General features: G+C 41.1%; 4 protein-coding genes and 1 long non-coding RNA gene across 11 annotated transcripts in view; 1 reads left to right on the top strand and 4 right to left on the bottom strand.

Annotated features, from left to right (window-relative positions):
- The window catches only part of LOC110256735, a 16,068-nt gene extending 1,656 nt beyond the window's left edge, over positions 1–14,412 (bottom strand). Inside the window, exons 1-3 of the long non-coding RNA XR_002338651.1 lie at positions 13,340–14,412; positions 4,111–4,211; positions 2,073–2,273 (exon numbers count right to left, since the gene is read on the bottom strand). This is a non-coding gene — a long non-coding RNA (uncharacterized LOC110256735). The remainder of the gene's footprint in view (positions 1–2,072; positions 2,274–4,110; positions 4,212–13,339) is intronic.
- TOMM20 (translocase of outer mitochondrial membrane 20) lies at positions 63,500–78,099 on the bottom strand. The gene is made up of 5 exons (XM_001926935.6): positions 77,795–78,099; positions 72,093–72,139; positions 69,690–69,771; positions 68,036–68,178; positions 63,500–66,310 (listed from the first exon to the last, which is right to left on the bottom strand). The coding sequence occupies exons 1-5, from the start codon at positions 77,913–77,915 to the stop codon at positions 66,266–66,268; spliced, it is 438 nt and encodes a 145-aa protein (XP_001926970.1). The 5' UTR covers positions 77,916–78,099; the 3' UTR covers positions 63,500–66,265.
- Positions 83,045–103,501, bottom strand: RBM34 (RNA binding motif protein 34). 2 transcript variants are annotated; one of them, XM_005670960.3, is made up of 11 exons: positions 103,353–103,501; positions 103,068–103,242; positions 102,732–102,868; positions 96,200–96,419; positions 94,317–94,376; positions 90,586–90,629; positions 88,555–88,638; positions 88,344–88,407; positions 85,738–85,777; positions 85,397–85,515; positions 83,045–83,384 (listed from the first exon to the last, which is right to left on the bottom strand). In XM_005670960.3, the coding sequence occupies exons 1-11, from the start codon at positions 103,403–103,405 to the stop codon at positions 83,106–83,108; spliced, it is 1,275 nt and encodes a 424-aa protein (XP_005671017.1). In that variant the 5' UTR covers positions 103,406–103,501; the 3' UTR covers positions 83,045–83,105. The 2 variants fall into 2 exon arrangements, with proteins under 2 accessions (XP_005671017.1, XP_020929752.1); XM_021074093.1 differs by lacking the exon at positions 94,317–94,376.
- ARID4B (AT-rich interaction domain 4B) lies at positions 108,977–266,853 on the bottom strand. Of its 6 annotated transcripts, none has more exons than XR_002338970.1 (25): positions 266,403–266,853; positions 265,522–265,576; positions 206,060–206,170; positions 203,235–203,300; positions 198,796–198,886; positions 195,248–195,327; positions 188,741–188,832; positions 176,681–176,819; positions 172,506–172,585; positions 168,855–168,931; positions 167,130–167,284; positions 163,304–163,376; positions 160,589–160,683; positions 158,937–159,034; positions 157,758–158,001; positions 157,272–157,447; positions 151,587–151,838; positions 136,778–136,862; positions 133,016–133,214; positions 122,592–123,797; positions 117,141–117,254; positions 116,318–116,472; positions 114,452–114,667; positions 113,318–113,464; positions 108,977–110,735 (listed from the first exon to the last, which is right to left on the bottom strand). XR_002338970.1 is itself a non-coding variant. In XM_021074399.1 (24 exons), exons 2-24 carry the CDS (start codon positions 265,525–265,527, stop codon positions 110,608–110,610), a joined length of 3,930 nt encoding a protein of 1,309 aa, XP_020930058.1. In that variant the 5' UTR covers positions 265,528–265,576; positions 266,403–266,853; the 3' UTR covers positions 108,977–110,607. The 6 variants fall into 6 exon arrangements, 4 of the variants coding, with proteins under 4 accessions (XP_020930058.1, XP_020930060.1, XP_020930059.1 ...); XR_002338969.1 differs by having other exon boundaries at positions 116,318–116,439; XM_021074399.1 differs by lacking the exon at positions 116,318–116,472.
- On the top strand, positions 267,149–283,301 carry GGPS1 (geranylgeranyl diphosphate synthase 1). Its single transcript, XM_003483472.4, has 4 exons — positions 267,149–267,406; positions 271,719–271,811; positions 277,851–277,921; positions 278,158–283,301. Exons 2-4 carry the CDS (start codon positions 271,742–271,744, stop codon positions 278,917–278,919), a joined length of 903 nt encoding a protein of 300 aa, XP_003483520.1. The 5' UTR covers positions 267,149–267,406; positions 271,719–271,741; the 3' UTR covers positions 278,920–283,301.

Genomic DNA, 288,358 nt, shown 5'->3' with positions numbered 1-288,358 from the left:
TACTCACCCACTGTCCAGTGCCCTTCTGTGTCCCCTTTTCTCCTAGGTCAGCCTTTGTAGTCATGTTTAATTTTTTTTTTTTATTTTTTGGCCACCCTGCAGCATATGAAGGTTCCAAGCCAGGGATCAGATCTGAGCCACATCTGTGACCTACAAGGGATCCATTAACCCACTGTGCAGGGCCAGGGAGCAAACCTGAGTCCCGCTTGCAGAAACGCTGATGATCCCATCAGAAACTCCTTACCTCTTTTGGCTTTTTTTGGCCTAACCCACAACATGCAGAAGTTCCCGGGCCAGGGATCAAACCCATGCCACAGCAGTAACAACACCCAGTCCTTAACCCACTGAGCCACCAGGGAACGCCTCTTCATGCTTAACTTGATTGTGATTATTGGCAGGAATTGGAGAGATCCTCCCTTCCTGGGAAGGAGGGGATCTGTGGAAAAGGTGGGTCTAAAAGGAGCAGGGAGGAGTTCCCATTGTGGCTCAGCGGGTTAAGAACCCAACCAGTATCCATGAGGATGCAGGTTCAATCCCTGGCCCCACTCAGTGGGTTAAGGATCCCGCTTTGCCATGAGCTGTGGTGTAGGTCACAGATGCGGCCCACATCTGGTGTTGCTGTGGTGTAGGCCGGCAGCTGCGGCTTCAATTAGACCCCTAGCCTGAGAACTTCAATATGCCACAGGAGGGGTCCTAAAAATTAATTAATTAATTAATTAATTAAGCAGGGAAGGATGCTCAGAACCATGGAGAGGCCAATCCCTGACTGAGAGCTGATTTGGGAAATAGCTTGGAGACTCGGGCAGGAATCAGGAAGAAGCCTGTGGGATTCTTCTGTGAGCAGGCAAGCGTGGCCCTACCCACCTCTTCCCCAGGGAATTCAATTCTGATCTGGTCCAGAGTGGCTGAGTTCAGATCAAGGTTCCCAAGTGTGACAAGCTGAACCGTATCCCCAAAATTGATATGTCAAAGTCCTGACCCCCCAGAAGGTCAGAAAATGAAGGTATTTGGAAAGACGGTTTTTAAAGAGGTCATTTAGGTCGAGTGAGCTCATGAAGGTGGGCCCTATTCCAACATGAATGGTGAACTGATGGAGTTCCTGTCGTAGCACAGTGGTTAATGAATCTGACTAGGAACTACTAGGTTGCAGGTTCGATCCTACCCTTGCTCAGTGGGTTAAGGATCCGGCATTGCCTTGAGCTGTGGTGTAGGTCGCAGACGCGGCTCGGATCCCGCGTTTCTGTAGCTCTGGTGCAGGCCAGTGGCTACAGCTCCGATTGGACCCCTAGCCTGGAAACCTCCAGGGAGTGGCCCTAGAAAAGGCAAAAAGACAAAAAATTTTAAAAATAATGAATGGTGAACTGATAAGGCAAGATTAGGATGCAGACACACACAGAGGGAAGGTCGCATGAGGACAAGGAAAGAGCCTCCATCTACAAGCCAAGGAGCGAGGCCTCAGAGGCCCAGCCCCACCCCTGAGCTCAGACTCCAGCCTCCAGAACTATCTGCTGGTTAAACCACCCAGCTGTTGGTGCCTTGTTCTGGCTTCCCGAGCAGACTAAGGTACCAGGTAAACGGGTTCAGGCTGATCCCCCTGGAGAGAGCCTGGTTCCCTAGGCTGTCTTCACCCCCTCCTCCGTTTCCCCCCAGGACTGTCCAAATAAGAGAGCTGAGCCCACTCAGAACAGACCCCTCTCTGAGCCTCTGAGAATCAAGAAGAAGAGCTGAGGACAAATATGAGAAGATTCAGATTTTCTACTGAAAAATCTAAGGGGGTTATGGGGTGGTTAAAGGAGAGAAGGAAGAAAAAGAAATATTCATTAATGAAAATTTTTTTTAAAAAGGCACACTGATAGAGCCCTCGGCTTTTGATGATTTTGTCATTTTGAATAGCATCTTCAGTGATATCTGTCAACTTCTCCTCCAAGCTGCAATTTTCAATGTCATTCCAGGAGCCAGTGGGTTTCATGTTAAGCAGCCAACCCACCCACGTCTTTAGGAATTTAGCCCAGGTCTTTTCTGATTTTCCATTCCCTGTTCTAACAGCCAAGAGACAGGCTACTTTTACTCACTGCTTAGGTGGAAGAAGGCAATAAAAGGAGGTATCCTAGGAACATTCCAGAATCTTCCAAACAAATCTGTTCCATTGTCTTCCCTAAAAGCTGGACCCACTTTCTGAGAGCTGGGGAACACATTTTCTTGCCAGGCCAGCTTGTCCATCTCAGCTGAGTTCACACGTGCATTTGAACCTTATCAAATGACAATCTGCTAACCTGCAGAATAGGAAATTCCTAGATCAGCAAAACAGTTGCAAACTGGAAACACCAAGATGGAAGCAGCCTGTGTCGCTTGCCACCAGAGTTCCACGGCCACGTTGCAGCCCCGGTGTCCCTGCGCCTCCCACTGGCCAGTCCTTGGACTGTTCCAGAACTGGACACGGCCAGCACTGCAATGTGAACTGGCAAAGGGGCCCCATGTGCCCCTCAACCCCAGGTGGAGGCATCCATGACAGACTCGCCAGGCAGATTCCAGCCCCTGCAGCCCCTCCTGCAGCCACAACCTCGAAGGCCACAGATCGTCCTCACGAAGGTAACAGAGTGTTAAAAGTGACACTCTGGAGGCCAAGCTGCTTTCACTATGAAATCCCAAAGCAAGAAGTAGTCAGGGGAGATGGTCAAAGTCCTGCTGCCCTTGCCCTCCTCACCCCCCTGGAGAATATAACAAGTCAGCTCCTTGAGAGACAGGCTTCTGAAGAGAGGATTTTCTGAGAAGGGTATCTTTGGAGAAAGCTGTGCTTCCTGAAGGGCAGGTGGGGGCCGGCCTCTCACCTCAATCGCGTTGGGGGTTTCCCCAAAGTTGCTTGGAGAACTTTTCATGTGACTCCTTTTAGCTGAAAGGCAGAAAAGTCTGGGGCCTTTTCCCATCAAGGAAATAGGGGTGGGGGTCAGTGGGCTGAATAAAGGCCCAACTGAGGTCAAGTCTAATTCCTGGAACTTGTAAATGTGACTTTATTGGCAAGAGTCTTTGCAGGTGGGATTAAGCACCTTATTTGGAAAAAGAGTCTCTTATTTGGAAACAGAGATGGGTTTAAACGAAGACACTTGAGATGGGGAGTTATCCTGGATTTCCAGAGCCCTACATGCAATTGCACATATGCCCACTAGAGGGAGGCAGAGGGAGGTTTAACCACACAAGGAGGCGACGTCAAATGTCACCAGAGGGGATGGGGCCACAACCCAAGAAATGCTGGCAGCCACCAGAAGCGGGAGAGGCAACAAGATGAATCCCTCTAGAGCCTGTAGAGTGAGCTCAGCCCTCCTGACACTGGATTTCCGCCCAGTAAACTGATTTCAGCCTCCTGTCCTCCAAGGTGTGGAAGGGTACATTCTTTTCCTTTCAAGCTGTCACGTCTGTGGTCATTTGTAACAGCATCCACAGGGAACTAATTCACCTGCAGCATTCTGCTTGGGGGGTGGGGCCAGGAGCAAGCTGGGGTTGGGGTCACCCTGCATCCCGGAGTTTGTCAGGCAGAGTGATGTGTGAAGGTCAGAGCCAGATGTGGACCTCATGGAAGGGAGCCAGGATGACCTCGTCCCTATTTCTCATCTCTGCCTGGAGGGGCAGAGACTCCCCGCAGCAAGAAGAGGAGGGAAAAGCTGCAAGTGACCACCCAGAAGAGGGACACCTCAGGAGAAAGGTCAGCTTCAACCGCAGCAGGGTCCCACCGCACCCACTCAAGTAAGAGCTATGCTCTGCCTTCCTCTCACCCTGAACCCCAGCTCCCCACTCGGGGAGGAGTGGGAGGGGCCATCGGAGTCCAGCAGAGAAGCCCCCTTTCCCACGGAGGCTTCCAGCCCTAAGCAAGCTAAGCTGGAGCTGGGGTGAAGAATGGGATGTCAAATTTGAGGGTTTTGACTAATATCTTGGCCTGGATATTCAAATTCCAAATTGAGACTGTTTTCCATTTAAAGCGACCTTAGGACAGACTATTTCCTAAGAGGAGCAAAAAAGGCAGCGCCTGCCAGCGTTTTCATCCCAGGCCAGGAAACATTCATCTCGCTGAATCCATTTTAAAGGGGCAGCAGAAAAAAAAAAAAAAAAAAAAAAAACCTGAAGCTGCATTCCCCTGAGACCACGAGCCCGGCTTATTCAACACACTAGTTGCAAACGCTGGTGAAAACATCTCGGTGAAACGGAGAGTCGCCGAGTTCCTGTGAAAGGAAAAAATGCAAATTTGTTTTCAGTATCACTTTTAAGCTTCCTGAGTGGAGTCTTTGGCCCGGACTGACTCGCATTGACGTCATTCCCGAGTTGGCCATATCGGAGCAGCTGTTCGCTTCCTCCCTCGGCCTCAGCCCCTGGTGCAGAAAACACGCTGGTTTTGTTTCATGGAAGATTAAAAACATTTGCTGCTGCGTCCATAATTCACAACCCCTGCTATCACTGGGACCGGGAAGACTGGACAAGAGATGCTAGGTCCCCTTCTCCAAACCCAGGAGAAACCGACAGAGGGCCAGACACAGGATTACGCATCCGCAGGCACCCAGCCCAGACTCCAGCCCCCACACCCTTTCCCTTTCTCTTGGAACAGGAGGCAATGGATCTAACCACCGTTCAACACATGGTCATGTGAACGAAGCTGCTTTGCCCTCACAGCTTCAAGGGAGACGGGACCAGGCTGCACAGCCCTGGATAAACGCCCCTTGCCTCTGGCCTCACAGCAAAGGCTCAGCAAAGCCAAGGTGAAAAGCAAGCTCCCCGGCTCCTCGAAAGATTGTTGCGGGGGTGGGGTGCGGGTGTTGATGGTGGCAATGCTGACTGACATACGGCCTGCCCTGAACCTGAGGTGGGGATCCTGACTCTGCCTGGGACCTTCTGGTTCCTTCCTTCCGATGCCCAGGAAGGGACTCTGGGCAGGCAAAGTCCAGCTGACACATCTCCTGCTGTGCGGTTGGTTCTTCTCCAGAAATCCCTGGAGTCGGATCATTTGTCAAAGCTGGTAGATAATTCCACATCTTTTTTTTTTTTTTTTTTTTTTTTTTGTCCTTTTAGAGCTGCACCTAGAGCATATGGAAGTTCCCAGGCTAGGGGTCAAATTAGAGCTGCAGCTGCCGGCCTACACCACAGCCACAGCAACACAGGATCTGAGCCACCTCTGCGACCTACACCACAGCTCATGGCAATGCCGGATCCTTAACCCACTGAGCAAGGCTACGGATTGAACTGGCATCCTCATGGATACTAGTTGTGTTCATTACCACTGAGCCGCAATGGGAATCTATAATTCCGCATCTTTTTTAAATTTGTTTTCCCTTTTTACAGCTGCACCTATGGCATATGGAAGTTCCTGGACCAGGGGTCGCATTGGAACTGCAGCTGCCAGCCTATGCCACAGCCATAACAGATCTGAGACGCATCTGTGACCTAAGCCACAGCTTGCAGCAATGATGGATCCCTAACCCACTGAGCAAGGTGATTGTTTGAACCCACATCCTTAAAGAGACAACATTTGGTCCTTAATCCACTGAGGCACAACAGGAACTCCAATAATTCCACATCTTTCCATCGCGCTGCTCAGACACATCCCTTAAGTTACTGTTGTTTGGAGCCTCCATGAAAATGCAACAGAAGCAAGTAGATTCTTTACCCCTTTCATTTGTTGAGAGTGACCTTCCCTAACTAAGCCAGTGAGTTGGGCAAAGAGAAAAGATGTGAGAGAAAGAAGACCGGGTGCTGGGGGAGCGCTGGAGTGCCCATCACACCTCCCTGTGCTGTTCCAGTGCCCTCAGCAGAGACCTCAAAGAACACGGGTGTGCCCCAGAGGTAACCCCAGCTCCACAGTCCCTCTGGATGCAGAGCCAGCAAAGACCTGAGTTTGAATCCTCTGCCTCCATCACTTGTTCTGGACTCAGCGGTGTCTGTCTGAGCACTGCACCAAGCTCCACTTAACGCTTGTGGTCCAGGTGCTGCCACCACCCCACTCCCCGCTCCCAGGGGTCTTCCCTGCCCCTCCCACCCTGAGGCTGTGTGAGACCCCTCATCTGAGGTCACCTCCCTCCCTAGTCACAGTTGGCTGCCGTGGAGTGTGGCATTTCCCAGTTGGCTGTGAGTCACAGGAGGGCGGGGGCTCTACCCTGTCTAAACCCAGCATCTGGGAGTTCCCGTTGTGGCTCAGTGGGTTAAGAACCTGACTAGTAACGGGGATTCGGGTTCAATCCCTGGCCACACTCAGTGGGTTAAGGATCCAGCATTGCCGTGAGCTGCAGCGTAGGTCACAGCGCAGCTCAGGTCCAGCATGGCTGTGGCTGTGGCGTAGGCCAGTGGCTGCCACTCCGACTCAACCCCTAGCCCTGGAACCTCCATATGCTGCAGGTGCAACCCTAAAAAGAAAAAGGAAAGGAAAAGAAACCTAGCACCTAACACATAAAACGCCACCTGAAGCATGCTGGCCGCAGAAAAAAAGCATCAAGATGTTATTACTGTTGTGTTGCTGCCAATGTTATTTATCCACGAGTAATGATGGTTCACCCCACTTCCCTTTCTGGAACCTGAGCAGACCCACAGGGTGCTGCAGATTCCCATCACGGACTGTCTGGCTGCTCAGAGCTGCGGGACTTTTCTGGAAGAAGGCAGACTCTGAAAGAAGGAGTGGTTTTGCTGTTGTTGCTTTTAGTCAATCTTTTATTCACAGCTGCAAACCTTTGCTCCATTACGGATGAAATATAAGAACCTTTTTGAAATGCTAATAACAGAGTGGGTACCAAGTGACCAAAGTAAAAACCTAAACGCCAAGTGGGGAACAGCCTGGGGTTGTCCACTACACACAATCCACACAGAAGCAGCGAGATGGTGGCACCAATGGGAAGGAATTTGGGAACCGCTTGTCTCCCCCAGTTGCTCAATGCTATTGACCTTTTTTTCTTTTTTTTTGTCTTTTCTAGGGCCGCACCCATGGCATATGGAGGTTCCCAGGCTAGCAGTCTAATCGGAGCTACAGCTGTCACCCTACACCACAGCCACAGCAATACCAGGTCCAAGCCACATCTGCGACCTACACCACAGCTCACGGCAATACCGGATCCTTAACCCACTGAGCAAGGTCGGGGAGCGAACACGCAACCTCATTTTTCCTAGTCGGATTCGTTAACCACTGAGCCACGATGGGAACTCCCTAAATGCTATCGAAATACTATGGGCAGAGCAAGGAAATGAGGTTCAAGGTTGGTGTGATAAAGTCCGAATGCCCTCATCCCCTAAGCAAACTCTTACTGAGTCACTTCAAATGTCAGATCCCAAATGTAAGGGGATAGGCTCCTTGTTCCCGGGAGCTCTCAGCCTCCAGGAGGCAGACACTGTCACACCTGGCTGAGCCAATGCTATCCAGCCAGGTCTGTCTGGAGGAGCAGCACCTGCAAAAAGGGGATGCAGCATGGAGCCTCGGGGTAAAGGCTCAGCTCAAACACCAAGCAGACCTGGGCCAAGCCCTGGGTCCAAACCCTCTTAAATCTGGGAGCATGGCCAAGTTCCTTAATCTCTCTCAATCTGTTCATGCCCCTTCAAAAGAACCTGTTCAGTGCCTACCTCAGAGGGCTGTTATAAAGTGATTAAATAAAACATAGAGCAAAGTGGCCAAACTAGTCCATAGCTCAAAGAAAACACTCAGAGGTCTTGTTGTGGCTCAGCAGGTTAAGAACCCAAATAGTATCCATGAGGATGCAGGTTCGATCCCTGGACACACTCAGTGGGTTAAGGATCCAGTGGCTACAAGCTGTGGTGTAGGTCGAAGATGCGGCTCGGATCCTGTGTTGCTGTGGCTGTGACAAAGGCCAGCAGCTGCAGCTCCAATTCGACCCCTAGCCTGGGAACTTCCACATGCCACAGATGTGGCCCTTATAAAGAAAAAAAGAAAATACTCAGTGACTTTGGCTTTCATTGACTCGTCTGATAAAGTCAGAGAAACTTCCACAGAGGAAGTAAAATTTTAGATGCATCAGGAAGGACTTATGAAGGAGGACACAGGCTTTGGTGAAAAGAAAACATAATTCACAAAGACACCAACCCATATGTAAAGTTGTATGGTGTGTTTGGAAACCAGCAAGGGGTTCAAAGTCGTTGGCCTGAGGGAATGCCCAGGAGGGAAGAGCTGGACAAGTCGGTTTTATCCATGTTAGGGAATTTGGACTTGGTCTTGTGGGCATTTGGTCAAAGGATGATGGGTTTTGGAATCGAACAGTTCTGTTCCATCCCTCCCACACTGTGGGTGGTGAGATCAGGGGCGAGCACATGGAGATAACAACATCTAGTTCAGGAGTTCCCTGGTGGCTCAGCAGGTTAAGGACCCGGCATTGACACTGCAGCAGCTCAGGTCATTGACACTGCAGCAGCTCAGGTCACTGCTGTGGCGTGAGTTTGATCTTTGGCCTGGGAAACTTTCACAAGCTGCTGGTGCAACCAAAAAAAAAGAGAGAGAGAGAGAGAGAGAAAGTGAAGGAAAAGAGATAAAGAGAGAGGAAGAGAGAAAGTGAAGGAAGGGAGAAGAAGGAAAGAAAGAAAACCTGAAATCCCCCAACATGGTGCCTCCCCTCCTTTCCATGTGCCAACAGTGGGCACTTTTCCTAGATCCTTAATCTCATGACCAGTGGCTACAAGACATTGCTAAATGATCTGAAGATTATATTGAGCTCCCCTAATCTAAGCTCTAGAGACTGCCTTGCATAAAAATAATTTGCTCAACAGAGGAGAACTGCTTTGCCAGGAGCTCGGGGTGTTTTAGTAATCAATCAATCAATCAGTCAGAGAAAACTCATTAAGCACATGGTGCTGGAGATGTTGAGAGCACTGCAGCTACATCCAAAGGAAGAGCACGTGTTTAGGTGAAAAGTCTAAGATCTTTCCAGTTGCCTGAGATCTGCTCACTGTTTTACCGTTTTAGTTGTGGGCAACCCCTGAGAGTCATATTTTCCACTTCTTAATCTGTACAATGAAGAAATTCAGCCAAATGAGGGTGCAAAGGAAAGGGAACCCTCCTACACGGTAGGAATATAAATTGGTACAACCACTACAGAAAACAGTATGGAGGTTCCTTAAAAAACTAAATATAAAACTACCATATAATCCTGCAACCCCATTCCTAGGCATATATCTGGACACAACTAAAATTTGAAAATGTACATGCACCCTTATGTTCATAGCACTATTCATAATAGCCAAGACATGGGAACAATCTAAATGTCCATTGATGGATGAATGGATTAAGAAGATGTGGTACATTTACACAATGGAATACTACTCAGCCATGAAAAGAACAAAATAATGCCATTCACAGCAACATGGATGGACCTAGAGTTTATCATACTAAGTGAAGTTAGAAAGAGAAAGACAAAATACCATATGATATCACTTATATGTGGAATCTAAAATACAATACAAATCTACTTACCTATGAAACAGAAACAGATTCACAGACCTAGAGAACAGACTGTGGCTGCCAATGGAGAGGGAGGAGCGGGTGGATAGATTGGGAGTTTGGGGTTAGTAGGTGCAAACTATTATATATAGGATGGATAAACAACAAGTTCCTACTGTAGAGCACAGGGAATTATATTCAATATCCTGCCATAAATGATAACAGAAAGCGGGGGGAGGAATTCAGCCCAATGGCAATGGATTTTGAGTGTGCTTCAGAGGACTTCAGTGGTGGCAAGGACTTCATGGTGCCATCTTGAAGGAAGATGGGCTTTCAAGATCTTCCTTCCCTGATGAGTGGGCCATAAGGGTCAGGCTGGAATTCCTTGGGAGTGGGAGTAGGGGCACAGCATGAGCTGTGGGGAGAGGAGGAAACCCATGCATGAGCATCAGCTCATTGAGGAAGGGTCCGGGAAGGGAGATGCAATAAAATGGGAGAAAAGGCTGGAACCGGCACACTGAAGACTCTTGCTATTTTTGTTGTAACTACAAGGATACTTTCTGGCATATGATATAGATCAGGAATTAAAACTCAATGCAATAGATACACACACAAATAAGAAGAAACAATTCAAGCACAACATTAAAGATAGTCATCAAACCACAAGATTAGAGAACAAAAGGGAAGAAAAAAGGCCAAGAAATAAAGGCCAGAGAAAATCAACAAAAACAAATACAAAGCAATTAACAAAAGGGCAATAAGAACATACATATCAATAATTACCTTAAATGTAAATGGACTAAATGCTCCAACCAAAAGACACATACCGGCTGAATGGATACAAAAACAAGACCCATATATATGCTGTATAAAGAAGATGTGGTATACATATACAATGGAATATTACTCAGCCATAAAAAAGAATAAAATAATGCCATTTGCAGCAACATGATGGGATCTAGAGATTATTATACTAAGTGAATTTAGACAATGAAAAACAAACATCATATGATATCACTTATATGTGGACTCTAAAAAAGATGTATAAATGAACTTACTGCAGAACAGAAACAGACTCACAGACTTTGTTAACAAACATATGGCTACCAAAGGAGGCAGGTGGGGTCGAGGGAGGGATGAACTGGGGATTTGAGATTGGCACACGCACTCTATGGTATACTGAATGAGTGGCCAATGGGGACCTGCTGTGCAGCACAGGGAACTCTACCCAATCAATATTCTGTGATCATCTATATGGGAAAAGAATCTGAAAAAGAACGGATATGTGCATGCACATAACCGAATCACTTTGTTGTATAGCAGAAATTATCACAATTTGTAAATCAACTATACTTCAATAAAATTTTTTAAAACCAAACCTGCAGGGTCTGGATGGGACACACTGGAGATGCACACCTTGCCTAAGAGAGGGCCTGATCCTTAGCTCTGCATGACTGATTCCCTGTGATCTTAATGATGCAACATGGCCAATCTGATTTCTTTGTTGTTTGATCTTTGGCTGCCCAGTGACATGTGGAGTTCCCAGGCCAGGGATCAGATCTGAGCTGCAGTTGTGACCTAAGCCAAAGCTGTGGCAACACTGGATCCTTAATCCACTGTGCCGAGAGAGGAATCGAACCTGTGTCCCAGCACTCCCAAGATGCTGTTGATCCCGCTGCACCACAGCAGGAACTCCCTGATTTTTTGAAAGAATGATGGAGGGCCTGATTTTTTTTTTTTTTTTTTAATGGTCTCACCCATGGCAAATGGAAGTTCCTGGGCCAGTGGAGTTCCCATCACGGCTCAGCGAAAACGAATCCCACTAGGAACCATGAGGTTGCAGGTTCAATCCCTGGCCTTGCTCAGTGGGTTAAGGATCTGGTGTCGCCCTGAGCTCTAGTGTAGGTCACAGACATGGCTCAGATCTGGCATTGTTGTGGCTGTGGTATAGGCCGGCAGCTACAGCTGATTCGACTCCCAGCCTGGGAACTTCCATATGCCACAGGCGGGGCCCTAAAAAGACAAAGACAAAAAATTGATTAAGTTGGTTTTCTTAACATCATGGCTGTTTAGATTCTTCCCAAGTTGCTAATTTGAAACTTCAGCTGTAGCTAGTGAGGCTGACTTAAGAAAGCACTTTGAAGAGCCAGCAAAGCCGATGAGCAAAGCTGAATCGGGTCCCAGCCTCTGCACTTGGAGGCCTCCTTCAGCATGAGATCAGCTATGAGCTCCGCCTGGAACCAGCGTCACCTAGTTACAGTTCCAAGGTCCCCCCAGCTAGGTTTGAATTTTAGATAAACAAAGAATTCTTTTTTTTTTTTTATTACTTTTTAGGGCCACATGCCAGCATATGGAAGTTCTCAGGCTAGGGGTCGAATTAGAGCTGCAGCTACCAGCCTGCACCACAGCCACAGCAACACCAGATCCCCTGACCTGAGCAAGACCAGGGATCGAATCCACATCCTCGTGGATATTAGTCAGATTCACTTCCACTGAGCCACAAGGGGAACTCCCATCAAAGAATACTTTTTTAGCCTAAGTAAATCCCAAATATTGCAGGGGATCTACTTAGACTAAAAAAATACGCATTGTTTATCTGAAATTCAGTTGAAATTTATCTAAGCATCTTGCATTTTCATTTTCAAAGCCCTGCAGCTCTCTCCGGAACCTCAGCCCTTTGCTCCAATGGGCTCAGACTCCCCCACTTCCTCTCAGAGCGGCGGGCTCCGCCCTCGAGGGCCCAGGGACATGGTCCATGATGCAGATTTCAGAGGGAAGGGAAGCAAGTCGCGTTTGAGGGCCTGAACCTTGCAGTAACATTTGGTGATCTGCACCCACTACCTTTGACGCGGGATAGATAATCTAGAGCCGTCTCAGCCCCTCTCTGGTTGTGTGTTCTTTGTCCCTCTGAGCCTCAGTTTCCTCATCTCTCTCTCTCTCTCTCTTTTTTTTTTTTTCTTTGTCTTTTTAGGGCCGCACCCATGGCATATGGAGGTTCCCAGGCCAGGGGTCCAATAGGAGCTACAGCTGCCAGCCTATGCCACAGCCACAGCAACTCAGGATCCAAGCCATGTCTGCGACCTACACCACAGCTCACAGCAACGCAGGATTCTTAACCCACTGAGCAAGGCCAGGGATCGAACCTGCAACCTCATGGTTCCTACTCAGATTCGTTTCCACTGTGCCACAATGGGAACTCCAGTTTCCTCATCTCTTAACGGAGACAGGATTGTCAGAAGAATTAAATGAGAGAGATCTCAAAGCAGATAACACCAGGTCTGGCGCCGGGCAAACACGGAGCAAATTTCTGTGTGTTCAACTAAATTCTCCCAGCTTAGAATGGTGCTCCTATCACCAAGGCCAGACCTTGGGTCCCAGAGGGCCAACATGGGAAGCTGCCCCCCATCCATGGCAAGTGACGGCTCTGGGGGAGGGGGTTGGGGTTGGGTGAGCTCTTGGTGAACACCAGGATCCCAGTTCAGGGAGAGAATAAGACCCTGGCTTTCTACACTTTCAGGGCTGGAAGCCAAGTGTGCAGAAGCCTCCTTTTATTTATTCCTTTGGCTGAAATGTATTTGACATATAACATTATATAAGTGTGTGTACAACTTATTGATTTGACATTTATGAACTGTAATATGATTGCCATTGCACCTCTATCGTGTCCTATAATTATCATCTCTTTTGTGGTGGGAATAATTCCGATCTAGCCTGGTAGCAAGTTTGTTGAATATAATACCTTATTAATGCCCATATGTCATTATTCACTAGGCTGTGCATTCCACCTCCCCAGACTTCTTATCTATTAGTTGCAAGTTCGTATCCTTAAATAACTCTCCCAGTTCCCCACACCCCCACCCCTGGAAAGCACCCTTTCACTCTCTATTTGTATGTGTTGGGCTTTTTCAGATTCCACCTGTAAATGATACATACCATTTGTCTCTGCCTGACTTTATGTCCTCAAGGTCCAACCATGTCCCCAATGGCAGGATGTCCTTCTTTCTCATGGCTGAAGACTATCCCATTGTGCATCTATACCACGTCTTCTTATCCATCATCTGCTGGCGTGTGACACTTAGGCTGTTTCCACACCTTAGCTGTTGTGAAGGGTGCTGCAGTACCCATGCGAGTCCACATAGGTCTTCAGCATCCTCTCTTCATTTCATTTCCCTTGTGTATATACCCAGAAATGAATTTTCTGGGTCATATGATATTTCTATTTTCATTTTTTTGAGGAACCTCAGTATTGTTTTCCGTTGTGGCCAAAGCAATTTACATCCCCACCAACGGTGCACAGGGGTTCCCTTTTCTCCACAGCCTCCCCAGCACTTGTCATCTCTCATCTTCTTGATGATGGTCCTTCTAACAGGTGTAAGGTGACATCTCATTGCGGTTTTGATTTGCATTTTCCCTGATGACTAGTGATGCTGAGCATCTTTTCAGATACCCATTGACCATTTGGGTATCTTTTTTAGAAAAATGTCTATTTCGTTCCTCTGCCCATTTTTTTCATCGAATTGTTGGGAGGGAGGGTGTTACTTTGGATATTAACTTTTCATCACACACACGGTTTGCAAATATTTCTCCCATTCTATATGTTGCCTTTTCATTTTTATTTTGTTGATTTTTGTTTGCTTCTGCTGTGCAGAGGCTTTTAAGTTTGGCGGGCTCCCACTTGTTGATTTTTGCTTTTGTTTTTTTTTGTGCTTCTGGTGTCATATCCAAAAAAAGTCATTGCCAATATCCAGTTCGAGGAACTTCTTCATATGGTTCCTCCTGGGAGGTTTACGGTTTCAAGTCTTACATTTAAGTCTTTTATCTATTTTGAGGTCATTTTTGTGAGTGGTATAGGAGAGCATCCAATTTCATTTTTCTGTATGTGTTTGTCCTGTTTTTTCAGCATCAGTGTTGAAGAGACTCTCCTTTCTCCATTGGGTGTTCTTGGCTTTCTGGCAAATATTAGTATATGCCAGTTGAGAGGGTGGTGGTTAATTCTGAGCTCAAAATCCTCCCTTTTTTTTTTTTTTTTTTTTTTTTTTTTTTTTTTTGTCTTTTTGCTATTTCGTGGGCTGCTCCCGCTGCATATGGAGGTTCCTAGGCTAGGGGTCGAATTGGAGCTGTAGCCACCGGCCTACGCCAGGGCCACAGCAACGCGGGATGCGACCTGCGTCTGCAGCCTACACCACAGCTCACGGCAACGCCGGATCGTCAACCCACTGAGCAAGGGCAGGGACTGAACCCACAACCTCATGGTTCCTAGTCGGATTCGTTAACCACTGCACCAGGACGGGAACTCCAGAATCCTCCTTTTTATTTTTTTTTTATTTTTTGTCTTTTTTTTTTTTTTTGTCTTTTGTTGTTGTTGTTGCTATTTCTTGGGCCGCTCCCGCGGCATATGGAGGTTCCCAGGCTAGGGGTCGAATCGGAGCTGTAGCCACCGGCCTACGCCAGAGCCACAGCAACGCGGGATCCAAGCCTCGTCTGCAATCTACACCACAGCTCACGGCAACGCCGGATCGTTAACCCACTGAGCAAGGGCAGGGACCGAACCCGCAACCTCATGGTTCCTAGTCGGATTCGTTAACCACTGCGCCATGACGGGAACTCCAAGAATCCTCCTTTTTAGTTCATGCTTTGCCACTGTTCTTCCTCAGGGCTACTGCTGCAGGTAGCACAAAGACGGTTTCTTAGTCACTCAGAATGTTCTTTGAGGGGCTCAGAGAAGCCCAGAACTAGCTCCAGCCCCTCTTCCCACCCTCCATGTTCAGGACTGAAAGTCAAACCTGAGCACAGAACAGCTGGAAAGAACCTTGAGTCTTCCAAGGCAAGAAACAGAACCAGCAGCTTGACGGTCTTTATTTTATTTTATCCTTCCCCTAGACTGTTTAGAGGATGACAAAGATCAAACACAGAGTGCAAGAGTTCCCACTGTGTCTCAGTGGGTTAAGAACCCAACTAGTATCCATGAGGATGCAGGTTCAATCCCTAGCCTCGATCAGAAGGTAAAGATCTGTCATTGCCATGAGCTGTGGCGTAGGTCACAGATACAACTCAGAGCCTGTGTGGCTGTGGCGTAGACCAGCAGCTGCAGCTCCAATTTGACCCCTAGCCTGGGAACTTCCATATGCCACAGGTGCGCCCCTAAAAAGACAAAAAAAATGCAGAGTACACACATACACACACACACACACACACACACACACATTAAAGTTCTCAGTGAGAATATATTTAAATCTATGTCCCTTGGAAATACTGTATCAGTTTGGCAGGGCTGTGCCTTGGTCCATTCCCATTACTATACCAAAAGTACCATCAATGTTGCGGTTTATTAACAGCAAACATCTATTTCTCACAGTATCAGAAGGTGGAAGTCCAAGATCAGGGCACCCTAGGCTTCCTAGTTCACAGACAGCCCCTTCTCACTGTGTCCTCACAGGGCAGAAAGGGTGAGGGAGCTCTCTGGGGTCTCCTCTATAAGGGTACTAGTAGCATTCGGGAGGGCTCCACCCTCTTGACCTAATCACCCCTGAAAGGGCTCACTTTCTTTTTTTTTTTTTTAAATGGCCAAACCCATTGCATATGGAAATTCCCAAGCTAGGGGTCCAATTGGAACTGCGGCCACTGGCCTACGCCACAGCCACAGTGATGCCAGATCCCAGCCACATCTGTGGCTTATGCTGTGGTTTGTGGCAAATGCCAGATCCTTAACCCAGTGAGCAAGGCCAGGGATTGAACATGCATCCTCAGGAATACTATTGGGTTCTTAACCCACTGAACCACAATGCGAACTCCCCCCAAGGCCCCAGCTTCTAATACCATCACTTTGGGGCTTAGGTTTCAACATATGGGTTTGGGGGGGACACACACATGTAGTCCGCAGCACCAGCTGACCTCTGAGAGTTGAAATTCCTATCAAGGGAAGCCAACCCTCCATTCCATGATTAAACATAGGCTGAAAAGCAAATGAAATATTTTGATACTCTTTCTTTTTTTTTTTTTTTCTTTTTTTTTCTTGGTCTTTTTAGGGCTGCATCTGCAGCATATGGAAGTTCCCAGGCTAGGGGTCGAATCAAAGCTGCAGCTGCTGGCCTACACCACAGCCACAGAAACGTGGGATCCAAGCCACGTCTGCACCCTACATCACGCAGCTCACGGCAATGCCGGATCCTGAACCCACTGAGTGAGGCCAGGGATCAAACCCACGTCCTCATGGATCCTAGTCAGGTTTGTTACCCCTACGCCACAACAGAACTCCCTATACGCTTTTCTTTTCCTGGGAAACTCAACTCCAAAAGATAATAATTATATGTGGCATCTGTCTTTGTGGGGTTTTTTAAGGCACCTTGAAGTATACTCCCCACACCCACACTGAGAGGACTCCCAGTGGAATCAGCCTCCTTGCACCTCATTCTGCAAACCAAAGTCAATGCTAGATTTCTAGCAGCCTGACAAGGGACTCTAGGCGCCTCAGGACTGGCCTCACTGACCCCTCCAAGCACACCCGCCAGGAAGGGAAAGGGCACAGGTGCTGGAGAGGCACGTGGGTAGGTGTTATTCAGACACAACTGCCCTGGGAGACAAGCCGTCCCTGCTCTGTGCCTGGACCGCCTAATCAATGAAACCGACTTGATTTCTCTCATTGATATTCTTGAAAAGTGTTAAGAACCCATTAAAGATGTGTCTGTGCTTGATGGAAAATCAGAGTAAGCTCCAGAGGACGTGACGAGCTGAGAGCAGGAGGATTTGGTTCCAATGCGAAAAAGGATTTCTGGGGAAACTTTCTTCCCTCTGTTCTTTCCTCCCTCTTTTCTCAAATGGTTCTTGGGTCTTGAGTACCTTGTGTTCGATGCTGGGATCCAAATGACAAAAACAGGGAGTCCCCGCTGTGGCGCAGGGGGTTAAGAATCTGACTGACTGCAGTGGCTCAGGTCACTGCAGAGGTGCGGGTTTGATACCCGGCCTGGCACAGTGGGTTAAGAATCCACCTAGGTCACAACTGCAGCTCACATTTGATCCCTGGCCCAGAAACTTCCATATACTGCCAGTGTAGTCATAAAAAAAAAAAAAAAAAAAACAAGCAGAGGACGCACTCTCTGCCAGAACTCGGTTCACTGGGCCATACAACACCACCCCCCCAAATAATCCCATACCTGCAGTCTCAGAGCAGCTACCCACATGCAGAGGGCCTAGGGCACAATCGAGTCCTCCAGGCACTGGAAATTGAAGCTCGGGTATTAGCCATTGGCTACAGCTCAGGCTTCCTCCGGCCCTGGGCAGGCCTCTGATTCACTGCAGTGAAGAGAATCATAGGTCCCCTGGCTTGATGAATTCTAGACGTCAGTGAGGCCAAAGCTCACCCCTGACAGATGAGGAAACTGAGGACACCCTAGTGGAGGCCAAGCTTCCCACAGTCCCTCAAAGCAGACCAGCAGGCGTTCCCATTGTGGCTCAGTGGTAACGAACCCGACTAGTATCCACAAGGACACAGGTTCAATCCCTGGCCTCGCTCAGTAGGTTAAGGATCTTGCATTGCCATGAGCTGTGGTATAGGTCACAGACGAGGCTCAGATCTGGTGTTGCTGTGGCTGTGGTGTAGGCTGGCAGCTACAGCTCCGACTCGACCCCTAGCCTGGGAATTTCCATATGCCGCAAGTACAGCCAAAAAATCAGCAGCCCAGCAGCCCAGGCCCTCTGTCTGAACCAAGTCTATTTTCCCTGCCTGGCAATTTAATTTATGAGGGTTTTTTTCATGGTAATGAGTTGGAACCGCACGTACAGACACAAATGTAGCGCAAATCACTGTGAGAGCTGAAAAATGCTAATTTCCCTCCAACATCTCGGCACCGTCCTCCTGAAACTACCTGCTCCAGTGAGGTTCCTGCGGGTTAATTATTGTTGCAGAGGAAATGGCACTGATTTGCATCAACTTTCAATGACTGGAAACAGCCATTGTCAGTCCTGCAGGAACAGACTTGGGTTAACGAGACAGCCCCACCGCTCACAGGTGAGAGGGACGAGGCTTTGCCCCTGCAACCCTGCTTCTCTTGATGCATCACACAGGTGACCCTGCCGCCTAGGGGCCCCTGAGGCGATCCGGTTACCTGTTCACCTGTACTTCGAACATCTGATAGCCCCGGAAACTTCCCACCTGCCCCTCACGGCAGCAGCAGCAGCAACAGCGGCGGCATGAGGCCCCAAGCTCAGGGCCTGGTGTTTAATCGGATCTCCTTGGAAAGTTCCACTTGGATCCGGTGAGCTCATCAATAACCATCAAAGCCACCTTTCTTCCCCTTCAAGTTCCAGGTTTTTTTCCTAATGACTGGCTCCAAATGCAATTTCAAATTTTGGCTGGTGCCTGCAGAAGCCAACACAGCCTCTTAGACTGAAGGCCGGGCCCACTTCCCAAGGCAGGGCCAGGTACAAAACAGAATCCCGGGCATTAAAGGAAAGTGGGAAGCAGTCGATATACAGGATCAGCCTCTGCAGCTCTGAAGGCCTGAGTTCCCTGATCTCAGGTTACAGGGAATTTGAAAGCTGGCTGGCCATTCTTCCGCCTGCCTGCGTGTGTAACAGGGCACCGACCAGTTCTGAGAAAAGGAAATTTCTCTAATCCATACATTGATATGCAAATGTGTGTTTGCCCAGGTGAGGCAGATGTGAGAGACGTGCCTGGAGTAGGTTCCCATTCTACCCTTCGCCTTTATCCCAGGGTCCCTGTTTCACTTGGCAACCCAAAGAGGGTTTAGAAGGAGTTCCCAGGTGGTTCCACCAGTTAAGGATCTGGCATCATCACTGATGTGGCTCAGGTCACCACGGTGGCGCTGGTTCAATCCCTGGCCCAGGAACTTCCTCGTGCTGAGGGCCCATCTCCCTCACCCCGACCCCAGACAAAACAAGGAGGGTTTAGGAAGAAAGTTCTTCTGTGTACACCCAGCTCGTCCACAAAAATCTTCCACTGAGCCATGGTTTAACCAAAACACCTAATGTTTGGGTTAATATGTGTGGACTCTCATTAGGTGCTTTGATTGTAATCAGGGCACCAGGAGTTTCACATCTAAACAGCACCTGTCTGGAAGGTCCTCCGTGGCGCTAAGTCTATTCATAAGATTTTCATATTTACGGATGCACTGCATTTTCTCCCTGAAAGGCACTGGGCAGCTCTGTATTGATCATGGTGCTAAGGGCCCCAGGATTTGTCCTCCCAGCACTTGGCTCCCTCCCAGCGGTAGGGGCTCCAGGGCGGGGACCCAACCATCCTGTTCCTATACCTGGACTGAGCAGGGTGGCCAGCCCCACAGGTGCGCAGTGGCACTGGGACAGGAGTGAGGAAGGTTTGCAAGGATGGGCCAAAAGGCGAAGTCTAGGAGTTCCCGTCATGGCACAGTGGTTAATGAATCCGACTAGGAACCATGAGGTTTCGGGTTTGATCTCTGGCCTCACTCAGTCGGTTAGGGATCCTGCATTGCTGTGGCTGTGGTGTAGGCTGGCGGCTACAGCTCCGATTGGACCCCTAGCCTGGGAACCTCCATATGCTACAGGAGCGGCCCTAGAAAAGGCAAAAAGACAAAAAAAAAAAAAAAAAAAAAAATCAAAGTCTAGCCTGGAGGGAGAGCCGGTCTGGAACCAAATAACCACAGGGCAGTTGGAAAAGGTGGCCACTGCCTTTAGCTGCCTGAACACACAGGAGGTAAATATCCACAGAGGAATTCGGCAGGAAACACAAGGCAAGTTGTAGGACCAGTTCATAGGGATCTTCCTGGAGGAAAAAATTGAGGACTCAGAGAAAGTGTCAGCAATGACTGACCCACTAGCTAATGATGGGAGTCACACACACACACACACACACACACACGCACACGCACACGCGCACACACACACTCCAGGATCAAATGCACCAGGTGTTAGTCAGGAATGGCCCCCCAACAGGTACCATGGAGGCCAGCAGCAGGGCTGGGCTCAAGTCCCCTCACCACTAGACATGTCCTTCAAATGCTGCCCAAGACTGGGTCGCTTTGCTGTACAGCAGAAATTGTCAGGACAATGTAAATTAACTATAATAGAAAAAATAAGAAACCTAAAAAAAAATGCTGCCCGGCTGCATGCTGGGCTTCACACCTGGGTGCCATCTCAGGGTGCCATCTTGTGGGCTTGTGCCATGCAGATAGCCATGACCCTGACTGGGCCTCCCCACGTGTGTGATCACTGCCTGCACCTGCAATGGCAGGAGGGGAGACCTGTCTACTCCACAGGGGCCCCACCCAACCCCCACCTCTCCCTCCCACTCCCATCACCACCACACCGCCCCCACTCCCATCCAACCCCCACCTCCCACTCCCACTCACACCCACCACCACCCAACCACCACCTTCCACTCTCCCCCAGGAGCTGCTGACAAAAGCACTAAGTCAGAACAGTGTTCCAACAGCCTCTACTTTGTGGCTCCATTGCACATCCAACCTCAGACCACCCCAAACAACGCCACTACCTTCCTCAGCCATCACCCCAACAAAGAAATACGTCTGCTGGTGTCCTTCACCATTGCCAGCCAAAGCCACCCCCTGGCCAGCGCACTGGCCTTTGCAGACAGCTCTGTGCACAGGCCAGGGCACACATCACACTCGTGCCAGCCACTGAGAGAACCCTTAGCGGCCCCCAGGTTTATAGCCCACTCTCATCCGTGTTATCCTATCAAATCCTTGTTTCCTTCAGCACACAGATGCTCAGAGAGGTTCAGAGCCAGTAAATGACAAAGCCGAATCAAGCTCGGTCTTCTAACCAAAAAAGGAAATGTGAGCACAGTCAGCCACTGCAGAAAGGAGACGAGCTCTGTAATGTCTCTTGGGGCTCTGCCAGGTGTTTCTTTTTGAACATTATTAGGTGTAAAGAGGCTTATGGACCAGGGGCAAGGACTGCTGCTTCTTTGTACTTTCTTAGAATACTTGAGGTCTCAATTCAACACATTTATTGAGAATTTACATGCTATGTATTGTACTAGAAACTAGGTTGCACAAAAACTGTTTCTGGAGTGTCTGTTGTGGCTCAGTGGGTTAAGAATCTAACTAGTGTCCATGAGGATGCTGGTTTGATCCCTGGCCTCATTCAGTGGGTTAAGGATCCGGCATTGCTGCAAACTGTGGTGTAGGTCGCAGATGCGGCTCCAATTCGGCCCCCAGCCTGGGAACTTCCATATGCCGCAGGAGCAGCCCTTTAAAAAATAATAATAACAAATTAATTAAAAAAAAAAAAAACAGTTCCTACCCTTAGGATAGTTAAGGTCCCCTAGATGAGAGCAGCAGGAAGGCAAATAATGACAATAGAGTCACCGAGAAAATGAGAGGTCTCTGCACAGATCAGAGGAATGTGACCAATTCTGCCTAAGGGAGAAGGCTGTCTTTGGAGGTAACTGTGGTGAGACTGAGGGTTTTGCAGGTAAATAGAAGTTTGTCAGGCAGTTGAGAAATTGGCAGCTATCCCTGGCAAAGGGAACCAGATCTATCAAGGACATGGGCATGACTGGCTTGCAGATGCTGGAGAATACACATTGCTCAGTACTTCTAGATCCCAGAGTGATAGAAAATGAGGCCAGAGATATAAACAGAGTCCAGGTCATGAAACCAGCTTTTCATGCCATGCTAAGGGCTTGGATATGACCCACAACTAATCAGCTGTCATAGAAGCATTTCAACAGGAATGCATGCAGAGGAATAGATAAAGTAGATGTGGTATATATATACAGTGGAATATTACTTAGCCAGAAAAAAGAATGACATAATACCATTTGCAACAATATGGATAGACCGAGATATTCTCACACTAAGTGAAGTGAGTCAGAAAGAGAAAGACAAATATCATATGATATCACTTATATGTGGGGAATCTAAAATAGGACATAGAAGAACTTATCTACAAAATAGGGACAGACTCAGAGACCCAGAGCACATACATGTGGCTGCCAAGGGGGAAGGGGTGGGGGGAAGACCTGGGAGTTTGGGATTAGCAGATGCAAACTAGTGTATATAGGGTGGATAAACAACAAGGACCTACTGTAGAGCACAGGGAACTCTAGTCAATATCCTGTGATGAACCATAATGGAAAAGAAAAAAGAAAAAAGAAAAAAAAAACAGGAGTGCATGGTCCAGTTTCCACTGTCATTCTACTCCGTCTGGAGAGAGTTTCAGAGGAGAAGCAAGGAGACTAATAGATCAGCAATTGCCATAGTCCAGGCCAGAGAGATGTGGGCACCGAGCTGCTGAAGGGAGGACTGCCCCAGGGGACAGGCCAGACAGAAAGTAAATTCAACCTGGGTGGGGAGAGAATGGGGAGGTGAGGCAGAGTGAGGATGACACCCAGGTTTCCTGTCTCGCACACCTGGATGAGTTGCCACATCCCCAGCGGACGTGGGAAATCCCGGGAGGTAAGCCGACATACAGAGGAGGACAGTGAGTTCATGCCCCGCCATCCTGAGTTTAAGATGTCTGTGGGCCTGTCCTGTGGAGGTGCCCCTTGTGCACCTGGAAAGGTGAGTATGGAAAAGAGTGTAGGCCAGTAACCTCAGCAAGTGCATTTTCCATGGGCCTGGCAGAGGAGTCATGAAAAAGTGGAGAGGAGATGCAGACCAGCCCTGAGTGAGCAAAGCTAACAGTGAAGAGGAGGAGCAGCAAAATTCTGCAGAGTCAAAGAATAGACTTCCTTAGGATGCAAGAGACCCAGGGGGAGGGGGGCCAGGATGCAGGCAGTTGCGGGGGGGCAGGATGCTGTGGGGCCAGGATGCAAGCAGATGTGCAGTCGGGCAGCTGGGAATACGAAAGGGCAGCTTGTTCCTGATTTCTGGAAAGAACAAGTGATAGATGCCTGAGGGCAGATGTAACTTGGTACGTTGGGACAAAGACAAGAAATCAAGAACTGTATTTGTTCTCCTTTATAAAAAATGGGCTTAATGAAAAAGTTGTCTAGGTAACTGGATTACATTTGCAAATGACCAGGTAAGCAGTTCCTCAGTGGTAATGAACCCAGCTAGCATCCATGAGGACACAGGTTCAATCCCTGGCCTTGCTCAGTGGGTTAAGGATACAGCGTCGCCATGAGCTGTGATGCACCATGTGTCGCAGACATGGCTCAGATCCCGCACTACTGTGGCTGTGAGCCGGCAGCTGCAGCTCTGACTCTACCCCTAGCCTGGGAACTTCCATATGCCACAGGCATGGCCCTAAAAAGACCAAAAAAAAAGACCAGGTAAGAGAATCATTAGAAAGATAAACTAGTTTGTTTTTGTTTTTGTTTTTTGTCACGCCCATGGCATGTGGAATTTTCCAGGCCAGGGATCAAACCCATGCCATAGCAGTTATCCAAGTCATAGCTGTGACATCACTGGATCCTTAACCCAATGCACCACCAGGGAATTCAAAGATAAATTCATTTTAAGGGCAGTATGGCCATATCTCTCCTTAGGTGTGCACACACATTCATATTACAACAAATACCGTCAGGGAAAAATCCTTTTGGATCAGCCACAGTGAATTATCTTACTAAGATTCCTTAAAACCATCAAAACAATAGATTCCAGCAGATAAAACCACCATGCATCAAACACCATGTAAACTTCAGGCACCCCTCCTTAGAATAATCAAAATCTACAAAACATAATATAAATTTCTGCTCATCTGAGAAAAAGGCTCTCTGTGTTGATCTCTGTTCTTCCAAACACCCACCAAACTCGAGAACAGAAGACAGGCTTCAACTCCCCAAAGGAGAAGCTTCACCCATGGTACAGAGCCAAGTGAAAACGCCTTTGGAGACAAGTTTGAGGGCATCTTGAGGACTTTGATGTGCGGAGAAATTTCAAGCTGGAAAGAACAAGAGACAAGGAGAAATAAACATTTCCAGTATCTTAAAGAGCCAAGGCATCAAAGTGCTCATTTGACCATCGGGAGACTTAGAAAAGCATTGGTATGTAAGCTAAATTGCAAGTGGATTTTCATGGCTCCAGGATTTTAGGGCATCACTTGCTGTAAACAAGATTCCTACAGAAGATGTCAGGTGTGTGAGTGGGTGTCCACTCTACATTTGGACCACCACCCTCTGCAGAGCAGGGGGCGTGTGCTACGCAGACACGGGTCTCCCCATCCTGGGGTCACATCCGGGACAAATTACAAAGTAATTGCAGCATTTGCCACACAAGGGCTCGCTGATGGATCAAGGACACGGTCAGAGTGGAGCAAGGTTCTCACCCGCTCCCCACCAGCAGCACTTGGGCAAAAGTTCGAACTCAAGGGGAATGGGTCAAGCATGTCCCCTGGCACCAGGCAAACTCCTCCTACCATCCTCCCATCCCCTGCCCAGGAGCGAAACCTAGCCCTGTGAGCTAGCAGTCATTGAATGGCTGTACTGCTCAGCAGTCCTGCCTTTTTACTTTATATTATTTCTTTTCTTTTCTTTTTTGGCCGCCCAGAGGTATATGGAGTTCCCAGAGCAGGGATCAGATCCAAGCCGCAGTTGCACCTAAGTCGAAGCTGCAGCAATGCCTGATCCTTAACCCAAGTGCTGGGGGCTGGGATCGAACCTTTACCCCATGCTTCCAGCGGGAACTCCAGGAGTCCTTCTTTCTGTGCCTCAAGAGTTTTACGGGACCAAATCAGGTCTGGGTCAGGTGTTGACTCTGGGCTCCAAAGTTCAACAGCCACATCCTCTTAGCAGGATCCCGGGGGGCAGAGATGGGGGCTGGAAGTAGGAAACGAAAACAATTGAGGGAATGTGGCTGACTCCTGGGAAGTCACACCAGGCTGGAGCCCAAAGGCCAGGTGTGCAGTGGGCACCAGAGGAACTGCTGTTGGAAAGGCTCAGGGCAGAGCTGAGAACTTGAGGGACCACATGCAATGCTGGCTCTTCTCCCTGATCCCATTATTTTCCTCTTCAGAAGGTTTTTTTTGCTTTTGATTTTGTTTTTTGGGCCGCCCCTCGGCATATGGAGTTCCCAGGCCAGGGATCAGATTCCAACCACAGTGGCAACCTAAGCCAAAGCTGTGGCAACTGCAGGCTCCTTAATCCACTATGCCCGGCCAGGGATCGGAACCTGCGTCCCAGCGCTCCCAAGACAATACTGATCCCATTGCGCCACAGCAGGGAATGCCTTCAGAAGGTGTTTTGCACATCTTGAATTCAAAGGAAGGCTTTGGACAAGAGAGAGGCAGTTCTATCCCCAAACCCAGAACCTGTGAGAACACATGATCTGCTGAGTGCTGCAGGGCGAGGGCAAGGTGCCCGGGACAATGTCCCCTCGGTCCTTAGGCACTAGCAGGACACCACTCTGAGTCAGAGGAAGGGCATGCCTCTGCTCCTACCAGCTCCCCTGCCACCCTCTAAACAAGCCTTGCCTTTCTCTTTCCCACGGCCCTGGGTCGAGAAGCAGGTGTGGTCCGTGGCAGCAGGTTTACAGCAACGAAAAACACATTCCTAGGCGCCTCCGTTCTATTGACACGTGTAGTTTCTGAGGCTGAATTACCCCTGACCTCCTGCCAGCCCCTGTTTACTCATCCACACAACCCACTCGTCCATCAGAAGGTGACTGTGACCTTGGGATGCGCCTCCCCCTCAGCCCCAGGGGGAGCCTCCACAGGGGTCCAGGAGCACACAGGCTGCCCCTTGATTCCTCGTGCATCCTGGGGTCAGGGGGCTTGCTGGGCATTTGCTGGCATGAAGCTGCCCTTCCTGGCACCCACCTCCTGTCAGTTACCTGGCTTCATTCATTCATTCATTCATTCATTCAGAGCATAAGTATTGTATGTGCTAGGCTCCTCTGCCAGGTGTTGAGGGTGTGATGGGAGATCAACCAGGTACAGTCCTGTCCCTCATGGAGCTTACCTTTCAGTGAGAAGAGATGCCAGAAGCAAACAAAGAAACCACTTTCTTTTTTTTAAATTTTTTATTTATGTATGTATGTATTTATTTCTTTTGCTTTTTAGGACGGCACCCGTGGCATATGGAGGTTCCCAGGCTAGGGGTCGAATCAGAGCTGTAGCTGCCAGCCCACGCCACAGCCACAGCAACACGGGATCCGAGCTGCGTCTGCAATCTACACCACAGCTCACAGCAACACCAGATCCTTAACCCACTGAGTGAGGTCAGACATCGAACCCACAACCTCATGCCTCCTAGTCGGATTCGTTTCCGCTGCACCACAACAGGAACTCCAAGAAACCAGTTTCTGGCAATGATAAGTGCCATGGAGAGCATCAAGATGGGGGCTGGGTGTTATATATGAAGGAGGCCTCTCTAAAGAAGGGACACCGAGCAGAGACCTGAGTAGTGACCTGCAAGGACATTGCAGCCCTGGTCCCCAAGCAGGAGAGTCCAAGAGGAGACCGTGACGGAGGGCCATGTCACAAGGGTGAAGTGAAAGTTCCAGGCACTCTTCCAGCTCATCCAACATGGACACACGCTGCCAGAGCCTGGGCCAAATTGTCCAGGCATCCGCTCCCACCCCCAGCACAGCCCTTTCATGGACCACAGGGAGATGGGGCACTCTGGACTCCCTCACAAAAGGAAAGCAAGCACAGGGAGCTCCCGTCGTGGCTCAGCAGAAATGAATCTGACTAGTATCCATGAGGATGAAGGTTCGACCCCTGGCCTCACTCAGTGCGTTAAGGATCCAGGGTTGCTGTGAACTGTGGTGTTGATTGCAGACACGGCTCAGATCTGATGCTGCTGTGGCTGTGGTGTGAGACGGCAGCTGCAGCTCTGACTCAACTCCTAACCTGGGAACTTCCATATGCCGTGGATTTGGCCCTAAAAAGACATTAAAAAAAAAAAAAAAAAAAAAAGGACAGCAAGCACAGTCTGCTCAACCAGGAAAAGAGGCCATCTCTGCCGAGGACTCTGGTAGCTCAGAGTTGGCCCATTTTTCCAGGTGACAGCAGAGCATCAGGAGCTGCTACCCCTCCAGTCATGCCCGTCCCTCCAAAAGGCTTCAGCCAGTCATGGCAGCCAGCCAGCCAGCTCCTGTGACCTGGCATCCTCTCCTCAGCTTCAGGTACAGGGTCCCCAGGGCTCCAGGCTCCTAAGCCTGGCTGCCTGGCCCATCCTCCCTTCCAGAAGCTCCCCTTCTCCCTGCCACATGGAAAGGCGCCAGGCCACACCGCGGCTCCGCTCCGGGGCAGCGCACCGCCCTCCCGAATGTCACAGTGGTGACGGGTGACCTTGATTCACTCTGGTGAAGTAATGGCTTTCAGTCTCAACCTTCTCATCCATTGCTCACGATGCAACCCAGCCCTCAGCTGAGAAGAACTAGTTCCCAGGTGCCAGCTCAGGGAATTTCAAACACCTCCCAGGCTGGGCTTGCCAAGCTTACTGTCACACGGTCGGTCTAGGTGCCAGGGCCGCCTGGCCCATTGCCACCAAAGGTGCAACAGCAAGGGCCTCAGGGAGGTAGAGGCCAGAAGTCGGGGGCTGATTCCCTACTCATCCTTTGCTGTGTGACTTTCAGCATATGACTCAACCTCTCTTAGCTGCTGCATCTGCATCCACATGTAAGTTGTGGGGAGAATCGAATGAGAAGGCGCCCATGAAAGCACTTTGTGTGCTTTTTTATTTTTCTTTTTCATATTCTTTTCCATGATGGCTTGTCACCGGATATTGAATACAGCTCCTTGTGCTCTATGGTAAGCCCTTCTTTTTCATCACTTCTGTGTGTAAGAGTTTGCATCTGCTAACCCCAAATGCCCAATTCACCCCCCCACCCCCCTCCCCCTTGGCAATCCCAAGTCTGTTCTCTATGTCTGTGAGTCTGTTTCTGTTCCATAGACATGTTGATTTGAGTCATAATTCCCCATATAAGTGACACCATGTAGTATTTGATTTACTTCACTTTGTATGAGAATCTCTAGGTGCATCCATGTTGCTGCAAATGGCATTATTTCATTCTTTTTTACGGCTGAGCAATATTCCATTTTTTATATATGTGCTACATGTTCTTAATCCATTCATCCATTGATGGACATTTAGGCCATTAGCACTATATGAGCTTAAAATAAAATGCAAGTGATAGTGGTTCTGTCCTATTGAAAATGTGATCCTGATGGTGAACTTCTGAGATTTTATCCAAGGAATTCCTGGGATATGAGAACCAATTTCCCTGAATCCACTTCAATGTTTTTATTTTTTTATTTTTTATTTTTGGCCATGTCTGTGGCATGCCAAAGTTCACGGGTTTAGTCCAAGGATCAAACCCAAGCCACAGCAGTAACAATGCCAGATCCTTAACCACTAGGCCACTAGGGAACTCCTGACTTCAATGCTTTTAGAATATCAGCAAGTAAACTTCCGGTGTAAAATCCAAAATAGAAACCCCATGCCACATTGTAAAGCTTTTTGGAAAATGTCAGGAAATTCCTATAGATATAAATATTATACATCCTTTGCTCCAAAACAATTCCTTGAAGACCCAGAATTGGAACTTCTACTGCCAACATGGCTGCGAGCTGACCCACAATGAGATGCAGTAGGCGGGCCCAAGAGGGACTTGGGCTCTTTTCTCTGAAGAAAAACTTTTTTTGCTTCCAAGTTATACTACGGGAGAGAAACAACAAGTTCTTTGAAGCTGTGGCCAAGTCAGTGGCACAAAGAATCCCAGCCCTTCTGCCCAATGACCCCTTCCTGGCCAGTGACCCTTGCTGCTCACATGGACTCAAGCTCTTCAAATGCCTCTCCTTAGAAGAAATTGCTAAACTTTTGCCATTCCGTTTTATCAATCAAAAGACAAGCAAGACTCTGGTCCTTCCTCATCCACAGGTATAAGATCAGCCTAATCATGAGGCCCAAGGACAAATGAGCAAAGATTTGGCTATGAACAGAGGTGGGCTGGGCAGGAAGAGACAAGAAGGCTGGGTACACTGTTCTCCACATCACAATACCCCCATCTTGGCTGATCTCCTTCTGCATGTAAATCGATGGTAACAGAGACCTCCCCCAGCTCAGGATGCAAGAGTCTGACCCTCCTTGAAAAATATGGGACATGGCGTTCCCATTGTGGCACAGTGGTTAACGAATCCAACTAGGAACCATGAGGTTGCGGGTTCAGCCCCTGGCCTAGATCAGTGGGTTAAGGATCCAGTGTTTCTGTGAGCTGTAGTGTATGTTGCAGACACGGCTCAGATCCCGTGTTGCTGTGGCTCTGGCAGAGGCCAGCGGCTACAGCTCCGATTAGACCCCTAGCCTGGGAACCTCCATATGCCATGGGATCGGCCCAAGAAATGGCAAAAAGACAAAAAAAAAAAAAAAAAAAAAAATTGTAGGTATGTATGTGGTATGAGCAGTGGAAGGCTCCAGTGAATTCAAAACCAATTGCAGTGGATCCCTCCATCCTCTCTCCATGATCTCAGGGGGAGAATCTAAGAAACGCCAATACCCAAGCCCCACTTGCAGCCAGCCAGGCAGCATCTCACGAATACATGTCCAACACTGTGCTCTTCTTAAGCCCTCCCCATCTTGATCCACAGCTCCATCCCCAGTTCAAGCTGACACCCGAAGTCATCCTTAACCCCTCCCTCCTATAGGCGCTGCATCCAGCCCACCGCCTCTCCCAGAAACCCCGGATCACTTACAGGCCTCCTTGCCTGGCCCTATGGCCAATGACCAGGGCCAGGCCACTGAGGGCAGGCGCCTGCTTGCCCTCAATGCTGTCTCTCCCAGGATCCTTTGCCTAACCATTCAACAGGCCACCCTCATTCCCCTTGGGGGGCCTCTGCATAGCTGCTACCCACTCTGAAAGGCCCAAGTCTGGTTCCTCCACATCATTTGGGGTTTGATCATTAGACTCCTGTTCTATGTCCTGCCCCTGCCCTCCCCTATAGCCAGCCTCTGTTACATGGTGCTTTTTTTTTTTGGGGGGGGTGCACCTGCGGCATATGGACATTCCCAGGCTAAGGGTCTAATCAGAGCTGCAGTTGCCAGGCTATGCCATAGCCACACCAGATCCAAGCCGCATCTGTGACCTACACTACACTGGATCCTTAATCCACTGAGCAAGGCCAGGGATTGAACCCACATCTTCATGGATATTAGTTGGGTTCTTAATCCACTGAGCCACAACAGAACTCCATATGGTGCATGTTTATTTTCCTCTTCATTTGATGTATGGATGATCACCTCCTACGAGCCCCACAAACCATGGGTCACGTTTGCCTCCTTCACCACCAATTCCCTGGCTCCTGGAGTCATTCCTGGGCCAGCACAGGCTGTTCAAAATATATTTATTGACCACGTCCCCGAGTCCAGAAACTTCCAGCAGACTAAGTTCAGTACAGTGCACTGACACTTTCTGGGGTCACCAACGGCCAGTGTCAACACCTCAGACCACAGAGTAATGACCAAGTTCCTGGTGTGGCTGCAGAGGAGAATCGCTGAGCCTCCTTCTCTGGGGACTGCTCCCTCCCCCAGGAGTCGGTGAGGGCTGAGCCCATGGCTCCAGCCCAAGAGCCTGGCGGAGGCCCCGGGAAGACCCAGACCCCTGTGCTCCTATCCCCCAGTGGGAGGGCAGCCTTATGCCTTTCTTGGCCTCACCACCTGGCCCGGCAGGCTTCACCATTTCCCCATCTCTAAGACAGGGACAAAGAATGCTTTGTCACCCCACCTACTTCTCACGGGTGTTATGAAACAACTGTTTGCTTGGAAAACACTTTGAGAAACGTGGGTAAAGGTGCCTGTGGCTCAGATGACGCCTGCTGTACTTGATCCAGGCCAGCGAGGGCCCCGCCAACTTGCCATCCGGTCCCCGCCTTGCCTGCCCGAGGGCTGGGAGGCGGGAGGTGGGAGCCTCTCCGGTGTCACCAGGCCTGTGTCACCAAGCCTGCTGGCTGCACTGTGGTCCCAGAATATGGCCACGAGGTGTGTGTGTGCATTCCTGGGGCCGCCAGACCCACTGATTTCAGCAGAAGATGAGCTCTACTTGGGCCTGGATGGTGGCCACCACGCACGCCCGGCCTGCCCTTTAGTCAGGAGGGCCAGCTAAGGGTTACCTGGGGACAACCTGCCTGAGCTCATACCACGCGGGGCGGGGCCTAGGCCTTGGTGCCAGCCTCGCCGGCGGGGAGCTGAGAACAAAGGAACGCAGTCTTGGCCCCTGGCCTAGGGAGGACAGATCTCCACCTGCAGGTGCTCAGGTGGCCTTCATCGGCAGCAGGAGCAGCAGCCACCTCGTTGCCATGACAACCGTACTTGGCAACCATGTCTCTGCCCCGGGGAGGGGTCCAGCCCCCAGCACTGGCCAGGCATTTCCCAGAGCAGCTTGAGGTCGATGATGAGGAAAGGCTGCGGGGCGGGCAGTGCAAAGGGGACACTGCACCTGCCACCAGCCAGCAGTCTCGCCTTCACCTCCGACTGGACGCTGGACTTGGCCCCATGAGGTCTCACTCCCTGCATCCGCCCAGGGCTGCTTCCCTAAAGCGGGTGGCATTTAGCAGACAGTGAACAGCAGACAGCATGTACATTTAATTATAACTCTCCCGGATAGGAAGGGCTGGCTATATACAGTATGTCTGCCTGTTACTAATTATATTTATTTTCAAACGGCGGTGGGGGGGGAGGGGAATCTTCTGAAGATGAGTCAGAAAAAAAATCCTTTGCTGTTATGAAAGCAGAGGACGTCTCCCGAGGGTGTCTGTACCGCACGGCTGTCACTGCCCGAGATGGAAGACCTGAGCTGAGCCCGCCACACCGGTGACCACCTCCAGGTGGCTCTCTGGACCCGAGCGCCTTCCTGTCCACACCTGAGCAGCTGAAAGGCTTTCTCCCCCCACCCCACCCCCTACCCCGCCACCTCTCCCCAGCCAGCCTGGAGAACGAAGCCTCTTCTTCCTGCAAAGACAGAGCCTTTCAGCATCTGCTGTCACCTTAATTGGGAGGCAGCGTTCCAGCTGAAACACAGCACAGGTTTTTCTCTCATCCAAGGAAAAGCATCCTGCCCAGATGGCCGGAATGCACGGGCTCCGCCTTCAATCTCCATACAGCCCACGATGTTATTTATACCACCACCAGCAACACCTAGAAACCCAAAACAGTGATCTCTGTGCCCGGCAGAAGCCGTGCACACTTTGGGAGCGGGCAGACCATGGTGGACATGGGTCTCACACGCGTGTGCCCTCAGCTTGGCGTCCGCACATGTGAGGTGCACACGGGTGTTTAGGGGGACAGTTCACAGGGCGTCGCCAGCTCCTCTTTCAAGGAGACGGACTGCCCCCCCCACCCCGCCCTCCCCACATTCACACCATGAGCTGGGGAGAGAAGGAAACTCAAGGCGACACATCCGCCCAAGAGAGCTGTTCAAAGCCACAATGTTCAGAATGGGTTTTCCAATAATTTTTCAAATAGTCACACTTGTTTTGTTTGCTTTCTTCCAGGAAGGCTGCAGTGTTTTGGAAAAGGAGGGGAAGGGGAAAAAATGTGAGTTCATTTCCTGAGTCTTAACTATTTCTCCGTAGACAGAGCATTGAGAGGCTGGGGCTGGGCGGGAGGGAGCGTGCTCAGGGCCACAGGACACGTGGGGCGCAGAGCAGAGGGAGCTTGGCCCCCACCCAGGCTCTTTATAGGCCATCGGTGGGGAAACCGGATTCAGCAACGAGGCGGTGTTGAAAGAGCTGAGAGCAGGTCCCCAGAATTGTCTTGCAGGCCGGTGGTTTGCAAAGTTGAACGATTAAATCAGTTCATCCAAAGAAGAAGGCAGAAAATTGATCTGGTGACTGATAATTAGGGACCCAGGAGAGAGTTATGGGAACAGCCAATACTTATCCAAGTGCTTTTCACAAGGATTATTCCACCTGCGTCTCCTGGCAACCCCACGCAGCAGAGGCGCTGTGCCCGTCCCACGGGGAAGGTTCTGGAAGGGTAACAGCAAGTCCAAGGGCCTCCCACCCTCTGCCCCAGACTAAGCATCTTCCCCTGGGTGTCTCTTCAGGGCTGTAGTCGGCATCCTGTGCAAAAGGCCCAAGTCCGTCTGTCCATCTGCCCCACTTGGATGGAAACTCCATGAGGACAGGGACTGACTTCACCAGTGTCTGCAGGGCCAGCACAGAGCTGTGAACACGGTCGCTCTGGCCTGTGTATTTGCCAGAGGAGTGAAGGAATGAATGGGTGAACCCAAAACTCCAACCCTAAAGGAGGAAAGAAGGCGCAAGAGATGCGCAGCCACCCCAGCATCCCGGCTCCGCCCTTGCTCCAAGGTTCTGTGCCACCCGGGCAGGGCGTGGGCCCCTGGGGAGCAGATGGGGGCCGGCACTCTTGTTCGCTTGTGATAGATGGACACAAGGAGAACTGTGCTTTATCCCGAAGGCAGCCTGGCATCAGACCCGGCGGTCCAACCCATAACGTCCCTGCTGGGCTCCAGGCTTAAATCAGTGATCTGGTTTTTCAGAGCAATGGTCCCGATCCTGGTGTCCTCACGAGGGGTTTAGGGGCCTCAGGCTCAAGGTTTAGTGGCCAGGCTGCTGAGAAAGCCCCCCCCCCACCGCACACACACACACACGTCCTGGCTTCCCCTGCTCTGAGACCACAAGGTGGCTTCTGTGACAGAGGGACTGAGGAAAAGCAAGAGGGGCAGAAGGAGACACAAAAGATGGGGACCGTGTGAAGCTGGAGCCCTTCCCGCTGCCTCACCTCACTGAAGGCTCATCTGGGGTTTTGTCTTTTATTCCACTTTTACGCACAAGTCTCTGTAAGCGCTATTGCCTCCCTGGCCTTGCCTTCACTGCCAGCACTGCTGGGGAAGCTCAGGGTCCTGCCCTCGAAGGCTCCCAGCCCGGCACAGTCCAGCTGCCTATGGCACAGAGGTACCCACCCCAGACTCTGCAGCTCCTCCAAGGAGATGTGAGGGCACTGGGCAGTCCTGGCCTCAGCCAACCAGGCCCTTCTCTTTGCCTCCTTATTTCTTCTTTCTTTTTTTTTTCTCTTTAGAACTGCACCCATGGCATATGGAGGTTCCCAGGCTAGGGGTCGAATCGGAGCTGTAGCCACCAGCCTACACCACAGCCACAGCAACATGGGATCTGAGCCACGTCTGCAACCTACACCGCAGTTCAGGGCAATGCCGGATCCTTAACCCACTGAGCGAGGCCAGGGATCAAACCCACATTCTCATGGATCCTAGTCGGGTTCATTACCACTGAGCCACAACAGGAACTCCCTGCCTCCTGATTTCTGGTTCTGCTGGGTGGACGTGTATGAGAAAAGTGACTCCAGTCCCTTCTAAGAGAAAGAAAAGCGGTGCACTGGTGTGGGGGCATTGTGTCCCTGAGTCACACAGAGCCAACGCTGAAAAGCCTCATTTCCTCTGATAGGTGGCCCTTGGGAGCGGTGACAGAACTTGGGCCCGAGGGGGCCAGGACTGCCTTATGGGCACGACTGTTAACACACAGCACAGAAGACCTGAGAAGCGGAGACAGGCTGCCTCCCACCAGCCCTGCTCTCCAAAAAGCCACTTGGCTCCAACGTCTCATGACTTGTTCTTAGAGTTACATTTTAACTGACAAAGTTTAACAACAACTGTGACTTATGGCCTTCTAAAATTGGCAGCAGAAAAATGAACTGAGGAAGTAATGGAAAAAAACCACAAGTGAAGCCACTCTGTATTATGCACAATTTCTGTTATGGTTTTTTTTCCTTTCCAGGCGTGTGTGTGTGTGTGTGTGTGTGTGTGTGTGTGTGTGTGTGTTTTCGAATGGTAGAAAATATTTTCCAGATACGCCGCCCTGGCGTTCCCAAGCACATATTTATGCCAAATTTATAAGAAGCAGCTGCAGACAAGGTTGACTGAGAGGATTGCTCTGCTGTCTGGCTTCCAGAAGGTGCTTCTGCTCCTCATTCTGTCACCAGGGCACAGACTTACCTCCTAAAACTCTCTAACCTTCTGCATCGTTCCCCCAGCAGGAAGACAAACCCACGGCACAGCATGACCTGGAGGGATGTGGGGCCTCGCCCTTCTCAGCATCCACATCACACTTTTGATCTGCAAGGTGCTTTAGTGACCAGTACTTTATCATTTTTATTCATTGGAACTCCTCCTGCAGACGCAGGAAGTGTTCCAAGGCGCCTTTCTCGAATCCCTGGATGGCTTGGAAGGTAGGGTTGTTGGAGTCCCATCAACATCATCGGGTTCTGAACTGCTTGGAGCAGATGGTGGAGCCGCAGTGGGTGAGCCTGTGTCAAAGTGCCTGCATCTCCGAGACTCTCCAACCTCCTCCCCTCGCCCCTCCATGGCTCTGCCTGCTGCTGCCTGGTCAGGAGCTCCAGCCTCCTGACCGAGCAGAGACGTCGCCCAGGGACGCTGCCCCCCTGCACCCAACGCCAAGCTCTCCCTGGCCTGGGGCGGGGCCTCACGCCTCCCCCCACCCCACCACGGCCTTAATGAGGATGAGAATAACCTGCTCCGTGGCTTTCCTGGGGGTGACTAATGGGTTAATCCGGGGAAGGCCCTTTGAAGATGAAAAGCCTGATGTAACTCAAGGGTTGAAGGCAGGCACCTGCCCCAGCCTGGGCCTGAGTCAGCAGAGTGACCTCCTGCCTGCAGGCGGGCTGGGCGAGCTGGCCCAGTCCCCATTCAAAGTCAGGGTTGGCCAACCCCGTGCGTGTGTGGTGTGTGTGTGTGTGTGTGTGTGTGTGTGTGTGTGTTGTGTGGGCCTCTGGGAGGTTGGGAACTGTGTCTCCTGGGCGTTTGAGTGGTTGAATAAACCTTCAAATGGCTCTGCCAAGAGGGCAGCACACATCCTCATCCTAGAGAATATCAGTTAAGACAGTATTTCCTGGCCATTGTTAGGGGAAAATGCTTTCCTTTTTATTTTCTTTTTCTTTTTTTCTTTTTTCGGACCGCACCTGCAGCACATGGAAGTTTCTGGGCTAGGGGTTGAATCAGAGCTTTGGCGGCCGGCCTATGCCACAGCTACAACAACTCAGGATTGGAGCCACATCTGTGACCTACACCACAGCTCACAGCAATGCCAGATCTTTAACCCACTGATGGAGGCCAAGGATTGAACCTGCATCCTCATGGATACTAACCGGTTCTTAACCCACTGAGCCACAATGGGAGCTCCCAGGAAAATGCTTTTCTCACAGGGCATTCCTCCCAAGAGGTGCCGTTTTTCTCCTGCCTTTGGAAGAAGGAGCTGCGGCAGTGGTGGGCAGCCTGGGGAATCTGAGGTCGGGGTGTAAGGGAGGCGGGCGGCTGTGCTTTCAGCTCTCCAGCTCCTGATGTTCTAGTCTGCCCTGCATTCACATCTCCCAAGCAGAGAAAGAGGCAGCCAGAGCTGAAAACCAGAGGCCAAAAGCAGCGGATGAAGCGAGTGTCGTCCAGGACCACGCCCCCTCCCACCCTTGACCCGGTACAGGGGGATTTGACGCAGCGGCAGCTGGGAAGCCAAGAACAGAAAGCCTTTAAGCCACGCAAACTGATGCCAAGATTCCGCCACCCGGGAGCCCGTTTCCTGCGCTCTGCACATTCCTCCCTTCCCCCCCCCCGCCCCCACCTCCAGTGACCCCTCTCCACGCAGCCTCCTTGCACGCAGCACTGGTTTCTTCTTTCTTCTGGAACACAAGTCATGCGGCCAGAAGGAATGCAGGCACTTCTGCTTTCTCTCTTAGGTCCCCATTTCCTTAGAAGTTTTTCACTGCCCTTTCTCCTCCCATAATTTGCCCCGAACCCTAGAGGCCCCCACAACACACAGAATGATAAAGATACGAAAATAGGATGCAAGGATTGGCAGCATGAAGGCAGGAAAGAGGGCAGAGGGGGCCACTAATCTTTTTGCACGCAGCCAGGAATGGACGGGGTGGGGGGCATAGCCCCTGGAACAGGCTATGAAAGGATTCCGTTCTGTTCTGTTTGGAAGGAGATGGGTGGAAATGACAGTTTGGAGAGGATTAGAACGGGGAAAACGGTTTCAGGGGAAGCAGCCTCTTTTCTCCAGTTCTAACAGTGCCATCTAGTGGCCATGCGAGCAGGTGCAAGGCAGAGTCTCTGGACAGCCCCAGCTGACCCCGCGAGGGGAGGCATCCTGGCTTTGCAAAGGGCGCCCTGTTGATTGACAGCGGCCGGCCTCTCCCGGCAGCCAAATACGTCTCCCTGGAAGGGTCTACAAAAAACTGGGGAAGATAGTGCCTCAAGTAAACCCATAATAATGCCAACGGAGGAGTTTACACTGTTGCACAACTGAATTGGCGGCGTCTTGGGGGCGTTGGGACGCAGGTTCCATCCCCGGCCCGGCACAGTGGGTTAGAGATCTGACAGTGTCTCAGCTGCGGCTTAGGTCGAAACTGTGGCTCAGATGTGATCCCTGGCCCGGAACTCCATATGCCACAGGAGGGCCAAAAGGAAAAAAAAAAGAAAAAGAAATGTATTTTGGAGTTCCCATTGTGGCTCGACAGATTAAGAACGCAACACACAGTGTCCATGAGGATGCGAGTTCAATCCCTAGGCTCGCTCAGTGGGTTAAGGATCCACGTTGTGGTGAGCTGTGATGTAGGTGGCAGATGTGGCTTGGACGCCATGTTGCTGTGGCTGTGGCATAGGTTGGTGGCTACAGCTCCTGTTCAACCCCTAGCCTGGGACCTTTCACGTGCTGCAGGTGTGGCCCTAAAAAGAAAAAGAAAAGAAATCATTTCACCTTGGAACTCCACAAGTGGTTCTTTTTTTTTTTTTTTTTTTTTTTTTGCTTTTTGCTTTTTTAGGGATACACATGTGGTATATAGAAGTTCCCAGGCTAGGGTTCAAATCAGAGCTGCAAAAATCCCTTCAGTACGAACTTACAGCTCGTAGAATTTGAAGAAATCATAATTTTAAGTGGGTATTTCCTAAATTAAACCTTACATTAGAGAAGTTCTGTGCCTTACTCCACAACAGACCAAGAAGTCACAGGTTGTCTTTGAGAAAAGGCTTTCAAGGCATATGTGCATTTGTCAAACTCAGGGTTGCAACCTAATGGGGGACCCTGAAATCAATTCAGTGGATGGAAAACCACATTTTAGATTTTTTCTTTTGTTTTTTACATATTTTTATTTATTTATTTATTTAATTTGCTTTTTAGGGCTGCACCTGTGCAATATGGAGGTTCCCAGGCTAGGAGTCCAATTGGAGCTGCAGCTGCCATCCTACACCACAGCTCACAGCAATGCCAGATCCTTAACCCACTGAGCAAGACCAGGAATTGAACCTACATCCTCGTGGTTCCTAGTCAGCTTTATTTCCACTGTGCCACGACAAGAACTCCTAGATTTTTTAAAAATCATTATTGAAATATAGTTGATTTACAATGTTATGTTAGTTTCAGGTGTACAGCAGTGATTCAGACTATACATATATTCTTTTTCAGATTCTTTTCCATCGTAGGTTATTATAGAATATTGAATATATTTCCCTGTGCTACACAGTGGGTCCTTGTTGTTTATGTACTTTATGTGCAGTAATGTGTATCTGTTCATCCCAAACTCCTAATTTACCCCTCCCCCCACCTTCCCCTTTAGTAACCATAAGTTTGTTTTCTATGTCTAGGAGTCCATTTTTGTCCTGTAAATAAGTTCATTTGCATCACTTTTTAGATTCCACATGTAAGTGATTAGATTTTTTTTTTTTTTCAGTGTGTCACATGCAACGAGGCCAAGCTTTGTTCAGTCCTATAACTGTGCATGCAGAGTGACCATGTCAAATGCAGGTCTCACTGTGGGTCTCAATCAAAGCCTCTGTCAGGGCTCCAGCCCAACCAGCCACTACTGGCAGGGGTGCACATGCACCACGGGGCACCTCCACATCATTTGCCCCCCCAACCACGCTGGCAAGATCACAGGAATTTCCAAGACTGACCCAGTCATGGCTTCCACTCCTCAAAGTGCCACCTTCGCCTTGGCCAGGACTGCATTTGACTCCGGCACACACCTGTTTGGCATTCATCTTTGGTTTTCTTTTTGGCTTAGGACAGGTGAAGGGAGGGCGAGGGACAGGGGGCTGGTGGGATCAGCAGAGTCCAGGGAGCCAGGCTTGGAACCCCTGATCACTTTTGGTCCAGCTTGTGCTGGTCTGGACAATGGAAGCCACCCAGTAACCATTATTTGTACAGGTACACATGGTTTCAAACGGCCCTCACCCATCATTGCACTAAAGCCGTCCCTGGCAGTACAGCAGTTGGTGGTCTTGGACAACCATGGCCATGTCCATGCAATAGCAGAAAATATAGTTGAAAAGAGATTGGTTTTTTTTTTTCTTTTTAGTGCTGTGCCCGTGGCATATGGAGGTTCCCAGGCTAGGGGTCCAATCGGAGCTACAGCTACTAGCCTACGCCACAGCCACAGCAACGCCAGATCCGAGCTAAATCTTCGACCTACACCACAGCTCACAGCACACTGGATCCTTAACCCACTGAGCAAGGCCAGGGATCAAACCCACATCCTCATGGATCTTAACTGCTGAGCCATAATGGGAACTCCCAATGATTTTTTTTTTTTTAATGTGACACAAAACAACCATTTTACCTAACTTTTTCTTCAGTGGCTTGACTGTACCTCAGGATTGTTTTGGGCACTCACTCGAAGCAAGGAGCTGGGGGAGTTCCCATTGTGACTTAGCAGGTTAAGAACCAGTATCCATGAGGATGAGGGTTCCATCCCTGGCCTTGCTCAGTGGGTTAAGGATCCCACATTGCTGTGAGCTATGGTGTAGCTTACAGACACAGCTTGGATCCCGTGTTGCTGTGGCCATGGTGTAGGCCAGCAGCTGTAGCTCCGATTCTACCCCATATGCCTCCGGTGCGCCCCTAAATAAATAAATAAACAAACAAATAAATAAATAAATAAATAAATAAACATCAAGAATCTGACTGCAGCGGTTCCTGTGCAGATTCCATCCCCAGCTGGGGCCATGGGTTAAAGGATCCGGAGTTGCCTCAGCTGTGGCAGAGATTCATTCCCTAGCCTGGGAACCTCCATAAGCTCTGGATGTGGACCAAAAAGAGAGAGAGAAGAAATAGGCCCAGTAAGGCAGCCGGCCGCCTGCACATGGCCTCCCAGATGGCAGATCCCAGCAGCCCCAATGCCAGCCCAGGCTCTCACCCACCCGCCCCTGCACCCCTGGGCACATACCCGCCCCCCACAACCCCGCACAGCGCCAGACCAGCAGATTGCTATAAGAGGTCATGTGCTTGCAAAATTAGCCCCTTTGGCCAAAGCAAACTGGACGTGAGGTCTTGTGAAAATGGCCCTGGCATTGAGACCCACTTAAGAACTCTCAGAAGACACCCGCATGGCTGGAGACGCAAACATGCCCCCAGGTGTTTTCTCTGACATCTTCTTCTGAAAACTCGAGGGCCTGTTAGGAGCAGAAACCAGGCAGGAGGTGAAGAAATTGTGCCCCGCAGGGTGACTTCCCTGAAGAAACGGACCCTGGGAGGGACGCTGGGATCCGGGGATGAACAAAGGCGGGCCAGGCATGGAGAGAAGGAAAGCCAGCCTGCCCGACCCTGCAGGGCGGGAGCAGCCACACCCCGCCCCACATTCTCGAAGCCCACCTCCCCGCCCAGGCCCCGGGCCCTCAGCATCCAGACCGAGCTGGCAGGCCAGCCCTCCCCGTCCCGGATTCTCAGCATTCCAGAGCCCAGCAAATAACAAAGGCAGTGTTTGTGGCATTTCAGAACAAGCTCGGAAACTTTTAAATGTCAGAATGAATGATGTGGAAAGACTTGTGGGAGAAGCAAAGAGGCAAAAGCTGAGCCGGGAAAACAGAGAGGCGGTGGGCGCAGGGGGGAACGCTGGTTAGCAGCGCCTTTTTTTTAATTTTTATTTTTTGTCTTTCTTAGGGCCGCACCTGCAGCATATGGAGGCTCCCAGGCTAGGGAGTGGAATTGGAGCTACAAGCTGCCAGTTTACACCACAGCCACGGCCACGCAGGATCCGAACCGTGTCTGTGACCTACACCACAGCTCACAGCAACACCGGATCCTTACCCCGCTGAATGAAGCCAGGGATCGAACCCTCATCCTCATGGATAATGGTCAGGTTCTTAACCCACTGAGCCACAATGGGCACTCCCCCAAACGTTTTAATAAACAGGATCCTCAGAAGCAGAAAAACATCTTGAGTTGTCACGCGAGCCAATGATGTGGCAAAAATGAGATTAATGTGATCCTCCCAAGAGAAGCTGGGCTCATGGTCTTGATTGACAGACCATCTCTCTGAGGCGGAGGCTCTGACTTGCAGAGGATGCAGCAGAGCAGGGAACCCTGTCACCCCAGCCCACTCAGACCCAGGCCAGGGATCTGAGCACACATGCAGTCTTGCTAAGAGAAGGGGTTCCGTGACTCGGAAGTTTTCTGCACTGCAGTCCAGATTTGTCATTTGGTTCTGATAGGGATGGCGTAGGACAGTTACACAGGTCCCAGGAGAAGTCTCAGTAGAAGACCATAGACAGAGAGGGAAAGCTAGGGCACTTTAGGAGACCACTGTAAGCTAAGGATCACTCAGAAGAGCCATCAGAATGCCATGGAACTAAGCGGGCTTGCTTAACTATAAAACTATAAATAAAAACATGAGGGAGCGCTCATCATGGCTCAGCAGTAATGAACCCAAATAGCATCCATGAGGATTCTGGTTCGATCCCTGCAGCTCCTGGTTAAGGATCCAGCTTTGCCATGAGCTGTGGTGTAGGTTGCAGTTGTGGCTCGGATCCCGCATTGCTGTGGCTCTGGCATAGGCCAGCAGCTACAGCTCTGATTAGACCCCTAGCCTGGGAACCTCCATATGCCGTGGGCCCTAGAGAAGACAAAAAAAAAAAAGGATAACCAGACCCTTATCATCACCCCTCCTGTCTCATTGTAATACCCCTCCCCCACCCAAGCATCCAGGCCTACTCCTTCCCGCCCCTACTAGGAAAGGTATGTGGCCCACTCCTCACACCCCCATAGCGCCTTATATGCCCCCAACCAACCAGCAAGCATATCCTAAGGCCCCTCATTCCCTAACCAATAAGCAGGTCAGCAGGTGTATGCTGAGACCTCTCCTCTCCCTGGGCTATAAAAACAGACCTTGGAGTTCCTGCTGTGGCTCAGCAGTAACAAATCCGACTAGTATGCATGAAGACATGGATTCAATCCCTGGCCCTGCTCAGTGGGTTAAGGATCTGCTGTTGATGTGGGCTGCGTGCGGTGTAGGTCAAGGACTTGGCTCAGATCCTGCATTGCTGTGGCTGTGATTCAACCTCTAGCCTGGAAACCACCATATGCCGTGGGTGCAGCCCTAAAAAGACCCCCCCCAAAAAAAAACCAAAAAAAGACTTATCAGGAAGTCATCCCGCTGTGTTAACAGCAGCGTCTCTTGTCTCCATAAATTTGTCTTTTCCTCACCTTGCTTGGATCCAGGAATTCTTCTGACCTGCGTGCATAGACTGAGAAAGTGGGCATCTGGCCACTTTCCTATGGGATAGCTCTCGCACAAATCTGAGCTCAGCTATGCTCCCCTGCAAAAGTTCCACTTTGCCCTGCCATCTGGGAATGGCCCCCAGCTTCCCTGACCTGTGAGGTCCACCAGGAGAGGAAGTGGTTTAGGTGCTGGGTAAAGATCTGGAACTGACCACACCCCCTTCCCTATGTTTTGGGCCTGGCCCTTCCCTCAGGACCCCTGTCTTTTTTTTTTTTTAGGGCCACACTCGCCACATATGGAGATTCGCAGGCTAGGGGGTCTAATTAGAACTACAGCTGCCAGCCTACACCACAGCCACAGCAACACCAGATCCGAGCCATATCTACAACCTACTCTGTAGCTCACGGCACTGCCAGGGATCGAACCCGCAATCTCATGGTTCCTAGTCGAATTCGTTTCCTCTGCGCCACGACAGGAACTCCAGGATCCCTGTCTTTATTCCTGCCATTCTCTGCCAGGACCCAGCTCATTCCCACACTGGCTCCAGAGCTGGTGACCTGTTGGGACTGGGACTGATTACCTACCCACCTCACCCAGAGCCCTGGAGCCTGCCTTGATGACCACACGGAGGAGGATGAAAGATAGATCCTGGGGCCCCCTGGCCTCTATCACGTGTGACCAAAACACAGCCAGGCTCCCAGGTTAAGAATGGGGACCAGCTCCAAAGCAGCTGCCATGGAGACCAGGGCCTAGGTCCCTGATGGCCTCGCTCTCACTCACACTCACCACTCACAACAAGGAACAGTGGTTAAGCTCCGAGAATTCACCCCAAGGCCTCCACCCTTCCACCCACCCCAGGTTGACCCAGCCTCTTAGCAGGAAAGCATCTTAGCTTGGTCATCTGCCATTAAAAAATAGATATTAGGAATTCCCTGGTGGTGCAGTGGGTTAAGGATCTGTCACTGCAGCAGATCAGGTCACTGCTGTGGCATGGGCTCTATCACTGGCCCAGGAATTTCTGCATGTTGAGGGAACAGCCAAAAGAAATAGATTTTTTAAAAATCTGGGAGTTCCCATAGTGGCTCAGTGGAAACGAATCTAACTAGTATCCATGAGGACGCAGGTTTGATCCCAGGCCTCGCTCAGGGAGGGTTAAGGATCCGATGCTGCGGTGAGCTGTGGTGTAGGTCGCAGATGCAGCTCAGATCTGGCATTGCTGTGGCTGTGGCATAGGCTGGCGGCTCCACCTGCACCTGGACCCCTAGCCTGGGAACCTCTATATGCTGCAGGTGTGGCCTTATAAAGACAAATAAATAAATAAATTTTTAAAATAAAAAAATAAAATAAAATAAATTTTTTTTAAAAAATCTGGAGTTCTCATTGTGTTCAGTGGGTTAAGAACCCAACTAGTATCCATGAGGATGTGGGTTTAATCCCAGGCCTTGCTCAGTGGGTTAAGGATCTGGCATTGCCCTGAGCTATGGCATAGGCCCGCAGCTGCAGCTCCAATTCAACCCCTAGCCTGGGAACTTCTGTATGCAGCGGGTGCCACCTAAAAAGAAAAAAAAAGCAAAGGGGAACATAGCCCTGGGAGCCCCTGCTTCCCCCACCTATCATAACCCCCTGCCCAGAGGCCTCCAGTGATGCCTGTGTTTGTCTGGGATTCTTCCAGCAGCAGGTAGAGCGGTCGGCCGCTCTGGCAACATAAACGACATGGAAAGCACCAGGCGGTATCTAGCACACAGTAGATGCTCAATACGTGGTCATTACCCTGGGCTTGAGGTGGCTTTTCCAATACAGCCTGGCAACATCTCTGGCTTGAAGGAGTACCCTCTAGTCTCTGGGACACTCAATCAGCACAGGCAAGTTCAGCCAGGGCCATGAGAGGGGGAGAGGGTGGCGTTGGGTGGCCTGAGTAGAGGCAGGAGGCAGCAGCCCCTAAAGGCTTCCTCTGGCTTCTCAATTGCCCATCCTGCCCCAAGCAGATGTGGAGAGGAGGGAGGGGTCACCCACCCCTGGTCCAGCCCCCACTCCATGCCACTTCACACCCTGGTTTCTTAGAGACATCACCCCCTTCCAGAGAGCTCCTGCGCAGGTATTGCTGGGCACCTAGAAGTGCCAGGGCCCCATCTGTAAAGAACCACTGCCACACTCTGGCCAATGCAAGGAAATCAGTTGGGCTCTGTGCCTGGAGCACAACCTCCAAGGGTCCTTTGTTTATGAGATGCTGAGGCCAGGCCTGGCTGTAACAAGACTCATACATCAGCAGGGTAGTCAAGGGTTGGGGAGGGGAGGCAGAGCTGCTCCCATGGGGGACCAGGGCTCTGAGGTCCTGGGCTGCGGAAGAAGACACAGGGGCAGGGCTGTGTGGCTGGGTGGGGGAAAGGTTCTGATGTGCAAAGGAAGGACAGAGGTGCTGACGGCCACTGGGGCTTCCAGGAAGACTGGGGTCCATGGATTCCCCACCACCCACCTCGGGAAGTTCAGTGGTCCTTCCATGAACTTGGCATTGACCTGCTGTCCTTCCTCCTTGGAGACTGGGGACAGTCTTTCTGTAGAGAGAGGTTTCTGCAGAACAAAGCTGGTGCAAGCATAACAGTAGAGAGACTAGAAATTAATAGAAACACTCCTAGGAGTTCCCATTGTGGCTCAGTGGGTTAAGAACCACTGAGGATGAGGGTTCGATCCCTGGCCTCCCTCAGTGGGTTAAGGATCCAGCATTGCAGCTGTGGCATAGGTCACAGATTCAGCTCGGATTCAATGGGGCTGTGGCGTGGGCTGGCAACTGCAGCTCTGATTCAACCCCTAGCCATAGGTGTAGCCCTAAAAAGAAAAGAAAAAAAAAAAAAAAGAAACACTTCTAAATCTTCCCTCCTTCTGAGCTATCTGACCTTTTCCCAAGAAACCCTTTTTTCTACTTGTTAGGCAGGTTTAATTCATAGTGTTTGCCATGAAAAACCCAGACTGGTCACTAATGTTATCACACTGAATTTCCCTAACAACCTACAAGGCAATTCTCTTGTTTGCATTTAACACACAAGGAAATGAAGGTGAGCTCTCCAGAGCTTGGATCTGCTCCTGGACAGTCTACCTGCAAGGCCGCTATCGGCACTGGGGGGTTCCACTCTCTGCGGCCACCCCTCCTCCAGCATAAAGTGAGGAGATTGGAGGAGACAGTGTCTTGAGATCTTAGTTCCTGCCATCAGCCAGTGCGGCTACGCCCACTGTAGGATGCACACTGGCCCCCACTGAGAGGGAAGCAAGCAGGCCCCAAGCTGCTGGACGGAAGTAGTTTGTGACGCCTCCCTGCCCGGAGGCAACACAGTGCCCGGAACACGGGAGAACACTCCATCATACCGTCAGATCTCCCTGCTTCATCCCTTAGCTCCTTGTTCATATTTCTCACTTGGCCCTGAGCAGATGTGTCTATAATTAACTGCTTTTATTCCTCGACTCCAGCTGGACTCTGAGCTCTGTGAAGGAGAGACGGCTTGCTGTGTCTGCTGCAGTGCCTTGTGCACAAGCAAGTCTTCAGTGTTTGTTGAGTGAATAAAAGAGTGAAGGATGTACAAGAGTATGGAGGCCTACGAATACATGCTCGGAAAATTAAGTCCGTGATGATAATGACGGGAAACAATGAGTAGAGGGAGGGCAAGGACCTTGCAGTACCTAGATTTGGCACTAGATGGCACCCAATCACACTCAAGATGCTTCTAAGACACGCAGGTGGGTGCTTTTTTGCGGAGTGGTCTTGAAGATTGTAACAATTGGTCTTTAAGGGCCCCTTGACTGAAAGTCGGCCATCTTGCACACGAGCAGGTCTCAGCAGGACACGCTGTATTAATCAGGGTTCTCCAGAGAAACAGAACCCATCGGCTATGTATAGAAATAACTTTATTATAAGAAATTGGGGAGTTCCCGTGGTGGTTCAGTGGTTAACGAATCCCACTAGGAACCATGAGGTTGCAGTTCGATCCCTGGCCTTGCTCAGTGGGTTAAGGATCCAGTGTTGCTGTGAGCTGTAGGTCACAGACGCAGCTTGGATCTCGCATTGCTATGGCAAAGGCCTGCGGCTACAGCTCTGATTGGACCTCTAGTCTGGAAACCTCCATATGCCTTGGGTGAGGGCCTCAAAAAGACAAAAAAAAAAAAAAGAAGAAGAAGAAGAAATTGGTTCACGCAATTAAAGAGGCCGGCAAGTTCAAAATCTGCAGTGTGGGCTGGCAGGCTGGAGACTCAGTCTCCTGCTGCCTCTGAGTGGAGAGAAGGGGTCCGGATCAGTCTCTTTTCCCAGAGCAACAGCAGTGTTTGTCAGTGGGGCTCCCTGGGGCCAGCCCCTCCCCACATCTGCAGCTGCTGGCGCTTGGGCTCCCTCCCGCTTCATTCCCAAACGAGCCCAGGAGGACAGCCACCACGCCCACACACAAACAGATGTGCTTCCTCCTGCTGTCAACACAGGAAAAGGAATGGAGTGTGAACCGCTCAGAATCTGGGGGAAACAATGAGGTCTGGGAAGAAAATCTTTGAAAACTGTTTTGATGCAAAAGACATTGTGAAATGGGATTTAGTGAGGAAAAGGCTCCATTCCCACCGGGTCAAGCACTTTCTGCAGAGTCAGCCATGGGGGAATGTTGGCCTCTGATCCAGTTCATCCCCTTCCAGGAGTCCAGGGAGAGTAGGTCACTCAGAAAGAGAAAGTGGACTAAACCCAGGTCTCTCGACCCTTTGCTTCTGGCTAATCCTCTGAGGGCGGTGGACTTTTTAGCCTTTAGTTTTCAGGTTAACTGCCTCCCTCCAGGAGCCAAATGAAATGTTATCATAGCACTATTCTAAAGCCCCTGGATATCCTGATGGTTTCCAACTCAGCAGAGGTATGAAGAAAGGTCAACAGACCACATGGAGGCAGAGACAGCAGACAAGGACTCATCCAAGGAACATGAGAAAAAAAATGAAAATTGCCCAAGAAAGACAAGTGAGATAATAAAAATTGCTAGAGGAGTTCCCGTCGTGGCTCAGTGGTTAACGAATCCGAATAGGAACCATGAGGTTGCGGGATCGATACCTGGCCTTGCTCAGTGGGTTAAGGATCTGATGTTGCTGTGAGCTGTGGTGTAGGTCGCAGACACGGCTCGAATCTGGTGTTGCTGTGGCTCTGTCATAGGCTGGCAGCTACAGCCCCAATTCCACCCCTAGCCTGGGAACCTCCATATGCCATGGGATTGGCCCAAGAAATGGCAAAAAGGCAAAAAAAAAAAAATTGCTGGAGATGGAGAGAGAAAAGAGCAGAAGAGCACAATTTAAAGAGTTGTTGATCCTAATTTACTACGTAATCCTAATGAGTTAGCATCCTGCAAACTACCTTTTCCCTTTCACCTTGGCTGCCAGGGGGCTCAGAGCTAAATTCTGTGTTCAATTAGAGCAGATTTCCTTAGCCTAAGCACTCTACTTCCTGCGTTACTGCACATCCTCTCTGGGAGTAGATAAGAAGACAGAGCGTGTGTGACTTTCTGGTTGTCTCTATCATCTATTCCCCTCTTTTGTTAACTGAGCACCAAATTACCTCTAGGAAATGACCTTTCCTTCTCCTCTCTGGCTTCCTTGGGGGGAAGGTCCCACTGCCATCTCAAGGAACACAGACTGACTAGTTTTGCTGTAGCTTTCTTGCCCCAGTGTTGGGTTTTATGTGGGTGTATGAGAAACCAAAAACATTTGCCAGGGGAGTTCCCGTCGTGGCTCAGTGGTTAAAGAATCCAACTAGGAACGATGAGGTTGCAGGTTCCATCCCTGGCCTCGCTCAGTGGGTTAAGGATCCGGCATTGCCTAGGAACTTCCATATGCCATGAGAGCAGCCCTAGAAAGGGAAAAAAAAAAAAAAAAAAAAAAAAAAAAAAAAAAAAAATTTGCCAGGAATCACAGACTAGAAATTGTTCCCAGCTGACTTGACATTGGAAAGATACAGGTCTAAAGCTGCTATAGGAGTTCCCATCATGGCTTAGTGGTTAACGAATCTGACTAGGAACCATGAGGTTTCGAGTTTAATCCCTGGCCTGTGGTGTAGGCTGCAGACGTGGCTCAGATCCCGAGTTGCTGTGGCTCTGGTGTAGGCCAGCGGCTACAGCTCCGATTAGACCCCTAGCCTGGGAACCTCCATATGCCACGGGTGCAGCCCTAAAAAGACAAAAAGACAAAAAAAAAAGACAAGTTTATTGAGGCAAGCAATGCTATTAACAGAGGGGGCTGACTTCCTGATAATCAGGGAGAGCCGAGCCCCAAAGAGAAAAAGAATTTACAACGAGAGACATCACGAGTGCAGCGGGACAGCTTCCTGATGATGAGGGAGAGATGACCTCGAGTGTGTGGTCATGTCTGTCAGTATAGTCCAGGGAGAGGAGAGGTCTCGCCATGCCTGAACTCACCTGCTGATTGGTTGGGTGGGGAAGAGGGGTCTTCAGATACACTTGCTGGTTGGTTGGGGGCGAATAAGGCCCCAGAGGTGTGGGATGAGGAGTGGGCCACATACCTCTCCTGGTAGAGGCAGGAAGGAGTAGGCCTGGTTACTAAGGTCAGGGAGGGGGCATTACAATGGGACAGGTGGGTGACGATAAGGGTTTGGTCATTCTTGGCCGGAGGCTTTGAGTTCTCTCTCTTGAAGAAGACTGGAAGCCCAATATTCTGAAACTAAGCAAGGCCCTGTGGGGCTCCTGGTTACAAGCCTTTCTGTGTCCTTCATTTCTTATTTTTAGGGAATAAGTTTCAGCCTCCATGACTTTCCCTGAGTCCCAAAGGGCAGTTTCAAACAGTTGCTGGTCAGGGAAGGGAGGGGATGCAGAGACCAGGGAGGAGCAGTCAAGAGACCGCAGTGCAGCCTTGGAGTCCTGGTTCCTCCTAAAGGAACACACATGACAATATCTTTGAGTTCTTCTGCAGAACCAGAACCGTCAACAAATGAAAATCAGAGAGGAGGATCCCCAGAACCAGTCCCAAGGCTACTAAACACCCCCTTTGAAGAAGAATGAAAGCTCATATCTACCCTGATCCTTATCTGTGGCCCTATTTATTTTCTACTCCCAAACTATAAAACTACCTCCTAACCTCTCTCAAAGGAAGGCACAGTCCTTAGGCCATTAGCCTGCTGTAGCCTCCTTTGCTGGCAAAGCAATAAAGCTATTTTTTTCTCCTTCACCCAAAACTCTGTCTTCAAGTTTCTATTTGGCACAGTGGACAGAGGCCAAGTTTAGGCAACAATTCCTCGCATGCTTCGGTGTGATCTGGATTTGTTATTAGTCATAGTGGAGAGAGCCCCGGCTGATGCAACAGGGAGAGGCAAAAAGCCACACTTTGGTCTCCCATATGGGGAGAAGAGTATATGGTGATGCCAGACATTTTGAAAAATACAGCAAAGTGTAAATAAGAAAAAAAAAATCACCTCCACATCCCATAAACCAGAGATGATGAGGAAATGGACTACTGCCCAGATTTACCTTGAAGACAGAGAGAACCATTGGCGCTGAGTTCCTCCCAAGGTGTGATCACACAGGACCTGACACCTGACACCTGAATAACCTTGGGTTATTCCACTTGAGCTGCACAGAGGGCAAGGTTTCCACCCATTTTATTTAGCTCTGGAGGGAGGTACCTGCAGGCTTTTGACTTGGATTTAAGGAATTATTTCCCCTTTTCAAATCCAAAAGTCATAAAGCTGTACTCCTAGGACCAGAGGCACAGTGTCTGAGATGCTCCTGGCTTTGGCATCAAAGGCCTTTTGCTAAAACTGCTGAGCTGAGAGCTGCCTGCCCCTCAACAACACCTGGCTTTGCGGGGTGGCCCTTGGTCTCTCGAAGCCTCGTGGAGGGGGCGCTGAACCTGCTTCGCTGCTGCAATGCGCCTTTGCACAGCCCTGGGAGATAAGCTGCAATCTGAGCTGCAGGCCCTCGCCAGCAGTCCCCAGCCACAGGTCACTTTGCATCCACAACACTATGAACATTCTGCTGATGCTCACAGCATGTTTTCTCTAACTTTTCAAATATTTTTAGGGCCATGGGAGTTCCCATTGTGGCACAACGGAAATGAATCCAACTAGGAACCATGAGCTTGTGGGTTCGATCCCTGGCCTCGCTCAGTGGATTAAGGATCTGGTGTTGTCGTGAGCTGTGGTGTAGGTCGCAGACTCGGCTCAGGTCCTGAGTTGCTGAGGCTGTGATGTAGGCCAGCAGCCGTAGCTCCGATTCGACCCCTAGCCTGGACAAACCTCCATATGCCGAGGGTACAGCCCTAAAAACTAAAAAGAAAAAAATCTTTTTAGTGCTGCACTCACGGCATATGGAGGTTCCCAGGCTAGGGGTGGAATCAGAGCTGTAGCCACCAGCCTACACCACAGCCACAGCCACGCCAGATCCAGGCCACATCTGTGACCTACACTGCAGTTCACGGCCGTGCTGGATCCTGAATCCACCAAGCCAGGCCAGGGATAGAAACCGCATCCTTATGGATATTAGTCAGGTTCTTAATCTGCTGAGCCACAACAGGAGCTCCCCATGTTTGTTTTTGGCACAGTGATTATACAGAATTAGGAGGTTATGGAGTTAAAAAAACCCTCTGCTTCATTTTCTTCTTTGCCTTTAGTGTAAAAGATCCATGTGTTGCTTTGAAGCACTCTGAAGATCAGCTTGGAATCATGCCTCTTCTTCAACAAGTCAGCAGTCCTTCCAACTATTTCTCTGAATTACGTTCTCTCATTTGGGATGTTCCCATATACAATTTTAATTTATGTGAACCTGAAACAAGACATGACAAAATGTCATCCCAGTACATTTTCCAGGATGAACATTTTTTCCCCCAAATGTCCTAGCATTTTCGTTTTGCTATTAGTGATCGCTATACGTTACAGAATCACATTTCCGTGCAAGGGGACACCAGGGCCTGGAGGCTCCAGGGAGGTGTGTTCCAGGTCTCAGGCTAGCTCGTGGCACCCAGGGACAGGGCGCTGGCCGGGCATTCGAGCCGCCGCCGCCAGAGGGCGCCAGAGCTCGCCTTGGCTTCGGCTCTCAAGTGCTGGCATTCTTCCCCGGCTGCCGCCGGACCAGCACAGCTCAGCCCTGGAACATCGTTCAGCACCACGCAGCCCTCTGCTCAGAATGCGTCCTATCACGTGTCCAATGCGCACCCACCCCCACCCCACCCCCTGCCCGGCATGGAATTAGAGGAGACGGTGGTCCTCTCCGTCTACCCTCTGAGTTGCTAAGGCTGGCGTCCTCTCCTCGGTAGGTGAACGGTGAGCGTCAGAATCATGCGCACTTGGCCAATGGCCATGCAGAACTCGATAGGTGTTGGGAGAAAGCAAGAAGATGTTTTTGTAAAAGTACTACTGACCACGTGCTTTGCTGATATATTTGAAGGTACCACTGGACGCATACTTTGCTGCTATTTGCCTGGTCCAGTGCCCACTAACTAAGCTGCCTTGAGCCCTATGCATCGGAGACCCAACTGCCCTGTGGACCAGCTGGCGGCGTTAAATCATCTTCAGAGGAGGCATGCGTATAGACGTAGCTCATCTGCCACTGCTTTTGTTCCCTGGTGACACCACCGCAGCACGAAAATGACCAGCAGCTGTCTGAAATGGCAGTTTGTGGTTGACAGATCTATCCTTGAAAAACTCGTGCGCCTCCGGGGTAGCAAGTCAGCGCAGTCGCTCTGTGTATCTATAATTGAACCAACCCAGACCCCTGCGACAGCTGGTTGGGAGAGATGCTCTTTCTGGACTTGAGAGTTTATTCTTTTAACTGCAGGGTATCTGTCAAATGCTTTTCAGCATGGACTAAACTAAAAAAAAAAAAAAAAAAATTTTAATGATAAACTATTTTAAACAAGTCAGAGTTAAGTGTTATTTATGATAGGATTCTTCTCAGCATAGAGCTAGCTTTGATATTGCCTGGAATCATTTTTATCACATATCCTAAGTCACTCTGAGGAAGAAGTTAATTTATGTTTGCTTTCGGAGGTGATAGTTAAGAGAAAAGAGTAAAGTATAAGTGAGATGTAACCTTTGCTATCAAAAGCATTGCATGTGGGCTAATACCTAGGAACCTATGTCTTTTTTTTTAGATGGGGCAGTCTGACAGGTTTTACTAATAACATCCTTTTCTGTCAAACTCCATAAATTTGTGTGTGTGTGGAACCTATGTCTTTTTTTTAATGTCTGCACCCACAAGCATATGGAATTCCCGGGCCAGGGATTGAATCCAAGCTTCAGCTGAGACCTGCATTGTTGATTGTTGGGCAACAGCAATGCTGGATCCTTTTGTTGTTGTTGTTGCTTTTTAGGGCTGCCCCTGTGGCACTTGGGGGCTCCCAGGCTAGGGGTCTAATTCGAGTGGCAGCCGCCGACCTACGCCACAGCCACAGCAATGGGGGAATCCAAGCTGGGATCTACACCACAGCTCACAGCAACACCAGAGCCTTAACCCACTGAGCAAGGCCAGGGATCGAACCCAAATCCTCAAGGATACCAGGCAGATTTCCCATGAGTCACAACAGGAACTCCCAACGCTCAATCCTCTAACCCCCTGGGCAGGGCTGGGGATCCAATCTGCACCTCTGCAGGAAAAGGAGCCACTACAGTCAGATTTTTTTTTTTTTTTTTTTTTGTCTTTTTAGGGCCACACCCATGATATATGGAGGGTCCCAGGCTAATGGGTCAAATCAAGGCTGTAGCCACTGGCCTACGCCACAGCCATAGCAACGCCCAGTCCAAGTCACATCTGTGACCTACACCACAGCTCACAGCAAAGCTGTATCCTTAACCCACTGAGCAAGGCCAGGGATCAAACCTGTGTCCTCATGGATATTAGTCAGATTTGTTTCCATTGAACCACAATGGGAACTCCTGCAGTCGAATTCTTAACCTCCTGTGCCACAGTGGGAATTCCCCTTATGTCTTTTTAATTAATTCATTCATTTAGCTTTTATTGAAGTGCCCATCTTGTGCCAGAAACCGGGATACAGCAAAGAAAAAATTGTCGAAAGGTGCTGCTGTCCTAAAGCTTACCTCCTACCAGAGGAAACCACCAAGCAAGTTTCTAAATGTGCATCCTATTAAGATAGGATATTTATTACTTTATTGTCTTTGAAGTATCATGATGTAGCATGACCTGGGGTTAAGATGGGTCGGTGGGTACAAACCAGGAAGATGAGCCTGAATTCATTTTAACCACTAATTCAGTGATTCCGAACAACTCCCTTCACAGTCCCATCCTACCTCCCTCAGGGCTTTAAGTCAATGATAAAACATCTAGAGCCGTAAAAACATTACACAGATGCAGGGCTATGTCTTTTATGTTACAGCACAGTATTTAAAGAGAGCATAAAAGGGAGTTCCCGTCGTGGCGCAGTGGTTAACAAATCCGACTAGGAACCATGAGGTTGCAGGTTCGGTCCCTGCCCTTGCTCAGTGGGTTAAGGATCCGGCGTTGCCGTGAGCTGTGGTGTAGGTTACAGATGCGGCTCGGATCCTGCGTTGCTGTGGCTCTGGCGTAGGCTGGCAGCTACAGTTCCGATTAGACCCCTAGCCTGGGAACCTCCATATGCCGCGGGAGCGGCCCAAGAAATGGCAAAAAGACAAAAAAATAAAAAAATAAAGAGAGCATAAGATAAACTAAAATAAGGGAACACTTGATTCCTGGTGATTTTTTTTTTTTTTTTTGTCTTTTGAGGGCCACACCCGAGGCATATGGAGGTTCCCAGGCTAGAGGTTTAATTGGAGCTGTAGCCGCCGGCCTATGCCAGAGCCACAGCAACTCGGGATCCAAGCCACGTCTGCAACCTACACCATAGCTCATGGGAACGCCAGATCCTTAACCCACCGAGTAAGGCCAGGGATCGAACTTGAGTCTTCATGGATACTAGTCGGGTTCATTAACTGCTGAGCCACGAATGGGAACTCCCATTCCTGGTGATTCTTAAAATTGGCATCAAAAGACTTAAGATCAGGCTAGAATTCTAGAATTCTAACAGAAGCTATCATTTACTTTCAGCTGTTATTTCTCTGAAGCAGTCTTAGGAATGCAGGACATTCTAAATATCTCTTAAAGGGATCGCTGCTGAAGCATGCCGTCAGCCCTGAAAAAGAACTCATGAGTTTTAAGCATCTTCCTAACAGAAGGACTGAATGGCCAAACGTGTTGAATGAAAACCAGCCTTTCCAGCCCAAGCAGCATGGATCTGGCCAAGCTCAGGGCCACCGTGGATGAGGTCACTGGCCTCTGAGGTGTCTTTGTGTGTGACTCTCTGTACAGACCACTCCAGAACCTCTCTGAGGACATATGAAGGTGAGATGCACAGAGAAGACAAGATACTAGGCGTATCCTAAAGGAAGATGTGTTGTCTGGGCTGACCAGCCTGTGGGGCAGCCCAGATGAGGAGGGAATCAATGGAACTGAGTGACAGCCCCACCCCACCCCAAGATGACCCAGTGCTTCCAGCTTCCCAGCTTCCCATGCAGCCTGAGTTAACCCTGTCACCTGGAGGCATTGCATGGAATGATTCTTTTTTTTTTTTTTTTTTTTTTGTAGGGAACAGGTAGAATATTAATAGTGTCTGTTTTTCTAAAGCAAATACACCAAGATCTGCATGTCCTTCTGCAGGAGAGAAGTTACATGTGGACCAAGAAAATCCACATGTAATTTGGACTGCAAATTTCCAGTCCAAAGTCCATCTTTATTTAGAAAGCATGCTGACTGGCCCTTTTGCATTTCTACTGAAAATCAAGAGAAATACTCCCCGTCCGAGGCCCAAATGAAATGAAAGGATTACAGGCCATCAGTTTCTCCACAAGGAAATCAAGTGTGAGACCCCTCCCTAGCCCAACCTCCCTCTACTCCATGACAGTTTGGTGTGAGCCTCAGATAAACACCTATGTCTGCTCTCAAAATCGAGGAATCCCTGGGTCCAACAGCATTAGGAAGAAATCTCAGGTTTAGCTGAGGTCCAAAAGCATTAACAGAAATATCTGCATTTGTCTTGGCATTGTCTTTGATAAAACAAAGAGGTAGTAAAGAGAGTTCCCATCGTGGCTCAGCAGGTTACTAACCCGACTAGGATCTGAGGATGTAGGTTCGATGCCTGGCCTTGCTCAGGGGGTTAAGGATCCCACATTGCTGCAAGCTATGGCACAGACGCAGCTTGGATCTGGCATTGCTGTGGTTGTGTAAGCCAGCAGCTGCAGCTCCACTCTGATTCAACCCCTAGCTTAGGAACCTCTATTCGCTCTAGTACACCACAGGTGTGGCCCTAAAAAGCAAACAAATAACCCCCCCAAAAAAACAAAGGGGTAGTAAAAACATTCTGGCCGACTTCTGAAACTTGTCTCTCTTTAATTAAAAGAAAGAGTGCAAGGTCCAGCCCAGAAAAGAAAGTCATCTCTAATTTTGTGAGGTGCTAGAATATTTTAATTCAGGTCCAATTAACAAGTCTATTCTCCTTGATTTCAATTCAGTTAACTATTTACCATCTGCCTATTGACAAGCCAGAGGAGATATTCAGGATCTAAAAAAAGTGAGAAAATTTCTGGTCTATCAGGGAAGAAAGCAAATGACTGCAATACATCATTCCACTTTTTCTCCATTTTACTGATGAGGACCCAAGGCTGAGAAAGCATTTCTAAGTAATAAAGTATCCAAGAAATTAAATCACCTAAGATCAGACAAGACAAACCAGAATATCTACGACCTAGACTAGTCACTCCTATATTACAATTAGTAATACTGTTTAAATTGCACTGGCTAGAGTTCCCGTCGTGGCACAGTGGAAATGAATTCAACTAGGAACCATGAAGTTGTGGGTGTGATCCCTGGCCTCGCTCAGTGGGTTAAGGATCCGGAGTTGCCGTGAGCTGTGGTGTAGGTTGCAGATGCAGCTCAGAATCCTCTGTGGCTGTGGCTGTGGAGAGCAGCTGTAGCTCTGATTGGACCCCTAGCCTGGGAACTTCCATATGCTGCCTGTGTGGCCCTAAAAAAAGCAAAAAAAAAAAAAAAAAAAAAAAAAGCTCAATAAAATACATTGAGCTTGTTGAATGTCTAGTACAATACCTAGAAAGTTAAAGAATATTTGCAAAGTCTTGTCTTTCACCACCAAGTATTTAGTGTGGGCATGTTCGTTTCAGCTGGCCTCTTTTCCTAAATATGATGTAAATTTCAAAATGAGTCATCTGTGAAAGATTCCAAGTCTTCGAAGTTCTCTACGCGAGATGCAACCTTGATGACTGGACTGCGTAAAGGTTCTTCTTGCTCAAGGGCAAGGTGACAAACTGGAAAACAATCCTGTCCTTTCAAAGCAGTTGGGCAGAGTATGGACTATCCACAGAATAGCAGATTTAAATGGTAACTACACATAATTTGCCATTTGACAACATTTCAACAACAGGATGAATGGTTTAGAATGACTCTAAGCTGCTTTTTTAATCTTATAAATGCTACTTCAATGGCTGCCAGATTTGCTTTTAAAACTGTTTTGGGGTTTTTTTTGTTTTGTTTTGTTTGCTTTTTGTTAAGCCAGGAGCCTGTCAAGAAATATGAGGAAAATCAAACCAGTATGTTCCTTTCTATTCTCAAACCCTGTGTATTTCTAACTCAGGGACTTGGCAGCTTTTAAAATAGACCTCATCACTCCTCACAGTCACATACTTTTTTCTCCCACCTACCTTGCCTGTGTAATGTCAAAGAATCTTTTATATGAATTTCATTGCAAAAAATTCCCAACCTACTTCTGTCCATTTTAATTTTCATTAATGTATTATTATTATTTTTGTCTTTTTGCCTTTTCTAGGACCACTCCTGAGGCATATGGAGGTTCCCAGGCCAGGGGTCCAGTCAGAGCTGTGGCCACCGGCCTACACCAGAGCCACAGCATCACCAGATCCGAGCCACATCTGCGACCTACACCACAGCTCACGGCAATGCTGGATCCTCAACCCACTAAGCGAGGCCAGGGATTGAACCCACAACCTCATGGTTCCTATTTGGATTTGTTAACCACTGAGCCACAACAGGAACGCCAATGTATTAAATATTTACTAAGCATTTAATGATGCTTTATGCTGGGAAATCTAAGGACCAATAAGACACGTCTTTAGGAATAGTCTAGTGGGAAAGAAGGACAAGTTACCAAGAAATTATGGTAAACTGGCTAAGTGCCATGGCTACAATATCCCAGGGTTCCACAGAATCTCCAATAAATGGCACCTAACCCTGTACCTAGGAAGGCTTCACTCTTCTCTCCCAATCTGATGGTAAAACCAGAGGGGACCTGGACAGTTTCATCCACCTAGAGATTCTTGGCCCATAGCATAGGGCACATAGCATGTGCAAAGGCCCTGAGCCAATAGACAGGATGAGGAAGGCACTTATGGGGGAAGTTGGTTTGGTTTGACCAGAGCTTGTTTGTGTGTCTGGGAGGGGAGGAGGTCATCTGAAGGATGTTAGAGTTCATTAGTCAGGATTATAAGGGCCTTGGATGCTACACAAGGGACAAAATGCTTCAGAGTAAGTGCTTGGGCAGCAGAATGGCTGAGGGGATGTGGCCAGGCCATAACTCTATAAATGACCTAGTGAATGGATTAGAGTAAGAATGAGGGATGGGGGTGAGGCTCCTCACTGAGGGAATTGAGGTGAGTAGGTAACAGCCAGGCAGAGGACAGTGCAGAAGCAGCAGGTTCAGGGGAATGAATTCAACTCTGACACGTCACCTGAGGTGCCTATGGATGCCCACATGATGCCAACAAGCAGTGAGCCTTACCCACCTGGGCTCAGGAGGGGTCATCAAATACAGGTGCCACTGAGGCCAGAGATGAGGAAACCACCCAGGAAGAGTGGAGACTCTGGAAACACTCTCTAGAGTAGCAAGTTCTAGCAGAGGTTCACTCTCCACTCCCCACAGCCTCTGGATCTCACCCAGCTTGATTCCAGCCCCGAGGTGACCTGCTCTCCAACCCCTGGTCCTGACTGCTTCTTAAGAAATGAGCATAGAGGGAGTTCCCGTTGTGATTTAGCATTAATGGACCAGACTAGTATCCGTAAGAATGAGGTTTCGATCCTTGGTCTTGCTCAGTGGGTTAAAGATGCAGTGTTGCCATGACCTTCGGTGTGGGTGGCAGAAGAGGCTCGGATCTGACATCATTGTGGCTGTGGTGTAGGCCGGCAGAACTGCCATATGCTGTGGGTGTGGCCCTAAAGAGACCAAATAAAAGGAGCGAGGGGGAGAAATGAGCATCCATTCTATGTGCAGTTTGCCTTATAGAGTGGCCGCTTTGTTCATCATCTCTCATCTGTGGTGAAAAGTACTCCCCATTGTTTAAAATAAAACAAAAAGCAGTCCTAACTCCTTTATCCTATCAAATAGGTAAGGCAGCCAAATAGTGTGTCAGGTCCCCTTCTTTTTTTAAAAAAACTTTTTTAAGGGCCACACTGCAGCATATGGAAGTTCCCAGGCCAGGGGTCAAATCAGTGCTGCCGGCCTACACCACAGCCACAGCCAAGATCTAAGCCAGATCTGAGCTAAGTCTGCAACCAGCACAGCTCATGGCAAGGCCAGATCCTTAACCCACTGAGTGAGGTCAGGTGTCAAACCCGCATCCAGGTTACTAGTCAGGTTCGTTACCGCTGAGCCACAATGGGAACTCCTCTTTTTGTTTTTTATAGGGACACACCTGCAGCATATGAGGTTCCCAGGCTAGGGGTTGAGTCAGAGCTGTTGCTGCTGGCCTATACCATAGCCACAGCACCACAGGATCCAAGCCTCAGGGGTGATGTACACCGCAGTTCACAGCAACCGCGGATCCTTAACCCACTGAGCAGGGTCAGGGATCGAACCCATATCCTCACAAATGCTGTTCAGGTTCATTACCGCTGAGGCACAACGGGAACTACGAGGTCCCCTTCTTAAAGAAATTCAAATCCTGACTCTTCAATAATTGGTGTTAGGAAAACTGGATGTCTACATGTCAAGGAATGAAATTGGATTCTTACCTAGTACTATATGCAAAAATCAATTCAAAATGGATGAGACTTAATTGTGGAGCTGAAACTACAAAACTCCTGGAAGCAAATAGGACTCAGTATCAGACTTGATGATTTTTTCTATTTGACACCAAATGTTTTTTTTTTTTTTTTTTTTTTTTTTTGTCTTTTCTTGGGCTGCTCTCGTGGCATATGGAGATTCCCAGGCTAGGGGTCTAATTGGAGTCGTAGCCACCTGTCTACGCCAGAGCTACAGCAACGCAGGATCCGAGCCGCGTCTGCGACCTACACCACAGCTCACGGCAATGCCGGATCATTAACCCACTGAGCAAGGGCAGGGATCGAACCCGCAACCTCGTGGTTCCTAGTCAGATTCGTTAACCACTGCACCACGACGGGAACTCCGACACCAAATGTTTAGGCAGCAAAACAAATGGGACTACATCCAGCTAAAAAGCTCCTGCACAGTAAAGGAAACTATCAACAAAGCGAAAAGGCGACCAAGGCAATGGGAGAAAATATTTGCAAACTATTTATCTGAAAAGGGGTTAATATCCCCCCAATATATGGAATTCATTCAACTCAATAGCAAAATAATACTAATAATAAAATGGGCAAAGGGTTTACTTAAATAGACATTTTTCCAAAGACATCCAAATGACCAAGTATATGAAAAAGGTACTCTCCGTCACTAGTCATTTGGGAAATGTGACTCAAGGCCACACCCGTTAGAATGGCCATCATCAAGACAAGAGATGGCTGTTTTCAAGGAGATGGAGAAAGGGGAACCCTTGTGCACCACTGGTGGGAAACTAGTGCAGTCACTATGGCAAACCGTATGGAGAGGTCTCAAAAAATGTAAAACAGTACTACGTCACCAAGTAACCCACTTCTAGGTTTGTATCTGAAGGAAATGAAATTGCTCTCCTAAAAAGGCATCTGCACCCTCACGTGCCTTACAGCACTATTCGCAAGAACTGAGAATAGGCAATTCTGCCATTTCCAACAACATGGGTGAACTCGTTGCAGAAAAAAGCCAGACAGACAAATACTGCTTGATCTCACTTACATGTGTAATCTAAAAACAAAATAAAACAAAAAACTTAAACACATGAAAGGAAACTGTGAGGTGATGGATATGTTAACTAGCTTGATGGTAATTATTGCACAATGCCTACATACATCAGGCATCACACTGCACATCTTAAATACATACAATTTTTATTTGTAAATCGTATCTCAATAAAGCCAAGACAGGTGGACAATTTCTGAACCTTCCACTTAGCAGGCAGCAAGGGCTCCTTACACTGTACGGAGTCAGTGGGTTTACAGTATAGTCTAGAGCTCAGGACTTGTGACTGTCATCACACGTGCCTGGGTGGCCAGTGCCCGCCCAGAGCTCCAGCCTCTTCCTTAAGTGTGTGTGAGACAAGGAGAGTGAGAAGCAGGGACAGAAGCTGTCCTCGTGTGGAGACTCTGGTTCTAATCTTAAAGATTTTACTGAGGAGCTAACACATGCCACTACTTCTTAAGCAAATTCAAGTTAGATTTCTATATGGGTGTCCTAATTAATGCAGGGAACTGCAAAGGATGCTTTCGAAAACCGCTGCAGTGCTCTACAGGAATGGGGCATTGAAAAAGATTGGTCTATAAAAAAACCAGTCTCTGCTGACAACCACAAAGTTGTCCTCTTCCTGTGAACACTGTCCAGAGGTCACTGAGTGTTTGGTCTCTCTGGGAACTAGTCTTATGCGTTACTCTGGGTACACTAAGACAGGTTCCTGGTTTTAGAACTTCAAAGAATCAGGGAACAAAACTCAAAGGCCAGCTCAGTTCAGTCTGTCTCCTTTCTTACCAACAAACAGAAGGCAGGGCTCCCTGGATTTGGGATCTCTGTGAGGCTCCGGTGGGATCTACTTGTTCTCTCTCAACATACAGCTCACACGCTGGCACAGATGCAGGAAGTGCTGAAACCCAGGCACCACTACCTTTTCCAGATCAAGCTCCAGTTCAATCATAGCCTCTCCTCCCCACATCCCCCACCCCACCACTTCCCTCCTCTAGCTTCTCTGTCAGTGTTATGTCAAGGTACCTGACTCCCTTATCAGTATTATTGGACATTAAGAATTTAGTGCCTCCAAAATGAGGGAGTTCCCGTCGTGGCGCAGTGGTTAACGAATCCGACTAGGAACCATGAGGTTGCGAGTTCGGTCCCTGCCCTTGCTCAGTGGGTTAACGATCCGGCGTTGCCGTGAGCTGGGGTGTAGGTTGCAGACACGGCTCGGATCCCACGTTGCTGTGGCTCTGGCGTAGGCCAGTGGCTACAGCTCCGATTCGACCCCTAGCCTGGGAACCTCCATATGCCGCGGGAGCGGCCCAAAGAAATAGCAAAAAGACAAAAAAAAAAATAAAATAAAATAAAAAAATAAAGAATTTAGTGCCTCCAAAATGATGTGATTTAAATATATAATTGTATATTCTAAAAATTATGTTCCCCAAAACTTGAATCTAAAAAGGGAAAAAACCCAGTTGATTCACCAGATGACACAAACATGGAATAAAAAATGTAAAAACTCAGGGAGTTCCCGTCGTGGCGCAGTGGTTAACGAATCCAACTAGGAACCATGAGGTTGCGGGTTCAATCCCTGCCCTTGCTCAGTGGGTTAAGGATCCGGCGTTGCCGTGAGCTGTGGTGTAGGTTGCAGACGCGGCTCGGATCCTGCGTTGCTGTGGCTCTGGCATAGGCCAGTGGCTATAGCTCCGATTGGACCCCTAGCCTGGGAACCTCCATATACCGCGGGAGTGGCCCAAGAAACAGCAAAAAGACAAAAAAAAAAAAAAAAAAAAAGTAAAAACTCACAACTAAAATGGTTAGGGAATGTAACTTCTGCTTAACTGACCCATCTAGTTAAGGGGGCTATCTTCTTTTTTTTGGCCACGCTGCAGCACATGGAAGTTCTTGGGCCAGGAATCAAACCCATGCCACAGCAGTCACAGCACTGAGCACCTGAGTCACAGTAGTGACAATGCTACAACTTTAACCCCCATTGAGCCACCAGGGAACTTAACAGGCTACTTTCTGGGGGTGGGGTGGGGGGAGTCCTAAAATACAGTTTAAATGACCTGGCCTCTCAAACATAAAGTCTGGTAATGGTCTTCATGCCTCAGATCATCATCAAGAGTACCAGGGGCTGCTAAATAACCATATCCAACTACAGTCAGCAGGCTTTTCAAGCGCGTTTCATTTTCAGAGTGCTATAGTACATCGTGTGTGACCTTCACACAGTTGGTGTTCTCTAATGAGGATTCCCTGCTCACATTTTCCACTGAGCGTCACCATGTGTCACATTCATGGCCCGAGCAGCAACACCACCAAAACCTGGGAACTTGCTAGAAATGCTGACTGACTCATGTTCCTGGCCCAGACTTGCTGCCCAGCAATGTGCTTTAACGGGGCTTTCAGGTGGTTCTGATACATCTGAAGTTGGAAAAACATGACTACAGAGAATCCTCACCTGCTGACATTAAAGCAGGAGTTTTAAGCTGGGATCTGTGAACCCCCTGAAATGAAAGGCAAATGTGCATGTTACTGGGGAGAAGCTACATAGCTGTCGACATTCTCAAAGGGACATTAACTGAGAAACAGGACCTCTACTTTGGAGTCATCCAACTCAGCAGTATTCACTTCTGCAAATATACACCAAGCCAAAATTTTCTCCAAGCCCTTTAATATCACTTAAACAGCTGAGGCGCAAGCAATAATAAAACTGCATTTTTCATTACATCTGCATGATATACTAATTTTTCTCAAAAAACCTCTTCTGCAGTGACATTTCATTAACACACACTCTGCTCCATAGGTTGATTCAACAAGATGAGCAAGGCAGGCATGATGATAAGCTATTAAACTTACTGAGGAGTAAGAGGACAAGTGGTTACTGACTGCCCATACACACACTGTCCCAGGTTTTACACTCTTGACCTTTAAGTTCGATGTGAACCTAAGTTCTATCATCTGTCAACAGAACAGCACCGATACACCCAGGTTTTAAATGGTTTTTCTTTCGTACCCGCACCCTCATGGATCCTAGTTAGGTTCGTTAACCACTGAGCCACCTAGGGAACTTCCTAAATGCTCTTTCATATCATGTAACCAAACAACAGATCTACGTCCAAGGAAGCATGCCAATGTGCACAAACATTTCGTTTCCAAAGATTTAAGTGCACACCATTACTACACAGGAACATCCAGCTATTATCACTCTACGCAGATCTTGGGTTGAGCAGCATTTGGGCAACAGCCCCACTACTACCTGGTTCCATCACTGTGCAAAACGTTAGTGTTCAGCAATTACGTGTCTGAGGGGAATATGGGGAAAACATTTTTGGTGCTGGTTGTCTTAACACAACACAGCTAGCTTTCAAAAGTGGTACCTAATTTTAAAGCAGCGAAGCTGTTATTTAAATAAAGCATACTTGGCACAATCAGCTCTGAAGTAAGGACATCACTACCTCTTCAATAAGCATTAAAGCAAAGCTGATTATTTCTCAGAAAGCTAAGTGATACTCAGAGTGGGCTGCACTACAGTTTGTAAGAACACACAGTCTTCATTCCCTCCTAAGTTGACACCTCATACTCCTCCAGCTGGCCCTTAGTTTGTCTGGCTCCCTTCCTCTCTTGCCAAGCTCTCTGCCCCAACACGTTTGTACTGGTCACCCACCCCACCCCTCAAAAAGCATGTGGGGTTGTCACTAAAAAAAAGCAGTTTAAGGGTTCAGGATCACAAACCTGAAGAAGAGTCCTTAAATGTATGAGTGACCTAGTCTGATAATCTAATTTTATAGATGAGAATAGTGGGAATAAGAGCAGAGAAGTAATGTGGATTTGCCCAAGGTTGTGTAGCTATGCAAAGACAGAAAATAGAACCAAGCTCCAAATTTTTCCCACCATATCACAACCACCACAAAACCCCTGTGGTTAAGAAATGTTTCAAAGAAAAACAAAACACCCAGTATATCTAAAAAATCCTGAGGGTCTCTCCACAGGCTTTTAGACAGAATAAAGGCAATCTGTACAATTAGAAATGCAGCTCACTTCAAATGTTACCACTAAGTACCAAGAATCTTTATTCTCAAGTCTGATAGTGAATCTGTGGCTGCAGATAGTATTTCACTGTTTTGAGAATAGAAGGTCCCACTATCTTTACTCTTTGCAAGTCTTTAGCCACAAGGTTACACCTTATTCTCACAAGATAAATCATACTGGAAAGGGATTAAGGAGGTACACTTAATATAAAAGCAAAGGCAAACAAATCCTTTTACAAGCATATCATCCCAGTTACCTTGAAGGTTAAGTTTCAGATTAATTTACAAAAGTAGTGACAGAACCATGATTTCAGTGAAAATCAACATAAGTTATACCATAAAAAGAAGGAAAAAAAATCAATTCAGAAATACTAAGCCAGGCAGGCATGCAAAATTCAAGAGTATATTAAAAAAAATGCAAGGGCTGGCTGCCCAAACAAGTATGTCTCCCCCAAAAATGGGATTTGATCTGAAGTGTTGGAACAGAAGCAAAGGAATTAGAAGCTCAATCAGCAGACCAATCCCCTCATTTCATGTATGAGGCAGGCAGTAGGCAGACTAACGGCAAAGCTCACCAGGTAGGTGAAGGGCTGAAGGGGTACACAGACCTAGCTGCCGGCTGCTGATACACACATCTAAAACACAGGCAGGAAAACATCTGAATACATTAAGCCCACTGATTGAACAAAGTATTTAAAAGCTAATACATATGGAGGGGTGAAGTTGTTACATCACAGCAGCCTATCACACATTTAAGAGATTAAATGAAAATAAATAATCTCTCAAAGACTTTAATGCTCAGTTTTGATAAACAATCAAGTTTTCATCCAATTTTCTGATGTGCAGCAAAAGTGTATTGGACCTTTTTAAAAAATAAGTTCATTCTTCAGCTTTCTACACCACTTATGGTCTCTTTTTCAAAGCTGAACATTGGGTTTTTTAATCTGAACCCGTGGCATGTGGAAGTTCCCAAGCCAGGGATCAAACCCATTTATGGCAGCAACCCAAGCCACTGCAGTGACAATGTTGCAGTGACAACGCTGGATCCTTAACCTGCTACACTACAAGGGAACTCCAGGACTAGGCATTTTTAATGTAAGCAGTGTAATGTTCCATATACATTTTAAATGCATATCTCAGGAATAAACAAAATCCATGTTTCAGTAACTCATAGTGTATTTATAAAAGGGAAAGGCTCTCTATCAAAATACACTTTTCACTGGGAAAAATAAATAAAACAGACAAACAGATCTACACAAAGTAAAAATTAACTTTGGTAGATTTCAGTGTAGGACAGTCCATAACAAGCATTATTTGCCCTTACTCCCCCAGAGCTGCTCATCTTCCAAGTTAAGATTTAAAAATATTTTTAATTATGTTGACATTTGTTTCTCACTCCACATCATCTTCAGCCAAGCTCTGAGCACTTACAATTCTCTGAAAGAGAAAAAATTTTAATTTTAAAAAGTATTATGCACATTTAATCAGGATTCTAAGTTCAACATAAAATGCTCTTTGTATTAAATCCTGCTGAAATTACCCATACTGAGATTTCAGCCTTTAAGACTTCATACATTGTTTTTTCATCTAAGAAAATAATGTTCATACATATATAATCAGTCCCACCACAAAATTCAATTTTTTTTTTTTTTTTTTTTTTGTCTTTTGTCTTTTTGTCTTTTGTTGTTGTTGTTGCTATTTCTTGGGCCGCTCCCGCGGCATATGGAGGTTCCCAGGCTAGGGGTTGAATCGGAGCTGTAGCTGCCAGCCTACGCCAGAGCCACAGCAACGCAGGATCCGAGCCGCGTCTGCAACCTACACCACAGCTCACGGCAACACCGGATCGTTAACCCACTGAGCAAGGGCAGGGACCGAACCCGCAACCTCATGGTTCCTAGTCGGATTTGTTAACCACTGCGCCACGACGGGAACTCCCTCAAGTCAATGTTAATCAATTTTTATAACTGAAACCAAAGAGAATTTAAAATCTCTTTTCACTCCCACATGAACTAAGACTATGGATTGGTGCTTTAGTGATCCTTCTATTTATTCTTCAAGCTTCATTCTGAACTCATCCATATTTCAAGAGACATCATTCTCAGGTCAGTTTTCCAAAAGCACTGTGTTATGGCCACTTTTCTAAAAAGCAGAAAATTGGAGTTCCCAGCACAGCACAACAGGATCAGCGGTGTCACTGTTCTGCTGGGACCCAGGTTTGATCCCTGGCCTGACACAGGGGGTTAAGGATCTGGCATAGGTCAAAACTGCAGCTTAGATCTGATCCCTGGCCCAAGAACTCCAGATGCTGCAGGGTAGCCAAAAAAGGGCAAGAGTTCCCATTGTGGCTCAGCAGTCATGAACCCCAACTAGTACCCATGAGGATGAGGGTTTGAACCCTGGCCACACTCAGTAGGTTAAGGATTCTGGTGTTGCTGTGAGCTGTGGTGTAGGTCACAGACACAGCTCGGGGATCTGGCATTGCCGTGGCTCTGGTGTAGGCTGCAGCTTAGACTGGCAACTTCCATGTCACAGATGCAGCCCTAAAACTCTAAATAAAACATTAAAAAACATTTTAATTAACTCTTAATTTATGTTTAATCTCTTACAGAAATGGGTATGCAGTCAAATAGCTCCAAAGCCAAAGTACCTCAGCATAGGAAGACACCCTGGGGCCTTTGGACAAGTGAGGCAGAGTGAACCCACAGGCCGGTATGATCTGCCTTCCAAGCTATGCCATGTTGGCTCCTCCGTCCACTGAACTGATGGGTCTCACAAGAGCAGTAGGCAGAAAGCTGGCTTCTACAGAGTAGCTTGGAGTGGCCTGAATTTTGGGATTTGACTACTAAGGCCTGAGATTTAAAACTAAGAGACACACTTCCTGATCAACCTCTTGGGCACAATCACTAAATTTTATGCCCCCCTCATCTGGCCAGGGATTGAACCCAAGCCCCAAAAGTGACAATGCTGAACCCTTAACCAACAGGCTACCAGGGAACTCCTAGATGTTTCTCTATTTGGGCTGATATCTCCAGTACTCTTCATTTCATGGAGGAGAGTTTCAAGATGTCATCATGTCCACTAAGGTCCTTTTAAAATGCCAATGTCCTAAAAACTTAACTTTCAGATTCTATTCACTTATTTCATAGCACTTTAAATCTTTACCTGACTAATTGTTGGGAGCTTAGTCAGAAGCATCTGGAACACTGGTGGTGGAAGAGTTTGCTGTAACACTTGCAGTAACTGCTGTGGCTGTCCACACACAGCAATGGCATTTGTCAGATGGTCTACACCCTTCTCATATTCACCTGGAAGATTTATGTAAGAATAACACACAACTCAAATTGGCACAATATTGTAAATCAACTATAGTTCAATTAAAAACAAAACACAAGGTAACTATAAAAACTCTTGCCTTTGTCCAAAATTCAACATAACATTTTCACTTCAGAAAAATCTCATGATTAAAAGTATTAAAATTGAAGAAAGCACGACTCTACCAAGAAGCATTAAAAATGGAAAATATAAAAGATTTTGGTCTACCATAGGGGACAGGATTTCCATCACGGGATGCAATGGCTCCACTGACTTGGAAATTAAGATGCCACATGGCCACTGAATTTACAGGCCACAGAGGAGGTCACATTGTTGTCTGAGAATATTAATTCTGATTATTTAATGTGAATAGAGCTGCTACCAAAAAGGTATGTATAGAACAAGGGATCCTGAGACAACTGCCTAAAACTTCTAAACAGACAGAACAACTACAACAACTCAGCCTAAGTGAAATCATTTCCCCTCCTGGCACTTGCAGCTTTGATCCATTCACATATCCTCAGTTAACAGAATATGTTCATAGAAGCTCTTTGGATGAAGAAGACCTTGCTAAGCAATGAGGTTCACCACTTACATGCTTATGCTTTCTCCTGGCTCACTTTGATACTGAGCTTCTCCTAAGCCTAACCACCCGAGTCCTCTACCTGGGGTCTGGTTGGCAGACATCACCAGAAGAAAGGCAGCCTGGCAGCTGAGTTAAGTAATCCTCTGGGTGTGTTGGGCTGAAGCATGGAACATAAGCTTGGGAAAAAGAGTAATACTTCCTCATCCTCCCCAACTCACTTCAACGCCATGAGTAACTGTTGTTTACAACCTGGATCTAACAGCTCAGGTCAAACAGGCAGATGGCCACAGTATTCCATCCCCATAATAATCCCAACATAGAATAATTAGAAGAGCGCTATGTTCTGATACGTAAAATCATCTTAATTGTTTGTATTTTAGGGACTAGGAGAGAAATTGATACTATCATTATAGTCTCTCAAATGATCTTTTAAGAGGATTTAAGTGCTTTACTATTGCCCTTTATTAAACTATTTTTCTTATATTGTGAAACAGTCATTTCCAATTTAAATTTTTTGATCATTTAAATTTCATAATAGTAATATATTAACAAGAACTTAATCCTATTGATGGAATATATAAAGGACAGCTTAAACTCCAGATCAGATTTAGAGCACTGGTTTTGAAATCACTACTATGAACTCACTGTGTGATCTTGATCAAGTAAATTAACCTTCTCTGGGACTTATAACACTATGACCTTATTCTCTAATCTACTTAAAAATTAATCTCATTTATCTAGATTACTCATTATCTCATATTATTAAATGCCTAAAAACTCATCTAGAAATATTTAGAATATCTTAAAAAAAAAAAAAAAGAGCCATATACACAAAAGAAGCCCTTAATAACACCATAAGTTTTTATGAGTGTGAAAAATTTAAGCTAGTTTCCTAGTCTCTTAATGATTATTCATTACCTTGAGCTAGTAACTCTTCACCAAGCTGAATTTCTTCGAGGAAGAATTTCTGAACAGCCTCAGCATCTTTAAGGTCAGGTAACTGTTTGGTAATAGATTATTTAGTAACTGATACTGAAGTTATGCCAGAGATAACAACCAATATACCGAAAAAAATCATGCCACAAAAAATTTAAAAACTAACCAAAAAAAGCAATTTAATTACTCTTCAACACTCACAAGAATTAGTTTAGTATCTATATTCAAATAAATGCAAGAAAAACACTTATCAAATTGGTATTTCAACGGTTTTTAGAAAGCTGTAAATTAAACTTAAAAGTAAAAACTGAAGAGTACAAAAATCTTTATCATAAGATAAGCACCTTATAATTAACACTACTTTTGATGGCCATTATTATAATTTTTTTTATAACTATATTCAATTTGTTCCCCTCATCCAATACTGTTTTGTACAGATCTTAATACAACTATAAGATTAGCTATTTTTATTTTTTACTTATTTTCTTCTTTTGCTGTGCCTGTGCCATGTGGAAGTTCCCAGGTTGGGATTGAACCCATTGCCACTGCAATGACAACACTGGGATCTTTAACCTGCTGAGCCACACAGGAGCTCCAAGATTAGCTATTTTTAGACAGCAATAGAACACGACCATCAGTGAATATGTGACTGTATAATCATTGTCTATTTGTTGGGCATTTTGAGCTGCTTCTAATTTTTGCTACTACAAACAGCTTTTTACACTTTACCAGATATAGCCTTCAGCTATATGCACTATCTTTTTTAAAAATTTACTTTTTTTTCTTTGGCTGCTCTGAAGCATATGCAGTTCCCAGGCCAGGGATCGAACCTACGTCCCAGCACTTCCAACACACAACTGATCCTGCTGAACCACGGCAGGAACTCCTTTATTTTTAAAAAATGTGAACCAAGTTTTTAAAAAGTCTTTCTCTTGGGGAGGTCTTTTTAGGGCTGCACCCACAGCACATGGAGGTTCCCAGGCTAGGGGTGGAATCAGAGCCACAGCAATGCCAGATTCAAGCCGCATCTGTGACCTACACCACAGTTCACTGCAGCACTGGATCCTTAATGAGTGAGGCCAGGGACAGAACCCACAACCTCATGGTTCCTAGTCGGATTCATCTCTGCTGCGCCATGATGGGAACTCCTAAAAAGTCTTTTTACCTAGGCTTCTATTAATGGAAGCTTTTGGTTCTTGAGTATTATTACTTTTTAATTAATTTATATTCATTTTTTAGACAATGCTATGCACACTTAATAGAGTACAGTGTAAACAAAAATTTTATATGCACCAGGAAACAAAAAAATTCACATGATTCACTTTATTGAGAAAGTCCCTTTACTGCAGTGGTCTGGAACCAGACCTTCAATTTCTCTGAGCGTCTGCCTCTAATACATCCGTTTTCTTATGTCTTTAGAGAGAAAAGGGTACTGAAAACATAAGGGACATATTACATATTTCAGAAAGGTAGTTTGGACATAATAAGAAAACAAAGTGGTTGTCTTCCCGTTTCACCTCACTATTATGTCTGTGTTGATTATTCAACTGTAACATTTATTAATTTCACTTTTCATTGCCTCAATTTTCTTTAAAAAGAATCACTACTGATCCAATAGGTCCAAGTCCTGGGAATCCAGATAATGGAATTAGTTTCAATAAAAAAGAGAAGCTATGTGCACAATGACTGACATTTACTTACTTAATTTACTTACACGTCACATAACATTTTTAAATCAAGTAGAGAAACCTAGGTAGTCATTAAAAATAATCATGAACATAGGATCTATGAAAAGAAAAAAAATGAATAAAAAGATTTATGGCTACATTTACATATTACAAGGTAAAAATCAGTCAGGTGTTGGGATTCTGGATCAGTGGGTGTGAATAATCTTATGTAACTTTTCAAAATGAATAACAAGTAGCTCTTTTAAAGAAAACTTGGAGAGTTCCCACTGTTGTATAGCGAGTCAAGGCACAGGTTGCAGCTTTGGCTCAAATTCTATCCCTAGCTTGGGAACTTCCATACGTTGTGGGTGCAGCCAAAAAAAAAGAAGGAAAGGTTGGAGGGAAAATTTCAATCATTTGGCATAAATGTCTCCCAGAGCCTATCTTACCACCCCTTAAATCCTATTCATATAGTAGACTGTCTGTTGTGATGGCCATCAAGGGGGAAATAACCAAGGAATGGATAATCTGCAGCTGAATACAGTTAACAACTATGCCTCAAATTGCATTTTGAAACAAAAAGTCCAATGTCTGACATCAGCTTTCTCAAAAAAAAAAAAAAAAAAAAAAAGGATTTAAAATGGAATTTAATAAAATTGTTTCTCTAAACTGTGTAACATGATCTAAACAAACAAACAAAGCCAGATTGAGTTATTACCTTGGAAAGTCCAGCTCTCTCCTTAGCAAGCTTTTGTTTCTTTCTTCCTGCAAGAAAAGGAATATTTTGTTTTATCACTATTAAAATGGGAATCAAAAGAAGTCTAATTGCTGACAGTCATGCATTCTATCTGCAAAATACGTCTGACTTAGGCTTTCTTCTGTCTCCTTGTGATTTGTCAGGGTCATAAAAATAGTTCTGGTCAATGAGCTGTGAGCAACAGGACATTTCTGTGCAGGAGCCTTTTCCTTCCCTCTGGGGCACCAGGATCAGCAGTTTTAAGAGCTGGGTCTCCTCAAAAAAAAAAAAAAAAAAGGAGTTCCCGTCGTGGCGCAGTGGTTAACGAATCCGACTAGGAACCATGAGGTCGCAGGTTCGGTCCCTGGCCTTGCTCAGTGGGTTAACGATCCGGCGTTGCCGTGGCTCTGGCGTAGGCTGGCAGCTACAGCTCCGATTAGACCCCTAGCCTGGGAACCTCCATATGCCGAGGGAGCGGCCCAAAGAAATAGCAAAAAGACAAAAAAAAAAAAAAAAAAAAAAAAAAAAAAAAAGAGCTGGGTCTCCTGAGAAATTTCCATAAGCACAGTAACCCTCTCCGCCTCTACCTCCAACCTACACAGGACATGAAACACCACAAGGGAAGAATCAAGCCACTGTTGTTTTATTAACAGATTCTCTCTGCTGAATTTTGAAAACTATCTGGCATGCTTAAATGGGGGGGGGAGGCGGAGCCAGAAATCAGATTTGAGAAAGTTTTCTTAAAAAAAAAAAAAAAAAAAAAAAGCGCATAGTATCTCCACATTTGGGAAAAATAAGGAGCAAGTAGCACTCAGAAATGCAATGCCTAATTCTTTTTTTTTTTTTTTTTTTTTTTTTTTGTCTTTTTGGTTGTTGTTGCTATCTCTTGGGCCGCTTCCACAGCATATGGAGGTTCCCAGGCTAGGGGTTGAATCGGAGCTGTAGCCACCGGCCTACGCCAGAGCCACAGCAACGCGGGATCCGAGCCGCGTCTGCAACCTACACCACAGCTCATGGCAACGCCGGATCGTTAACCCACTGAGCAAGGGCAGGGACCGAACCTGCGACCTCATGGTTCCTAGTCGAATTCGTTAACCACTGCGCCACGACGGGAACTCCCGCAATGCCTAATTCTTAAATCAACTACTGCTGGCTAGTTAAGAACCCTCTGCCTATGGTTCTAGTTGTTTTGTTTTTGATTATGAATGCACTTCTACAAATCTTAGGAGTCAGCGATGTTGCTTAGCCAACCCTCAACACGAAATCAGCTGTCAATGGTATTCTAAGTTGCTGTTTAACTGTATGCTGGTGTGAAGGGTGCCAGCAGAGGGAGAGGAAACGCAGACTCTGGTATACCCACCTCTTCCTGGACTGTGTCCCCGGTGTGACCCTTGGCAAGTTACAGTTAACCTGAGCCTCTTTCTCCATATGTAAAACTGGTTTAAGAACAATATCTGCTTCATAGAGTTAACATGAGGATTAAATGAGCCAATGTAAAGCATCTTTTAAGAGCCTGGTTGATATCGTGGCCATAGAAGCATTTGGTATTGAGATAGTTCAACACCAACTCCTCCTCAGCCAAGGAGTTCCGTTATGTCTAAGAAGTTAGTTTCATTAGTCACTAAAAACTACCAACGACACGGAGAATATCAGTGTAGCATAGCTAAGAAAAGTAAATTTATTATTACCTGGGTGATCCTCAGAAAATAATTGCCTTAACTCTCAAAAGATAAGGCATATTTAAATTTATACATGAGAAATAAAAGCCAAAAACAGGCAAACATTCTCTTAAAACCTTAAAGTATTCTATAAATCCAAACTTCAATGACTGACTCAAGAGGCAGTGACCTGTTTGCCTAAATGCAGACAGATGGTTATTTTAGGGAAACTTCTCTTATCTACCCTTACAAACTGAATTTAATCAGACCAGTATCTTTAGCCAACTCTAGCCCTCAGATTACATAAAGTGCCACAACCCCAAGACTTAAAAAAGTCTTAGCAATCGCAACAGAAAAATACAGGTTAAAGCTGATTTTACGTATCAATCTGAAGACTATTTTTCCCTCATACCTTTCCTAGGTGTTCATCACTGGGCAACAGAATATGTAACATTCTACTCTTATTATGCTTAATTAAGGGTTTTATGGAGTTCCCTTGTGGCGCAGCAGGTTGAGGAGCTGTGTCAATACAGCAGTTCTGGCCGTTGCTGTGGCACTGTGGTTCAATTTATGACCCAGGAACTTTCACATACCACAGGTGCAGGCCAAACAAATAAATTTAAAAAATTAAAAATTAAGAATTTTAGGAGTTCCCCATGTGGGCAGGCGAGGGTTCGATCCCCAGCCTCTCAGCCTGGTGCCGTAGGTTAAAGGATCCGGTGTTGATCCCCGGCCCAGGAACCTCCACATGCCACAGGTAAGGCCATTAAAAAAAAAAGTTTTGTTAAGCCCTCTTTAGGCAGAAAATAATGAATACTAGACTATACTAATTACTAAATACCAGGGTACAGGCCAGTGCGGGGAGAGTACCAAGACTGGAAGAGAAGTGGAAGACTAACAGAGGAACTGGTCAAGGAGACAAGAAACACCTGGATGTTAAGGGTAAGCACTTGCACCACATTTGAAATGTTATTAATTAGCTTATTTTATCCTCACAGTAACACTAGGACAGGTACTATTATCACCAAGGTCACAACTAGTGAATGGTGGAGTGGCAGTGGTACCTCAGAGCACGTGTACTCCAACAGTGCTCTATGCTGCCTCTACACACTGTAGAGAAGTGAAGACATTCCCATCAAAATGAATGGCACCTCAGAAATAAACATGGCAAGTTTGCAAAATAGAGAAATATAATTTGCTAAGCCAGAATTTATGGAAAATGACAAAAATGATCATAAACCCAGGTGAAACTTAGTTTCCATTCTTAGTGTTTTTTAAATGGGAGTGGAGAACATGTGATTGTTGCAGAATATATTTGATGCAGTTGCCAAATTTTTAAAGATCTCTTAGCTACTTGAAATCTATAGCAGTAAGATTAAAAATCTGGCTTTACTTTCATAAAACAATTAACTTGTTATGTTAACTTATTTTCAGAGACAGTTTCAAATAGTTATCTCTGTGATAAATGGACAGATGACGATAGACTGAAAAACCAAGGAGTTATACATTCATATCAGCAAATCAACTTAGCATTTACTAGGTATCAGTCCCAGTGCTACCCTTAAACCTAACAAGTTAAAACAACCTAACAAGTCAAAAAATACACATGAAACACAGGCTTACAAAAAGTCCCAAATCTAAATGATTCTGAAAGCACTTAAGATTACTCACTATATTTTAACACAATTAATCATGTAATACAGTGCTGTATCATGAAAAACATCTGTAGTTGGCACTATAACTTGTAGGTTAATTTTCATTTGTTAGCTATTATTTAGATACAAATTATGCTGGGGGAGTCCTGCTAATTTGCTGTTACTAATGAAAGGTGAAAAATCTGAATAAACTAGAATACCAAATCTAACCTCAAACCTTTTTTAAACAACTTAAGTCCCTTTTCCTTAAAATAAAAATTTTTTAAAAATCAGGTAAAAAGAAAAAAACATGGCATTTTTATTACACATGTAAGTATTCTATTAGAATTTAGGCAGGAAAAACCCAAAATTAGGAATTCTCTTGGGATGCAAGTTCGATCCCTGGCTAGAGAATTTCCACATGCTACAGGTGCGACCAAAAGAAAAAAGGAAAACCCTCAAAGTTAACTAAACTCAAATGAATTTCATTCCACAAATACAAAACACCCTCAAGTTCCTAAATATCAATCATACAAAAACCTTTAAGCAGATTGCAAAATACTCGTGTTTTATTTGCTAAAGGAAATATAAAAAAAAATTATATTCATAAACAACCTTTAGCATTCATCAATTACCATGTACCAGGTACAGTACTAAACTACAATTAAAGCTTGGAGCCGGTTGCCCAAGGTTACTCAGCTACTAATTCAAGCCTGACCACTTAAATCATTAGGCTACTGTCAAACCTAGAAGAAAAACTGATGGGTTGAAGACGATAGAACATAATCCCTGAAAATAAGATTTCTCAATTTTAGAAATGATTTCTTCAATCAAAAATCAGTTTTCTCAAAATTGTCAACAGCAGGATTGCAGTGTTTCCATTCTTCAAAGAGCTCTACATCCAAGCCACCCCCACCTAATCCTTGAAGGTACAGGAAAACGATCTAAGTTCTAATAAGTACACATACAGCCAGCATTTATAGGGCCTCTCTTACGTCAGGAATGGTGGTGGGAACCTAAAACATCTTAATCTTCACAAAACCAACTGGAGACATTACCTGACTTTGCAAACTAAGAAAATTAAGACTCAGCCCAAGATCACACTGCTAATTTGTGACTAACCTGGGCCTGGAAACTCAGTGTCTGAATCCACAACAGCATTATTTCCATTAGTCTACCTAGCCATACCTCTATGCCGCTTTCTTCCTGAGACACAAAGGGAGCTAAAATCAGATACATTGTAAATGGTGTAAGATCAGTACTTTCCAGTACGGTAGTCACTAGCCACGTGACACTCTATAATTCGTGAAATGACTTACTATAGCTTAATTGCTATCACTTAAATAGGATAATCACATCTTTACACTTTCTGGGCTTCAATAACTTAATCATAATTTCAGAAAATATTTTGAATGAGCAACCTAGTTAAAAATGTATTTCTTGGGAGTTGCCATTGTGGCGCAGCAGAAACGAATCCGACTAATATTCATGAGGATGGGGTTCGATTCCTGGCCTCGCTCAGTGGGTTAAGGACCCGGAGTTGCCCTTAGCTGCGGTGTAGGTCGCAGACGCGGCTCGGATCCCACGTTGCCGAGGCGTAGGATGGCAGCCGTAGCTCCAATTCAACGCTTAGCCTGGGAGCTTCCATATGCTACCAGTACGGCGCTAAAAGGCAACAACAAAAACGAACAAAGTATTTCTTATTGCAACAAATGTGCTCTTCTATTGTTGCAAACGAGTATACCCCAGAAGTTAAAGACCATAAAGGTTTTGGTGACAAGGTTTCCATCCAGCAAACCTCTTAAAACATGTCGCAGGTATGAAATAGGACTGAGCCACGTGAGAAGCGCAGGCCTTTGGACTCCCCTGCAATTTCTGTAGCATTCACTCATATCTTGGAAGCCTTTAGAGCGAAGCTACCAAGAGGGTTTAAGAATGCAATCTTATCGTTGAGAACAATACTGTTCTGGCTATGCGGATTTCGTCTCAAGCCACGAATTCGCAAAATGCAAAAAAATACTTTCGAGGGAGAAATAAAGGTTTATAAAAATAAATGGCAAAACGAGCCCCAACCTCCACGCTATATTATACAATCGCGTTTGCACTTACACAGAGAAAGTGGGGAAAACGAAATGGGAAAAATCGTCCCTCCAAAATGGAGGGAATCGTACAGCGAGGAGCCGGGGGCAGCCCTGGGAGGACGCAGACAGCGCCATCACCTTCTGGCTCGTTTGCCCGCGGTCCTAGGCCGGGCCGCACCACGCGGCTGCCCAGCACGCGGCGACCCGACGCGCCCAGGCGGCCCGGCGAGGGTGCAGGAGGGTTGGGCCACGCCAGGGTCCAAGGGAGGCGGAGGGAGGCCGCAGGCCCCGGGGACAGGGCAGCCACTCACGTTCTCGCAGCCTGTTCTTGAAGTTGGGGTCACTTCGTCTCTTGCGGTCGAAGTAAATGCAGTACCCGATGAAAAGGGCCCCGCACACGCCGGCGGCAATGGCGCTGTTCCGGCCCACCATCTTCTCCCCACGGAGCAGCGGCGGCTGCGGCGGGAGAACTGCGAAGTACCCGTTGGCCGCAAAACCTTAGAGCAGACTCCGCTGACCGGGCCTGACGCCCGCCGCAAGGGACGCGGAAAGGCGGGGCTTATGTCACTTCCGGCCCCTGTCGCCGAGACCCTCGGGTCTGTCCAAGGCAGTGCCTGAGCCGAGGCGCCCGCGCCGCCTCTGCGCTTGCGCAGAGGTTTGAGCACAATGGCCGAAACAGCTACCACCGCTGTTCGCGTAGGTGTTGGGATTTTGCTGGAGACCATGCTTTTCCTTAACAGCCGCCTGAGCATGATGTAAGGGTGTTGGCACGTGGCCGTCGTGCGCACACTACAGAGACTTTTTATAGGCTATCACATTCTTTCTTGAATTTAACTGAATTTGCTTTTCAAGTTCAGTCACAATCCGTTGTGCGCCAAGCACCGTAAGTGATTCGATTTAACAAGAATGTTACAGTCTCAAGAGTGAAAGAAAACTAAACGGAGCAATTCCTGGAAAAAATGTTACGGGGAAAAAGAGTTTGAAGGAAAAAGAAAACGTATAGTTGTCATAGCCACTGAAAACACTGTGTATCTGTGTTTTAAGTTTCAAAAGACACCCTTGGAGTGGTAGGAATGTTTGTTACTCATAGTGGGTCCTGACCATTTATGCTGAGGAGATGGTTCGTAATGGGAGCTGGCCAGATCAGACAGATCAACTATTTGGCTAGAGGACTTTGATCCAAGTGATATCAGCCCTACCTAAGGGGAGAAGAGGGGAAGGAAGCTGGAGATTGGGTTCAACTTCATGCACGTGAGCTTCCCAGTTTGGCAATGCTCTGTGCAAGTTACGCATCAGTGTGCCATATGCCAGGAGGTGAGGTGTTCTGTCTCGATGGGGAGGGAATAGAAGCTTTGCACGTGGGATCCTCCCAGACCTTTTCCCATGTCTCATCTTCCCATTTGTCCGGTTTGATTCGTATACTTTTGCTGTCATTAAAGTGTAATGATAAGAATAGAATGTTTTTGTTGTTTTTTTGGCCGCTCCGCGGCATATACTGTTCCCAGTCCAGGAATCAGATCCCAGCTGTAGTTGTAGTTGTAGCTGTAGCTGCAGCAATATGGGACCCTTAACCCACTGTGCCAGGCGGTGGCTCCAACCTGTGTCTCAGTACTCCCAAGATGCCACTGATCCTGTTGAGCCACATTGGAAGCTCCAAGAATAGTATGTTCTTGAGTTCTGTGACTCCTTACAGTGAATTATTGAAACTGAGGGGCTGGTAGAAACCTCCAAATTAGTAGCAACTGGTCAGAAGAGTGACCTGAAGACAACACCCTCCTCCCTCCCCAAGTTAGTGTTGGCGTATGAGCATAGTCTTGTAGGGGACTGTCCCCTTAACCTAATAAGTTTGGCTCGACTCAGGTGGCTGGTATCAGAAGTTATTGCAAGGGTACTTATGGAAACATTTAGCTTCAGGTCCTAACCTAGTCCAAGAGCCTGGGAAAGCCCTTCTGCCTGAGTGGTATGGAACCTGAGATCCCATGGAAACAGAAAATTAGATCAAAGATTCATGAGCATTGCTTGGACTGGGATGAGATGTGAAGGTGCATATGCGTCGTGAGAAAATGATTGAGAAGGTTTCAAACAACAGCACAAAAAGCTTTTCCTTATGTCCTGCACACACATGTTGATTCTTCCTACCCTAAAAAGTGAAGCTCAGGAAGGTATGTCCTGAGCCTCTGCTGTGTTGGAACAGAAGACCTGCAAGGTCACACAGATGCCATGAGGCTTAGAACTCAACTCCTAGAAATTTGAGTAGACCATGAAGCTATTAGATTATTTGTCTGAATAAACAACATGCTACTTATCTCTATTCCTGTGTTGTGCAGAAGAAATGCCACGTAAATGCTGAGGTCACTGTGATGAGACACAACAGACCAGAAAACATGTTTCTACAAGGCACAGTTAGAGCAACACCTGTACCTTTGAATCTCAGCCATTCTGCATTTTTTAATAATTTTTTTTTACACTTGTGAAATACCTATAGATTCCTGAAAGAAAAACAGCTCGGAAATCCCTGAGGCATGTTGTTTGTGAGTGGAATTTGTGGGCTGAGGAATGAAATTAGTGGTTCATCACCAGAGTTTTAAAATAGAATAAAAAGTATCAGCCAGCAACACGTGTAGTAAGGACCAGTACTGACGTGGGAAACTTGTGTGTCAGTTAAATACACCCATGTCTGCACTGGTCCCAGTGTAAAATTAAAACTGTTGCAGATTATCATCAAAAAAGTGTGAAACTACTTATCTAGTCCAAGGCCCTTATTTAACCAAGCAAGATATTTAGATAAAGAGACAGAGAGTCTTGTCCAAAATCATGCATGCACAGCCACACAGCTGGGTCAACAATCAGATATCCTAACACCCCAGTCCAGGGCTCTTTACGTGAAAACCTAAACACCAAAACCCTATGTTAAGGACTTTAAAATTACATAAATTTTATGTGTTATAAAGCATACACAATAAAATATAATATGCACTATAAATATACGGTAAAATTATAGTCCATGTTTATAGAGGTAATCTATAGTAAGGCATCCTTATGTAAATTTAACTGGAAATACATGCAAAAATATTCAAGAACTATCAAGTGTTAAATATTTACTGAATCCTATAATGAAAAACAAGGTTCTAAGCACCTTAGAGGATACTAAGCATAAAATATCCAGTCCTTGGATAAAGGACAATGCAGTACTTTCTGCAGAGCAACATTTAAAAAACCCATTAGGTTTTCCTTGTGCTATGCCCAAAAGACAGGATTTTCAAAATAATCAGTAGTAACCCACTGTCCCCCAATTTCCCTACTCACTTAGGTAATATGATGCATGTATCACAGATTCTGGGTGCCTCAGATCAACTCCCCTGGTTTATGCTCACCCCTCCCTCCTGGATACAGACCAAGCTTGGCAAGATTTGTGGGAAGGATTCCAGCCATAATACAAGGTTAAGTCCCAAGAGAATGTAATGGTATTTTTCCCCCTTGTGGAACTTTATATTTTATGACTGAATTATATTTTATCAGAAAAATGTTCTTTATTTTTTTATTTTTCATTTGTTTTTGTCTTTTCTAGGGCTGCACCTGCAGCATATGGAGGTACCCAGGCTAGGGGTCTAACTGGAGCTGTAGCCACTGGCCTATGCCACAGCCACGGCAATGTGGGACCTGAGCCACGTCTGCGACCTACACCACAGCTCACAGCATCACCGGATCCTTAACCCACTGAGTGAGGCCAGGGATTGAACCTGCAACCTCATGTTTCCTAGTTGGATTCGTCAACCATTGAGCCATAACAGGAACTCCATATTCCCTTTAAATATGATTTTTAAAAAATTATTTCATTATACTGGGTGATATAAACTTAAGAATCACAAGTGTTCCTGGGAAAACATTTTTCAAAAATAGAAATAAGGAGTTCCTGTAGCGGCACAGCAGAAATGAATCTGGCTAGTATTGATGAGGATGCCAGTTCGATACCCAGCCTCGCTCAGTGGGTCAGGGATCCAGAGTTGCCGGGACCTGTATTGTAGGTCACAGACATGGCTCGGATCCTGAGTTGCTGTGGCTGTGGTGTACACTGGCAGCTGTAGCTCTGATTCAACCCCTAGCCTAAGAACTTCCATATGCAGCGGGGGAGGCCCTAAAAAGCAAAAAAAAAAAAAAAAAAAAAAAAAGTTTTTAATAAAAAAAAAAAACTAAAAATCTGTTTTATGGCCACTTTACCAAGGACTTCAATAACCATTCTAATCACCAGTTAAGAATAAGAAATTGGAGTTCCTGTCATGGCTCAGTGTTTAATAAATCAGACTAGGAACCATGAGGCTGCAGGTTTGATTCCTGGCCTCGCTCAGTGGGTTAATGATCCGGCGTTGCCATGAGCTGTGGTATAGGTCGCAGACGTGGCTTTGATCTGGCATTGCTGTGGCTGTGGCGTAGGCCGGCAGCTACAGCTTCGATTAGACCCCTAGCCTGGGAACCTCCATATGCCGAGGGTGGGGCCCTAGAAAAAAAACAAAAAACAAAAAACGAGAATAAGAAGTTAAAGCAACATTTGATATAAAATCCCTGTTGGTTAGTTGTTAGGTTGATGAAATCAAATTAAAACCCAGAACTCTATTTATTCCAACTGTAAGAGAAAGGATGAAAAAGGAATGGCTATTATATAACAGCCCTCAAAATCTTACTTTTTAGGAATTATGATTTGACCTTAGATCAATCAGTATTCCCAATTATTTAGATGATTTGTCTAGGTATAATCAATATTAAGTTGGTTTTATTTTTCTTTAAATTTACTCACTTTTATTTTTAATGTTTTGGGAGTTCCCATCATGGCGCAGTGGTTAACAAATCCAACTAGGAACCATGAGTTTTCAGGTTCGATCCTTCCCCCCGCTCAGTGGGTTAAGGATATGGTGTTGCTGTGAGCTGTGGTGTAGGTCACAGATGAGGCTTGGATCTGGTGTTGCTGTGGCTGTGGTGTAGGCTGGCGGCTATAGCTCTGATTAGACCCCTAGCCTGGGAGCCTCCATATGCCATGGGTGTGGCCCAAGTAAAGAACAAAACAAAACAAAACAAAACAAAATTAAAAGTATTTTCAATTTTTTTTTTTTTTTGGCTGCCCCACAGCATATGGAGTTCCTGGGCCAGGGACCAGATCTGAGCCACAGTTGGGACCTAAGCCCCAGGTGCAACAATGATGGATCCTTAACCCGCTGTGCCTGGCAGGGGATTGAACCTGCATCCCAGTGCTCCCAAGACACTGCGGATCTGCTGCGCCACAGTGGGAACTCCCGCTCTTTTAAATTTAGTCTCATCCCAGGTAATTCTTAAAATAACTGTCTGGTGTTAATTATATATTTCTAACATGCTAAAATAATGCACAATCATTAACATTCTAAATGTTCACCTTGAATCTAAATCTCTCATACCATCAGCAGTATTTCACGATGACTAACCTGCCCACATCTTAAACAAATTCTTCAAAGGTACTATTAACAATGTGAATAACTGAAAAAGTGTCCATGTTGCCTACACACCATGCATAAAAAACCCTGAAATGTGATACATTGATTTATCCACACTTTTTTATTATCCAATAGTCAGTGGAAAAAAAAAAGCTTCACATTGCTACTTCTGATTTTTCTGTCTCTTAAATCGTCCACTTTTCTTCTGTCCTTTCTTTTTCTTCTTAATAAGAACAGCTTTTTCTCCAACATATAAACTTTTAGAACGTTGCACATTTTTTGAAGGAAAATTAAGTCCATCCTTAGATTTATTGACATTCTTCAAACCAGGATTTGAATTTTGTTTTAATTTTTCTTTATGAATGGAACGCATGACTCTCAGTTTTCTTCCCATCAGTTCAGAATTATTTAATTTCAGAGCAAGATGAACAGCATCTGTATTCTGCAATAAAAATCAATATATTAAATTTTCACCAGAAAGGCATCTGCAAAGAACTAGTAAAATTGCATATTGCAACTTTCATGGATTAGAACAACTTTCAAGGCTGCATATAGAAACCCCTCTCATTTCCACAGCCAAGAAGCCCAATCCCAAGTATTTAGCACGTGTGCTTGCAGGGTTTTTTTTGTGGAGGGGGGTGCTGCACCCACGGCATACAGAAGTTCCCAGGCCAGGGATGAAACCCACACCACAGCAACCACCAAAGCCACTGCTGTGACAATACCATATCCTTAACCTGCTAGACCACCAGAGAACTCCTGTGCTTGTAGTTTTAATCATGCTCATCAGTTTTTCCTCAGGACAGCATTCAAGCTGCCTTGCCAAATAATCAGATAAGCCACAAGAGGCTTCGTTTTTCTCAATGTAAAGGGAAGTTTCAACTAAAGAGACTAGTCTTGTGCAATCTTTCAAACAATGAACTGCCTCCTCACAGGCATTTCCTGCAAAAGCCCCTGCTATATTAGTTAATTCGAGAGCATGGAACTCTACTACATTTCTTGCGATGTTGGGCTAGGTGCCTTATAGGGTTCTATTTAGATCCAAAATTCTATTATTCTTTATTCTAATGATGAACCACTAAAATGCTAACAGCCTGAATATTCATGACATGTTTGTTAAAGGATTTGATAAACTTCAAAAGTCAGAAGAAAGAGAGCAGAGAAAACAGTCAAAGGCAGTAATATAATTACAGTAAGGATGAAAGCATCAGGCTGTGACCCCCTTTTTCAAAAGCCATCTGGTAATTCATACCAAGAGCCTTAAATTATGACCACATAGTAATAACCCACGGGGGAGCTTTACGGAAGAAGTAATCAAAAAATCTAGGCGAACATTTGTAGGAAGAAACATAACCACTCCAATTTCATTATTACAGGGAAAAAGGGAATGCTGCAAATGTGCAACATTTGGGAAACATTTGGGAAAAGACGATATAAATTATGTTACATTGCTCTGTGGAACATGCTTCATTACAGAAAACAACATAAAGCAGATTGCAGAATTTCAAGTTCACAAATAAGCTCAACTAGGAGTTCCCATCGTGGCTCAGGGGTTAACGAGCCCAACTAGTATCCATGAGGACTCGGGTTCGATCAGGGTTGGGCATCAGGCATTGCCTCGAGCTGTGGTGTATGTCACAGATGTGCCTTAGTCTGGCGTTGCTGTGGCTGTAGTGTAGGCCAGCAGCTATAGCTCTAATTAGGCCCCTACCCTGGGAACCTCTATATGCCTTGGGTGCCCCCCGCCAAAAAAAACCCAAAGAAACAAAACATTTAAGTTCAACTATAAGAAAGGCAGCCTAGGTAAAATCTGAAAGGAAATGCGTCAATGGGTTGTGTGGGAAGAAAAACCTCAGTGGCATCAGGTAGTATGTGTATCCCGATAATGTTAGGCATGAGACACTGATTAACACTTAGTGAATTCAATTTTGTACAGAGACTGAGTGAACAGTCAATTCTTTTCTCCATTTTGTAGAGGTGGAGATTCAGAGATTTTTTTTTTTCCTCTTTCTTGGCCGCTCCACAGTATATGGAGTTCCCAGTCAGGGATCGGATCTGAGCCACAGCTTGACTATACTGCAGCTGTGGCAGCGCCAGATCCTTAACCCACTGTGCCGGGCCAGGGATTGAACCTGCCCTGTTCGATCCTGGCCCTGTAAAGATGCCACTGATCCAGCTGCGCCACAGCAGGGACTCCGAGATTCAGATATTTCATGCCTTTAATACCCAGTATCTAAAACATTCTTTAATAACAATATGGAGAAAGAGAGAATTAGAACATTCTGGTTGGATGCAGTTACAGGTATGGTACTCTATTTTGGCAGGTTATGAATTCAGTTGCCTTAGGGTGGAATTTGAGGGCAACAGTGATAGTTACATCTGCAAAACAGGACAGAACTGACAGCCTCTCCCAGCATATTTCAAAGGACAGTGACGATGCATTCACCTCCGTACCTCAAAGAGCACGTAGCCAAACCCTCTGCCAACTCCTGTCACTGGATCTCGCACGATCCTTACAGCCACAACGCTCCCACAGTCCAGAAAGTGTTTCTCAACAGCAGATTCTTCAACTTCTAGAAGCAAATTCAACCAAAGTGGAGGTGAGGACTTGGCATCACCTTAGAAAGCTGGAGACGTCTGATAACACAGCAAGGGTAGCACAACCTCGTGATATTAGTCAAGTGACACACTACGTTTTTTCAGGTTAGAGTTAAGGCAAAACATTAGGTTCCTACTCCGATGTTATGTGCATTACTTTAACGACAAACATTGGTACTTTGTTTTGACAAACTTACTGTATGGGAGATTCCCCACGAACACTGATCTCTTGTCCCTCTGAAACACAAATTAAATTAAAAAAATTAAACAAGCCAAATTAATAAAAATCACTATGGAACAGAAAATAGAGGTCATCCTAAAGTCACACCTTCTCTCATTCCAAGTATTTGACTGGTCTCTGTCCTGATTTCACCACACACTAAGCCCGTTTGACTCCATTTCTTCCATCCTCTCAATGGAATGGGAGTGAGCCCAGGGGGTTGTGGTTTTTGGCTCACAGCTGGCACAGACATGTGGCAGTGCTCAAGAAATGCATGCTAGGGGTTCCCATCATGGTGCAGCAGAAATGAATCCAACTACTATCCATGAGGATGCCGGTTCAATCCCTGGCCTTGGTCAATGGGTCAGGAACCCAGCATTGCATGAGCTGTGCCGTAGGTCACAGACGCAGCTTGGATCCCACGTTGCTATGGCTGTGGCATAGGGCAGCAGCTGCAGCTCCAATTTGACCCCTAGCCTGGGAACTTCCATATGCTGTGGGGTTCGGACCCAAAAAGCAAAAAAAAAAAAAAAAAAAAAAAAAAAAAAAGCTATACTGGGGGTGGGCAAACTTTTTCTGTAAAAGGCCAGAAAGCAAATACTTTAGGCTTTGTGGGCCATATGGTCTCTGTGGTACCTATCTGCTTCTGCTGTGACAGCACAGTAACACGTAACTAATGGGTGCAGTTGGGTGGCGATAAGACTTTAGTGATAGAAGCAAGCAGCAAACAGATTTGGCTCTCAGGCCAGTCTGCTGACCCTGTGCAAGCCCCACGTCAAAGCCAGGGCTATCTGCCAGGCCCTGGTTAACTAGTTGCCTGGAAACCAACAGCTATGCACTTGGTTTCAGTAGTGAGCTCCTACAACTCATACCTTTTCCTGCTTCTCCAACAGCCGCTCTTACTGCAGCCCTGCCTCACCCCCTACCCACTAATAACTCTTTCAAGCTCATGCCAACACTCTGGCAAATCAGACTCTGGTCTCCACCACGTATTTGGTTCAAAGTTCTTTGTCAGGATAACATGACTCACCTTGCAAGACTGGAAGAACCCCTGTTCTCTCAGAAACCCTCTGTCCCTTCTTGCTGGCAACCCCAAGTCAAGTGCCCCATTCCTGAGCTGACAAAGTATCCTGTGCTTAACATAGAACAGTGCCAGGACCAGCCCATCTGCTCATGTTTATCTTTACACCGAGAGCTCCTAGGGAACTGAGACTATGTCTCATCACTAACTGCCTGACACTGAGTAGGGACTCAGAAACTGCTGAATAAATAATTTAACTTGGTTATTACATTATTTTCTTTTTAGGGCTGCACCTGCGGCATATGGAAGTTCCCAGGCTAGGGGTAGAATCAGAGCTGCAGCTGCTGGCCTGTGCCACAGCCACAGCAACACTGGATCTGAGCCACCTCTGTGACCTACACCACAGCTTGTGGCAACACCAGATCCTTAACCCACTGATCAAGGCCAGGGATTGAACCCGCATCCTCATGGATCCTAGTCAAGTTTGTTAACCGCTTCATGGATCCTAGTGGGGTTCGTTAACTGCTGAGTCACGAAGATAACTCCTAGTTGTGCTTCTTTGATGTCAAAATTCCTGATCTATAATCCTAGGATCAATTTTACTCAAGCAGTTCATTTTAGGTAGGGTCATGTTTAGGGTCATGAGAGATGGATCTGCCTGGTTCTGAATTTTAGACACCCTCTAAATATGCATTAAGTTCAAATCATATTCACTCTTAAACTTATCACACCCTAGAACAGTATAGATCCTTGGGATATGCCAATACCTAAGACAAAAAAGCCTTCCCTGTTAGGTTTTTTTTAAGCAGCTGTCTTGTAGCTCTTCTCCACAGATCCAACATGTAATTGTAAGAGTAAAGGAAACCACATAGTTATTCTATGAGGCATTTCCAATGATGTAGGTTTACAGAAAAAGCCCCATCGGGATAGATCTCAACTCCCACTTTTATTATTCCTTGGCCGTGCCCGTAGCATGTGGAAGTTCCCAGGCTAAGGAATGAACCGGCACTATAGCTGACCCGAGGTGATGCAGTGACAATGCTGGATCCTTAACCCGCCGAGCCACAAGAGACCTCCCAGATGATCTCTAATGTACTTCAGGCCTTACTTTCTACAATTATGATTATTTGGACTAATATAGGGTGAAAACCACTTTCCCCCCCATTTCCTTCTTCGGCCACCCTGAGGCACATGGAGTTGCTGGGCCAGAGATGAGATCCGAGCAGCAGTTGTGACCTGTGCCGCAGCTGCAGCAACCCCAGATTCTTAATCCACTGCGTTAGGCAGGGAGGGAACCTATGTCCTAGCACTGCAGACTCCGCTGATCCCGCAGTGCCAGAGTAGGAACTCTGGAAACCACATTCTTGATGCTAATGCTGACTTAAACCCTTGGCCACCCTAAGGAATCAACACTGGGACCACAGAAGGCAAAGGCAGTTTCCTCTGTGCCTCCCACATGCTCCCCGCCGACCCCAATTCTCTACTCAGTGCAAGGTCAGAAGAAAACCTTTCTCTCTACACGATTCCAGCTAAGTTTTTTAGACAACTCAATAACAACTTACAGATGAGGTCTCAGATGCAAGATCCACTCTAATACGAAATCCATCTGCAATTTGGGCCCCATTTCTGTTACAAATAGGAAGGGAAAATAGCTGTGAAAAGTGAGCACTGAGTTACTGGAATATTTGCTCTCAAGTGAAACCAAATAATAAAGCATGGACTCAAACACACTTAAAGACAATAATTCTGTTCAAACCTCAGAGATGAAATTACCTTTCCAATGCTTTTGCAGCAGCACTCTCATCCTTAAACACAACGTAAGCATTAATATTTTTCTGATCTGGATGAATTTTACGTCTATGCCAAAAAAAAAAAAAAAAAAAAAAGAAGAAGAAGAAAAAAAAAGACAATGTAAAATTTGTTCATCTCAAAGTCACTCAAATAAATATACTTTTTTTTTCACTCTCAATCAACACATATGACAGGAATACTGGGGGGAGTTTCTATAACCACTATGGAAAATAGTATGGAGGGTCCTCAAAAAACTAAAAATAGGTCTACCATAGATCCAGCAATCCCACTCCTGGGTATCTATCCAGATAAAATCATAATTCAAAAAGATACATGCACCCCAATGTTCACTGCAGCACTATTCACAATAGTCAAGATATGGAAGCAAACTAAATGTCCATTAACAGAGGAATGGATATAGAAGATGTGGTCCATATATATAATGGAATAATACTCAGCCATAAAAAGAAGGAAATAATGCCATTTGTAGCAACATGGATGGACTTAGAAATTATCATACTAAGTGAAGTTAGACAGGGAAAGACTAATTGCTTATCGTATGATATCATTTACATGTGGAATCTAAAAAAAGGAGACAAATGAACTTAATTGCAGAACAAAGACAGACTCACAGACTTTGAAAAATTTATGGCTACCATGGGGACAGATGGGTGGGGGAGGGATGAACTACGAGTTTGGGACACTGAGTTTGCACACTGAGGTATACGGAATAAGTGGCCAACAAGGACCTGTGTATAGCACAGAGAACTGTGCCCAATATTCTATGATAATCTACGTGGGGAAAGAATCTGAAAGAGAATGGATGTGTTTACATGTATAACTGAAACACTTTGTTGTATAGCAGAAATTACTACAGCTTGTCAGTCAACTATACTTCAATAAAACTTAAAAGAATGAATTCCTAGGGAGAGTTTCATCTCTTTTAACCCAGGAGTTCCTGTTGTGGCTCAGTGGTTAGCAAATCCGACTAGGAACCACGAGGTTGCAGGTTTGATCCCTGGCCTTGCTCAGTGGGTTAAGGATCCAGCATTGCCGTGAGCTGTGGTGTAGGCTGCAGACATGGCTCGGATCTTGTGTTGCTGTGGCTCTGGCGTAGGCCAGCGGCTACAGCTCCGATTGGATCCCTAGCCTGGGAACCGCCATATGCCACGGGAACAGCCCAAGAAATGGCAAAAAGACAAAAAAAACCCTGTGCCAGAGCAGGAGGCCCACCTGTGCAACCCCACAATGCTGTAAATTATCACCTCAGTTGCAACTCTATGTCACACACACACATACACAAATGTACTTGAAATTTCTCACAGCACATTTCCTATTCAGTTATTTTTTAATTCTTTCTGTGACTCTACAATTTATGTTAAGGCTTGAAGACAAACATCTGACAAATTTACATTATTACAGATACAAGAAAACAATAAAGCATAATGTTTTCTCCAAATATAAAAACCTATAAGGTTAAGAAAAGATCTTGGTACAAAAAAAAAAAGAAAAGATCTTGGAGTTCCCACTGTGGCACAATGGGATTGGCAACATCTCTGCAGTGCCAGGATGCAGGTTTGATCCCCAGCCCAGCACAGTGGGTTAAAAGATCTGGCATTGCAGCAGCTGTGGTGTTAAGTTGCAACTGTGACTTGGATCTGATCCCTGGCCAGGAACTCCACATGCCGCAGGGTGGCCAAAAAAAGGGTGGGGGGGGATGATCTCAATTTTAACCAAAATGGAAGAGTTTAAGACTACTCCCTTCCTCCTTTTTTGTTTTTTTTGTTTGTTTGTTTTTGCTTTTTAGGGCCATACTCGTGGCATATGGAGGTTCCCAGGCTAGGGGTCGAATCAGAGCTACAGCTGTTGGCCTATACCACGGCTCACGGCAACACCGGATCCTTAACCCACAGAGCAAGACCAGGGATCAAACCCACAACCTCATGGTTCCTAGTCGGATTCGTTTCTGCTGGGCTGCAACAGTAACTCCCCTTCCTCTAATTATAAACTTACTTTATTGCTGCCAGCTTTTTGGATAAAGTTCCTTCTGCTGGAATCTTTTAAGAGAAAAAAAAAAGGTATTAAAAAAATTCATTATTTGAATTATTTCAAATTAATTATATTTTAACTAATCAAATTCTAAATCTCTAACTATGCTATGTGATTAAAAACATTCTAAGGAAAGACTGAATAAGAAACAACTGTCCTAATGTTACACGAACAGGACCTGGTGGCTCAGGACAGATGTTTCCAATGACAGTGCCATATTCAGATTTAACATGCAGTGACTCTCAATCTAGGCAAAAGCAACAGATGACTCAAAGAGGTCTCTGGTCATGAGGAGACAATGATATTGAAGACACACATGAAACATGTTAAGGAAAATTGTTTCATAAAACGAGCAAGAAAAAAAGTATTTTATATTGTATAGCTATATGAATTTAAATATATCTAAATTTTAAATAATATAAGATGTATTACTTCACCCATATCTATAAGAGTTTATAATATGCCAGTTAGTAAACACGAAAACAAAAACAAAACACCCTTCAGTATCTATAATTGGACAAATAAGAGAATCCCCTTTATCCTCAAGGTCATTTATTTTTGGTCACATATAGTATCTAAGAGCGAAGGGGGCAGGTAGGGAAAGCTTTATGGAGAAGGTGTAAATTCAGGTCATCAACTGTGACTGTCAACAACGTGTGCTAATACACCAGGTACTGGGAACACAAAGGTGAAAAGATTCAGACTCTGCTAGTTCACAGCCCAGGGGTGCCGACAAGCCAATGTCATTTAGGGCAGTTATAATAAACCTCTGGAAAGCTTACCTCTTTCTTAGTCATTTGATAGTTTATATAGTAAAACTAAGAAATTTGAGCTATTCTCATTCTCTTGCTCAAACTAACATACTGTTAAGCTTTCAAAATGTACAATGTGCATCAAAATGTACAAAATGTGCAAATGACTGAGAAAACATTAGGTGTGAGAAATGCCCAGGTGAATAATCAACATGTGAATGCCTGTCATCAAAACACATCAATTGGGTACCTTCTAGAAGCTCTCAAGGACCTGTGTCCTGCTGTTGAAGATATGAATAAGTAAGAATAACAGAAGGCGATAAAACACAGAAAGAATTCAGAGGAAAAAAATACCACTTAATGGTATGAAGTATCAGAAAGGCTTGAATAAGTGACATTTTAACTGCCTAATGAAAAATACATATGATCTTGACATCTTAAAAATGAGACTTTAAGAAGGATTTCCAGAATATATATACAATGAAATATTACTGTAAAAAAAAAAAAGGAAATCTTGCCATTTGCAATAACATGGATGGACACTGAGAATATTACACTAAGTGAAATAAGTCAAAGACAGATGCTGTATGATGTCACTTACATATGGGATTTAAAAAACAAATAAAACTCAGAGATACAGAGGACAGACTGGCGGTTACCAGAGGAGAAAAGACTTGAGAGGGGTGAAGTGGGTAAAGGGGTCACTTGTATGGGGACAGATAGACCGATCATGGTGACTACTTTGTAATGTATGCAAAGACTGAACTGTTATGCTGAACACTTGAAACTAATATAATGTTATATGCCAACTTTACCTCAGTTAAAAAAAAAAAAAATGAACTGAGCAAAAGGACAGGGGTGAGAAAGCACAAGCCTACAACTGGCAAAGAGGGCAACTCCCAGGCTGCAGGACAGGCACATGTGGACGAATGCAGGGCCTCAGGGCCACTCTGTGTAGACTGTCAGGCACAGACCTAAGGACACTGGCAACTAGGAAAACAAAAAGCTTTCAGGCAACTCCATACATGTTTGATGTGCAGATGTTGGTGACCCAGGACAAACATGGTATCTGTGATTCCAGATTCTAGTCTGGTGGGGCAGACGAACGGGGTGACATCCACAGAGCAGTGTCATAAAGACTGTCAATGACAAATGGGGGTGCTGTGGGGTGAATCAGGGCAGGCCCCCCAAAGGCAACACCAGGCCGAAATAGAAGTGTGTGTGATGTTCATGGGAATGGAGAGGGAGGGAGGAATTTCGGGCAGGAGTTCCAGGAAGAAGTACTGTAGGTAGATGAAACTGACAGCAGTATGTTGGATGAATTTGAGGCAGACTGAAAGCAGGAACTGTAATAGGCCTCTGCAACTATTCTGACAAGAGGTAGGGGAAACTCAGGTGGAAAGAAAGAAAAAGGAATGACTCATCTTGGGAAGAAACCACGGTTGAAAAATGGGCAGGGATGACAAACAACAGGTTGGGTGGGCTAAGGGAAAGATTCAAGGGTCTGCAGTCTGAGTGGCACTAAATAATACAGAAAATCAGCATGCAGCACAGCCTGGGGAGGGGGGAACTGATGGGCTGAAAATGGGTGCTGGGAGGACATCCAAGTGGATGTGTCAGGCAAGGATCTGATAAGAGGAAATGGAACTCAGAAGGGCAGACAAAATATACATGTGAGAAACAGGAGTTCCCGTTGCGGCTCAGCAGTCACGAACCCGCTAGTAACCATGAGGATGTAGGCTTGATCCCTGGCCTTACTCAGTGGGTTAGGGATCCAGCATTGCCATGAGCCACAGTGCAGACTGCATATGTGGCTTGGATGCCACATTACTGTGGCTGTGGCGTATGGTGGCAGCTGCAGCTTCGATTCAACCCCTAGCCTGGGAACTTCCAAATGCCACGAGTGTGTCCCCCCCACCCCAAAAAGAAAAAGTTAGAAACGAACACCATGATGAAAATTATGGAGACTGTGTCAAAACCTCAGGAAATGTCTACTTTTAGAGAACTGGGCAGTTTTGCCCTCTGAGGACACTTGGCAATGCCTGGAGATATTTTTGGTTGCTATAACTGGGCAAGGAAGATGTTACCAGCATCTCGAAGGCAGACGGCAAGGACGCTCTCCAACATACTATATTGCGAGGGGCAGCCTCTAACAACAGGGAATTATCCAATACAAAACGTCAATAGTATCAAGGTTGAGGAACCCATTTTTTTTTTAATTTTTAATTTTTGGCCATGTCCATGGCACGTGGAAGTTCTTGGGCCAGGGATGGAACCCAAGCCACTGAAGTGATAACATGGGATCCTTACCTGCTGAGCTACCAGGGAACTCCTGAGAAACCCCATTTTAGAGAATCACATTGAGAAAGAGCAGTTTGAAACAAGGAAGAAACATTTCCTATATTCTAACACATATTGATTACATTTAAAAAATATATGAATGATGCTTATTCATGCTCTAATTTACATGGCTATAAATGCCTTACAGAGTGCTCAGCTGGTAAAATTAGATACTATTTACTTTCATAAAGTTTTAACATTAAATTAAAAAATACCTTGTCTTTCTACGTCAGAGCATAAGTACTGCTCTGCAGAGTCATGCAACGCCCCCATATGAACATTTATGATTCCAGAAAACTACTCAATAGGTATTAATGTTTCCAGCTACTCAACTGACATAGCAAACAAATGTCACCCATCCACCTTCCAAATTACATTTAATAAGGATATCATTTTACTATGTGAACTCATTAAATTATTTAACAAAGTCCGAGTCAGCAATTGATACTAAGCATGATTCTTCTTTGGGGCTAGATAGAAGCCTCTTCATTCCAAAAGATAAAGCAAGGGTTCTTCCATCTCACTAACGCCAACACATAAGTGTGATTTAAAAGGCATACATTTTAAGATTATGCAATTTTAAGGGGGGGTGGGGTGACATACCAGAGAACGAAATCGTACAGATTCTATTTGTCCATACTCTTTAAAAAATGACTTCAGTTTCTAAAATAGAAGATAATAATTTTAAAATGTATATATCTTTATCTATATACATACACACATACATACATACACACATTTTAGTCCACTTTCAGAACATGAAATAAGTGCCACAAAAAAATTAAGTTAATCTGATAACCTTTTCCTGCTATGTTTGAAGAATATTTCTGGGGAAGTATGACTATTCAGTTGGAAGACAAAAAAATTTTACTGAAACTTATTTAAAAAGAAAGCAATTCAGGGAGTTCCCATCATGGTGCAGTGGTTAACAAATCCAACTAGGAACCATGAGGTTGTGGGTTCGATCCCTGGCCTTGCTCAGTGGGTTAAGGATCCAGTGTTGCTGTGAGCTGTGGTGTAGGCCGGCAGCTGCAGCTCTAATTAGACCCCTAGCCTGGGAACCTCCATATTTCCATATGCTTCAGTGCAGCCCTAGAAAAGACAAAAAGACAACAACAACAAAAAAGCAATTCAAGTTCATGTTAGTATTCATGAGGTACACATTTTTGTCTTTCACATTTTTATAATCTTTATCACATGTAAACTAAGACTGTATGTTCTATAGATTCTCTCATATTTTCACATTGGCTTATTTAAACCAGACATGGATTTTAAGGATGCTTAAGTCACTATGAGAAATTACCCAGTCGTCTGAAACTAAGACCAATGGACTAAAGAAAAAAATCTGAGGATGATTTTTATATATTATTCTTAGGTCTGGTTCAGGATGTAAAAAATATATATGTTTTACAGTTTGCACAGTAATTTCTATTAGCAATTTTAATTCAAAAATAATTTATTCAATGTGTAAAGCACCACAAACACTCCTGTCATTTGAGTCCTTAAAATCTAATAGGAAGATAAGTAACCAAAACCATGCTACAAAGTAAAATGGATTGTGTTTTATAAAATAGTCAGAAATCAGGAGTTCCTGTTGTGGGGCAGCGGAAATGAATCTGACTAGGATCCATGAGGATGCAGGTTCGATCCCTGGCCTCAGTCAGTGGGTTAAGGATCCGCCATTGCCATGAGCTGTGGTGTAGCCACAGATGAGGCTCCCGTTGCTGTGGCTGTGGTGTAGGCCAGCAGCTACAGCTCTGATTCGACCCCTAGCCTGGGAGCCTCCATATGCCATGGGTGCAGCCCTAAAAAAAAAAAAAAGAAAAAAAGAAAAAAAGAAAAAAAAAATCAAATGGTAGGAGACTAAAGGGCAAAAGCAAAAGGAAGAAAGTTTCTTGTACTGTTTTGTTTTTAAGAAAGTGGAATTTAAATTGTTCTTCAAAAGATGAGCAGGATTTTGACCCAAGGGACTGCCACCAAGGTGACTAACATATGAACACACAGAAAGCAAAGGGTGTGTTTTGGTTTGGTGAACCCCACATAACGGAGGAAGCCTAACACATATTTATTCATTTACACAATAAATATTCATCAAGCCTCTACTATGCACCAGGTACTACTTCAAGGGCTAGGGATAGAGCAGTGAAGAAAAGAAATAAATACCCCTGTGCATGTGGAGTTTCTGTTCTCCACAGAGCATACGGCATAGAGAGTGGCGTACAGCAGAAGATAAGGCTGGAAAAAAACCCACAGGGAGGCCACTGCAATAGTTCAAGTAAGATTTGTGAAAGCCTGAATTAGGGCAGTGACACAGGAATGGAAAGAGTGCAGTCCTAGAATCAATCTACAGAATGTTTTATGTAGACATTTATAAAGAAGTTATACATTAACGACTTGTTATGTACTTATTCAATAAAGTGACAATAAACAGAATTACGCATCATTAATTTCTCAGAATACTTACAACGGACAGACTACACACTCACCTTCTTATTACAGGTGACTGGCAAATTCCCAACAAACACAGTTCTCTCATTCTTTAATCTCTCTTCTTCTTTGTTGGTTTGGATTTTCCTTCTTGGATTTACAACTGTCTGATCTACATCATCAAGTGCTATTGTAACACCAGATTGAGAATTTTTCCTTTTCTGTCCTTGTTTCTGGCGAATTTCTTCTTCTAAATCAGCACTTGCTAAAGCATTTTCTCTTTTTAAATCAAAAAAAGAGAGAAAAGAGTCATGAAAGTCAGGTCAGCATGTGACAAAGCATGGTGACTAGAAATACTTCCACTTACTTCTGGCTTTCCTCAATATAAACTTAACCATTCACATATATATCTATATGTAAACAGCACTATCAAAAAGTAATTGGGGAGTTCCCGTCGTGGCGCAGTGGTTAGCAAATCCAACTACGAACCATGAGGCTGTGGGTTCGATCCTTGGCCTCACCCAGTGGGTTAAGGATCTGGTGTTGCCGTGAGCTGCAGTGTAGGCTGAAGACATGGCTCAGATCCTGAGTGGCTGTGGTTGTGGCATACGCCGGTGGCTACAGCTTCGACTGGACCTCTAGCTTGGGAACCTCCATATGCTGTGGGTGCAGCCCTAAAAAGACAAATAGACCAAAAAAAAAAAAGTAACTGGTATCTTTAGGAAACTCAAGAGTTAGAAAAAAAGGTCAATTTTTAAAAATACGTTAAACCTGCCAGGTAATAACAGAGCAACAAAAACTCATCTAAACAGAAATTGGTTCATTTAAAGCTTCTGGAGGCTTAGTTTACATTCTACCAATGCTCAATTTCATTCTCTGCTCTAGAATTCTCAGGTTACTGCTGCAACTCCAGGAAGTCTATAAAGGTTAATATGCTGGAAAAATATTTAACTTTGTAAAAGCAACCTAGCAATAGGAGAAACCAGATTTCCTACTTCGCATTGTTCTGCTGTATTTAAAGGACTGCTTGTCAGAAATAAATTCTGAAATGCCAATATAGAAAGTACTGGTGGAGTTCCCATCGTGGCTCAGCAGAAATGAATCTGATTAGCATCCATGAAGACGCAGGTTCAATTTCTGGCCTCGTTCAGTGGGTTAAGCATCCAGTGTTGCAGTGAGCTGGGTGTAGGTCACAGATCAGGCTCAGATCTGGCATTGTTGTGGCTGTGGTGTAGGCCAGCAGCTACAGCTCCAATTCGACCCCTGGGCTGGGAACCTCCATATGCCATGGGTGCAGCCCTAAAAAAAAAAAAAAAGAAAAAAAGAAAAAAAAATCAAATGGTAGGAGACTAAAGGGCAAAAGCAAAAAGAAGAAAGTTTCTTGTATTGTACTGTTTCTTGTACTGGGTGCGGCCCTAAAAAGACAGACAGACAGACAGAAAGAAAGGATAGGTGCACAAAGACGAAAAGAGAACTGGACCAAGAACTTAAGGTGTGAGGGGAGAAAATGGACAGTATGAGTCTTAAAACTATCTATTCTTTCATTCAATAAATATTTACCATTCAGTTTCTACTCAGTTCTAGCCTCTGGGGATACAAAGATAGATACTGTTAAAAGCCTTCCAACAGTGTAGTCTCTGAAGAGATAGGCAAGGCTTACCATAAAATAGTAACATTTATAATACATGCATGGTATAGAAACATAAAAGAAACAAGAAAGGCTCTCAGAGGAAGAAAGGCAGTATATGGCACATGGTCAGTCCTCAGTAATTGTTGACCAGGATCACCCCTCTACTAAACCCGAAGCTCCACTAAGGACAGGGTCCACAGCCAAGAGGTTCACTATGGTATGTAAAGTACCTAGCAGGATTGAAAGGAAATGAGACAGTACAGTAAGGTGGGAATCAGGTCAAGAAGGACCGTGCCTGTTTTGCCAAAGCGCTTAGACTTTGTGTTCTTTTTATGGCTGCCCTTGTGGTACATGGAAGTTCCCAGGCTAGGGGTTGAATGGGAGACGCAGCTGCCGGCCTACATCACAACGACAGCAACACAGGATTCGAGCAGTGTCTGTGACCTACATCATAGCTCATGGCAAAGCCAGCTCCTTAACCCACTGAGTGAGGCCAGGAATCAAACCAGCATCCTCATGGATACTAGTTGGATTCTTAATCCAGTGAGTCACAACAGAAACTCCTTCTTTCATTGGCTGCACCCACAACACATGGAAGTTTCCTGGGCCAGAGACTGAATCTAAGCCACAGCTGAGCCCTACGCCACAGCTGCAGTCAACACTGGATCCTTTAACCCACTGGGCTGGGCTGGGGATCAAATCCCTGCCTCTGCAGTTGGATTCTTAACCCACTGCATCATAGCAGGAACTCCTTTTTTTTTTTTTTTTTAATCGAATAGTGCTTAGATTTTTATCCCACAGAAGATGGGAAGCCCCTGAAAATTCTGAGAGTGCCTAAAGAAGGTCACGTGGGCGGCAGAGCAAAAGATACTTATGAAAGGGACAAGACTGGATAGGGAAGACCAGTAAGTAGACAGTTGCAACTGCAAGGATCTCAGAAGACAACCTACTAACCAGAGCAAGGGAGAGGTGGAAAGGGGAAGCAGATTAAAGAGAGAATGAAAAGAGAGCATCATCAGGACTTGCCAATGATTAGATATGCAGGGGAAACAGTGAGTCTAAGATGACTCCAGTCACAGGCTCAGGCAACTGGAAGGCTGATAGTACCATTCATGCAGAGGATCAGGTCTGGTGAGGACAATGAGCTCAGTTTGAAGCATCCCAAATTTGTCATGTATATGAATATATAAGTGCAGATGCCATCAGACAAACAGATATACAAGTCTGGAGACCAGAAGAGAGATCAGAGTGTTGGAGTCACAGGGACACCCCAGAATGAAGGGTGCAAAAAAAAAAAACGCCATGAGAATATGACCAAGAACAGAATCCTGAGGGAAATCAACAATTAAGGAGTGATCAGAAGGAAAGGTGCAAGAGGAGAATTGGAAGAGACTAAGAATCTAATAGCTTCGAGAAGAAAAGCACCCATGTGAAATGTAACAGAGAGAACTCATACACAAAGGCTACACTGTATGCCATGTACTAGATATGGCATGTAGGTCAGGATAGTTTCCCTAAGCACTGTTTCAGAAGTTTTTTTTTTTTGTCTTTTTGCCTTTTCTTGAACTGCTCCTGCGGCATATGGAGGTTCCCAGGCTAGGGGTCGAATCGGAGCTGTAGCCACTGGCCTACACCAGAGCCACAGCAACACAGGATCAGAGCCTCGTCTGCAACCTACATCACAGCTCACTGCAACGCCGGATCCTTTAACCCACTGAGCAAGGCCAGGGATCGAACGTCATGGTTCCTAGTCGGATTCGATAACCACTGAGCCACGACGGGAACTCCTGTTTCAGAAGTTTGATCAGATCAAGTAGAAACAGACATAACAAGGCAAAAGATTCTCTGACATCAATCATATAAATGTTTTCTTAGGTCACCCAAGGCAATAGAAATAAAAACAAAAATAAACCAATGGGACCTAATTAAGCTTAAAAGCTTTTGCACAGCAAAGGAAACCATTATTAAAAAAAAAAAAAAAAAAAAAGGAGTTCCCATCGTGGCGCAGTGGTTAACGAATCCGACTAGGAACCATGAGGTTGCGGGTTCAGTCCCTGCCCTTGCTCAGTGGGTTAACGATCCGGCGTTGCCGTGAGCTGTGGTGTAGGTTGCAGACGCGGCTCGGATCCCGCGTTGCTGTGGCTCTGGCGTAGGCTGGTGGCTACAGCTCCGATTCGACCCCTAGCCTGGGAACCTCCATATGCCGCGGGAGCGGCCCAAGAAAAAGCAACAACAACAACAACAAAACAACAACAAAAAAGACAAAAAGGCAAAAAAAAAAAAAAAAAAAAAAAAGGACAACCTACTATGGGAGAAAATAAATAGTTTCAAACGATGCAACTGACAAGGGCAGGTATCACCTCCAAAATATACAAACAACTCACACAACTCAACAGCAAAAAAAACAAACAACTCAATTGAAAAATGGGCAGGAGACCTAAACAGACATTCCTCCAAAGAAGATATATGGAGGGCCAACAGGCACATGAAAAAATGCTCAACATTGCAATAATTATTAGAGAAATGCAAACCAAAAATACAATGAGGTACCATTTCACACCAGTCAGAATGGCCATCATTGGTAAGTCTACAAATAACAACTGCTGGAGAGGGTGTGGAGAAAAGGGAACCCTCCTACCTTGGTGGGAATGTAGACTGGTACAACCACTATGGAAATGAGTATGGAAGTATCTCAGAAAACTAAATATAGAACTACCATATGACCCAGCAATCCCACTCCTGGGCATACATCCAGACAGAACTTTCATTGAAAAAGGTACATGTACCCCTATGTTCATTGCAGCACTATTCGCAATAGCCAAGACATGGAAACAACCTAAATGTCCAATGAGAGATGAATGGATAAGAAGGTGTGGTACATAAACACAATGGAATACTATTGAGCCACAAAAAATAATAATGTCATTTGCAGCAACATGGATGGAACTAGAGACTCACATACTAAGTGAAGAAAGTCAGAAAGAGAAACACAAATGCCATATGACATCACTTATACCTGGAATCTAATATGTGGCACAAATGAACCTTTCCAGAGAAAAGAAACAAACTCATGGACATGGAGAACAGACTGGTGGTTGCCAAGAGGGACGGAGTGGGAGGGACTGGGAGCTTGGGGTTTGTAGATGCAAACGATTGCACCTGCAGTAAATAAGCAATGAGATCCTGCAAAAAGTGTGTGTGTGTGTGTGTGTGTGTGTGTGTGTGTGTGTGTGTGTGTGTGTGTGTGTGTGTGTGTGTGTGTGTGTGTGTAACTGTGTCACTTTGCTGTACAGCAGAAAATGACAGACCATTGTAAATCAATTATAATAAAATTTTAGGAAAAAAAAACCAAACACAACAAACAACCAGAATGCAAGTAAACGCAAGGAAGAGAAAAATTGATCAAAAAAGGAAGCGAGCATCAAGCATAGACACTACTGTGAACAGTGTTTTGTTCTGTTGAATTTCCTTTTTTTTTTTTTTTTTCCTCTTTTTCAGGGCCACACCACCCACAGCATATGGAATTTCTCAGGATAGAAGCTGAATCAGAGCTGTATCTGCCAGCCTACACCACTGCCACAGCAGCTCAGGATCCAAGCCTCATCTGTGACTGACTACAGTTCAAGGCAACACCAGATCCCTAACCCACTGAGTGAGGCCAGGGATCGAACCCACATCCTCATGGATACTAGTCCAGTTCATTAATGCTGAGCCACGACGGGAACTCCGAATTTCTTTTTTAAAGGTGAGAATCTTGAGGAGTTCCTTGGTGGTTTAAGTGGGTCAAGGATTCCATGTTGTGGCTTGGGTCACTGCTGTAGCGCCGAGGGCTCGATTCCTGGCCCGGGAACTTCCACATGCCATGCTACAGGTGTAGCCTAAATAAATAAATTAATTAATTAATTAAAGATGAAAATCCTGGGCAGACAGATCAAATATACAAAAGAAACAAATATATATCCATGGATATGGATATACATATATATATATATATCTATATCTGAGGGCATAATCCCTAGAGTCAGAAGAGGTATGTGGTATATACAAACAGCACAGGAGACTAATCTTGGATGAGGAGGAAGACATCCTTTTCTGAAAGGAAATTGAGGATGTGCACAGCTGCATTAACTAAGAGGATCAAAAATAGTAGTTCGCAACTATTAGGGGTTAATAGGAAACAAGATCACCTGCCAAGAGAGAGCAGAAATATAAGGGGCTTGAAGAGCAGTGGCCAGATAGACTGAAGAAAGTTAACTAGGAACCTGTAATGGTACTGCTATTTGGATCTCAATTTAAATAAACTGTTAAAAAAAAAAAAAAGTTAAGCTAAAAGGGGAAATTTAATCTTTGATTAAGTTTAAGAAAATCAAACTCATTTTTTATATACATGCTGAAATGTTCACAGATGAAACATAAGTCTTAGGTTTGCTTCCAAATAATGAAGGGGATATAAAAAGGGTAAAGAAAAAACAAGATTGGGCAAATATTAACTGCTGATGCTGGGTACATGAGGTTGTTTATCCTTTTCAACTTTTTTTTTTTTTTTTTTTTTTTTCCTTTTAGGGCCGTACCCACAGCATACAGAAGTTCACAGGCTAGGGCTCTAATCCCAGCGGTAGCCGCCGGCCTACGCCACAGCCACAGCCACGCCAGATCCGAGCCGTGCCTGCGACCTACACCACAGCTCACAGCAACGCCGGATCCTTAACTCACTGAGCAAGGCCAGGGATTGAACCCTCAACCTCATAGTTCCTAGTTAGATTCGTTAACCACTGCGCCACAACAGGAACTCCTGGGAACTCCCTCCTTTTCAACTTTTAAATATGTATGAGACTTTTTATAATAGAAAAAAATTTAAATTAGAACTATGAAGTGACCAAAAAAAATGAATATTGCAGGTGTAAGAATCTCAGTATCTTCACCATCTAATTTCTTTAGCATCAACTAAGAATTTTACCAACCTGTTTGCCAACTTTTTGTCTGCATCAGAAAGTTTCTTCTTCACTTTCACTGTTTTTGCAGGTTCTTGTAAAAGTGGTCTTTGAATTTGGGATGAACGTGCTTCCTCCTCATCCTGTTTCCTTTTTTTGGTGGTCTCCTTTCAAAAGGTTGAAGTTACGTTTCAGACCTCATCCTTTAATAATTCAGTGGTCTTTCTAAATCAGTATTTTTTTTCTCTCCCACAATAAAAGGTTACTTAATTCTCTCTTCCCCATTTTAGAAAGCATGCTCAGTAAGGTAGCTGCTTGCTTTAAAGTTGTTCTAATGGCCTTTCCGAGTGGAACCCAGTGACTTACTTTAGGCAGAGGCACGTACAGGGGTTGAAGCTGAGGCTCCAAAGAGCTGAAGAGGGAAGCCAGCCGGCCGGCGCTGCCTCCGGAGGGCCTCTTGCCTTGGGATAAACTGTTGGCGACTTGTCCAATCAGATAGCCTCCGGCCAGATTCCCACGACTGCCGCCGTCCACGTTCTCTCTAGACACGGACGCCAGAGACTCAGCGACCCTACGCCACGCCCCACTGCCTCGCGCCCCGACTCCCGAACGCACGCTCCTGCCTAGGCAGACTAGCCACGCGCCACTCACCCCTCCTGCGCGCTCTGCTTTTTCTTCCGCTTGTTCTTCCCTTCCGGCGCCATTCTTACCCGAAAGCTCCCAGACCGCTGCAACAGGCTAGGCCGCACTTCCGGGTCCCTGCCCCTGCGCACTCGGAGCCACGCCCCTTCCGCCCCGGAGTCTCTGTGCGGGCGCTGGGGCGGAGACAGCGGGTGAGGGGGCGGAGATAATGCGTGGGGGCGGAGATAGCGGGAGGACTGGGGCGTGGCTTCTGCCTAACCCTAACTCAAGGGTTAGGGTTAGGGTAGTTTGTACCTCGCTGATTGAGGGGGACCTAGTCTTAGGAGGTTAGGAAGACTTCCCAGAGTAGTTGGGGCTTGAAGTATGACAATCATTCATGTTGGGAGTGGGGTGTCAACCCAAGCCGAGGGAGAAAACATGAAAAATCTGAGTTAAGAGGAGGGAGAGAAGTTTGTCAGGAAATGAGGTTACAGCGAAGTATGTCACACACCATCAACTGGTGAATCCACGTGAAGATACATGGGACTCCTTCATACTACTCTTGCAGCCTTTCTAAAATTTGACATGATTTTGGAGTTTCGGTTGTGGCTCAGAAGATTAAGAATCAGACTAGTATCCATGAGGATGCAGGTTTGATCCCTGGCCTTGCTCAGTGAGTTAAGGATCCATCATTACTCTGAGCTGTAGTGTAGGTTGCAGATGCGGTTCAGATCCGCCTTGCTATGGCAGTAGGCCGGCAGCTGCAGCTCGGAGTTGACCCCTAGCCTGGGAACTTACGTATGCCTCAGGTTCGGCCCTGAGGGGCAAAATAAATGAATAAATAAATTTTGACATTATTTCAAATAAAGTTAAAAACAAATCTTCGGAGAGCACAGCTCTAACTGCTCTGTGCTTATTTTACCTAGAAAAGAAGATGGATGGCTTTTAAAACTATATTGTTTTTTCAGCCTATCTTCCCAGACTCTTCTCCCTCCAAGGCCCCAAAGCCTGCCTTTACCACAGTCTCGTTGTTCCTTCACCTTGCCATTCCTTCTTATTCTTGCTATTCTTTCCCCCACAATCATCCTCCTCTTTACCCCTCGTTTTCACCTGCAAAACTGTACCCATCCTTCAAGGCCCAGCTCACAGGAAAATTTCTCTTTTTAACACTAGAGCTGTAATGGTCTCTCTAGATGTAAATGGATGTCTAATTCATCCTGTATTCTGTATCCCTATTCACCGTACTTAGCGAATATGTGGTAAATTGACTTTTTTGGCTGCACCCCAGGGCACCTGGAAGTTCCTGTGCCAGGGATTGAACTCTTGCCACAGCACCTACCAGAGCCAATAGCAGTGATGCCGGATTCTTAACCTGCTGAGCCCAAGAATACTCCCAACTCTGACTTTTAAGTAAAAAAGGTAAATATTAGATTTTCATTAGATAAATCATTGAGTAGTTTTGGTGGTAAGATAGGATTTGACTTTGAATCCTTGGGAGCAGACTTGTTATTTTTGGAGAGCTGCTTAACAGAAGTCACTGGGAATATATGTGACATTTTAGGGTCCACATCAGACACCGTGATGAGGAAAAAAAAAAAAAAAAAGAAGCAGTTTATTCAATTGCTTGGCCCTGGGTTTGAGTGCCTTATTTTGGATTTCTATAACTGTGACCATGTGGTATCTCACAAACATGAGAAAAACCCAACAGTCCCTATCTGCATGTATCCTATACTGTCCAATGAAGACAGTCTTTCAGAATGTCTTATCCCATTCCTTCCGGACTCTCCCTAACTTTAATCCAAGAATCACTTCCTCTCTGGACCACTGCCACCTCATTGAATCTGGCCCTCCAGACTCTGGGCAAACTAGCCTACCCATTCCATTTCCAAATGAATCTCACTTAAGTGCTAATTTAAGGTTTGCATCTCCTCTATGTCACCATCACATCAGAATTCATGTTTCTTGTACCCTCTACACTGCCCTCTTTTTTTTTGTCTGTCTTTTCTAGGGCCACACTTACGGCATATGGAGTTTCCCAGGCTAGGGGTCGAATTGGAGCTGTAGCCACTGGCCTACACCAAAGCCACAGCAACCCAAGATCTGAGCCGCATCTGCAACCTACACCACAGCTCAAAACAACGCCGGATCCTTAACCCACTGAGCAAGGCCAGGGATCGAACCTGAAACCTCACCGATTTGTCAACCACCGAGCCACGACAGGAACTCCCTACACTGCCCTCTTTAAACTCTTATGCACGTGTTTTCTTCAACAAATTTACTGATTAATTTTATCATGTCTTATATATATTACTTCCACAACCAAACCATGAAACTATTTCTCTGGAAGAATACACCTCGTACAAACGAACCCCAACATATGGTGTTAGACAAAAACCCCTAATGAGAGTTCCCTGGTGGTCTAGTGGTTAAGATTTGGTGCTTTTCCTCTGGGAACTGAGATCCCACATCAAGCTGCTGCACTCTGCAGCTAAAAAAAAAAAAAAAAAAAAAAATCCCTAAACATCTAAATGAAAGATGGAGAAATGGACCTACAAAGAATGAAAGACAACACACACCTCTCGAGAAAAATAATAAGTGTGAAAGAGGCCGTGCTTGGAGTTAGCTAAAAAATAATCCCCACCGCTATTAGGAACTTATTTTTTTTTTTTTTAACAATTTAGAGATCACTAACCCTTCCAAAGCATTTCTTAATTAATTAATTAGTTTTTTGCTTTTTAGGACTGCACCTGAGGCATATGGAGGTTCCCAGGCTAAGGGTCAAATTGGAGCTGTAGCTGCAGGCCTATGCCACAGCTCACATGCTGGATCCTTAACCCACTGATCGAGGCCAGGGATCAAACCTGCATCCTCATGGACGCTAGTCAGACTTGTTAACCACTGAGCAATGACGGGAACTCCAAGTTTCTTAAATTTATAAGGGCTCTTTTCATAGAAAAATACTTTTTGTAAAAAAATATTAGGGGTTTCATGAAATCTCTTCCACCTTCTCCAATCTCCCCAAGTTTGTTTTTCTTCTTTTTTCAAAGCCACACCCAGCATATGGAAGTTCCCAGGCTAGGGGTCAAATTGGAGCTGCGCCCGCCAGCCTATGCCACAGCCACAGCAATACAGAATCTGAGCTGAGATGAGACCTACACTATAGCTGGTGGCAAAGCCAGATTCTTAACCCACTGATTGAGGCCAGGGATTGAACCCATATCCTCATGGATACTTGTTGGGTTCATTAACTGCTAAGCCACGATGGAACTCCTCCTCAAGTTATTAAAATTAACAGGACCTCAACCCTCAGGTTATTTCAGTAGGAAAAAAAAGGCTTTAAAGAACACTGAAAAAAAAAAAAGATACCATCTTAATTTTATCATAGGTTGTAAACTATCTTGTTTGACAAACTAGTTTGATAAAATGTAGTTTAAGTGACCAGGGGAAGACTTAAATCAAATTCCAGTAATCTCACAAAATTCTCAAACTTTCTGGACAAGCTGGGAAAAAGGGAGAAATAGGCAGGAAAGAGGGCAGAAAAGCCCACAGGATAAACCTTAATTCTAACAAAGTTTGGGATCACTCTCCTTTGGAGCACTGTTTCTGTAACACACCAAGTCGGTAACCAAGTCGGGAGTTCCTTCAAAAACTGTTTCATGATCAGGTAACAGCAGGCTAAAGGACGCTGATATTTCTCCATAGAGTTTTTAATATGCTAACAGACTGAAGCTCTGAGAAAGTAATGCACTATAAACAGCATTTCCAGAAAATATAATAAATTCTCAGAGTATTTCTTTTTTTTTTCTTTTGGTCTTTGTAGGGCCACACCTGCAGCATATGGAGGTTCCCAAGCTAGGGGCTGAATTGGAGCTGTAGCCACTGGCCTACACCAAAGCCACAGCAACACCAGATCTGAGCCACGCCTGTGACCTACACCATAGCTCACAGTAACTCTAGATCCATAACCCACTGAATGAGGCCAGGGATCGAATCTGTGTCCTCATGGATACTAGTCAGATTTGTTTCTAATGAGTCACGGGAACTCCTCCCAGAGCATTTCTAGGGACTAGTATTCTAGTACCTCATTTTAAGAAGCACTGTTCTACAGCTTTTAAAGCTCATCTCTTAAATATTAAACTGATTTCTGTGAAAATAAAGGGTCATCACAAAGATCCGCCAAAAATATACATTTGAGCTTTTTAGGCCTTAAGAAAGCTTCCTCTTTGTTTTAAAGAAAGGATTTTCTCTTGGTGGAGAGTTCATTAAATGAGGCAAAAGACCTAATTATTGATTTTAAAGATCTGAAGTAATGCAGTGGTTCTCAACCCAGATGCATATTAAAAACACTGGCTACCTTTAAGAAAAGACCAACATGCAGGTACCATCCCAGACCAATTAAGTATGACTTTTGGGGAGTTTCCGTTGTGGCTCAGCTGGTTACAAACCCGACTAGTATCCATGAGGATTTGGGTTCGATCCCTGGCCTGGCTCAGTGGGTTAAGGATCTGGCGTTGCCGTGAGCTGTGGTGTAGGTCACAGATACAGCTCAGATTCTGCATTGCTGTGGCTGTGGTGTAGGCCAACAGCTGTAGCTCCAATTCCACCCATAGCCTGGGAATTTCCATATGCCACAGGTGCAGTCCTTAAAAAAAAAGCAAAAAAACAAAAGAAAACAAAATACTTTTGCAGGGTAGGGTTTGAGTACTGCTTATTGTTTTAACAATGCCCAGAGGATTCCAGTGTGGTATGGGGTAGAGGGCACTAAAAGTGTAAGAGACCCACAAAGGCCCAATTACATCAAAAGACCCCCCCGAAGGGGGCTGGAGGTGGAAGCTGCTAGTAATGGTTTCAAACGCTAAAGAAAAATGTTTTTCTTTTTGTCTTTTTGCCATTTCTTGGGCCGCTCTCTCGGCATATGGAGGTTCCCAGGCTAGGGGTCTAATCGGAGCTGTAGCCACCAGCCTATGCCACAGCCACAGCAAATCAGGATCCGAGCCCCGTCTGCAACCTATACCACAGCTCACGGTAACGCCAAATCCTTAACCCACTGAGCAAGGCCAGGGATCAAACCAGCAACCTCATGGTTCCTAGTCGGATTTGTTAACCACTGCGCCTCGACGGGAACTCTAAGAAAAACTTTTTTTGTTTTACGGCCACACCTGAGGCATGTGGAGGTTCCTAGGCTAGGGGCAAATCAGAGCTGTAGCCATTGGTCTACACCACAGCCACAGCAACACCAGATCCGAGCTGTATCTGCAATCTACATCAAAGTTCACGGCAACGCCAGATCCTTAACCCACTGAGCAAGGCCAGAGATTGAACCTGTGTCCTCATGGACACTAGTAAGATTCGTTTCCACTGCAGCACGATGAGAACTCCAGAAAAACATTTTTTGATTTTCTTCTTTAAACAAACCTCCAAGTCTTAAGTATTTAAGTTCAGCCTCAAGCTAAATAGTGTATGTAAAGATATAAGAATGCCCAATAAATACTGCTCATAAATCTGGTTAATGGACTTTTAACTCCTATAGGTAGAATACTCCTTTTCTGTATGTCAATTAACCCTTTCTAAAAATACATGCTGGAGACAGATGTTTCAGTCAGTCATCACATAACAGAAGTGAACTAGAATTACTTAATCTTTTAGAAACAAAATCAAGGATTCACAAACTATGGCGTTTTATTTCAGAGCCTTTTGCTTACATTTGTACAATATATTACATAATTCTTCATTGTTTGCAGATCCTAATATATACTTTATAGCTTTTATTCTATAAGCTTTTCTTCAATGTTTTGCTGTCAACAAATCTTTACAAGTCCTGTACAAATTTGAATAACTTGAAACCATTTTCAACAAAATTAGTTACTGTAAGCACACACTACAAGACTGAAAATGCTTTTCTTAGAAAAGTTGAATGTAAAGGATTCTGACACGTTAGCATCTACAACAAAACTCTTCAAAATTCTCACATGTCGTATTGCCAGAAAACAAATAAAACATGCCAGCCCCATCCAAAAAAAGTACACAGAACTACAATTAAAACAGTAAAACAGTCTGTACAGTAAAGTACTGTGTATTAACAGTGCCAGGTATTAAATAGCTTGAATGAACACATCCGCAATATACAAATGTCTTACAAAGGTGTAGAATTAAATACAAGTGCCAAACAGAACAAAGATTGGAATCGTACAACATAAAGTCAATACAAGTGAAAACAAGTTTGCGTTCATTTTGGATTTTATACAAGGCATTTAATTTTATAGGCCTACCACCCCGATTAGCTATTTATACTTAAAATAACCATCCTTTTGAGATAGTTCATAGCAACAGCCTTGAACCATATTAATAAAGTTTACTTGTTCCTGAAGTCCTCTTGTAGCTCATAATAAAATAAGCAATACAAATGAATTATCTGTATTTAAGGAAAAAGAAACATTTACAAGAAAACACAAAAATATAACTGTTATAATTCATTATGAATAAATATACACTTTGAACTGGCTAAGTACAATCTTTATACATTGTTTAAGATTTAATACAGTTTATTAGCCATTTTCTTTTTTCACACAATGTATTATATCAAAATTAAAAAAAAATACTGATTTATAGAAAAATGGCAAAGTACAGTAGTTCCATTCCAATTTGAAGGGGCATGAAAAGCCACTGCAAGACCTTTTAGCCTAATTCAAACCTGTAAACATGTGCAGTCTTTTTTTAAAGAGAATCTTCAATATTTGGTTATCAGGATTGATGTCTAATATCCTGTTAACTGCAGGTTTTGAATTTATTACATGTGCTTGACTTATACAATTAAAGCCACCCTAAGGTGACTTGCTTTAAAAAACAATTAGCTTGTACAAATGAAAATAGGTTCATATTTTTTCATAAATAAATGGAAAAATATCAAATGTTCCAGCTTTAACAAAATACAAGGGAATACATATACAGTAAGTTATCTTAACATGTTCTGGCCACCCAATGACTATGCTTACTGTATTGTCTCTACAGGCAGTGAAAAGCCTCCATTTGCCACAGTGGAAGGCCTTCAAGTTACCAGACACACAATTCCCAGACAAGTTGGAAACAATTATTGCTTGAGGAAAAGCAGTTCATTGTACTTTTTCTTCATAAAAAAAGTGCACTTAAGTGCCAAGTCAGCTTGTCAAGAAACAATTTTTAAATATAAAATAGTGCTTGTCTGATTTTTTTGTGCCACTGTGCAGTATAAAAAAAGACGTGGCCCTCAACAGCCATTAAGTGCAAAGTGCTTTAGCAAGTCCTGCTGTCACCTGCACTCAACTGACATTCCATTCTGTGATGCGCTGGACATTGAGGGTTCAGCTAAAGTTAACATAACAGCAGCTGTTATGGAGCTGGATGAAGGGGAAGAAGAGGAGGAGGATGTAGCAGCACCTAAGGAAAAGGAAACCAACAACTTAATAAAATGTTTATGAAACAACAGAAAGGAGGCACTCGTCCTCTAAACTAAATTCTGTTGTCTTCTCCAAAATCACTTAGCTTATAAGAGCTGTCAATTCTTACATTACCATAATGTAAAGGAAGGAAAACCTACTGCATCTCAAGTTAATGAGACAATGCAAGACTACAGGAGAAGTACTGAAAAAGGACAGACCAGGGCATGGATCAAAGAGGAAAATAAACCATTTTCTCAGTCTATTGAGAGATGGACATAAAATACAGAACAGACTTTCTGTAATAAAGGAACAAATGTCAAAAAAGTTCTTTGAATTCAATATGAAAAATCCATAATCCATCCCCAAATCTATAATTATCCCGCTCTAAATTCCTCTATCTTTCCTTTTTAAAAAAGTATATTAATATCTCATTTATATTTTTATTTATGACTATTTTTTAATGGCCACATCCATTGTATATGGAAGCTCCCAGGCCAGGGACTGAATGTGAGTCCCAGCTATGACCTACACTACAGCCGCAGCAACATTAGATCCTTTATTTATTTTTTGTTTTTTTTTGTCTTTTTACTATTTCTTGGGCTGCTCCCACAGCATATGGAGGTTCCCAGGCTAGGGGTCGAATTGGAGCCTACACCAGAGCCATAGCAACACGGGATCCGAGCTGCGTCTGCAACCTACACCACAGCTCACAGCAACGCCGGATCCTTAACCCACTGAATGAGGTCAGGGATCAAACCCACAACCTCATGGTTCCTAGTCGGATTCGTTAACCACTGCACCACGATGGGAATTCCTTTAACCCACCACGACAGGCTGGGGATCAAACCCATGCCTTCGCAGCAACCTGAGCCACTGCCATCAGATTCTTAACCCACTGCCCCAGGGCAGGAAATCCTGTATTCCTATATCTTTCTGTTTCTGGGGTTTCTTACAAAATCAAATGGTGGTTATAATGGAAAGTTAACTGCTTCTGAGAGCTGGGACAAGAGTTCTCTTTGTGGTGCAGCTAGAGTTAAGAAACCAATTGCAGCAGCCAGAGTCACTGTGGAGGCATAGGTTCAATCCTCATCCTAGGGCAGTGGGTTAAAAAGGATCTGGATAAAATGCTTTCAGGGAGTTCCTTAATGGCTAAGCAGTTAAGGACCCAGCGTTGTCACTGCTGTGGCTTGGGTTAATCCCTGCCCTGAAAACCTAAGCATGTTGTGTGTATGGCCAAAAAAATTTCTTTTTATATGCTTTCAAACAGTGTTGCAGAAAAATTGTTCATAAAGGGTCAACTGATGTGCCAAACTTCCTTGTTGTCTTATTGTAAGAAACTGACACAGTCACCCCAAACTTCAGCAACCAGCAGCCAAAACCTTAAAGGTCAAGACCATCCACTAGCAAAAAGACTATGACTTGCTGAAGGCTCAGACGATGGTTAGCATTTTTAGCAATAAAGAATTTTTTAATTGAGCTACATACATTGTTCGTTTTCCTGTTTTTTGTTTTGGCCCTGTCCAGGGCATGTGAAATTCTGGGGCCAGGGATTCACTCTCACTACAGCTGTGACCCTCACCCCAGCAGTGACAATACCTGATCCTTAACCAGCTGTGCCACAGAACTCCCTATACATTGTTTTTCAGACATAATGCTGCTGCACACTTAATGGACTATGGTATAGTGTAAAAATAACTTTCATATGTACTGCGAAACCAAAAAATTCTTGTGACTCACATTATTGTGATATCTGCTTTACTGTGGTAGTCTGGAAAGGAACCCAAGACATCTCTGAGTTACGCCTGTGTTCCATTACAGCAGCCACAGAGACTAAGAAAACCCTCTTCCCTCAGATTTTTTTTTTGCTATTTTTAGGGCCGTACCCATGGCATATGGAAGTTCCCAGGCTAGGGGTCGAATTGGAGCCACACCTGGCAGCCTACACCACAGCCACAGAAACGTGGGATCCGAATTGCATCTGTGGCCTACACCACAGCTCACAGGAACACCAGACCATTAACCCACGGAATGGGGCCAGGGATCGAACCCACATCCTCATGGATACTAACCAGATTTGTTTCTACCGCGCCAAGCACAATGGGAACTCTGCCTCTTCCCTCAGCTTTTAACTTGCTCACTTTCTCTGGTCATTCAGATCTCGGAGAAAACGTCCCAACCACTAGTAATCTAACACAACCCATTCATTCTCTTCATGCTGCTTTTCGCTACTTGAAATAATATCAGTTTGGGGAAGGTGGGGGCAGCAGACTGTAAGCCACATGAAAGTGAATATTATCATTTGAGATCACTGTTTCTTTCTTTCTTTCTTTTTCTGGCCACGCCTAAGTCCCAGGCTAGGGATTGAACCCGCACCACAGCTGTAACCAGAGCCACAGCAGTGACAACCCCAGATCCTTAAACCACTGAACCACAAGGGAACTCCGAGATCACTGTTTCTTTAGATAATTGTTTCCACTTTATAGACGAGGAAAATGAGCCGAGAGATGAAAGAACTTGCCTGAAGTTACAGACACAAGTCATATGAGCCCAACTGCAGAGTCACAAGGTGAAAACACTTACTTTCTCTCTCTTTCTTCTTTAAACGCTTTCTCCTCCGATCAATGGAAGCTACTTCAGATTTTAATGACAGATAATGCTTTCTGATTTCTTGTAGTTTTTCTTGAAGAATTGTGATACGTTCAGCACTTGTCATATTTTCCAGATCCGCTGTGAATTTAAAACTTTCATTAACATGCATTTTTGAATAAAATTTTAATATGTAAGAGAACCTACAGTGTGGTTGTGGATTGAGGTCAAGATAAACTAAAAAAAAAAAAAAAAAACTTATAAATATCTGTTTGCCTAAGATTTTTTTTCCCTAGGCTAGAACAATGTTCAGCACTAATCTATGCATAGTATTTTTTTAATGAATGAATGTGTAGAATTAAAGATCTTATGACCTAAACGTGTATGTTAAAAATTCCACATTTGCAAAACAAACAAAACACCACATTCATGTAGATTAATCAAGTATCGCCACAGTACATCATTAAAAATCGTACTTAGAAATAAGACTGGAAAGACCAAAATGTTAAAATTGCATATATTTTTGAATGTTAGGACTATGGATAAATTTTTCTCTTTTGTTTTCTTTTTGTTCTTTTTTAGATTTTTTTAATAAGCATGTGTAACTTTTATAACTTTTAAATTAGAGGAAAATTTTCAAATGCTCTAAAGCAATTTGCAATCTCCTAAGAATATTTCTTTGCATGAGAAACTCAGGGGTTGTCTCTTTTTCAAAAAAAATGTTTTATGGATATTACTCATGTGTAGAAAAGTACAGAGAGTAGTAAATGGAGCCATGTATACCCATCATCCAGCTTCAGTAATTAGCAATTCATGTCAAATTTTGTCTCATTTATACCCCTATCCACTCCCCACCCCCAACACGAGATTTTTTTTAGAGCAAATTGCTAATATCATAAATACCTAGTCAATGTTATGTTCCTCAAATGCCTCCTTAAAATTATTCCTTAAAATTTATCTTTTAGTAATTTTTTATTCAAAACCAAGACCCAAATAAGGTTTCTATATTGCAATGGTTATCACATTTCTACATTTCATTTGTAGCCATTTTCCCAGAATTATTAGCATCAAGAATTACCAGAATGAAGGTTCTACTGCATAACTATCCATTTAATGTATGTCACTTACACATCTGAAAACTCCATTTGTAAACTTTGGGTAACCGATTACTGGGCTCCTTGAGGTCAGGATCCTTATCGCCATTCTTTCCACATTTTCCTGGAGACTGAGTCCTTGCAGGAGATTTGGTACCATGAGCCTTTATTCCAGTGGAAACTGATTTGACAGGCTGAGTCTTAGTTATACTTTCACCAGCAGAAAGTTCTTCACTATCACTACTATTTGCTGAAAGAAAAATAAAAAGAAGAGCATTAACAAACAGAAAAGTAACAAAGATTTTACTGGACAATTTTAAATTAACCATTGGAATGTATTACTACAGTAAACATCTAGCCTTAGAGACCCTGCCTAAAAAACGTGGAAACCGTCAAGTGCAAACACAGTAATATCTCAGTTAAGGAAAATACACACAGAAAAATTCTTCTTACCTGAATTACCAATAATTATACGTTTTAAAAACATTCAAACTAATCTTCCATTATACCTGGTAGACTACCAAATATGCAGTAATTATTTAAATGGACTTTAATTCTATTACATTAATATATGTAAGTAGAATATAGCACCTTTTAAAATGACTCGTAATGGGAGTTCCCGTCGTGGCACAGTGGTTAACGAATCCGACTGGGAACCATGAGGTTGCGGGTTCGGTCCCTGCCCTTGCTCAGTGGGTTGATGATCCGGCGTTGCCGTGAGCTGTGGTGTAGGTTGCAGACACGGCTCAGATCCTGCGTTGCTGTGGCTCTGGTGTAGGCTGGCGGCTATGGCTCCGATTTGACCCCTAGCCTGGGAACCTCCATATGCCACGGGAGCGGCCCAAGAAATAGCAAAAAGACAAAAAAAAAAAAAAAAAAAGACTCGTAATGGCAACTTCTTGACTTATATATTTTAAATTGTGTACAAACTGTGTAGGTGTGACACTTTCCTACTCCTCTGGCCACAATGATGCATAATCATCATATTTAATAAATAATTCTTTGGGAATAAACTCTAATCTTTGATAGATAGATGAATGTCTAAGAAACTCCTACATCATAGCCTCCTGACTAAAATAAACCATTGGATTTACCCTGGTAAATATATTTAGTAATTTATGAAGAATTCAGAAGTCTATGTAATAACTATGTCACATCTGCCTTTGCTGATTAAAGCCTCAGTATGAGAACGGTAATGCTTAACACCTTGACAGTCTGTGAACAAGTGATGAGATTGATATTTCCATAAATTACCTCTTCCTGGATATAAAACATTATTTTAAATTTTATGAGAGTTAATTCACTTTACTAAATTATTCTCTGAGAACTGTTTCCTCATTCTGATTTTACCAAGGTTTAAGCCCAATAATGAAGATGGGTAAATATATGATCAACTGCTAAATCTCTAAATTATATGAATATGTCAATCTTGCTGAAGATGAGTCCTCTCAGACAATGTCATTTAAGTGGTGAAGTTGTAAAAATAAAAATATCAGAGTGTAATAAAAAACACTTTGAATACCCTGTTAGTTATTCCAAATAAGTAACCAATTTGGCATCAAATTTATCAATTTTCATTTATCAATTCTTCTTTAACAATAGCTACCAAAAAAAAAGTATAGTTAGGCTCTGAAAGCCTGCAAAGTGTTCTAGATAGGAAAGATACACAGCAACTCCTCCCATTGTCATGTTTTCATAATAAAGGAACTCCACCACTCTTTTATACACCTCCTAAAAGAATCCCTTCCCGATCCCCCCACTGCTGCTCTGGAACCCCTGGCAACTCCTAGCTAAGCCACCCAAGGCTTGGCCCCACTCTGATGCAGTGGTCTGCCTCAGCTTGGCTTTCATGGCCTTGCTGAACACAGCCGCCCGGGGCCCCAAAGGATGCCATATTCACCGCCTGGAAGTCATATGGGCTCAGCAGAACCTCGGGGAGCTGGCCGCATAACCCTTTTCTGCACTGAAGTGCAGCCAAGCCGGCCGATAGCAAAGGTCAGGCAGTGGAGGTGGCAGGATCTCCTGGAAGAGCAGCAGGAGGTCAGTGTGGGGCACCTGAAAAAAAATTCTTTACATATTTTCTGCTTCTTACTTTGTCTACAAAAGAGAGATAAAACGTGCAGCTCTCAGGAGAAATACAGTATATATATATTCCTGTAGGTTGATGAACACAGAATCATTACTAAAGTTAAGTCATTAGTTAGAACATACTTAACCAAAGTATTCTTATAGCTACTCTTGGGTGCACAGTTTACAAAACTAAAGATAAAGGTAGTAGACTAGAGTTATTGGAATTATAGCTCTAAAGCTATCTCGACTGTTCTCTTCTAGGCTAATTTCGCCTGGAAGAATTACAAAGCAATCAACTTCATTGTAATAAAAATAATATATAACTGAAACATTTTATAATATGTAATACATATAAAATGGCAAAAGAACTGCTGAACATAAAACTAACAAAGATGGTGATGTTTATATTATATTGCTATTATTTTTAAAGGATTACCTGATCATTCATCAGCAATCAATACCACTGCTGTATAATACAAAATTGCTTAATCCTAGAATTTACCTAGGACCAAGACTTCTGTGTGATTTTTGGGGGGGTGGGGGAGACAAAATCAGATACTGAACTATCCCATATCCTGAATACCCTTTTCTTTGTTGGAAAAAAACATATCTACTATCATCTTTATATTTAAAAACAGAGATTTCACACTTACTGCCTTTTCCCTTCTTTTTGTTGTTGACCACTGTCGCTTTATGGCTTCGTTTCTGCTTTTTTGATGAACTTCCTCCTCCCTGAGTTTCTTTTACTCTTTTCTGACCTGTACAGGCTTTGATGGGAAAGAAATTAAGTAAAAAAATAAAATCAAGCTTTTCCCAGGTATAAATTATTTCTACATTTAAGAACAGACCAATTCTGAAACTATACATGTTCCTTATGTGATTTGTAAATTACTATAGAAATTATTACAATTTAAGAAATAAATCTGTCGCAGTTCCTGTCCTGGCACAGTGGTTAATGAATCCGACTAGGAACCATGAGGTTGTGGGTTCGATCCCTGGCCTTGCTCAGTGGGTTAAGGATCCGGCGTTGCTGTGAGCTGTGGTGTAGGTTGCAGACGTGGCTCGGATCCCGGAGTTGCTGTGGCTGTGGTGTAGGCCGGTGGCTACAACTCCGATTCGACCCCTAGCCTGGGAACCTCCATATGCCGTGGGAGCGGCTCAAGAAAAGGCAAAAAAAAAAAAAAAAAACCAAAAAAAAAAAGAGAAAGAAAGAAAGAAATCTGTCAGAGTTGCCATCATGGCTCAGCGGTTACCGAACTGACTAGCATCCATGAGGACTCGGGCTGGATCCCGGGGCCTCGCTCAGTGGGTTAAGGATCTGGTGTTGCTGTGAGCTGTGGTGTATGTCACAGTCACAGGCTCTAGTCCCAAGTTGCTGTGGCTGTGGTGTAGGCCAGCAACTATAGCTCCAATTTGACCCCTAGCCTTGGAACCTCCATATGCTAGGGATGTGGCCGTAAAAAGCCAAAAAAGACTAAGAATAAATAAATAAATAAATAAATAAATAAATAAATAAATTTGTCATTAATGAGCTGAATTATTACACATTGGAAAATCAGTTTTTTTAAAAAAAGCGGATAGGAGTTCCTGTTGTGACTCAGCAGAAAAAACCTGACTAGTATCCATGAGGACACAAGTTCAATTCCTGGCCTCGCTCAGTGGGTTGAGGATCCAGTGTTGCCGTGAACTGTGGTGTAGGTCACAGACAAGGCTCAGATGTGGCTTTGCTGTGGCTGTGGTGCGTAGACCTGCAGCTGCAGCTCTGTTTCAACCTCTAGCCTGGGAACTTACATATGTCACAGGTGCGGCCCTAAAAAACCAAAAATAAATAAATAAATAAATTAAATAAAAAGCAACTAAAGTACCCACATCCTTCTTAGAAAAATCAGATATAAACTGAAAGTAGTTCTGAATATAGTACTGGGGATTTATAAGTCCAGTAATTCAAAAACAGGTATATGCTGAAAATAAAAGCCGAAATTTCTTAAAATTCAATAAAACCAAAACATTATAATTTAATTACAGGTTAAAATACTAATGATATATAGTTCATAATGATATTAATGAAATTCTAAATTATACATTATTAATGGAATACAATTTATTCACATATAAGTCACAGTTATATTACAAATTTATTATAAAAACAATTTATTATAAATTTATAACAACAACTTAGCTCCCAGGGCAATGGTTAACATGTATATCATTTACAAATCCAGCATAGTAATTGTAAGAAATGTTTCATCTTCTTGGTAAGAAGTTATCCCAAAACATTATAAATGTCTCCCTTTTCTTGAAGGACTAGCCTAAGTCCTACCTTCTCTGATGCCCAGGCTTCAGTGATTAATCACTAGTATAGTTTCTATACTATTAATTTGATCCTCAGCATCTGCTGCATTTCTGTACCTTTCTAATTATTGTCTCTCTGACTAACTTCCCTGAGATTAATAAGGTCTTATCTCTATTAAGTTCCAATGCCAAATACTATAATGATACAATGGAACTAATACTATGATAGAATTATGCCATTTTTTTAATAAAAAAAGTTTCTAGTCCTATTACAATGGTAAAACCAACCAAGAGATGGCTTTGTTGGTAAAAAAATGGAATAGGCTATTTTAACTGTTTTGCTTGTAACTTCTTAGTTTTCTTTTTTTTATGGGTTACATCTAATTGATAACTTTTCATAATGCTATTTTAATATAACAAAGTGAAACATAAAGTGATTTAGATATTGTCTATATTAAATTACAGAATCTTAAAAATAATCGTGAGGTTTCTGTCCAAGAGAATTCTGAAACTTTCAGCTACAAGAAATAAAAAGCTTAATGTAGACTAAACTGGAAAGCAATCTTATATCTAAACTGTAAAACTTATTTTTACTTTTTTTCTTTTTTTTTGCTGTTAGGCATAAAAACCTGAGGCAGAGGGAGGTTCTCAGGCTAGGGGTCTAATCGGAGATATAGCTGCCGTCCTACTCTACAGCCACAGCAACCCCAGATCCAAGCCAAGGCTACGACCTACACCACAGCTCACGGCAATGCCAGATCCTTAACCCACTGAACGAAGCCAGGGGTCGAATCCGAAACTTAATGGTTCCTAGTTGGATTCATTTCCGCTGTGCCAGGATGGGAACTCCAACTTATTTTTACTCTTAATATAAAGCGAATTCTCCAATATCAGAAGACAAATTTATTACAAGGCCATGTAAAATACGTGCTTAAGAATTATTTTTTTTGTCTTTTTACCTTTTCTAGGGCCGCTGCAGCGGCTTATGGAGGTTCCTAGGCTTAGGGGTCTAATTGGAGCTGTAGCTGCCAGCCTACACCATAACCACAGCAATGTAGGATCCAAGCTGTGTTTTCGACCTACACCATAGCTCACAGCAACGCGGGGTCCTTAGCCTACTGAGCGAGGCCAGGGATTGAACCTACAACCTCATGGTTCCTAGTCAGATTTGTTAACCACTGAGCCACAACGAGAACTCCATGAATTTATTTTTAAAGAGTTATATTCTAAAAAATACTGGAGTTCCCATTGCGGTACACCAGAAAAGAATCTGACTAGTTAGTATCCATGAGGACACAGTATCCATGCCTGGCCTCACTCAGTGGGTTAAGGATCCAGCACTGCCGTGAACTGTGGTGTAGGTTGCAGACGCGGCTCAGATATGGCACTGCTGTGGCTGTGGTGTAGGTCAGCAGCAACAGCTCTGCTTAGACCTCTAACCTGGGGACCTTCATTTGCCAGGGGTGTGGCCTTAAAAGACCAAAAAAAACCTCTCAAAAATAGTATAATACTCTTTGATTTGACAAGGTAGATATACCCTAAATTTAGGAGTAGTTCTCAAACTGTTTTCTATTTCACCTAGTCCAGATTAAGATGCAAAAGGGGTAGTTCCCATCGTGGCTCAGTGGTTAACGAACCCGACTAGGAACCATGATACTGCAGGTTCGATCCCTGGCCTCGCTCAGTGGGTTAAGGATCTGGTGCTGCTGTGAGCTGTGGTGTAGGTCGCATCCCACATTGCTGTGGCTGTGGCGTAGGCCAGCGGCTACAGCTCCTAGACCCCTAGCCTGGGAACCTCCATATGCCTCCAGAGTAGCCCTAAAAAAGACAAAAAAAAGAAATAAAAACCTTTATCATGTTATTGTTGAAAGCCTTTCTCATCATCTGTGATAAAGGTTCTTTAATTTGGAGGATCACTCTTTTTAATGCCTGGATAATTCAGTTTCATGAGATAGTATGACACACAAACATAATCATAGTAGTTAGGTGTGTTAATATAAAAACAAACAAAAAAACCCCACTGAAATTTAATTGCAGCTATATTTTTTATTTAATATTTATTTTTTTTTGGCCTCCCTGTGGCATATGGGGTTCCTGGGCCAGGGATCAGATCTGAGCTGCAGTTGCAACCTAAGCCACAACTGCAGCAACACCACATCCTTAACTCACTATGCCAGGACAGGGACTGAACCTGCATCCCAAAGCTCCCAAGATGCTACTGATTCTGTGGCAGCCCAGCTGCAACTCCTCCCTAATATTTATTTTTCAAAAATGTTTTAAGTTAATATTTGTGTGATAGCAGTATCCATCAAAGCTCAGCAGAAACAGATCCGACTGGGATCCATGAAGAAGCAGGTTCAATCCCTTGCCTCGCTCAGTGGGTCAGGGATCTGGTGTTGCTGTGAGTTGTGGTGTAGGTGGCAGACACAGCTCATATCCTGAGTTGCTGTGGCTGTGGTGTAGGCTGGTAGCTCTAGCTCCGATTTGACCTGTAGCCTGGGAACTTCCATAAGCCATGGGTGTGGCCCTTAAAAAAAAAAAAAAAGCCAAAAAAATTTTTGTGTGATAATGTTATGTCAATTATATCTTAAGAAAACTGGAAAGAGGAAAAAATGAAGAAAAAAGTTTACGATGGAGTTCCCCTTGTGGTGTGGCGCAGTGGAAACAAATCCGAATAGGAACCATGAGGTTGTGGGTTCGATCCCTGACCTTGCTCAGTGGGTCAGGGATCTGGCGTTGCCATGAGCTGTGGTGTAGGTCGCAGATGCGGCTCAGAACTGGCGTTGCTGTGGCTGTGGCGTAGGCCGGCAGCTACAGCTCCGATTAGACCCCTAGGCTGGGAACCTCCATTAAGCTGCGGGTGTGGCCCTAAAAAGGACAAGACAAAAAAATTTCACATGAGACGGCTGAAATTAATTACTCCAACGTAGATCATATCTCTGTAAGTTTAGCTAAAAACCTAAAGTTAGCATACTAAAATATAGTAAGTCATATAAAATACATACCCTAGCGCTCTACATTTACACTGGGAAAGTGTACTTCAAAGTCAAGTGTCAGCCTAGAGTATAATGGTTTAAAGACACCTGAAGGAAGTGGTTTATAAGAAAAATGATAAAAGTATAACTACAGCACCATCAAAAAGGCACTAATACTTTTGGAAAGTACTAGTTTAAATTTCCAATTTTAACAACTTCATGGAAAATCAGAAAAGTATTACTGTAGGTTATTAACACATATATTGGTCCTACAGTTTAGTAGCTATGCATCTAAGAAAGCAACAAATTCCTTTACAAACACACGCATGTCACTCAGGCTTGAAAATCATTTTGACACGGTTGTCTGAGGAAAGCAGTGCTTGGAGAGATGGTTGCTCCAAACCCTTACACACAGAATTTGGTTAAGGGTGGAGGGGTCTGTCAATAAATCAAAATGTTTGTAAGAAACTGTACATGACAATTGCAAAAACAATGTTACAGAAATATACTTAAGTTGCTCCTGCCATACAGTCAACCAGTGTACAATGAATTTTCAGGTAGGTTTGGATTTGAGCCCAAGTGCAGTATCTACATGTGTTCGGGTCCACTGCGAAAGATTACGGATGGCTGAAGCAAAGGATAGTAAATTCTTCTCAAGCTTTTAAATATATTCCACCATGCATTACACAAATTACCTTTCAAATTTCCATTTCTACCATATTCACACAAATACTCCACTTCAATACCTCACATTGTAACAAGAGATACTATGAAAGTGTTGAACCTGCAAGGGGGGAGATCCTAAAATAAGGCAACACAGATACTGTGGCTCCTTACCTTTCTCTGGATGCTCCGCCTCGGGCTGATGACTGCTGCTGGAGCTCACACTGGCATCAAAGCCCACAGGCGAGCTGTTGCCTTCAGACTGGAGGTCCTGGAGCTCCCCAGCAACGCTATCCACCTCAATGGTGCTGTCAGTTTCACTCTTGATACTTCGAACTTCCTCCTGGTTGGGAGCCAGAGGCTCAGATACTGTTACAGAAGACTGCTGCCGACTGGCTTCCGTCACAGTGACTGAGGAAGGCGACTCAGGTGTGGTAGGAGGGGTATTTAGCACTGAATTACTACCGCTACTTGGAAATTCAGACTTTTTGTCGCTGACCTCTGCCGGCTTCTCCTCAGCAGGTTTGCTGTCGCCACTGGCCGGCGCCAGGTCAGCACTGGGGGAGCAGCTCTCCTCCTCGGCCACAGTCTGTAGGGACCCCTCTGCCGGGCCATCCTCTGGGGCAGGATGGGGTGGGGAGGCTGCAGCCTCAGTGTCAGAGTCTGAAAAAAGTTCCTTGAGCGTTTTTTTAGGCCACTGTCCCTGAATACTTGACCAGACATCTTTTCGATCTTTAGCTCTGCTGTTCTGAAGTCTTTCATCAGAGTTATTTAAAAGTTTTATCCTTTTTTCAGCAACTTCTGAAAATCCTGAATAGAAACCAGTTGTCCGTAGAGACTTTCTTTTTTCTTCCAAACCGTTGTATTTCTTAGTTGGTGTCATCTTTGCTTTGGATTTTTCATCTTCATCATCATCTGAAGAGCTGTTGCTACTGTTCTCTATGCAAAGGGATTCTTTGTTCTTGACCTTCTCTTCCTTTTTGCCAGGTGATACAGTTTTTAAACACTCCTCGGTATTGCCATACCTTCTCTTACCACGTTTCACTGGAGGCTTTGAAGATTTATCTGTGCTGTCCTTCTTGACATCCTTTCTCTTTTTTGTGACCTCATCTTCTTCTTCATAATCAGTATCTTCAGATAATCCTTCTATATCTTTTCTTAATCTTTCTGGAGATTTTGACACAGGTTTGGCTATTACCAAATCTGCATGGGTTTTGTTTTCTTCTAGCAAAGATGAACTGTTCTGTTCCTCTTTTGAAATAAGATCATTTCTGTTGAGGGTCAAGTGATCAATCGTAGATTCTTCTTTGCCATTATTATCTATGTCTTGAACACTTGTCTCATCCTCTTGCTCACTGTCTTCAGCAGAACTTTCAGAAGCTAGAAAACAAAGAAAAAACAAAGAGTATAATGAGAATACCAGCAATGTCTTCTCTGTGCCAGCTAAGAGAAACATGAATTAGTTCCTATGTTTATAACCACCCAAGTTGCTAAGTTTTAACTTCATTTTACAAGCAAGGAAACCAAGCATCAGAGAGTGAAGACATTCACTCTATGATGGAAATGCGCATGATACTTTTGCCAAAACTCACCAAATTGTGAACATAAAAGTCATAACTTACTTTGTTTATAGATTATACCTTAATCAAGCTGATTATAAAAAGAAAGAAACTTCTCCAAATTTACAAGCAGAAAATAGTGGACTCAGGATGTAGTCCTGGGTTGCTCTAACTCCAAAGTCTATATTCTTATAAAAGTATAGTATATATGGTATAATCTCAATGTATCAATGACCAAAGATTTTGGGGACAAAGTATTTTCACAATAGATGCTTTAAAAAAAACAACATAGTTAACTTAAGTGGCCTTATATAAACATATCTACAGAATTTCTTAAATGTTCATTTTAGTCAATACATTCAGGTAAGTATAAAAAATAGCTTTTACTATGAATTTAACATAATTTATTGAGAAACTCTACATGCCAGGTACTTTGAAATGTTTTGCACATATCACTGTATTCAATCTCACAATAACCCTATGAGGCGTATGTTGTTATTAGCCCCATTTTATAGTTTAGGAGAGTGGGATTTAGAGAGGTTAGGTAAACTACTCCAAGAGCTATACTAAGTCAAGATCAAATCTAAACTAAGTAATTTGACTCGAGAATTTAGAATCTTAACTATACTATGCTCTACTGAGAAATCCATGCATGTTCTTTAGCTAAGTTTATTAAAAGTAAAAAATAACTGATACAATTAAAATGGTTAAAAACATTTAAGATGTGTTCCTAAATAACTGAATGTTTTAAATTGTCAAAGCAATACAGACATAATTAAAACAAATTTAGATTCATAATAAAAAAACAACAGCTCCTCTTTTCTCCTCTTCCCAGCCTCCAAAATCTTATTATTATTTCTTCTGATAGTTACTATCATCGTCTCCTAAAAATACACTATCTGTTGATTTATGAAGTTTAGTCTGCTATAAGTCCTTAGTCTGCTATAAGCAGTGAGGATTTTTCTCTTATTAATAACTCTACTCCCTTCTGCCACATTTTCTATATATAGTTATTTTTAATTAGAGTATAACATATATAAATGTGATTTGCTGCAGAAATAAATAGTACACCTGATCCTCCCTTCTTATATAGCCCTTTGATTTTCCGAGTTTCCGAAAGTCCTTTTCTACATATTATGTCTTTCTTTTTTATGTCTTTCACATTTATTTCAATGGATCCATTAAATCAAGCATTCTACCCAGTTTCCTTGTTCACCAAATCTCTCTATCCTAGAGACCTACTTTCTCTTCCATCCAGCTGGTTGCTCTCTGGGTCTGCTATAATGGCTATTATCCTTGGAATCCCTTCCACTGCTTTCTCCCTCTCTTTTTTCTTTTTTTTTTTTAGGGCTTCACCTGAAGCATATGGAAGTTCCCAGGATAGGTCAAAGCCACAGCTGCCAGCCTACACCACAGCTATAGCAATGGAGGATCCAAGTTGCATTTGCAACCTACACTGCAATTTGCAGCAATGCCAGATCCTTAACTCACTGAGTGGGTGCCAGTTGGGTTCTTAACCCACTGAGCCACAATAGGAACTCTCCACTGCTTTCTCTTGACCTGGACCCACTGTTAAATTTCACATCTCCTCTTTCTCAGTTTGTTCCCACATTCTGTTGGAGCAGCATATCTTTGTGTAGTTTCCAAAAAATAGCCACATGGGAGGTAAACATTCTTTACCCTTAAATGTCTGAATACATCCTTATCCTCAAATTTCTTTGCTCAATATCTTAATCAGGTACAGAATTCTAAGTTGAAGATTATTTTCCTTCAAAATGTTAAAGGTACCGCTCCTTTGTCAAAAATACTACTTTCATTTGCCTTCTCATTCCTTTACTTTGTCAAAAATACTACTTTCATTTGCCTTCTCATTCCTTTATGGTGATTTTTCCCACATTATTTATTTTGTGGCCACACCTACAGCATATGAAAGGTTAGGGGCCCCAGGCTAGGGGCTGAAATGAAGCTGCAGCTGCCTGCCTACGCCACAGCCATGGCAACACTGATCTGAGCTGAATCTGCAACTGATGCTACAGCTTGCAGCAATACCCGATCCATAAATGACTGAGCAAGGGCAGGGATCAAAGCTGCATCCTCCTGGAGACAACACTGAGCCACAACAGGAACTCCTATGGTAATTTTTAATTCCTGGTATTATACAATTTCATAATACTATGGCATCATGCTCTCCTCATAAATTAATTAATTAATTAACTTTTGTCTTTTTGCCACTTCTTGGGCCACTCCCGTGGCATATGGAGGTTCCCAGGCTAGGGGTCTAATCGGAGCTGTAGCCACCAGCCTACGCCAGAGCCACAGCAACGTGGGATCCGAGCCGCATCTGTGACCTGCACCACAGCTCATGGCAACGCTGGATCGTTAACCCACTGAGCAAGGGCAGGGATCGAACCTGCAACCTCATGGTTCCTAGTCGGATTTGTTAACCACTGCGCCACGATGGGAACTCCCTCCTCATTAATTTATCAGGTTACTTGGTGAGCTCTTTCAATTTAAAAATTCCTATCTGTCAGTTCTGAAAAGATTTCCTCTTTTACATTTCCACTCAAGGTTTATTTGACCACAGTGACATATATATATATATGGAGAGAGCAATAAAGCAAGAGAGCATACTATATATAATACTCACTAAGGAATGATCAACACTTAATAACAGAGCCTAAACAGTTCAAAGAAAACCAGTTTTTTTTTTTCTTCTGTTGTTTAGTTTTTAAAAATCCAATTGTCTTCTATGGTTACATATAATCAGACAGACGGTTTCCATGGTTTCTATATTTCTCATGCTATTAGCTATCACTCCAGAAGCAATGCTAGTATCTCTCTCCCCATTAAAAAACACAAAAAAATGATATAAACATGAGTATATTCAAGTACATTCAAACAACGGTAAGGTGTGTTTGTGTGTGTATGGTTACTTGCTAATTATTCCCCTCTGTTTTCACTGTTCCTAGATAGATACTCTATGTCACTTATCTTTTCTCTAAAATTTCCAATGCTGCTTTCTTACAATTTCATATTCTAATTGCTCTACAGAATTCTTAACTTCAATATTTATTTATTTATGCATTTTAGGGCCGCACCCACAGCATATGGAGGTTCCCAGGCTAGGGGTCTAATTGGAGCTGTTGCTATCGGCCTACAGTAGAGCCACAGCAGCACCAGATCCAAGCTGCATCTGTGACTTACACCACAGCTCACGGTAATGCCAGATCCTTAACCCACTGAGCGAGGCCAGGGATCCAACCCACGACCTCATGTTTCCTGATCGGATTCGTTTCTGCTGTGCCATGATGGGAACTCCATTACTTTCAATATTTAATTTCAAGTTTTTCTTGTTCTTTTTTCATCGCATCCTGATAGATTCCCTGAAATTGTTACTAATCAGAAAGATTTACTTTTGTTATCTTCATTATCTCTCTTCAAAGCTCACTTCTTCTGTTTGTTTTAGTTACCTTCTTTCATGTTGGAGCTTTCCTTGATTATTCACATTTAAGGATGACCTATTAAAACCTAACTGGCACCACTGTGCTGTTAGGGTTAACCAATGTATAAGCTTTCCAACCGATAATTCATCTCAGATTTACTTGAGGGATCTCTAGTGTCAGAATGTGTTAAGACTGTTCTCTAGAGATATTCAATTTCTTCATAAAATCCCAACCACCACCCCCCTTCTCATTCTGTTCTCAGTCCATATCACACCAAGGGGATAAACTCCTAGCTATCTATGATCTACTCTGACAGGTGAGATCAATACATATATATACACATATGCTTTCTTTCTTTTTATATTTTGCTGCACCTGCAGCATTTGGAAGTTCCTAGGCCAGAGATTGAACCTCTGCCACAGCAGTAACCACAGCCACAACAGTGACAATGCCAGATCCTTAACCTGCTGAGTCACTAGGGAACTTGACATATGCATTCTTGATAACAGTCATTTTCTAACTGGAAATACCTAAAGTGTCTTGAATTTGATCTATGGCCAAAACTAAAATAAAATTCTCCGAGGAAAAGAGAAAATATGAAGAAGCGAATTTGAAATGTTAAACATATGCCAATATGATACTCATCACTGTTAAATTGTTTGCAATAAGAAAAATAATAGAAATAATCTAAATGTCTTTTTATCATGAACTAATTAAATAAATTATGCTATAACTTATGTATACGTTACTACTTAGTAGTAAGGATGTGCTGATATGAAAATATTTATGAGTTATATTACACCAAGATCTCCCCCCAAAAAGGGGGAAGGTTTGTAAGGTGGTAATGATCCCATTTATCAAAATATCATGTATGTGTCCTTATGTATATGTAACATATATGCTATTTGGAATGTTTATTAATATATTAATATTATATATTACAAACATATATATTGTACATATGGTATATTAACACAATTTCCAAAATAATATACAGTGACAAAAATGGGTAAAAATAGGAAAGAACCACAACAGAATATGTAAGAAAGAAAGTGGATTGGATGAGTAAAAAAGACCCAAGAAAGCCAAACCTTTCCTCAAGCATGCAGTGAGGGAAGCTGAGAACCAAGCAAGTTTACCCTAGACTCCTCTTGGCTGTACCAAGAACCTGTGAAAATGAAAGGTGGAGGAGGGAACCTAATATAAGGAACAGTAAATGAACACTGCTTGAAAAGTACTTATATTCCTAGGTCCTCTTTCCCCACTCCAGGTTGCTGGTGACTGCCCTTCTAGAGGGTTAGCTTTGAAGATGGTTAAGAAAAGGGTTTTGGCCTGGATGATGCTAAAAATCAAGAAGATCACTGAACATATACATTCTTAAAAACACTGAGACTCTCTGCTTCCCCATTCCCCATTTATTAATTGGATCCTAGAACAAAGGGAGCCATTCTCTTGCTCTTCAGTCAAGAGACTGGAAGATTCTTCTCTCTGGAATACAGCTAGTCTAAAGATCTTGAAAGTAGGGCTCCCCAAGACATGATCAACCCAAATTACCCTACAGTGAAGCTCAAAATTGGTAAGTCTCAAACATGTGCTCAAGATTTCAAGTCAGTCTTCAGATCTTTTCTCATCATCATGAGAAAAAAACAAGAAAGAAGTCCTTCATAGGGAAGAGATCATAACAATTAAACAGGGGAAAGGAAACTGGAGGTAACTAACCACACACACACAAAACCCCAAAAATGAATATATCCTTAGGAAGAATTAAAACAAAACAAAACAAAACAAAAAACCCCCAATCATACAAAATCTATGTGATGCGGCAAAAACAGTTCTTAGAGGGAAGTTCACAGAGATACAGGCCTTCCTCAAAAAACAAGAAAAATCCCAAATAACTTAACATACCACCTAAAAGAATTAGAAAAATAAGAACAACCAAAACCAGTTAGAGTCAGTAGAAGGAAATAATAAAGATCAGAGAGAAAATAAAACAGATTATAAAAGCAACAGAAAAAAAAATCAATAAAAACAAGAGCTGGTTCCTTGAAAGGAAAATCAACAAACTTCTAGCCATGCTCACAAAACAGAAAAGAGAGAGGACTCAAATAAACAAAATAAAAAATAGGAGAAATCACAACTAATGTCACAGAAATACGAAAAAAAAAATATATATATGTACATAAGAGAATACTATGAATAGTTATATGCCAACAAATGGGCAACCTAGAAGAAAAGGACAAGTTTCTGAAAACATACAGACCACCAAAACTGAATCAAGAAGAAATAGAAAATTTGAACAGACTGATCACTAAAAGTGAAATAGAATCTGTAATTTAAAAAACCTCTCTGCAGAGTTCCCGTTGCGGCCCAGTGGTTAATGAATCCGATTAGGAACCATGAGGTTGTGGGTTCAGTCCCTGGCCTTGCTCAGTGGGTTAAGGACCTGGCGTTGCCATGAGCTGTGGTGTGGGTTGCAGATGCAGCTCGGATCCCGAGTTGCTGTGGCTCCAGTGTAGGCTGGCAGCTACAGCTCCGATTAGACCCCTAGCCTGGGAACATCCATGTGCTGCGGGAGCAGCCCTGGAAAAGGCAAAAAGCCAATCAATCAATCAATAAACCTCTCTGCAAACCAAAGTCCAGGACCAGATGGCTTCACAGGCAAATTCTACCAAATACACAAAGAAGAACTTATACTGATCCTTCTCAGACTCTTCCAAGAGACTGAAGCGAAGGGAACACTCTCAAAGACATTCTATGAAACCACCATCACCCTGATGCCAAAACCAGAAAAAGATACCACCAAAAAAGAAAATTAGGAGTTCCCATCGTGGCACAGTGGTTAACGAATCCGACTAGGAACCATGAGGTTGCGGGTTCGGTCCCTGCCCTTGCTCAGTGGGTTAACGATCCAGCGTTGCCGAGAGCTGTGGTGTAGGTTGCAGACGCGGCTTGGATCCCGCGTTGCTGTGGCTCTGGCATAGGCCGGTGGCTACAGCTCCGATTAGACCCCTAGCCTGGGAACCTCCATATGCCGCAGAAGCGGCCCAAAGAAATAGCAAAAAGACAAAAAAATTAAAAAAAAAAAAGAAAAGAAAATTACCAGCCAATATCTTTAACATAGATGCAAAAATTCCCAACTAAATATCACAAACCGAATCCAACAACACATGTAAAAGATCATACACCACAACCAAGTGGCATTCATCACAGGGTCACAAGGATGTTGAACCATACATAAATCAATGTGATATACCACATCAACAAAAGAATGGACAAAAACCACATGATCATCTCAAAGATGCAGAAAAATAATTTGATAAAATTCAACATCCATTCATGATAAAACACTCTTACCAAAGTGGGAATACATTTAAACATAATAAAAGCTATTTATGACAAACCCACAGCCGATATAATACTCAACAGTGAAAAGCTGAAAGCTTTCCTATTAAAATCTGGAACAAGACAAGAATGCCCACTCTCACCACTTCTATTCAACATGGTATTGGAAATCCTAGCAACAGCAATCACACAATAAAATAAAATAAAAGATATCCAAATTGGAAGGCAAAAGGTAAAACTATCATTTATATGCAGATGACATGATACTATATAAAGAAAACCCTAAAGACTCCGCTAAAAACTACCAGAACTGATGAACGAATACAGCAAGGTAGCAGGATACAAGATTAACATTCAGAAATCTCTTGCATTTCTTTACACTCACAATGAAATATCAAAAAGGGAAAGTTAAGAAAAAAATCCCTTTTAAAACTGCATCAAAAAACAAAACAAAACAAAACAAAAAAACTGAAAAATAAACCTGACCAAGGAGGTGAAAGACAAATACCAAGAACTACAAAACACTGATACAGGAAATTGAAGATGATTCAAAGAAATGGAAAGATATCCTGGGCTCTTGGATTGGAAGACTTAAAATTAAAATGACCATACTATCCAAAGCAATCTACAGATTTAATGTGATCCCTTATCAAATCACCCATGACATTTTTCACTGAACCAGAACAAATAATCCAAAAATATATATGGAAACATAAAAGACCTAGACTTGTTTCCCCTACCCCTACCTGAGAAATACTACTCCTAAACTTGCTCTGTGTTAAGGAAACTGGCTTTTTAGTTTCCTCACACATAACTCTTCCAGTAGCTTAGAGCAATGCTTAACATAGAGCAACGTCCATATTTTCCAATAAAGACCAAGAGTGTCCTGAATTATAACTGTGTTGCTATTCCAAAACTTTAAAAATATGGACCCAATTTCACAGTGAGCAAAGAATAATCACTTCAGGGGAAAACTTTCAACTCAACACCTTGAGTGCCATTACCTGGGTCATACAACAACACCATTTTAGTCATCAGAAACATTCTGTTTTGACCTACACCCGAAAGCTAGCAGTGTATTTGGTAAGCACCTTATTACTCCCATGGAACATATTCCTATAGGTCATTCACTGAGACTATGCTAGGGTGTGGTGAGACCAGCTATTTCCCAGAACGGCCTCATAATTTTGCCCCACTCAATTCCCTTAGAGCGGCTTTTGTAGACTTACAAAGAAGCTGAATATGAAATAAGAATATAACCTAGAGATTCTATTCAGATACCATTCTCAGGGAGCCTTCACCTATGTGGAAATACTCTTTTTTTAACATAGCTAGGTTTATGTTTGCTACTTGATTTTTAAAAGATTAAATGGTATTCTCCTTTAGGAATATACAGGTTTAATACAATTCTGAAGAAAAGTAAAAGAATGATTAAGGTATAATATTAATTACTTTTCAGGGAAACAAAGCTATTTTAAGTAAATATTGACTTGTTCACCACTGCGATAGACAATAATATTCATAGTTATTAGTTAAATTAAATATTTTTTCAAAATACTGTTCTATGTGTCTGATAATTAGAAAATTATGAAAATTAAACGTTAAGAGTACTTAGGTATTTACAAATAATTGAAGTAAATATCCATATGGAATGAGACAAAAGTAATTTCCATTATATTCAGAAGCAATAAAAATCCAAACTCTTTTAGGTTTTAAGAAATGTAAAATATTTTCATGGAGATATAATCTTTTGTTTCATTTGATAGATTATTTCCTCTCTTTTCCTGCCAGTCAGACTTACTAAATCTTCCCTTCCAACATTCATACCTTTTGTTATTTATTAAACTTCATTCTGCCTTAAACATTAAGCAATAACCACATCAAAAAGAGTTCATAATAAATGTAATCAAGATAAACAAAAGTTTGGTATTCTTTACAAAAAATTCAGTATAATTTTATAGTTTGATGTGTGTAACACAAATGAGGCTTTACATGGCAACAGAAATGGTGGTACTGAAAACCGCACAGTTCAACTTCAACTAAAATCTAAATGGTGTCTTTAGATCTAACAATAACAGAAGTATTTCCAAGCCTCAATCAGTGGCTGATTTCAGTAATAAAAAAGTCAACAAAATTTTGGTTCAATTTAAGAATGTCAATATCACTGAATTACCTCTATAGAGTTTGACTTACAAATTAAGTTTTATAAATTAAAACAAATACTTGCATGCAACAGGATGCTTGTTATGTTTACCTTCAAGTCCATTAAGGATAGAAGTGATTTCTATGGATTTAATATGACCTGTATCAGAGTTTTTGGCATCAGTAAGATCCAATTTGGATACCACTTCAGGAGATGAATTTGTCTGAAATGGTGGTTTTGACAAGCGCCGAAGTTTACAGTTTTTAGGAGAATACTTTTCATCTTTGTCTTTTTCTTTATCTAATTTATTCTAGGTTAAGAAAAAAAAAAGTATCCCATGTTAGCCATAATTTATCATGAAGCATTTATTAGTAACAATGTTAAAAGTCATTTTTAACTCAAAGTTATAGACTATATTATTAAATAGCATAAAAAGAAAGAATATATAAAGTCCATCAAAACAGCCAGAGATGTTTTTCTCAAGGTTATTAACAAATACTACAGGATGAGAAACAAGTTTCTGTCTAATGTTTTTATTTAATAGTTGAAATAAATTAGCAATCAGGTAGGCAATTATGAGTAGCAAACTTCCATACTGCTACTAATTGGTGTTACAAATTCTCTAAAAGTTAAATCACAATAGCTTTAAATTAAATACTCATTTTAAAAAAGAAACATTATTTCAACCTGGTAGTACTAAAAACTGTATGATTCTCAATATAAAAATGAGGGTTGGGAATGACAAAATTTCAAATATCTTCATTTGGTTGACAGCTAGGAATAATTCTAAACAAATGGCTTGCTGTAAAGTCAAGCCAGAGGGCAACCTTCCTGTAATTATTCATAATGTTTCAGAAAAAAAGAGAAAATTTCTCAAATTCTCCATTTATGCATAGATAAGCAGTAGTTAACTAATATATTTTCTGGAAACTATCTTTTAAATTTCTTTTTAGGGAGTTCCTGGTGGCTCAGCAAGTTAAGGGTCTGGCGTTGTCACTGACGTGGCTTGGGTCACTGCTGCAATGCAGGTTTGATTCCTGGCCCAGGAACTCCTGCATGCCTAGGATGTGGCCCCCCAAAATTTATTTTTAAAATAATTTGTAGGAAAAATAATTTAGACAAGCTTCTAAATGATCATGTAGAGCATGATGTAGTAGTAAACAATTCTGAAGTCCTGTTATATTGTCAGACTATAGAATGTGAGAGACTATTTCACAGTTCTTCCAAAGATGGTACATAGTTACTATTATTCTGGGTACAGAGAAGAGAGGCTAATCCTGTATAGGATAGTGGTTCTCCTAGTGTGAACCCCGGCCTGGCGACACTAGCATTTCTGGGAATTTATTAGAAGTGAAAACTCCTAGAACCAGACAATCTAGTGAATCAGAAACACTGGGGATGGGACCAAGCAATCTGAGTTTCAACAAGTCCTCCAGGTGATGGTGACACAAGCTCAAGTGTGAGATTCACAAGCTCAAGTGTGAGATTAGAGCACTGGGGCTGAGTTCTCTGAAGGCACTGAGAAGGCTTATGTGTAGGTATACCCCCAAAGCCTACCACAATTAGTGCTGTTTAAAAATTTTCCTGTATTTGCCAACTCTTTCCAACTCTTTCCACCAGAGATCATAATATACCATACATTCTGAAGGCAGAAATAGTCCACCCCATGCAAAGTTCAAATATGGCTTTTAATGGCTGTCACGGGACAGCCCTGGAAACAGTGGTTCTCAGAGTCAAATGAGATCAAAGGATGGGTATACAATATTTAAAATTTTCTAGGAAGCTTTTTCAAAATTCACATGCCTCTTCCCTTATGACCAGGAATGTTAAATGCCTGGGAGAGGCAAAGAACTAAATTGAGAAATAAAAAAAAAAGTACTTAGGAAAAAACTGCCTAAGCAATCTTATAATATTGCTTCCTCTGGAGTTCCTGTTTTGGCTTAGCGGGTTAAGAATCCGACCAGTGGAGTTCCCGTCGTGGCGCAGTGGTTAACAATCCGACTAGGAACCATGACATTTCGGGTTCGATCCCTGGCCTTGCTCAGTGGGTTAACGGTCCGGCGTTGCCGTGAGCTGTGATGTAGGTCGCAGATGTGGCTCGGATCCCACGTTGCTGTGGCTCTGGCATAGGCCAGTGGATACAGCTCCGATTAGACCCCTAGCCCGGGAACCTCCATATGCCATGGGAGCAGCCCTAGAAAAGGCAAATAGACCAAAAAAAAAAAAAAAAAAAAAAAAAAAGAATCTGACCAGTATCCATGAAGATTCTGGTTCCATTCCTGGCCTTGCTCAGTGGGGTAGGATCCAGCATTGCCACGAGCTGTGGTGTAGGTCACAGATGAGGCTCAGATCTGGAGTTGCTGCAGCTTTGGTATAGGCTACCGCTACTCTGATTCCACCCCTAGCCTGGCAACTTCCATATGCCTTGGGTGCAGCCCTCAAAAGACAGAAAAAAAAAATTGTTTCCCCTACCCCTACCTCTGCCTGAGAAATACTACTCCTAAACTTGCTCTGTGTTAAGGAAACTGGCTTTTTAGTTTCCTCATACATAACTCTTCCAGTAGCTTAAAGCAATGCTTAACATAGCTCAACGTCCATATTTTCCAATAAAGACCAAGAGTGTCCTGAATTGTAACTGAGTTGTTATTCCAAAACTTTAAAAATATGGACCCAATTTCACAGTGAGCAAAGAATAATCACTTTAAGGGAAAACTTTCAGTACTGAGGGCCACTAGGGGATCATTTAGCTTGAAAATAAATAGCTTCTCACTTTTAATATTAATTTCTGGAATTAATAAAAAATTTCTCACTTTTAATATGAATTTCTGGAGAACTATTAAAAACCTCAACTATATATACCATTCAAAGTATTAAAAAGCCATTAAAAAGATAAAAAAATCCTACAACCTGGTAAATGGTCTAATTTCTAATAAAACATTAAAAAGATTTAGTCTTAGAATGAATAAGAGTAATTCTATCATACATAAAAGTAACATTAACTTCCATACAAGCTCATTAATAGATTCCCCACAGTATCTATGTAGTGTGTGTGTAACAGGGTCTTGTGAACATATTCTAAGCCACTACATATACTGTCAGAGAAAGATGGAAAAAAAAAAATGAGTTGCAGACAGGTTCTCCTCTGCCTTCAGACACCTCTTTTTCTTCCTCTGAGTGGTTTACAGCTATTACAGGAACCCCAGAGCTCCCAGCCAAACCACTTCATGGGTCCTAGCTGGAGATCAGAGGTGCAGGAAATGGCTGGAAAGGGTAAGTGAAACCTCACTGAGTGGTCTTATACAATGTTGGGACTGAAAAAGCCTCAAAGATAATTTAGTGCTATTTTCAAAATGCTTTTCCATAAGATGACAATGTTAACTGCACCTCAATATAGCATTTGCTATTTCAAGAGAATTTCCATTCTACTGACACTAACACACATACACTTAATACTCATTGGAGAAAAAGTTCTTTTTTTTGTTGTTTTATTTTATGTTTTTTAGGCCTGCGCCTGTGGCATACGAAAGCTCCCAGGCTAGGGACTGAATGGGAGCTGCAGGGGCCAACCTATGCCACAGCCACATCAACACAGGATCTGGGCCACGTCTTCCACCTACACCAAAGCTTGAAGCAATGCTGGATCCTTAAGCCACTGAGAAAGGCCAGGGATTGAATCTGCATCCGCATGAATACTAGTCAGATTAATTTCTGCTGAGCCACAACAGGAACTCTGGAAAGTTCTTTAATTAAGAACTATGATGAGTTCTCTGGTGGTCCAGTGGTTAGGATTTGGCACTTTCACCACTGTAGACTGAGATCCCACATAAAGCTGCTGCATGCTGTGGCTTAAAAAAAAAATAAATAAACGCTTACCTTTATTTTCTTGCGATGTTTTATCTTAGGCACATTTTTATCAGCAGGTCTTACTATTTTATCTGCTTTAATCCATTCATCGTATCTAAAATTAAAAGAAAATAACATAAATATACAAAACACATACCACAAAAGTATCTGTGCCATATTAAAGAGAAACTAACAAATAGAATCTTAAAATTTTAGAACTGGAAAGGACCTTCAACATCATTTAGTTCAACTTCCTGGTTCAAGGACTAAAGCTACAAAGGCCCAAAGAGAGAGATGAAGTGACCTGTCCAAGGACACAATATCAGCTACTGGCTGAGCCAAGACTCAGCAAGGTCTCTATAACCCTACACCAGCACTCCTTACTCTGCTACACCAAAGAGAAACCAAATCTGTGCAATAACTATTCAGAGAAATCCCAGTATTTCTGATACTTTTGTCTACTTTGTTTAGTTTTTAAGCAGCAAGCAGTCCTTTTCTTTTTTCCTAAACATATCAGGAAGCTAAAAAATGGCTCTGCCCAGCTTTCCGTGTTCTGAGAGGCTTCCTTCAGGTACAGACTGCTGAGGTCAACAGCTGGGATGGCCTCCCCACTCAGTGCTGATATTCTGCACAGTTTTACAGGGTGTAAGTTACTGCAAAAAATCTATTTGTTTAAAGCAGAAAAAAAAGTTTATTTTTGCAAAAACTCAGCTAGAAAGAAGAAACATTAAAAAACAAACAAACTTCTTTTTACATTCAGAAGTTACATCCATTTAGTCTGGGAAATGGAAAACTTAACTGACATTTTAAACTCAAGAATATGAATAACTGAAAATGAGCTTTTAAATTAAAATGTCTTCATTATTAGAGGTATTAAATGAAGTAATAAAGACCTTAAGCCTGGGAATAACTATCTTGGGTCATTACCTTACTAATAAATTATATCTTTGCTCTAGAGTAGACCTAGAAAGTATCTGTTAACAACTCCCAGGTGGAGTTACATTGCTGGTGCAAACTATAGGCTGCAGCAAAACTGAGGGCTCAACTCCACACAAAGGGTTATGCCAGTAACTGCTGGAAGCTGTTGAGGGCCACAATGATAGAGAATGAGAACAAATGGAATGATTCTAGAAAAGTCTTTACCTATTCCTTGCTAACTAGTTATGTGGCCCTGTTCAAGACATTCTCAACTTCAGACTTAGTTTATTCTGTATAAAGTAAAATCTCATTAAAAAAATTTAAAAAAAAAAAGACTACATATCCACATATGGCTTTTTGAGGATCAAACATATAAGTACTCTGAAATGGTCTAAGGCAAATATTCTTCTACTAAACACACTCTTATGGTATTTATACTGGCATACTAACTAGCACCTGCCTGTATATTTATAGTACTTTTAATTTTCCCATTAATACTGAAAATTGCATTATGCTTCAGAAGAAAGCAATTTAGTTTCTCCTAAAATTAGAGTGATGGTGAAGAATGAACTGACTATATCTCTGCCCTCCGCAAAGGTGAATGAAAATTTCTAAAAGCTGCTCTTATTTGAATATATAGTTATAGAAATCAATGCTATGTACTTTGTTTAAAAGAAAACAAAACAGGATTTCATTTTTTTATGAGATAAAATAAAAAGTTTATGATGGTTTACACATAACATCAACATAAGTTAACCAAAGGTATAATAGTTTTTTACCTTTCTTTTTTTAAAATTTTTTTTGTCTTCTTAGGGCCACACTCTTAGCATATGGAAGTTCCGAGGCTAAAGGTCAAATTGAAGCTGCAGCTGCTGGCCTACACCACAGCCACAGCAACTTGGGATCCAAGCCGCACCTGGGACCTACACTACAGCTCTCAGCAATGGTGGATCAACCCACTGAGCGAGGCAAGGGATCGAACCTGCAACCTCATGGATACCAGCTGGGTTTGTTACCACTGAGTCACAATAGGAACTCCCGTTTGTATATTTTACAAGGAACACTAAACACATCAAATAAGCAAAAAACAGTTACTGTCTCCATAGTTACAATGCTCACTGTGACAGAAAAAGATTTGTGACTTAGAGATAAGTCATATGTTGCTTTTCTTAAGAAGGTAGAAGGAATATATACATAAGTAAAATAATGGTACAGGCTGATGATCACTGTCTAAGCTCCACTAGAGTACAGAGGCTATATGGTAATCATTTTCTCCTCCACCTAAATATAAATTAAGGATAGTACAAGAGGACTGCTTATCAGAAGAACTTGGTTAGTGAGTTTGGGGGTGGGTGGAAAGAGTGCTGAAAACAGGCAAGAAACAAAAAAGATTCTGCAGTTAGGGGAAATTAGCTATATTCACTTATAAAATATTTGAATAGTTGTAATTAAACACTATGCTCTTACTGTTCTGCTTAACAATTGTGTTTTAAATTACTGAATATTCTATATGGTTTTAGGGATTCCTTGGAAAATTTTTTTAGATAGATATGTTTCCTACTGGAGTAATTACTGGTAATTTATGGTTCTATTAAGTATTAGCCAGTATTATATTAATGACTCCTTTATTATTTGCCTCTTTCTAGTCTAGAGTCTTAGTGCTTTCTGTTTGTTTGTTCAGGTATTCCCTACTTCTAACATTATTCTTCTAGATTTCTTCTTTTCTCAGCCCGGATTTATGCTCTTTTCATAAAATGCAGTAACACAATGTTATTGTTATTATAATTAACATCCTTTAGAATTAGAATATGCCTTAAAAATCTATCAATGAATTTTTTCACAGATTAAGAAACTCAAACCATGGAACAATTGCCCTTGCAATCTATAAGCTTGCCAAAAAGCACCATGTGGAGATTTAGAAAAGAATGAGAGGAGTTCCCATCGTGGCGCAGTGGTTAACAAATCCGACTAGGAACCATGAGGTTGAAGGTTCGATCCCTGGTCTCACTCAGTGGGTTGAGGATCCGGCACTGCCCTGAGCTGCAGTGTAGGTCACAGACATGGCTCGGATCCTGCATTGCTGTGGCTATGGCATAGGTCCGCGGCTATAGCTCCGATTAGACCCCTAGCCTGGGACCCTCCATATGCCGCAGGTACGGCCCTAGAAAAGACAAATAAAAATAAATAAATAAATAAATAGGAAAGAATGGGAAATGGACTGCCTGTTGAAACAGTATAATACTAGAATGATGGGAGAAGACAGGCCAGGTCCTATTCAGAGTAAGCATATTCAGGGTCCAGAGAAGGAACTGAAAAATCTTCTTTAAGAATGTACACACAGGGAGGAGTGCCCACTGTGGCTCAGTGGAAACAAACCCGAATAGTATCCATGAGGACATGGGTTCAATCTCTGGCCTTGCTCAGTGGGTTAAGGATCCAGCATTGCTATGAGCTGTGGTGTAGGTCACAGATGCAGCTCGGATCTGGCATTGCCACGGCTGTGGCGTAGGCTGGCAGCTATAGCTCTGATTAGACCCCTAGCCTGGGAACCTCCATATGCCCTGGGTGTGGCCCTAAAAAGACAAAAAAAAAAAAAGAGAGAGATCCCTAATGTAAACATTAACAAACATTTCTAAATGTAATGAGGTTCTAAATAGCACTTTAGTTGCCTAATTAATCTTACAAGGAAAAAAAAGATGATCAGAAAATAAACTGACAGCTGTAACTGATAACTGTATTTTGAAAATAGGAAACACTCTTTCCCTTTATGTAATTACTCATTACAGTATTATTCAAGAGTTCTGTTTTCTTTACACAATACTTTCAACGAATAGGAAAGAAACAAATTCATGTGGGAAAAAAACAGACATACTTCAAAATTCAACATTTCCTATAGACACTATACAAGAAAGAGCTAGATCAATTTAATTTTTATTTTACCAGTGTTCATTAATTTAAATAAAGGAGGTAATATTACTGGATCAAATCTGATTCCCTACCAAATACCAAGAATAAAGACTTGAATGAAGGGAATTTAGTTCAGAACTACAGAAAAAGTTGCTTACTTCAGACATAAGAAAGTAGTCAAAGAAGAAAGAAAATGGGAAAATTTAGTTCAAATTCAAGTATCTTGAATTACATAAAAACTGAAATTACAAGGAAGTAGCAAAAGAGCAGATAATTGCAGCTAAGAAATAGAAGACCAGGAGTTCCCATTGTGGCTCAGTGGGTTAAGAACTTAACATAGTCTTCATGAGAATATGGGTTCAATCCCTTGCCTTGTGCAGTAGGTTAAGGATCAGCGTTGCCACAAGCTGCGGTGTAGGCTGTAGGTGCACCTTGGATCCAGTATTGCTGTGGCTGTGGTATAGGCCTGCAGCTGCAGCTCTGATAGCTCCCCTAGCCTGGGAACTTCCACATGCCAAAGATGTGGCCCTAAAAAGCAAAAAAGAAGATCATAAAATATTTCTCAATTTCCTCTGAGGGCACCATACCAAGTAAGATATCCATTCATCCCGCAAAAAGGCACTCTTTTTTTTTTTTTTTTTTTTGTCTTTTTGCCATTTCTTGGGCCGCTCCCGCGGCATATGGAGTTCCCAGGCTAGGGGTTGAATCGGAGCTGTAGCCGCCGGCCTACACCAGAGCCACAGCAACGCGGGATCTGAGCCACATCTGCAACCTACACCACAGTTCATGGCAACACTGGATCGTTAACCTACTGAGCAAGGGCAGGGACCGAACCTGCAACCTCATGGTTCCTAGTCAGATTCATTAACCACTGCGCCTCGACAGGAACTCCAAAAAGGCACTCTTAAAGAATATAAGAATTTTCATGACTAAGTCAAACATAAATTTTTTAGTTTTAAAATGCCTCCACCCTTTTCTCAAACATCCCAAAATATATGTACATGCTGTCCTCCCCTCAGCTATAAAGGTCATCCTGGCACAGGGGCACTCCAATATTCTTGATTCTGCTTTAAGTACCACAGGGAGAATCTAGACATTAGAAAGCACATTTTGATGGGGTCTCTACTGGGTAAGAACACTATTTAACAGCTATTTGGGACAACAGGAATTCAAAGGAACCACTGTATTGTTAAATACCTAAATTTCTCCCTAAAGATAGCAGGTCTGTGGCTGTCAGCTATCATGTTTCGTGATAATGTAGCTCGAAAACTAGAAGAGAAATTTAAGCTAAGTAGTTAGCTTACAAACAAAATGATTTGCAACTTTAATCCAAGCAAAAGAGTTGTATGAGAATGTCTGAGGAAAACCAGGTAGTATAGATTATCAATAGAAACTATACTGCCTTCAGCTGGACTTTAAATTTAGACTTTTTTTTTTTTTTTGCCTTTTTGCCACTTCTTGGGTCGCTTCCGCGGCATATGGAGGTTCCCGGCTAGGGGTCCAATCAGAGCTGTAGCCGCCAGCCTACACCAGAGCCACAGCAATGCCGGATCTGAGCCGCGTCTGCAACCTACACCACAGCTCACGGCAATGCCGGATCCTTAACCCACTGAGCAAGGCAGGGACCGAACCCGCAACCTCATGGTTCTTAGATTCATTAACTACTGAGCCACAACGGGAACTCCAAATTTAGACATTTTGATCAGAAAAGAGTAATTGGCCTCTTTGTCACAAAAGGAAATGTAGTTTGCCACAGTACAAGAAGAGGATTACTAAATGCTTCCATTTAAAAATAAATATTAAAAAATAAATATTGAAACAAATATTAACAAATATTGAGGTAGAAAATTAAGATCAAGTCTGTGAGTGATTAGACTACTTTTTCGATTTAGTTATCAATAAATTCATTGTAATTAATGCATGGAGTCTAGACAAACATCTGAAATTGAAAGTACTATGGAAAATATCTGCAAAGTGTATAAATGACTTATTTGAGGATATTCTACTGAGATCATCTAACATTCAACTAATGGAACAAACATGAAAGAACTGATGCGTGGGGAACTCATTTAGCTTCTAACTGTCTGCTCCCTGACCTACATAAAATGCAGAAAGTGGAACAGATGATCCCGAAAACTAAACAGTTACACAAAATTCCCAGACAAAAAGTCTGCACCAATGCTTAATCACTGGACAAATACTTCTTAGGTACCTATCCCATGGCAAGTTCTGCACTAGGCACTGGGTATTCAGCAATGCATGTACCATGGCTCCTTCTAAAGGAGCTTACAATTCAACAGAGAAGACGACACTAATCAGTAATTGGAAAAGTAACAATACAAACCTTCTGAACCTTTTGAAAAAAGGAGCTACATAAATATTTGCATTTTTTTTAATGAGTTGAATTAAAACATTTATACAAAGGTAATAGGAACCCTTCAGAGACCATAGCATACTTGCTCTCACCAGAGAAAAACAGAGTTCTAAAAAGAAAACTTTACGACTTTTCTTTGCATGTGTTGGCAAATCATCTAAGAAATCATTTAACAACAATAAAAATGGAAAAGAACATTAATCAACAAGACATAAGATACCAAAATGTTTACCATGTCCACATCAATCCAGATTTTGGTGCTGTTTAAACTCAACTAAACCACTTTCAAAGAAATATTATCAGCCATGTATTAATATAAACTCAAAAAACATAATCTTAGAGGTTAAAAAATAATAATTACAGGCAGAATAAATATACTGTACAAAAAACTTCATAAGCAAAATCAAACTGACAAAATATTTAAAACTCATTACCTAAAATATGCATACACATTATAAAAATAAAATCCATTAATATAAGTGAAATATTAAAGTAATTTGTACTTTGTTTCCTGTAATGGAGAGATTCATATAGTAATTGCTAAACAATATGTATTTAATACTTACCTATCTATAAGCAAAAGAGTTAATGTATGTCATAAAACTAACTTAGGTTTTAAAAACCCTACAACTGAAGTAGGCAATTAGGCCCTCTTAGCATGGAAAGGAATTTTTCCCTCTTAATTAAGAAAATGTAGGGGGAGGAATATGACACATAATAGAAAAATAGGTCAAGTCATGATGAAAAGCAGTACTTGTTATCATCAATTATAAACTTGTAAGTAATTTAATCAATATTTACCTACATTATGAACTTTCTATAATAATCTCAGTTTACATATTTTTTGGGCCATGTCTGTGGCATGTGGAAATTTCCAGGCCAGGAACTGAACCCACACCACAGCAGTGACCTGAGCCACTGCAGTGACAACACCAGATCCTTAACCCCCTGCACTGCAGCAGGAACTCCTACACATTTATTTATTTTTATTTGTTTTGCTTTTTAGAGCCGAATCTGACATATGGAGGTTCCCAGGCTAAGGGTCAAATAGGAGCTGTAGCCATTGTCCCACGCCACAGCCACAGCAACACCGGATCTGAGATGCGTCTGTGAGCTCATAGCAACACTGGATCCTTAACCCACTGAGCAAGTCCAGGGCTCAAACCTGTGTCTTCATGGATGCTACTCAGATTTGTTTCCACTGAGCCGTCATGGGAACTCCTCCTACACATTTTATTTATTTATTTATTTTTTGTCCTCTGTCCTTTAAGGGCCGCACCGCGGCATATGGAGGTTCCCGGCTAGGGGTCTAATCGGAGCTGTAGCTGCTGGCCTACGCCAGAGACACAGCAACGCCAGATCCGAGCCGCGTCTGCGACCTACACCACCGCTCAGGGCAACGCCAGATCCTCAACCCACTGAGTGAGGCCAGGGATCGAACCTGCAACCTCATGGTTCCTAGTAGGATTCATTAACCACTAAGCCACAATGGGAACTCCTACACATTTATTTTTAATGTAAGTGAATATCTGAAGCAAAATTTACAGAGACCTACTAAATAGAACTTAATGCTTTTAGTCATGTACTTAAGATAAAACAAAAGTAAAAGTATCATATTATTGAAAAAATAAAATTCTTAGCATATTATTAACATTTCATATTTCCACTCCATATAAATCCACATCAAAGAAACAGGAATGATGTTCATTGCAATAAAGAATATAACAGTAGAATGACAGAAACATGATATAGCATCTCCATATTAAAAATTTGACACAAACAGCTCAAGAGAATGGTATTGTAATTATACTGATCTATTTTCCTAGAGAATTTAATTCTGTAAAATGAAACAAAAGTAAAGGTCTTTAGGCAGAGGTAGTATATATCATGTTAAGAACATATCACAGAGCGCCAAAACAGACTTATAAAGACCACTACAAATGGTTAACAACTCTGGCACTCATTGTATTTTATGATGCAGATACTGAATTCTAAAAATATCCCAAAAGTTTATAAGTGTTTGATAAGCTTAAGAGATTAGTATTTTTGTGCACATTTAGACAAACGTCCTGAAGTATTTGCCCATCTAAAAAAACTATGAAATGTAAGAGGTCCAAGTTTATGCTTTACCTTAAATATACCTGCCAATCTACAAAAAAATACTGAATGGAACAGGCCCAGTTTAGGAATACTCTAAGATGTATACACAAAGCTCATTTGAGTACAAAAACACCTGGGTTATTAATCTTTTTCACAAAGGAAATGTTTGTTTTCATTTGCACTGAAAAACTAATCAACTCAAAAGTAATTTTTAAGTAAAAATTGTTATGTTCACATTGTTCACTGCTTTTAAGCTCTCATTTAAATTTCTTTAAGTGCAGGACTATCTGATACAAAACATGTGCATGCTGTAAAAGAATTTACAGTAACATATAGCCCTCTGACTTCCACAGTAGTTCTTAATTTTATTGCTTAATATCATATCATAAACACAAGTGAATAGGCTAGAAGACTGTGACAAAAGGGTTTGTGGAGGTGACAGTTTGGAGATGGCAGTGAGGTATCAACAAAAGAAGAATAGTACACAGGAAGAGAAGTATGCAAAGGGACTAGAAAGACTTGGTGAAAAAGATACAAGCCATTCTCTTTCTCGCTAAAACAAGCTGACAGGTATTTACGCGGAATCCACTATCAAATGGTCTTCATGTATACTTCGACTTTCAAACTATAGAAATAAAGAGATAATTTCCTAGAGTACCTTGCTTTCCTTTCTACCATTACCTGAATAATTACTTCAAAACATCAGAGTAAAATAACTTTGTATTCTTATCAATATGCCCAAGTCCAAAGGCATATATGCAATTTAGGTATGGCAGGGAAGGAATAGGAAAATTAAGCTGAAAAAGCGACAAAAATTTTCAAAGGAACAAAAGAAGACACCAAGTAGAACTGTCACTGGTGACAGTTTTGGAGGTGTGTATTTGCGGGGGGGGGGGGCAGCAAAAGTCTTACTGGCTTGGATTTACACAAAACAATAGGAGACAAACTGGATAAGTGTAGATTACTCAATTCACTGCTGCTAGACGGAAACTGAGCAAAGATAAAGCACAGCAGGGAAAATAGGAGAAAGCTAAAATGAGTTTTCTTTGAGATGAGAGGAATTACTACAGGTCTATATGTGGATGGGAATGGTTTAGAGCAAGAAACTGACAACAGAGAAAAAAGGGGAGAATTTCAGGGTCCATATCTCTGACGTAGGCAAGAAGGTATGGCAGTTAGAATAGGTTTTTTTTTTTTTTTTTTTTTAATTTTTAGGGCCACACCTGTGGCATATTGAATCAGAGCTGCAGCTGCCAGCCTACACCACAGCCACAGCAACTTGGGATCCAAGCAGTGCCTGCAACCTATACCACAACTTACCGCAATGCCAGACCCCCAACCCACTGAGCAAGGCCAGGGATTGAACCTGCATCCTCATGGATACCAGTCAGATTTGTTTGATGTGCCACAGTGGGCACTCCTCATGAATGCTGTTCTTAACCTGCTGAGCCTTAAAGAGAATGCCTAGAAAAATGGGTTTTAGATAGTAGGGAGCTTGTTCACCCATGGCTAAAGATGAGAAGGCAGAGAACATGGCAGCAGATGTTGATAAAAGGGTGATGTAGTGGCTTTCTGTAGAAATTCTCTTCTCATTTCAATTTTTCAATGAGGTCAACAGCCAAAATAAATAAATAAGACTAGTCATTGTGGTTATTTGCTTTCCTCCAGCCAGGACCAGCTGCACAGGTGCAGGCGAGGGGTAAGAGGAGCGTTAGATTTAATCAGCACTCTTGTGGTTTTTGTCAAGTACTGCTAACCAACACAAGAACAAGAGAAGAGTGTGGGGTTTAAAAAAAAAAAAAAGATTACAACAAGTGACTGAAAAATGTAAGCAAAATGAGGAAAGGTTGAGGGCATTAGAGGCGAAAGGTGGGCTGTAAATCTTGGTGGGGTTCTAGCTGTTATTGAACAAGGATAAATCCAAAACATTTAAGTTTATGGCCTTTGAATTTCAAATTTTATTTTCAAACATCAGTCCATGTTTATGGCATGATCTAGAAATTTGAGAGTTGAAAGGATCAATTAGCTAATGATACTAAAAACATCTATAAAATATTAACATCACTAGGAGAAATTAAAATAAATATAACAGAAATCTGACTATTAAAAATTACTGGGAGTTCCCACTGTGGTACAGCAGGATCAGCTGTGTCTCAGGAGCACTGGGACACAGGTTCGATCCCCAGCCTGGCAATGGGTTAAGGATCCAGCACTGCTGCAGCTATGGTTAGGTTGTGACTATGGCTCGTATCTGATCCTTGGCTCAGGAACTCCCACATGCTGTGTGTGGGGTGGCCAAAAATGGAAAAAAAAATTACTCAAGCATGATTACAATTTTTTAATGTATGGCAGTATATTTTTAAAAAAACTAAAAGAAAACACTACAATATTAATAGTGACCTTTCTTCCCGCTTTTTCTATATTGAATGTTATTTTTTATTTTTTCTAATTTTATGGCTTCACCCACAGCATACGGAAGTTCCTGGGCCTGGGACTGAATCTGAGCTGCAGCTGTGGCAATGCTGGAGCCTTTAACACACTGTGCCAGGCCAAGGATTGAACCTGCACCTCTGCAGCAACCCAAACCACTGCAGACCAATTCTTAAGCCACTATGTCACAGCAAGATATCCTTCAATGCTATTTTTAGATAAGTTTTTTAAAATTCTATAAAATGCATGTGGTGACCTAGTAAATGCTATCAGCATTGGAAAATAGTTCTATATATTGTCACCTTATCTGAAAAATTCTGTAACAATATTATACCATTTATAAGCCATTATGTGGTTTAGGATCCAGAGTTGTGGCTATTTCCTATAAGTTTGATGTAGACATGTAAAAATGTCTCTCTTGTTTACTGAAGAGGTAAAAAATCAAACTGGCTCCCAAGTTTGCAAAAAATTCAAATTTTAAGTTATGAAATAGATGCATAAATTAAAATTAATGTAATGGTTTATAAAACCCTTTAGAAAAAAAAGAAAAATGTAGGAATTACAAAAAAACAGTACTTTTCTATCTAAGGAAGATCTTATTTTCTTTAAGAAAAATCTGCTTGCTGGAAAATGTTTCCAATGAAACAAAACTCACACAAATAGCTCCATACAAAATTTCCTAAAGTGCTATTATAATGCTGACTGCCAAAGAAGATAAAATAAAATGATTTTCATGAAATTTCATGCATAAATCTTCACTTCTAATCACATATCTCTTAAGTATAAATTCAGGGATCAAGGTGAAGATCTAAATAATAGGAAAACAGATGAAGAGCTGATAAGGATTTGTTGAGGTTCATGCTCATTAGATTAGCTTCAGACATGAAGGTGTAGCAAAAATCATAATTATTGCTTATTCATCACTAAGACAGACTCTTTTGGTTATCATTCCAGAGATAAATAGGAATATTGTTATACTGTCTATAAGAAAATTAACTGCTTAACCTACTGAAGTACAACTGTTTTCATGTATGTTTCATCACCGTTGGCATCTGTAGTGATCCACCCTACAGGTCTTCATTCAAGATGGCAGGTTTTCTTCGTTTGAATTTTCGTATCATACAATTGCTTGAATTTTCAGGAGTAGTGGCATCCTTCTCATTAACACAAGCATATCTTGTTGAACTACGTCTCATTTTTCTTTTCTCTTTATCTATATTCTTGGTTGAACCCATGGCACAAGGAAATTCCCAGGTCAGGAACTGAATCCAAGCCACAGCTGTGACCTATGCCACAGGCCAGATCCTTAACCCACCATTTGAGGTCAGGAATCAAACCAATGCTGCCACAGAAACAATGACAAGATCCTTAACCCACTGCACCACAGCAGGAACTCCTTTTTTCTGTTATTATTAACTCAAATGCCTTAATTTAAAATCTGTACTCTACCCAAGCCCCTATCAAACTCAAAGCTAGAGTATGAAAATTCTTTTTTTCCTTAGGGCTGCACCCACAGCACATGGAGGTTCCCATGCTAGAGGGCCAATTGGAGCTGTAGCCGCTGGCCTATGCCACAGCTTACAGCAATTCCGGATCCTTAACCCACTGAATGAGGCCAGGAATCAAAACCTGCATCCTCTTGGATGCTAGCTGGGTTCACTAACTTCTGAGCCATGACAGGAACTCCCTATGAAAATTCTTTCTACCCTCTAAAGTCCAAGTGTTCCCAGGATAGAATTACTTTTCCCTTTAGTCAATATTTTCTTAACAAAACAAAGTTGCATCTTAACTGCAGACTATTTTTATGTCTCAATTCTTATACTACAAAACCTCTTCTTACTTTTTGATAATTAACAGAAAATAATCAAGCCTTGATTACAGTAAAAGCTGGAGAATGCCTAAATTCTGTCACAGAATTTAAAGCAATTTATAAAGATCACTTGGAAAACTGCCTTATTATATAGACCAAGAAAATAACTAGAAGAACTGAAAAAAGAGGTTAAAGATGATGTGACTCAGATTATCTATCTCACAAGAATACTTAGTAATTATTATTTCTTACTGATTTTTTTCATCCTAATTATTACTATTATTATTTTCTTTTTAGGGCCACACCTGGGGCATATAGAAGTTTCTGGGCTAGAAGTCAAATTGGAGCTACAGCTGCCAGCCTACGGCACAGCCACAGCCACACAGGATCCAAGCCAAGTCTGGGACCTACATGAAAGCTCATGGCAACATAGGGTCCCTAACCCACTGGGGGAAGCCAGGGATTGAACCCACATTCTCATGGATCCTCGTCAGGTTTGTAACCCACTGAGCCACAGCGGGAACTTCCTCTGTCCTAATTTTAAACTAACATAAACAAAATTTACCGTTATATCCTAGGCCAAAGTGGAACTCCTTCTACATTTATACTTAATAAAATCATTCAGTAAATAAAATAAAAATTATTAACTATCAAAGGTGGCAAAATATTCTAATAGCAGCTATATCTGAGGTCTCAAGTATCTTCCTTTGAACATTATCATTAATAGCCAGCGCTTCAGGTGAGGAAAATCAGACACTACAGAGGCAGCATAAGAACTAACAGCCAAGAGGATAAATGACACACGATGTTAAAAGTGGCATCCGGAAAAGTTTGTTTCATCAGGACAATGCTGATGATACATATTCTTAAAATCTTTTTGGTTCGAAATAAAACTCTTAAGCATTTCCTTATGACTTAAGCTGCTATTTTCTCACAAGCTTCAGAATGGATCAGATTTGCACTCTCCTCAAAGTAAGAAAGGTAGTCAGATTAGACATGCTTCTAGAGCTTCCTATTACTACAAAAGGACAACACCAACTACACTTTTAAGAAACAGTGTATTATTTTTTAAGAAACAGAATTTGAGATGTTTTCTTAATAACTTCCCAAACCACAGAATACATTAAATATAAAGCATGAGAACTGTATTTCTCCTCAAAAACACTAGGCTCCCCAGGAAACCACCACTGAAAACTTCAATGGTTAACTTTTCAAGGGCTACAACTCTATCACAGGCTACATTTCAGATACAACCTCAAACATTCCAAAATAAACAAGGTTTTCCTTTCTTTCTTTTTTTGGTCTTTTTAGGGCTGAACCCACAGTATATGGAAATTCCTGGGCTACAGGTCAAATCAGAGCTGTAGCTGCTAGCAACAGCCACGGCAATGTGGGATCTAAGCCACATCTGCAACTACACCACAGCTCACGGCAACACCAGATCCTTAACCCACTAAGCAAGGCCAGGGATCGAACCCAAGTCCTCATGGATGCTAGTCGGGTTCATTACTGCTGAGCCACGTAAGACATGAACTCCAACAAAGCTAAGCACTCAAATTCCAAAACTGGCTTGCCAACTTTGGATAAAGGTCAAATATAAAATTTCTTTGGATAAACCAAAGGAAATTTGTATAAGAAAAAAACTCAGTCTCGCCGTTCAGTCCCCGAGGTAAGTGGTGGTCGGACTGTGCATTATATTTTAATCAAGCAGGCTTGCCCATAACATTTCAACCACATTATTTCAAATACAAAAATTAATTGCTGAGGTTTCTGAACAAAGCTGTAATGCAAAAGCTGTTAATGAGGAGATAAGGCTTTCTTGAAATAGCTAAAACTTCTTAAGAAATCACAACTTTAAAATCCCTGCCTACTAAAGGAAAAAATTTATGATAGTTTAAGAAGACTACAAAGAAGAGGTTACTGGGGGCAAGGCAGCTGAAAACACAAGAGAGCAAGAAGCCTGATAATTGGCTTGTAAATACCAAGAAACTCAAATTCCTTTCAGTATTCTGAGAAATTTTTCACCAACAATGTTCCCTCTGTTAATCTACATACATAACATAAAAATCAACTACATAGACTTCAGTTTCTAGACACTATGGATATCTTCAAAATAATCAAAACAGTCAAGTAGGAAGTCACTAAGCGAGGCATTTATATGCTAAAACTACATGTCTTTTATATGGTATACTATGACCTCAATTAGAATACTAATAAATCTGTAATTTGTTACGTTTTAAAATAGAAAATTATTTTATAAGTGTTCTTAGGTAGTAATCACTAGCTAAAACTCAAGTTACCTCACATTCCATCCGCAGTAATGCACCAAGTAAAGGACCTCTCCACCTTCGACATCAGAATCTTTAATACTAGCTTCATACATTTTTTGATTTTTCCCTCGTCCATACCGCACTTGGACTTTCATGCCTGGTGGATAGCACTCAAACTCCTCTTCCTCATTGTTGTCATCATCATCTTCGTCCTCTTCCTCCTCCTCCTCCTCCTCTTCTGCTTCTTCATCATCTTCATCTTCCTCTTTATTCGTTTCATCTCTTGAAAGGTTTAAAAAATTGCAGTTAATAAAAGATACTTCATAAGCTTTTCAGTTCCAAACCACATAAATTGATAAAAATCGTGGCTGTGATTGTTCCGGGAATAGCAGGTTCCAAGTGTATGAAATTCTCTGAGTTTCAAATTTAATATTAAAAACTAAAACTGTATAAGATGACCATGGTTACAGAAAGATATATTCAGAGAAAATGAAAACTGAAAAGTAAGTGCATTAAAAGAAATCTTCCAACAGCCAGAAGAACAGAAGTTGTGCTGAACAGCAAGAAACTAGTAAAGTCGACTTTAACACTTTTCTCTTGTTTTATTGCAAAAATGTTTTACATCTCAGTTGACAAAAACAAAAATAGCCATTTTCTGACTAAAAATTATTTTTCATCCAAACATTTCCAGCCTCAGGATGTTTAAACAAAACATTTTACTAGCCAATGGCTAATCTCAATAATCTTAAAATAATTCCAACCAAGTTTTTAAAAGTTATACTAAATATTATTTTACCTTTCACAGGAATCCTACTAACTTCACATCAAGTTTTTTCTTTCTATTCTTCACCACAAGTTTTGCTTTCTTTACCACATATTTACTTAAAGTCCTCTTCTACTAATTCTCTCAACTTTAAAGTTCTGAAGAAATGGGTATATGAGAGGCCAATTCCAAATAATATGAAACTAAAAGTCATTTGTATCCTAGAAACAGCAATGCAACCATTCTGGTCTTCTCAGTATCACGTACTTTCTAAAACCAAGCATTCGTATTCATTTTATATGTCAGCCACAAATCTGTATTCAACAAACTGGAGAAAATCTTAAATTATAAATCCTCCCAACAGAGTTCCCTCATGGCTCAGTGGGTTAAGGATCTGGTGTTGTCACTGCTGTGGCTTTGGTTACAGCTGTGAACTTACATATGATGCGCGGGTACAACCAAAAAAAGAGAAAAATCCTTCCAAGCACTAGTTTTATTTTAAAAAATAAACTTCAATAAAGAATTCTCAAGTATATAGTATTTATCTGCTCTATGTTTATACTATTACAACAATTTTCTCTCAAAAAAACCATCACTTTATAGCTGACAAATGAATAAATGTCATAAAACAGAACCACGAAAAAGCTAAATAATTAAGCTTTAAAAGTTAATGGAGGAGTTCCTGTTGTGGCACAGCAGAAACGAATCCTACCAGTAACCATGAGGTTGCAGGTTCAATCCCTGGCCTTGCAAAGTGGGTTAAGGATCCGGCGTTGCTGTGAGCTCTGATGTAGGTCACAGACAAGGCTCAGATCCTGTGTTGCTGTGGCTGAGGCACAGGCCAGCAGCTGTAGCTCTGATTCGACCCCTAGCCTGGGAACCTTCACATGCTGTGGGTGTGGCCCTAAAAAAAAAAAAAAGCAATAAATAAATAAATAAAAGTTAATGGATATAGCAGTTACATAATAAGTCTTCCCCCATTGACGATTTCAATTTTACTTTCTTATATGCAAACTTTTCAGCAGTAACATATCCACCTATCATTACTAATTATTATATAGGCAACAAAAACAATCTACAAATAGTGATATGAGCAGAGCTGTAATCCTTTTTTATTCTTCTACTGCTTTCCTTTTATACAGTGAGGCAGGAGAGATGAAATGAAGCTTAAAACACTTATGAAATTAAGCCTGAGTTCACAAAAGTATCAAATGTGCCAATTTTCTCTGAAATACATGACAAAGTCTTCAAAGATTCTCAAAAATTATTCCTATTTTATCTATCTATCTATCTATCTATCTATCTTTTGCTTTTTAGGGCCACACTCATGGCGTATGGAAGTTCCCAGACTAGGAGTTGAATAGGAGCTATAGCTGCCACCCTACGCCACAGCTACAGCAACGTGGGATCCCAGCAGAGTCTTCAACCTACAATATAGCTCAAGGCAATGCCGGATCCTTAACCTACTAAGCAAGTACAGGGATCAAACCTGCGTCCTCAAGGATACTAGTCAGATTCCTTTCCTCTGAGCAACGATGGGAACTTCAAGAATTATTCCTATTTTAAAGTCTCATTTATAGTCAAATAAATAAACTTAAAAATTAAAAAACAACTTAAAAAACAACTCTAAACTGTAATATGAGATAAAAATATGAACACTCTTTTTGAAAATACATTAACATTTCTACAATGAAGAAAAAATTATAAGGCTAAAATATCTAAAAAATTATCAGAAAGGGTGTTACAGATAATAAATTATAATTAACAACTTTAAATGATTTATATATCTGTAATATACATATATAAAATTACAACAGTTAAGACTTTTTTTTAAGGAATATTACTTGTTTAAATCATATTCCCTGCACATCAGGGAGAAAAGGAAGTATATTCTAGTGGCTTCTATATAGATTTATTATGCACCAAAGAGATTTATCACACACTTCAGACTCATCATAGAAGAGCAAGAAATACAGAATAAGGAGTTCCCTGGTGGCTCAGCAGGTTAAGGACCCAGCATTGTCATTGTTGTGGTGTGGGTTTGATCCATGGCCTGGGAAGTTCTGCACACCTGAGAACATGCCCCCCCCCCAAAAAAAAAGAGAGAGAGAGATACAGAATAAAAAGTCTAAAATTTTAAAAATGAAAACTAAATCTAAACTATATATTACATTATATACTGCACTGAGCACAACTGGTAAAAGCCAGTAACAGTGAGCACAATCCTTTTTTTTTTTGGCAGCGCCCATAGCACATGAAAATTCCCAGGCCAGAAACCTGTAACACAGCAGCAACCTAAATGCTGTAGTGACAACATTATTGGATCCTTAACCCACTGCACCACAAAGGAACTCCCCAGTCCTACTTTTACGTGATAGTCAAGGCAATCTTTTATTTAATCTGGAATAAAAACCTAGGAGCTCCCACTGTGGTACAATGGGATCAGTGGTGTCTTGGGAGCACCAGGACTCAGATTCAATCCTTGGCCCAACACAGTGGGTTAAGGATCTGACACTGCTGCAGCTGTAGCTTAGTCATGACTGAGGCTCAGATCTGATCTCTGGCCCAGGAGCTCCCTATGCCACGGGGGAGCCAAAAATGGAAAAATAAAAAGTGGAATAAAAATCTAATGTTCTGTATTAAAAAAAGCAATCAATATTTAAAATTTCTCATTTAATGTCAGTCTCAGACAAAAACCAAATGAGAGTCAGTCAAATAATACACTGAAGTATAAAGAAGCAAAGAACACAATTATGGGCTATCAGCCAAAACAAATATTCTATTCCTCCTCCTCCTTTCAGTGGCAAAACCAGATGTAAACGCACTGAACCAAATAGAACACAGAATGCCAAGAAAGACAGCCTTTGAAAGCATAAAATGCAGTCAGCCTATAGGTTAAAAAAATTAAATTGATATATGTATTACACAAACATACATACTCAAACCCAAAACACACACAACACATATTCTGTTAGTCATCTTTCAGAGAACTACATTTTGGGAAATCAAATTTATCAACAAGGAATATGTCATCTGAACTCAAAAAGAAATATCAAACTTTCCAAGTTTGATGTCTTACTCCTTACTTACTATGGAATAACTTAAAAACAAGAAAACAACTACAGTTTATTTATACTTACTATGGGCCGGGCCAGGTACTGAACTAGATATTATACATAAATTAAATTATTTGATCTCTCATACCTGGACTATGAAAGTTCTTGGCATAGTAGCTAATTATGCAGGGAAAGTTTACATGCTAGAAAAATACTTATATATTATTATTTGTAATTATGAAATTTTCCATTGCATTTGTCTAATAAATTCAGAAATTAGTATGGACATTCCTAACCCACAATGCTTCCAAAGGACCCACAATTCTTCCCAAGTAGTCACAACAGGAAAATTTCAGTTTGTGATATGATACATTTATAATTATCTGTGATAAATAAAAAATCCATGTTGTTGTAGAATTTTTAAAAAATCTACAAGATATAGCTTCTATCATAAAATAAGCTGAAGTGTCAACTTGAAAAACGAAGATAATTATCAGCAGAGTCCCTATTGTAGCTCAATGGATTAAAAGCTTGACATAGTATCCATGAGATGCAGGTTTGATCCCTGGCCTTGTTCAGTGGGTTAAGGATCCAGTGTTGCTGCAAGCTACCGTGTAGGTCAGATGCGGCTCAGATCCCATGTTGTTGTGGCTGTGGCACAGGCCTGCAGCTGAAGCTCCAATTCGACCCGCAGCTTGGGAACTTCCATATGCCACAGGTGTGGCCACGTAAAAAAAGAAAGAAAATTATTCATAACAAAGAGAAAATATAAGCTTATCACAGAGCTTTCCACACAGTAGATGCTCCAGAAATATCTGCAGATTAAAAATCAGATTTTTAGGCAAGAGGCGGAATCCTTACTAAATTTCTTAATATTGAAATAGTCTCCAAGTAGCAGCAAGAATGCTTTAAATGTACATTTTACACACAGAAATATAACCAAGTGTAATGAACAAACACACTATATATCGCTAAACCCAGTTTTGTTTTTCCATGTTTATTTGCATGCTATGGCCAAAATTTTAGAACACTAAAATAAGCAAGAGGTTTTAGGCAAAAAGCTGAATATTTACTAAGTTTCTTAAGAGTTTAAATAAGTTTCAATATCAGTAAGGAGTGCTTGAAACACACATTTGTGTGTTTGTTTATTACATCAAGATATAATAAACACTTTTTACTATATTCATTTAAGCATGTTTTTTTCTCTGTCCTGCTTGTCTGCATCCTGTGGCAAAATTCTAGAAAAATACGAAAATGATAAAAATAATATTTCGTTGTACTTATTTAAAATAATCACTAATAATGGGGATGTTTGGGTTTTTTAAACCTCGGAAATAAGATGAGATGCCAAAGGTCACCTATAAATCCAGGGTTTACTGTTAGTACATAATTACATTGCTAAATAATTCATTATTCCAAACTGACCAAAACAAGTGAATGTTACTATCATATAAAATACAACATTTTTGCTTTTTTATTATTAGTACTAATTATTAGCACTTTTCCACTCTTATTTTTTGCCTTAGAAATGCCAACAACTCTCAGAATCTACAGCCAACATACCATCTATAAACATTGGAGAAAGTCATATTCCCAAATTTATATTATCTCATTATCCAGCAGGTTAATGCATTCAGAAGTGTTTCTTCCTAGCTCAAAATTTTATAAATTTCCATGATGAGAGCAAGAATAATGAATCAAAAATATGATCTTTGGCTATAAATTTGCATTAGTAGGGTCTCTGAGGGAGGCGAATACTATTTACATAATAAATGAAAATTAAAATTACTCAATTACTTATTTTGTCAATCAAATTTACTCATTCACACACACAAAGAGCAAATTATAAGAATTCATTCAGCCAAAATGCATCTTAACCAAAAACAAATTTCTTACCCAGATTTTGCTTTTTCTTCTTCAGCTTCTACCTTTATGCTGAGGGATTCATCTATCCCAGTTGTCTCATCATCTTTATCTTCCAGATTTTCATTTTCTTCTGTTTTCTTCATGTTAATCTCTTTTTCCTGATCAGACTGTGTAGGTATAGAGTCTAATAAATTCTTTTTACCTCCCTAGAAAAAGATCAGAGGAACTAACCAATAAAGATAAAAATTGTCGACCTAATTCCATTATTTGTTAGCAAAAGGAGGTACTAACCAATACTAATACTGAGAAAGTTATTATTTTAAGAAACTCCTGCTATTCCTAAAACAGTAGGCAAAAATAGCTAACAGCTATTTTAAATACAAAAATAGCACTTAATGAAGAAAATTCTTGAACAGCAAAGGATGAAATTATATAATAAATTAACTAGAAAACTTCACAGAGAATGTAGAAAATGTACCAAAGAAGGCAAAGGACTATTAACAGTATCCTATTTACCAGAGAGGGGTGAATATTTTCCTTTCTTTCAATACCCTCTTCAGTAGGCTTTTCTTCTTTCGGTATTACATTCTCCTCCTCTTCAATCTTTATTTCTTTGATTTCTGGTTCATTTTCTTCCTTAACTTTTATTTCTTTTACATTTTCACACTCCTTACATGGCTTGTTAACAACTTTCTCTGGCAAAGCCATCTGAAATTCAATATTGGCCGACCTACAGTACTCCTCAAAACCATATAAGTATCTAGAAACATGAAAAGCAGTTATATTTGGGAAAACATTTGGAAATGTTACTGTAGAGTTGTGGTTTTTAAAATATGTGTTCATTTCTTCTGTTTAAGTTCTCAGCTATTGAGCCATCTTAATATTCTGATTTATTCTAGTTTGGTTCTTCTCACTTTTTTTTCCTCAAACAGGAACATTTTTCAAAGAAAAAGAAATTTGCTAAAAAAACTATGCTAAAGAGTTCCTGCTGTGGCACAGTGGGTTAAGAATCCAAATGCAGTGGATCAGGCCACTGCAGAGGTGCAGGTTCAATCTACAGCCTGGCACAGTGGGTTAAAGGATCCACACTGCTGTAGCTGTGGCGTAGGTCACAGCTGCAGCTGGGATTCAGTCCCTGGCCCAGGAACTTCCACATGCCACGAGTGCGACCATTAGAAAAAAAAAAAAAAGCTATGCTAAAAGTGAAAAGACAGTCATAGTCTTAAATGCAGTAACTGTAACAACAGTAGCTATCAGAAGTTTTAGTAAATGACATCTATTTGTTGAGCATTTCTTCTATGCCAGGCACTGGACCTCTTAGTACAGCTAAAATTTCACTCAATCATCCTGTGAGGCAAACAGTATTGTCCCATTTTACAAATGAGGAAACCCAGGTTGGAGAGAATAAATAAATGGTCCGAGGACACAAAGAGCAAACAACTGGCAGAACTTTGGCATTTTAACTTTGACACGGTACTTTCCAAACATACTTGGTCACAAAAACTTTCTTCACAGACTATCCCATAGATCCAGTATTCATGAATACACTCTAGGAAACACTATTTATTATAGAGTGGCTGCTCTAAGTAAAATTTAACTGATTTCTTCTTAAAAGAAATTATTAGCCTCAGTTAAATTCCAACCAGCTTTCTAGGTAAAATATTGAATATAGCTATATCAAGTACAGGGACTTACTTTTTATAAGCACATTTAACATTGTATCCTGCAGCTGAATTTAAGACAGGGATTCCAAGATCTTGGTAGACTTGTTTCCAAACAGCTCCACTTTCAATCTAAAGGACAAAGTGAAATGAAAACTCCCAAACTAAAATGTGGGAATATAATAAAATTTTGATAAATAACATATACATAAATACAAACATATGTTTTTATTTTTATTTATTTTACTTTAGTCTTCTTAGGGCCACACCAGCAGCATATGAAAGTTCCCAAGCCAGGGGTTGATCGGAGTTGTGGCTGCCAGCCTACACCCCAGCCATGGGGGGTCCAAGCCATGTCTGGGACCTGCACCACAGTTCACAGCAACACTTAGCTCACTGAGTGAGGCCAGGGATCAAACCTGCATCCTCATGGATAATAGTCAGGTGCATTACCGCTGAGCCATGAAGAGAACTCCCATATATGTTTTTATATTTGTTGGTTCAAGTCTCAAAAGATGAAAAATATCAATCTTGATAAATTCTAAATCAAAAATTTGATTTATAATAATGGTTTTAAAGTAAGTTTTGGTATTCTGACAAATCTGAGAGAATTACAAATGTTAAAATACTAGGCCACTTAACTTTTAAATAAACCCTGCTACAGTAAAGAAAACATCCACATTCCTTAATCAAAATCTTAATGAAAAGACACAGATAAAAATTTTTTAATGACAAATGATTTCCCATAAAACTTAAAAGCTAATAAATCAATAATTTCTTCAGTTCAACAAAGATTTTCTGCATATATATTTATGTGTATATATACACACATGTTATATATATATATATGTAAAGAGTGCATTATATATATATTATATAAATAATGCATTATATATATGTATCTACTGCACAGTGGTAGAGATTAAGGATAAAAAGACCAGGTGCAGTGATGCGCACCTGGAGTCCCAGTTACTCAGGAGGCTGAGGCTGAGGATCGCTTGAGCCCAGGAGTTCTAGGCTGCAGTTCGCTAAGCCCATAAGGTGTCCACACTAAGTTCGGAATCAATATGGTCACCTCCCAGGAACAGGGGACCACAAGATTGCCTAAGGAGGGGTGAAGTGGCCCAGGTCAGAAAAGGATAAAAAGAATGTTAAAAGAATGAAAAACCAACCTCTGGCTAGTTCCCTTCATGTGGAGCAGAAAAGAATCCAACTAGTATCAATGAGGAGGCAGGTTCGATCCCTGGCCTTGCTCAGTGGGTGAGGGATCCAGCACTGCTGTGGCTGTGGTGTAGACCAGCAGCCATAGCTCTGACTGGACCCCTAGGCTGGGAACTTCCAGATGCTTCGGGTGCAGCCCTAAAAGGCAAAAAATCAAAAACAAAAACAAAAACTCTGTTCTCAAGGACCTTACAGTCTAATAGAAAAGAGACACGAAAGAAATAATTTCCACCAACATAGTTGTGCTATGACTCAAGTAGTTTATGGTCGTTTGACAAAAATTTAACAGTAAATCAGAAAGCTCATTTTTAAAAATATTTAACTAAATTTAAATTTGGTCTAAGGAAGCTAGTTCTGTTTCTTTTCCTTTTCTTAGGTTTTTATTAGTGGATAATTTCAGATAATTTTTAGATGAGAAAACATGTTACATGAAAAACATGTTTCACTTCTGACAGTAATACTTACATTATCAAATCCTCCAAGTTTGTGTACAAGTCTGAATAACTTAAAGAGATTCAAATTTCGATATCCAAGTACTGGTCGTTTGTTAATAGGTGTCCCTGTTAAAGAAAACAGAAAATATATTCGAACCATGGTACATTTTATTTATTTATTTATTCATTCATTCACTCATTCATTCTTGGCCGCCCCAAGGCATATAGAGTTCCCAGGCCAGAGATCAGATCTGAGCCATAGTTGTGACCGAAGACGCAGCTATGGCAACACCAGATCCTTAACACACTATGCTGGGCTGGGGATTGAACCTGCATCCCAGTGCTCCCCAGACACTGCCAATCCTGTTGCACAACAGCGGGAACTACTAGAACCATGCTACATTTTAAATTTAAATTTTGAAAAGATTCATATATTTCCAGCAAATATACATAGTGCAAAGTATGCATATGAAAAAAAAATCCCTTGTTAATCAAAAACATGTCTACTACTTAAACCCATTTTATTAAAAATTTTTTCTTGGAGTTCCTGCTGTGGTATGATGGGATTGGCGTTGTCTTGGGAGTGCTGGGATGCAGGTTCAATCCCAAGCCCAGCACAGAGGGTTAAGGATCTGAGCCACAGTTGCAGCTTTGGATCTGATCCTTGGCATGGGAACTCCACATGCCATGAGGTGGCCAAAAAAAGACAAAAAATTTTTTTTTCCTTATACTAGATTGTTTTGTTTTGTTTTGTTTTAGGGCTGCACCCACGGCACAGAAAGTTCCCAGGCAAAGGGCTGAGGTGGAGCTGCAGCTGCCAGCCTACTCCACATCAACACGGATCTAAGCTGCATCTGTGACCCACACCACAGCCCATGATAACAAGGGATCCTTAAGGCACTGAGTGAGGCCAGGGACTGAACCAACATCTTCATGGATACTAGTCAAGTTCATTACTGCTAAGCCACAACGGAACTCCCACCAGATTTTTGAAACCTTATTTATATGATTTTATTCCACTTTCAAACTCCTGATGAGAAAAAGAATAAATATTAAATGAAACAAAATAAAATACCAACAAAACATTTTTAAAAATTAGGGTAACAAAGTTGACAGAACTGAAGAAAGTGTCAAGATATTTGATGGGCAACTACTTCACAATGACAATTATTTTATGCTACTTTCATTGTATTTTACTAATTTACTACTGCTCTAAACAATGACTCTAGAGTAAAGCTATAGTGTTGTTTCATTATAACATGTGAAAATGTAGGAGAAAGACACTATAAACTATCAAATGATTAGAATATGGTAGAGGAAATAATAGGATAAAGATATATAACCTATGGCCCTTCCTAAGAAATATATGATTGGCATAACTGTATTTTTCACTCTTTTCTAATATTAGATTTTACTCATAAAAAAAAATAAAAAAGCTTAACACATAGCCTTAAGCCTTACCTTCTTGGGCTAAGCTTCCATTCATACAAATAAATAAAAGAGGAATCAAGGACATTTCATATCAAAGAATAAAGAGATACCTACACTGTATTAGCCACTATCATTTATGAGAGCAAAAGAAGACTGAGCCAGCTACAACTCATCAACAATACAAAACTGGATTATAAAAGCATGAATTCACAGAGGGTAGTAGCATTTCCAAGTATTATTCATTCATTTTGTCCTCGTTAAGCTAGAAAGCTGTCTGCCTCTGGCCACTCCCTTTCCAGCATCTTCCCAGGAAAGGAAAAACTACCCTCCGAACAGCAGATAAGCAAGAAAGTAACAGGGTCAAAGTTACTGGAGGACTAGGTCATCACTGTTATAAATTAAAATTTATTTTAACTACAAATTAAAAGTTATTGTTATACTCATTCCTCCTCCCCTCAATGCTTACATTTCTTAAACCACAAAAGGAGACTCAATAAGCTAAGGCAAGGCTCATCTTAAGACTCTGTCTCCTTTCTCTATGGATAGTTTAATGGTGTCCTTAGTTCTAATGTGACTGGGTCATAAGACCTATGGGCCATCTAGAGTATGGTGTCTGTCTGTCTGTCTCTCTCTCCCTCACTTACATACCAAACACACACACATCCTGAATAGAGCAAACAGTGATTTTAGAGAAAGAGGCTTTTCTACAGGCATCTACAGGCTCAAATAAAATGGTACTCTGATTCCCATTCTGCTATTGTTCTGCTATGAGTTCTTTGGGATCCCATGGATGGGTAGGGGTTATAGATAGGACAAAACACAGGCATGTGTGGGTCCATGGCCATAATATCCATCAAAATACTGTAAAATTCCACATTCTACTTACTATGTGACAGACACTAATATTAGGGTGCTGGTGATATTGGTAATCAAAAAGATGGCCATGATTACTAGTGACATGAAACTTAACAGAATTCTTATTTTTATTTTTTTGTCTTTTTAGGGCCGCACCCGTGGCATATGAAGGTTCCTAGGATAAGGGTCGAATAGGAGCTGTAGCCGCTGGCCTACGCCACAGCCATAACACCACCAGATCTGAGCTGTGTCTGCAACCTACAGCGCAGGTCACGGGCAATGCTGGATCCTTAACCTACTGAGTGAGGCCAGGGATCAAACCTGAGTCCTCATGGTTACTAGTCACATTTGTTTCTGCTGAGCCACATGGGAATTCCAGAATCCTTATTTGTAAAATATTAATTAAAATATTCATTATCTGATATCTACATTAGTGATGAATAAAAGAAAAAACACTCACCTCTATCTTCCATAAATTTGTACAACTGCTGAAGAAAGTTCTCCCTTTCCTCTGGAAATGGTTCTATTTCTTCCTAATTTTAATTACAGAAGAATAGAATATTATTTCCCTCAGTTAAGTATTTTAATAGAACATGCAGATTTCCTACCAACAGCAAAGACTAATACTCGCTACAATATTTCAAAGGATTTTTACCACATAAAAAATATTCAATATTAAGCCATTCAAAGCCAGAAAGTCTAGACATTTTATGCTTTACAGAGAAATATGTCCTAAAAGGTATCTCAATAGTGACAATCCCAAATGTAAATGTTCATATAAGAAATGAGACCAGCAAGACAGTTAATGAACTTTTTACCATATCAGAGATCTATTATTTAAAAGAGGGTCACAGGCTCAAAGAAGACCTATTCTCACTTACATTAAACTGGGTCAGGGTTTACCATCAAAACTGACTCTATTATTGCTCCTCAAGCTATAACTACAAATATCCTTCATTACAGACAGCCCCACTGTATAGTACTTCGAGCTTATAAAGTCAGTAAAGTGGGGAACAAACTTGATCTACAATACCTGAAGATTCAGACTTAGGGAAATCTTCAAGTAATAAAATAGTTCCCCGTTTTATCAATTACAAGGGAGGGACTAGCTTCTTGCTGCTGTGGCCAGGGGCTGTGGCAGTAGGGAGCTGGTCCTGAAGCAACCTGCAAGGAGCAGGGTAGTAGGTGAGATTGAGGAACTCGTCAATTCAGTGACTATCATCCATTCAACAAACATTTAATGAGCACCATTAGTGCAGGCACTATGCAAGGTGCTGAATCAAATCAAAGAAAAATAAGTGATGGTGCTGCCATTATAGAACAGGATCAGGAGTAACTGCAGAGGAAGTGATTCCAAATATACACCTAGGCTTTACAGTTACTCTGGTTGAAACAAATGTTTTTCTAAATAGTAAAACTTAGGAGCATACTTTTCAACTGAGAGCCTAAATATATCATTTTTAATTTTAAAATTCATGTCCCGTGCCACTGTTTAAGATTTGCCTCTATTTTAAAACCTAGTAGAGAAAAGGAAGGAAATTAAAATCAACAAAATCTCATGTTGATAAGGTATTATGTTTACAAGTTGGGCTGAGAAGAACAAATGGTAATTATTAATTTGCTTATGATAAATCTATATTTCTCAATTTAAATGTATGCTGGGTTTTAGTAAGTAGTCAGATCTAAGTTCTAAGGAAATATGTTTTCTAGATATTATCTTAAATGCCCCCATGGTACAATCTTTGACTTTCATAAAACTGCCAACTTATTCCTGTTACAAAAACTTTTAAGTGAAGTTTGTATTTAACATTAAAAAATGTTTAGATTGCCAATCTAATTCCTATTGCAAAAAATTTCAAGTAAAGTTTGTATTTAAAAAATTGTTGAAACAGAAAACCAAATTGTTGAAACCATAAACTATAACCATAAATCTAAGCAACAAAAGATTTGGTAACTAATAATTACTGATCATCTGTTACATGCTGCACACTATGATAGATACTACAAGAATGAGTACCAGTAAGACAGAGTTCCTACCCTTGAGGAGTTTATAGATTAGAAGGGGAGAAAATAAATAGAAAATACATGTATGTATGTGTGTATACACACACACACACACACACACACACACAATCACAAAAAAAATCTCTATAAGGTAGTAGTTCAGACTAGCAAACTGAGTGGTCAACTTTTCCTGAGGTGAAGAAGATGATGGTTCACAGAAAGTTTCACTTTACAGAAGGGGTATGTAAGTTGGGTTTAAAAAACTGAACAGAGAGTGCCCTGGTGGCTCAGTGGGTTAGGGATCCAGTGTTGTCACTGCTCTGACTTGGCTAACTGCTGTGGCACGGGTTTGATCCTTGGCCTGGAAACTTCGGCACGCCGAGGGTGCAGCGCACACCCCCTCCCCAAAGCAAACCAAAAAACCCCAACTGAACAGGAGTGTGTCAGGCTTACTAGGGGGAAGGGAAGGGCACTGTAGGCAGAGGTATTGTCTGTGCAAAGTTGAGTAGAAACAAGGTATGTAATTTGATGTTTCTACAGTATAAAGTTCAAAGTAGGAGGATATACCAAGAGAACTGATGAAAGAAAGGGCAGGGGTTGGACTATAAAGGGAGGGTCTAACAGTGACGCTTGAATTTCAGAATGATGAGAAGCCACTGAGGAAACGTTAAGAAAGAGGGCTGATTGCTTATTTTAGCATTTTAAATAGAAACTTGTAGGGGAAAAGACTGAAGCCTGGGAAACTTTTACACTACGTGCTATCATTATAGATCACTCTAACTTCTTTTTCTCCCCACTTGTTAGGGCTGTACCCAGGGCATATGGACATTCCCCAGCTAGGGATCAAATCGGAGCTGCAGCTGCTGGCCTACATCACAGCCCCAGCAATTCGAGATCTGAGCTGCAACTGCACCCTACACCACAGCTCGCAGCAACACCGGATCCTTAACCTACTGAGCGAGGCCAGGGACTGAACCCACATCCTCATGGATACTAGTTGGGTGCTTAACCCACTGAGCCACAAAAGGAACTCACTAGATCACTATATTATAAAACATAAACTCTAAAACAATCCTGTTTCATTATTAGTTGTTCACTACAGTTAAAGGGCAGAATTTTATAACTTACCTAAAATATTACATATTGACATTAACTTATCTCAGTTTCCTAAAAACATTAAATAAAATTGACTACATGTCACGTATAGTAGCTTTCACTATGTGTACAATTCTTCCAATAACTTCCATAAAGTAGTTCCACCAGCCATTGTGGTACAAGAGGTACAGAGGTACAGTGTCACTAGTAATACTAAGGACATCCTTTCTCAGTACTTGTCGTTGCTAAACCTCAAGTACCAGCTACAATAAATTCTAATTTAGCTCCGTGATCCATTAAGTTCATAGGTAGGTCTTACTTATCTAATTAGAACTACCTATTTCTATTAAAGTCATTTAAGATTCTCTGAATCAAAGATATATTAATCTTTAGGTGTTTGATTATTCCTTTAATACTAGATGGAAGATGCAATTTAAGAAAATATGCAAATGTAAACATTGTATGAGGTGACAATTGTCTTCATGATGGTAAAAAGTAAACAAAAAGTAGAGTTCTGCTGTATTTGGTGGGTATAACGTTAATCCTCTGATAAACCAAAAGCACAGCAAGATGAAGAAACATTTTTTCTTTCTTTTTTTTTTTTAAGCTTTTTTAGGGCCGCACCCATGGCATGTGGAGGTTCCCAGGCTGGGGGTCGAATAGGAACTATAGCCGCTGGCCAACACCACAGCCACAGTAATGTCAGATCAGAGCCAGTCTGTGACCTACACCACAGCTCACGGCAATGCCAGATCCTTAACCCACTGAGCAAGGTCAGGGATTGAACCTGCATCCTTCATGGATACTAGTAGGATTCATTTCCGCTGTGCCACAACGGGAACTCCTCTTTTTATTTTTTTAAATTGAAGTACAGATGACATAAAATATTCCATTAATTTCAGGTGTACAACATATTGATTTGACATTTATACATATTATAAAGACTAAGAAATATTTTTGAGGTTATTGGGATAATTATACTTAATATTTTTAATTTCTCAAGATCACATTTCTAAGGTAAGCAAGCAAACAGCTTGATTATGATGAATAGCACAAGTACAATTGTATAATGAAATACTTCTCATACTAAAAATATTTTAAATGATTAATGATTTATGCCATATCCTAACTCACAGAGGAAACCCAACTGTGCTTCATTTTAGAAGGCATTTACTATTTTTACTCACCTCTTCTTCACTGCTGTTATCCTCCTTTTCTTTTTCATCATCTTCCTCTTCCTCTTCTTCCTCTGCTTCACTGCTAGAACTATCTTCTTTCAATTCAGTCTTCCAGTTAGCAGGAATAGTTCTACTTTTGTGAAATTCAAGTGCCTGATCAAAGGCTGGAAAGAGACCATAAACTGTATCAAGTGGAGAAATTAAGACAACTGATTTGTCTAACAATAATAACAAGATAAATAAAACCTACTGTGCTGCCACCAGTGACATTTATGAAGTGTATGCTATGTGCCAGGCACCGTGCTAACTTGCTTTCCATTTAGCAACTCATTTAACCTTAACAGTCTTAGCATTAGGCACCCATTTTATAGATGGCAAAACTGCTACCATTTGAAGGTGACTTAGGTTCAAACAAGACAAGAGAAAGGGTCAATTTTCTTGCTTTTTAAACAAAAATTAAAGAGTGCCTAGTAAAAAACACTTTTAGGTAAATCGTTAATCATTTTACCAAAAAAAAGATTAGTGGATTTCCCATCATGGCTCAGTGGAAATGAATCTAACTAGCATCCATGAGGAGGCAGGTTCGATCCCTGGCCTCACTCAGTGGGTTAAGGATCTGGCACCACCCTGAGCTGTGGTGTAGGTCACAGATACGACTTGGATCTGGCATTGCTGTGGCTGTGGTGTAGGCCAATGGCTACAGCTCTGATTCAACCCCTAGCCTGGGAACCTCCACATGCTGCAGGTGTGGTCCTAAAACCACACACACATACAAAAGCATTATTAAACAGTATTATATGCCAGGAATAGAGTAATAAACATACAATACCTGAAAATATGCCATAAATATGTCCTCTACATTTCTAGTTAAACATGAATTAAAATTATGCTAACAATTAGCTTAAATTAAAATTAGCTACACAGTTATTCTCACTTTACAACACATGGAAATAAATTCTAAACCATAAATTCCTGATAATTTTTTAATCAGTCTACATAGCATATTATTTGATCTGATGAACATGGGCAAAGAAAAAATAAACAGCTATTTACAATGCCAAAAATCAAGTCAGAAATGCAACTATAGCATATACCTCCATAAATATAACTATTATTATATTATAAAAAATGTCAAATCAAAATTACTTTGATTCCTGTTTCTACCATCTTCAAGAACTAATATTTTAGTTACTAGGCAAAAGCCAGACTATAGGAAAAGGTTGATGATATCTTGTTCTTTCTTTCTTTTATTCATTTATCTACCTATCTATTCATTTATTTATATCTTTTTAGGGCCACACCATAAAAGTGGCATATGTAAGGTCACAGGCTTGCTGTAGCTGCCTGCCTATGCCATAGCCATAGCAACGCAGGATCTGAGCTACATCTGAGACTTAAACCACTGCTCAGGGCAATGCCGGATCCTTAACCCACTGAGCGAGGCCAGGCGTGGAACCTGTGTCCTCACGGTTACTAGTTGGGTTTGTTACCACTGAACCACGACAGGAACTTCTATTCTTTCCCATTTTTAGATTACTGTACCAATTATAAGCTGAAAAAAAAAAAGAATACCTATAATAACAAGATGCATGGGTTTACAAAAGTATAAGTCACATAGAACCAAATGTAACTTCAAAGAGTTAAAAACAACTTAGGAGCAAAAGAATATTTAATCTTCAGAAATATTTCATTACTTTTTAAATTAAGTGTAATTTGTTCCAAGATCATCCTTACCTTGTTTTAATACAGCATCAGGCTTTGGTGCAGTGTCACTAGTAATTTCATGAACATCCTTTCTTGGTACTGAAGTACTATATGTATTTTTTTAATTTTAAAGGAAAAAAATGCACAAAAACATAACAGAGATTAATTGAGTCCTTTACCTACCACAGAAAGATATTGAAAACATGGGAATACTGACATTTATAATGAAAATGATGGCACACATAGTTGCAAGTCCCAAATAAAATGCTAGGCAGGGTGTTCAAATACTTAATCATCTACTGAAGGCCCCTGCCTTAAGAGATATTTTATAAACAAGGTATTCTGAAATATCCAATAATCCCCAGGTTAAATGCAATACTAAAAATACTAAAATGCTGAAAATAATAAATTAAAATGTGTGGATAGCAGAATGCATTAATCCAATAAAAAGTATGTCCAATAGTAAGAATTTGCTATCATTATCTTTCTTGAGATAATCACAAGAAATTACCAAATTAAAGATTGGAAGAAAATGTACTATATATAATGTAAAATGCTCTTTTAACAATTTTTTTAAAACTGAATTCCAGGTTAACAAGCAAACTTCTGGTATGTAATTTAGGGTCTTTCACAGAATTTAGCAACCATTAGGAAGGGTCAGATGCAAGCAACTATGAGAAGTTCTATCATATGTTACATTTATTTCCTGTTTTACACTAATAAATCATCATTCAGCTTTTCTGCATTTGATTTGTGTCAACAGATCTACAAAAGCCTAGACATTATTCCAAATACATTTTTCAAGACCTACCTTTTAAAAAAAAACTTTTTATTTAAAAGTGTCAAATACATGGAGTTCCCGTCGTGGTGCAGTGGAAATGAATCTGACTAGCATCCATGAGGACGCAGGTTCGATACTGGCCTTGCTCAGTAGGTTAAGGATCCGGCATTGCCATGAGCTGTGGTGTATGTCGCAGACTCAGCTTGGATTGGACATATCTGTGGCTGTGGAGTAGGCCAGCAGCTACAGCTCCGATTAGACCCCTAGCCTGGGAACCTCCATATACCTCGGGTGTGGGCCTAAAAAGACAAAAAACAAAAACAAAAACGAAAAAGTTTCATATATATACAAAAGTAGATAGTGTTAACAGTACAATGAACTCCCACACATCCACCACTCACCTACAATAAGCATTTACTCAGAGCCATTTATACCTCTAGTTGTTACCTCCCACCCCACCTGGATTATTCTGAAGCAAATCCCAGGTATTACACAATTTGATTTATAATATTTCATTATGGAGCTTTAAAAGAAAATTCTTTTAAAAATATAGCCATAACATTATCACATATTTTAAAATTTACAATAATTTCTTAATGTCACCAAATCAGTATTCAATTTCAGTGTTCAAATTTCTGACTATCTCCATTTTGTGGAAGTAGGTTTCATAGGTTGTTTTTAAAAATCACTTTTCAGAACTTGAAAGCACAAACAGCAAAATATAGTCTCCCAATAAGGAAAAATATAAAATAAATGGATTTTCTAAACTCAAAATGGCTTAAAGATTTAACCATAAGACAAAACACCATAAAACTCCTAGAAGAGAACATAGGCAAAACATCCTCTGACATTGACCATATAAATGTTTTCTTAGGTCAGTCTCCCAAAGCAATAGAAATAAACACAAAAATAAACCAAATGGGGGAGTTCCCGTCGTGGTGCAGTGGTTAACGAATCCGACTAGGAACCATGAGGTTGCGGGTTCGATCCCTGCCCTTGCTCAGTGGGTTAACGATCCGGCGATCCGGCGTTGCAGTGAGCTGTGGTGTAGGTTGCAGACACGGCTCGGATCCCTCGTTGCTGTGGCTCTGGCGTAGGCCGGTGGCTACAGCTCCGATTCAACCCCTAGCCTGCGAACCTCCATATGCCGCGGGAGCGGCCCAAGAAATAGCAACAATAACAACAACAACAACAACAAAAAGAAAAGACAAAAGACAAAAAAAAAAAAAAAAAAACCAAATGGGACTGAATCAAACTCAAAAGTTTTTGCACAGCAAAGGGAACCATAAAAAAAAAATATTAAGAAAAAAAAGGACAACCTTTGGAATGGGAGAAAATAGTTTCAAAATGCAACAAGGGCTTAATCTCTAAAATATACAAACAATTTATACAACTCAACAGCAAAAAAACCCCCAACAACCCAATCGAAAAAGGAATAGAAGACCTGAAAAGACATTTTTCTAAAGAAGATACATATAGATGGCCAAAAGTCACATGAAAAAATGCTTAACAACACTAATTATAGAAAAATGCAAATCAGAATGTCCATCATTAACAAGTCAACAAATAACAAATGTTGGAGATGATGTGGAGAAAAGGGAACCCTCCTACATTGTTGGTGGGAATGTAAAATGGTACAACCGCTATGGAAAACAGTATGGAGGTACCTCAGAAAAGTAAATATAGAACTACCATATTACCCAGCAATCTCACTCCTGGGCATCTATCTGGACAAAACGTTCACTGAAAAAGATACATGTACCCCTATGTTCATTCCAGCTCTATTCACAACAGCCAAGACATGGAAACAACCTAAATGTCCAACAAGAGATGAATGGATTAAGAAGGTGTGGTACATACACACAATGGAATACTACTCAACTACTAAAAAGAACAAAATAATGCCATTTGCAGCAACATGGATGAACCAGAGGCTCATACTAAGTGAATTAAGTCAGAAAAAGACAAATACCACATGATATCATTTACATCTGGAATCTAATACATGGCACAAATGAAACTACCTACAGAAAAGAAACAAACTCATGGACGTGGAGAACAGATTTGTGGTTGCCAAGGGGGAAGGGGAGCCAGTGGGATGGAGTGGAATTTGGGGGTTAGTATATGCAAACTATTGCATTTGGAGTGGATAAGCAATGAGATCTGCTGTAGAGCACAGGGAGCTATATTCAGTCACTTGTGATGGAACATGATGGGGGATAATGTGAGAAGAAGAATGTGTATGTATCTATGTGTGCGTGTATATATATATAACTGAGTCATTAGGCTGTACAGCAGAAATTGACAGAACATTGTAAATCAACTATAATGGAAAAAATAAAAATCTTCAAAAAATAAAGGATTATAAAAAGGCCACAGAAATTGATAACTCAGCTCTAAAAAAGTTCTAAAAAATAATAAAGTTCTACATGAAAAATCACTTTCTTAATTCTTAGCAAACATTTGTAGTAACGCCTTTTAACCCTCAGACTACCGCAGAAGTCAATTTATACACAGCTATCACTACGCCCATTTAGACATAATTTAAAATGTTTAGAAAAGCCCTATTAGACATTCAAAAACAATAAATATATCAATTAATATACCAATCAAGTATTAGATATGGTATAGAGACTGAATTTTCCTCAAGTCATCAGCTATTACACAGGTAAATACTAACAAATTAGCACTGAATGTCTAGTTTAGAAAAGACTAAAATGAACAAGAGAAGACCTATTATAAGACTACTAACTTGATAACATGAAATATGATCATACACTAAAATATTCTTTATGATGAAAAGGAAAAAGCATAAGTCATTGGAAATATCTAATTTATAATTTACCATCCCAATTTGGAAAAAAACTGCCTACTTTTCACAACAAATGAATTATACTTACAATTTGCCATCTTTAAAAGATCGAACAAGAATATTGTCTTTTTTCACAGCAATTTCATCACTACAATCAGGACAAACCACCTTTGAAAAAAAGTGTGAAATGATGATAACTAAAAGCATGTTTATATATAGTTACATAAGTATCAACTATTTAAATCCTTTAAAAAATAGTTTCAGCTTAAAATTTAAAAACAAATTTTAGTTTGAGGGTAAACAGTTATACACACACATGTGGGAACACACAGATAATTTTACATTTATATCCCATATCCTTCCAGCTCTCTAGATTACCCATACTGTTTTTAGACACAGGCATGTGCAGAAAGTAGAATCGTAGCTATGACTAGCCTGAAGCTGTGGACCAAGTCCCAGGCTGAAATAGAAAGTAAGAATGAAAGTGGATCAGTGTAGAAAAAGATGGAGAGCTAGTCTTACTAACAAAGGGTCTGCAGCATGGCCAGGATAACAGAGGCCAAAACAGGATCAGGTATCAGAACCTTAACAGAGATGATTCTCTACTTACAGTTTACATTTAAATACATACTTTAACACACACTAAAGTTTCTCCCTAATACTACCCACTCTTAAGAAGTAAAGCATTTTAAAGTGGACCCCTTCCTGGAGTCTATATAAGATTTATTTTATTTGCAGTCACCTCAGCTGTTATTTAATGTAAGGATAAGGCAAGCCTTTCCAAAGGCAATACTAATGTAAGACACCTATGAATTTTTATTACTTTAATCCCAAGGTGGCCCACTACATACACTGAGAACAATAGTTATGTTTTTAAATGAAAAGCGGGCTAAATGAACATAAGACTTGTTTTAAAGACTATATCATTAGCTCTCTGAAAATTGACATGATGGTACATAAAGGCATGTTTTCTCACCACAGGTTTAGGAGGAGCTGAGCTGGAAACAGGTAAGTTCTAATTCAGTCTTTAAAAGGTTGACAATTTCCATAATTGTAGCTGCACTGCTCAAATGTTGATGACATTACGAAATAATTCACTACGAAGGCCTTTTAAATGCATTAGCATCCAGAGAAACTTTCTTGTCATTTCAATAACTCAAGTAAATACTTAATATTTGTTCATTCATTCATCCAGTCACTCTACAACTATTAACTATTTCATCAAGGTTCTGTACTAGAGCACAGAGGTGGAGATAATGAGCCTGTATTCCAGTTGTGAAGACAAGAAAGTGCACAAACAATTTGTTATTGAGATAAGTCCTTATCTAGGTGGTCAGGGACCGCTTGCTTGAGGACATAACATTTAAGTTCAGCTTTGAAAACTGAGTAGGAATTGGCTTGACAAAGGATGTATGTGTATCATGTGTATGGCATGGGCTGTACTACAAGCAGAGGAAAACAGATCATGGGAAGGGTCCGAGACAGCAAGAAGCAGAACCCACTCCAGGAAGTAAAAGAAGGTCAGCGTGGCCACCTTTCTACCTGGGCTGAGTGAGAGAGATAAGCAGAGTTCAGATTTGTCAGTCTTGTAGGCCATGTTAATTCTTGAGATAAAATCTAAAATCTTTAAGGGAAGAATCTGCAACAAGATAATGTCATAACAAAACTTCATTTTTACAAATTACTTTTGCTGTCATAAAGAAAATTGACAGAGAAGGGCAAGAATTTCAAGAGATGAAGCTACTGCAAATTTTCCAGGTGGGAGAGAGTGACCTGGACATAAAGTGCTGGCAATGGCAAATTAAAGAAATGAGAATACTAGAGGTAATCGGGGAAGTAGAGAGATGAGAGAGAATAGGATGCTTATGTTACTGCCGCATACAAATGGTGTCATTCACAGGGAGAGGAAACAATGGAGAAGGGTCAAGTTCTGGAATAAGGGAGGAAAGAATAAATTTAGTTTTGAGCTTATTAAATTTTGGGGTGACTAAAGGACAGCCAAAGGGAGATGCTGAAAAGACAAACTTCTGTCTAAAATTGTGAGGCAAAATCACCCATTTTTTTCTTTCTTATGAGCTTAGAGTTTTGAAAACCACACATATGATAGCTCTGGCCAGTGCTGAGGATGGTGTGTGAATAAGTGGGTTCACTCTTCTGTCTGTTATAGGAACTAAATATTTTATCCCATTTACCCACGTGATTTTCTTGATCCCTCAGACATTTCAGTTTATTATCTTAGCAACCAGTGCTACAAATGGGATGAGATCACCCTAAAGAGATACAGAGTGATATATTCCGAACCTTGAAAAACAACATTTAAAGATTAGTAAGATGAGAAATGGCAAAGGAAAGTGAAAAAGAGGACTGCATGAGTCAAGGAAGCTAAGATTTCCTCCCCTTAAAATGATGGTAAATACCACCTATGTTCAGCCTCAGTTACAATTAAATGAGACTATGTACTTTTGTTAATAAGGTAGCACAGTGCCTGGCCAGGGTAAATGCTCAAAACATGGTCGCTATTTACAGTTCCTAGGAGTATGAAGTTGTTCTCTAACATGAGGATGTTATCGAACACTTGTTAAAATTTACTCAGTTTATAAACACTAATTTTAAAACAGAAATGCAAGTATTATTAATATGAGTATGTCAAGACTTATTTAGAACACAATTTCGCACTCTAGTTGACAGAAATTATTCATCACTGTCCAAAAGATCTCAAATTTGTGGTGAGGATCATATATATCAATAATGCTAAGATTTAAAAAATAACAATGTAATGGCTGACAGAGCAGATTACTGACTTTTCCATACTGTAAATCTTTATAGCTTTCTCATCATCAAGGAAACTATTTAAAAATTATGGTGAGAGGAGTTTCCATTGTGGCTCAGCAATAATAAACCCAACTGGTATCCATGAGGATGTGGGTTCAACCCCCGGCCCCACACAGTGGGTTAAGGATCCAGTGTTGCCATGAGCCTTGCAGATGAGGCTGTGGCTGTGGTGTAGGCCAGCAGCTGCAGCTCCCATTGGACCCCTATCCTGGGAACTTCTATATGCTGCAGATGTAGCCCTAAAAAGACAAAAAATAAAAAGTTATGATGAGAGAATCTTTAAAACTGAAAATACCAAAGTGAACAATTTAATGTTTCTATTGTTTTAGAAAAAGACACACAAAACTTTTAAAATAAGTTTTCAAAAGAAATTTTTACAAATAATCTTAGTGCTTTAGGAAAAAAGAAATGATCACATACACTGACATTTAAGTTTTCAGGTTACCATTAACCCAAAGCTTGACAAGTTACTTAACTCTTCTAACACTCAGTTTTCTTATTTCTAAAAGAGGGTAAGTAGGAGTTCCCGTCGTGGCTCAGTGGTTAACGAATCCGACTAGGAACCATGAGGCTGTGCGTTTGATCCCTGGCCTAGCTCAGTGGGTTAAGGATCCAGCATTGCCGTGAGCTGTGGTGTACGTCACAGATGTGGCTCGGATCCTGCGTTGCTGTGGCTGTGGTATAGGCTGGCAGCTATAGCTCCAATTAGACCCCTAGCCTGGGAACCTCCACATGCCTCAAGAGCAGTCCTAGAAAAAGCAAAAAGACAAAAAATAAAAGAGGATAAGTAATACCTACCTCATAATCTTTATAAAGATCTTAGCATAATCCTTGCACATAACAGGTATCCAATAAATGTGGAATGGATAGAAGGATATATGCAGAGGTATAAAGAGAGCATAAAGTATTTATATTTATTAAAATAATTGCCCTCATTAGTTTTAATTATAAGAATTTACTAGGCACTTACTTTGTGCATAACACTTAACTAAGCATTCAAGATAAAGAACAAAAAATGTACACTGCACGGGATGACAAATAGACATCACTTGTGGACAACAGCAGAAAACAAGATTCTATACTTCTTTTGCAATCTATTGCACGGTAGATTTAGAATTTTTTAAAAGTTTGCATGAGGAATTTTTATCCAAAATTGAGCAGTGTAACATATCTAGCCTCTAAAATTATCAAGACTTTTCCTCTCTTGGATGACTTCAAGAGTTCTTTGCACTCAGAAACACTTTTCAAAGTAATTCTGTGTGAACTGAATGATGCTAAAATCATTTTCCCATTTTGTATCTATGAAAAACACTAGTAAGAAAATCAAGTGTTAGGAAAAAAAGGAAGAAGAAAAAAATAAGAAAATCAGCTGTTTTCTTGATGAATTTTATATAGTTGAAAATTACATTCTTTTATACTGAAGTTACTCACCAATGCAGGAAACCATAGTGCTTTCTTTTTATCCAAACTAACATAATCTACACAGACAACTTTTCCTAGCAGCTCATCAATCTGTTTCCTATCATCCTCATCTTCATCACTGGAGGATGAAGAAGACTCTTCCTCTGGTCTAGGGAAAGAAAAAAGGGAGATATTTCCATTTATCTTCACAAAGAAAAAGCATACCAAGTTGATGAATACAGATATCTAGAAATCTTACCCCGTTTCCTAAAACCTACAGAATGGCTAATTTAAATTTTAAAATTGTTTTCTAAATTTCTAAAGAAGAATAAAAAAGGATACCATTAGAGGAAAGCACACCATTTTCCTAAAAATCTTTTGGCTTTATTTAGGGCTATTTTGAAAGATTAAGGGCAAGATCAGAAGAGACTAACACTGGTCCCAAATTTTCAAAAAACTGAAGTCCCCTTATAATAAGTATCCTAGTACTACACTAAACTATACTAGATCCCACTCTCAGGTTGAAGGAATTCTAGAGATGATAACTTTACACTCCCAGTGCAAAGCTAATTTTAAAAAGGGGAAGGCAGGAGTTCCTGTTGTGGCCTAGCAGAAATGAATCTGACTAGCATCCACGAGGATGTAGGTTCGACTCCTGACCTTGCTCAGTGGGTTAAGGATCTGGCGTTGCAGTGAGCTGCAGGTTTTAGACATGGCTTGGATACCACGTTGCTGTGGTTGTAGCGTAGGCCAGCAGCTACAGCTCTGATGCAACCCCTAGCCCAGGAAGCTCCATATGCCATGGGTGCAGCCCTTAAAAAGAAAAAAAAAAGTACAGCTATAAATGTAATAAATTCATGGAGTAATATAAAAAATAAATAAATTTCACCTGCAAAAAAGAAAAAAAATAGTGGGAAGGCAGATCTTTATTAATGGGGGAATCAGTGGGGGGGGGAGCCAATGTGATAAGAGATCATGGTTGTTGTCCTTGATATCAAATATACACAAACTAAGTATTCATCAGATGTACAATATGGTCCTTCTGCATTATGTTAACAAACTCCTTTCAGTTACACTGTATACTGGACTAGTAAATTATAAAGATATTAGAGCAGAAACTACTCAAAAACATACAACTGATGTTAAAGTATAGCAAAAGGTTAAACTAAAAAAGAAAAAAAAAAACCATACAAAACAAAAATTCTGAATCTGGTTCTGAGAAAGCCCACAATCAGTGGTAAAGAAAAGAGATTCTAACGACTTGACTGTTCAAAATGCCCAGAATAAGTAAAGATATTAAAAATTGTTAAATAAATAGACTGCAATGTATTTTCTTTTTATAAAATAAAACAGAATGACAAATATAAAAAATAAAACAAAAATAAAACAAAATGACAAATATACTAAAATGAAATATATTCATCCCTTCCCTTTATACTCATTCCAATGTATTTCAATTCATATTTATATATTCCAACATAAATATAAAGAAAGCAAAAACTACTATAATACTATTAAAAATTTTAGAATAATGGGGGAATATCAGTGTTTTATTTTAATGAGCACTCAATCTAAAAATTGTCCCCTGGTAAAAAACAAAACAAATCTTCAAAGTTTGCTACTGAGTAGAACTACTTTACTTCAAATGGCACTTACAGTGGTTTCACCCCTGTTTAGAAAGTAGGTAATAGATAAGGAAAAACCAATACGCCTTCATACTAGCAGGGCGTAAAACTTTACAAATAGGCATATAGCTTGGGATAGTAATGACAAACTTCACAAGTCTGATTTCTAATTGATTAGAAGAGCTTCTAAAGGGCAAGGACTATTCTCTCTTCAATTTCTTTTTTCTTTCTTTTTGTTTCTTTAGGGCCTCACCTGCTGCACATGGAAGTTTCCAGGCTAGGAGTCGAGTCGGAACTGCAGCTGACAGCCTATGCCACAGCCACAGCAATGCAGGATCCAAGCTGCGTCTGTGACTTACACCATAGCTCACAGCAACTCCAGATCCTTAACCCACTGAGCAAGGCCAGGGATCGAACCCCCATCCTCATGAATACTAATCACTACCTCTGAGCCACAATGGGAACTCCTCGTGCCACTTTCTAATGACTGGTAGTCCACCCCCAATCTTAAAACCATAATTACTGCTTTTGCAAAGAAGTTATATAAGACTCATTCAGCTACATTTTTATGGATGCCCTTTATGGCATTATCATTTGCAAGAGAGAAAGTCACAATGTCACAAATAGCATTAACCTGCAAAACACAGAGAGAGAAAACTGGGCTTTACTTGGCTAACAAAATCGTCTATAACACTATAAAAATTCTAATTCCTTTCATAAGACTTAACAAATGTGAAGACTTCAGACATGACAAAGTTACATACACAAACAAATGGACTGGCTATAAAAACCATCCATCCACCTCACACACTGTCTAGGTCCCTCCCTACAACCATTCCCCACTCATGGACTAGCTTTCCTTCCCTGCTCTCAGCTCCTCAAGTCTGTGTTCCAGTGATGCTTGTGTCTCTCTGCTGTATCAATTGTTCCATCTCTACTAGACTGAGTCCTACCAGCATACTGTTATTTCTAACAAAATGCTGTTACTTCTCCACTTAAAAAACACAAAAACAAAAAAATCCCCTGACTTCACTCTTTCCACCAGCTACCACTACCTAATTTCTCGACTCTCGTTTGCAGAAAAAGAGGCTGGAATGCTTTATTCTGACATCTGGAAAGTCTTTCACCTCCTCTAAGTCTCTGTTTCAAATGTTACCTCAATTAGATTACCTGATCACCTTATTCAAATTTAAAACCTGCTCATCCCAATTTCCCCTAACCTTACTCTTATTATTTCCCCAGCACTTACAAATATATCATACTACACAATTTACTTACTTACGTCTTTTTCTTTATCATCCATCTCCCCCCATATGAGAGAATGTAAGCTCCAAAGGCAGAGATTTTATAAATGTCTGTTTTGTTCACTGATATATCCCAAGTACTTGAACAGTGCTTGGCACAGCCTAGATGCTCAAAAAACATTTGTTGACTAAACAAATGAATTAAATAGATTCTTTCTACTGTGGTACTTCTGATTTTTATTTCTTCTGAAATCATAAAATGTAAACGGTCAGTATAATGTATATAACCAGTATAAATCATACCATTATGCCTAAGATTCCTTTAACTTTTCCTTTTAGAGGAAGTTAGCCAGCAAATTGTTTACATAAAAGATAAGTGCTCAATAAACTAATATACTAAAATAAATGAGCATCAAAAACATTTTATGAGATCAAAGACAGAAATTGATGGTAAACTCAGATTCATTTGTCTGTAAATTACTTAATTTTACCCTTGCATCACAATGAATGTCTTTATTTCACCCATGTTTTTCACTGAGTTTGAGTATGTTTTAACTGACTTTTCTGAAGCATCTTAAAAACTTTTTCCCCTATCTTGTGTTTTCTGCTTTTATTAAGAAGTCTGCATCAGTATGCACCCTGAATCAGACTGCTATAACTCAAACTAGACCTTTAAGGCCTTACTACGCTTTCACATTGCATGAGCCCTTTTTATTTTCCATTTCCTACATTTTGGGTTGTACCTTCAGATTCACATTTCCATGTCATTAATTCTATCTTCAGTGGTGTCAAGTATGCAGTTTAACTGGTCCTTGGAGTTTTATTTTAATGACTGCATTTGTTTCATTAAATATATCCTAATTTCCTTTAATACCTGCCTAGATTTTAAAAATCATATCCTATAGAAGGAACCAAGCAGTGCCTGTGGGTGTGCATTAAGTTTTAAATAAATGTTAATTGAACAGCATATTCTATGTAAGTAGAGCCACAAAAGTACTTGCACAGCTGCTGAAAATGGAATTATCATCTACTGTCCTGCTGGTCTACATGATGCCCTATGTAGTTTCTGGACTATATCGACAAATATAATCCTCACAACAAGTCAAAAAAAAAAGGTAAAACTAGGAGTTCCCTTGTGGCACAGTGGTTAAGGATCTGGCATGTTACTGCTGTGGCCCAGGTAGCTGCTGTGGCCCAGGTGGCTGCTGTGGCCCAGGTGGCTGCTGTGGTTTAGGTTTGATTCCTGGCCCAGGAACTTCCAAATGCGACGGGTACAGCCCTCCCAAAAATGTAAAACCATTCCTAGCTTATGAAGCAGAGAATCTGCTTGTCCCCACCACCCCCTCTGGCTATACCCCAGCATGCAAAAGTTCCCAGGTCAGGGATCAAACCACAGCAGTGACCTGAGCCATAGCAGTGACAATGCCAGATTGTTAACTGCTAGATTGTCAAAGAACTCCCGAATCTGCTTGGTTTTTATTTCCCTCTGACACTTGTGCCTCTGCTACAAGATATATGTTTATATAGCCACAACAAATAAAGCACTGTCTGTGAAACAACATTTGATGATGCCTCTAGAAACAAAGCTAATTACATGGGAATGTTTACCAAACAAAGAGCCAGTCACTTAAAGCTGAACACACATCGCTATTAATTGTAAATTAATTGTAAATCAAGTAAAAAGAACTTTAGATAAGATGTGCCAAAGAATATCAAATGATGGGATATAAACAGAAAACCAAGGAGTTCCCTTGTGGCACAGTAGGTCAAGGCTACTGTGTCACTGAAGCACCTTGGATTGCTGCTATGGCTCAGGTTCAATCTCCGCCCTAGGAACTTCCAGATGCCACTGGCATAGACAAGCAACAACAACGACAAAGAAAACTGAGCCAGGAACTTTAGAGGCTCAATCTTTGATCCTTATTCTTGCAAACAACTAATTAATCCAGTTTCAAATTTTAAACAGTAAGTTAAAAATCTGTATTAATATCAGGAAGACTGATAATGTACAGCTTCTGAGAAGTTAAAATAAATAAACATATGAATGTATATAAACTTAGCAATAAAAGGGTTTTAATTTTTTCACAATTTTGGTCAAGAAGGAAACTAGAATCAAATTCTCATATCAAAATAGTGAATTATAAAAAAAACTTTTGGACTTAGTAGGGCTTTTTGTAAAATTTTATGAATACACTAAAAACACTGAATACTTTAAAAGGATTTATTTTTTTTCTGACCATACCCACGGCATGTGCAAGTTCCCAGGCTAGGGACAGAACCTGAGCCACAGTAGTAGCCCAAGCTACAGCAGTGACAATGCCTAGTCCTTAAACATTAGACCATGAGGGAACTCCTAAAAAGGCAAATTTTATATGTGAATTACATGTCATTTAAAATTTTTTTATAAACATCTGCAGACTTGTAAAAAACAGGTACAAATCATTAGTTATTAGAAAAATCATAGCACCATCACTGAGTAGAACCTGTACCTACAAATAATCTCTACCAAAAACCATTATAAGCCTTATTATGCTTCATGCTTTTTCTGAAGGGGAAAAAAAATAACAGCAAGTAGACTGCCTTCCTACTATAGCAGTTGCATATATACTTTTGCCAGATTACTAGAATAAACTTTTGGGGAGAGGGGACACAAATGTTTTCTATAATTTTGGGCATTCTATTCTTTAGGTAGATGAAAATGTCTGCATACAAAGTAAGTTATAAGAGCAAAATTCACTCAAGTTATAAACTGATCAAAAGGATCAATAATTTGCTTTAAAAAATTAAGATAGGAGTTCCCACTGTGACACAACAGGATCCGCAGCATCTCTTTAGGACCAGGATGCAGGTTCAATCCCTGGTCTGGCCCAGTGGGTTAAAGGATCCAGTGTTGCCACACTTGTGGTGAAGGTTGTAACTGCAGCTTGGATCTGATTCCTGGCCTGGGAACTCTATCTATTGTGGGGCGGCCAAAAAAGAAAGAAAAAAAATTAAGCTAGAAAATGATAGTCTTTTAAAAAGAAAATATCTTAGTATATGAGGATTAATATTATATTAGGATTAAAAGCAGAATATAAAAAAAACAATTGAAGGAAGGTGTCAAAAATAATCAATTTGGGGCCAACTAGTTTATGGATTAAGAGTTGCTAACAGAGGCATTCGGTTGTGGCTCAGAGAAAATGAATCTGACTAGCATCCATGAGGATGCAGGTTCAATCCCCGGCCTCACTCAGTGGGTTAAGGATCTGGTGTTGCCATGAGCTGTGGTGTAGGTCATAGATGCAGCTTAGATACTGCGTTGTTGTGGCTGTGGTGTAGGCCAGTGGCTACAGTTCTGATTTGACCCCTAGCCTGGGAACCTCCATATGCTGTGGGTGGGGCCCTAAAAAGACATTAAAAAGAGTTTCTAAAAGAAAACAAAGGTAGTTATATATCAGTGTAACAGTGGCACCCAGGGAATCCTGGGAGGAGATAATCTTATTTTTTTTGGCCATGCCCATAGCATACAGAAGTTCCCACCCAGGTCAGGGATCAAACCCACAACACAGCAGTCATCCAAGCCACAGCACTGATGATGCCAGGTCCCTAACTGCTAGCCTACCAGAAAACTCCAGAGATAACCTCATTTATCTTTGTACAAATTTTAAATGGCAACCAGAGAACCATTATGAAGACATTTTTGAGCTGAGTAATGGAAAAGGAAATGAAAGTCAGATAAATGACCTTAAGATCCAGGTCCTAGATTTTGTTGTAGAAAATCACTCTGAAGAAAGGAGAGAAAGAACTTTGAGGGAGTGTAATTTAAGGAGTTAGGCGTTTTAAACTGTGGTACTTGCCTGTGGTGCTTACACACCAAGGCTTAAAGCACTAAGCAAGACAATTACGATGTCTCTTGGCAGTGAGACTGACTGCAACAGTTAGGGGGAAGGAAGAGCAAGGAAAGTAAGATTACAGACAAGCAGAGCTTCATTTCCTATACTAGTAATTCTCAACCTTTCGTCTGCCTTCATACTTCACTCATGTAAAAACAACATCCCAAAAGCAGATCTTTCATTACACATGGAGATTCTCAATAGGAAAATCACTAACTCAGAATATTTGCTAGAGCCTTCAGAAAGCAAAGATCAACTTGCTTAGTGACAAAAAGCACACTTTTTCCTCATATTCAGGAAAGGGAAACCTCAGCTAAGAAACATAACAGACATTTTAATAGACCATAACTTTTGGTCATTTTTTAGATCAATCTATGAGATATTAAATTTGTTTTTACACTTCCACATGACATTTATAGAAAGGTAAAATATGTCTTAATATCATATACAATTTGTTTCAAAATTGTGGGAATATTGTTTTAAAATTCATATAATATAGCCAAAAACAATACTTCCTGTCAGAAATAAATACAAGTAGGCAGAATTTTTACAAATACATAAACTCATTTTTATATGTAAATGAAATCATGTTATGTACTGGTATTTCATGAAAGTTTAATTTAACATACAATGATGATATCTAGTACTTACATAATAATTACTACATTAAACCCTTTAAAGATATGAATTCATTTTATCTTTGCAACAACTGTAAGAGACAGGTAATACTACTGTCTCAATTTTATAGATGAGAAAATTGAGGCATGAAAAGACTAAGGATCCTGCCCAAGGTCACACAGTAAAGAAGAGGCAGAAGCAAGACTAAACCTGTGTCATCTTGTTCCACAGTTCACATGCTTAACTAAGCCACCCTGCCTCTCTCAAGAGCTAGAGGAGTGGAAAATCCTCACTAATGAAATAATTTTACATTAAATACACCTCACCTTACTGTACTGACATCATCAATCATAGTTAATTAAGAGTTGACTACAGAGCTATGGGAAGGGTCTAATGATCAATGGTAGATAGAATTTTAACTCAACTGAAATCATTAATTTTCAGATATCAAAAGATTCAAGTTATAACTGTTTCAGTGAATATTTGATGACAATGTAACAGCCCTCTGAAAAACCCAAAAATATTAGATCACAATATCATCTAGTAATCACAATAAGACTCTTTCTTTCATACTAATAATGCCACTGGACATTTTTCACTTATTTGCCTTTCTGGCTAGAACACTCAAAAAAAAATTTTTTTTTTTTTTTGGCCACACCTCTGGCATGTTCCTAGGCCAGGGACTGAACCCATGCTGCAGTTGTGGTCTGCACCATAGCTGGGGTAACGCCAGATCCATAACCTGCTGTACCATAAGGCAACTTTCAGAACACTCAAATTTTAAATATAATACAAAGTAAATAATAGTTACAACCTGAGTATCCTAAAAATAATCAAGTCACCAGAAAGCTATACAACAAGTGAGAGAAATTACTCACCCAGGAATAGCTAAAACATTTTCTAAAAGATTCAGAGAGTTAGGAAAGAAAAAAAATGCATGCCCCAAATCACTAGCAGGAAAATAAGCAATATTAAATATTTTTTCAATGCAAGAAGTAGTCTTTTAATTTCCTCCCTCAAATGAGTCATTATTTATTTATTGTTAAAACTAATTTGGAAAGTAACCATGGCACTCTAAACGAAAAAAGAATCAATCAATTGAATGGGAAAAGACCTATGGAACACATGTGACTTCAAGTCCTGGTCCTTTCCTTCCTGTGTTCCTTGGATTATCTACTGTCTCTGAGGCCAATTTCCCCAATTTTTGAAAAAATTTAGTTTTAATGGGTTTTTTTTTGGGGGGGGGGTTGTTTTTTTCTTTTCTCTTTAAGGGCCGCACCCGTGGCATGTGGAGGTTCCCAGGCTATGGGTCCAATCAGAGCCACAGCTGCTGGCCTACGTCACAGCCACAGCAACATCAGATTCAAGCCGCCGTCTGCAACCTACACCACAGCTCATAGCAACACTGGATCCTTAACCAACTGAGTGAGGCCAGGGATCGAACCCACAACCGCATGGTTCCTAGTCAGCTTCGTTTCCACTACGCCACGACAGGAGCACCTAAAAATTTAATTTTAATGAAGTATAGTTAATTTACAATGTTGTGTTTCCCCAATTATTTTCCTCCTTTTTACGCCCCTACCTGTAGCATATGGAAGTTCCCCAGTTAGGGATGGAATCAGAGCTGTACCTGTGGCCTATGCCATAGCCACCGCAACAGCAACAGCAACATTGGATCTGAACAGCCTCTGCCACCTATGCCACAGTTTACAGCAATGCCGGATCCTTAACCCACTGAGCCAGGCCAAGGATCGAACCCACATCCTCACAGAGACAACATCAGGTTCTTAACCCACAGAACCACAATGGGAACTGTTCATACTATTTTTAATAGGGGTAAAAATAATACCTTCTTAAGTTTGCTTTAAAGCTAAAATTAAGCAATATGAGAGATAGTGCTTACCCAATTTTTAATCTCCAAAGCTTAACCATTATTAGATTTAATATCTGATTATATATTTTTAATTTTTTTAATTTAATTTTTTTTTGCTTTTTAGGGCACACTTGTGGCATATGGAGGTTCTCAGGCTAGGGGTTGAATGAGAGCTATAGCCGCCGGCCTATGCCACAGCCACAGCAAGGTCAGATCTGAGCTGTGTCTGCGACCTATACCACAACTCAGGACAATGCCGCCGGATCCCTGGCCCACTGAGCTAAGCCAAGGATCGAACTTGGGTCCTCATGGATACCAGTCAGGTTTGTTTCTACTGAGCCATGACGGGAAATCCTGATTCTATATTTTGAAAGATAGTATTTACCTACAGTAAGAATTTCAATAATTCAACTCTATATTCTTAACAACTACTCTGACTTAGGCACATTAAAATTTATAAAAATTTTATCCAAGTGAAATATTCAAAATTGTTTTTAAACAATTTTTTTTGTCTTTAAACAATTTAAGATCCAAAAAATTAATTAAAAATAATATTCTCCTGCCCCATCCTTTCCAATTTTCTTCTATTCCATGGAGGCAACTACTTTTAACTGAGAGTTAATACTTAATCTCTAAGAAATATTCTTTTTTTTTCTTCTTTTGTCTGTTTGCCATTTCTTGGGCCGCTCCCGCGGCATATGGAGGTTCCCAGGCTAGGGGTCGAACTGGAGCTGTAGCCGCCGGCCTACACCAGAGCCACAGCAACGAGGATCTAAGCTGCAGCTGCAGCCTACACCACAGCTCACAGCAACGCTGGATCGTCAACCCACTAAGCAAGGGCAGGGACAGAACCCACAACCCCACAGTTCCTAGTTGGATTCATTAACCACTGCGCCACGATGGGAACTCCTCTAAGAAATATTCTTATACTGCTATTTCTTTATACATTTTACACATTATTCTATCATTATGAGGACTTAACTTTTATATTTAAGCCACCTCCCAACCTATATTCTCTCTCTCTCTCTTTTTTTTTTTTTGTCTTTTTGCCTTTTCTAGGGCTGCTCCCTCGGCATATGGAGGTTCCCAGACTAGGGGTCTAATCAGAGCTGTAGCCACCGGGCTATGCCAGAGCTGCAGCAATGCCAGATCTGAGCCGCGTCTGCAACCCACACCACAGCTCACAGCAACACTGGATCGTTTAATCCACTGAGGGAGGCCAGGGATCGAACCCGAAACCTCATGGTTCCTAGTCGGATTCGTTAACCACTGCGCCACAACGGGAACTCTGCAACCTATATTCTACAAATAGTTTTCCTTTCTTATATTCTTTTTCAGGGAGTAACTACCTGCCTTTTGTTATTTTTTTCTCTATTTGTTATCATCAGAGTTTAATTCCCTCCCAATGTTCCATTATATTAGATAATCAAGTCCTCCTTTTAACAGAAATTTCCATTCTCTATTTTGCATTCTACTGACTACTAGTATCTAGTGCTGCTATTGAAAAAGACTAATGCTATTCTGTTTCTCACTCCTTTGCAATAAATTATTTTTCTTTCTGCAACTGTCTAAATACTGTTCCATTATTTTTTTTTTTTTTTTTTTGCTTTTTTAGGGCCACACCTGCTATATATGGAAGTTCCCAGGCTAGGGGTCCAATCAGAGCTGCAGCTGCTGGCCCACACCACAGCCACAGCAACACAATCCAACCCATGTCTTCGACCTACACCACAGCTCACGGCAACATCTGATCCTTAACCCACTGAGTGAGGCCAGGGATTGAACCCACATCCTCATGGATACTAGTAGGGTTGGTTACCACTGAGCCACAATGGGAACGCCCATGTTCCTTAAGTTCTGATGACCTGAAACTTCATGACTCTTTGATCCTGTGATCCTTTTTAATTTAAAGCCTTTTGGAGCCTAGGCACATTTCACTAAACGTAATTTGTTAAATATGTAGAAATGTGCGTCACACCTACAAGAAGATGAAAAAATAATTAAGACAGTTTCGCTGTCAGGAAGATTAAAATTATTAGGAAGGGAAAACAAACACTACAATGATAATAACAGATGAAATACTGTCTATGACATTACATAAATGTAAAGAATTTAGAGGATTCAAAGAGAAAATCATGTCTGTTTTTAAGGAAAGAGTAGGGAGGCACAAAATGGTTCACATAAAGGTGGGAGCATTTCTGGTGGAGAACTGAAAAATTAGTGAGACAGTAGAATGGAAGGGTGACATTCAAGACAGAAAAACACCAGCATGATTAAAAAGCATGATATCAGGAAAGTAAAGGATGTACTACTCAAGAAATAGTGACTAATTCTATATTGACAATTAGCATCAAGAAACATGTAAGAAGAGGGAGTTCCTGTCGTGGTGCAGTGGAAAGGAATCCCACTAGGAACCATGAGGTTTCAGGTTTGATCCCTGGCCTCGTTCAGTGGGTTAAGGATCTGGCATTGCTGTGAGCTGTGGTGTAGGTCGCAGATGCGGCTCGGATCTGGTGTCGCTGTGGCTCTGCTGTAGGCTGGTGGCTGTAGCTCCGATTGGACCTCTAGCCTGGGAACCTCCACATGCCATGGATGCAGCCCTAAAAGGACAAAAGACAAAAAAGAAAGAAAGAAAGAAAAAGAAACAGGTAAGAAGAAATGGCAGGCAGATAAATAACACAGCTGTAAAGGTTGGCTGAGCATGGAGAATGTCAAGCACCCATTACAAGAAGTCTGAAATTACTCCGTTATTCCATTAGCACTTTTGCAAATTACAATTTAAAATTAATAACTATTAAAACAATACCAGAAGGAGAAATGAATTCAGGTTGAACTAACAGTTATGAAAATGGACTTACATATGATTAGATCTTCTTCCTCTATTTGTTTTCTTTCCTATGACTGGAGTGCCAAAATGTTCAGGGTTGGTGAGTGGGAGCTGGTCTAATGTCTGTGGGTAGGAACATAAACCCATCAAAAGTTATTAGGTTGCACGTTCTTTTTTTATTTTTAAATCAAATCAGTTAAAGAATATGCTTAGATTTTTGAGATTTAAAACTTCCCCGAGGGGGGAGACTTCCAAGGAAGATTAAAATACAATTTCCCTAAGGATAGAAAAATTTTGTTTCAAAGATTTAGAATAAAGATGAATGAGTCCATTGCTAGAAGGGAAAAAAAAGTGAAAAGAAATTTATTATCTATTTGAAGGCTGATAGACTTCTAAGAACGATTAAAATACAAAACAAAATAAATACAACTCAGTGGAAACAGAGATTTGAGAGATAAGAAACCTATAGTTAAGTACTTAACCCCTAGATTGGGACCAGCAGTAGTTTAAGGTTTTTTTTGCATATAGGGAATCATAATCTATAAAATAGAATTCTTAGTAAGTAAGAGTAACAAAATTATCAGGAAAAGCATCAGCTGCTTGAAAAAAAGGCTTCAGAGAAGCTACGTTATTACTTTGCAAACATTTTCTGCGACAAAACTTTTTTTAAAGAAAATGTAAAAATTAGTTTTTCTACATTTAATATTTTATTTTCTGTACATTTTTAATCTGCAACATCTAATATTGTGCTTGGTATGAAGACAATAATCAACAAATTAACATTTCTTTCTTATTATCAACTGACAGCTCATGTCAATCTTGTCCCTCACCACATTCGAAAATAATGATTTTTGAGGAAAAACTGGTTGTTGGTTACAAGCAGAAAGAAAAAGAGATTTTAGAATCTCTTTCTCAGTATCAGAACTTCTTGGATTTTTCTTATGATTATTTCCTGGAAAGGTTTTATTTTCTAAAAAGTTAAGGTATCAATCTGAAAATGTTATCCCAATTAACCTAATTCTCTGAATATCAATTTTGATAATATACTCACTTTTTCTGCACCTTAAAGATTTACCATAGTTGCTATTCCTTTTATCCAATAGAACTTTTGCTATTACAGATACTTTTATGAATACAAGAGGAACTAAAGATGCCAGTAAAACTGTCACAATGAGAGTAAGGAACTACTCAGGATAAAGACTTCTGAAACTTACAAACAAGACTATTATATGAAAGGGTGTCTGTCAGCTTAAAGATGAGATATCTAAATACAAACTAAACACTAATATTTAAAAGAAAAATTTTGACTTTTATTTTTTAAACAGATAATTTTGTTAAAACAATAATGAACTAAAACATGAAAGAGGGAAGCATATTAACAATATATTTTGCATAATTTGTTAGAATATATGTAAACACATTTAAGGTATATAGATACATATTTATCCAACAACAAAGAATACAGTATAGGAAAAAGGTATGAGCCATAAAGCATTAATTAAAAATTTATTCCTTGAAATGATAGACAAAAATCTTAACTTACATAGGGCTAAAAACTTAATCTTTCAAATTCAGCTTATAAGTCAGGTATTAAAAATATGTGGAGGCAAAAATTGGCCCAAATACAGTACATGCCAGACAAAAACTCTTCAGAAGTCATTTGTCATTACACCTAATATGCTTCCCAAAGAGCAAGAATTTCAAAGTATTATAGTTGGTAAACAGGGCAAATAAATTAATTTGGCTTTACTTTCTGTCAAGCTAACAAAACAATTAAATGTCCCTCCTCCTTCCCTAAAATTAAGGCTACTCTCTTGAAAGCAGAGATTTCTATTAAGTATTGTGATTTCTATTTTAAGCAACTGACATTTCACTTGTTAAAGAATATATCAAGGGAGTTGCCATTGTGGCTGAGCAGTAATGAACCCAACTAGGCTATATGAGGATGCAGGTTGCTCAGCGAGTTAAGGATCCACCACTGCCATGATGTGTAGGTCACAGACTTGGCTCAAATCCCTTGTTGCTATAGCTGTGGTATAGGCGGGCGGCTACAGCTCTGATTCAATCCTTACCCTGGGAACTTCCATATGCTGTGGGTGGGGCCCTAAAAAAATGGGAAAAAGAAAGAAAGAAAGAAAATATCCAGGACTTCTGAAGAGTCATCTAGGAATCACATACAGGCATTCTCAAACAATAATCGCTCCCTTGTATAATAAAAAAATAGAAAAATAAGGAGTTCCTGTCATGGCGCAGTGCAAAGGAAACCGACTAGGAACCATGAGGTTGCAGGTTTGATCCCTGGCCTTGCTCAGTGGGTTAAGGATCCAGTGTTGCCATGAGCTGTGGTAGAGGTTGCACACACAGCTCGGATCCTGCGTTGCTGTGGCTATGCTGTGGCATAGGCTGGCAGCTGTAGCTCCCATTAGACCCCTGGCTTGTGAACCTCCATATGCCTTGGGTGTGGCGCTAAAAACAAAAAGCAAAAAAATCATAAAAATAAAAATAAGAACTAGAAAAATAAGAATATTCTGTCCTTGGCCTCAACCCTGGAAAGCAGGAGTACCTTTATTTCATGTGACAGGTAAGAGTAAGGGAAGGGTAGAATCTGTCTTGTCTTAAAGAGCAAAACTAGAGACTCCTGGATATATTAAAGACTCAAAGAAAATTCCAGAGGCCTGGGGGAAACATGCCCAAAGAACTGTTACCTAAAATGGGCTGCAGGTAACATGGAGAAACATGGAGCAGGGATTTTATCTAACTTTCTTTAGTTCTCTTTCTTTTTTTCTTTTTTCTTTTCAGGGCTGTAAATGTGGCATATGGAAGTTCCCAGGCAAGGGGTCGAATGGAAGCTACAGCTGCCAGCCTATGCCACACCCACCACAATGCAGGAACCAAGCCATGTCTGCAACCTACACCACAGCTCACAGCAATGTCAGATCCTCAACTCACTGAGTGAGGCCAGGGACTGAACTCACATCCTCATGGATACTAGTCAGGTTCCTAACCCGATGCGCAACAACGGACACTCCTAAACTTTCTTTAGTTTTCAACTGCACATAGTAAATGCACCGAAAGGATACCAGATGATTAGGCAATTTTCGGATAATATTCAAATTAGGAATGCACTATAGTCATCCTTAAGAGTATCTACAGTCTATAGATTCTATAAAATAGAACAGTCTAACAGATAGCAGGAAATAGGCAACATCATAAGTTGGTTATGGCTAGAACCAGTGATTTTGGTGTCTGAATTCAAACTGATAGAAGTGTTTATTGTGATATCATACAAAAAGCTTGAATTTAACTCTTATTAATGGAATTAGTGACCCAAAATACTGCCAGTATCATGTGGCTTTTCTCTCGCAGACCGAAGATTCTAGTAATAACAATAATGCTCAGAGCAAACTTCTAAAAAGTTAAAACTTTTTTGAAAATATCAGAGACACCAAATACAGGAAAAAAATATATAGATGGTAGATTAAATAAACTCTTGGCCATATCTTCATAAAGCTTAACCCACTTAAAATGTTTAAATATTTTTGAATAATTAATGCTTTTTCTTCTCCAAAAGACAATAAGTTACCCAGTGATAAATTCTATGTCTACTTAGCTTACCCTTTTGCCCCTAGTTCCTAGCATAGGACCTGGCATATGAGGTAAGGAGTAACACACCAGTATTCTGATACATTTTAGCAAAACATGAAATTTAACATGTACAGATACACACAGTAAAATCAATCCTTCTTAAAGTTAAAAAGGATACAATGAGCTATCTGCTCTTATTACTTCGGCCTTTATACAACTATCTTATGAATTTATTCCAACTTAAAATTCTACCAAAAACAAAACTAGTATCTTACATGTTTCTCTAGATTACATAAATAAAACATATGCTTTCACTTAGGTAAGAAAATCAACTTCAAGCCCCCACATTCATTAACCTACTATAATTATCACATGTTCTAACTAAGGGGAATGAAATTATTTCTAAGAATTACATAAACTCAGCAAGAATTCTATTATTTCATCAGTCTAAGAAGCCAAATACACTGTTAAGTGCCCCAAAGCTATATGTACATTCTATATTTAAACCTTCACAATTAATTCATTAACTATTCCCTGAAGGAGTTTGTGTAGAAAACACTACTGGGAAAAGGAGAGCCTATCAAAATGACAAAAACATGGCTATTCTCCCCAAAACAGCTTACAATTTTACAGAAAAAATAATAAAAGTAACCAAAAAACACAAAATGAAAACAAACAAACTGCAAAAGGATCAAAGGATAAAGAAATCAAATTTGGTTAGAGAGCTCATGAAAGACATCATGAAGGGAAGAAGCATATCCCGTGGGCTTTAGAGGCACAGAGCTCAGCAGAAATCAAGAAAAGAAAGCATGAACCCAAACTCACAGACATAGAGAACAGACTTGTGTTTGCCAAGGGGAAGAGAGGAGGGAGAGGAATGGACTGGGAGTTTGGGGTTAGTAGATGCAAACTATTACATTTAGAATGGATAGGCAATGAGGACCTACTGTACAGCACAGTGAACTATATCCAATCTCTTGGGATGGACTATGATGAAAGATAAAATACATATAAAATAAAAAGAATGACCATGTATGACTGGTCATTCTGCTGTAAAACAGACATTGGCACCTTGTAAACCAACTATACTGTAATAAAAATGTTTTTAAAAGATTAAAAAAAGAAGAAAACATGAACCGTAATCTGGAAATACCAAGTAGTCTTATGAGGCAGAAATACAGGGAACTGGTAGATTATGAGACTTAAAAGATAGGCCAGAATCATAATACAGAGAATCTGTCCCAAGTTCTTAATTAAAATGGGATTTCAATCATTCAAGGGAAGGGAAAATAACCAAAAAAACCAGAAAATAAAGTCTAATAAGAGATATTAAAATGTCTCCTCAGAAACACTGTTGTAAAGAGTTACTAGAAAAAAGAAATCTTGGTTTGGCCACACTGCACATTAATTAATATTTATAGGCTGAACTGGAGAATATGACACTGTTGTTAACAATATGTCTATTTAAAAATTCTAACTTCCAACTTTCTGATTTACAAAACTTTGTGAACCCTCCACTCTTAGCATTTTTTTTTTTTTTTTTTTTTTTTTTTTTTGTCTTTTGTCTTTTTTGTTGTTGTTGTTGCTATTTCTTGGGCCGCTCCCGCGGCATATGGAGGTTCCCAGGCTAGGGGTTAATCGGAGCTGCAGCCACCGGCCTACGCCAGAGCCACAGCAACGCGGGATCCGAGCCGCGTCTGCAACCTACACCACAGCTCACGGCAACGCCGGATCGTTAACCCACCGAGTAAGGCCAGGGACCGAACCCGCAACCTCATGGTTCCTAGTCGGATTCGTTAACCACTGCGCCACGACGGGAACTCCTTAGCATTTTTTTGAGCTTGATTTTGGTGCTAGAAAGTGCTGGTTTGAGAACCAGTTCTGACCATCACTTTCTTTTTCTTTTTTTTTTTTTGCTTTTTAGGGCTGCACCTGTGGCATATGGAAGTTCCCAGGCTAGGGGTCAAATTGAAACTACAGCTGCCAGCCTACACCATTGCCACAGCCACACGGGGTCCGAGTCACGTCTGCAACCTACACCACAGCTTATGGAACGCTGGATCCTTAACCTTCTGAGGAGGCCTGGGATCGAACCCACATCCTCATGGATGCTAGTCAGGTGTGTTAATCACTGAGCCACGAGGGAAATCCCTGACCATCACTTTTTATTATCTGTGAGTAGAAGAAAGGAATTGTATCTCCCTCACAATGCTATAAATATGATAATGTGTGGAAAGCACTAAAAAAAGTCCCTGACAAACATAAGCACCTCATTTATTCATCCAACTAACATTTATTCAGTTTCTACTCTGTGCCAGGCACTGTTCTAGGAACTCGGATCAAAGTGCTGAAGAAGACATACACAATCTCTGCCATCACAACACATTCTAGTGAAGAAAGCAGATAATAAATAATTAAGCACATACACATATTTTTAGTGGTAAGAACAATACATGCTATAAAGAAAACTAATTCAACCTAAAAGGATCATGAGGAATGGAAGGGACTGTTTTAGAAAGGGCAGTCAGGCAAACCTTCTTGAGGAGAGGCTGCAATAAATTATGTCAGCTCTTAGTAGCAACTGTAGTTAGGGATTGCTTGTAGTATCCACATATCCTTTAATGATGACAGGGTTCAAATGAATTACAAGTCAGACATCTCTTTTCTACAATTAAGTTAAAGGAGTCTATAATAAAAGCTGCCTAATGATAATAGTTAAACAATCCCATTATATTTTCTTCATGGACAAATGTTACAAATGCTTTCAGACAAAAAAGAATACAGAACCTGGTATTTAAACATAAAGCCTTAAACAGATTTCAGAGATTATACTTTAATGGTTTTATGCAATAATGCATTTTCCTGATTAACAAGTTGCTTGAGTTGAGAAAGCAAAAATGTGCTGCTCAATATATGATATTAAGATATGTTCACTCATTAAGTGATTACTTACTTCACTTTCAGCAAAATGCCTCTCCCCTTTCAGGCACAGTGAAGAGCGTCTCAGTGTCTTTTCATCTCCATCGTCAAAAACTGTGAGGGGGTAGAAATGGAAACTACTGAAGAGTTTTTCGAAGATCAACAAAGTGACATAAATCATCAATTAATTTTAGTGCAAAAAGAGCTATTGTTAACGATCAGATCTGAAATTCAGTGGATATTTTAAGTTTTCTAATGAGTAACTTCAAATGTAGAGCAACTTTTCCAATTTCTAGGGAAACAGAAATAATATACCTGTAATGAAAATACCATCCCTGGAACAGAAAATACCAAATAAAAGGAAGAAGTTAGCATTTCAGGAAGAAACCTTTTAAATGTCAATTAATCTTCAATACTGTAACAAAGAAGCAAGTTTTCCTACTGGTAAATACTGACAGATTCATCTAAGAAACAGAAAATAAGATTGAAGTTTTATAAATTCAGACTGCTCCTAAGAATTACTCTATTTTTATCATTCAAAGCAGTATTTCTCAACTTTAGCACTACTAATATTGTGGACCAGATAACTGTCACGGGACCTTATACACTGTGAGATATTCAACAGCATCCCTGGCCTCCAGCCACTAGATGCCAGTAACACCCCCTTTCCAGTTGTGACAACCAAAAAACATCTCCACATATTGTCGAATGTTCCCTGGTTGGCTAATTTGCCTCCATTTGAAAACTACTTAAAAGTACCAAAATGTCCCAGCAAATTTATAAGTTTATATATACACAGATGTATACTTTATGATATAATTTTAGAATATACTATATTCCTCACGACTCAGAAAGCACCTATTATTATTATTATTATTTTGTCTTTTTGTCTTTTTTAGGCCCTCACCCAAGGCTTATGGAGGTTTCCAGACTAGAGGTCCAATCAGAGCTGTAGCCGCTGGCCTTCGCCACAGCAACGGCCAGATTCAAGCCGCGTCTGTGACCTACACACAGCTCCCGGCAACGCCAGACCCTTAGCCCACTGAGCAAGGCCAGGGATTGAACCCAAAACCTCATGGTTTCTAGTTGGATTCGTTTCTGTTGTGCCATAAGGGGAACTCCAGTACCTCTATTTTAAATAAAGTTACCAGGCCTTAGTTTTTGCCAAAATACAAAAATTAGATTCTTACATATTATGTGAGGCTTGACATTATGTGAGACTGGATAAATAAGTTTCAGTGCATTTTTTTAATGCTGTAACAAAAATATTCAATAATAAAAGTGCCACATTTATGAGCTCACTATACCTAATTATCAGGCAGATTTACTATATAGAATTGCTCCAGGTCTTATAACCAACATAAATTCAAATCTTTCCTTATGTTTCAAAATCAAATTTTTCCTCTCTCGTCACCAGATTTTTTTTTCTTAAGCCACAAAAATATAAGCAAAACTCATGTATACTATTTCAGAGCTCCATCAAATTTTGACATCAAGGCATTTTACTAGATTTTACTCTCATCTCTGAGGTCATTAAAGAGTAAAAATAATTACCATTCAATAAATAATACTGGAATAATTACTCTTATCTCTGCTATCAATTTGGGAAAAAATTTTAACATGTTTTAAATGTTCAAAAAAACTGTGGCTAAAATAAAAAGCTCTTTGTAAAACTAAGAATACACTGAAAAACAATTTTACAACACTGATAGAGAGAAGGAAGGCCTTCTTAAACAAGATTCAAAACTAAAGTTAGAAAGGAAAAGGTGACTAGAGGGAAACTATCATATGAAAATTGATAGCAGAGATAAGAATAAAACAATAGAAGAATACTTGCAACTAAAGTGGCAAAGGTTAACGTTCTCGATGTGTGTGTGTGTGTGCGTATATATAAAAATGTATAAACTAAAATCATGAAAATAAGGAAAAGACAACCATTCCAAGATGAAAAAGAAGGAAACTGAGAAAACATTATAAGCTGGAAATTCAAAAGAAAGATGTGAAGTGAAATAATGTTTGTTCAAGAAACATGAAAATATGTTCAATCTCACTAGTAATCATGAAGGAGCATACGAAAGACAAAACTAAGGAGTTCCCTGGTGGTGCAACAGATTAAGTATCTGGCATTGTCAGGGCTCTGTTCAATCCCTGGCCCAGGAACTTCTGTATGTCATGGGTGTAGCCAAAAACAAACAAACAAACAAAAACAAAACAACAAAGAAAAAAGAACCTTTAAAAAAATATTAAAACTGAGATACTATTTTGTGGGGCAAAAAATTTTAAATATCATTAACATCAAATTTGACAAAGGCTGGGAAAACAACTACACTCATACATATACTGTTCGTGAGTGTGTAAATTAACATAGTCTTCTAGGAAAGCATTTTTTTTTAACCTTCTGAAGTTTTAAAAGTACATTTCCCTTCAATCTATGCTTAGTTCTAAATGTATACATTAGAGAAATACTAGAATAATGCCCATGTACAAAAGACATTCAATCTAGCATTTAACAGCAAGAAAACTGACAACATTATCAGTAAGAGAAAAATAAACTATAGTACATCAAATATTATGAAACATATTACACTCAAAAAATTTATCTACTGCATGACAATAAGAATGTACTGAAATGCACACTTAAAAATGGTTAAGATAAATAAAGCTTCTCTAAGATATACTCTGAAGTGAAAAGAAGCTAGAAATCCAATCATATAATATATACACTAGTTTCAAATTCGATGTTATGTACATATTTATGAAATAAAAATTTTAAAGATGTAAAAATAAAAACCATTAATAATAACAACATCTATGGCAATTAGGAAGGAAGTAAATCAAGAAAATCCACTTTATTTGTATTATCATTGAAATTTTATATATATATTTGGGGGGTGCTGTATCTGTGTCATGTGAAAGTTCCTAGGCCAGGGATCAAATCTGCACCACCCCAGTGACCCAGGCTACAGCAGTATCAACATCAGACCTCAATCCACTGAGCCACTAGAAGACTCCCGAAAATATTTTTTTCTTTTTATGGCCACACCTGCAGCATATGGAAGTTCCTGGGCTAGGGGCTGAATCAGAGCTGCAGTTGTAGGCCTATACCACAGCCATGGCAAAACTGGACCTGAGCTGCATCTGCCACTCACACCACAGCTTGAGGCAATGCCAGATCCTTAACCCACTGAGCAAGGCCAGGGATGGAACTTGCATCTCCACAGAGACAACACTGGGTCCTTAACACACTAAGCCACAACAGGAACTCCCCAAAAATGTATTATTATTTTTTTTTTTTGTCTTTCTGCCATTTCTTGGGCCACTGCCGTGGCATATGGAGGTTCCCAGGCTAGGGGTCGAACTGGAGCTGTAGCTGCTGGCCTACACCAAAGCTACAGCAACTCGGGATCCGAGCCGCGTCTGTGACCTACACCACAGCTCACGGCAACGCCAGATCCTTAACCCACTGAGCAAGGTCAGGGATCGAACCCGCTACCTCATGGTTCCTAGTCAGATTCGTTAACCACTGCGCCACGACAGGAACTCCCCCAAAAATGTATTTTTAAAGAAGATATATTCCCTTACCTACAGTATACCAACTTGCATCTGTTAATTTATTGATTACAGCTTCCTGATAGGCACCATCAAGATTCTTCACTTCCACAAGAGCTCCAACCTAAAGTATTGTTTTAAAAAGTTAGACAAACTTTTAGAAGATAAGAACAAACTAAAAACTGGCCTTTTAAAAAAAACTGAGTGCATGATAGTGAAAAATAAAACAACTTCTGATTTGATTTGTGTTGTGCTAGCAATTTTACTCACCGTTTCTGTACCATCAGTGAAAATGTCAACATAATGCAAATGGCAAATAATATTTACACATTATTATGAAAATGGTTTTGCCCTTACAACCTCCCTGAAAGGGTACAGGGAAACCTGTCTGTGAAACTGACTGTCTCTGTCCTATGTTACCATTCCCCTTTGAAGGAGGCTGGGGGAAAATTAAGAAATACCTTTGAAGTTCTCCTTATAAGTTATGAATGAACCAATAATGAAAATCATTTAAAATACTTTCACCTAATTAAGAAAACCCCCATAATTACATTTATATGGTCTTTATAAGTACATCAAACTAAAACACTTCACAGCAAAGCATATCATCAACATATGAACAGACAACCTACTGAATGGGAGAAAACATTTGCAAATCACGTATCTGATAAGGGGTTAAAAACCTAAATATATAAAGAACTCATACAATTCAATGGCAAAAAAAAAAAAAATCAAAGAAGCCAACTGAAAAATGGGCAAAGGTTCTCACACTGCATATAAAAAATAAACTAAAAATGGGATTAAAGTCTTAAAGACCAGAAACCATAAAATTCCTAGAAAAAAACAGAATACTCTTTGACATAAATTGTAGCAGTACTTTTTTTGCATGTCTTCTAAGGCAAAGGAAACCAAAGCAAAAGCAAACAAATGAGAACTAATTAAACTCCAAAGCTTTTCCACAGCAAAGGAAACCATCAACAAAATAAAAAGAGAACCTACTGAATTGTAGAAAATATCAGCAAATGAGGCGGCTAACAAGGGGTTAATATTCAAAATATATAAACAGCTCACAAACTCAATTATCAAAAAAACAAAAAACCTAATTAAAAAACAACCAGAAAATCTGAATAGGCATATTTTCAAAAAAGACATACAGATAATAAACAGGTACATGGAAAGATGCTCAGTATCATGAGGGAAATGCAAATCAAATTCACAATGAGCTATTTCCTGACACCTATTAGAATGGCTTATTATCAAAAAGATAAGAAACAGGAGTTCTTGCTCTGGTGCAATGGTATGGGCAGTGTCTTGGGAGCGCTAGGACGGAGGTTCTATTCCCAGCCCCGCACAGCGGGTTAAGGATCTGGGGTTGCTGCAGCCTCAGCTTAGATCTCAACTGCAGCCTGGATCTGATCCCTGGCCCAGGAACTCTATATGCTGTGGGGCGGCAAAAAAAAGGACAAGAAATAAAATTGTTGGCCAGGATGTGGAATAAAGGAAACCCTCGTGCAACGTTGGTGGGAACGTAAATTGATACAGACACTATAGAAAACAGTACAGAGGGGGCTTCAAAAAATTAAAAACAGAACTACCATATGATCCAGCAATTTCACTTCTGGGTATTTATCTGAAGGAAATGAAAACACTAATTTAAAAGGATATATGCACCTCCAAGTTGGCTGCATGACTATTTACAATAGTGAAGATATGAAAATGATCTGAATATCCATTGATGAATGAATGCATAAAGATACATGTGTGCATGCATATAATCCAGCCATAAAAAAAATAAAATCTTGCCATTTGCAACAACATAGATAGACCTGGGGAGCATTAAGCTAAGTGAAATAAGTGAAACAGACAAATACCATATGATACAACTTATACATGGTGTCTAAAAAACAAACAAAAAACCAAGCTCACAGGCACAAAGAACAGACTGGTTATTGCCAGAGTGGGGAAAGAAGTGGAAGTGGACAAAACGGATAAAGGGGGTCAAGAGGTACAAACTTCTAGTTATAAAATAAATAAATCATGGGTATGTAATGTACAGCAGCGTGACCTTATTGTATTCCAGTCAATAATAATGTACTGAATATTTGAAAATTGGTAAGAGGGTAAATCTTTTTTTGTAATTTTTTTTCTTTTTTCTTTTTGTCTTTTTGGGGCCACACCTGCAGCATATAGAGGTTCCCAGGCTAAGGGTTGAATCGGAGCTGTAGCTGCTGGCCTATGCCACAGCCACAGCAACATGGAATCTGAGCCAAGTCTGCAACCTACACCACAGCTCACAGAAACACCGGATCCTTAACCCACTGAGAGAGGCCAGGGATTGAACCCTCAACCTCATAGTTCCTATTTGGATTCATTTCCACTGTGCCACGACGGGAACTCCATAAAGGGTAAATCTTAAATGTCCTCATCACAAGAAAAAAAAAATTTGCAACCATGTATGGTAATGGATGTTAACTAACTTAACATGGTAATCCTTTTGCAATGTGTACAAATGTTGAATCATTATGCTGAACACCTGACACTAATAATAATATTATAGGTCAATTACATATCAATAAAAATAAAATATATTGGCCTTTATAGTGATAAAAAAAAAAAACCTGTTCAGAGAAGAGACTGTCAGTCCTACACATGCCCAAAAGAGGGAAAGAAATTCTGAAGAACTGAAAGAACTTTCATTGAGTGTCTACAATCAAATACACAGTCCAATTTTTTAGATTGAATACTTAACTGGTCTAGTATTATTTTCATGTGAACTCACTAAAATTACATTGAGATCAAATGACCACCACTTTGGGAAGGAAGTTAATCTCCTCAAGGAGAAACATTTATCCAAATGATGATACATCTATCCAAATATCAGCTGACAGAAAGCTACTAAGTATATTAGGGAACAATTCAAAATCTATATCCAAAAAAAAAAAAAAAATCTATAGACAAGAGAAATACTTTAACAATGTTGAGACCAAAATTTAATATACTTGCCTGTGTCAAAAGCAAAATAGCCTTAAGCCCTAATATATCATTTTAATAAAATAAAAACCAAACAAGCAAAATAAACCAACTCTGCCAAAACCAAAGAGGCTGGAGAAACAGAAGAGAAGAACGGCTTGAGGATACAAAGTAACTATCTTTCCTATCCTTTCAAAGCTGAACATTTTTTGTACTTGGTATCAGCTAGCCTGTGCCAGGTAAATAGGGTGGTAGGGCACTGAAGAGCTATGTTAGCTTGCGTATAAGGCAAAAACACAAATAAGGCATGAAGACGTGTGTTCTTATCATCCAAAGGGTACAATGCTTTAATTACAGGCTGTGAGTCCATCAGAATTTTGATTCTGCCATTACTGGCTATAAGACCTTAGCCAGATTACTTTAAGTCCCACCTCCCTTCAGTTTCCTCTTCTGTAAATTATAGAAGATAATATGTGCAGAGGACTTTGCACAGTACTAGCATATACTAAGTGCTAAATTATACATGTGCATGTTTTTGTCCTTTTGTCCTTACAAGTGGTATACACGTACAAGTAACATTAAAGATGGCATCTACCAAGCAGAAAGAATGGAAAATAATTTTTACAAGGCAAGATTAAAAACATAAGTTTTAGTCCTTCATAGTACCTATTATATATTCAAGGTACTAACGTCCTAAGGATCCAATTAAAAGTTTTCAAATCAACCATAAACACAACTGGCAGATACATACATCTAACTAATTACCTGAAAAGTACAGCTTCATTAGGAAAGGATTTTTCTCTTGCATCTATAAACATCTCTTCAGATCTGTTAGCATTTCTTAAAATTAATCCAGCCAGGCCAATGTACATTTCAGACATTCAAAAGGGACAAACAGCACACAGTGGCTGACTACCCACACATTCCTATCAGCTTGCTCACTAGTGGAAAGTAAAGCTGCATTTAATTCACTGGCCAATGAAGAAAAAACTCATGCGAAGAAATAAAATCATCCGTATGTAAGAACGTGTGTATCACTTATAACTGCCTGGTGACTCTTTAAAAAGTTTTCATAGGCTAGCAGATGCTTCAAAGAATTAAAAACTCTGAGGATTTGTTGTGTTCATTTGTTGTTGTTGTTTTTCACTTTTCACATCATCATGGAATTTATACCACTTGATCCCTAATTCACTTCATCATCTATTAATTCTGGAAATTCTACCCTTTCAGTAAGTGAAAAAAAGATGGGACCCAATCAGATGAGTAAATAATAAGCAATCAATGGTCCCCTGATGTTTATTTCGTTTCTGGACAGTTAGGTTTTGCTGTCATATCAGGTTTTATTAAACATAAAGTCTACTTTTTCTATTAGTATACTTAGAGAGAATTACATATTCATCAACTCAAAAGCAAAGTAACCAGTGAGTTTTTTAAAAGACCAAGCACAACCAGTGTTTCCCACTGAAGCATTAGAATTGATAATGAATAAACAAATGAATTACCTTTAGTGGACCCTTAATGTGGTCATCCTGAACTTCCACTGTTGAAGAATCATGCCTAAATGTTACCTAGAGATTATAAATTTAATTAGCCACCAAAAATAAATAAATAAATAAAGTAACACAAGCTCATTAATGCATGAATTCATTTTTATTACAAATAATCTAAACAAACAGCTGCTTAGTTTATACAAAAATCTCAATCCCTAAGTAGATTAACTGAAAATTTTATTATTTAACAGACAACTTTCCAGACTAACTTACTTGATGTTTTACATATCATATTTTATTCAAAGCTACTGGTTATTAGTTTAATTGTAAAATTTATTTTCCTAAAACATGAGGAAAAAAGAGGTGGCAATCTTAGGCTATTAGGTATTCTACCACCCTGTGAAAGCCTGGCTTAATAATAAGCAGTGGCAACAAACATTTACTGAGAGCCAAGCATCAACTATATGATCTTCGCAACAACCTTATTAGGCAGGTATGACTATTCCCATTTGTTAACAAAGAAAACTGAGGAACAGAAAGTGCAAGTAACTGGTTCATAATCATAGAACTAATATGCGGTTGAGCTGAGATGCAAACTCAGGCCATCTAGATCCAGAACTTTACTCTTTGTATCAATATAGAAATCAGAGAATAAGAAACCAGATGTAAGGTAAGTTAAAATAAAAGAATCAAGTTTAAACGTTTAATTGGTTGGTTTAAAAAAAAAAAAGATATAGCTTCGGTAGTCAGTACAAAAAAGGATGTTTTCCCAATACAAAGCAAGAGTTCCTACCATAGTTTTATCAGATATGTGAGGTAATCAGCTTAGGTAATAGGTTCACAAACCAGCTACGACATAAGTCTTCTACTCAAGAGCATCCCAGACATTTCTGTCTCATACAAAAGCACTACTATACTTTATTTAAATTATGTGCTCAGATATGTCTTTCACTTAAACCGTAAGCCATAAGAATGGAGACTAGTGGGTTTGATTCCTGGTCTGGGAACTTCCACATGTCACAGGTGCCACTCCCCCACACACAAAAAAACAGAGATCAGACCTTAACTAGAGTTTCAATACCTGATATAGTGCTTAGCACAAAGTAAATGCTCAATAAATGAAAACTGACAGGGAAGAAGTGTATCACCAAATTATTGAAAATTATGTTTATTCTGAATCGTAAACAAATTAAACTGGTACAAAAATACACTACCGTATCTGTTGACAAAATCATTAGCTTGGAATGATAAGCAGATTTTTGGAGCAGCAAAAGAAACTGGCAAGAAATTTTAGGTAGCCACTAGTTATAAGACACAAGGTACCAGGTGGTAGTCTGTGCTATCAGCAGAAGCAGTAGAGACTAACAGTTTTCTTCCTCTCATTGATAGCAAGAAATGTCAGGACTGCTATGTATCATTGAGCTGGTTCATTCAAGATACAGGGACATCCAGCTGAGATCACAAATCGGGATAAAATCCAAGGAAGCATGGATATGTAACACTGCTCCTGCCCAAAGGAACACCTTTCTAACCAGCACAAATGTGCTTATCTGCAGTTCAAGCTCTGCCAAGAAGGGTCTCCACCATAAGGGAGGGATTTTGTCTTAATTCACACTAAGCTGTTACATATGTTAGCAGTAGCTCTGTCTCAAAGAGTGAGAAAACTGATTAAAAGCTTCCTCTTCATCTCTAAGATAGTAATGGCAAAAAAAAAAAAAAAAAAAAAAAAAAGGTGCTCGGGGAACACCAGTGTGTTAAATCTGAACAGGAAATGCCACTATAGGAGCACTGTAAGATAATCACATCACAAGACTTCACGGCACTCAGCATGCGAAAACTGAAGGTAGGATATGGTGGCAGGGAAGGAAGGCAGGACTAGCATCCTACAGGCTTAGGGTTAATTTAAAGGGCTCATCACAATGGTTCTTAACTAGCAGTCTAAATTAGAATCATCCAGGAAGCTTTCTTCATTATCCGTGAATAAGGAAGGAATCTGGGCATACAAGCATAAGAAAAGCTCCAGAAGGACACTGATACACTCCTTTGGAAGTACAAAACCTCTATGGCCTATTTAACTGGTGATGTTCAAACCAATGTTTTACAGGTATCTGGATTATAAATCCCTTGAAAACAGATATCAGGTTATTCTCATATCGCCATCCTTTTCGCCTGAGTACCCTGTACAGTTTGCCACTCAATAAATAATTAACAAATGAATAAAGATCTACCTTAAAATATCTCACTTGTCCAATATTTTTCAACACTAATAATTTACTAAAACGTAAGCAACTACCTTTCTTTTCCTGCATTATCTGGACAAAACACAGATTTTTAGAAAGATTTTTCAAGAAAAGTAGAGGATAAGGAATGAACACTCAGATCTACTATCATCAATTATAAATCACATCTTTCATGGTTAAAATGGGGAGGGGGGCTTAAAATTGATGTACTACAGTAATTCCCATTCTGCCACTAATTTGTTATAATGGCCTTGGAAGAAATCACTAACCCTTTATTGAGCCTCATTTTTCTTAAAATTAAGGAATTAAACTATATGACTTCTAAGGGCTCTTCCATATCTAAAAGGCTAACAACATAAATAATACCAAGTCTGTAGTAAAATGGTATTCAAATACCAACTATGATCATCTAATTTCATTCTAATTAGAATACCTCAAAATCACAAGTAATGCTTTGTTTTTAGGTATCTTTATAATCATCACTCCTAGAAACTACAATCATCTTGCAGAAGAAAAAAATTCTTAAGTATATTCACCCAGAAAAGTTAAAATATCAGGTACTAAACATGTAACCTATACAATCTACATATACTATACCTTGACTTTGACTAGTCGTTTTGCCGTCTTGATCTTGGCTTCACAAAAGGCTCCTCTGTATTTAGCACTCACATCAGTGCCCACTGTCAAATAGGGAGGTTCATCAAGGGCCTAAAAATGCAAACAAATATAATTAGATTTAAACTCTCTAATTCTTTCCCACAATCACACCTCAGAATGGCAGTTCTAATCCTGTTATAGCTAGAAAAGTTATAATAGATGAAAGTATTATTAATAAGAACAATCTATAAAATAATCTAACTTAAAAATAAGTAAAATACAAACAACAAGGTCCTAATGTATTCATCCTGTGATAAGCCATGGTGGACAAGAATAGAAAAAATGCCTACTTAAATGTTCTAAACTGAACACTATATAAAATGCAAAGGCACCTTTTTTCTCTATATAAAATACATATGGTCCAAGATATGAATTAGCTCAATCACCAGTCTATCAATTCATCCACCCCTCCATCCACCCATTCAAATATTTTTTTTTACTAAATGACCCACTGAAAGAAAAGGCAGGTCCTTAAAGCTCAGCTAAGAAATTTTCTTTTAACATTGAGGCTTTATCTTGGCAGCCACCCAAATTCAGAACACCTTTGTTATATCCCTTTCTAAACAATTCTAAGGTATAACAGCATAAAAGGGGGTGGGAAAACTACATGTAGTCAGATTACTGGTGAAAACTACATGAAAAAATTCAATTTGTTGCAGAAAAAGCCTTTGACAAAATCCAACACGCATTTCTGATAAATACCCTTCAGAAAGTGGACATAGAAGGAACCTGCCTCAATACAATTAAGGCCATATATGACAAACCCAGAGCTGACATCATTCTCAATAGTGAAAAGCTGAAAGAATTCCCACTGAAATCAAGAACAAGACAAGGATGTCTGCTCTCACCACTATCATTCAACATAGTTTTGGAAGTTCTAGCCACAGCAATCAGAGAAGAAAAAGAAATAAAAGGAACCCAAATTGGAAAGGAAGAAGTAAAACTATCACTATTTGCAGATGACATGATACTACCTAGAGAATCCTAAAGACTCTAACAGAAAACTGTTACAGCTCATCCAGAAATTTGTCAAAGTCGCAGGATACAAAATTAATACACAAAAATTGACTGCATTTCTATATACTAACCATGAAAGATCAGAAAGTGAAATTAGGGAAACAATCCCGTTTACCACTGCATCCAAAAGAATAAAATACTTAGGAATAAACCTACCTAAATAGACAAAAGACCTGTACTCTGAAAACTATAAGACACTGATGAAACAAATCAAAGATGACACAAATAGATGGAAACACATACCATGCTCTTGGATTGGAAGAGTTAATATTATCAAAATGACTATACTACCCAAGGCAATCTACAGATTCAATGCAATTCCTATCAAATTACCAAGGACATTTTTCACAGAACTCGAACAAAATATTTCAAAGTTTGTTTGGATGCACAAAAGACCCAGAATAGCCAAAGACATCCTGAAAAAGAAAAATGGAGCTGGAGGAATCAGGCTCCCGGACTTCAGACTATACTACAAAGCTATAGTCATCAAAACTGTATGGTACTGGCACAAAGACAGAAATATAGATCAGTGCAACAGGATAGAAAGCCCAGAAATAAACCCACACACCTACAGGGAACTAATCTATGACAAAGGAGGCAAGAATATACAACGGAGAAAAAACAGCCTGTTCAATAAGTGGTACTGGGAAAACTGGACAGACACATATAAAAGAATGAAATTAGAACACTCCCTAACACCATACACAAAAATAAACTCAAAATGGATTAAAGACCTAGATATAAGACCAGACACTATAAAACTCTTAGAGGAAAACATAGGCCAAACACTCTCTGACATAAACGACAGACAGCAACATCTTCTCAGATCCACCTCTTAATGACAACAAAAACAAAAATAAACAAATGGGACTTAATTAAACTTAAAAGTTTCTGCACAGCCAAGGAAACCCTAAACAAAATGAAAAGACAACCCACAGAATGGGAGAAAATATTTGCAAATGAATCGACTGACAAGGGATTCACCTCCAAAATTTATAAATACCTTCTGCAGCTCAGTACCAAAAAACACAAACAACCCCATCAAAAAATGGGCAGATCTAAACAGACAATGCTCCAAAGAAGACATACAGATGGTCAAAAAACACGTGAAAAGATGTTCAACATCACTCATCATTAGAGAAATGCAAATCAAAACCACTATGAGGAACCACCTTACACCAGCCAGAATGGCCATTGTCAAAAAGTCTACAAACATAAGTGCTGGAGAGGGTGCGGAGAAAAGGGAACCCTATTACACTGTTGGTGGGAATGTAATTTGGTGCAACCACTATGGAAAACAGTGTGGAGATTCCTCAGAAAAAAAAAAAAAATAGAATTACCATTTGATCCAACAATCCCACTCCTGGGCATCTATCCAGAGAAAACCATGACTCAAAAAGACACATGTACTCCAATGCTCACTGAAGCACTATATACAAGAGCCAAAACCTGGAAACACCTAAATGCCCATCAAAAGACGAGTGGATCAAGAAGATGTGGTACATATACACAATGGAATATTACTCAGCCATTAAAAGAAACGAAATACTGGCATTCTTAGCAACATAGATGGACCTAGAAATTATCATGCTAAGTGAAGTCACTCAGACAATGACACCAACATTAAATGCTATCTCTTACATGTGGAATCTAAAAAAAGACACAATGAACTTTGCAGAAGAGATACTGATCACAGACTTTGAAAAACTTATGGTTTCCAAAGGAGACAAGTTGGGGGGTGGGGGGGAAGCACTGAGGGTTTGGGATGGAAATGCTATAAAATTTGGTTGTGATGATTGTTGTACAACTATAAGTGTAATAAAATTCATTGAGTAATAACAAAAAGAAATTCAATTTGAAAAAAATCTCAAGTACAAATAAGCCAAAATGTCCAAAATGCTGTTTATTTCCCATCTACAATAAATATTATTTTAAGTTTCCTCACCTGTGATTTAATTTTTTTTTTTTTTTTTTTTTGGTCTTTTTAGGGCCGAACCTGTGGCTTATAGAAGTTGCCAGGCTAGGGGTTGAATTGGAGCCACAGCTGCCGACCTACACCACAGCCACAGCAGCGCTAGATCTGAGCCACATCTGTGACGTACACTGCAGCTCACAGCAACACTGGATCCATAACCCACTGAGTGGGGCCAGGGATCGAACTTGCTCCTCATGGATACCAGTAGGGTTTGTTACCACTGAGCCACAACAGGAACTCCTAATTTTTTAATAGTCCTAAACTAGCTGTTCTTTTTAGAATCAGGTGCTTTTTGCCACAGGATCTATTTCTGTTCCACAGGAATTCTACTTACATTAATCAACTCCAAAGCCAAAGAAAGATTATATAAGTAACTTTTCCCAAAGTGTTTTACAAGAAATACTAATATCTCAAGATGCTCTACCAGGAGTTCCTGCTATGGTACAATGGGATCAGTGGCGTCTCTGCAGCGCCAGGATGCAGGCTCAGTGGGTTAAAGGTTCTGACATGTTCATAGCTACAGCTCGGATTCAAACCCTGGCCCAGGAATGCCCATATGCCACCCGTGCAGCCATTAAGAAAAAAAAAAAAAAAATCAAGATGCTCTACCAGGAAAAAAAGGAGTTGGAGGTTTGGGAAAATCAGTTTACCGAATGAATTCCTACTCTGCTTCATCATTTCCCAGTCTATTTGTCCAAAGAACCCTTTTTAAAAAAATGAACATCTATTAACATCCTGTAGAAATTAAATGGACCGTAAGGTAGAAAATGCTATTACACAGCAATAAATAACGAAAATATCAATCTCATTTGGATTTTGAAATAAATTCACCCTACTAGATGAGACCTCTAAAAAAAAAAAAAATTCCAAAGCCAGAACAAAAGTAACCGTAAGTATATCAAATAATTTTAATAACACTTTTAAAGGTGGGAAGGTATCACAAACCAAAACAAGGATGCTACAACTACAAATATCTGAACACTCTCCTCAATGGCCATTTGCCTCACATTCTATGTATTTCATGAAAAGTATTTTTAAAAAAACCCTCAAAACATATCAAGTATATTATTTCCTAAAACTATTTAGGAAAATACCTATATTTCAATTCATTTACATCATAACAGACGTGTACCTTCATAGAAAGATAATCATTTCTGGACTGCTGTTTTAAAACTTGGTATCATTAATCAACTATAATTTGATAACTCTATACTGTTCCTGCACTTAAAGTTAATAAATGCACTTCTACTTTATGCCTTGTCCCTCTTAAAATGTCATTTTCCTTGGTCAAAATTCTGATTAAATTCTAGAAAACCTAGTGGTCTATTTTAGCAATACTATGAAAGGGACTTAATGTACTTCACCTAGGAATTTTAGGAAAATTTCAAAAAGACATTATTCCACCTTGTTCAATTGGTTATTATGTGTTAGGGCTAGAAAAGCCCAAATGGTGGGGCACTTTTCATGACCATAAAGCTCATGACTCTTCAAAACTTGCAACTTCTCCCACTAACACTTCCTGCCTTGTTAGTAAAATTTTATTTTTATAGACAAATAGCATAGTCAAATAAATTAAAACTAATGAGGAACCAGAAATTGTGAAATGTAGAAGAGATAAGAGAGCATCTAAAAGTTGCCTACTCAGGAACAAATAATTATTTAAGAAGTGACAAGCTTTTTAGACATTTTTATTATAAAGAGTTCTGAACAAAAAAAGGGGGGGAAGAGAATAGTGATATATTTAGACTACTAGTATACAGAAACCCATTTACATATTCTTTTCATTAATATTCATGTCAAACACTGGCAACATTCCAACCACAGCAAACTATATTATTGAGCAGATTTATTCAACTTGAATTTGAGAAAGGGGATCCCCACCCCAAAGAAGTCCATCCCACATCCTTACTGACATGAAAATCCATGTTGACAGAAAAGAATAATAATTACCTCAAATATAGTGAGGGCAAATTATTATTTTGAAGGGTAATATTTTCCTTCCTTCAAGTGGAAACACATGAAAAGCAATTAGCCAAGTATATAAAGAAAATATCTATTAGAAAAATACTTTAAAAGGAAAGCCAAAGTCTAAAGAAAACCTGCTAAATACATTGTTAGAGCAGTGTTCATTTGTTTAAAACAGCACAGGAAAAGCAAAGATCTACGTTTTGGCCTCCCCCCCCCTTTTTTAAATCATCCTAGTTAAGTTATTATTCCAAAATTCTCATCATTAGATAAGTAAAATAATGTGGATTCTACATACATTTAACAAACCTATGTCAAAGGATTAGGGTTATAAAAATGGTCAGAATGGGATACTCTGAGACATAACTGTGTAGAAGTGAAACTATGCTAACCAAAGTTTGAATGAGAATTTCTACAGAAAAACAAATGAAACGCACAAGCTACACAATCAGATTTGTATATGTAATTTTAGTAGGCCATAAAATTATCGCTCTATCATTACTAGAATGTGAGACTAATAGCAAAGGCTTTCAAAGCAGAAAGACTAGGTCTTAATCCTAGCTCTATTCCTTATGCTAACTAGATGAATTTTTTTTTTTTTTTTTTTTTTTTTTTTTTTTTTTTTGGCTTTTTGCCTTTTCTAGGGCTGCTTTCTGCAGCATATGGAGGTTTGGAGGTTCCCAGACTAGGCGTTGAATAGGAGCTATAGCCGCCGGCCTACACCAGAGCCACAGCAACTCGGGATTGGAGCTGCACGTCTGCAACCTACACCAGAGCTCACAGCCACGCCAGATTCTTAACCCACTGAGCAAGGCCAGGGATCAAACCCGCAATCTCTCGGTTCCTAGTCGGATTCGTTAACCACTGTGCCACGATGGGAACTCCCACTAGATGAATTTTTATAGGCCACGGAACCACTCTAAACTTCAGTTTCCACATCAAGAAAATAGGGTGGGTCCATATTAGAAAGTACTCAATTATGATGCCAGAGGTATTTAGCTATTCACAATTATAATTACGAAACACTCAGTGTGGGCAAACAAGTCATTACAGCAATGTAAATTCAGATGTCACATCTTCCTTTTTTCTTTTTAAAATGGGAGAGGCAAAACTTCATTTTAAATTATCGCATCATAAGTGCAAAGTGAAAGTCAAACCACTTTTCTCACTTTTTCAACTAATATCAATATTTCTCAGAACATAATATTTCTCAGCATTAAAGCTAATGAGAACATATTATAGGATAATTGGTAATACGTCTTTATGTCTTTACTTTTTCTACTTCTAGAAATGGAGAAATATTCAAAGATATATGTTTTATAAACACACACACACACATACACACACACACAGAAGAAGCATGCATATTAAAGATAAAAAACAACTGTTTTATTAACCTATGAGAAAGAGGGTGAAATGGAGGGGTATGTATACGTAAATATCTTATTCAAATTACGTCTTCCTGTTTTTGTGTTTTGTTTTGTTTTCGCTTTTTAGGGCCACACCTGCTGCACATGGAAGTTCCCAAGCTAGGGGGTCATTTCAGAGCTGGAGCTGCCAGCCCATGCCACAGCCACAGCAAAGCAGCATCCAAGTCCTATCTGCGACCTACACCACAGCTCATGGCAACGCCAGACCCCCCTGACCCACTGAACAAGGCCAGGGATCAAACCTGTATCTTCTTGGATAATAGATTCATTTCTGCTTAGCCACAATGTGAACTCCATGTCTTCCTGTTCTGTTTTTTTTTTAAAGGTTCTTTTTTTTTTTTTTTTTTTTTTTTTTTTACAATTGGCATGTATTATTTGCCATTCCTTTTATTTTCCTTCTTTTAAAAATGCATACTAAGGAACATTTCAAAGTCAGTCATTAAATGCAAGTCTGAAAGGGGAAGAAAGCACCAAGCCCAATGTCAACGAGACACTTCTGACTGAAGGAGCTGGGGTGCTGGGGTGCTGCTGGGGGAGGGGTCAATGGGTTGGTAAGACACCCCCAACTCCTGAGTGCAGGAGACACCAGCCACAGGCTCTTGATTTAGATTCTTAGGTTCAAATCTACCACTTAGTAGTCAGAAGATCTTGCCTCTAGATATAATAAAAACATTGACTATCTCAGGGGGAAGACCGAAATGCTACATGTAAAGTATTTATTAGAATAGGACCCAGCATGTAATACCAAATGAAACAATAGTAACAATAAATGGCTGTTATTATTACTCAATAATCTGGGGCACAACTGTGAGTTTAAAAAAATTTTAGGTCCTATACTAAAGATATCCCACATAAACAGAACAGATGCCACTATAATGGTGTATATGGGGGTGGAGGGGTGTTAATATTATCCCCCTTATTCAGGAGTTCCCTTCATGGCTCATCGCTTAATGAACCCTACTAGAAACCATGAGGATGCACGTTCAATTCCTGGCTTGCTCAGTGGGTTAAGGATCCAGTGTTGCCATGAGCTGTGGTGCAGATCACAGACGCAGCTTGGATCCCACGTTGCTGTGGCTGTGGTGTAGGCCAGCAGCTGTAGCTCTGATTTGACCCCTAGCCTGGGAACTTCCATATGCCGTGGGTGTGGCCCAGGAAAAAAAAAAAGCAAAAAAAAAAAAATTATCCCCTTATTCAATTCAGAAATACAGTAATCATGATTTTTTCATTTTTTAAAGTTTTACTGAAATACAGCAGACATACACTGCTGTGATAATTTCTGCTGTGTAATAATAATGATGATTCAGTTATACATATACACACATCCATTTTTTTTTTAATGGCCACACCTGCAGCATATGAAACCTGGGGCCTGCGATCAAATCGGAGCTGCAGCTGAGGCAACACCAGATCGTTTAACCCACTGTGCCAGGCTAGAGATCGAACCCGCAGCCTCCACAGTGTCCTGGGCTGCTGCAGTCAGATTCTTAACCCACTGTGTCACAGGGGACACTCCACACACTTCCATTCTTTTTCATATTCTTTTCCCATGTAGATCATCACAGAATACTGGGTAGAGTTCCCTGTCCCATACAGCAGGTACCCACTGGCCAGTCATTTTAATCATGTTGAATTCTAGTAGCAAGAGAAGTTAAGTACTTGTGGAGATACTCTATAAAGTCTACCACAGTCCTTTAGCGTGGCAGAAGAACAACCAAGATTACACACCTATTTTGAAGCTACTGTACTTTTTTTTTTGGGGGGGGGTCTTTAGCAACACTGGATCCCAGCCACATCTATGACCTACACCACAGCTCACAGCAACATGAGGCTACTGAACTTTGATCCAATGCAGAGATATACAAAGAATCATGTCAGCACATCTACTAAGATTCCTCTGACTAATACCAACCCTGTTAGGTGTACATGTATATCACCAGAAAAAAACTCTTACCACCTTCTGTTTTTGTTCTGCTTCTCTGATTTTGGTCAAAAATACAGACCATCTCAGAAGCTAAAATAAAATGTTTTTACATAGCACCTCCACGCCAAAAAGGAAATTAAACTACTAAGTTACCATCCCTTTGTTTAGCAAACAGAACAGTTTTCCAGTTGTCAAGGCAACAGCTACCTCACAGTTAGTTATCTGAACAATGCTGAAACAATTATTTTTCTAGTCAATCTACCAAATGTCCTAGCTGGCACCTAAAAATCACAAAATTTCATGGGAACACTAAAAAGCATAAGCAATTTTTAAATTAGCTACTGCTGAAAAATAATCCTTGAAGAAGCCAAAATATCATGGAAATAAATAAGTATCCAAATGAATCAACAGTAATCTCTAACGTGCCTTGGGCTACAATACACCAAATCTATGTTTTAGAAAGACAGCAGCTGAATCCATTCTCCAAATGACTAATGTCGACACTGCCTAGGAAATATTCAGTTATTCAAGATCAATTTTTTAAAAAGCAAAACATGCAAGATGACATTTTATTGAGGTAGATTTTTAAAGAGTAAGCATTCAAAGTGGTTACTAAGGCAGTGCCCAAAGCAGGCAAGGAACAAAAAAAAACAAGACATTGAGCTGAATGCTAAAACTCTCAGTAAATAAATGTATTTAAACACAATGTGACAATAAATCTATGAAAACAAGCTTTTCATATATAGAGACATTAAAATAATAACAGAAATAACTGCAGTAGACAAATGAATGAAAAAACACATCTATACATCAAGAGTATATAATCTTAAAGCAAAATTTAAAAATAAAAGGCATAATTTTTTAGGACATACCAAATAATGAGTACACTGAAGAAATAAATAAAACTATGAAATCTAACTTTAAAATCTGCTATGGAGCCATTTCCTCTCCTCCTCTTCATGTGGTTCTAAGGATATGGAGTAGCAGCAGGTCAGGGCTGGGGACAGGAAGTATGGGACAGATGCTGAGAGTGCAAGGTGGCGAGGAGGAGGCTGGAGCCATGTGGAAGCACAGGCAAGTTCTGTGGCTGAGGATGTGGTGGGAGCTAAGTAGAGACAGAGGAAATGGGCAGTGTGGTTGGAAGATGTGTTATAGCGACCAAACAAGTAAACTGAATGATCAAATAATTCAATATGCCAAGGATAGCAGGGACCATGTTTCTCACTGATGAAGAAATTTAAAGGGAAGGAAGGGGAAAGGCTAAAAAGAAATCTATGGTATTGGACTGGAATTAGAAATATGGTGTATATATACATACATATATACCCACAAATGAACAAGTAGTTGTAGATATATATGTGCATACAGTGTACACGCATACATATTTTTTGTGTACATCACTGTGTGTGTTCATATATACATCCATATATTTTCCTAATTCTGTCCACTAAAAACAACTAACAGCCCAGTAACAAAAAGCATACCAGGAGTTCCCGTCGTGGCGCAGTGGTTAACGAATCCGACTAGGAACCATGAGGTTGCGGGTTCGATCCCTGCCCTTGCTCAGTGGGTTAACGATCCAGCACTGCCGTGAGCTGTGGTGTGAGTTGCAGGCACGGCTCAGATCCCGCGTTGCTGTGGCTCTGGCATAGGCTGGCAGCTACAGTTCCGATTCAACCCCTAGCCTGGGAACCTCCATATGCCGCGGGAGCGGCCGAAGAAATGGCAAAAAAAAAGACCAAAAAAAAAAAAAAAAAGGCATACCAGCGGCTTGATTTCTAAAACCCATCCAACATTAAAAGGAATCAGGGATCCTTGGAGAAATGGCTAATTTCAAAATTGGCAGGGAAAATACAGGTAGAATCTAAAACATCTTGTGCCAGAAGTAAGGAAATGCTCAATGAATGATGGGACATTTCAAAGGGACATAGGAGCCACCTTGAAGGGCTCCTTCTGGCCATATGGGGGAAATTTTCAGCATCAAAATAAATACTGGTTGTCCTATTATCTTGTTGGGATGTACACATATGTCAAAACTGAATGACTTAAGATGTGTATATTCCACTATAAATTATACCCAGTTTTAAAAATTTATGATAGTAATAAATCATAACCTACTCAAGTAAAACTTATTTCCATGAGTCCATAATGATAAATAAATGATGAATAAATAAATGGAGAAAAATGAAAAAGTAGGAGAAAAGCTCTTCCATATAGTAAAATGTTAATAAATGTAGCGGGAATGACGGAAACAAAAAAATCATCTTTTGGCAACCGTCATGAAAGTGACTGATTCTATACAGTCAATATACAGTCAATAAACTGAAAGTAAAGATTTGAAGAACAGGACCCTGCCACATTCCTGAATACTAGTCATCTATCAGTGGTGGAATGATGCAATACTCTGAAAACAAAAGTGCATCTTTTCTGTGGTATACCTACCAAGAATGACAACGACAATGAGAAAAATTAGATTTACAGAATGTAAGGTTTGTATTCCTTAAAACTCTAAAGGATGTAAAACAAGGAAAACTGGAAAAGAGTTTCAAACTGAAGCAGTCTGAAAAGACATGATAATCAGATGCTACATGTATTTTTGAACTGTGCATGGACCAGAAAGTAAAGAGACCTTATTAGGAGGGCTGGTAAAATGTGAAAGGAGTCTGAGAAGAGGATGGTAGTATCATACCAATGCTGACTTCCTGATTTAGAGGGTTGAATGCAGGATAAGTAGAAGAGTGAGTGTCCTTTCTTTTGGGAATTACACTGGGGAGTATTTAGGGGCGACAGGACATCATGTCTGCAGCTCATTCTTAATGTTTGAAGGTAATGAGAACCGCTATGTGTTTAGAGAGATTACATGAATTCTTTATGCTATAAATTTCAAATTCATGAAAATAAATTATTTTTATAGTAGTATATATTTATTGGGCATTTGCATATCTTTCACCTGTCTTTCTATTTTTTTTAAAAAACTGGATTGTAAAAATTCTTGCATATTAAAAAAAAAAAAAAAGGGAGTTCCCATTGTGGTGCAGCAGAAACGGATCCAACTAGGAACAATGAGGTTGCAGGTTCGATCCCTGGCCTTGCTCAGCAGGTCAAGGATCTGGCATTGCCATGAGCTGTGGTGTAGGTCACAAACATAGCTTGGATCTAGCGTTGCTGTGGTTGTGGTGTAAACCAACGGTTACAGCTCCGATTAGACCCCTAGCCTGGGAACCTCCACATACCTCGGGTGTAGCCCTAAAAAGACAAAAAAAAAAAAAGAAAGAACCCCTTCCCCCCAATACAAAAATATTCTCTGGATGCTACCCATATTTCTTTCCCTTCTTTTTTAAAATTATATTTTATTTACAATGTTGTGCCAATTTTCTGCTCTACAACAAAGGGACTTAGTCATACATATATATATGTATATATAATATATATATATATATTTTTTCTTTTTTTTGTCTTTTTAGGGCTGCACCCACGGCATATGGAAGCTCCTAAGCTAGGGGTCAAACTGGAGCTACAGCTGCCAGCCTGACCATAGCCACACCAGATATGAGCCACATCTGCAACCTACACCACAGCACACAGCAAAGCAGGATCCTTAACCCACGGAGTGAGGCTGGGGATCAAACCCACATCTTCATGGATACTAGTCAAGTTTGTTACTGTTGAGCCATGATGGGAACTCCAACAACTTATAAATTTATAAGTAAATTTTAGAACCACATTTATTAACCAGAGAGAGACCTACATATTCAGAAAGATCAAGAGAGGAGTGTGTTCATGATATCAGCAAAGAGGTAAGTGAGAAATATATTGGGGAGGGCAATTTAAGTGCCTCCTGTAAGACATTATTCTATGTGTCAAAAAAGCAAAGGCACTATCCTCATATAACACAAAGGTAGCCAATTTATTTTGCCCTGAGAAGAGGCAAAATATTATTTGTTATCTTGCTAGTGAGGTCAAAGCCTCATTCAAATGGATGTGCTTTGGCGTAACATCACTCTCAGAACGTACTGTGCTTATAATATTTAAACTTTAATACTCAAAATTAGTGGTACAGACAGTTCAAAAACCAGAAACAAGAAAACCCTCATAAACTGGCATTGTTATGGAGGCACGAGAGTAATATCTACTCACATGAATTAGAAGCAATAAGTAGGACATTTTGAAATGTCACAAAGTCCTTACAATGCATCTAGAGAACATTTTCTAAGAGTTTGCTTGATTACCAAAAATAATAATCCTTAAAACTCCCCATCAACCAAATTTTTTAGATGACAAAAATAACAATATTACAGGAGCCTTCTTGTGGTGCAGTGGGTTAAGAATCCAGCATTGTCACTGCAGCGACTTGGGTCACTGTGGTGGCGCAGGTTCGACCCCTAGGCTGGGAACTTTCATACGCCATAAGCACAGGCAAAAAAAATTTACAACGTTGTTTTATTACTAATAAAACTAATAGTAGGAAACATCAAATTAGTAGAAGCATCTTTCTTCTGAGAGATGAATATTAGAATACCATTCCAGATATTTTCCCCTGGCAAAACAACCAACCAGATACATGACAGAGAGTTTTAGCAACTACTCTTACTTCATTGAAAACTTTTATTTTTTACTTAACGAAGTCTGAATTTTCTTTCATATCTTAAATGTGATTCTATAAAGTAATCCCTAATTGCTATATAGTTTTACCTGTGCTGTACCAACTTTTATATACCTATTTCTTCAGGACTGTGGAAAGAGGGCAATAAAGGTAGAGAAGAAATGAGAGAAGAGAGGTGGATAAAACAGAGGATGACAAGATTGTAAGAGTAAAGACAAGAAGAGAAGAAGCAGAGAGAACAAGGAAGCAAATTCTGTGGACTTGGGGTTTGAACCTTATTTCAGCAGCTCTCTGGAGGCAAGTCATCTCCTAATTGTTACCTGATTTCAGAGTGTTGTCTATTTGAATTGCTCAATGTATAGATTAAGACGGGCAAATTTGAAAGTTCTCTGGCTTTGTGACTGCTATTCATTCACTTAGTAACTTTCTGTCTTAGGGTATGTCACCCCACCACTTTGATTTTTCACTTTCTCTCTGAAAACTGATCTTCTGGGGTGCTTGCAAGTTTTAAATTAAATTAGGTGGCATATTTAGAGTCTTTAGGAGACTAACAGGTCCTGGGTAAACACTCAGAAAGTATTAGATTAAACCATATGAGACTGCCATTTTTCATAAACCAGAAAAGGTCAATTATTGGAAATTTTATATTTCGTTCAACCTAATACTGATTTTTCCCATTTCTTTTAAGCAGCTGGGAAACCACAGACCAACCTTCCAAGACACATTAACAGTTCTGTCCCACAATCTGCTTGGATCCTGCTCCTGCTCCTGCTCTATTGCCCATGAGCAAAACAGAGCTTTGCACTACTAAACACTCTGGAGCTCATGGGACTCCACTTATGTATATTTCCTCCTGTTGCCAGATGACTGGGCCTCACACAGAACTCTGGGTCCTGGGCAACCAACACTAGACTCATACTAAGGAGCTACTGCTATTTTTTCCCCATTCAATGGCTGTCTGGCCCACCAATCAAGTTTTTGTCCTGTTTTATATACTCAAGAATATAACTTCAAAGAAGTCATCAAAAAGAAACAGTAATCTCTGTGATCACTTGAGACTCTATCCATTATTTATGCACTGACCAAAAGAAACTGGAACACATAGTACATAATAAATATTCTAAGTCACAGGATTCACTCTAAGTTCAGAGCCCTAATGTATTAACTCTTTTGGTAATCAATGCTACAGTATTCATCTCTGTCCCAAATACTGGCTTTGCTTGTCCCAAATGGGTACAAACATTCTGTAAAGGTGAAAGTTTCACACTGTATTTTAATGATTTGTACCTTCGACTTAAGGCAGAAATAGCATCTTATTTATCTTTGGATACCCTACATATAGGAGGAATTCAGGAACCACTTATTGAAACAAAGAAGTCAGACATTAGGTAAACTCTGCTAAATGAGATTTCTCTTAAGGTTACAAATTATTGGCGTTCTCTTGTGGCCTAGTAGGATAAGGACCCAGTGTTGTCACTGCACTGGCTTGGGTCACTGCTGTCACATGGGTTCAATCCCTGGCCCGGGAATTTCCATATGCCATGGGTATGCCAAAAAATTTTATTTATATTTCAAAATATAAAACAAAAAAAAATCTAAGACAAAACAAAATCGTAAAATATGCACACATAAAAATAAGATTTTTAAAAAGTCTCATTTATGTTATGTTTACTATCATTCTTTATCTTGTGTTGTAGACTGATAACTTATAACATAAAAAGAGAATTATTTGATGAGACATACTGGAAAGTTCTTTTAATATAAATTTCAGGATAGGTGTAGAGAAATATACTTAGGTCAAAACTCTTATATCTTAACTCTCCATATGCACCTAGATTACATTGGCAGTTTCTGGGTCACCAGAAATTACTGTTACACTAGAGCCAATATCCAGTATTTCCTCCCACATTTTTAGGACGGGGTATTTCCCTTTCCTCACTGCACAGCTATGTAAGTAAATGAACACAAGGTACCATTAGTGAAGGCAGGTAGGAGAGGATCACACTATATAAAGGGATATATAACCAGTCCTCCAGGGTACTCAATCCTGCCTTCTTTTTGAGATTAAACAGACTCATTCTCAAGGCATTCTAACAGGATAGCTTACATTATATTTTCATTATTAAACTTTGATTTAAAAAAAATTATACCGAAGTTCCCATCGTGGCTCAGTGGTTAATGAATCCGACTAGAAACCATGAGGTTGTGGGTTCGATCCCTGGCCTTGCTCAGTGGGTTAAGGACCCGGCATTGCTATGAGCTGTGGTGCAGGATGCAGACGAGGCTAGAATCCCGAGTTGCTGTGGCTCTGGCGTGGGCTGGCGGCTATAGCTCTGACTAGACCCCCTAGCCTGGGAACCTCCATATGCTGTGGGAGCAGCCCTAGAAAACGCAAAAAAAAAAAAAAAAAAATATATATATATATATATATACCAAACGAGTTACTAGGTTACTTATCAACCGAGAGATCCCATGTGAATCAGAACATTCACAAAATTTCATTATCAAAACTGCCTTGCCTTCTTTTTTTTTTTTTTTTTGTCTTTTTGCCTTTTCTTGAGCTGCTCCCGCAGCATATGGAGGTTCCCAGGCTAGGGGTCTAAACAGAGCTGTAGCCACCGGCCTACACCAACGCCAGATCTGAGCTGCGTCTGAGACCTACACCACAGCTCACAGCAACGCCAGATCCTTAACCCACTGAGCAAGGTCAAGGATCGAACCCACAACCTCATGGTTCCTAGTCAGATTCGTTAACCACTGCACCACGACGGGAACTCCTGCCTTGCCTTCTATTATGATGACCATGCCCACCTTGCCACCAGCTACTCTGCCACCTTATGATTCTCTGACTCCACTGAACTCATAAAAAATATTTCAATGGCACTCCCTTCCATAAAGCATTCCCAGCTGGAGAGAAAAGCCAATAAAGGATATAAATTCTAGGCTTTCCCTTGCTAATCCATTTTCCCCAAGAAAATATTGGAGAATCCACTATACTATGATTACCCAGGTGACATGATAAATTCCAAGTGGTGTAGGGAAGATTCACTGAGCACACAGAAAATAAGGAATCTTTTATTTACTTTAAAAATAGATAAGTTTTTCTAATAAGTATTTATTATGTTGCTATACATAAGCCCATGTGTCCTACGAACATCCTGAGTGAAAAGCAGCAGATACACAACACACAGAAGGTGACAATGCTGCCTTCAACCATTCAGTCCCTTTCAGCATGTTGTGTTAGATATGCTCATATCCATAAATTCTACAGATTACATTATTCTCATTTACAAGAATTTGTGGATTATACTATAAACTAGAAAAGAGGTTTTTAAAGTGTGCCCCCAGGACCAACAGCATCAATACCACCTGGAAACTTGTTAACAAATGCAAATTCTTGGAGTTCCCGCTGGGGCTCAGCAGTTAACAAACCCGACTAGTATCCATGAGGATGTGGGTTCAATCTCTGGCCTCACTCAGTGGGTTAATGATCCGGCCTTGCCATGAGCTGTGGTGCACCTGACAGCTACAGCTCTGATTCAACCCCCAGCCTAGGAACTTCCATTTGCCACGGGTGCGGCCCTATAAAAAAAAAAGATCCCCCCCAAAAAAGAAATGCAAATTCTCAGGCCCTACTCCAGGCATCCTGATTTAGAAACTCTAGGGAATGGAATGAGCAATCTGTTTTAACAACTCTTCCAGAAAACTCTGATGTACCCCACAGCTTGAAAACCAATGACCTAGAGGTTATTTCTTTAAGTTCTCAATGGGAACTTGTAATATATTCAGCAACTAGCTGAATGTGGCTCTCTTTTTGGTTTCCTGACTAATACAGTATGAGGTATTATGGTAAGAATGGACAAAGTGAAAGCCATTTGGGGAATTATGGCTACTATTTAAAGACTTGAGAGATGCTAGGATGGTGATAATGAAAAAAATAATTAACATACACACACAATGAAGTAAGGCAACAAAATATAGAAAACTGGCTTAAGATGATTCTAGCAAAGAAATCAGAAACTGAGATAAAACTATCAATGCAAACAGTAAAAACTAAGAAAAGTGAAAGTGAAAACTTCTCTCCAGAAAAGAGTTAACACAGCACGCCTGACTGCTATTTTTGGCCTACTTGCAAGGCTGGCCCTTGGATGGCATCTGGGAACTTCAGAGATCCTGAATTTCAGGAGGATTCCCACAATTAACTGATAAGAGTGGCTCACTGTGCCTAAATTGTATGTACAAATAAGATAGTTTATGCTGAACACACACTTTCATTTCTAGAGTTGAGAATTTAGGCACTTGCCAGGTATGGGGTTTCTGTGACTAGCCCCCAGTAAAAACCCTGGGTGCTGTGTCTCTAACAAGCATTCCTGTTGGTTAACAGTTTAGATATGCTGTCACAATTTATTGCTAGAGGAATTAAGTGTGTCCTGTGTGAGTGCTGGGAGAAGACTTTGGAAGCTAGCATCTGGTTTCCCCAAGACTTCACCCCAAACATCTTTTCCTTTTGCTGATTATGCTTGGTATCCTTTCACTGTAATAAATCATAGCCTACATACTACTCTACACTGAGCCCTGTGAGTTCTCTCAGCCAATTACCAACCCTCATGGTGGTCTTGAGGACTCCTGCATTTAGTTATGAGCTCTCTGACAATCACATAGCAGGGTTAAAAACACTTGACAAGACCACCAAATCTGACATGTCCATATTATTCTTACATGACCCATTAATAAAATAAAAGATTTTAATATTATTTTATTTCCTTTTTAAAATTCTTTTTAACATATTCAATTAAGTGTAACCTGAATTACACTCTCAGTCCTTGGTCAGTGAAGGGCAGGGCATCTACACTGACAGTCCATTAAGGGAAACTGGTGTGCTGTTAGCAAATGAAGGATGACTACACGCTCTTTGGCAAACACAAAATTTACTTCCAGGATAATGGGAAGCAGCTTAAAGAGGACCTCTGACACTACAAACTAAGCAACAAAGAGTCCTGAGTAACTTCTATTTGTTAGTTTATATGTTAAGACAAAAAACAAACAAACAAAAAAAAAAAAACAGTGATTTCAAATGTGAGCCCAAAATAAAAAGTCACATACGCTTCAGACTGAAGGGATTTCTTGCCATCAGACTACTTCTCACCAAGGCAACTCTATACAGCATAACTCAAGGTGAGCAGGAATTATTATTTAACTCAGTGGTCAGGAACTCTTAAGGAGGCTGGGTAATATCTAACAAAAATCTACTCTTTATATCAGAGTATACATGAATGAAGACAAAGTAATATATTACTAATTGTATTAGCAGGTACCAATATTATTAATAATGGAATAATTTTCAGGCACAAAAATGGTCCTTAAAACTTTTCCATTTGGAGCAAAATATTGACCTAGGATTACATACCATGATTCAGGAGAAGAGGGATCTAGTATGAAATAAAGGCAAACACTGAAATAACTAGAATTTACTGGCATATTTGGAGGAATTAAAGTCATCAAAAACACAATCACTACATAAAGCATAAAGGCGCCTAACAATGGTCTTCCCTTAACACCATGACATCATATGAAGATGTTTACAGCCTTGATTTTGCTTACTCATATGCTCAACAAAGTTTTTTACATGGTCTAGTAAACCCAAGACCTTACTTGAGCACTGCATTGATTTTACCCCTCACTGTTGCCTCTAATGCACAGTAGGTAATATTCTGCTCTAGATTACTCCAGAGGATACAATCAACTAAAGACAACCTTCTGTTTGGTAGATTTTGAGATAATAGTATGTAAATTTAGTCAATGCAAAAATTAATCCATGTCTGTGTCAGATTTTAGAAGCACCAGTTGGTAAACCAAGGTGCTGCGAACAATGGATGAAGACAAGACTACTACACAGGCAGAGTTACCTTGGAAACCAAAAAAGTGTTTCTGTAGGTCTCTGAAGCCCCAGCAATTAAAGATAGAAATTTGAGAGATAATATGTACATAGATATATATATATATGCAATAAAGTTTGTGTTTCCAAAAGACCAAAAAAAGTCTAAGAAACTACTACAACATGACTTTTCAAAAAGGTTACCTAATTAAAGTGGGAGAGAGGAAGAGAACAAGAAAATTTTGAAGTTAATCAGATTTAAGCAGACATGGAAATATTTACTACCGTAGATATTATTTAATATTTATTTATTTATTTGCTTTTTAGGGCCATACCCATGGCATATGGAGTCCCCAGGCCAGGGGTTTTATCAGAGCTGTAGCTACCAGTCTACATCACAGCCCCAGCAATGCTAGATCCAAGCCATGTCTGCAAACTACACTGCAGCTCACCACAACACCAGATTCTTAACCCACTGAGCAAGGCCAGGAATCAAACTCGCATCCTCATGGATACAAGTTGGTTCGTTACCACTGAGCCACAACAAGAACTCTCTTATTTAACAATAAAACAAAAATAATACATTTGACACCACACCTTTCAAAGCACCACATTTCTATCAAAAAATAAAAACACAACTTCTGCAGGTAAATAGGAAAAGTACTATTACCCACTGGTTAGTATAATAAAGCAAAAAGAGGCAGAACCTTAAGTGGTTTTAAGGATACAACTAGAGGCAGGAAAAGAGCTCAAGCCCAGATTTCTACTCAGTGTCGGTCCATGATGCCTATCAGGTAGTAACAACCTATCATCATTCAAAAAAATCTATCCACAACTAATATATAAATTAAACCAATCTACCCATTTAGGAGCCAATGTTAAAAATGGTTTAAAAGAGGAGTTCCTGTCGTGGTGCAGTGGTTAATGAATCTGACTAGGAACCATGAGGTTGCGGGTTCAATACCTGGCCTTGCTCAGTGGGTTAAGGATCCGGTGTTGCCGTGAGCTGTGGTGTAGGTTGCAGACACAGCTCAGATCCCGAGTTGCTGTGGCTCTGGTGTAGGCCGGTGGCTACAGCTCCGATTAGACCCATAGCCTGGGAATCTCCCTATGCCACAGGAGTGACCCTAGAAAAGGCAAAAAGACCAAAAAAAAAAAAAAAAAAAAAAGGTTTAAAAGAAAAACTATTACTATAAACTATACTAAAAATATACATATATATATATATGAGTGAAGACTTAAAAGGATATACTAAACATCAAGAGCAGTTATCTCTACAATGTCTGAATTAGGGGTAATGTTTTTCCTGTCTACTTTTCTAGATTATCCATATTTTCTATAATGAGTTTTTAAGAATACCAGAAACCAAATAAAATGTTTGTTTTTATTACAAAGTTATAAATATTAAACATTAGTATTTAATATTTACTTAAAGATTGTCAATTCTGAGATTTCTTGCCAAGGCTGTACTTCTCTTTCTAAAAAAAAAGGTTAACTTAAACTCTCTCTAAGGAAATGAAATTCATCCTATATTTTATTTTATTATTATTATTTTTGTTTATGGCTGCACCCATGGCATATGGAAGTTTCCAGGCCAGAGACTGAATCCAAGAAGCAACTGCAACCTACACAGTGGCTGTGGCAACGCTAGACCCTTTAACCCACTACACTGGGTGGGAATCGAACCCGTGCCTCTGCAGTGACCCAAGCCACTGCGGTCGGATTCTTAACTCACTGTGCCCCAGCAGGAACTCTCACCCTATATTTTAAATGAATCTCCATTAATTCTATAAGGCCTAACACTGCCTGCTCTCCAAGTACACTACAAAATCATCTTAAGATGCAATGTGATAAACTGAGCAGGTAGATAAATTTTATTACATTTATTTCACTGGCTTTCATTTGTTTACACTTATATGACAAGCATGTCTAAAACTATAATGTGTCTATGGCCTATTGATTCAACTAAATATTAAGTAATTTAATTCTAAATGATACACATTTTCACCTCAACTTGGTATATAGAAGTGACTCACTTTTCTCAAAGGTTCCCCAAAACCTAAGTTTTATAGCATCCTCAAGCAATATAACTATTCAAGTATCACCCAAAAATAGGAGTTCCTGTCATGGCTCAGCAGTAATGAACCCAACTAGTATCCATGAGGACACGGGTTCAATCCCTGACCTTGCTCAGTGGGTTAAGGATCCAGCATTGTAGTGAGCTGTGGTATAGGTCACAGATGTGGCCCAGATCTGGCATTGCTGTGGCTGTGGTGTAGGCCAACAGCTGCAGCTCCAATTAGATCCCTAGCCTGGAAATTTCCATATGCCACAGGTGCATCCCTAAAAAAAATAAAAAAATAAATAATAATAATATAATCAGTATGAAATCCTAAAATAACACTTATGACACTAACCAAAATGTTTTCAATCTCAATGAGATCGTGTAAAAGAAGGTACAAAAGGTACAAGTAAATAGAGGAGTAAGTAGACTGATAAAGGAATGCAACTTCTTTTTAAATTGAAGTACAGTGATTTACAAGGGATGAAACTCTTAACAACAATATAACCTTTGTCTAATTCACCAACTTAAATATCATAAGCCCCAATCCCATGAATATAGTGAACTAAATTGATCATTTCTTCAATAGGCACTAGGCATAAATTTTGATGCATTATTTGTGTTCCTAGAATCTTGACCTACAATTTCTTTAAAAGAAAATACCTCACACATGAAAAAAATCAGTACATCTCCTCTTTCAGCCAAGATAGAGTAACAAGCAACCAGACTCACTATCTAGCCTAAAACAAACAAAAAAACCCAAAAAACAAACAAACAAAAAATTCTTTTTTTTTTGGCTTTTTTTTTTTTTTTTTTGGTCTTCTTGCCTTTTCTAGGGCCGCTTCCTGCGGCATATGGAGGTTCCCAGATTAGGGGTCAAATTGGAGCTGGGAACTCCGAAAATCATTCTTTAAAGAATTTTTTTTGGAGTTCCTGTCGTGGCACAGTGGTTAACGAATCCGACTAGGAACCATGAGGTTGCGGGTTCGATCCCTGCCCTTGCTCAGTGGGTTAAGGATCCGGCGTTGCCGTGAGCTGTGGTGTAGGTTGCAGACGCGGCTCGGATCCCACGTTGCTGTGGCTCTGGCGTAGGCTGGTGGCTATAGCTCCGATTCAACCCCTAGCCTGGGAACCTCCATATGCCGCGGGAGCGGCCCAAGAAATAGCAACAATAACAACAACAACAACAACAACAAAAAAAAAAAGACAAAAAAAAAAAAAAAGAATGATTTTCAAGTCACTGAACATCAGGCAAAAAAGGACAGAGATTCCTCAAAAGACAGAAAACAAATGAGGTGAGCCCTGTAAATGCTCCAGTTCACTGCCTTCAGAGTGATCAGACCATGGCACAATAAGAGGGAACTAAGGCAAAAGCCATGTGACTCCTCTGAAGAAGATAAAATAGGGAGGCCAAAGCAGCCAGATTTAATACCACAGACTACCAGGGAGGGGAAGGCTGAACAGAAAGAGAACCCGGCAAAGGGCCACCCTCAAGAATTCAGTAGAGGAGTTCCCATTGTGGCAAAAGTACAATATATTGGAATGTGTAAGTAAAGTTCCCCTGTGGTGCACTGGGTTAAGGATCTGGCACTGCCACAGCTGTGGCACAGGTTTGATTCCCGGCCCAGGAACTCCCACATGCTGCAGGTATGGCCAAAAACAAAAAAACAAAAACAAAACAACATGTTGGAATGTGTGGGATGTTGCTAAAGCAATACTTAGGTGTATATTTATAGCAATAAGCACATATTTAAAAAAGAAAGTTCTCAAATCAATGACTTCAACTTTCACCTTAAACTAAGAAGAGCAGAGCAAATTAAACCTGAAATAAATAGAAGACAGCAAATAATAAAAATTAACATGATTATCAATGAAAGAGAAAACAGAAAAATAGGGAAAAATCAATAAAAACAAAATATGCTTTGTTGAGATCAATAAAACTGCTAATCTAGCCAGAAGAAAAGGAGAAAAACTACAAGTTACCATTATTAGGAATGAAGGAAGTGGTATCACTGCAGAGTCTACAAATATTTAAAGGATAATGAGGGCATATTATGAACAACTCCATGCTAATACATCCAAAAACTTATATAAAATGGACATATCTCTTGAAAGACACAAATAACAGCACACTCATAAGAAATAACTAGAACAGACTTCTATCTCTCTCTCTTTTTTTTTTTTTGCTTTTTAGGGCCACACCCACGGCATGTGGAGGTTCCCGGGCCAGGGGTCCAATTTGAGCTACAGCTGCCAGCCTACACTACAGCCACAGCAACACCAGATCTGTGCCGTATCTGCGACCTCTACCACAGCTCCTGGCAGCGCTGGATCCTTAACCCACTGAGCAAGGCCAGGGATTGAACCCACAACCTCATGGTTTCTAGTTGGATTCGTTTCTGCTGCGCCACGATGGAAACTATCTCTTTTTAAAATCAAATCTTCCCAAAGAAAAACAAGGTCAAAATACTTTCACCAAAATACCTTCACTGGTGAATTCTATGAAAGCTTTGAAGCCAAAATAACAATCTACAAAAAAACTTCTGGAAGTAATAATAAGTGGTTTTAGCAAGATCTCAGGATACATAATATAGATAAATCAACTGTATTCCTATATACAAAATGACCAGACATTGAAATTTTAAAACAATACTTACAACAGAATAAAAAATTACTACGTACTTGGGGATAATTCTGGCAGAAGATAATAGTTCTCACTCTGAGAGTACTAACTGATATATCAGGATTCCCTTACACATGTGGTTTTCAAACTGTGAGTCACAACCTATTATTGGATTGTGAATGTAAATTTGGTGGGTCCTGACTAGCATTTCAAAAAACTGAAGTAGAAAAGATCAGAAAATATGAAGATTAAAATGAATAAGGTAAAATTATTTTATGAAATTTGTGTTTCCAGTGTTTGTTATATAAAATAGATGCTTGGAGTTCCCGTCATGGCGCAGCAGAAACAAATCCGACTAGGAACCATGAGGTTTCGGGTTTGATCCCTGGCCTCACTCAGTGGGTTAAGGATCTAGTGTTGCCATAAGCTGTGGTGTAGGTCGCAGATTCAGCTCAGATCCCAAGTTGCTGTGGCTGTGGTATAGGCCAGCAGCTATAGCTTGGATTAGACCCCTAGCCTGGGAACCTACCTATCCTGTGGGTACAGCACTGAAAAGCAAAAAAAAAAAAAAAAAAAAAAAAAAGCTCAAAAAAAGTCTAAAAGACTTTTATACTATATTGTATTATACTCTCCCTGGAGCTTTTTTTTTTTTTTTTTTCTTTTTCTTTTTTCTTTAAATGAAAAACCCACCAAAATACATGGCCAAGGGTTAAGGCCAAAGTAAAGAATGAGAGCTCCAATGCTAAGTACTGGCCCTGAAGCAAGAAACTAGAGGTATGGATATTGGAAAATGGAATTCTAAAAACATTTTCAGAGGTAAGAATTAGGAATAGACTCTGTGCTCCAGTGCTGCTAGGCTTTCACCACTTTTCTTCCAGCCCAGGGGACCTCTAGCCAAAGTACTATCTGTCCCTGGAGCATCCCTACTCCTAGTTTCCATCTGAACATTCCTATTCATTTGCCAAAGTTTTGCTAATATAAAGCTTTTTCTGAGTTTTCCAAACACTGTCTCTGTATTCTTATGTTCTGCTGGTTAGAGCAGACAGATTCTATCATCAATGTTTTATTCTACTTACTTCATGGCATATTTTTCCACCACCCCTCTATCTATCTGAGAACCATTTAGATTTCAAGTAAATGGCAGGAGAGAGTTTCCCATCTAGGCTGTAAGGAGAAGTCATCACTCCCATTCTCACAACAAGAAAAAAACAAACCGAATTATCAACAATCCTTCTTAAATCCATTAGAGAGCTAAAGTTACAGAACAAACCACTCCCCCTAAAATTGGAGATGAACAAGAAAATACAGGAAATGACAATTTTTCAGAAAAACAGTAGTACAGGAGTAGAAGCTTCTGCTGGAGCAAGTAACGTGTAGGTGATGAACTGCTGGAGGCTCCATGTGGACAGCTTAAGAGTTCAAAACTCCAAGGAGGCTCAGTGTTAAGGGAGCCCCCATACTTTCACACACTCATGAAATAAGAAGACAGGTTCTCACACAAAAGATCAGAGGAAAATCTCCCTCATGCTCTGACTGGGAGAGGGAATTTTTTCAACATTGTGAAAAATGTTCAGAGCATTCTGTTTTCCTAACAAGGCTTGCCCTCAAGAGAAACTCTTACCAGAGCCTAAACTGGTGGGGCTTTACCAGAGCCTCACTGACTTGGGGGAAGTAAAATACCCAACTCCAGCCTCCACAAACTTTCCTGTCTCATCTATAAAGGAGAAGCACCTACTAAGGTCACAGCCCAGGGACACCAGCTCACTGAAGGAATAAGACGTAATCATAGGACTACAGAATGCTTTCCCCTCCCCCACACCTTTACATCATACCCAAAGAACTCTTGCACAATAACAGGGAATTATAAATGAAAGAACTGCATATATCAGACCATATTTAAGAAACCTTGGAGTTCCCGTCGTGGCGCAGTGGTTAACGAATCCGACTAGGAACCATGAGGTGGCAGGTTCCATCCCTGGCCTTGCTCAGTGGGTTAAGGATCTGGCGTTGCCATGAGCTGTGGTGTAGGTCGCAGACACGTGGCTCAGATCCCGAGTTGCTGTGGCTGTGGTGTAGGCCAGCGGCTACTGCTCCAGTTGGACCCCTAGCCTGGGAACCTCCATATGCTGTGGGAGTGGCTCAAGAAAACACAAAAAGACAGACAGACAGACAGACAGAAAGAAAGAAACCTCATTGCAGCAGCTCAGGTCGCTGCTATGGTACAGGTTCAATCCCTGGCCCAGAAATTTCCACATGCTGCAGTCATGGCCCCAAAAAAGAGAGAGAGAAAAAAGAAATCTCTAGGAAAACCTGAAGACAAAAACAAGGACACCAAGGAAATTTTAGCCTCTGACATCTACAGCTATGACAAACAGTAAACATGGCCTAACTCCCAGGCAATAAACATAAGCCCTCATATTAAAGTTCCTTTCACCTATACATCATGTCTAGCCTTCAACAAAAAAACTACAAGGCATACTAACAAGCTTTGAGGAAAGACGCCATGTATCAGAACCAGACTCAGCTTCGGCAGATGCTAGAATTATCAGACAGGGAATTTAAAGTAAATGGCAGGAGTTCCCGTCCTGGCTCAGCGGAAATGAATCCTACTGGGAACCATGAGGTTGCAGGTTCGATCCCTGGCCTCGCTCAGTGGGTTAAGGATCCAGCGTTGCTGTGAGTTGTGGTGTAGGTCGCAGACGCTGCTCGGATCTGGCATTGCTGTGGCTGTGGCACAGGCCGGCAGCAACAACTCTGATTAGACCCCTAGCCTGGTCTCCTCCATATGCCATGGGGCCAGCCCTCAAAAGACAAAAAGACAAAAAGACAAAAAAAAAAAGTAAATGGCAGACATTGGTACACTTTCCCCTAAATACTTCAGCATATATATGACCTTTTTAGGTTTTGTTTGTTTTGTTTCACCTTTTTTTTTAGGGCTGCATCTGCAGTATATGGAAGTTCCCGGGCTTGAATGGGAGCTGTGGCTATGGCATAGGCTGCTTGCCACAGCCACAGCAACACTGGATCCAAGCCACATCTGCAATCTATTGCCACAGCTCTTGGCAACACTGGATCCTTAACTTACCGAGTGAAGCTAAGCATCAAACCCGCAGCCTCATGGTTACTAGTTGGGTTTTTTACCCAATGACCCATAAACCCGACCATTTTAGTTCTTGAACTAAAAACCATATAACTTGCGCAGAAACCTGCAACTGAAATAGCAAATGTCCATTCTTTGTGATAATAATAAATTCTTTTATCCTTGGATTGTGATGGGGGGATAAAAAAGAATTAGGCATAGAATACTAAGAACCCAGCAGCAAACTTTCCTTCCATTCTTCCTCAGTTTCCTCTTTCTTTTGCTCTGTTCCATATTTCTTCACTCCTCTTACCACTAGGTAGGGAAAGAACAATAGAAAGAAGGTAAGAGAGGAAAAAGAGTCAAGATACATAACAACCTGAAATGAGAAATATAGTCTGGAGAACTGGAATGTAAGGGGAAAGGTGGCACTACAAGAGGCTAGAATCATTAATGAGCCTATCACGATGCATAGCTAAGGGAGAAGCATAGCCTGATAGCAAGAGGAGAACCATTACAAATTTTTTACAGAGGAGTGACGTAATCATATATATGTCTTAGATCACTATGCCTGCCATGTGGAAAATGGACTCCAAGAATACAAAGCCGAGTCAGAAAAACAGAAATCTCTTGCCATATTCTAGAACAAGATATAAGGTAGGGAAAGAAAGAGAAGGAATGACTGCAAACATCTTTATATGCAATGACGAACTGAACAAGAAATGAAGAATTTTTTATTTTTTTCTCTCACTGCTGATGTCCATTTCCTAAGAAGAGATCTGATCCTGGACCAGGAAACTAAGAAAACTGAACAAGAGAGGTATTCAGATTGTAGCAGAGGTTGTAGAAGCAAAGGGGAGAAGGAGAGAAAATTCCAGATGAGAATATAGGGGAAGAGAAGAACAGCTCTGTTTACTATCTTGCATGTTTTAGAAAAGACTAGCATTCATGATAGTATATGGGAAAAGGGCTACTGATTTTTATTCTTATACTAGCCCTAAAGTGATGAACACACATCATATCAAGTGAACTAATGCCTATTTACTAGCAAATTAGTAAAACTTTTACCTGGTGATTCAATTAGTATCTAGTATCTTCATTAAGAACCATTAAATAAGCCTGACAAAATGATATCAGTCTCATAATGAATTCTTGGTTCCAAAGAATTTCGTTTTTCATCATACACATTAATACATGAATTAATTTGCTTTATGAAAATAAATACCGAAGTATGTGTAAGTACATGATGTCTCTCTTCATCTTCTCATCTCTCATTCCTCATCAACAAAACTACTGTCACCTACTTAGACTACCCTTCCATCTACAGGTATCTAGGTACAAAATAACTTATTTTACTATCAATGTTATGTGTAAAACTAGCTTTTAAGGTTACACAATTTATGAATATCTTATCTTTGTATAAATAAAAAAACACTAAGGTAAAATTCAAATTACCATACCCAATCCCAACTTCTTACCTTTGGTAATCATTTTTATCATTTTGGGATACGTCCTTTCAGATTTTTTTCCAGATTTCTCCATTTACATACATGTATATATAGCCATACATAGTATTCTGTGGATTTATTTTTCATAATTGGTGCTATATTTAATTCATGTCTTTCAGCTTTGCTTTTTCATGGAAAAAAAATGTTTTGGAGGAGTTCCCGTCATGGCACACCGGAAACAAATATGATTAGGAACCATGAGGTTTCAGGTTTGATCCCTGGCCTTGCTCAGTGGGTTAAGGATCCAGTGTTGCCGTGAGCTGTGGTGTAGGTCGCAGACGTGGTTCAGATCTGGCATTGCTGTGGCTCTGACATAGGTTGGCAGCAACAGCTCTGATTAGACCCCTAGCCTGGGAACCTTCATATGCTGCAGGTGTGGCCCTAAAAAGTACAGAAGACAAAGAAAAAATATATGTTTCAGAGATCTTTCCATTCAGTAAACACTATCAAATTACTTTCCTGGTATAACCATTATAGGAATTTACCATGGTTTAACTTCTCCTCTACTAATGATATTAAATGGTATCCAGTTTTTCACTAGCACAAACAGGCTGCAATAAACATTATCCATGCTTTCTTGTGCATGTGTACAAGAGCTGCTCTAGGGCAGATGTCAAGAAGGAAAACACAGAACAGACACTTTTTTAATTTTAAGAGAGAATGCAAAATTTTCAAGCATTTCTAAAATATTATTTGGTGCCTTGAAAACCAATACATAATGAAAAAAGATTCTTTTTTCTTACAGCCACACCTGTGGCATATGGAAGTTCTCAGGCTAGGGGTCGAATCAGGGCTACAGATGCCAGCCTACAGCACAGCCACAGCAATGCAGGATCACAGCCACATCTGTGACCTACACCATAGCTCAATGACAAAGCCAAGGATTGAATCCGCATCCTCAACGGATACTAGTTGGGCTCATAACCTGCTGAAACACAACGGGAATTTCCAAAGATTTTTATTTACAGCAAAGTATTCTATTTTTGACCACAGTTTTTCTTGTACTGGAGGAGTTTAACAATCTGGCATCTTGAACACAAAGCACAATTTCTTTACCAGTTATTAGCAATGCAATACCTTAATGGTCTTAGAAAAAAACATGTATTCAGTATGATGATAACTGTCAAAAGTTTAAAAAATACATATATCCACAGCCCTGGGAATATACATCAAAATTTATCCAACAAATATATTTGTATATACATGAGATTAACACATGTTCAAAGGTATTTGTCATAGACGCAAGTTAGTAGATCTGGCTAAATCTCTAACTTAATTCAAAGCGATGAGAGTTAATGACCTTGGAAGTATAGTCAATATAGGCGTCACTTTAAATAGTAAATTAACTCAAAGTTCAGAAGCTATAAGTGGAAATATTGATAAATTTCGCAATTAAAAAACTCTAGAAGACAGTTCCTGCTGTGGCACAATGGGTTAAGCATCCAAATATAGTGGTTCAGGTTGCTGCAGATTTGTGGGTTCAATCCCCAGCCCACCAGAGTGAATTAAAGGATCAATCACTGCCATAGCTGCAGCTCAGATCCAAGCCCTGGTCCAGAAACTTCCATATACCAGTGGTGCAACCATAAAAAAACAGAAACAAAATAACCTCTATATGGCAAATAAAACAAAAACTACACAAAGCAAGCAAATTAAAACACAAATGACAAACTCTAAAAGGATTATTTATAATCCCTATCACTACAAAGAGCCAATCTCCCATATATAAAGAACACCCAGAAATTAATAATTAAAAAAAAGACCAATTGCTCAACAGAAAAATTCGACATATTCTAATAAGAGGTAGTTGACATAAAAAGAAATACAAGTGTCTCAAACATATAAAAAGATGTCCAAACTCATTCATAAGAGAAATGCAAATAAAACTACTCCGAGATACTATTTTCCACTAGCATACTGGCAGAAGTTCAGAAATCTGGTAACATACTTGGCTGGTAAGTTTTGGAAAAACAAGTAATCATGCTGCTAGGGAGAAATGTAAATGTGTATAACCTATATGGGGAGAAACGGGCAATAATTATCAAAATCAAAAATTCAATTGGCATAACACTGTAAATCAACTATAATAAAGAAGTTTTTAAATTATATACCTTTTAAAACAATAAATGCTGGAGAGGGTGTGGAGAAAAGGGAAACCTACTACATTGTTGGTGGGAATGTAATTTGGTACAACCACCATGGAAAACAGTACGGAGATTCCTCAGAAAACTAAAAAGAGAATTACCATTTGATCCAGCAATCCCACTCCTGGGCATCTATCCAGAGAAAACCATGACTCAAAAAGACTTATGTACTCCAATGTTCACTGCAGCACTATATACAATAGCCAAGGCATGGAAACAACCTAAATGCCCATCGAAAGACAAGTGGATCAAGAAGATGTGGTACATATTCACAATGGATTACTCCAGGCACTAAAAGGAAAGAAATGACGTCATTTGCAGCAACACAGATTGACCTAGAAATTATCATGCTAAGTGAAGTCAGTCAATGACACCAAAATCAAATGCCATCTCTCATATGTAGAATCTAAAAAAAGGACACAATGAACTTCTCTGCAAAACAGATACTGACTCACAGACTTTGAAAAACTTACAGTTTCCAAAGGAGATAGGTTTGGGGCTGGGGGGGGATGCACTGAGGGTTTTGGATGGAAATGCTATAAAATTTGGTAATGATGACTGTACAACTATAAATGTAATAAAATTCATTGAGAAAAAAAGTTATATGCCCTTTAAACTAGTAACCCTACTCTTGGAAACTTATCCTATGGATACTCTTGCAAAGGCATGAAATAATATATGTACAAAGTTACCTCATCTCAGAACTGTTTATAAAATCAAAAAGTCAAAAACATCCAAAAAAGGGGGGGAGTGGTTAAATAAATGACATTACATCCATAAAACAACTAGCACAGGACTGTAAAAACAAATGAGGAGATTCAGGTTTGCTTGGGGCTAGAGATGAGAGCGAGCACTGACAGCAGATGGGCAGGAGGTAACTTTTTAGGAGAGACACAAATGTTCTAAAATTGGATTGTGGTGATGAATGCACAACCCTATACATTTATTTTAAAATACTAGCTTTTACACTTAAAATGGTTTATTTATTTATTTATTTATTTGGTCTTTTTTTTGCCTTTTCTAGGGCCACTCCTGTGGCATATGGAGGTTCCCAGGCTAGGGGTCTAATCAAGCTGTAGCTGCCGGCCTACACCACAGCCACAGCAATGCAGGACCCATGTCGTCGTGTCTGCGACCACACCACAGCTCACGGCAATGCCAGATCCTTAACCCACTGAGCAAGGGCAGGGATCAAACCCGCAACCTCATGGTTCCTAGTCAGATTCGTTAACCACCGCACCACAACAGGAATTCCAAAATGGTTTAATTTTTGGTGTAAAAATTATACATTAATTTTTTTTTTTTTTTGCTCTTTTAGTGCCACACCCAGGCTAGGAGTTGAACCGAAGCTGCAGCTGCTGGCCTATGCCACAGCCACAGCAATGCCAGATCCAAGCCGTGTCTGTGACCTACACCACAGCTCACGGCAACATCGGATCCTTAACCCATTGAGCCAGGCCAGGGATTGAACCTGTAACCTCATGGATCCTAGTCGGGTTTGTTTCTGCTGCACCATGATGGGAACTCCCCCCCTTTTTTTTTTTAATAAAATTGTTAAAAGAACACAGAAATGAGAGCATTCTCTATGCACTGGTATAGAAACATCTCCCAGATGTGCTAAGTAACAAAATTGAGAAGTATAGAATAGTATGCATACTTAAAAAATGGAAGGTAGGAGTTCCCTGGTGGCTCAGGGGGTTAAGGATCCAGTGTTGTCACTGCTGTGGCTGGGGGTTGCTGCTGTGGGGCAGGTTCAATCCCTGGCCCCAGAACTTCTGCATGCCATGGGCATGGCCAAAAATAAAATAAAATAAAAATTGATGGTAAAATAGAGAGGAATAAGAAGGCAAATTTGTGTTTGCTTTCCTATGCATAAGTAACATTGGACTGATACACAAGACACAGTGGCTATCTGTGCAGAAAGGAGAAATTCAAAAAATGAAGGGGAAAGTTGGGATGAAAGGTTTTTTTTACTTACTTTATGCATTTTTAAAAATTTTTCAGCCACATAAGTGTTTTAACTATTTGAAAAACTAAATTAAAAAACTGATATCTGGACTTCAACAACACGGATATATCCTAATATAAGTTGTATGCTTCTGCATTTCATTACATATTATATGTGATATAATTCTGCAATCATCCTGATTGTCCCCAAGAGTCTGCTTTTGTGAAGTGTTGCATATGCCTACAGAAACCTTGCATCCTGAATATTCTGGGAACAGTTCCAGTTTCAAACATTCATTTCCAATGCTGTTGATTTATATATCAATAAGGGCTCTTGGAAAATTCCAAATTTTTCAGGTTATATCTATAGCCTGGATATAGGACATCTGGAAGAAACACACAAAAGATCCTTTTTAAAAATCACATGACCCAGATTGAAGAAGTAGATTCACTAAGGATATAGATAAAAGTTGAAATGTTGACTTTTTAAATTTTTACTGAGCAAGATAAATTAATATACCTATTTGCAGGTAACAGTAACAAAACAGGTACAAAGTCACCCCAAAGTCTCTGCCAGGCTCACAAAATGGAAATGAGTTCTTGGGAATATACTTATAGGGAAGAAAAGTTGAAGCTGAACTAAACAGGAAGAAAGCTCCCAGGGAAGGCTGTAAGCTCCAATGAAGACAAAGCCCTTTTAAGAGACAACAATACACTTCCTCATAGCTATATAGCTATACTACCCTCTCTTCAAACCTACAGGGTAGCAAACCTAGGATCTACAAAAACCAGCGTTCCCACTCCACTTAAATCACTCACCACATGCCAAGCATTATGCTTTAGTAGTATTATCCTATTTAATCTCATAAAAACACTATGAACACTATGACATAGGTATGTTAGCCTCAGTATCTAAGTACAGTAACTAAGAAACAACATCACAAAATTAAATATCAGAGTCAAGGCCAAAAATATATATGCAATAACAGAGGGTTTCCACTTTTCCTCCCTTAGACTTTTCTACATTTGAATAATTAATGACTAATAAATTTTTAAAAGTGGAAAAGTTATATATTAAGTTAATAAAACAGTACATGCTAATAAAAAATCAAGTATCATAACAGCACCAAGTATAAACAGTTTCTATACTCCCACCCTCTAAAGAAAATCAACTTGATATAGGTCCTTCCAGACCTTTCCTAAGAAGCATTAGCAATCAATGTGCCTACCTTAATAAAGCTGTTTTAAAGAGAAGAGAAAAAGACCATCACCTATACCCTTACATTAAACCAGTAAGAACTGATTTAAAAAAAAATAAAACAAGCCAATTCAGTAATTCATGAGGTAAAACATCCTACTTATCTAAATAGTACAAATGTAAGCATAAGCAAACCATTACCCAAACTTAGCTAAGTCACCACGTAGAATATTCTAAAAAGCACATACACTGAAAAAACAAACAAGAGGAAAGATGGGAGGAAAAGAAAAACAAAGTCCAGTAACCCCTCTATCTACTCAAGAGCTTATTTTTAATATCTATTTCAATGGTATCTAGGCATTAAGCAAAACCACACATTCAAAAAACTTTTAGGAAAAGATTACTGCTTTTTTCTCCACTAGAAAAGTGCTAGTCTGGCAATATTTGAGCCACATAATCTGGAAGTTTGACTTTATGTCATAATTTCAATACATCAGCCTGCAGAACATCTTTAAATAGTCATTTAACTGATGGAGGGGGTAATTATTGATTATCTGCAGATATCACAATCACAACTTTTAAGCAATCCATCTGCCTTATGATGACATGTAATATTTTCAAAATACAGTAAAATGCCTGGAATTCTTTTTTTTCTTTTTTCTTTTTGCCATTTCTTGGGCCGCTCCCGCAGCATATGGAGATTCCCAGGCTAGGGGTCGAATTGGAGCCGTAGCTCCCTGCCTACGCCAGAGCCACAGCAACGCGGGATCCGAGCCGTGTCTGAGAACTGCACCACAGCTCACGGCAACACCGGATCCTTAACCCACTGAGCAAGGTCAGGGATTGAACCCTCAACCTCATGGTTCCTAGTTGGATTCATTAACCACTGCGCAATGACGGGATCTCCTGAAATTCTTAAAAGCAGTATATATATAAGAACTATTTACTGCCATCTAGCAACCATCCAGTGACTTGGAAAATTTATACTGGACTTTTAATTTTTTTTTCTTTTTACAGCCTCACCTGCAGCATATGGAAGTTCCCGGGCTAGGCCTCAAATGAGAGCTGCAGCTGCCAGCCTACACCATAGCCATAGTCACACTGGATCCGAGCCAGATCCTTACCTGAGCAAGGCCCAGGTTCGAACCCTCATCCTTATGGAAGCTATGTCAAGTTCTTAACCTGGTAAGCCACAACAAGAACTCCTGGACCTTTAAATTTTAACCTTAAAAACTCATAAAAGTATAATTAAGTTTTAAAACATCTGATAAAATAACACTTCATTTCTTTAGTTAGTGATAGAATATAGGGAGAATAACGATTTGATAACCAATGGCATCTTTTAAAAATACACCCAGCTTTTTAAAAAAATGTAAATATTTTACATCAAAAAATTAAAAAGGAAAAAGCAGAGTAACCTCTAAAAATGAAAAGTAAACTGAAGTGGAGTTCCCGTCGTGGCTCAGTGGTTAACGAATCCGACTAGGAACCATGAGGTTGTGCCTTCGATCCCTGGTCTTGCTCAGTGGATTAAGAATCTGGCGTTGCCATGAGCTGTGGTGTAGGTCGCAGACGCAGCTCGGATCCCGAGTTGCTGTGGCTCTGGTGTAAGCCGGTGGCTACAGCTCCGATTAGACCCCTAGCCTTGGAACCTCCATATGCCGCGGGCACAGCCCTAAAAAGAAAAAAGACAAAAAAAAAAAAAAAGAAAAAGAAAAAAGTAAACTGAAGTAAATGACCTGTTTATCAAGTTGGTAGGATGAGCACATAGGAACAATTATTTCGAGCCAAATTAAAGTAAGTATTCTGTTCTTGTATCCCTAGTGGAATATAGCCTAAGAACAAAAAGAAACACAAAGAATCTTAAATTGCATTAATTAGTCTTATTATGACTAATAAGACTGGTATTATTTCAAAGTATATATAAGTAATATATGCTAATATTGTCAGGAACATTTTTAACAAAAAAGATCTTTGGCATAAAATTTAAAATATACAACTATAAAATAAAACTACATTTTCATAGGAACTGGAAATAATATAAAGTTATCGTTTACTTTTCTCTTTAAAAACTAACAAGCAAGGAGTTCCTATTGTGGCTCAGTGGGTTAAGAACCTGATCAGTATTCATGAGGACACAGGTTCAATCCCTGGCCTGGCTCAGTGGATTAAGGATCAAGCACTGCCAAAAGCTACAGTGTAGGTGGCAGATGCGGCTTGGATCCCTTGTTGCGTGGCTGTAGTGCAGGCTGGAAGGTGAAGTTCTGATTCAACCCCTAGCCTAGGAACTTCCACATGCCATGGGTGCGGCCCTAAAAAAAAAAGAACAAAAATTAACAAGCGGAAAAAAAGGAAAAAACTTTATTTCCTGGGTCTAAACACTAAAAAAATCCTAGAAGCAATAACAAAACCAGTGGTTAACTAATACCCTTAACACCTGATTGTGATTAAAACCATTTCCTACTTGAGGAAACCAGGGCTCCTTAAAGAAATACCTGATTCCAGGTCTGGGGCAAGAAATATACAAGATGAACCTGAGGTTTCTTGCGCCTTCTCAGAAAGTAAGGAAGTTATCAAAAACTAATGGAATCCTATTCAAAAGAACACAGGAATCCATTTGAAGGGACTCCAAATGGTCAAAAATGAGACATACTGAAATATCAAAAACAGCAACCACAAGGGATTAAAACACAAAGAATACATAAAAATCCATGATACTAAAAACCTAAAATAAAAGCAAAAAGATTTCATGGGTTTTAAATGAAGTTTTAAAACTTCATTTTAAGAGGTTCCCAGAGCACCAATCCATTATTCTAAAAACCAGCAAAATGAGGGGGAAAATAATTAATCATTTATCCTGCATTTTGCAGAGGCACTAAGTATACAGAATTTCAACTAATAAATGTTATAGGGGTAATGTAATTACAAAATCATTCCGCAATCCTTACATAATGGGTCAGGCAGCAATCGTTAGCATCTGCTAAAAGCTGATAAAAACTTCATAATAGATAAGTAAGGCTGAAAACACCTAAAACCACTGACCAGTTGTAGCAATACTAAAAGTGAATCAACCTAACATTTGTGCCTCCTGATAAGATGTAGCAGGAAAAAAAATGTAGTACCTCCTATGAGTTATGCTCACTTAAAAAACCTCTAGAACTACCAGTTTACAGGAAATGCAGGGGTTAAACAAAACTAAAAAGATGGAGTTCCCGTCATAGCTCAGCGGAAACGAATCTGACTAGTATCCATGAGGTTACAGGTTCAATGCCTAGCCTCGCTCAGTGGGTTAAGGATCCAATGTTGCTGTGAACTTCGGTGTAAGAGGCTAAGTCTCGAATTTCCAGGTGGCCTATCAGGTTAAGGACCTGGTATTGTCACTGCTATGGCTTGGGGTTGTTATGGTGTGGGTTCACTCTCTGGCCTGTGCACAGCCAAAAAAAAACCCACAAAAACCAGGAGTTCCCATTGTGGCCCAGCAGAAATGAATCCTGGCCTCACTCAGTGGGTTAAGGATCTGGCGCTGCCATGACCTGTGGTGTAGGTCGCAGATAAGGCTCGGATCTGGCGTTGCTGTGGCTCTGGCATAGGCCAGCAGCAACAGCTCCGACTGGACCCCTAGCCTGAAAACCTACATATGCTGCGGGTGTGGCCCTAAAAACCTGGGCCTAAGAGACATAATCTTTGAATTGCAAAATGATATTTGGACCCTAATGTAAAATAATCCAATTGTAAAAAACATGCCTGAGACATTATTATTAGTTGTGACAACAGCATTGTGCTTACGTTTTAGATAAAGATATCAGTGAAAGGATATTTGGAATTTGCTTCAAAATGCTACATGTTGGGGGAGATGAAGGAGCAGCAGAATGAAACAAAACAAGAATGGCAAAATGTGGACAACTGCTAAAGCTTGGTGATAGGTATGTGAAAATTCACTGAACTTTATGTTTAAAAACTTCCATAATGAAGTTTTAAAGCTGTGAATCACTAGCATGTTTGTTACCCTCCAATGTATTCATCCTAATCATGTGTTTTTACTACTTTGAGTCCCCAGATTGAATATCATTGAATTTTCCCAAAATTAAAAAAACTATAGGAATTCCTTAGTGGCTCAGTGGGTTAAGGATCTGGAGTTGTCACTGCTGTGGCTCAGGTCACTGCTGTGGCAGGGTTTTGATTGATTCCTGGCCTGGGAACTTTTGCATGACATAAGCATGGCCAAAAAAAATCTTTATGTTTCAAATAATACATTTATATTAATTTAAAAACCAATAACCACATCACATTAAACATATTACTACCTGCATTAGAAAAAGTTACTGTGCCTATCCACTAGACTGGTCAAATTATTTCCTTAGCAGATTGGTACTTAGATAATACACTGCTTCATTTTATTTGAGATCTTCATTGTACTTAATTAGACCCTATATCTGTTTCATTAACACTTAATCAGAACTAATATGCAATTGGGACAATTTAAGTTATAACTGGAGGGGCATGGAGATGGGGAACTAAACCACATTGTAATGCTTGCCATAAAAGCTGGCTTCAATCCATACAAATAGGCATTTCATTCATTAAAAACTGCAGTCTTTTAAGTCTCTCATGTATTTTCTAGAGCCATCTTAAAGTCCCAACCTAATCCAAACTCATATACATAAGAAACTTTCAGTGTTTTTCTAGGGGATAAGCTGTGTTTTTAAAATTACCTAAAGGTTTAATACGCTAATAACAACAAATGCTGAGAGTTCAGCCTTGTCAAAAATTAACACAACAACAATACATCAAGGAGTAATTTACTTATACAAAAAAAAATAATAATAACACTTCTTGATGATCACTATTCAACCTTGGCCATTAGAGGGGATTTGAATCCTGGTGCTGGTTTAGAAGGAGAGCAGTTTGCTGGGACATAATGGAAAGAAACACTGGATTATGAGTCAAGAGATCCATGGGAGGAGGCTGGTCTGTACCAGTTTGAATTCATAATTCTCATCCACGGGTGGTAGCTGCCTAATTACTTTGCAAAGGATTCTAAGGCTTCTTTTAGGACCAACAGAAAGTCTTCAGAGCCCCTAATAGTTTTTAAATGTCTGATATAAAGCATCCAGGAGCAAAAAAAGTCTGTGGGCCTTATTAAGCATCTTTTTACTATCTAAGAAGGAATTTAAATATTTAGTCCTGCTTTTTTGTTTTCTTTCTTTCTTTTTTTTTTTTTGTCTTTCATCTTTTGTCTTTTTAGGCACACACCCTTAGCATATGGAGGTTCCCAGGTTAGGGGTCTAATCGGAACTGTTGCCACCGGCCTATGCCAGAGCCACAGCAATGTCAGATCTGAGCCGCATCTGGGACCTACACCAAAGCTCATGGCAACGCCAGATCCTTAACCCACTGAGCTAGGCCAGGGATCGATCGAACCCATAACCTCATGGTTCCTGGTGGGATTCATTTCTGCTGCGCCATGACGGTAACTCCTATTTTCATTTTTTAAGGTATATGGAAGTTCCCAGGTCAGGGATCAAACCCCCTCCACAGCAGCTACTCAAGCTTCTAAGCAGTGATACCATGGGATCCTCAACCTGCTGCACCACAAGCAAACTCCTTTAGTCCTGTTCTTACATATCCAAATGAATGGCTGAAACACTGTCCATCTCCTCCTCCATTATTCCACTCCAGCTCCTCCATAAAAGAAATCCATAATAGGATTCTTCCCTGTGCTTTTTCACTCAATCTAGCAACTAATATGTGGTGCAGCTGTTAAGAAGACAAATTCTGGACTTGGACTAAGTTCAAATCCATGTTTTACTATTTTCTCTCAGCCTCATATTCCTTGCCTATAAATAAGAATTATAAAAGTATCTCATAGTGTTGGCATGAAGAGTAAATAAAATATCTGTGCTTAGAAGACATAACACATAAAGTATTCAATAAATACTGGCTATGATTTTTTTTTACTATTATTATTACTACAGTTTGTTCTACATTAAAGATGCCTTGCAGGAGAAAGAAAAGATAGCCACAATATATTTTTATTTTTTATTTTTTTGTCTTTTCTTGGGCCACTCCCGCGGCATATGGAGGTTCCCAGGCTAGGGGTCGAATCGGAGTTGTAGCCACCAGCCTACGCCAGAGCCATAGCAATGGCTGGATCCGACTGCAGCCTACACCACAGCTCAGGGCAATGCCGGATCCTTAACCCACTAAGCAAGGGCGGGAATCGAACCCGCAACCTCATGGTTCCTAGTCGGATTCGTTAACCACTGAGCCACAACAGGAACTCCCACAATATATTTTAAATAAGTGTTATTTTTCAGTGATAGATGTTCTTCACCCTTCAATTCATATACTTATTTTAAATATTTTTAAAGGCAAACTAATCTCTAGGGCTTTGGTTTAAGTTATTTATCTATCAGTTTCACTTGTGATATTTTCTTAAATATGTATAGACCACCTAGAATATACTGTGGTCTCCAAGATTTTGTTTCAGTTTAAATATAAATACTATGCATCTAAAGAAATAAACCCAAAAATCTAAAATAAAACCAGGAGTTCCCATCGTGGCTGAGTGGCTAACGAACCCGACTAGCATCCATGAGGTTATGGGTTTGATCCCTGACCTTGCTCAGTGGGTTAAGGATCCGGCATTGCCCTGATCTGTGGTGTAGGTTGCAGACATGGCTCAGATTCTGTGTTGCTGTGGCTGTGGCGTAGGCCAGCAGCTGTAGCTCTGATTCGACCCCTAGCCTGGAAACCTCCAAGCACTGCAGGTGCCACCCTAAAAAAACCAAAAAATAAATAAATAAAACCAGAAGTTTTATCATTTTAAATCACTAAAATGTTAGGTTTCCCTTTTAAAAGTAGCCCCCAAAAGGACCCAAATGTAAAAGTAAGTTATATATCAACAATCAAGTCAAATAATTCATTATCTAAGTCAAATGCAATAAAAGATAAGTAGACTACATATATGAAGTTTAGTATCCTAATGTAATTTTAACAACAACACAAAAGGTACCTGACATAATAGATAATGTTTATGGGATATTTAGATGTATTTTTAAACAAAAACTTTTTTAATTAGTGGAAAAACTTTTAAAATACAAAACACCATCAAAGAAAAATACCTAAAGATACACAGGAAGCTAAATGAAAAAAAATTTATTCTCTGTATGCACAGCAAGAAAATGCCAGAATTCAGAAGTTCCCATGGTGGCTCGGCGATAACAAGCCTGTCTAGTATCCATGAGGATGCAGGTTTAATCCCTGGCCTAGCTCAGTGGGTTAAAGAATCTGGCCTTGTCTAGAGCTGTAGTGTAGGTCACAGGCGCTCAGATCCCATGTTGCTGTGGCTGTGGTGCAGGCCAGCAGCTGTAGCTCCGATTGGACCCCTAGCCTGGGAACCTCCATGTGCTGTGGGTGTGGCCCTAAAAAGCAAAATAAATAAATAATTAAATAATAATTTTTTAAAAACTATATGAATTCAGCTTCCAATAATTAGGTGCACAGGTAATAAGCACTCTTTTATCATAATTCAATGCACAATGACCATAAGCACATGTTTTAAACTATTAGCAGTGGTAATTTCAAGACATGTAGCAAAAGTGGCCTCCCTTTACTCTACAAAATATTACAGTTATTATTTTTTGGCACTGAAAAACTAAACATGTGATAAGTATTTTGCATGTATATCTTATTTAATTCATAACAAAACGAACTAAATTTCCTCATTTTTCATATGGTGAAAACAAGGCTCAAAGAATAAACTGCCTAAGGTCTTGCAACTAGTTAAGGGGTAGAGCAGGGTTTAAACCTAACAACTCCATTCCACTATTTCTCTGTAATAAGGTGATGAGGCAAGCACATCCTGAAATGCATGTTCTTTTGTTTCTGATACACCTGAGATAAAGTCTGACAATGAAGAGCGGTGCTTGAATGTATCACCTCCATTAAAATGAGGTACTGATATTTAACTTTTTTTTCCCTAGAGCCACACCCCTGTGGCATATGGAAGTTCCAAGGCTAGGGGTTGAATCAGAGCTGCAGCTGCTGGTCTAATGCCACAGCCACAGCAACACAGGATCTGAGCCATGTCTGGGACTTATACCACAGCTCACAGTGACACCAGATACTTAACCCACTGAGCTAGGCCAGAGATTGAACCCACACCCTCATGGATACTAGCTGGGTTCGCTACTACTGAGCCACAATGGCAACTCCCATGATACTCAATTTTTAAAGTTAGATAATTTGAAGACAGTACCACATGTACTATCAAACTCGAATCATTCATAAATCTATATTCTAAGAAACAGTAGGCAAAATATTTAATATAAGTAAAACAAACTTTGAGAGCATAAATTGATAACTCAAGGCTGACAGAACTTTGTGAAATTTATTTTGTACTGATACACGTATGCAAATAAATAGTTGTCCAGTATTTACCACTTGCATTAGAATATTACGGGGGCACTGCTAGAATATGTAGAGGACAGTGATAAGACAACAAGCGAGAAAGGTTCCAGTCAGGAAAGCTATCCAAAAGTCAGAGGATCCTGTCCTGACCAAATCATGACAGGACCAAATCACTGGTTACAACTCAATCTTTAGACACATTCTAACTTAAACCATATTCAATCAACAGTTACATATGCAAAGAAATACATGATAACCCAATGTATGAAAAAAAACAATTTTTTTAAACCACAGAATTGAGAAAATTTCAATCATTTAACTTACTTGAAACAGGTTTGTAATAAGATAGAATTCGTGGAACTCTATTTTGTCTACAAGATAATATAGTGAATGTTCATATAGAAATGTTTTCCTAAATTTATTCTAGAACAACATAACTCAAATTTTAACCTGGAGATAGAAATAATAAAGACATATATCTATCCCTAAAACTCCTTCTGGCAAAGGTTTTCTAATAGCCATTTCTACTAACTACTACTTCACTCTGTGAATCCTGCCTCACAGCACTACAGTTTTGAGAGTTGAAAGACGCAAAGAAAAATTAGGAAACGACAACAGTAAAAATAGCAATTCTCCAAGTTTAACTTCAAAAAAGAATACCAACTTGGCACATTCAAAATAATCAATCATAAGAATTGAGACATAAAACTCCAATTACCCAAGGCCCCTCCCTTAATTATTGTCATAGCTGTTCTTTAAAAAATTATAGTAAATAGAAAAGCCTACTGCTTTAAAAATGTGTTGTGTGGAGTTCCCCTTGTGGCTCAGTTGGTAACAGCCTGGCTAGTATCCATGAGGATGTGGGTTCGATCCCTGACCCCACTCAGTGGGTTAAGGATCCAGCATTGCTGTGAGCTGCAGTGTAGGGTGCAGACACAGCTCGGAAATCTGGTGTGACTGTGGTATAGACCAGCTGAATCTCCAATTTGACCCCTAGCCTGGGAACTTCCACATGTAGGTGTGGCCTGAAAAAAAAAAAAAAGTGTTATAGAGAGTTCCCATTGTGGCTCAGGGAGTTAAGAACTTGACAGTGTCTGAGGAGATAGAAGGTTAGATCCCTGGCCTTGTTCAGTGGGTTAAGGATCCAGTGTTGCCACAGCTGCAGGCTAGGTTGTAGATGCAGCTAGAATCCAGTGTGGCTGTGGCATAGGCTGGTAGCTGCAGTTCTGATTCAACCCCTGGCCCATGAACTTTCATATACAGCAGGTGCGGCTGTTAAAAAAAAAAAAAAATGTATCTTTGGAACTAAAAACAGAATCAAACCAAATTAGAGTTAAGCACTGTATTTTTTTCAACATCATGCTATAAATTATCACTATCCTCAACAAGCAAAAGTCTGGAAACGACGAATTTTAAAACAAAAAATTGCCTTTATTAGAGTTAAAAAAAAAGTAAACAACAATAGTGAAGCCTCACTCTCTGGAAAGCATGTGAGTCACTGACATCATATTCTGCTTCCAGAGGCCAAGCTTAACTCCAGATATTCAGTCTGGAGTTTACCAAGCCCATTCACTGGTTACCTTGGAGACTACAGATCCCCAAGCATCTACCTAACAGATAAGATCAACCAGAAAGCATCAGTTAAAATTTCTGAATATAGTCTATGCATGATCTGTCTTCACTGGCATGTAATTTCCATTTTCATAAAATTCCTTTGTAGTAAACAGTAAACATTATTTCATTTTACAGAAAAGCCTAAAAGGTTAGATAATTCTGCTGACCTAAACAGTCTGTGGTAGGCAGCATAATGGCTTCCCCAGAGATGTCTGTATCTTAATCCTCAAAATCTGTGAAATTGTTGTTAAACAGCAAGGGGGAAGATTATCCTGGATTATTTGGATGTGCCCAATGAAATCACAAGGGTCCTAATATAAGTGAAAGAGAGAAACAGAAGAGGTGTCAAAGCCAGCGAGATCTGAAGATACTAAACTGCTGACTTTGAAGATGGAAGAGACCACAGCAATGGAACATGTACAGCCTCTAGAGGCTGGAAAGGGCAAGGAATATTTTCCTCTAGAGCCCACAGAAGGAATTCGGTTCACTGAGACTCACTTCAGACTTCTGACATCCAAAACTGTAAAATAGTAAGTTCATGTTGTTTTAAGTCACTAAATTTGTAGCAACTTGTTATAGCAGCAATATGAAACAAATACATAGCCTAAATCCATTACCATTCTGCTAAAATTTTGTGAAGAACATAGGTAGCAAGTAATAAAATTTAGCCATTATTCGCTCATAAAAACCTCTGTCCCATTCAATGCCTCAAAATTCAACTTGTATATGTAATAGTTTCTTGACTCCTAAAAAAAAATTACATAGGAATTACTCCTGAATTTTAAAATATTTTTAAAAATATGACAGCAATTTATGGGCTAACAGAATCAACTCTCAATAAGCAAACAGAGAATGTTGGAGTTAAGTAAACCTGTAATTTAACCCAGATTACAAACACTGTTTTAGTCTAAATAATCTTCTATGTTATTTTTTGGCAGAGTAGTTAGGGTCTAAAAGCACAGGTCCAGGCGTTCCCGTTGTGGCTCAGTGGTTCATGAATCTGACTGGGAACCATGAGGTTGCGGGTTCAATCCCTGGCCTTGCTCAGTGGGTTAAGGACCCAGCGTTGCCGTGAGCTGTGGTGTAGGTCGCAGACACGGTTCGGATCCCATGTTGCTGTGGCAGCTGCAGCTCCGATGAGACCCCTAGCCTGGGAACCTCCATATGCCGTGGGAGCAGCCCAAGACATGGCAAAAAGACAAAAGACAAAAAAATAAAAATAAAAAAAATAAATGCACAGGTCCAAATGATCTTTGAAAGTCTTTTCTGGCTCTGTGATCCACAGTCTTTCAACTTAAATTATGTGTGGAAATATAACCTGATGATTCATTTTTTTCCTCCTACTTTAAAATATCTTCAAAGCCTTGTACTGTTTTCCGCTAATTATTTTTTCTTTTTTTGGCCATGCCCACATCATGAAGTTCCTGGGTCAGGGTTGGAACACCTATGCCACAGCAGCAACCCAAGCCACAGTAGTGACAAAGCTGGATTCCTAACCTGCTGAGCCACCAGGGAACCCTTATTTTCCTCTAATTTACAATACTAATTTTCAAGCTAGTAAAGGTTCTCCCAGAAAAACTAAGTCCACTAGTTTGTTTTAATATATTTTCATATAATTTCTATTTTTAAGAAAATAGGATGACTTCCCCCAAAATATTTATTCCATGATGCAAATAAATTCTAACTTTAAATCTTTTTTTTTTTTCAGGCCACACCTGAGGCATATAAAAGTTCCCCGGCTAGGGGTCAAATCTGAGCTGCAGGAGGGAGGCTAGGGATCAAACCCTAATCCTCAGAGACACTATATCAGATTTTTAACCTGCTGAGCCATGATGGGAACTCCTAAAACTGCTCCTTTCCATAAAAGTAGGTATGGAGTTCCCTTCGTGTTTCAGCGGAAACAAATCTGACTAGCATCCAGATGCTGGTTCGATTCCTGGCCTCGCTTAGCAGGTTAAGGAACCGGTGTTGCCATGAGCTATGGTGTAGCTTACAGACATGGCTTGGATCTGGCGTTGCTGTGGCTGTGGTGTAGGCCAACAGCTACAGCTCTGATTCGACCTCTAGCCTTCGAACCTCCATATGCCGAAAGTATGGCCCCAAAAAGACAATAAATAAATCAATAAATAAAAGTAGATAAAAGGTTTCTAAACTATACTCACTATTCCAAAAAAGCCATCAAAAGACCACTAAATGGCAACAACTTTATTACTCACTTATAACTAGCAGAAATGCAGCATGGTTCAGTTTACTAACAGGAGAAGAGATTCTGCCATCAGTTTAATGTGTGCCTGTGGGCAAATCACTCAACATCTTTGCATCTGCTTCTTCAACCATAAAAAAGGGAAAATGCTGCTGACATAACTAATGATTATGAAACTTTAAAGACATAATGTGCCACTTAAAAACCTAACTATAGTATTAAAAAAATCCTTTATAAAACACATATTCTGACCCTAAGCATCTGCTAGGGTCACTGCCTACAGTGGTCTGTCCCAAATTAACATTTATAATAAATACTACTAGGAATTCCAATAACAACATTAGCTTCTTTAGAAGCAGCCATATAGCACTGGCTGTACTCTCACTACCTCCCACAGGTTACCTTTTAAAAGCAACCTCATGCAATCAGATTTCATTAACAGTAGCTATAATAATAATCTATAGGGTTACGAGACTACTGTAAATATTACAGATGACTGGGACTATTCACCACTGAGTAGTACTAGATATTCAAATAAATGAATAATACTTGGGAGTTCCCGTCGTGGAGCAGTGGTTAACGAATCCGACTAGGAACCACGAGGTTGCAGGTTCGATTCCTGCCCTTGCTTAGTGGGTTAAGGATCCGGCGTTGCCGTGAGCTGTGGTGTAGGTTGCAAACGCAGCGCGGATCCCGCATTGCTGTGGCTCTGGTGTAGGCCAGTAGCTACAGCTCCGATTGGACCCCTAGCCTGGGAACCTCAAATGCCGCAAGAGCGGCCCTAGGAAAGGCAAAAAGACAAAAAAAAAAAAAGAAGAATACTTACTGAATATCTATCTACGTTCAACACTGCTAAGAGAGGCCTTTACATATCTGCTATAACTTTAAGCTAAAGAAACATAGTGGTGTCCTAAATAAATCATTTGGTGGTAGAGAAAATAGCATGCTGATTACAAATAAAATCTTGTTAAAGGCATCAAAAAAGAATGACAGATTTGTTATACACTAATATAAAAAATGTAAAAAAACAACTAACAATATGTATAAGCCCATTTTTGCAAAACCAAACATACCAAAACATACTCATACATAAATTTATATGTACAAGGAAAAAGGTATACTGCAAACTGTTAAATCAAGTTGCTAATAGGAAGTGAGACTGGGGAAGGTAATGACTTTTACTATTCACTGTATATATTACATTTCTGTAATTTTTAATATTTATATAAAACTGCATTGCTTTTATAATTTTTAAAAAAACTTGTTTAATTTTTCTAGGAATAGAACTAGTTTAGAAAAATATTTCTCTAAGGTGGGGCAAAGCAAACTAGATGACTTATTAAGTGTCAAAAGCTCTCTGACACTAAATTTTTTTTAAAAAATCACTCGGAGTTCCCATCGTGGCGCAGTGGTTAACGAATCCGACTAGGAACCATGAGGTTGCGGGTTTGGTCCCTGCCCTTGCTCAGAGGGTTAAGGATCCGGCGTTGCCGTGAGCTGTGGTGTAGGTTGCAGACGCGGCTCGGATCCCGCGTTGCTGTGGCTCTGGCGTAGGCCGGTGGCTACAGCTCCAATTCAACCCCTGGCCTGGGAACCTCCATATGCCGCGGGAGCGGCCCAAGAAATAGCAACAACAACAACAACAACAACAAAAGACAAAAGACAAAAAGACAAAAAAAAAAAAAAAATCACTGCACAACTTTCAATAACAATATTCAAATTTAAAAAAAAACTGAAAGGGGACCTTGGATGAGATATATTTACCAAGATAAAATTGAAAATATAAAAAGCTGGAGTTCCCGATGTGGCTCAGTGAAAATGAATCTGACTAGCATCCATAAGGATGCAGGTTCGATCCCTGCCCTTGCTCAGTGTGTTAAGAATCCAGCGTTACCATGAGCTGTGGTATAGGTCACAGACGCAACTCGGATCCCATGTTGCTGTGGCTGTGGTGTAGGCCGGCAGCTACAGTTCTCATTCGACCCCTAGCCTGGGAACTTCCATATGCCATGGGTGTGGCCCTAACAGACAAAAAAAAAAGAAAGAAAATATAAAAAGCTAATTAAAAAAAAAAACTCCCAAATAAACATAAGCCAAGCTGCCTCACGTTGAAAATTTTTTTAATTAAAGTATAGTTGATTTACAGTGTTGTGCTAATTTCTGTTGTACAGCAAAGTGACCCAGTCACACAAACACATACAGTCCCCTTCTTATATTATCCTCCATCATGGTCTAGTCCAAGAGACTGGATATAGTTCCCTGTGGTATACTGGAGGACCTCATTCAAGCTGTCTCATTTAAACTTTGAAAGCAATACTAGCTCTCTGTCATTAAGACTGTTCAGTTTTCCTTTTACTCCTCTTTGGAGTAAAGACTTGGGTTTGGCAGGGTCCCAGCACCCATTTGCCCCACCCCCATAGCCTCACCAAGCAGCTGCAGGTGACAATATCAGAACAGTGATCTGATCATGAAAAGAAAAAAGAATTTTCCCTACATAAGCAAAGCTAGAGATAGATGCCTACTTAGTAAATTAATATCTCCAGTGGTTCGCCTAATCAACAACCCTCTAGGTTTGAAATTAAGATTTACTTTTCCCTTGAAAGAATCCCATCTGGGCAAGCTGACAGCAAATTAGAAGAGAGGACAAGTATTGTATTTACTAAGAGAAGCTTCTGCACCAGGAAGGGCTAAGATAAATAAAGGTTTGAAATGGGAGCAAAGAGTTCTTAGAATAAAGAAATCCGGTTTTCACCTTCCACTGAACATTCTGTTTCAAGAATTTAATAAAGACAACAACAGTCTTTAATCTTAATCACAAAATTGCAACTTTTTCCCCCAACTTCTGTATCAACCTTTAAGTTAAAAGAGACTCAAGAGTTCCTTGGTGGCTCAAGAGGTTAAGGATCCAGCATTGTCACTGCTGTGGCGTGGGTTCTATCTCTGGCTTGAGAATTTCCAAATGACATGGGTACAGCCCCCTCAAAAAAGGTGGGGGAGAACTAAAAGAGCCTTGAGTGACTATATCACCAGAAAGCCTACTTAAATTCACAAGTTTGCACATTCTTTCCGTAGAATAATAATAGCTACAATTTAGTGAGAACTTAACTATGGAGGAAATCCTGTTATCACACCTAGTCACACTAAGAGTCCCAAGAAGTAAGTACTACCACCATTCATTTTAGACAAGGACACCAGCCTTCCTAGAAAGTTTAAGAAAACTGCCTAAAACTTGGTAAGCAGGAGAGTCCCAAATCAATTCCAAGCAGTCTTTTTTTTTTTTTTAAATGGCCACACCCTTGGCTAGGGACAGAATCTGAGCCTCAGGTACAATAACGCTGGATCCTTTAATTCACTGAGCCCGGCTGGGAGTCGATCCTGCACCTCTGCAGTAACCCAACCTGCTGCAATTGGAGTCCCACTGTCGATCCTGCACCTTTGCAGTAACCCAACCTGCTGCAATTGGAGTCCCACTGTGCCACAGTGGGAACTCCTCAATCCCAAGTAGTCCTGATGGGAGAATCCTCACTCTATCCATTTACAAAAGAAGTGACAGGCTTTTACCAGAATAACTCAGCACTGACTGCTCAGAACAATGCCAAGCATGACAAAAAACATGTTAAATGTTATTTCATTTGTACTTACACAACCTTGTAAGGTAACTATTATTAGCCCCATTTTGCAAAAACTGAAACTGATATTTACTTTAATTTCAAAAATAAAAAACTTTAAACTTCACCAGCCAAATAAAAGTAAAGAACACAGAAAGACAGGACTGGAACAAGACCTCTCTCTTTCCAAGACATACGCTCTTAATCACTAAGTCACACTGATTACTGTGCACTTTAAACAAAGATGGTTTGTTTTTATAGTCATATTTGCAAGTATAACTTTTACTATCAGTACAAGGTGAGCCCTTTCTTTAAACGCTATTTGCGGGAGTTCCTTTCACGGCTCAGTGGTTAATAAACCCAACTAGGATCCAGAGGATGCAGGTTCAATCCCTGGCCTCGCTCAGTGGGTTATAGATCCAGCGTTGCCATGAGCTGTGGTATAGGTCGCAGATGAGGCTCAAATGCCATGTTGCTGTGGCTGTGGTGTAGGCCGGCAGCTGTAGCTCTGATTCTACCCGTAGCCTGGGAACTTCCATATGCCACAGATACGGCCCTAAAAAGCAAAAAAAGCAAAACTGACAAACAAAACACCACGCCATTTGCTCAGGAGTTCTCTTGTGGCGCAGCAGTTTAAAGATCTGGCATTGTCACTGCAGCAGCTTGGCATCGCTGCTATGGAGCAGGTAAGATCCCTGGCCCAGGAACTTCTGCATGCCATTGGCATGGCCAAAAAAAAATTTTTTTTAAATTAAATACTATTTACTCTAAGCCTTGATAGTTTACAATCTTCCTTTCTGCTATTAAAGAAAATGATAAAAAAATTAGTGTGACTTTCAATGAAACTTATTAAACAGTTATCAGTGAATATGCTCTCAAAGCAATTATGTCCTGCAAGCTTATGAAATTAGGAGATGGCAGGGAGTTCCTGATGTGGTGCAGTGAGTTAAGGATCTGACATTATCTCTGAGGCAGCAGAGGTACAATCCCTAGCCCAGTGCTATAAGTTAAAGGATCTGGAGTTACTGCAGCTGTGACAGAGGTGGCAGCATCCAGCTCAGATTCTATCCTTGGCCTGAGAACTTCAACATGCTGCAGGTGTGGCACCCCCCAAAAAAATTAGGAGATGGCAGCCTATTACTTTTGAAAACCCTGACACAGAACTTTAAATACCCTAGAGTTAAGCATACTGTCAAAAATTCACCTATAAATTAGAAAAAAAAGGCTTAAATGAGAAAAGTCTACATAAAGTATCGGTTCCACTATTCCACACATAAACATATATGACGTACACCTGACATATCTGACACACTTTAACAGTAAAAAACTACAGGCAGAATTATTATTCTCTTAATTGATAGGTAAATTTATAACTTAAAAGTTGCAGATATATTATATTCCATAAAGATTTTTTTCCTTCGAATCATAATAATGACCTAGAGACTCAGCTTCTCAACCACCTTACTGCCAACACCAATGTCAAGCTGGAAAGACACATGAGGCAGAATACTGTAGAACTGTATACGTATTGCCAACTGTCCTAAAGCTCAGTGCATCTAATTACAGTTAAATATTATCCTCACAGTAAAACAAGTGTTGTTTTAAAACTTACTTTTCCGTCTCTTTTATTTTGTCCCCTAACCCTATTACCCAGCCTAAAACATAACCGTGGGAGTTCCCTGGTGGCTCAGCAGGTTAAGGATCTGGTATTGTCACTGCTATGGCTCTGGTCACTGCTGTACTGCAAGTTCAAACCCTGGCCCAGGTATGTCTGCCTGCCATGGGCAAAGCCAAAAAAAGTATTAAAAAAAAAAAAAAGAAAAAAAAAAAAAGACCATTAGCACAGTACATAAGGTACACATGAAATCTGGTTTCTCTGTCTCTGTAAACTGACCCTAACAGATCTGTCTTTTCTGGTAAACTGTTTATACCCTTTCTAAAATTCATTTTTCTTTCTTTCCTTTTTTTTTTTTTTTTTTAAGGCTGCACCTTGGCATATGGAAGTTCCTGGGCCAAGGACTGAATCCAAGCCACAACTGCAACCTATGCCCCAGCTGCAGCAACGCTGGATCCTTTAACGCAATGCATTGGGCCAGGGATCGAACCCACACCTTCGAAGCCACTTAAGATGCTGCAGTAAGGTTCTTAACCCACTGTACCACAGCTGGAACTCCTAAACTCATTTTTCCTCCTCAAACTTGAATGCTGTCTCCAATCTTAGTGTGAAAACTATCAAAGGCGTTCCCGTCGTGGCTCAGCTGAAACAAAAATCCACACCTTCTATCCAACTTCACTGGCTCAGGTCGCTGGGGAGGTGCAAATTCACTGGCACCCCTAGCCAGATGCAGTGGGTTAAAGCATCCAGCATTGCCACAGCTGTGATGTAGATGGCAGCTGCAGCTTGGATTCAATCCCCGGCTGGGGAACTTTCATATGCTGCAGGTGCAGCCATTTTAAAAAACAAATAACAAAAACAACCAACCAAACAACCAAAAAATACCTTCTAGAATCTGCAAATTTGGTGGGGGGGGGGGAATGGACTGTGGCATACAGAAGTTCCTGGGCCAGAGACCCAGGAATCAAACCAGAGCTGCAGCAGTAACAACACTGAGTCCTTAACCACTAGGAACCAGGGAACTCCTAGACCCTGCAACATTTAAATATCAAAAAAGATTTTGATTCTATTTTTTTTTGGCCACACCCATGGCACATAGAAGTGCCTGGGCCAGAAACTGAACTCACACCGTAGCTGCAGCATGCACCACAGCTGTGGCAATGCCAGGTCCTTAACCTACCGTGCCACAATTGAATTTCCAAGATTTTGAACCTTCTTGACCCACAGATGACTGTGGGTACCATGTTACAAAGGGTATTAGTGCATGTTTCTCATGACTGTAGAAACATCTTTGTTCTATGACACCAAAGGGAAGGCAGCAGCAGTCCTTTTTGTAAATAATTCATCAAGAATGAAAGTTTGCAACTCTTCTAAACGTCTATAATTAATAAACGAATACCATACCACCAGGGTTAGGGGCACAGCTGAAAATCCCAGTCAAACTTTACAGTCAGCCATCCATGTCTTTGGTTCCACATTCTCCAATCTAGCCAACCACAGATTGTGTAGTATGACTGCAATACTCATGAAAAAAATTCTTGTGAACGCGGATCCAAGTGATTCAAACCCATGTTATTTAAGGGTCCACTATATAGCATGTCTGTATTTTGTTTACATTTCACAGAGTAATACACCAGTCGGCAATTTTCACAAATATATTTTATAAATATAATGTATTAAATAGAAAAGCTTATTTTCAAAAATTATACAGTCTTAACTTCATCATAAATTATAGTTTTCCAGTTATTCAGTCAAAACATCTTGGTATGCTCCTTAACTTTGCTGAGGAACAAAACAAAGGAACTGACAGGAACTTCTTTCAGCTCCACCTTCAAAATGACATCTAGAGTCTGACCCTTCTGCACCTCCCTCACTGTGGCAGCCACCATCCCTTTATTACTATAGCTTCTGACCTGTTCAGCTACTACCCTGTAGACTTGCCTACCGCCAATTTTTAATGCAGCATCACTGATCCCTTAAAAATATAATGAGGAGTTCCCATTGTGGCTCAGTGCTTAACCAATCTGAGTAGGAAGCACGAGGTTGCGGGTTCAATCCCTGGCCTTACTCAGTGGGTTAAGGATCCGGGCGGCGTTGCCGTGAGCTGTGGTGTAGGTTGCAAATGCTGTTTGGGTCCTGCGTTGTTGTGGCTCTGGTGTAGGCCGGTGGCTATGGCTCTGATTTGACCCCTAGCCTGGGAACCTCCATATGCTGAGAGAGCGGCCCTAGAAAAGGCAAAAAGACAAAAAAAAAAAAAAAAAAAAGAAAGAAAGAAAGAAAATGTGCCACTCTAACAAGACTGTATCACTCCTCTGTTTAAAACCCATAGCTGCTGCTGCCTATTTCTATCAGACTGAAAGTCAAATCCTCACAAAGGCCTTCTAGGTTCTAGGCGATCTGGTGTGATTCACCCTCAAGCTCCATCCCCACACCTGTGTGACCCTCATCCACTGCGGTTCTCTCCTCTCCTTACTCCACTCTGGCACGTTGGCCTCTGTGCAGTTCACTGAACATGTCCAGCTGCCTCTGAAGCCACAAGACTAACTCTCTTACATCCTTCCGTCAAGCATTTACACAAATGTCTTCTCAATAGAGCCTACTTGATCCCTTGCTTAGTCCTACAAACTGCCCCACCCCACATTCTCTATCTTCCTTACCAAGCTCCCCTCTTACTTCCTTACTACTGACCACCTAACAAATTAAATAATCTATTAATTGTGTTTATTCTTGTCTGCCCCCCATCTCACCTTAAAGGTAAGATCCACAGGGCCAGGACTCTCAACCTGATTTATTCACTGATATATCCTAAATAGCAAGATGGGAGACTAGCACATAAGTGTTCAATAAATGTTGAATGGAATTTTTTAAATGTCCAACTTCTTGGTAGCCAAATGCCACAACACAAAACATCTGAAGTCAAACACTCAGCTCTCAACGGGATTACCACAGGTAGTATTACCATCCTGAAAACTGAAAGGTCCACTCCTAGGACCCCCTCCCCCAACTGATTATAATTGTGACTATATTATATAGCCATGCAAAAGCTTGTAAACAAATATTCATTGGCACATTATTCAATACAGGTAGGAAGCAGAATAATCCAACAACTAATACATGGATTAACAAAATGTGGTATATCTATAAAAGAGAATATTATTCAGCAACAAAAATGAATGGAGTACTGACATTTACTACAAAAAGAATGAACCTTGAAAATATGACTCTAACTGAAAGTAATCAGACACAAAAAGCCACATATTGTATGATTCCATTGCTAAGAAATGTCCAGAACAGGCAAATCCTTAGAGACATAAAGTACATTAGTGATTGCTAGGGGAGGGATGGAGGGAAGGGAGAACAGGGAGTGACTACTAATGGATAACAGGGTTTCTTCTGAGAAAAAGGAACATGTCCTAGAGGCAGACAATGGTTGTGGATACACAATCTTGTGAAAATACTAAGAAGCACTGAGTTGTGAAAGGGTGAGTTTTACCTCATTTCCTAAAATTCAGAAACAAAGCAAAAACAAAAACAGAGAGGACCACTCAGCTCAATGTCCACTGCTCATTAGCAAGGGAAAGCGGAGTTGGGGATGACTTCCTGACTCCAAGATTCTTGGCTTCAGTTCCAAGAATCCCATTTCACCAACTTAGCAAAGCAAAGATTTTTTTAGAAGGGGCAGGGGGTGGGAAGGCTAGTCATCTCTAAGCAGTAGCAAGCAGAACCTTTCCCTCACACCAATCCATTAAAATTCTCTATCCTTACCTTCAGTATGATCATCTCTCACACCTGGTCCACCACCAGCTCTGACCAGAACTGACTTGCAATTGATCTCCCTGTGTCCACTCTTGTTCTCCTGCAGTCTATGCTCTACATAGTCACTTCACTCTCTTGCTCAAGACTTTCAATGACTTCCTAGCACACTCAGGTTTTACTCTAAGTCCTTAGCATGGCCTACAAGGTCCTACATTGTGGGGGCCCTTGTGACCTCTCAAGCTCCATCTCCTACCACTCCAGCCCTAACAGTCACCCTCCTGTTCCTTAAACTCACCAAGGTCAAACAGGTCATTCTAATCTGAAGTAACACTCTCTGTCACTCTACCTTCTTATCCTCATTCTGCTTCATTTTCCTTCATAGCACTTACCACATTTTTTGTGTGTGTGCCTGTCCACCCTAATACAAACAACCCAAGGATTAAGGGTGCTGACTACCCCATGCAGTGTAAAATCCATATATAACTTTGACTCCCCCCAAACTTAACTACTAATAGCCCAATGTTGACCAAAAGCCTTACTGGTAATATAAAAAGTCACTTAACCCACATTCTGTATGTTACAGTATTATATACTATGTTCTCACAATAAAGTAGGCTAGAGAAAAAGTAAGCTGATTTATTAAAATCATAAGAAAGAAAAAATACATTTACATCATACATACGTATTTATTTTTTAAAATACACATACAAGTGCAGTTCAAGGGTCAACTATAGACAGTAAACTCCACAAAGCTAAGAACTCTCGTTTACTGCTGTACATATCTACGACCATGTCTGGTACAGAAAAAGCACATAATATCTCTTCAATGACTGAATTTGCAAACTGAGTTAGCAAAATCATATTCTTCCATGAAATATGTACTCATCCACCATACAATAAGCAAAGGATTAGAAACAGGGATAGGAAACAAGTCAGTATTATACTAAATTACCTGTTCATCAAAAAGATCACAAATTTACAACACAAAATATATTTGCCACATTATGGGTCTAAATCCCTTGGAGTACTATAACTATGAGGTTAACATTCATACTGGATTAACCAAGCCTCTTATTTGTCCTCATTCTACCTGCTTTCTTAATCATTAGATCTTAAGGGATCCTACAGATTTCTTAATACTCAAAACCTCATTCATGTTTACTCCAATGACAGTAACACTGATCTTCTGCCCCAAGATGGAAACCTCCATCTTCCTCTACGCCAGGATGAGTTACCAGTCCTGAGTTCTACTTCCTAGATACTTCAGATCTATTTCCCTTGTTCTACTCCCATCACATTAACTGAGGTCCTTATTCACTTCTCACTTTGACTTATCACCTGGAATCTTGAGACTTTCCATTCAGATCTCCCTTCTGATTGTACTCACTACAATACCACCAAAGAGATCTCACTACAGTACAAAACTCAGTATCTTCAGCGGTTTCATGTAGCTTCCCAGAAAATTTTCAACTCCCTAACTTAACTTCATCTACCATCACTGCCAAATACATCAGGCTTTAAGTTAATGCAGTCACAGTGAACTACTACAGTTTCCAGATACATGATCTGGGCTTTTTTCTTTATTTTCCCATATGTTACTCCCTTTCTGAAACGTTCTTTTCTACTCTTCTTGCCTAGCAAAAGTTTTAACTCTCAGCTTAGATGCCAATTCCACCAGAGAACTTTCCATGGCTCTCTGCTTTAGATGTCCTCTCAGTCCTCCCTCTACACTTGTCACAAGTGCTGCAAAAATTGCTCTTATAATTGAATATGTACTGTTTGCTTTATTTTCCTGTGTCTTCAACTAAATTGTGAGCTCCTTGAAAGCAGGTCTAATAATATATTTACCTTCGTGTCACACTGCCTGATGCATGGAAGCGGTTATTGTTAAAAAGATGATTTATAAAAGGGGCAGGGAGGAAAGAAGGGAGATGGAGAGAGGGAGGAAGAAAAGGGAGGAAGAAAGGAAGGAAAGGTAGAAGAGAAAGAGGGAGGGAAAGGAAGCCAAAGAGAAAGGGAGAAGGAAGGCGAGAGTGAGTGAGGACATGCATGTAAGCAAAGGACATTTAAAAAGGCACCTGTAATCAATCCATTGTTTTTTCATGTGGTCTTGGTGATTACTGAAGAGAGAATGGTACATCTGAAAAGGCCCATCTCCCCAGATCCTAAGTACAACCATCTAAATCACTTATCCTCTAAAGATTCTGAAATGTCCAGTCTATCCAGCCCATTTCCACTTAAAAATTTACTGTCGTGTAATGAGAGATGTTAATAACATGTATGATATAAAAGCAAAAAAGTTTTAGGAAAAAAAGGAGGAAATGAATTTTAGCATAATTAAGTCAGAATTTTTTGTAACTTTAATAATCTGTCATTTCCTGACACTGTGCTATCACTGATATTGAAAGATTTATCGAAAGTATGAAAAATAACCCAAGCATAACACCAACACCATGATCTATGTCAAAGCACAAAATTGCTTTTTATGTCACAGTCATATTCTTCAAAAACGCACTGGGTAAAAATACCACAAGATAGAGTATATGAGTTAGCAAAGGGGCTTTATTTATTTAAATAAATTCTTGAAGATAGTACTTCAGGAAAACTGCTTCTAAAACATACAGCACTTAAAATGATACATACATTTTCCTTCGGGGACTTTAAAGCAACAACCAAAAAAGTGTATTTCTACATACTTTTTCATTACCTCAATACACTGTCACTTAATAAAATTTAAATTTGTGGCTAATAAGACAAATAACACAAACTTAAAAGCTAGCTACCAAGTACAAATCTGTTTGGTAACATCCAATAATTGGCAAAAATCCCTCTATAGCTCAGTTGTCATTATAATATAGAAAGTGGGAACACACAAAAAAAGAAAACCTAAGCCTAATAAAATCAATATTACACTTTTTGAATTGCAATTTTATTAAAGCAAAATACCAATAATGGGCAGCCTCTCAACTTTTGCCACATAAAAATTAAGTTGAAAGAATAAGCTGTTTTTAGTACTTCTTTAGTACTTCTGATTTCCAAAGAGAGGACTTACTACAGGAAGTTCTTCTTGTATAAAGTTAGATTATTTTAATAATTCTTTCCTTTTAACATTACTGGTAACTTTCTTGAAAGAAAGTAATAATGGAAATGCTGAGCCCTTAAAATTAGTGCTAAAATGATATCAAATACTATGAAACTTTCAAGGCTGAAGTTTCCTGTGTACTTTCATTTTTGTAAACAGATAAGTTGGAAAAAAATAACAAAAGGAAGAAAGAAACAGAAAGAAAATCTAAAAGACCTTCAACTTACTACATTTCTTTTAACCAAATATTAACAGAGTACCCAAGATATGCCAGGCACTACACTGGGAATTGAGACAGATTACAATATTTACCCCCAACTAAACCCTTTATTATTCAGCCTCTGAACTTACTATATATTATTCAACCCAACACTCTTCTTAAGAAACTGTCATCCAACAAAGAAGATACGCAGTCTATCTTAATACATTTACTTGTCACCATTTCACATGTAACTAGCATTTGTGATTAACAAAAGAGATTCATTTCTGAAATGTGACTGATTATTTTTTCATTTACATGAAGGGGAAACAGTAATTCAGCAGATATAAACTGCTTCAGATAGGAGTTTATAGGACCCCAAACTCAAGAAAAAAAAAAAAAAAACTACCAAAAAAAAAAAAAAAAAACAACAAAAAAAAACCCCAAACCCTGGACTAAACCTAATTACTCTGTACAGCTGATAAATATTTAAGTAGCCACAGCTTTCACTTTCTACCACAAACACAAGTATTACGATCTTAATTTGGACACAGTATTATAAAAGCAGTCCTGATGCTGAAAAGAATAAATTTTTTAAAAAACAGTTCAAAGGAACTGTCAAAAGTAGATGACATTTACATTTTAACTTACTAGCTGTTGCATTTCTATCCTTGTGAACACACTCTACCCTTTTCAAGCACTTCTGAATTTGTAATGGATGAAAAATATCTGCCGGTCTCTACGTTCCACTAGTTGAACCTAGACATTTCGGCTATCTAAGGCTTTTCATCCTAGAATGTGGTAAAAAACACGACAGCATTCAATTACACATTCTCTAAATTGAAAAAACAACCTGTACTTTTATTACTGTAATTTCTCCCACCATTCAAGCAAATCGTACTTTTTAGACAATATCCACCATTTAATTAACATGTTTATATTGAAGAGGAACCTGGCCATCGGTTCTTTCACAATGCATCATACAGCATCTGATCACTTACAGACCAAATGCATCAGTAAAGGAAAATAAACCAGATAATCCTAAATCTCTGGAAACAGAAGAAACAAAAGCTCTCTCCGAGTTGTGTAAAGGTCACCAAAATTCTCATTAAAAACCTTTCGATTAAGATTATATTTGATTTCCCCAATCAAAAACGTCTCCTAAAAATTCATGGTACTGTTCACACAATAAATTAGACGTTCTTTCATCAGTGTAACCGATAGAACAGTTCAGTTTCTAGAGTCAGATTACTTGACCTGCTTTTAAAAAACACTTAAATGCATGCAGTTATTCCTACGATTCCCTGCCAAAGAGACGTTCTATATGCGAAAAATCATCCTCGGTGAGACAGCCTATATAACTAGCTCCAACTCCACAGCAAAGCCCACAGATATCCCCACCAGCTGACTCCCACCGTCTCCGGGGACAGCTTGGGGCCCCCAGCCGCCACACACACACACCTTCCTCGGCAGGACTCTGAGGCCCCACATACGACCTCGACCAAGCCCCCCACTTCCTGAATTCTCTAACCCCTGAGGTTCGTTTTCCGGAGGCAACCTTACCTTCATGATGACTCTGGGGCCGCGATCCCCTCGAAAACACCAGATTCACCTACACCTGGAGAAGAAACAAAAGACACCCAGTCAGCACCATGGGCACCCCCCTGCACTGGCGGAGGCGGAGGGAACCGAGCGAAGCCCGCACCCCGAAAAAGAGCCGAAAGAGGCGTCAGTCCCCGAACCGCGAATAGCCGAACCGGGGTTCCCGCTGGCTTTGCCATCCCGGCAAACCCGGCCACCTTTACAGTTCGACAGCTTCCCGTCCCCATTGTCGGGACCCGACGGAGTTTCCCGTCTCCGACAATGACGCCATTTCTGTCAGAGAAGAAACTCACAACAAGCCCGGGGTCCGGCGCGGGGCCGGCCGTCCTCCTCCCCTCCGGCCTCCGCGCCGGGCCCGGCCGGCCCCCCTCCGAAGGGCCGCACACCCCTCGTCCGAGCCGGAGCCAGCCGAGCCTCAAGGGGCTCGGCGGGGGCCGCGGAGGGCCCGGCGGGCCGCGGGCGGGACCGATCCTGTACAGCCTCAGCCCCCGTCCCGCTCCGAGGCGGACACCCCGACAAGTGGGAGCGGGATCCACGTCCGCCTGCCGCGGGCACGGCGAGAGCGCCGAGGGACCAAGAGGCGGCAGCCCCCCCCCCCACCCGGCCCGGGCCCCCCACCGCGGCTGGGAGACGTGAAAGCGCTGAGTGTGCGGCCGCCAGGCTGGGGAGCGACTCGACTCGGCAACTGCAGGGACGGGTGGGAGCTCTCAGGAGGCCGAGGCCCCGAATTCGGGCGCCTGGGGAGCCCACCACAGCGATCTTGTCTTCTCCTCGATTGGGCCCAGTGACTCCCCAAAAGACCCCCTTAATAGGACCGCCAAAGCCTCAGAAAACGTCCCTACCTTCCTCGGAGGCGAGCTCTGACCCTGGCACGTCCAGAGTCCCCTTCCCTGCTCCCCCCCAAAACCAGCAGGCCCGGGGGAGAGATGGGGGAAGAAGGGCGGCGGGTCCAGCGGTTGCTGAGGCTGAAGCTCCGGCTCCTCCTCCTCCCGCGGCGGCGACTGGTACCTTTGTTTGGCGGCCGCTCGGGCTCCCTCGCTGGGGGGAGGGGGGACGACGAAAAATCCCTCCCGGACTGGAGGTCCGGGCCCCCAGTTGCGCTGCCCTCCAGAGGACGGCGGCGACAGACCCTCTGCGGCTCCCTCCGGGCAAAGGTCCAGGCGGTGGCCGTGGCGGCGGCAAGCTTAAGCTCAAGAGTCTCCCTCCGCTCCGGCGCCCGAGCTCCTCACTCCGGACTCGACTGACGGGCAAACATCGCTTCCCCCCCCCACCCCAAGTCCCCCCCTTCCCTCCTTTCTCCCCTCCCCTAGACTTTCTTTCCCCTCCCCTACCTCTTTCCCGGATGGCCTCTTAGACGACCTCGGATTGGTTAGACTTCTTTAGAACCCCCCTATGCCCTGTTCCTATTGGTCCCTGGGATACAAACAACGACGCCATTTTCCCACCAGTTCTATGGAAACAGAAAGTTACGCCTCAAAGCTCCCCGGGAAATGTAGTTCAGCCTCTGGGCCAACGCGCTAGGCCTTGCCGGTGAGAACTGCAAGATCCGCAAAGCCCCGCGGCTACGTGAGACGGGAGGGGGGAGGGAAAGGGGGCGGAGCGACAAAGCAAAGGGGAGGTGGCAACGACGCCTGCGCAGTGTGACCGGGATGGCGCATTTTCTTGCACCGAGTAATGCGGCGTCGCTGGTGGCTGAGGAGGGCGGAGAGTTCTTTGGTGAAATAGAGGGAGGGATTCATGGAAGCCTCAGGAGGAGCCTTGTCCTGAACTATAAGGTGGGAAGTTGATACAGGATACTGCTACTCCTGGGCCCGCGGCGTGAAAGTTGTGATATCATCCTCGAACCGTGAGTGGCTGTGCCGGCGGCTGGGGGGGAACCCGGATGGGGAGGAGGGTTGGGGAGGAGGGTTGGGGAGTCTGGGAGGCGGAGCCGAGAGGAAAGAAAGAAAAGAGGGTGAGGACCCGGATGCTGAACCGGCTTGTGTATGAATTTTCCATCCTCTCGCTGGAGGAGGGGAGGAGCGGTAGCGGACCGAGCGGGGCGGAAGGGGGCCTCAGAGCCGAGAGAAAGCAGAGCCGACATTTGAAGCCCTTCTTCCAAGTCTCTGTTGAAAATCTGCCCCGGAGTTAATTAAATTCCCTCCCTGTATCTCTCCGGTAGTTTTTTTCAGACCCACCCACATCTCCCGGAGTTTGAGTGGAAGGGCTCACTCTGCGCTTCACAGCTACGTTTGTATTTGCGTGTTCCTTTAGCTCTTTAGAAACCAGACTCTTCCCTTTTAAAAAATTGCATGATATTTCCACTTGTGCATGCAAATGTGTGCCCTGACTTCATCCTCTAACGCGTTAGAAGGCACTTTCCGTTGTCCTTCACATATTTGAGCGCCTACCGTGTGGAAGAAACTTGTACGGCCCCTGCTTCGTAAACCAGAGCCCAGTGAGACAGGCAGATATTAAATTGAACACACACGAGTGTAAAATTGCGTCAGGTGCTGTAAGTGGTGCATAGAAGAGTTTCATGGTGATAGGAGAATTGGAAATTGGGAAATTGCCTTAGGGAGTTGAAAGCATTCCCGAGCATGTGAGGATCCAGCCGAGAGCGGAAGGGTTAGTAAGAGTTAATTAAGGAACATTCCAGATCGAAAGAATATCGTGTTGGAAAGGCTTGTGCCACAAGGGAGCTTTTTAAAGTATGAGAAACTGAGGCTGGGGTGTGGGCAGGGGATTGACTCTCCGAACTTGATAAGCTTTCATGGAGACTTTATTGAGCAGTCTGCTAACTGGAAGAGTTCTCAATCAGAAGGGAGATAGGACCGCATTTGAATTTTGAAAAGATCTCTGGCTGAAGAGTAGGAGCGAGTACAGGAAGCCCAAACACTAAGTTACTGCTCTAGTAGTCCAAAGGGAGGAGAGACTGTGGCTTGTATTAATATTCAACAACCATTGTTTGAACAAATTTAGGGCAGTTTCCCACTTTTGAAAATGAGTAGGTTCAGACTCTCACCGAGGCATTCTGTGGGTTGCTTTTCACTCCACAAGCAAATTAGTAGCACCCTAATGCCTCTTTCCATTCAGGTCTAGTGTGTGATGGCTGAAATTTCTAGGTGCGATAAATTGGAGCCTTTGGGGTTACAAAGGAAGAAAGAAGGAGTTCCCGTCATGGCGCAGTAGTTAATGAATCCGACTAGGAACCATGAGGTTGCAGGTTTGATCTCTGGCCTCGCTCAGTGGGTTAAGGATCCCGGTGAGCTGTGGTGTAGGTCTCAGATCCCGCGTTGCTTTGCCTGTGGTCGGCGGCGACAGCTCCGATTAAACCTCCATAGGCTTCGGGAAGCGGCCCTAGAAAAGGCAAAAAGACAAAAAAAAAAAAAAAAAAAAAGAGGAAGAAAAAGGCAAGTGAGAGTAGATGCCAGTGTAATGTGAAACACTTCTTACAGAACACTGTAAAAAGACACAAAACAGATTGGGTTTTGACACCTAGAAAAACTGAGGTTTCTATGTTTTCCCACTGTTCAGAACACTTGCCCATAAACATTCTCTGGGAAAGGAACATTAATTGACTTATTTGTTAAATGAGTATTCTTAAATTTACCTGAGTGAGCAAAAGAAAAATTTTTTTAATTCATAAGTAATATTTTAAGTTGGAAAAAAATCAACCAAAGCCATTAGATTTGAAACAGATGAACTCTGATCTCTGTACAACAGGTGTACTTATTGCGGAGCCAGAGACAAAAGTTCATTATTGAATTATTGAAAGTTCATCTTTCTGATTTTTAAATTAAGTCAGATGTGTTCTGGAGGCTGAGAAAAGATAAACATGATTTTTGTACTCAACCCAGTTGAGAAGAGTTGGCTAAATAGAGTAGTATAAGGAGTTCCCTTTGTGGCGCAGCAGAAACGAATCTGACTATGATGATGAGGATTCAGGTTCAATCCCTGGTGTCACTCATTGGGTTGGAGATTTGGAGTTGCAGTGGGCTGTGGTGTAGGTTGCAGATGCGGCTCGGCTCCTGAGTTGCTGTGGCATATGTAGACCAGCAGCTACACTCTAATTCAACCCCTAGCCTGGGAACCTCCATATGCTGCAGGTGTGGCCCTAGAAAGCTAAAAAATAAATAAATAGAGTAAAATAGAAGAGATGCTTTTTAAAAATTCTACTTTTAACTCTGTTCAATAATCTTTTACCTAAGTGATTACTCTTCCTGCACCTTTTCTTTCTGTCATTCTCTTAAAAATAAGGTAATTTATGTCCAGATTTAAACAGTATAGGTTACTAGACTGGTATTGGATTATTTCAAAATATTTTCTGGCCCTGGAACTCCAAATGCCATGAGATGGCCAAAAAAGAAAAAAAAGAAAAGAAAGAAATGAAAACTCCTAACAGGAAAAGAAAGAAAAATGGCAATAGATATTTATGAAAAAGTAATAGAGATTCAATAGTAAAGGAGGATTGTAGGAAAACTGAGTGATGTTCTGGGAAACATTGAAGTAAATGTAAAATTTAAATAATAATCACTGCAAAGAAATTTTTAACAGTATAATTGCTTTCAAATTAATGAATATCTAATCAGGACGTCTGAAATGGATTGATTATGAAGAGGAGTTTTACCCTTTTTAATTTTTTTAAATTATAGTTGATTTACCATGCTGTGCCAATTTCTGCTGCACAGCAAAGTGACCCAGTCATACATATGTATACATTCCCTTTCTTATATTATCCTCCATCGTGGTCTACCCCAGGTGATTGGATATAGTTCCCTGTGCTATACAGTAGGACCTCATTGCTTATCTTTTTTTTTTTTTTGTCTTTTTAGGGCCGTACCTGAGGCATATGGAAGTTCCCAGGCTGGGAGTCAAATCGGAGCAGCAGCTTTTGACCTGCACCACACCCACAGCAACGCAGGATTGGAGCCTCATCTGTAACCTACACCACAGCTCATGGCAACACCGGATCCTTAACACACTGAGCAAGGCCAGGAATCAAACCTGCATCCTCATGGATACTGGTCAGATTCGTTTCCTCTGAGCCACAATGGGAACTCCTGCTTATCCATTCTAAATGTAATAATTTGCATCTGCTAACCCCAAACTGCTAGTCCATTCTTCTTCCACCCCCTACACTTTATTTAAATATACTGTTGACCCTTGAACAACAGGACTTTGAACTGCAAGGGTCCACTTATACCCGGACTTATTTAAATAAGTGCATACTACAATACTACACAATTTGCGGTTGGTTGAATCTGTGGATGCAGAATTAGGGATATTCACATTTTCAGCTGCAGGGTGGGATGTGTGGTAGTTCTATCCCCTGTGTTGTTCAAACACATAAAACATAGTCATTTTAATGCACATGTAGGGGGAGGTATGTTTACTAACATATAATTATTCAAATATAGAGGTATCTAATTTTGTGGATTTGTTTTGACATTGATATCAACAATTTAAGCCTTTTATGGTTGATTAAAATAGGAAAGATTTTTTTTAAATAAAGGCTTTTAATATAAGTTTTGTAACATATTTTGTAACTTACGGAAACCACTTAAAATCTAATATAATGAAGACTTTCTTTTTTTAAAATTATATATAATTTACATATCGTATAGTTTACCCATTCAAAGTATACTATTCAGGAGTTCCCATGTGGCTCGGTGGGGTTAAGGACCTGGTATTGACACTGCAGTGGCTTGGGTTGCTGCTATGGCGAGAGTTCATTTCCTGGCCTGGGAACTTCCGCAAGCCACAGGTGTAGCCAAGAAAAAAAAAGTGGGTTTTACTATATTCACAAGGTCAGGCAAACATCTCCACAACCAAATTTTGGAGTATTTTGATCCCCCCCGCCCCCGAAAAGAAACCCATTAGCAGTCACTCCCTATTTCCCCCCATTCCAGCCCTATATAACCATTAATTTACTTTCTGTCTCCATAGATGTTCCTGTTGTGAACTTTTCATATAAATGGAAGCATACAATATGTAATCTTTTATCACTGTCTTTCTTTCATGTAGCATGTTTTCAGGATTCATAGGTATAAAATTTTCTTTTAAAACCAAATGAAAGTTTACCTTTATAAAAACACAAATTCCTTGAAATATCAATTTTTTTGCATGTTGATACTCAGTTTAATTATATCATCTTTTGTGTTTCTCCTTTTTTACAGATCAACTTTGAAATTTAAAAACGATGGAGAAGACTCAAGAAACAGTCCAAAGAATTCTTCTAGAACCCTACAAGTACTTACTTCAGTTACCAGGTAACAGTTTAGTTATAACATGTGTAGAGTTGTTTTTATACAGTAGTGTTCGTTTAAATTTTAGCATACAGAGAAGGTTAGACTTGCCAGCTCTTGAGACTCTCTATTTAAGGTGATACATATGAGGTAAATAATGCTGTACTTTAAAATTTTTTTGTTCCTAAAATGGACTTTTTTGAGGCACTCCTTTAAAAAAAATCTGCTTATGTGACAGATTTAAAAAAATAAAAATTCTTAAAACATTTGAGTATTTCACTAGAGATTTTATTATTCATGGATGCCTTATATTCCTGTTCCCTCTGTTTGATATTAGGGGATGTTTATGCCAATTTTTATAACAACAAAAAGGTACTTGGAGTTTCACTGTGGTGCAACAGGATCAGTGGCATTGGCAGCGTTAGGACGAAGGTTCAGTCCCCAGCCCAGCGCAGTGGGTTAAAGGATATGGCATGCCTAGGTTGTAACTGGGACTCTGATCTGATTCCTGGCCTGTGAACTCCGTAACTTCAGGGCAGCCAAAAAAGAGAAGAAAGAAAAGGCTTCGCTTAACTTCCCTATTCAAATTTTCAACTATCACTTGGAAGCACAGCCTAATTATTCCCATGAAAGATGAGTCCCTTGGATATGGCTTCCTAAAGAAACACCTGGCCAATCATTGTGCTTGTTTTATTTTGCTATTTTTTTTTTTCTTTTGGCCATGCCCGAGGCATGTGGAAGTTTCTGGGCTAGAGATTAAACCTGTGCCATAGCGATGCAGTGACAACACCAGATCCTTAACCTGCTGTGCCACAAGAGAACTCTTTGTTTTACTGTTTTGTTTTGTCTGCCATTTCTTAGGCCACTCCTGTGACATATGGAGGATCCCAGGCTAGGGGCTGAATCTGAGCTGTAGCCACCGGCCTACTCCAGAGCCGCATCTGCAACCTACACCACAGCTCATGGCAACACCGGATCCTTAACCCACTGAGCAAGGCCAGGGATTGAACCCACAACCTCATTGTTCCTAGTCAGATTCGCTAACCACTGAGCCACGACAGGAACTCCTGTTTTACTGTTTTTAACTGTCTTGAAAATGGCAATAGCAACTACAAACCCATGCATATGATAAGGGTGGGGTCTTATAATAAAAATTCAGGTATAAACCAGTGACTTGGAATTTGGATTGTTCTTTTGCATAGAAATAATATAAAAGGTAGTAAGTTGACAACCATAAAAGCACCACCTGTTTAGCTCCTAGTGTGGCTAAACTTTAGTCTAATGATGATCTCAGCACAATCACAATAAAAAATTTTTAATTTCTGTTCTAAAATGCACACCTTCCTCAATGTGCACACCTCAGTGGTAATAAGGCGTTCATGTTCTTCATGAGCCTGAGGAAAGAAAATCTGGGTGTCAAAAGCCAGAAGAGTGGTGGCTCCCTCGCTATGCCTTGGAAACCATCATGTTTAGTGTTATTTCTGTTGATAACCCTAATGAAGACATACGTGCTAATGTCAGTGCTTCAGTGCTTTAAAATAATGGAGGAAAGACAGGTGGAGAATGCAAGGGGAAAGTTTCCTGCTATTTAAGAAAAGGCCAAGAGGGAATTCCTGTTGTGTCTCAATGGTGATGAACCTGATGAGTATCCCTGAGGATGTAGATTCCATCCCTGGCCCCACTCAGTGGGTTAAGGATCCAAGAGCTACAGTATAGGTTGCAGACGTGGCTCAGATCTGCCGTTACTGTGGCTGTGGTGTAGGCCGGCAGCTTCAGCTCCAATGCAATCCCTAGCCTGAGAATGTCCATTTGCCAAGGGTGCACCCTAAAAGAAAGAAAAAGAAAAAGCCAAGAGACTGCTTTTGAGTGAAATTTATTCAGCATCCAGTAACTTTACTTATTTGAGGGTCTCCCATTGAGAAAGGTGGCACTGTTTCTCCTGCATTCTTCCTGCCTATTGCTTTTTTTGTAACAAGTTGGCAGACACTAACTGGAACTGGGCTACCATAAAACATGCCGGTTATCAGTGATGACAAGAGTAACCAGTGTCATCCTGTGTCTCGCCCTCAACCACTGTGCTAAGCGAGGACTACCTGTAGTTACATTTTTTTTTTTTTTTTTTTTTTTTTTTTTTTTCTATTTCTTTGGGCCACTCCCCTGGCATATGGAGGTTCCCAGGCTAGGGGTCGAATTGGAGCTGTAGCCACTGGCCAACACCAGAGCCACAGCAGCGCGGGATCCGAGCCGCGTCTACAACCTACACCACAGCTCATGGCAATGCCGGATCGTCAACCCACTGAGCAAGGGCAGGGCCCGAACCCGCAACCTCATGGTTCCTAGTCGGATTCGTTAACCACTGCGCCACGACGGGAACTCCTGTAGTTACATTTTAAGTATAATGCTTATGGACATGATGAACTACTTCTGTAACATTTTTTTTTAATTCTCATCATTTGTAAGTAATACCTTAGGGCCATTAGATAACATATTTAAGACTCTCATTAGGTATCCCTTCAAAATTCCCAGCCCAGGTGTTGAACCCACACCACAGCAGAAACCTGAGCTGCTGCAATGACAACACTGGATCCTTAACCTGCTGTGCCACAGGAGAACGGCATATCCCATATGTTTTAATCTAATATACTCTTGCATCCACTGATAGAAAATAACTTCAAAAGAGTTTTCTAAAGAAAGAGGAAATTGTGCTATGTATAAACTACTTTTCACACAATAGCTTCAGTTACTAGGTGACTTAAAGGTGGACAAGACATTTATTCTATTGTAAAGTTACTCTTGCTAATAAAAGATTATGATTAATAATTGCTAATGTCTGGATTTTCTGAAATTAGTAAAGTAGAATGACTTTTTTTTTTTGTTTTTTTTTGTTTTGGTCTTTTTGCCTTTTCTGGGGCCGCTCCCACAGCATATGGAGGTTCCCAGGCTAGGGGTCCAATCAGAGCTGTAGCCACCAGCCGATGCCAGAGCCACAGCAGTGCAGGATCTGAGCCGAGTCTGCAACCTACACCACAGCTCATGGCAACGCCGGATCCTTAACCCACTGAGCAAGGCCAGGGATTGAACCCGCAACCTCATGGTTCCTAGTCAGATTCATTAACCACTGTGCCACCTAGGGAACTCCTAGAATGACTTTTATTTATGTTGTTTATTTGCCCTAGTGTAGAAGTATAGGACCCCAGGCCTTTACAGTGGGAGGCAGGAGGTCTGGTTGGAAGTGGAGGAAAAAGAGGACCTGCAGAAAAGGAGTTAGTAATGTTTAGCTCTTAAAGAGAAGACAGTAATTATTGTTTGTTTTCGTCTTGCAAGATCTCTCTGACTTACTTCTGTTAGAAATAATTTGGGGAACTAAAAGTATCCAACCAGACCCTAGACTTTGGTCAAATGAAAAAATATTAAAACTGCAGTACATGTAAGTTAAGCCATTTATTGTACTGTTTTCTACATGTATTCTAAAGTAAAGGGGGAAATGTGGCTATACATTAATTTGTTTTTCATCTTCTAAATTTGTTTTTTAAAATTAAAGGATTATTTTTGCATAATTGTTCATACTCAGTATAGTCCAGATTCACCTTTGTTAAACTGGGAAGTAGATCAGAAGTAAAAAGGATATAATTGCTACTCAGACTGTGTTCACCTTAAGGGTTAGTAGACAGAGGATACTGCTTCCAGAACTCTAAGAAATCCTTCCGTTTTAGATTTCCCATAGGAAGTGAAACTTTGTTCTCTTTGGGTATGAGGGTATGTGTATGCATTTGTTTGGAAGATTGGTACAGAGAAAACACAGATAGGACTCAGAAAATACTGGTTTTGTTTACTGAAACTTTGTATGTAACTATTTTCCTAAAGCCTAATCTGAAATTAGGATGTTATTATGCATTCACGTTAGCAGGAAGCTTGAAGAAAGAACTTTTTTTTTTTTCCTGCTTTTTAGGTCCGTACCCGAAGCATATGGAGGTTCCCAGGCTAGGGGTCCAATTGGAGCTACAGCTGCCGGCCAACGCCACAGCCACAGCAACATGAGATCCGAGCTGTATCTTCAACCTACACCTCAGCTCACAGCAACACTGGATCCTTAACCCACTGAGTGAGGCCAGAGAGCAAACCCGAAACCTCAGGTTCCTAGTCAGATTCGTTTCCACTGCACTATGGTGGGAACTCCAGAAAGAACATTTTTATTAAATGAATTGATTGTGGTTTTTATCTACCATTCCTTTATATTTGGGGTAAAATGATTTATAGTGGTGACTACTACCCAGAGACCTCTCTTGAGTTTTCTGTGTAAGAAAAACATAATGAAAAGCTAATCGCCCTTGGAATTCCCATTGTGGCACAGTAGTTAACGAATCCAACTAGGAACCATGAGGTTGCGGGTTCAATCCCTGGCCTTGCTCAGTGGGTTAAGGATCTGGCTTTGCCGTGAGTTGTGGTGTAGGTTGCAGACTCGGCTCAGATCCTGCACTGCTGTGGCTCTGGCATAGACTCGTGGTTACAGCTCCAATTGGACCCCTAGCCTGGGAACCTCCATATGCTGCGGGAGTGGCCCCAGAAAAGGCAAAAAGACCAAAAAAAAAAAAAAAAAAAAAAAAAAAAAGCTAATGGCCCTAATCAAAATAAAGAGATTAACTTTTGACTAAATTTAGGGCATTTAAAAGTCACTGCTTCCTGGGGTGGTAATGTCACTTTTTTTTTTTTTTTTAAACTCAGTGAATTTTCTTTTGTGTGTGTGTGTTGTGTATGGGTCTTTTACAGCTGCACCCACAGCTTATGGAAGTTCCCAGGCTAGGGGTCAAATCAGAGCTGTAGCCTACACCACAGCCGCAGAAACACTTAGGATCCAAGCTGTGTATACGACCTATACCTCAGCAACGTCTGCGACCTAAACCACAGCAACACAAGATCCTTAACCCACTGAGCAAGGCCAGGGATTGAACCCACATCTTCATGGATAATTTATAGTTGTACAGCCATCATCAGATATTAGCAGTTTTTGATAGGAAAGAAGCAGAGTTGTCCAGTCTCTAAAATCAATTTAAAGGAATTTTAAGAGAAAATTTTTTATAAGGTAATTCAATAGTAAAGTACATTTAGGGGTTGCCACTGTGGCGCAGTGGAAACAAATCTGACTAGGAACCATGAGGTTGTAGCTTCGATCCCTGGCCTCACTCAGTGGGTTAAGAATCTGGCATTGCCATGAGCTGTGGTGTAGGTTGCAGACACCACTCAGATCCTGCGTTGGTGTGGCTGTGGTGTAGGCCGGCAGCTGCAGCTCCAATTCAACCCCCAGCCTGGGAACCTCCCTATGCCGCTGGTGCAGCCCTAAAAAGCAAAAAAAAAAAAAAAAAAAAGTACGGAAGTACATTTATTTAAAAATACTATAGCCTCGAGGTGTTCCTTTCATGGCTCAGCAGAAACAAATCTGACTAGCATCCATGAGGGTACAGGTTCAATTCCTGGTCTTGCTCAGTGGGTTAAGGATCTGGTGTTGCTGTGAGCTGTGGTATAGGCCGCAGACACAGCTTAGATCCCGTGTTGCTGTAGCTGTGGTGTAGGCTGGCAGCTACAGCTCTGATTCGACCCCTAGCCTGAGAACCTCTATATGCCGGGGGTGTGGCTCTAAAAAAAAAATATTAAATAAATAAAATAAAAATACCTATAGTCTCTGAAATGGACAGTGCTAATTAACTGACATTAACTAGACTGGCTACCTTCTCAAAAAAGGAATGAATTAGATCATAATTCCTTAAAAGTGCATTCCATTCCAAAACTATTGATAGAAGTTAAAAATGGAAGGAGTAAGCTTACTAATAGGCCACTGGAGTACTTTGGCATCTCTCTTGCTTGTCCTAATTTTAAAAGGTGCATTTCAGGATGAATTTTGGCAGGGGGTGCCAGTGGGGGCCCAACAGTGGAAGGCAAGCTCTGCAGTAGGTAATGGATTGATGAGGCTCAATTTATCAAGTCTGATCAGTTTTAGGGGAAGTTTCTGAATACATTTCTTGTAATCAAAATGTTAATCTATTGCCAAATTTTATTCTTTGCATGCAGGTAAACAAGTAAGAACCAAACTTTCACAGGCATTTAATCATTGGCTAAAAGTTCCAGAAGACAAGCTACAGGTATTTAGACAATTCTAACCTCATTCTTAATCTCTGATAAATGAATAGATGTCATGTAAAAATACTCCTAGATTTTAATTCAGTTTAATGCTAATGCAATATATTATATTGAGGTTGGTAGGTAATTACTAGTTGTGAAAACCAAGACACTTGACACTTTGATAACCTGTAAATTTACAGTATTTATGAGTTCTTGGATTGTTCAAATGAAATTTTTCCATTGTATTTCTTATTAGATTATCATTGAAGTGACGGAAATGTTACATAATGCCAGTTTACTCATCGATGATATCGAAGACAACTCAAAACTCCGACGTGGCTTTCCAGTGGCACACAGCATCTATGGAATTCCATCTGTCATCAATTCTGCCAATTATGTATATTTTCTTGGCCTAGAGAAAGTCTTAACCCTTGATCACCCAGATGCAGTAAAGCTTTTTACCCGTCAGCTTTTAGAACTACATCAGGGCCAAGGCCTAGATATCTATTGGAGGGATAATTACACTTGTCCCACTGAAGAGGAATATAAAGCTATGGTGCTGCAAAAGACAGGTGGACTGTTTGGATTAGCAGTAGGCCTCATGCAGTTGTTCTCTGATTACAAAGAAGATTTAAAGCCACTACTTAACACACTTGGGCTCTTTTTCCAAATTAGGGATGATTATGCTAATCTACACTCCAAAGAATATAGTGAAAACAAAAGCTTTTGTGAAGATCTAACAGAGGGAAAGTTCTCATTCCCTACTATTCATGCTATTTGGTCCAGGCCTGAAAGCACTCAGGTGCAGAATATCTTGCGCCAGAGAACTGAAAACATAGATATTAAAAAATACTGTGTACATTATCTTGAGAATGTAGGTTCTTTTGAATACACTAGGAATACTCTTAAAGAGCTTGAATCTAAAGCCTATAAACAAATTGATGCACGCGGTGGGAACCCTGAGCTAGTAGCTCTAATAAAACACTTAAGTAAAATGTTCAAAGAAGAGAATGAATAGTATTAAGCCAGTCTTGATTAGGCCTGAAAAAATTAGACTTTTATTTCTTTTTTTTTTTTTTTTTTTTTTTTTCTGTTTTTTAGCCTATTACTTTTTTAAGAATTTGGACCAAGCTGTTAGGCTCCAAAAAATGAGTGGAGCGGTAATGATGTGAGTGATGTTGTATCAATTCAGAATCCTTGTGTACAGATAATCATCATATTGCAAAGTTGAAGGAATCAAAAGGAGCCACATTTAAATAGGTCTAATTTGACTGTCAGAATGTGCTATGTTAGGACCTTGTGGCCAACTCAGACATGAATGTTCTATCAATTCTATCAATAAAGACTTCAGCTTCCAGGAACTTTTATCCACATACTTCCTAAATGAGCTGTACAGGCAGTTCCCAGTTCATCTACCCCAGTTCCAAGCCAGTGACTACTTGGGACCAGTTTCTGTGGCTAGCTGGCCCAAAGACCACAGGAACTCCTCTTTCTTCCTAAGTGTTGCTTAGAATAGCTCATTCTTGGAGTTCCCATTGTCGTGCAGTGGGTTAAGAATCTGACGGCAACACCTTGGGTGCTCAGGTACAGGTTCAGTCCCCATCCCAGTGCAGTGGGTTAAAGGATCTGGTGTTGCCACACCTGCAACATAGGTTGTAGCTGCAGTGCAGATTCAGTCCCTGGCCTGGTAACTTCCGTATGCCCTGCATGCAGCTGTTCAAGAAAAAAAGCTAGCCCATTCTCTCCCCCCACCCACAGGAAACTTGTATACTGAAGGCTTTCAGGAAAAAGCTGTAAGTGACAAGCCTGGTCCTTTTTTTCAACTCCGTTTTCCCCTTCCTCCCTACCCAGCAAACTGCTCTTTAACCAAGGAGTTGCCTCTGAATGAAATTTACACACTAGCCCAAATTCTTTGTTCCTTTTAATGTAACTAGTGCCTCAAAACTAATGTGGGTATAGCAGTATCTTTCCAATTGGGAAGAAAAAAGTTACATAAGTCAATTTTAAGAAGGAGCCTTTAAACCTTTTTATATTTTCTCATAATTAGTAGTTTAAAAAAATCATCAAAGACCTGTTTGCTTACCTCCAGTACAAAAGCAGGGAGAACTGCCCTTTTCCTTCCCACCCACATCATTAACCCCCTGAAGGCAGTTGGTGCTTGAGTAGAAAGAGAAGTAGGAGACTTTAATCTCTATGATTAAAGGAAAGAAATGTGTTAACCTGGGAGCTCGTGTCTGACTGAAAAGTAGCCGAAGGCTACACTCTTGGACACAATTAGCTTTATAGTGCCTTGACCCTGACTCTCTAATCCTTTTGTTTCATTTCAAGCCCTAAGCCCCTGGAGCCATCTGTGACCTAAGAAGTAAGAAAAAAAAAGAGCCCCTGATTTCTGTATTAAAAGTGTTGCTGACATCACAAAATGAAAGTATGTATTTCTCAGTAGCATTGCATTTTACCTGATTGGTTCTGCACTATGTTATTGAAGATCAAATCACCATATACTTGTATGAAAAAATTCTAATCAAAGCACTTAAATCTTTTTTGAAAAGTTGGGTATTGCCTTTACTAACTTTTAAAATAGTTTGAATATTCCTTTTTAATTGAACCAGTGAAACCTCTTCTGAATGTCATTTGTGCTACACTGTGGATATTTGAACTGTTTTTATGATCTATAACTTAAAAATTCATTATTTGAAAAGATCTAATGCTAACTATATAGACAAATTAAATTATTTACCTTTAAGTATAAAGACTGCTCAAGTAGATTATTCCTTCCCTAATCAAGTTAGTTTTGGCCTGGTGCTACTCATGATTCTTTTGTGATTTTTGTCTTGCCTTTCAATGACAGAAATACCTGGCACTGAATATGAACTTATAATAAGGGAATATTATCTGTTAAATAATCAAAAATCCTTTTTTAGGAGTTCCTATTGTGGCGCAGTGGTAATAAATCCGACTAGCATCCGTAAAGATACAGGTTCAATCGCTGGCCTTGCTCCATGGATTAAACATCCAGCGTTGCTGTGAGCTGTGGTGTAGGTCACAGACATGGCTTGGCTCCTACCTTGCGGTGGTTGCAGTTTAGGCCAGCAGCTACAGCTCTGGTTTGACCCCTAGCTTGGGAACTTCCATATGCAGCAGATGTGGCCCTAAAAAGGCAAAAAGACAAAAAAAAAAAAAGAATTCTTTTTCACTTAAATTATAGTCACAGTGACTAATACAGAAGAAAACCAAGTTGATTTTATTTGTTGGCAAAATCAAAAGAATGAAGGCCAGTTATGTGGCCATAAATCACTTTCTGACCTCAGCAAGATTTTAAATACATCAGATCTCTGTTCCACTCTGTTAACTTCCTGACTTGACTTACTTCCCTTCCTATCCTATATCCTATAGTCATTACCTTCAGGGAGCCTTCAAGAGCTTTCTCAGACCACTTTCCTCTTTTCCTTAGGCCCCCTCTCATCCTGCCAGTTCCCAATCCTGGATGCATCCAAACTCGCACAGGCTTTGCCTTCCCATGTTGCTGAGTGCTACAGGGATCCATTTCAGAACTGCTGTTGTAGCCATTGCAAGTTAATTTATTAAAGCCACGACAGCCCGTTTATTTTTTATCTAATTCTTTCTCAATCTAGCATCCCCTGCTCCTCCTCTCTCCCGTTAAATATAAACTTTTCTCAGAGTTCCCATTGTGGCTCAGCGGAAACAAATCTGAGTAGTATCCCTGAGGATACAGATTCAATCCCTGGCCTCACTCAGTGGGTTAGAGGTCTGGCGTTGCCGTGAGCTGTGATGTAGGTTGGCGGCTACAGCTCTGATTCAGCTCCTAGCTGGGAACCTCCATATGCCGAGGGTGCAGCCCTTAAAAGACTATATATCCTCTGACTTGCCTCAACTGTACTTTAGGTCTGTCTTCAGATGGTCTGCCTTTAATTTCAAGAAAAGTTGTCCTCCTGCCCTGGGCCAAACAAGGTCTTCTGTCCTTGATTCCTTTCTTTTCTGTCTCTTGAAGGCCATATTTCTTTCCCTGCCTTACATCCTCAAGATGTATTCATTGGCTTTTTTTTTTTTTTTTAATGGCTGCTAGGCAGGGATCAAACCCAAGCCTCTGCAGCCTCCTGAGCTGCTACAGTCAGATTCTTAACCCACTGTACCACAGCAGGAACTCCTTCCACTGGCTCTTTTTTAATCAGTATATTGTACTGAGAGGAAAGAAAAAGTGAAGAAAATGTAATTTGGCGAGTATCTATTGGGTGCCAACTGTTTTATGGGTTTTTTTTGTTTTGTTTTTCTTCAAGCACTTAGCAGAGCCAGGGCCTCGAATACAGGTCAGAGCACTTTGCTCTTCTGTACTGTTGGCTTCTCATTGTGTATGCACACTTAAATATGTTTAAAAGTCTGGAAAGCACTGGTCTATTATACTAAAAGGTTTCAAACCTTCCTATAATGTCTACCCACTTCAATCTATGCTCACACCAACCAGAGGTGTCTTTCCAGGGAGTTCCCTTGTGGTACAGTAGGTTAAGGATCCAGAGTTGTCATTGCAGCCGCTCTGGTTGCTGTGAAGGTGAGTTCGACCCCTGGCCTGGGAACTTTCACATGCCGTGAATGCAGCCAAAAAAAAAAAAAAAAAGTTGTCTTTCCAAGGCGCAAATCTTATTATGTGATTCCTATGTTTTAAATTTTCTGAATCCCGGAGTTCCTGTTGTGGCGCAATGGTTACCGAATCTGACTAGGAACCATGAGGTTGCGGGTTCAACCCCTGGCCTTCCTCAGTGGGTTAAGGATCCATGAGCTGTGGTGTAGGTCAAAGACGTGGCTCGGATCCCGAGTTGCCATGGCTCTGGTGTTTGCCGGGGGCTACAGCTCCAATTAGACCCCTAGCCTGGGAACCTCCATATGCCACAGGTGCAACCCTAGAAAAGACAAAAAAAATAGAAACAATAAATTTTCTGAATCCTCAATACTGCCACGTATAAATTCCTTGATATAATATATTAGGCTTTCAAAAATCTGATCTCCAACTTAACCTTAAGTATCCATGTTTACTAATATTTTACTCTTCCCGAACACCTTACACTCTGCCAGAAAGTAATGCTGATCATTGCTGAAACACTCTTGTGTGCCTATGAGCTAGATGCTTTGCTAGGCTTTGAAGAAAGAAAAATGAGATGCTATCCTTTACCCCGTGTGATGTTTCTATAAAGGAGACTGGGAAGTTGACAGGCAGTTATTACACAGTATTGTTAGTACTAGAATCAGGGCCCCTAATTTCTTGTGTACCTGTCTGCTTCTCCCATTGGATTGGAAACTCATTAAGGGCAAGGACTGTGACTTATTTAACTTCCTGTTCTGAATAGCACTTAATATGTATTTATGAATGAATAAATCTACTTGAAATTAATCTCCCACTTCTCAAGGGTTCCATTAAGTATAATGTACATGAAAGGTATGATAAACTTCAAATGTTAGCTTTTATGTTAATGTGGTTTTTCCACTTCTAGTTCTTTTTCTAGTGTGTGTATGTGTGTGTGGCCACACCCACAGCATGCGAAATTTCCCAGGCCAGAGATCAAACCCACACCACAGCAGTGACTGAAGCCACTATGGTGACAATGCTGGATCCTTAACCCACTGAGCCTCTCTAATGATTCTTCTTCAGCGTTCTATTTATTCCTTTCTGAAAACATTCTTAGAGTTTACTTTCAGTTTTGTCCATCATTACCACTGTATCAAAACTCTGACCTCTCATACTCAAGTCCTCTATTTTAACTATCTATTCATCTTGAGTTTTCTGTTATTAGCTTGAAAGCAACATATTTAAAACCTACTTATATCTCCATTCCTATCCCTTTACCAGTCCAAATAATAGAATGAAACCATTTCTACCCTTGTCTTTTCTATCACCATCGTCATTCCTCAAGAAGCATGTCCTTGATTTATTTCTTATCCTTGCCTCCTATCCAGTCTTCCCAAGTCCTATAGACCTGTCCTTTGAGATGTGTTTTATCTATCCCTTGCTTAACATTTTCACTTCCTTTCCATTTTCTTTTCTTTGTTTTTTTTTTTTTTTTTTTTTTTTTTTAGGGCCACACTGGCAGCATATGGAGATTCTCAGGCAAGGGGTTGAATTGGAGCTGTAGCCGCTGGCCTACAGCACAGCCCAGCCACAGCAATACCAGATCAGAGCCATGTCTGCAACCTACACCACAGCTCACGGCAACTCGGATCCTTAACCCAATGACTGAGGCCAGGGATCAAACCTGCATCTTCATGGATACTAGTCAGATTTGTTTTTGATGAACCAAAGACGGGAACTCTTTCCTTTCCATTTTCATTTAGAACTGCTTTTTCTAAATGCCATTTTCATTTAGAACAGCCATATATGCAGGGCTGATATATGATGATTTAAATATAGAAAAGAGGAGTTCTTGTTGTGACTCAGTGGTTAACGAACCTGACTAGTAACCATGAGGTTGCAGGCTTGATCCCTGGCCTCGCTGAGTAGGTTAAGGATCTGACATTGCCATGAGCTGTGGTGGAGGTCGCAGATGCTGGTCCAATCATGCGTTGCTGTGGCTGTGGTGTAGGCCAGCAGCAAGAGCTTCAATTGGACCCCTAGCCTGGGAGCCTCCATAGGCCTCGGGTGTGGCCCTAAAAAGAAAAAAAAAGAAAAAAAGAAAAAGAAATATGGAAAAGAACTCATGATAAGGAACCCCACAATAATGTGAATTCAGATATAATGCAATTGGCATTTGGCTCCCCAGCCTCTCACCACCTCCAGTTGGCTAACTGCAGACTTGCTCTGGTTATTTCATTAAATCTTGTAATAATGCAACCTCACATTTTATGTGATTGAATTTATTGGACCTTACAAGTTGTATGGCATAATGTTACTGTACTCTCAGTAAAGATTATAATAGTGTAATAAGCAAAAATATTAGTAATACAATTTCAGTATTACTGCGTTAGTTCAAGTTAATTGTGTAGAATGTTTCATTGTATAGAATGTTAATGAGCATCTTGATAACTGGAAAACATTTGCAGCACCACCTGCCATGTTATACACATTCTTTATAAAGCACTTTATGCTTTAGGAGAATGACTAATTATCTGTGAATTATATTTGTTACTGTACATAAAGAAAAATATATCTGAAGATTCGAAAACTGTTATAATGGATAGTGCAAGATATTTAGACCTCAATGGGAAAAACAGTACTAATGGTAAGCTATAAAAGTAATTTGTTGATGTCACCAAAACTTAAGTCACTTAATAGAAATTGTGAAATGAGAATAAATATTTGCAAAGTCAAAAATTTAAAGATACTTGGCTTTAGTAAATTATATTCTAACAGCTGTCCATATTTTACAAGAAGGAAATGATTTATTAAAGTTGACATTAAGTCAATTAACCATAAAGAATTGGATGTGTAAAACTAAAGGAAAATGAAAATGAAGAAGAAAGTTACAGAAATAAATGATAAGCCCTTTGAAACAAAGCAATGTAGCTATTCCTAGAGACTAATAGATTTTCTAATAATTTTATGAAAATGCATTTCTGGCTTGATAACAGACATGAAGTCATAACTTTTTAAAATTTGTTCAATTTATCAATTTATTGAATCCCAAAACCTGGCCAATTTAAGGCTGCAAAAGTCTGGATTGAAGATGAACAAAAATAAAATTGCAGCATTCACTAAATGATTTTGCATTAAGGATAAAAAAAAATGTAATTTTAGACACTATTGTAAGGCTTAGAAAAAAACTGAATATAGTTGCTGGGTAGTTCAGAGGAAACCAAGAGGGGATTCAGCACCACCAAGAATATCATTAATATTAGAAGAAATTGGGAGTTCCCGTTGTGGCTCAGCGGCAGGGAACCCAGCTAGTATCGTGAGAATAAGGTTTGATCCCTGGCCTCACTCACTAGATTGACATTGCCATGAGCTATGGTGTAGGTTGCAGATGAGGCTCGGATCCTGCCGTTGCTGTGGCTGTGGTGTTGGCTGCAGCTGTGAGTTGACCCTTAGCCTAGGAACTTCCATACATTGCACGTGCGGACCTAAAAAGAAAAAAAATTAGGAGAAATTCTTGATTTATTGAGACCACAAGTCACCTATGACTATCAATTTAATGAGGAATTTGTTGGGAAAATGTATTGCAGTTTACCATGTTACATCATGGCTCAGACAGGAGTATCATTTAGCTAGTGAGTGCTGCAACAAACAAAAGATCAATAATTTCCTCCTGCCTGGGAGTATCATCATAGTATATATGGATAATTAATATCACCTACCTTGTTTTACTGGAGTCCCTTGTCACAGCCCATGTTGCACACAACTGCCAAACTAATCCTCATTATTTGCTTTCATTGTGTGCCTCTATTCAAAAATCACTGAGAGTTCCCTGCCAGCCTACCAGTTAAGAATCTGGCGTTGTCACCAATATGGCTCAGTTATGATTCCTTCTCCATGCTTAGGTGCAGCCAAAAAATAGTCATTTTCTTATTGGACAAACACTTTAGTTTTAGCTTCATGGTCAAGCTCTGTAGAATCTGATTCTCATCTTATCTCCCCCATCCCCTTACTTCACCTAAGTCCGACCAGTTAGTCTCGCCTATAGACATTACATACATTCCCATTTTCATGGCTGTAGTCATATATTTATTTCTGAAATGTTCCCCTGCCACCCATTAAATTTTCCTCTGTCTCTAACATCTAACTTGAAATTGTATTTCCTTGTTGAAGACTTTTGTTCCAAATCAAAATGTCATAGGAGTTCCTGCTGTGGGGCAACGGGATCAGCCACGTCTCTGGAGCACTGAGACACCCGTTCGATTTCCCCCAGCACAGTGGGTTAAGAATCTGGTGTTGCCACAGCTGTGGCATGAGTTGCAACTGCAGCTGGGATCTGATCCCTGGCCCAGGAACTCCGTATGCTGCAGGGTGACCAAAAAAGGAAAAAAAGAAGTCTTTATAACAATTTAAAACGACAATGTAAATAGGCGAAACAAACCACTCCCTCCATCAGATAAAACAATGAGTAAGAGGGTGACCTTTAGCTAAGTATTTAGTAGAGAACTTCCAAAGCTTAAATATGGGTTTTAGTTAACTAAGGTAATAAATAGCTATTAAAAGACATGACTGAATCAAAAAACAGTCTTTTTGCTATTCTCAGCAGACTCATTGTTCCATGTAAGGCAGCTGGAAAGACATTTCTGATAGGGATATGTAACAGTGTTTGAATAATGTACCATGTCCTTTAAAAGAAAAATAATCCTGGGCCTCTAATGTTGATCTAGGTTATTTTTGTTACACTGTTGTGCATATAAAATAAGGCATAAGCTCTTAGAGGAGGACACTTTGTTGTTTATTAGCCATTCTGTCCTCAAAATTCCTGCTCACATTCCTGTTTCCTTTTGCTGAAGTACCTCTCCCCAGTTTGTACAGCCAAGGTGCCTTGCCTTCTCATACAGAATCCAAAAAATCTTAGGCGGTTGCTGTACCCTTCTTCTTCCTCATCTTCTGTTTTTTGTTTTTGTTTTTGTTTTGCTTCTTAGGGCCACACTCAGAGCAGATGGAGGTTCCCAGGCTAGGGGGTTGAATCACAGCTACAGCTGCCGGCCTCCGCCACAGCCACAGCAACGTAGGATCCAAGCCACATCTGCGACCTACACCACAGCTCACGGCAATGCCATTTCCTTAACCCACTGAGCAAGGCCAGGGATCGAACCCACAACCTCATGGTTCCTAGTGGGATTTGTTTCTGCTGCGCCACAATAGGAACTCCTGTACTCTTCTTCTCACTGCCCTGCTCCTGTCAAAGGGTACACATGACCTAATCTTAACCAATTAGATTCTGGCTTCAGGGGGATTCTTGAGTAAAGAAAACTGTTGGAGCCAACTCACCTGGTAGGAAATTGACCAAATGACTAAGAGGTACTTGCTGTTTTGGTTCTTTTCTGGTTCTTGTTCTGTCTTGGACCTAAACCTGATGCTTCAACCCCCCTATTATGCTGTAAGCTATCCAGTATCCTTCCAATATATTCCCTTTGTTCTCCAAGACAAAGAAAGAGAAAAACCAGAAAACACAAGGTTAAGAGACTGTATAGAAGTTACCATTTGTGTGAAAAAGAACAGAATAAAAGAAAAATAGTTCCTGTCATGGCGCTGTGGAAATGAAATTGTGGGTTCGATCCCTGGCCTCTCAGTGAGTTAAGGATCCGACGTTGCCGCGAGCTGTGGTGTAGGTCGCAGACGCAGCTTGGATATGCAATTGGTGTGTCTAGGCCAGCAACTGTAGCTCTCATTTGACCCCTAGTCTGGGAACCTCCATTTGCCATGGGTGCCGCCCTAAAAAGCAAAAAAGAAAAAAGAAGAAAGAAAAATACTTGCTTACCTTATCTCTAGGCAGGGAACTGAGGGACAGAGACTGGAAAATAGAACCAGCAAGAGGGGC

This window comes from Sus scrofa, chromosome 14 (genome assembly GCF_000003025.6).
Source record: "Sus scrofa isolate TJ Tabasco breed Duroc chromosome 14, Sscrofa11.1, whole genome shotgun sequence".
Taxonomy (NCBI): Eukaryota; Metazoa; Chordata; class Mammalia; order Artiodactyla; family Suidae; genus Sus; species Sus scrofa.
The sequence above is the reverse complement of the archived record's forward strand: the minus strand, read 5'-3'. Positions and strand labels throughout refer to the sequence as shown.

What these genes read in the sequence shown, in the direction of transcription:
- TOMM20 (XM_001926935.6), bottom strand. Translation starts at nt 77,915, where the DNA reads ATGGTGGGCCGGAACAGCGCCATTGCCGCCGGCGTGTGCGGGGCCCTT. An exon ending in CAAGAACAGGCTGCGAGAAC is followed by an intron (nt 72,140 to 77,794) that starts GTGAGTGGCTGC and finishes CTTTTCTTGCAG; the next exon opens with GAAGAAAGAAACAAAAGCTT. An exon ending in TGAAGAGTTACTAGCTCAAG is followed by an intron (nt 68,179 to 69,689) that starts GTAATGAATAAT and finishes TAAATCTTCCAG; the next exon opens with GTGAATATGAGAAGGGTGTA.
- RBM34 (XM_005670960.3), bottom strand. Translation starts at nt 103,405, where the DNA reads ATGGCGCCGGAAGGGAAGAACAAGCGGAAGAAAAAGCAGAGCGCGCAG. An exon ending in GACAAAAAGTTGGCAAACAG is followed by an intron (nt 96,420 to 102,731) that starts GTTGGTAAAATT and finishes TGATTTAAAAAG; the next exon opens with AGAAAATGCTTTAGCAAGTG. An exon ending in TTGGCTACGTGCTCTTTGAG is followed by an intron (nt 83,385 to 85,396) that starts GTACGGAGGTGA and finishes TTTTTATTGCAG; the next exon opens with AATACAGATGCTGTTCATCT.
- ARID4B (XM_021074399.1), bottom strand. An exon ending in AACGACTAGTCAAAGTCAAG is followed by an intron (nt 203,301 to 206,059) that starts GTATAGTATATG and finishes TATAATCTCTAG; the next exon opens with GTAACATTTAGGCATGATTC. An exon ending in TGATGCTGTATTAAAACAAG is followed by an intron (nt 167,285 to 168,854) that starts GTAAGGATGATC and finishes GTCTCTTTCCAG; the next exon opens with CCTTTGATCAGGCACTTGAA.
- GGPS1 (XM_003483472.4), top strand. Translation starts at nt 271,742, where the DNA reads ATGGAGAAGACTCAAGAAACAGTCCAAAGAATTCTTCTAGAACCCTAC. An exon ending in GTACTTACTTCAGTTACCAG is followed by an intron (nt 271,812 to 277,850) that starts GTAACAGTTTAG and finishes CTTTGCATGCAG; the next exon opens with GTAAACAAGTAAGAACCAAA. An exon ending in TTCCAGAAGACAAGCTACAG is followed by an intron (nt 277,922 to 278,157) that starts GTATTTAGACAA and finishes ATTTCTTATTAG; the next exon opens with ATTATCATTGAAGTGACGGA.